Here is a 254,483-nt window from a genome sequence, read left to right on the forward strand (position 1 = left end):
TCATAAAAGAGGACACTTCCTTCATTCTTAATATTGTCGTTATACCACAGAACTTCTCTAAGAAGATTCTGTTTTGATGTTGGCAGATTCACTCTTGTAAGTCTAAGTGACTTCCAGGTATTTAACATATCCCCATACACCATTGGGGTTCGTTTGTTGGTGACTTTGAAATTGAGATGGAGGTAGTGATAATCACTATTAAGTTTATTGTCATAACTCACTCATGGTTCCACACTGGCAGACACGAAAACAGCGCCACCACTGAAACACGTCAAACGTCTTTTGTCTTTGCAATGTGAACGGCATCTCGAAGAGCAGCACCATCAGTGGGAAGAAGTAGGCTATGGTGGCAGCGAAGAGAATATATATCCTTTGACGGCAACCGAAAAACTGATTCCAAGAAGTTGCAATCACGGGCATTTTACACCTAAATACAACAGTTGAGTATTTTGATCAAACCTGACCTGCTTTTAATTCGCAACTTTTAACTAACCCTCAAGTTCACGGCAGAAGCATCTTCTGCTCATCGTAGCCATCGGTTACCATGCATACCGCGAGTGACTCATGCCTATAAATGTAACTAACTTTTAACGAAAATCTTCAGATTACCATTTTAGTGATGAATTTGGCTTCAATTTTCCAGAACAAGCTATATAAATATTTTTACGAAAAGATTTTGGTTTACTCGTAAATATGTGACAGGCCACTGTTTTTCTCAACTCCTTTATCTTCACAGACAAGTCGTCACTTTCAAATATGTGAATCGTATATTCAAATATTGATGGTCAGTTTGTCACTAAATCGTGCGTATATATGTAAATTTTCGAAGAGAAACTGGTATCAAGCTGTTTTGTACCGTAAACTGCCTGGTTCATGATTATGTCTGGAGTCTCATCATCCTCTTCCTATCTAATAAACGCTGGTTATGCCGATCCATTGACATAATGCAACCAGGTAGAAGGGAAACCAGCCCGGCTATCTCCTCATAATATCTACCGGTCACGTGCACAACAACATATATTGTAAAAGAACGATAAGAATGAAGAAGCTGGTAGTTAAAACCTGATCGCAGACAGTTGCCATCACATCACGTACATATACCGTATGTGATACTAGTATGGTGATCACTGGTATGATGTCCCTAGTCAGATTTGAACTCTCAGCTGTTTATCCTTATGGATCATTTACAATTTTCGTCACTATCAGTATGAGGTTTGTTCAATATGCCCTGCATTTACACGTCGGTGGCTCCGATATATCTCCCGTCTTTGTCCAGGTTGTTTTTCTGTCTCTTCAATACTTGTTCTGATAATCGATTTGCTACTGTGTTTGGCGTTTAAGGTTATTCTGATATGACGGAGAATGGTGGTCGGTAGTTGAAAATCTCAGACAAACTAGACCAACACTCAGAATAATGCATACTCTGAGCTATATTCATCCATTTTAACACTAGTGGGCCAGCTGCGTGACAGAACTAGGATGAATAATGAACAGCAATGACCTTACCTTACCTCATTAATCCTTATAAAGAGTCGGTTTTTTATTACATACACACAAAATAGTGGCTAATATCACTTTGAAGACGGGTATATTTGAGCAAAATAAAATCTTATAAATGAGCTGTTAAACTGCTGGAAAACGAAACCATATGAGTTTACACGTCCCTGTGTGATTTGACGAAAAGGTCTGATGGAGCGTTAAATTGTCCAAATGTAATGTTATCGAATCATGTATTGTGTCTTGAAAAATTATGAAATATCTGAAACACGTGTCTTAAAAGGAAGGTCTATGCAATAAATAAGGAAGATGCATTCAAACAGTCCCAACGAAAGAATAAAACGTTTGTACACGCAAACATAAAAAATTAAAACAACGTCAGTCCCCCTGATGTTTAGGGATATACCAGTTTAAAGGTTGGGCGTTACTGATCAAAAGGGGAAACCTGTAGATCGTAATCTAAACGATCAGGCCATTGCTGCCTATCAAGGAATATTCACGTTTACACGACAAAGCGGAGAATGCTTGGAAGATAGTAACCCTGTATCTTAATAAGACCTTGCTAACATCGTAGAAATAGTAAAAAACAATTACTCAGATCATTACTCATTCTGACCACTGATGCCGACCCCACACCCACCCCGCCCCGGTCGGTTGATCCATAAATTAATTATCCCTCAGATAGGCATAAGCGATCTGTATTGCAATTTTTCATTTACGTTATGACTTGAAAAGACACAGGACAATAGAAATGTCGGGATATCCTTGTCTGCCATCGGGAAAATGTCCTTTCCCTTGGTAAAGTTGATGTTGAGTCGGGCTGAATGGAGTTGAATAGAAAGATACCATAGATACTGTTCAACTAACGACTGTATTTTATTAACTTGTAACATGTATAGGATGACAAGCCAATACCATATCCATCTACACTGCAAAGGATCCTGTGTTGGCAGAAAGTTTAGAACAACGATAGGTTCAACATTTTCAATTATCCATTTTGCAATCCAATAATCAAAAACAGGCTTGATTTGAGTGCTACACATACGAAAAATGTGAGGAATCGAGAATAAAATGCTCATTAAAACCAGTTAAAGTCACGTGTGTATAATTGTCAACATTTTTGCTCTCAGTGAGTAGAGATTTAAACTAATTAAAATGATAACCTAGGTAGTCTACATCAGACAGCAATAAAAAAACTTCATCGTTTTATAAGTAGCTATATCTTTACAATACTCTAGTACTTGATAAAGGAATTGTTTGTTGTTCTTCATTAAGCAGTGAAGCGGCTATAAACGCTAGAGAGTTTTTCGGTGCAACGATTGCATGGTTCTGATGAATGAACCTAGCTTTTTATGTATTTTTGGTCAAATGTTATGATTGTCATAACTATGTATGCCTATCAGTAGTACTATCTAATGTTCGACAGAAAGCTGGCTACATACAATATAACTGTAATAATATCTACAAACGAATGTTTGCTATCGTTTTCAATGTTGTCTGATAATAAGAACAAATATCCCTTTACAGCTATTGACAGAAATATCCAAGACTAAACTGTATTTGTAAGTTAAGATTTTCAAAAAATGTGTTGTTGTTGTTGTTGTTGTTGTTGTTGTTGTTGTTGAATCTCTGCTATTGTATTCTGTAATGAGTCGTTTAACTTTGACTGTCGTTCTTGGCTTCATCGGTTTCACTCTCAGAAGGTTTTGAAGCATCGATGGTTTTGTTCACAATGAACAGCGTGATTCCCATTTTGGCCAGTATTTCTCCTTTCCTATTATAACAGTTCTCTGGAGCCTTGAAGTGGAACAAAGCGGCGTCCAATAAATGTGCGGGCGCCCTCTCACGGAATTTGATTGCACTGGACAGGTAATCTAACAACACTTTTCCGACCTCCGATTTTTCATCGTAGATTTCTGATACATCAGTAACTAGTGGAAGCTCATGTCTTGAAAATTTCCAGTTTTGCTTAGTCAACGTACTTTCCACCTCGGAAGCGTTTCTGGAAAACCGTCCGGACATGAATTTCACCAGCAGTTTCGCTCTAGTATTGTCATCTGTAACAGGAATGGGTGAGAAAAATCTATTGCAGTGTGACGATATTTACATGATGATTGTTTTACTTTATGATTGGACCTGTCATCTTTTTTGAGAGACGAAACAATTCGAGGAAGTTTATTTGTTCATGAATGTAAACAATTATATTGGCGATACAAAGAGATCAGAAATACGAGGGAAATCATATTTTTGCACTGAAGCACTGATGGGCTGGGGGCACTGAAGCACTGATGGGCTGGGGGAAATGTTCTGACGTTTTCTGGTCTACCGCTTGTAGGGTTCATTTTAAGCGTTTGATTTTCACTGTCTTGGTTTTTTGGAAATCGAAAATTTTATTTTTCTCCGCAGAGTTAAATACAGGGATGGCGGCCATTTTGAAATTCAAATATCGGTTAGTACGCAGTATATCTTTGCTCGATAACCCAATGCTATGCTTGATTTTGAAGAGAATGTTTAAAGTTGCCTTGATACAAATTTTAGCCAACTGCCTTAATTTATCTTTCACCTATTGGTACATGATGACCGGTCAAAATTGTTCACTCCAGTGCTAATTCCTCAGAAATAGAAAGAAATATACCTGTACGGACGCAGCAGGTTGATATCTGTATTCATTTTTGTTTTAAGAAATTCATGAAGTTGACTTCCGTGAAGTACAAGTCGGCCGAATTCTTGTTACAGCGCGCTATATATATCCATGTATCATATATGCAAACTGTACCAAAGACTTAGTCTCACCTGAATTAACACAGATGAGGAGGATACCTCCAGGTTTCACAGATTCATAATGAAACAAAATAGTTTCTTCAAGGTCTTTAGCAAAGTAGAGAGCTTGCATCATGTGTACCATATGATATTGAGTAGCCTCGTCCATGCCGTCTTCAAAATCAGCCTGCAAAATATGTAAAGAAGTGAGTCCCAGTTCTTAGCCTCGTCCACTTTATCTTCCTTATCAGTCCTCGAGAGGTAAAGTAGTGAATCGTTGAATTAATATTGTCCATAACCTTATTAGTAGAGAAAAGTTGCCTCTCTGAGAGATGCCCATATTTTGCCATCCCTGACACATTCGTGGCAAAAAATGCCAAATATCAGCGAAGCAACTTTTCCCGACTATAAGAAGTTTAAACAGACATTATGAAGTAATTGACGACAGAGTACAATTAAAAAGAAGTACTACGAATTACGTCAAAATTAAGTTGTGGTGTCATTTTCTTGAAACTTTGCACAAATATTCTTGGAAGTTGTGCAAGTGCAAAAATGAAATAAAAAATGGGGGTCACCACGCTTGTTTCCATGGAAACGGATGTTAAAATGGCGTCGTTAGAAATAAATAAAAATGATATGATTCACTTAAACTAAAGAAAGCAATTATAAAACGCTTAGCAAATGAGTTAATTTTAATAGATACCAAGACTTAAGATCCATATTTATTGAATGTAGGCTATAGTTTTCATGATGTTTGTGAAGAAATTTTAACATAAGTATCGATTACAAAATGACGATATCGAAATTATATCTGATTCACTATATAATTTTCGAACTTTCTTCCTGTTGCTTTGAATGGTGTCATTTTGACCAAACTTGGCGAATAAACTCCTGACACAATACCATTTAGTTTACACTTTTAATAAAAGGGTGTCACCACGCTACTTTTTACAATACTCCAGGTGAATGGTAATTTGCACCATATAAATGGGAGAGAAATGTTAATTTTTCGCTCATATTGAATAAAAACCAGCTTCCTAGGGGGTCAAAATATGACAAGGTTATAGGTCACATGCATTTCTAAGACACTGGGTCAAAAATTAGGTAAAAGTGCAATTTCAACAATGACAGGTGATGTTAAATACATGCGCTATAAAATAACCCATCTGCGGCAGGCTGGAGTTATATCTGCGCAGAAACGTTCTAAAGCGTGTGCGCGTCCGAATTCGTCGCCCTTCACCTTAAAAAAGATTTCTTTGAAATATCTGTAAACATCTGGGACAGTAGATTTTATGCTCTGTAAGCTATGATAGGCATAGAACATTGAACATGCTATACCTTAAACTCATCGGGTGTTAAGGTTGTCCAGTCCATGGTTAAAGCTATTCCACGTTTGTTTCTCAGCGCTTTTTCATATTTCTTCCTCACTTCGGCCACATCTTCCATTGGTTCAATGAACTTACAATACATGGACCTCTGGTTCTTGTACGTGTTCCTGGGTTCACGTGTGCTCAGCCACTGACGAATGTTTCGTAATATGGTTGTATCAACGAACTCTGAAATGTCAAGGAAATTTGAGCTTGATCAGATAATGATTCTAAGCTTGTACGACTGTATGACATCGATGAAATATTTTGCCCTTTGAAATGTTAGTTCTTCTTCATTTGGGATGCAAGCATTTATCAAAACTGCAAGCACAGTAATTATAGACGTACAAATGCAAATTTTTGTATTCATCAAATGTTATCAACAATCTTACCCTTTAAACAAGTTTCCAGTAAGGTGTAATGTTACACTAAGCGTGAAGCATGGGTTAATACGTTATGTCCTATCACGTTATATCAGTAATTGTAATTTTGCTTTGAATGGCGTAGATTTTGAAGAAGTGCGGCATGCCGAATCGAAGACAAGTGTGTCTGTTTAAACACCGCCTTTCACCAATGTGGTACTCATTTCGTCATAAAGTGGATAAAACGACCCTGGTAACGACCCTGGTAAGACTGAGTGTTTAAAAATCACGGCGATAGATCAGAAAGTGTTCCATTAAAAGAAAGTGTTTTTACATATTCGTAAAGGATGGTAACTTATTATTTTGCTCTCCAGTATATTTAATTTGAAACCATTGAACAGTGAATTCCATCAGCGTTCACCTCACTTCGTATGTTTCCACGCTTAAAAACGGACAATCCATAACGTATGGGACTTTTTAGTGTTGTCCGATCTTTTAGAAAGAGTTAAGAATTCAATACACATGGTTTTACCCATCATATGAGCTCCATTCTTTTTAAGGGAAATGGAATATTTTAATATGAATGAAATGAGCAATATATGGCGCCTACAGACTAGCCGTATATTAAAAAATCGATTAAAAATTTATAAAGATAGTGATATCATCAATCATACTGGTGTCACTACAAGGAAAGATTGGACAAAAGTCAAACGGAAACTGCCAACATTGTGAAAGTCTCTTTTCTGAGAAGGAAATACTTTCAATTGAAATGTAATATATTTGTCACATTAAATGGATATTGGTCGTTTTCCATCGGAAGTCGAAACCTAATTAATCATGTCGTCAAGAATGTTATAAATCCAGACGGCGAGAGATTAAAGTTGCATTCACCAACGTTGATAAAAAATCGGAGTAATTCAAGGGGACTTGGTAATTTAGGAATACGAGGATTTAATGATGACATTAGTGTTGTTGGGGGGTGTCCTGAAAAAATTCAGCACTTCGCCGGCCAACAATTGCACCATATGGACATTTTTTATATATCAGCATTACCGCACCCTGCAGGCTCATTTTTTCAAATTACAGCCAGTTACACCATATCATGCATCAACATTTCATTGATTATTGTTTTCTTTCTGTCTAGCTAGCCTATGACATTTCAATTTATGCTTGTACATTCGTTCAATTAACACAATGTATAAGACAAAAGCTGCGAGCTGCTTTGCGCCAAGCTTCGTGTTTCCGACATAGTCTACTAGAATTGATCTAAGTCGGAGATTTTATTTAAGTCATCTGTACTGTTTTGTAATGTATCTTACTTTATGTGAATATTCCTTTGTTCAGAACGAAATTTTTGCTTTTGGCTATGACGTCGTTCGGTGCACTTGAACTCTGTCAGTCGGGCTCAATAGTGTCGTACACCTAGATTCCTTGAATAGTAATTCACATCTGTAATGTTTCCTGTTCATCCCAAACATAAAGATTCAAATAAAAAGGAAATAAACATGAAAGATGGTTTTATTAATTCTTAGACTGGAATAAAATCTGTGTTACCTGGCATATTAAAAACTGTGTCAACAGGTGAGTCTGACAAATATTGCACAAACCGTTTTCCAAAACATTGTTGACTATATTGTTATCCTATGGAAACTTCTCTCTTCAAGAAAGTGACTCAGTTTTCACTGCCACAAACATTAATTCAAAATCTACTCATTTACAAAATAAACACTAGCTTTTAAACACTATAATACTATGAGGTTATTTCTTAAAACTGTCGTTTTGCGCACGTTACGCGAGTTTCTTTAGTTTCCTAATGTCAAGAATTCGTGGCACTATTCGGCAACCATTTTTTCACCCTGAAATCACAGAATGAAAGTCGAAATATGGGTAAATTTCATGATTTCATCGGTTCACTTGACCATTTACATTAAAATTGGATCAAATTTCGATCTTGAATTTGCTCTGTTAGCATTCTATTTCTCAATTAAGAATGACACGTTCAGCGCGGTATCTTTTGAGGCCAACCTTATTCGTAATCAATAATGCAAATGGAAATTTCGAATTGATGTTGGTTTTCCTGAATACGAATAGCGACCTCAATGACGAAACTTCTAGTTATGCAACTTGCAAATCAAAATTAGAAATTTAGAAATTGGCTCCACGTTATTTCTACTGACCCATTTTCCATATCACTTTGTAGGTCCTTGACCCGATTTAGTTAAGGTTCACATAAGTGACACAAAGTAAAGCCAACGGACACGATCAGGACACACTTGTGACAATTTTTGGAACACCCTCATCCGGACTACATATGACAATTTTGCAACCTTATGGTAATTCTTAGCGGTGATATCGCAGCGGTACTAGTGGCGTCTATCCAACGTGCTCGGGTGAAGGGTCAGCGCCACAGTACTGCTGCGAGCCAACCCATAGGCGGTTTTGGTTGTTTACTACGACACCGATCGGTGTCGCTAATATAGCTAAGCTCTGGAAATTTTCAACCTCTTTTCCGGCACACCTATCCCCGGTAGCCCATTGAATGCCATTCCAATCGTCGCAATTTAAGTACGGGAAATTTGTCGCCCCTTTAATCAGCGCACCTGTCGGAAAACATTTGTTGCCTAATTCCCGATATACGACAACATACATGCGTACTGTGCAGACTTGGTTTGACCACTCAGGAGCAGTACGAGACTTTCTGAAGCTTCTATCAGCATGGCCGTCAACTGCCTCGGGGAAGATATTAAAATCCCCGTAGAACTGTGCCAGTTCCACACATCGATAGGCATTTCCGCCTTTTAATTTTTGCTGACTCATTGAAAGGTAAATTTCGATTAAAAAAGAAAATCAATCTAAATTGATGTTTGGCAGGTACAGATATTTTCATCTTCGCCAAATGTAGACGCAGAATAAAATTTGTACGTTTTTCTCTTTCTAATGGGAGGTTGGTAGTATACTGCAGCGGCATAATTGTCGGTTTTTCTCCGTTAACGACCATTGAAATTCCCGCACTTCAGGTACGAAAGATAATCAGCTCTTTATCAGGCACTTGTCGCAAGCTGCCCGCTGAGAGTCATTCAATTTCACGGACCTTAGGTACGGCAGCTTGTCAATCCTTATTCTTGGGTACGGAAAAGTCGACCCTTTTCCGGGAACACCTACGGTCTGTTGCCCTTTGATAGCGATTCCACCAATCTAAGCGGGTGCGGGTGTTCCAAAAAACTGTTACAAGTGTGTCCTGATCGTGTCCGGTGTCTTTACTTTGTGTCACTTATGTAAACCTTAACTAAATCGGGTCAAGGACCTACGAAGTGATATTGAAAATAGGTCAGTAGTAATCACGTGGAGCCAATTTCTAATTCCTTATTTCGATTTGCTGTTAACATGTTAAATAACCATAAGTTTCGTCATTGAGGTCGCTATTCGCATTCAGGAAAACCAACATCAATTCGAAATTTCCATTTGCATTATTGATTACAAATAAGGTTGGCCTCAAAAGATACCACGCTGAACGTGTCATTCTTGATTGAGAAATAGAATGCTAACAGAGCAAATTCAAGATCGAAATTTGATCCAATTTTAATGTAAATGGTCAAGTGAACCGATGAAATCATGAAATTTACCCATATTTGACTTTCATTCTGTGATTTCGGGGTGAAAAAATGGTTGGCCGAATAATGTCACGGATTGTCAAGCTAATACAGGACTTTACAGTGAATATCATACTTCATACTAAATGGCAAAGCCCCCCCCCCCCCCCCTTAGCGTCTGTGTTCAATATGGTTAGGGAATAGAGCTACATTTCTAGCGTATTGCCTCTAAATATAACGCGCATATATTTTTCTCTATATTTTCTCTGTAATTTCTGAAGAACTTAATTTCTTTAGCATTTTCTGGATTGGTGTAAGGAACTTTACATGGGAAACATTTGTAACTTCTAACGTTGAGGAGGCTTGACATTACCATATCTATATCATTTGCTGTATCCATGCTATTCATATGTTTTTTCCAGGAAGGGTTTAAGTGGACGTTGGCAATAGACAAATCACATATTTGAGACATACGGATGCCATTTATAAATATTCACACAAAACAAAAATAGAAATACAAAAAATTAAAATAGCCTGTTCAGGTGAAAATTAATTACAACGCTTTTCAGAATTAGAGCGCGAAGCCACTGCAGTGAACTGCAATAAAACTGCTCACACTAATTAGTTTCAGCTGTAGCCGTGGCCACTTTGGTGTTGAACAAGGCTACTTGATAAAGACCAAAAAGTCTGCTTGTACAAAGGCGAAACTAGCTCTGTCTGAGGCTCGAGTTGTAAATGAGAGTTTACGATTGGCACCCTGTGCTCAAGATTAAGATACAATGTAACATTACCATGCACTGGTCCATGTACAAATCTTTTTTATTTCAACTTCCCCAGACAGACTGTCTGCATGGGACATACAATGTTGTCGACTTTGCCAGCTGCCTACAGCTGAAACTAATTAGTGTGAGCAGTTTTATTGCAGTTCACTGCAGTGGCTTCGCGCTCTAATTCTGAAAAGCGTTGTATGTTTTCACAGCATCAGAAATGTTGTATCAGGATAGAATTTTTAATAAGAAGAAGAATGCACTCTATTTGATGAAAATCGGATTATCAATTTTGAAGATACGGATTTTTGAAAAATTAAATTTTCTGCATTAATTTAGAAGGGTCTTTGTCATTATTAACCATTGTTGCATAGGAAAGACAATGGCACCAATTTAGGGACTGGTCAGTTTTTTCGGCCTTGGGGGCGGGGCGGTGGATTCATAGGGGATCACTCTGTTTTTGACTTTGGTGACAGGGGGGTCACCATGTTTTTGAAATGCCCAATGGGGGTCAGTGTGTTTTTCAATTTCGATATGGGCTCATACTTGCATAAAATGCATTGTGCCAGCCACAAATTTCATCATTCAGTTGCATTTTTCGGCGCGCCCTTCTGGCGTTTAACTGTAATAATAATAAGATATATTTTTAAGAGCCCCGTCCTAGTGCGAAACTTTAATATATCAGACATATATAAATCTGAGATATCTGTATGTTTAAAACTTTTCGGCGTACTCTTTGGGCACATTTCTTTAAAATATCAAACATATTTTTTCAGCATGCCCTTCAGCTGCATTACTTTCATCTATCAGATATATATATATATATATATATATATATATATATATATATATATATATATATATATATATATATATATATATATATATATATATATACATAAGAGATATATGGATGTTAAATATTTTTGGCGCGCCCTTCGGGCGCAGTAAATTAATCACAGATATATGTCAGAAGTATCTTGATGTCTGTAAATTGAAATTCTGTTTTGCAAAGTGTACCAATCATTATGAAATGTGCAGTTTTTTTTTTGTATTTAAAATTGTTTTATTGGTAACATTTTTTTAGTAACATGAACTTAAGATAAAAATGAAGTACAGTGCTTAGTTATCTACAATTTTGTGTAAAATTGAAATCCATTTGTTGCAATGTCTCTCTAATTTGTCTTTTTCCAGAGCTATTTCGTACTCTAGATGGTAGTTGAATTTCACTTGCAACATAAAAGCTGCAAAGTGTGGTTTACTCTGTTTCATTTTCATGGCATAGATGTGTCTTTTGGCTAACAGTAGCAAGTGATTATGAATGTCAGAGTAACCGTCAACGCCAAAGAGTACTTCATTTAAGTTATGTCTCGTGAACAAACTGAGAGATGCCTCGAAAAATGTGTGAAACTCGTTCCAGAAGGTCTCAGTGAATTTACAGGTGTAGAAAAGATGATCTAGTGTCTCGTTGCTGTTTTGGCAGAATGAACAGAGCGGTGATTGGTCCATGCCTCTTCTAGATAAATCGTAGTTTGTGTATAGAATATGATGAAGAAGTTTGAACTGGAATTCACGTGTTTTTGTGTCTATGGCTACCTTAAATGGTAGTCTATATATGGGAGACCATGGTCCAGTAAAGTCATATTCTCTTTCATAATATCGTTCATTAATTGGACTTAGTTCCTCTTTACTGTAAATGGCGTTTCTGATGCTCTCCCTGGTAACTTTGTGGGAGGGTCGAAAGTTACAATTAAAAAACACATATTCATATTCATCTTTAAACACCGGTTCAACCAGCAATGGCTCCGGCCACCTAACTCTGAGACATGTGATTGCTCCATAAAGAAGGAGGACTTCGTTCCCTTGGAGGTTTTTGTTGGTTAATTTTTCCCATGACAGATACCCCTCCTCGGTAAGTAAATCGAATATAAATTCAAACCCTTTCTGTCTTAGCTTTGGATTATAGACAGAATGCCCTCCAATTAGAACATTTCTGTTGTTCCAAATTGTTTGACAAGTAATGTCAATCTCAGAGTCATTGACCTCAACATTGCATACCGACCAGGATTCAAGCATTTCTTGGTAGAATCTCGGTAGGGGCAGGCTGAGTGAGTTAAAATCGAAGTTACACTTGAATAGGTACTTTCCACCCACAGATTTTAGGCGATGGTCTAGAAAGAGTTTCCAGGGGTGTTCTATGTTTTCATCTAAATACCTTTTAATAAGGTTTATACGCATAAGCTTGTGTGTAGTTTTCACATCGGGAGCCTTTAAGCCCCCCTCGGAAACCCCTCTGACCATTACCTTTCTGGTTATTCTATCTTTCCCATTCCAGAGGAAATTGAAGATAAGCTGTTCAAATCTCTTAGAATTTCAGGTGTTATTGTGGTCATTCTCATGACATAATTAAGTTGTGATAGGGCGAATGTTTTCAGAATCTGAACTTTGCCCATGAGTGTCAGGGATCTCTTTTTCCATGTTCCCAGAGTTCCTTCGATCTGCTTGAGTGGTGTTGCATAATTGAGAGTGGTGTTTAACTCTTGGTTATACGAAATGTAAATTCCTGCAATTTTGATTGGTGAAGTCGGCCATTTGATGCCAAATGGTTTTTTCTTACGTCTTTTCCACTTACCAAGCCAAATAGCTTCCGTTTTAGTAGGGTTGACCATCAAGCCTGAGAGTGAGTGGAACTCGTGCAACATTTCAAATATTCTCTGACATGACTGTTCATCTGTTACAAAGGTCGTCAGGTCATCCGCAAATGCGGCATATTTGCATTTGAAATGTGCAGTTCATATGAAAAGCATGACAAGTTCCTGATACTTTTCTGTTTTCTCTATGAGAATTCAGTATTAGAAAGCAACATGCACTATAATATTTCACAATCACATTTTTTCTCACAACAGTTCTGGACATCTGGTTATGCATAAAGAGAGTTGGAATACATACAGCTCACTCAAAATACTGTATACAAACTTTAGAATTGACTCCTGTAAGTTCTTATCCTACAACTGACATGACAGCAATTTCATTAAAGCACAGAATGATTGAATATTTAAAATGTACCCCAAAAATTATATATATATATATATATATATATATATATATATATATATATATATATATATATATATATATATACACACCTTTGTTTCGCGCAGGGGGGTCACCCTGTTATCGAAAGTTGGGATGTTCACCCTGTCCTGTTTTCAAAAGTTGGAGTAGGGGGGTCACCCTGTTTTCAAAAGTTGGAATAGGGGGGTCAGCCACTTTTCGACATCGGCAAAAATAATCCACCCCCCCCCCCCAGGCCGAAGAAACTGACCAGTCCCTTAGACAATCAATCAGGATTTAGAGAGCACCATTCGTGCGAAACAGCCTTGATTAAACTTAGCAACTTGTGGCTAAAAGCTATGGATAATGGAAATATTAATGGAGTAGTGTTTTTGGATCTTAAGAAAGCTTTTGATCTGGTTGATCATAGTGTATTGTTAGAAAAATTATCAATTTACAGGTGTGATGGTAAATCACTTCGGTGGTTTAAATCTTACCTACAAAATCGCATGCAATTGGTTCAATTTAGAAATTTTACTCTACAAAGCAACATATTTTGACTGGCGTTCCCCAAGGTAGTATACTTGGGCCTTTATTTTTCATCATTTACATAAATGATTTGCCACTTTATATTGATAATAACATTGACATGTACGCAGATGATTCAACCATAACTACCAGTGCAAAATGTATTCAAGAAATTGAGACAACTTTGAACTCTGACTTAAATAATGTTCATAATTGGTGTAAGAATAATAGAATGGCCATTAATTGTGACAAGACAAAGAAAATGATTGTAACAACGCAACAAAGACGTAGACATTTGAATAAACAAACTTTAGACTGTAATCTTGGTGAAACGGAATTGCAGCAGTACACTGTGAAAAGATTCTTGGTACGCTTGTCGATGAAAATCTGTCATGGAAGCAGCACTGTGACAAGATTTTTAAAAAAGTAAATAGTAATATTGCTTTGCTCAAGAGAATAAGACAGTATTTACCTATGAATATAAGAAAACTTTTTTATAATAGCTATATTTTACCACACTTGGATTACTGTTGTCATTTATGGGGAGCATCACCGTTTATGAAAAGGTTGCATAAGATTCAGAAACGTGCTATCAGAGTGATGTGTGATGCAAGGTATAATGCTTCGACCGAGCATTTTTTTTTTAAACAATGCATATAATGCCATTACCAGATAGAATAGTTTATAAGAATGTTTGTATGGTTTTTAAATGTTTAAATAATCTTGCACCGCAATATATGACAAGTTTTTTTTTACCGAAATTGATCATAAAAGAGTTACAAGATCCAAGATGCAAAAATTTTTAGTGGTTCCTGCAACAAATAAGGATTTTTATCGAAAAGGCTTTACTGTAAATAGTGCCAATCAGTGGAATAATGTCGATTTAAATATAAGATCTAGTAACTCATTAAGCAGTTTTAAAACTGCCTACCTGAAAGCTTATTGGGTATAATTTTTTGTGTTTGTAAGTTTTAGTTTTCTTGTTAAATTTGTTTTTGTTATCTAGTGTGATTGTGCATTTTTTTCCCTCCTGTGTGCAGGTGGTGACTGCTGGCCACTTTTTTCTGTGCATTGTATTGTTCTAGCTTTGTTTGTCATGTTTCATGTTGTTCTGCTTTGTATCAGTTTGTATGTTCATTAGAGGGCCCTGGGGAAGATAAGCATCTTTACTGAAGCTTACCAGGCTACCCTCGTTAAACAAGGTTTAATAAAATAAAATAAAAAATAAAACAAAGAAAACTGGTTAAATGCTCGTAACTTTGCCATTTAGTGACCGATTTGCATCAAATCTTCAGCAAATGTAGTACTAAGTGAGACCAATTGTACAAAGTTATGTATACTTTTGCATATCCACAAACACGTTGCCATGGAACCATGATATTTTATTAAAAATTATTTCAAAACAGGGCGGTTGCAATTTTTGCGTTCGCTCCAAACATCAAAAAGTTAATTTTAAATGAACAAATGATAGTTGGTCATCATATTTACAGGCCACAATACTGGATCAAAAGGTTAATTTTGGTAAAATTTCGTTTCAAAAGTCTTTTTTTTGATGTCGTTTCCACATTTTTCGACCGAGTGACGATTGTAACCCCTCATTGTAAAGCTTACATACTGTCCCCCTCCAACTGTGTGACTTTCATAATGGAACATTCCACATCACCCTTGGTAGATACGTTGGCAGTTTTGTGTTTGGCCCGGGTCATTTAGCATAATGGCGGCCATGCTTATCAGTGGGGCAATGTGTTATCAAAAAGATTTTAATACATGTCTCATTAAATCTGAGAAAAAATTGTTTTACATCACAGAAGCCAATAAAGTATTGAACATTCAGTATACATTATCATTATCATGTGTCATGTCTGTTGTGCATTGGTCTCGGTTGATATAAGAACTGTAAATTCCCAACTTCTTATTATGTGCAAACATTTTCTCTTTTCTAAAGGCAATTTGAAACTCAGTCATTACTCAATCTTTGCTACATGTATCGGACTAAACTTTTCACAGGTTTATATTTACTATAGAAAGCCATGGGCTATTTATTTCTTTATTATTTTATTTGATCATACTCAAAATCTGACAAATAAAAATGATACAACTGTAATCAATTGTGTTCTGAACACATTTGTCACGTCACTGAACAGGCTAAAAGTAAGCGCGTAGGTAAATAAAATACCTACCGTTTGGTTTAATATGTTATATGTTTGAACATGTCAATGACAATTGTATGGCCCAGTTATAAAAGAAGTCGAATCACATATGAACATGTTTCGTCCGTGAGATTACCACACTTCACTGATAGAAATTCTCATCTGTTTCATTGGTTAGAAATTTGTTGCTCAATCGGAGATTTTCGAGTTTCAAGAATTGATATTTCAAACAGCTTTAATGCATACATTTCCCGCTATGCTTACTATTAAATCTTTAATTTCCCTCAATTTTTTCACCACTTGATATATGTCAATTGCGTTTGACGGATGTTTCCATTTTTTTGACCAGTCGTTTAGTTCTTTAGCAAAAAGACATTTTGTCTTGATCTCTTTTAGAAAGATTTCCTGAAATCAGACAGAACACAGCGGCGGAACAGACAGGAAGTTAGAATAGAAATATTTACATCTAAGTCACGTTTGTAAACGTTTTCCATGGTCATTTTCAATCAGAAATGTGCCTCAGTTTTTGATAACCAATTTTGATACTGGTAGTTTACAATGTGCAGGTGAACGGTATTCTTTGTTTTTGCTTTATTGAAGTGAAAGATACAGCCTAGCATTCGAAATTACCAGCCAGAAAGAAACCATGATTGAGATATGAATTCGTATTGTCACAGAGAATGAGGATTGAATACAATATTCTCTTAATTCATTACAATTTTGGCATTTCCTTTCCCTGATTGATCATTAACTTTTTGCGAATATTCGGATATTGCACTGTAACGTATAAACAGAATAATTGGTCGTAACGTTTACAATGTCTTTCTGTTTACATTATTGATTAGATTAATGTGAAAGGCCTTTAAATCAGCGATGTCATGAAAACATCCGACGCGGCGTTATGAAAACCTACTTTCTTGGCAATTTGGTGTATACTTTGACGTATACGGTTGTTACCCAATTTCATCACCACGCCCCAATGGAAAGCAATGATGCCATACATATCTATTGATGATTTGTAAATTCAACGAGCTTGATGGAGGTTTAAGTCACATTAGAAACATCGTCAATAAACTAGATTAAGGAAGGCAATGGTGATTAACGATTGTCAGGGGTTTCGACTATTTCGAATACTTTTTCCTTGGACTGCCAACAATTCAAGTTGAGTTTTTTCAGTCTTTAAAAGACCGGCATTTACCTCACACTAAACCTAAGTGGGAGTGGCATTACTGATTCAACATTTTGTTCCCGTACTCAGGTCATAGTTGCCCTAAGTGTTGCTCTCGCTGTTTCCGACAACCACAAAAACTGGCAAAGATTACTACTCGCATGACTAGGCACAGCTTTTGAATATTAAACAAGAAAATAGACAAACCTGCAACGGGACCAACTGATAAAACACGAAAACAGTCTTCCTCTGGACTCATTGCCTGTAGTAAAGCTGGCAATTCTTGATCCAACCAATAGCTGACTGCCTCCCATTGGTTTGACAGTTCATAATACTTCTTTAAGGCGTAAAATGAGTAGGTGCTGATCCGACCAATTGAATCTCTTGCATTACTGGTTGCTGTTTAACAAAATAAAGACGATTTGATACGCTAAGATATTCATTATAAGTTTCTATTTGTGTCTTCCTAATTTGGCCATCATTATTTCAATATTTCCTACAACTGTCCATGAATAAATCTATCCGGATATCTGAGGCAGATGCTCGGGAAGGCTCAAGTCAATTATTTATCAGATACGATCAAATTCTCAACAAGTATTCAATGTGTCTATATTCGAGGACTAGATAGCATTCTCTTCTACAGTCGATATATGATTTTCAGTATTGGAGACGATGTTGATATCATACATCGATGTATGATATCAGCCAATATCAAAAAAGTCAAGATGGATTGTGCAAATGAATGCTGCATTGACCAAGATTCCTGTTGAAACATTGAAGCAGTTTTATCGACCAATAAAATATCTCTTATTTTCGAAAATGTAGAGATGAGACATCATCGCCATACAGAGGAGGTCTGTTCACCAATGTCAAGGTACATTTAGTCCCATATTAACGACTATCAGTGTCACTGGTCTGATGAAAAGTCAAGACAGTTTTCCTTGCATCTGTACAAATTGACGCTCATTAATTTTTGTGTTGTACTTCAGACATGAGCAAGCATAGCGGCATTGTAAAGTCATTGAATCTGATGACACATAGTTCACGTTTGCCGACAAATTTTTAGATTCAGGCGACTATTCCATAGGGGCCTATAGCTGTACGTTATCCAAAGTTAAAATCATTTTATTCATCCTTGTAAAACTTGTCTTTCACAAACACTCAACTACCGATTCTTTCTTAATTCATTGAGGAAAAGTTAACGTTTTATACGCTCGCAACGAATGACAGTGGACTATATGAAAAACAGAATATTTGGATGTTGCACTGTGTGGGAAAATAAACGAAACCTCGTATACATTGCCCTAGGTACAAAAGAATTTTATAAATCGACTTTCCGTCTTTTGACACACTTTCTCTTCAAACTTGAAGAAAACCATATGTTTAACAATAACGACAGATATTTGAACTCTAAAATCTTACAAATCTCCTTTTTTACATCGTTTAGTCGTACAAAACTTGCGTAGAAAATGAAATTTACACGTTTTCTGAAAACGGACGATGGCGATCATTGTGAATTTCAAATATCGGTAAAAGTTGAGGTATTTTCTTATTTACGGTCATTGGAGAGAATAACTCAAAGGAATTTATTTAAACAATTGTGAACGAAACTTTATGACACGTTCATAAGGACATTCCATAACTGACTGGAGTGTCACATTTACTTGGTTCTGCCAGGATCAAATTTTGATCAATTGGTAAGGGTACAACATATTCGTTTTTTTAATTTCAAGAAAGGATGAAAGACAAAGCGACGCGGAAATTCGTCTTCTTCAATGCTATACAACTTTTCATAACGTAAATTTTCATTTTTCAGGCGATGGCGTTTGATGGACGGTCGGTATTTGTGGAAACTGTTCCTTAGCAATCAAAGTCTATTTCTTAAGTGCTTACGACGCAATCTGAATTTATACCAATGACCCTAAATGATACATTTGATAAAAATCTCAATTAAGAATGCAAAGAAGTGAAGTAATTCACTCATCAGAAAAATGAATCTTAGGTACTCCATACTTACCTTCATCCATCCCTAGTAATGCTGGTTCTTTTCTCAAAACTGTGTCCAACAAGAGAAAGTCGAAGTCCTCCAGAACGATTGGAACTCTTCGAAGTTCTATCGGTTCAAACCTGAAACAGTCAAACAAATAAACTATATTAACCTTCTTGACATCAGACAGCGACCAATGATATAAATGCCGCTGTAAGACGCCAAATTGTGTCATAAAATATGCATACTGTATATTAAGAATATTTAATGATGTCAAAGGTCATGACTAAAACCTGGACCTGTTAAAAAGGAGGCATGTTTGTTTCAGAATAGAAGCGATAACATGTTTGATTATGATTAATTAATAGAATCTGGTTATCTATTCTCATTGTTGAAATACTTTGGTTTCTACATATATGGCTTTTAATCCAGCCATTTCATAAAAGTCCCTGGAGGGAAATTTTTCTGCATATTTCCTTCTTTCGGCGTCGTAAAATTGGAAGGATGTCGACTTTTTTCTCGGCTGCGCAGAAAGCTGCGCATCATGTCATTACTGGAATGCTGTGAGATTGTGAACTCTAGGGAGGTCAGTGGAAATTCCTTTTCGGAAAAAAAGAAAATCCCCGAAATTCAAGTGGAATTTCCTAGTTAGAGAAAAGTCCCTGTTAGTGGAAAGGCCCATGATAGGAAAGTCCTTTTTGGTCGAAGACTTTGTGAAAAGTATTACGACGTCTCAATAAATATTTGAATTGTCGAAGTATTTTGTAACCGTGGTCAAGATATGACTGGAATTATTATACATGTAGTATGCTCCGCGGATCGAAATAATATAGGGTTATTCACAAAATACGGCCCTGTATGGACGAGGGCTCAGTGAGTGACGTATTGGACGAGCTGAAGGCGAGTCCAATACGTCACTCACTGAGCCCGAGTCCATACAGGGCCGTATTTTGTGTATAACCCTATTATTATACACCTCCCTCCATTAATCGTCCGTATAAACTAATTCTATGGTAAATTTTGAGGGATGCGGCACGCGCGATATGAGTGGAACGCGCGCGATTGTTGAAATAAAATTGCTACAAACCCCTGAAAATTGCGCGTCGCGCGTCTCCCGTATTCGGGACTCCGCGTACTATACAAAATACGGAAAGTTATTGGACGGTCAAACTCCCATAGGTTACGGCAGTAGGTGTATAATAATATGAGGTTATTACGAAAATACCGCAAAGGATGCACGAGGACATTGGCGCAGCGTATCGCCCGACGCGAAGCGGAGGGCGATGCGAGGCGCCAATGTCCGAGTGCATCCTTTGCGGTATTTTCGTAATAACCTTATTATTATACATCTTACATTCATGATCGGGGCATCAAAATGTCGGAGTAATGACCGTTTTCGTGCAATGTCAACAATTTTTCTTCCGATTTTATCACGCCAGTGTGGAACGCTACCTCGGACGCGCTTCTGCAAGTTTTGGAGTGTGTGCACTACACACACACTACGTACAGAGCGCGCGCGCGAGACTTGTTCTGGCACTCGTCCAAGGGGTCCCTTGAAACCGTTCTACAGTGAACGCGCAGATACATCCGCAGGGAATGGGGCGCCTTGAAACCGTGCCGTACGGAACGGGCGCGAGTTCCGTACGGCTATTTTAGCGCACGCTAAATTCTATTGTTCTCGATGGTAGATGTATAATAATCGCAGATAAACAGCAGAGAAACTGTCATATTTAAGGTAGAAGGCGCTTCGGGGACAGAAATTTGGGCTTTAAAATTTTATCAATTCTTTTTTGACTTGCCATTTTTGGGAGCTCATTTTAAAACTTGATGAAATGAAAGTTTTCACCGTCTTAGTTTTTCGTAAATTGCAATTTTCCCCCATAGTGTTAACACAGGGATGGCGGCCATTTTGAATTTCAAATATCGAGATATCTTAGATAATTTTTCTCTCCAGTACCAAAGTTCGCACGGTGACCCCTGATTTTTATTCTTTCTTTGATAAGAGAATGGTCGAAAGTCTCATTCAGGAAAGCTTTAGTTAAGTCTTTCACTTTCGAGGCGCATACTACTTAAACAGCACAGTGTCCTTTGACGTCGCTTGATTGAGTTGTTCAATCGTACGATATTACTAAGCAGTGCATCGATAGAATAGTCTGACAAAGTTTCAGTGCGAAATAGCTGTTCACATGCGTACGATAAGTATTCAGCTTTGTGTAGAACACGGGGAACCATTAAAAGTGCATCACCACCTTTGTGTTGTTAGATAAAAAATAAAACCATCATAACAACCTGCGAACAACTCATTTTTATCACTAATCTCCATACGAACGACCATTCCCCTGCTATACAATACTCCCTTTCTAAGAATTAAGCAAATTTACATTTACCTCAACCATGAAAATTTAAATTCAATCTCGTACAAAATTTTAGTGTTCCTTGAGTAAACTTCAAATAAATTTTATAAAATTTTGGATTACACAACTATAAAACATCGTGAATAATGCTTAGTCGCACTTCTTACATTTATACGCTCCATTTACTAGCTTATATTTCATCAACAATCAAAGTGACTTCGATATAACTATGAATTTCGAAAACACCTATAATGGAGAATGAAAAATCTACGATTTGAAAAATGATGATTATTTTTTTCAACACTTCAACAATCACATAACCCATAACCTTGATATGGTTGTGTTTCAGTCTACATGAATCAGGTGACATCACAAATGATTTCACTGCTATCCTCCAAGCTGACCATCACAGAGACGTATTTGTACATTTCAGAAGTAATATGCAAGTGCCTTAGTCAACATTTCTGATTCTCTTATTTGGCCGTTTAACAAGCATGGTTTATGATCAATAGCTAGCATCAGATAAAAGCTATGGCCTTTTACTTTGAACGGCATAAACACATATGTTAACCATCCTGTGGTTACAAGAACATCTGCTGGTCCTTTGTAATAATTCTCTCATTTTTAATCGTTTGATTGAATACGTTTCCATGAGGTTTACGAAGGGAAATATCGGTAAGCCACATTTGTTTAAAATACCATCGAAATTTACAGTTTTTGTTGAAAATATTTGTTGTAATTGACGTATTCTCTATCAACAGAGTCAGTGTATTGATTTCATTGACAGAAAATTCTTTTCAGTGTTCGCCAATAAAATTTAGATAAATACAATCCGATTTTCTAATTAAATGTCTCGGTTTTGAAGAGAGTATTATATCCCAACCGAGTACTTTTTACTTGTTTTCAACTCAAAATGTTATCGCATTTTAAGAGCATATATATATATATATATATATATATATATATATATATATATATATATATATATATATATATATATATATATATATATATATTTGCTGTGTGGAGAATAAATCGAATACCGTAGACGAAAGTATACCGTATTAACTATACAAGGTAAACATTGGAAGTTTCGTAGTTTTTTCCATGGATTTCGAAATCATCATAAAATCGCTGATGCAAACCTTCTTGAGATAAATTGGAATTTATAAAAATAAAAATTGAAATCACAGACTTACTGAATTTCCTGTATATTCTTCTCGGAATCCATTCAATGGTAACGTTAAATTGCTATACTAGCGCAAAAGGAAGTAGTCAAAATGCAGCTTTGTCGAAAATTCAATAAAACTTCATTTCCTCTTAAGCTGTTATCCGTTTTGTGACATCCTCAATGTTTCATCGCGAAAAAAAATTGTAACCTTTGAACTCTCAATGAATGTAGAAACATCTCATTTTTTATAATATTTATGACCTTGACTATTTATTCGTACAATAAAACAGAAACAAAACCATACATGGTAACTTTTTCAAAATTCTAACCATTACCCACTTGAGGGGAGGTTGGTAGTTTTACATGATGCGATCTAACATTTATGGCGAAATGATAGAGATTGAGGTATGTCATGCAAATAGCGAAATAAACATAAATGCTAATTGCCAATCTGATTTCATTGCGATGCAAAGCGAGACTTAATGTAAAGAAACCTACCTAAAGGAACACCTGCTATTTCCCGCTTGATCCATTTTGTGAGAATAATGACTCCTCTGATGACGGAACTCCGCTGTCTCGCTGATTAAAACCACACTTATATGCTCACTTTCTCAATGACATACGTTTTAACTCACACGGCTTATTAATCCCTTTCAATGTAATTTCCCATTGATAACGGCGATGACATCGACTGGCGTCTATTTCAAACTTACCATGCAAATTTATGCACATATGAATTATTTCTCAGTTCACGTAACATCTGTCATCTATAGAAATAACATCACAAGAAGAAAGTGACGATGCACATAAAAGACCGCAAAATTCCAGCAGTCCCGTATGTTATATTTTTCTTGCGCAATAACTTTGTTGGAATTTTTCTCCTAATATTGTAAATTTCTGTCCCTTTTCATGTATGGTTGTATACCTTCAAACTTTGTCTGGTGCTGTCAGACGTCATGCAGTGTTGTCTGGCGATGCCTTGCATTGTCCCTCAGTAACAATGTAAACCATTGTGCATCTTTGCTTTTTTCGACAAAACAAGTCATCAATCGTAACAGACCTTTTTGTTGTTGAATAAATGATTGCCAAAGAACCACCCTGTTCATGTGTTAGTTTCCTACGGTTTCCATTTTCGACTATACTTTCCATGAGATAATCCAAAAGCAGGTTTTGTAACTTTTATTTCCAGATTGTAATCATCACTGTGATAACTCACTTGTCCGTGGCCCATGGCTTAAACTGGCCATAAAAACCTTCAATAACAATAACTGTAAATTGTTGAAAATTCTGCAACACTGTCATCACTCAATCGTCTCATAGCGCATGCGTGTCAGGCGGTTTCGATCTGAGAAATGTTATAATTGAAGTCACTACTGCCATTATAACAACAATAATCTGAGTTGCGATCGTAATATATATATATATATATATATATATATATATATATATATATATATATATATATATATATATATATTCATTGATAAACCAATTTACTGAAGTAGAAAGTTTAGACTTTGCAATATTTATTATATAAAATGAATCAAGTGTAAAAGTGGAAGTATTGTACGTCATATATCTTTTTTTTCTTTCAAATTTCTGTCAACAGAAAAGTATCTGAAAATGGTTTCAGTCTGTGATTGGTCAGTTTGAATGTTAGATGATTCACTTTACGTAAGGAACATTTCAAAACTAGAAGATCAGTGTAAACTGAGGCCGATGTCTAGCTACAAATTTGAAAAAAAATACAGTTTATAACGTCAACAATGCATGAAAAGTTAGATTGACTGCATAATTGTGTTTAGCCTCTCTATGTTGAGTTGAATGGAGTATCATTTTTTACTGGTGGGAGCGTGTTGCTCATTATTTCGACTAAGAATTACAATAATTACTCACCCAAAAGCGTTTATACCAAGCAATTATATGTAAGTAACATGCAGATTAATCAGTTTGTTTTGTCACATTTTTCGTGACAGATTGACGGCTGGAATACCAAGATTATCAGTACTACTCCCAGACGCATTCACGCATTCATCAGACTTTGACGACTTGTGTTGTCAAGGAGCCGCTGTACTAAAGCAATCTCTTTTGCAATGATCTGAAGGACATTCATAAATTTTGAAGTGCTTCTTAAGGCTGTTATTGTATATCATCTTTGAAAATTATCATCATAGAACAACCTCCATGCTATAAAGCTTAGTTAGTATCTATCAGTGATATGAAACTCTTTTAATGTCAATTTCAGGTACTAAGTAGTTAGTGATCTATCAGTGATATCAAAGTCCTTTAATAACTATTTCAGGTAAGTAGTTAGTGATCTATCAGTGATATCAAAGTCCTTTAATAACTATTTCAGGTAAGTAGTTAGTGATCTATCGGTGATATCAAAGTCCTTTAATAACTATTTCAGGTAAGTAGTTAGTGATCTATCGGTGATATCAAAGTCCTTTAATAACTATTTCAGGTAAGTAGTTAGTGATCTATCGGTGATATCAAAGTCCTTTAATAACTATTTCAGGTAAGTAGTTAGTGATCTATCGGTGATATCAAGGTCCTTTAATAACTATTTCAGGTAAGTGGTTAGTGATCTATCGGTGATATCAAAGTCCTTTAATAACTATTTCAGGTAAGTGGTTAGTGATCTATCGGTGATATCAAAGTCCTTTAATAACTATTTCAGGTAAGTAGTTTGTGATCTATCAGTGATATCAAAGTCCTTCAATAACTATTTCAGGTAAGTAGTTAGTGATCTATCGGTGATATCAAGATCCTTTAATAACTATTTCAGGTAAGTGGTTAGTCAGATCTATGGGTGATATCAAAGTCATTTAATAACTATTTCAGGTAAGTGGTTAGTGATCTATCGGTGATATCAAAGTCATTAACAGAATGAACTTTTGGAACAAATGACACGGCTTCAACTGACATCTATAGCTACCGTGCACATTTGGCTAGGACGCCTTACGTCAGCCAAAGTCTGCTATAGAGCCAGTCATTTCCATTCTGCTGGCACAATTCATGGCAGCACGAGCCTTTACAGACTCGCCAAGGCAAGGTGTTAATAAACTTGTAGTCAGGGACCATAGAAAATTGACTTTAGAGAATGAAAACGTGCAGAGAATCATCTTTATTTCCCGGAACACATTTGTACATCGAAACAAGGTCTCCAGATTGGATGGGCATTTTTGAAAATCAAGTGACCCCAACACTGAGCTGTATAAGATCCCCCGTCGTATTATGTGGGCCCACTCCTGGCGATAATAACTGATGAATTGAGTTTATGATAGGAGGGCAAGTTGTCTGTTTTTTCGTGGCAGACGATGTAACTTTTTGTACATGACACATGGGGGCGATGTGACTTGTATAAAGATTATCAAGTTCGTTTTTCATCAATTTCTGTCTTTTCGACTTTCTTGTTTTTTTATTTGCTTTGTTTATTTACAGCTATTTGGACATGGCGAGTTCACTTGCCGTCACTGGGTTACTTTGGAACAGAACTATATTTTAAAAACGTTCTTTCCGTAGAAATCTATCCATCCTGATGTAAAAAGAGAGGAAATACGCCAAGTAAATACCCAATGTACAACGGGACTTTTAATCTGTACGACTGTAATGTAGCTAGAGTGAACAAAATGTAAGACCGTTTTGCTATTGTTACAGAAATCTTAAGACAATCATGGGTGGAGTTAACGTTTAATCTAAGAAATCGATGACTCAAATCGAAAACAGACTCATCACAAGTTGCTATGGTCTTTCGATATGCAATCAAACAACTCAAACCGAAGAAAAATGTTTGCTAAATCCGACCTTCGACCTCTTCTTAGCTGAGTTTGATCGGGTTTATCTCCTAGTTCATAATACGTTGGCCTCAGAACAAATAAAACTATTCATATTCCTGTGATCTACTGATAGGACAGTGCAGATTTCGTCCTTTAATGTTTTGAGTAAACTACCATTGTTACGTGAGCTTCTTCTTGAGAGGCAGTATTCTCTGTTAGTGTTGATCACACCCAGTTGATACCGGCTGCCTCAGAGTTCTGTAACTGGAAGTTGGACGTACACAGGAGTTTATCGGGTAAGTACGATATTTTACGAACCTGTACGGATCCGTTCTTTAAGTTTGTCTAGAAGAGACTCCTTAGGGATGCTGGCAGCAGAGAAAATTTTGGATTTGAATGACAGGGAGAACAGACAGAGGTCATTCTTTGTTTGCAATTTTTAGATAACGCACATGTACATGAAAAGTCGCAAAGTTATGGTAAACAGGAACATTTAACGATAAAGGAACGTTTGTAGTTGGATTCCTGATTATAAGGAACACATGGAATGAAATATCCTGGTCAGCTACAGCGAAGGCTGGTGTATTGATCAAAGTGATTCTTGCGCAGAGATCTCCCGACAATGCCTTACACAACAAAGATATCATCAACAATGTTACAGTCTCGCTAAACAGTAACATTTCTAAAACTTAGGTTTAAGTTTGCACCGTCAGCGACACTTCCTTTAACAAAATAATTTCCAGTTACAAGAAGATGACAGCTCATCCCGTGTGCCCATGCTCATATAGCATTAGAATAAAAAAGTCTGGAGTGTTGTATCGCCACTACACCATCGACCGAAGACGAGGATTTCCGGAAAGAACAGTTTTCAGTTGAAATCCTCATTCGTAAATCTGCATTACACATGTAGGGCTTTTTACAATGTAACTGGCTATGAATAGAAAACAACTCTGAATACTTATATTCGAGTTAGGCCTCGGAACATTTTATACGAAATCAAATTTAAGAGAGAGTAATGTCTAATTGGCTCGTTTTTGAAGATGTCATCTTCAGTCAAACTAAGGTCATTGTTAAATTACGGTTGTTATATTTTATCAGTCCTTATTACGTAAGCTCTTTCTCTTCGATGTAACAAGACTACGATCTGGAACACTGATAGGGATTTTTTTTTCTGTATTCCCAATCTCCTTACGATATATGTTCTTAATCAACATTTCTTAAAACTACATTTATATAAACAGTGTGCTTTCTGCACGTGCTCGCATGGTGGCAATTAATGAACCATTTCCTAGGAAAATTTACAAGATTTCGTTTGCGCAGAGTAAAATGCACAGAAGTTTATATAAGATGAGATGGGTATATCTGTGGATCTTTCATCGCAAATAAACCCTTGAATTTTGAAAGGAATCATGGTAAAAAATTGCGGAATACTTCGCCCGTGAGACAGACTATCCAGAGTATGTGTACAGTTTTAGTACGTGAAGAATCGCTGTTACATCACTCAGAACATAGAAAACGATATAGATTCAGCTAACTTGTATTTGGTGAGTCGCTAAAGTACTGTCAGATAATCTTAAGTAACACATTCTTTGGAAACGGAGCCAAGGGTGATTGTCACCTACACAATTCCATCTCGATATGAACCAAGGCAGGTGAGATAACTCGGCATGTATTTAACAGGATTTAGATAAAGTAACTTTCGCTGTAAGAATGAAATACTATATTAATGAATGGTGCATAAATAGGTTGTCCCATAGGCGTCGACAATGATACATTTAAATAATTTTAGTGTAAGGAAAAATCGACATCTGATCTGAAGAAAATGTTGTGTTATCGAGATATTTCAGCAGCAATATTCACAACTGTAGATATTCTTATTGAATATTGCTGATGGGAATGACGGTTGTTTCATACATGTATAGTGCTTGTTCTTTTGTTTTTTGAAACTTATTATGAGAAGACAGTTTGACAAAAAGTTCAGGTGACCGTTGATTGATTGTTTTATTGACAACGTTCGATGTAAAAGTAAAATGTCATAATTTGCATTTAAATCTACATTCTGTCATCTAAGTAGGATTTCAAGTTCTTTCCAACTTGCCGCTTGTATGTTGAAGTTTCACTGCCGATGTAATGTACTGTTATCGTTTCTCATTTGAATACTGGTGAACATGACAGCGACGGCTTTCCTAATAGGTACTGCGTAACTAGTCTAGCATCTCGACGTCTTTCGGCCTTCGTCGGAGTATGGGCGAAAGCCGAAAGACGTCGAGATGGATCATGCTAATAACACTAATGCCTACCATGCAATATCGTCAGTACCATTAAAACGTTCGATAGGCATCCTCATTATATTTTATACAGGTTAAATTTGTTTGAAAAGAAGAAAAAAACAAACACCAGATTTCATAATATAGATTTCTAGGTACAAAACATTGCACTTGAATTGTCTTGGATTGCTACACAGCTCAGCAAGAAATACACAAGCACTGACAATTACATCCAATTCAACAAATGTTTGGACGTGTTTTCATTGCAGACTCAAGTTCGTTGCTTTATTTCATTTTGATAATATTATTCATGTTTGATTATTTAAAATCTGAGATAAGATGGGCCTTTATTGATACTTCCAGTGGCCCCTTAATAGTACAGATACTGTATGACAAGATGCACGTGAGAGCTGACACTCTCATGGTGTAACCAAATTTTGGCACACAGGACAAAGGTCAGACGCGTTTCCAATATCGCTTGATCACGAGTCAGAAATCTAAGAAATACAAAAAATTATCTTAAGCTCAATTCGTGCTTATTTAGACTGACTCATCTAGTGACTCTTGCTCAGTCTAGTTGATTGTACGATTTGTGTATTACGACAATCACCTGGAAACAAACTCTAACGTAAAATTGTTTTCCATAATTCAAGCAATTTGAGATCTAAACAACATCGTGCACTGTCAATCCTCCGCTAGCATCAACATCAGTCACTTCCCATCGCTAGGAATACAGGTATCTCTGTTCAGTACATCGCCATTAAGCATACTCTGCCCTCAATGACCAACACGTGTAGCTGTCTGTGTTTATGTTCATAGCTGTTAGTATTAGCTTTCATATACTACCACAGTGTCTTCGAGTCGCTTGTTTATTCACTTAAAATCATAGCAGCGAAAACACTATAAACTACCTGCTTCGATGACGTAGTATTTCAAAACAAATGACGTCATTTAATTGACAAATAATATATTTCCAATGAAATGCTGACTGTCAAGTAGCAATTATTTATAACACGAAGAAAATGTCAAACGATGGGTGAAATAAATATCTATTTATCTCGTGAAATATATATTTGTCTAAAAATATGTGTACATAATATATTATCACTGACCGATTATCCCAGAGTCCAATGTACGTATGGCGACCTGAACCATGTTGAGCTAAGGGGCAACACTTTTATGATAAGTAATTGCATTATGTGTCGTTTCTGAGATTATAGACCCTGATATCTAGGTTGCTCCAGTTAGGAAGTCGGGAATAATTATGGCCATTATAAAACAATCTTTTGACTTTCTAAATGACGCCAAGAATGGAAATTCTTAAAAGATCGGCATATGACTAACGACACGATCTGGAAACCGCTTGGTAGCGTCATCAAATCTGATGATAGAGAAGCTTCACGATTTCTGTGATACTTTACTTCATATTAACAGACAATTCAAATCAACTCGATCTTGACGATTCGCCCGCCTTATCATTTGGTGTATGTTATGTCAGTGACAGTCATTCCTCAAAGTGTCTCTTTTTTCTAATATTGTTTATCGTGCCCTGCTTAAGGCTACCAATGTGTATTGTTTCAAGACTGATGTCCAGTGTGGTTACTATGATTTCGTTTTGTGGTGACCTCTCTCTGTTCACCGTGCCCACCTCTATCAGCCTCTATCTCGAAACGCTTAGACACTTGTGTAAACTGCTAGTCTGAAATTTTTTCAATTAAGGCGAGTAATTACGGAAAGTAATAAATTGGAAGATGCTTATCATCACTATTCCTCAAGGATTAAGTGAACCTGCGTTTGGCAACGTTACTTTTTATACACATGACAAATGGAATTCCATCGTTACTTGACGACTGATAATGTCTGCCGTTACTAGTAAGCGCAGTGTCTCTGTGGCATTGAATCTTACCCTCCTTTTGACAATGTTCAAGAAAACACAATTATCGATAATGTTTCCTTTGGGAACTTTGAAAGTGCCTTATCGTTTGCGGCTTGCAAATATTGCACCACATTAGTAACGCCTTGTTAATCTGTACACTGTAACCACAATCGTTGTCACATTGGAAAATGCCATTTCCGATTGTTTATAGAGATACAACTCTCGCAATGCTTATATAAGCGATAATCGAATGAGACAAGCGATTAGCTGTTACTGTGGACCGTACTAAATGTGAAGGCCAAAATCAGTTTGGAAATAGAAGGCTGTTATAGTTTTTGTTCATTATGTTTTTAAGCGTATTAAATTTTATCAATCATTTGAACATTAGTCATTTATCGTTAAAATAATGACGATGTTAGTTGCAAACCAAGTGCCCACTTTCTTCAGAACAACATGAAATTAAATATTCAATATCTATAAAAGGTATTGAGAGAGAGAGAGAGAGAGAGAGAGAGAGAGAGAGAGAGAGAGAGAGAGAGATGGGCATAATATCTTCTTTCATCGTTCAAGGTTGAACATTGCAAATACAATCCAGAAATTCCATGACCAAGTCCACACATCAGTAGAAGATGTTGAGGATCAGAGAGTCGATAGTATTACTATTGGTTGCCTGTACAGTAACCATGGTGACAGGTACAGCGCCAGTCTTTGATAGAGACCTGTACATCGGCAGAATAATGGAGGAAGATATTAATGTACCTGTACATGTTATGACGGTATGTAATGCTGGAGAGCAGGATTCGTTATTTCATTTCAACGGTTCAAGCAGAGCTAGGTGCCAGCAGACATAGTATCTATACGAATATAAAGCCGAAATGTAATAGTTAAGCTATTGACGGTATCGAGAATCACAAATGCCAACTTGTTGTTAGGTGAGAATATGGGGTTAAAAGGTACACCACACTTAAATGATCATCATGCAAACGAACGGTAAAGTAAAGGGTATTTGGATTGGTTATTAAACAAAATTACTCCATAACAGCTATCCATGGGTATATTGATGTTGTTTGCCCGACTCGGACGCTATCTTTCTGATTGACACTGTGTCACTTTGCCGCCTGCATTCTTGACCCAAACTAAAGTACAATAACTAGGTATATTCTTTATACTGGTATTCAAAACAGAAGATTGACCCGGCAAGTGTCATAATTACTTAGCGGAAATCGCCAAGAAGATAAGTTTGCAGGTAAATTTTACAAATGCTAAGTCGTCGGGGAGTGTGGAAAACATTTTAGCAGTAAGTGTTCACTTTCTAGCAAAGGACAAAGATTACACAGAACATTACATTTAGTTATGTTTGTTGTAACACAAATTTCAGGTATCTGCCCTCGATCCTGATGGTGACACAGATATCTGGTATAGCCTGCAGGACACTGCTGATCATTACTTCAGTATTGATCCAAGAACGGGAGCAATCGAAGCCATAAAACCGCTTGACAGAGAAGAAATACCACGCTATCTTCTCGTTGCCGTAGCAACTGACCATGATGGGCTTGGGGAATCTGGTTTCAGTAACATTGTCATTGAATTAGATGACGTAAATGATAATGGACCCATTTTCCCTCATGAACCTTATTTTGCCATGGTTACCGAAGGTTCGTCTGTAGGTAAGAGCAACATACTTGCTTGGTATTTGATATCGTTAGAGCAATCATGTAGGAATTATTTCCAGTGTCGCAAATAGCTGTAAATTTTATCTTCTTTGTCAGTCTTGCTATTTGCTAGTTTGGTATTGTGAAATTATATTGAAGGCGATACATGTGACATGTATCGTGGCCTTCATATTTCCAATTGACTCATCAAGTCTACTATCACAGGTACAAGTGTTATTCGAGTCATGGCGGAAGACCCGGATGACATAAACGTTGGTCAAAATGCAGTTATCCAGTACAGGATAACACACAATGCCGTTTGGAATAACTCTGATGAAATATTTTTCATCGATCCCATCACAAGTGAAATCACAACCATGGTTGATGAGTTGGACCGTGAGTCTGGACCAATGTACGAAATTGTGGTCGAAGCCAAAGATGGAGCTGAACACATAGGTATTGGGCAAAATCTGTTTTTATTTATCCTGACTACGCACCCGTTTGCAGTCCTGTCCTCAGAATGTGAAGCAACGAGGCTATGAGAATATGACTAAAACATACAGACATACAGACGCTACCGACTCACCATATAATCTCTTTTTGGTATTTATACGCATACCAAACACGAGCTAAAAAGAAAGCTGTTGAAGGCATCGATAAAGTTATTTATTACTGCGATAAAAAGGCATTTTCAAAAACAGATGTGTTCAAAAATAATGGAAATGCCAGATAACAATTTCGACAACCTTGTTTATTTTGTCAAATAGCGATTCATGTTTCTCAGTGTATTTAAATCATCCTACAGCTACCAACTGTGAAGTAAAAGCGGCTTGATATACACTTATTAATAATCCATTATCATCACGCACAAACTTCCAAGATCATTACAACTTACACAAGTTAGAATCAGTGATTACGTAACATTTCATTATCTTACCAAATCATCACACCTTGATCATGTGGACAGTTGAGTCAGTCAGCAGCAGTGTGACCTTTATCCATCCATTCTGAGGCCGCCGAGAGATGACTTGCAACTTTGTCTTTGATCGGTCGATTTCGTATTGTTTCATTTGTTCATTGTCAGATTGTCTATGAATTGTCCACTGTCACATCGGTCAATGAATTTATTAAAAAAATGCGCATAGTAAATCCTGTAACAAATGATACTACATCTGTTGACAAGCTGCTGGTAATTTCAGCCACATGCACTCACGTTGTCTCAGAAAGATTTAGGTAATTTCTTGAGAAGAACATACATAGTATTATCATGGAGGTAGCACACCGATATGCTATCTTTGCTATATGCTGTCAGGATTGCGTTCTTTGCTTGCTTAGAATGTGAGGATCTTTTATGCTTTGTTCTCCGGCCCAGTACATCTAATTTCATTTATCAAAGTCATGGCTATAAAATGAAAAAGTAATTTTGATGAAATTACGAGGAGATCGATATCTCGATCAACATGGAAATCATTGGAAGTGACAAAACCACCACTCAAACCATCTGAACATAGATTTGTGATTTCATCTTACTAGTTTCGCAAGCTCTACCGCTCATATCATCAATTAAATTTTCGTATTACGTGAATAAATCGTTTTTATAAGAGTTAAGGAATATTACAATGGTGTTTTATTCCTCACAGAGTGATGGCATTTTATCATTTTAGGAACTGCAACTGTAACAATTGCTATAATGGACAAGAATGACAACCCTCCAATGTTTTCACATCATTGGTACTTTACAACTGTCAATGAGAATACTGAAATTGGTGCACCAGTCTACATGGTTAGAGCCAGTGACATGGATGCAAATGACGTGTTGACATTTGATATCATTGATGGAAATGAAAATGATACATTTTCTATCAATAATACATCAGTAAACCAAGCAGTTATCATGGTTCAGGAGGTGAGTAGGGAGAGTATCGGAATTAGAACAAATTTTAGTGATCTACTCATATTCAATCAATCAATCGACCAATCAATCAATCAATCAATCAATCAATAAATCAATCAAGTTCCAATCAGTCAACCAATAAAACGATCTATATAATTTGACGGAACGATTGGAATGGGAAGAGCAGACCATGACATGTGGACCAAATATTCCATAAGGTTGCTCTACATTAACATTGTTAATATTTAATTCCTTGGCTAAGCTGTAAGGAAGAATTTACTATCCATCAATGCGATCTATGCCAGGATAACGCTCACAATTTATCATCGGTTACATTCCTTGCCTCTCCCAGCATATAGACTATGAAAACCCATGGCAACCAAAGGAGTACAACTTGACATTACATGTTAGTGATGGTGTCCATAGCAATGAGGCAATGCTTATGATTATCATCGAGGATGTAAATGAAAATCAACCAGAATTTAGTCAATCTGTATACCGAGAGCGATGTGCAGAGGATCTTGCTATGGGAACATCGATTGGTAACGTCATAGCAACTGATGCTGATGAAGATCATCTGATGTAAATATCTTACTACACAACAATATTCATTTCATTTGCATGACATATCTAAGGTTCATTGACTCCATTAGAAATGCACACTGTGACAGGCATTTACGGGAAACCAAATTTTGTTGGACTTGTATAGAGAAAAAGTAGTGCAACAATTATATCAGATTGATGAGGATATTTTGATGTTTTTCTCTTTTAAGGTCAAGTATATTATTTCCCCAGTGACTATCATGCAGTCAGTCAAAAATGTAAATAAACAGTGACTTTCAATCTTTCCAAGAAGACATTCCTAATTTTCTTTAGATAAGTTTGTTTTTATTTCTCACATATAATATTGATCCATACAATTGTACATATTTCATCATCAAGACATGAATTACTAAATTGAAATAACAATATAATCACTGTGTAGGTATTCCATAGAGCAAGCTACAGATCCCATGGGTCTTTTCCATATTGATGAACACAATGGTACAGTGTCAGTGGTTGGTGTGCTGGATAGAGAGAGAATGGATCAGCATAACATAACAGTTGTGGTTCATGACCAAGGTATTTTTTGTGATCAGTATACAAGATTACTTGACATTGAATCCATCTGATTTTTGCAAAGGAAATTTATTGTAACTTGATTTTCACCAACAGTGACATTGCAGACTTTCTTATGAAGAGAAATGAAGCATTTGAAAGCAAGGAAATTTTAAAAAATCTTTTCCACTCTGGCATGTAAAGACATGTAAAAAATTAACACACAAATATGCATATCACACACTGAGACCAATATAAATAATTGAAGTATTTCTTGAATACATATTACCAGTTTTATGATTCAATTTCTTGGCACTTCTTTTACTTCAGGACAACCCCAGTTATCAGACACTGCATATTTCATTGTTGATGTGGATGATGTTAACGACAATGCACCGATGTTTGCTGAAGATTATCGTCCAACAGTTCCTGAAAACGTTGCAGCACCAGTGCATGTTGTGTTGATAAGTGCAGTTGATGTCGATATAGTGGCCAATGGTGCTCAGCCATTTACATATACTGTGGATAATTCATCAGACATTATGGACTATTTCACATTGGAACAAGTGGGAAGTAAGTAAACTAGACAATTGTGACAACCCCTTACATTTTATCACCTTGGTAATCAAAACACTATATTCTGCATATTCAATAATTCATAGCCTGGAAAACCATCATAACTCTATAAAATCTGTTGAGAAGAAACTGATTGATCAACCACCACTGAGATTGGTCAGATATAACTGACAGCTAAGCATCCCTTTTTGGTACAGCCACAGGGATTGGTCAGATATAACTGATAGCCAAGCATCCCTTTACGGTACAGCCACAGCAATTGGTCAGATATAATTGACAGCCAAGCATCTCTTTATGGTACAGCCACAGCGATTGGTCAAATACAACTGATGACTCAGAATAATAAACTTGAATTTGTGAAAATGAAGAAAATACAGATACTACTCAAGTACACATAATAGATTTCTCAATGAAGCCAAACAACCAAAGCAATAAGTACTGTTTGTGCTTGTCTTATGACTGCTGTTTATTTCTCATTATTAAGATGAGCAAGCATTAATTGCAAAATAAGTTGTTTAACTTGGTCAAACTACAAGGTAGAGGTTGAAACAAATTAACTTTTTCAAAGGTATTTACAATAGACTCTTTTTAGCTCTGCTGTCAACAACGTTTAGCTTGTTAGATAGGTTGATTGTCCATTATCGTCCATCTATCCATCAATAATTGACTTCTAAGAATCCCCTTTTCCAATTACTTTGAAATAACTGTAGGCATACAGGTTCCTGTAGACATGACCTGAGCCAGATGTTTCAAATTTTGACAAAACATGCCGTATTGTATTTTGGAGCAAAATTTGCTTTACTTGGTACAATGATCTTTTCAATATGCACTTGTCTTTTGCTTTCACATTTGGTATACTAGTATTGATGGCTTCAGTTGACGACAGTCAGATTTGTTCCAATTGTGACAAAATACACAATATCGAATTCATTAGGCAATTTTTACCATTTTTGATGAAAAGATATTCTTATCAGGATCCACCTGATTGTTTTAAAATTTTGTGTATCCAGTTTCCTAAAGATGATGTCAGTAAAATCGGTTCAAATTGTGATATTTTGTATTTTGGGGGTAATTTGTGGTAGACAAATGAACCTTTTCAGAATCTGCTTGTTTGATTGCTTTGAAATTCAATATACTGGTTCCTGGGGATGATATTTATCAGATTAGTTCAAATTGTGGTGATATATGCAATATTGTATTTTAGGGCAATTTTTACCAATACTCTTCAAAAAATACTGGTCAGATTCATCTTAAATTTAGCATAAATGATAAAAGATCATAAGATTGTTAAAATTGATGAAATCTGAAATCATGCATAATTAGGATCAAAAACAACTGATATGGTTGGATTCAAATATGGTACAGTCATTCCCTTTTGTAAATTACAAATGACAATCATGGACTCATTCACGCATTCAGTAAAGAAGTTTTTCAAAATTACCTTGTTTATCATTCAGCTTTCAATATTTGTTATTTACAGTTCATCACAAATTAAACGGTTGCAGTGTATAGTATGTCAATATCACAACAGGGATCTATCAGCTGCTGAGGTCGATTGCCATCTGAAGATTTCTGCATATATCAGCTTCCAATTTCTTTAGCTCATACAATGGTCAATAAATGATATATACAAGTATATTCAATTTTGTTTTGATACCTGATGACTATATGGTTATCATGAATGTAGTTGTCAAGTCATATGAGCTTTGGTGAGTTGTCTACTCTTGCAAAATTAATGAAGGTAGCAACACTAGTTGGCCATGAATGTCATGCAACTACTGACATACACAAGTATACTGGCTTTCCATAATAAAAACAGCATTTCACATAGTATTTTATTTCTCTCACAAGATGAAGCCAATATAACAAGTAGAGTGACCTTTGACAGAGAAGAACAAGAATTTTACTACATGCCAATAATCATCAGTGATGTGCAAGGATTATCAGCAACAAGTACCTTAACAATAGAAATTGGAGACGACAATGAATTTCCCCACTCAGCGGGAACAAAGCATATCACTGCATATCAATACGGAGGTCGAGGGTCAAGGGTCATAGGTTATGCATATGCTCCTGACAAAGATACCGGTGGTACTAAATACTATGATATTGTAAATGGATCTGATTATTTTGAGGTAAGTCAGTTTGTTATTGCTGTTATATTAGGAATGTTTCAAAATTGGAGACCTGACACCAATGTTTACAGAAATCGCAAACAACACAACAATATCATTGTGCCTATTGTATATTGATTTCTGCAAACACCATTAACAAACTTTTTGCCTAAAAAGTATGTGTCTTGCGGAGTTGATTTGAGGTGAATGAATAGTGACCTCATTTCATTTTGAACCTAATATAAATCAGAGACAATTGTTAGCCATCCATTCATGGAGCCTGTTAAAATTGAAGTATTCTGATAGTTGTAGTACTGTTTAACTGTAAAATAAATTCTTCAGATAAATGATCATTGAAAATAAACAATATATATGCAATAAAAGATATACATATCCACTTTTAACAGTTTGATGCTAGTGTCATACAGGACAGAGAACAGTGAACATAGTAAATCTTTTGCAATAAATTTAAAATTGCATTAACTCCCAAGAAAGATATTAAATATTTAGTTCATATTATTAAATTTCAGTTGACATAGCATTCTCGAAAAGCAAAATTGTGATATAAGATTGTACTAATTATGTTTCAGATTGACTCCAGCACTGGCGCTATAACTATTATTGACAAGACTCCTGAAGGATCCTACGTAATACAAGTTACTGTGCAAGATCTTTCATTTCCAGCTCAAATCTCACACATCTTCATTGATGTTATTTACATTTTTGATGATGTGATTCGCAATTCAGCATCACTACGTTTGTCTGAGATCACTGCTGAAGAGTTTATTAATATTCCTGACAATGAGGCAAATAGCAAATTACAAAACTTTACAGAAAGTCTGGCCAAAATCATGTCCATCGAATCAAGTCAGGTCACAGTGTTTAGTGTAGCTAAATCATTTGGACCAATGAGAATGCCTTGGACAGATTTACGATACTTTGTAAGAGGTTACAGACCAGAAAGTTTGGATGCCAAGGTAGCAACCCATAGAGAAATGGTAAGTTTTAAATTTTCATCAGTTCTTATCATAAGTAAATTCTTTGACGCATTAAATTTAGAGTAGGAAAATTCTGCCTTACTTGAAAACAGAATACAGAATATTGTTCATTGCAAGAAATCCCACATGCACTGGTTAGCTTGGCAGTTTTAAATAAAATTACTGAGGTATTTATGTAAATATTAAGATGGGTAAACTATTAATTTAAACTACGAAGTCAGATTTCTGGTTGCCTTAATAAAAAATAAACGTTTTTGCCATGACTATTAGAGGAATTTTAGACTATGTGGCCTTGCTACATGTAGCTCTGTGGAGCATTTTTTGCTGACTATTACAGAACTCAGTGGCCTAGGTGTCTCTGTTGATCTGGGAAACATTTTAACAAAACTTAACAGGAAGTGAAGCCCTTGAAGGTCTTCACAAAACAACTCAAATTGATTGTGAAATCTGACAGCATAAATTGTTTTTTGTATTTTGCAGATTGAAAATGAAGTTGGTATTCACATAGCTATGGTTAATATTAATGAATGTATGGATGAGAATATTTGTGACAGTGGTAGTTGTTCCAGCATGATGGTTCTTGACAGGGAAAATTCTGCCTTGATTGATTCTGGAATGGCATCCTTCTCACTGTCAGTGTCAACCTATACAACTTTTCAGTGTGTCTGTCAGTCTGCAGTTTGTCAACTGCATTCATGTGATCCTAATCCTTGTTTCAATGGTGGTCAGTGTATGCCTACTGGACAGAGCTATCAGTGTCACTGCCCACCACAATTCTCAGGACCTCAATGTCAGGACATTAGTAGAAGTTTCCAAGGTAACGGCTATGCTATGTATGAAAGCTTAGTATCTTGCACAGAATCACATACTAGTTTAGAATTCCTAACCCAGTCTGCAAATGGTTTACTCCTGTACAATGGACCAATAGCAACACCTGTTTCAGCCAACTCAGGGGATTTTCTCGCCATGGCCTTGAAAGATGGAATGATAAATCTTCATATTGATCTGGGATCAGGAGAACTGCATCTAGATATTCCAGGCTCACCTAGACTAGATGATGGAAAATGGCACAGAATTGATGTGCAGCATAATGGACAAGATATCACTTTAATGATTGATTATTGTATGACATCAGATATTGAGGAATACCCAACATACAGCAATGAAAACACATCATCATGTTTAGCAATGGCAAGCATTCCTGGAGCATCTCAGTAAGTACAATGTACAAACTTACTAAAATGGAGAATAAATTTAATTATGGCCAGGAAGAATAATCAAACTGTTCCTCAGAATTGCTGCTTCTACTTTCACCAATTTGAAAATGTTTTCAAATTTAATGGTACTAAATATTTACTTCAGCATTGTAATTTTTCTTGTGCTTATTAAGTATTTTTCGTATTTTTACAGTATCTTGTTTTCTTCTGGGAGCATTTGGAAATGTTCGGATTTTATTCTGTCAACACTGCCAGAATACATAATACCTCTATTATTGTGGACAGTTTGTAAAATCTAGACTCTAAGTCATCAGTAACAATGTAACTAGTGGGAGAGTTTGCTGGTTTGTAAAACATACAAAAAAAATGTTTGCTCTCTGCCTCTGTAGCTTTCCCAAAAATATCCATGGAGCAATTATTTCTTTCAATGGCCTATAGGGAGCTTTTGCTACAACTCGCTAATCATTTTCAGTCTAAATTTTTGCTAATTTTCATTAAGTAGCATTAAACTTAAAAGGTACAATCTCAAAATACTCTAGACAAATTATTGTTTTAAATCTGCAATCAGAAAAATATCAAATTTTAAAATTGCTTGCCTACTTGAAAACTGACAAACTTGTTTCTTGAGCACAAGTGATTTCAATTATATCTTCCTTATTTGTCCAGCGTCCTCAATCTGAACACACCACTGCAAGTTGGAGGAGTTGCACAGGATGATGGCTTTGTATATCCACCAAACATGGGTGTTGATGTCATGGAAAGTTTTAGCGGCTGTGTGCGTAATCTCATGCAGGACAACAAAGTTTATGATCTAGGAATGCCAGCCATGCATATGAACACGGATCACAGATGCCAGTTGACTGATACAAGCTGCTTTGTTGATGGCCAGACTAATCCAGAACCTTTGTGTATTCATGGAACCTGTATGGCTGATATGGACTCTGTTTATTGTCTTTGTGATGCTGGTTACCATGGGCCAACCTGTGAAGAACTGACACCACCTTATGACTTTGCTGCAGACAGTTATGTGATGTATGGGTTGGATAATGGTCCACAGATGGTAGCTCGCACTTCTGACTACAAAATTATGTTTAGGACTCGTGAGACACGTGGTACAATCTGGCATATCTCATCACCTGAGACAAGAGAAGGTGTGGAATATATTCATGTTGGACTGGTCGATGGTATGGTTAATGTCTTTTATGATATCGGTGAGGGTGAGCAGAGGTTGGTTTTGGAAAATGTCAAGGTTGATGATGGTGTATGGCACAGTGTTCATCTGTTGAGACAGCGTAATGTTATTATGGTTCACCTTGATAATGGTGGTGATGCTTGTCATACTGCAAAGAGCAATGCTGGCACATTTAGAGAGCTTGAGGTTGACAAAGACAGTCTAATCATTGGTGCAATGGTTCAGTCTTCATCGGTGGTACCTGGTGAAAACTTTGTTGGATGTCTGAATGATCCACGTATTGATGGCATGTATCTTGGATTTGAAAGCACAACTGGTGGTATCGTAGCTATGCCATCAAGTGGTGTTACTCAAAATTGTACTTCTAATGTCTGCATGAATGATACCTGCACTGCTCCCAGGCAATGTACTGATCTATGGCGCCACTATGAATGTACCTGTGAGGCTGGAGAGGAGTATATAGCTAGCAATAACACATGTCAGGAGGTAGATGACTGTGCTGTCAATCCATGTTTTAATGATGCAGTATGCCAGGATGGTACACGCTCCGTTACATGTCTGTGCTCAGATGATTACTGGGGTGAATTTTGTCAGTACTCAAGTCTTTGTGCAAGTAATCCTTGTGAGAATGGTGCTAGCTGTGAGGACCTGATCGGTGATTTCATCTGTGTCTGTTTGCCAGAATATCATGGCGACCATTGTGAGGAATATGATAATTGTTTTCATGATCCCTGCCTCAATAGTGCTACTTGTGTTGATGGTGATGATGCCTATACTTGTGTATGCCCTGTTGGTTACCGCGGTGACAACTGTGAAGAAAGTGCTCCTTGTGATCTTAGTCCTTGTGAGAATGGCGGAGTTTGTGATGAAATTGATGATTCCTTTGTTTGTGACTGTCCTGTTGGCTACATTGGTGAAACTTGTAACTATAATGATCTATGTGCATCACAACCATGCTTCAATAATGCTAACTGTAGTGTAACATTTGGATTATTTGGACCCAATGGGTATACTTGTGACTGTCAGGAGGGTTTCAGAGGAGAAAGTTGTGAAGAAATCGATTATTGCAGACCAAATCCATGTGAAAATGAAGGCATCTGTGAAGAACTTGAAGGTGAAGATGGTTTTGTTTGTACATGTGCATGGAGCTATAAAGGTGAAACCTGTGATGAATTTGACAATATTACATTGAGGATAACTCTTAGTGTGACATTGTTTGGCATCATCGCTGTCACACTGATTCTGTGCCTTGCGCTATGTTGTGCACGTAGGTATCAGAAGAAAATGTCTTTGAAGAAGGATACTGACAAACAACATGGTGAAACAGAACTAACCCTTGTAGCAGGTATGTGATTTTGTTTACTTTCATTTTCCTCATCCTAAGAAAATTTGAGATATGGTTAAAATGATATGTACTTGTTGAAAGTAAAAGTTATTGTTCTCTACAACCCATACTCACACAGTGTGGTTCATATGAATTAACAGAGTTAAAGAGTCAGTGGGCCAGCAACAAACATTATACAGATACATCACTATACAGTTTATCACTACACTTTTTTGGAAAATCAGAAGTTCATCTCTGGCTTTTACAAAGCACTCTACAACATAAAGAAAATGAAAGTATGCAAAACAAAAGTAGGTAAAATATCAACACTTGTACAATGTACAGCTATTTATAACAATATGAATTGAAACGCTGTATCATTGCACAGATATTAAACTAAAAGCAAATATAAAGACAATTGAAACAGATGTGCTGTTGGGTTTTTAAGAAAAATAACGTTTAGATTGACCCTTGATTAAAAAATATACGAACTGATCCTAAGAGTCTAAAAATCCACATAAATTTTAAAATGTTTAAAATGTACATCTCTGAATGAAATACTCCTACTCTGAAAGCAATGAAGCTGGTGAGAAATATTCTTTTGAGATATACATGTAGATCTTTGCCAGTCAGTCACCATTGATAGACACTGCCAGTCAGTCACCATTGATAGACACTGCCAGTCAGTCACACCATTGATAGACACTGCCAGTCAGTCACTATCTGCTATGCATTAAGTTATTTGCAATTGAGTTTAAACTGTTTACTACTTGTAATATCAACCAAACTTCCTTTGTTGATAGTAACAAGCAAAACAGCTGCCAATGGTGTGGATTCCAACCAGTCTAAGCAGAGCAATAACTACGAAACCATGGATGTCGTCAAAGATGAAGATGGAATAGACAACACTGCATTTGTCCATGTCTATGACAATAATGTAGACGGCAAGGAGCAGATTGAAGAAGCAGAGATTGATGGAATCACTCACAGGAAAGATCATCTTGAGGAACAAGAAACTGTGACAGTGGAAGTCACTCCTGAGAAGTCAGATCTTGAAGAACCAAATGTTGAGAGTCCTTGAACAAAAGGTTCTGTCATTGTAGTGTTTGTATCTTACACAAGTTTTAGTGTGTTATCTGATTTCTACAAAAGCTCCGTCAGCTGTAATTTTTTTGGTGTATTTTCCTGATTTTTGTTTGTTTTCATGAAATACAGTTTCTTGTCTTTTCTTTCTCCCCAAGTCATATCAGAGTGCCTTGTCTTCAACTTGTTAACATGACCTGTGTGGGTGTAGATGTCTAATGCTATTGTTGACAAATGAGTTTCAGTCCAAATAAGAACCCATCTGTCAACAGTAACATTACATACAGTACACACTGCATTATGTTGGTATGGCGATTACTTTGCATTTCCGCATACTTCAAGCAGACGACAGAGAATGTGTACTTGTTTTCAAGAATAAAAATAAAAATATAATCAAGGTTAAAACTTCCATTTAATAACATAATCAGGTACATGTAAGTATTGTAGACATGGCTTTGTAGTTTGCCATTTGAAACACTTGTAACTTCTCATTCCATTGCTTTCACCTATCACCTTCAAGTGCCTGGGAATATTCTATATATACACACTGGTCTCTTCTTCATTGTACTGTTTACAGCAATACATTGTACTGTTTACAGCAATACATTGTACTGTTTACAGCATTACAGTTTACAGATCTTTCTGTAAGGTACAATTCTAGCATCATTGCATTGCTATTTATAAACATTGCAATGTTTGGAACCTCCAATTACAAACATTTGAAGTGTTGTCTGTAGGGATTTTTGTGCATTATTTGTAAAAACAAAGTTGGAACCACTGCTAGATTTGACCTCTCTGTTCAAATACCAGTGAGTGATAAGAATGTGGACAGTTTTTGATTATTTGGGGATTCAGTCTGAGTTACACTTAGGTTATGAACTTTGTGTGACAAATGCACCATTGTTGATAAGATTTGATAATTAAATATCAATTCATCTGCCAGTCAGACACAGACTCTGTCACATACCTTGCTGATATCCTTCAAAATTGAGAAAATATACATTGTAATCATGAGATAAAAACCACATCAATTATATCACCCACTTTATTGACCTCTCTTCTCTTTGATCTCATTTTGAATATTTTACAGTTGAAAAATATTTTCAGGTCAAAATTACACAATCACGAAAATACACAATTATAAAATATTTATAAGTGTAATATGTAATCATGTAATATGTGGTCACATGTAATATGAAGTACAAGGAAGCCAGTCTCTGACAAATGCATCAGATGGTAAAATAAATTCTTTTCTGATAGATGTCAATAAGACATCAAACTAAAGTAGGACAAGTATATGTATTCCAGTGAAAAATTTTGACTCAAATTATCCATTGCATATTGCACATCATCATTTAAACCTGTATTTGGTTATCAGCTGCTGGAATTCTGAAAACATGGTACATACAATTATGCATTGAAACACGGACTAGTGATATCATTCAACATATCGCTGTCCACAGTCACTATCTGCCGGTAAATGGATACTACAGTAAGCACAAAAAGACACATGCAAAGTGATGGGCTCTAGCTTTGATCTATCTTATAAAGCATTATTGGTTTACCATTTATTATGAGTTATACAGTGACACTGCACTTCATGCATAAACTGCAATGTCTCAATAGTTCAGCTACTTATTTGCATAAACCTTTCCTTGATAATATTGCTGTTTCTGTCCAGTCCAAGCAGACTGTAACTATGTTTGAAAGACAATCTACAACTATGCCCCTCAGCAAATCTGTAAAATTACAAGGTGGTAAACAAGGTCAGAAATTCATAAAACTAAGTGTTGAACAACCTGTAGTTTGCTTTATTTTGTGATGAAAAAATACATTCCAGATTTCTCTCAGCGGGATAAGGACAGGCAGTGATGGTCAGAACACAAATCTGGTAATTTTAGTAACTGATATAAGTCTGACAAACTAATCCTGATAGAATTATTGGAATATAGCCCTAGTCATCTTGACTCTGCACCTGTTTTAAACACATGTCTGTAATTGTGTGGATTTATTTACTTACATTTGTATACTATAGTATCTCCAGGGCAAGTTCTGAAATAATGATCATTTTAAAAGGAATAATATTGTGATGGAGTTAATGTTAACACGTCCTCTGCATGACTGAAATAGCACATCTTGTGAAGCCTGCCAAATCTCATTTAATTGAAAATAGTTTTTCCTATTGTGATCCATGACCACTGAAGGGAAAACCTGACAAAACTGACTTTACACAACTGTAAAGCAAGAAAGCATTAAGCATTTGTTCTGTAAAGAAACAGCAATATTGGTACTCAAAATATCACTCAATGCTTTGTAAAATTCCCTAGGCTTGTTTACCTATAAGCTGACATCACAATATCAAATCATGAAATTCTTTCATTATTGTTTCAACATGGTTTTGACATATGTTTGAATTTATCAACAAACTTCACAATTGAAGTCATGAAGTAGTTCTGAGGCTAAAAAGTGATTTTTCTTTCAGAAATGATGGGTATGTCTGCTTTACATTTCTGTAAATTAATTTCTAATAGTTTAAAATAGACAAATCTAGTGTTGCAAATGAATAAAATATAATTAAGTACTGATAAAGCTTGTCTGTCCAGAAATGTTGACTTCTCTACAGTAACTCTGGAAAAAGTATGTGGTTTGGTATATTGTGTATTTGTTTACGAACTCATACTGTACGGCAGCTTGTAGACTTTGACAATGTCTATGCTTTGATGGTAACAGTATTGTGTTAACCTTAACCCTGTTGGCATTTCTACCGTCTGCTAATCTGATTGCATTGATATACCAAGGGGAACCCTCGGTAAAATGACTGGGGAACCCTTGGTAACATTTACCTGCTTACCGCCTTTAACAAAAACACTGAGAAAGTGTGGCATGCTGGGAATTTTGACAGTGATTATAACATGCAGGGAATTTTGAAAGTGTGTATAGCATGTTAGGAACTTTGACAGTATGGCATGCTGGGAACGTTGACAGTGAGTATGGCATGCTTGGAACGTTGACAGTGTGTATGACATGCTGGGAACTTGAGAGTGTGCATAGCACTACTGGGAACTTTGACAGTGAGTATAGCATGCTGGGAACTTTGACAGTGATTATAACATGCAGGGAATTTTGAAAGTGTGTATAGTATGTTGGAAACTTTGACAGTGTGTGTATTATGCTGGGAACTTTGAGAGAGTGCATAGCACCACTGGGAACTTTGACAGTGAGTATAGCATGCTTGGAACTTTGACAGTGATTATGGCATGCTAGAAACTTTGACAGTGTGTATGGCATGCTGGGAACTTTGACAGTGTGTGGGAACTTTGACAGTGTGTGTAGTATGCTGGAAACTTTAACAGTGTGTGGTATGTGCCATGCCTTTATGGTGTGTATGGCATAATATGTGGCATACTATAGACTATGATGTACCAGGATGACAGATCTGGAGATGAAACTATGATATGTTGACAAAAATTGATATGTTTTACCAAATATCATGGAAATGGAAGACCTAAATCACAAAATCATTTCAAAAATCATATAAATATGAACAGAAAATACTGAATTGCTAGCCAGTAACCAAGTATTTCTTTTACTTGCACTATAATCAGCTGAATCAATGGTTCAAAATAATCTGTAAAGATTATCAAGGTAAAAATGATAAGAGTTCTAAATGGTTTTCCAACATTTCCATCAACCTAACAGGGACCAATAAAATGACAGTTTTACTGGCTGCAGCACATACAAACACTCCTCAACTTTTCACACCAGAAATTGCTCAACAGTGTCTCAACCCTGTCTTCAAATTCAGATATAAATACATACAACTCTGCTTATTTGAAATTCCATCACACAGTGTCTCTTTATACACATAGCACAGAATTTTCAAACCCTGAAAGAGAACCAACCACATAGGTTGGCTTTAGAGTACATTCTGCAAATATTCTTACAGAAATATGAAATACACATTAACACTTATAAGAAGTACCCTTTTCCCCAAAAAGATGTGTAAGAGTATCAATTCAATAAAGTACATGAAATTATAGGAACTTTCTTCACTCCAACTATCAGTTTCACTTCTCTATGATAAAGCATTAGATTTGACAGTAACTGTTTTGATGAACACATTATGAAGACAAAACAGTCATCTTTCCCAACATTAAAAATATAAATATAAAAATCTAAATATCTCCTTGATTTTTAAAAAGTTGGTAGTTTCATTTGCAAAGACCTAATCATAAATCAATAAATACTGATTTACTTTGCTGAAAACATCCAAATGCATTACTGGTAGAATTCTTCAATTTCTAGTACAACTTATTGTTCATGCATTGATATTGAATTCAATCAAAATCATCAGAAAAATTTGCAGGTCTTAATATCTTCAGAAATGAGAGTGAAAACAAAATTTTACAGTTTATGAAATTAACCAAGTCAAGACAGACTAGATCACCTGTGTACAAAGTATATGAATATGCCTTGGAAAGTTTTGGACAACTTATGGCATATCGATAAGTTGAAATAGTATTGATGAAATACAATGTATAGGATTTGTGTGAAGTACCATCTTTGGATTCTGTCATTAAACTCATAAGAATTCAAATTTTAGGTCCAACGGATGGACAAAATCCTATCTAATTACATCCAATTAATAAAAGAAACTTTCGTGGCAAAAAAAAAATCTATGGCATAAAAGTTGCAGCACATTTGTTTAAAGTATTTCCTCATTAATTTGTCACCAAAAAATCTTTTACCATTGGTCAAGTTTTTAGAAATTTGTTTACAAAGTTTCATCTACATCTGGGTGAAATACTATTCAAGAATTAACGAGAAACATGTATATTGAGGCCATCTAAATAACTGAAATTCTATTCGACATTGAGTCTTAGGATAGCGACACGGCTGCTGGGACAGCTTTCACTGTATATCAACTATTGAACCTCCTGAAATGATTACTGACATTATAAGCATGGCATTGAAAAAGTGGTCTTATTTCCATATTGACTCCTTTCAAAAATGTTGAAATTAATCTTCATAAGTATGGAATAATCTTGGACAGTAGTTTGCTTCCACTGTCAATGGAATAATTGATAAAAAGAATACAAAACTGCATACTGTATAATTACTGAATTGAGTGCTATTTACTTCACAGTGACCATTCTTACAAAGTTTTATCAGAAACTGAATGAAGATAAGTTGTTGACAGTATTGATGTACAGCTCTGACAATATTCATAGTACTTGATAAATTTATGTGAATGAAAGTGCAGCATATTGTACAAACTTGGTATCAAAGATTTGAATTTTCACAATGTTTGCTAATAACATGTAAATACTTTCACTCTCCACGCCATTAAAAATACTTTATCAAAATTTAAATTTAGAATTATTTCAGGCTGTACAATGTAAATGTGTACATTTATTTTTGTATTGAGTTCAATGTTGTAGGGTCTGGACCAATTGTTTTCAAATATTTTGGATCGTACTTTGGCCAGAAATCTGGATCCAGTTTAGCTGAGTCATATCCTATTCCATGAGCATCCATTAATCGACGGTTCATTTCTCGAAATCTGATGGGAAAATACACATCATACACAAAGATTTCAGTTGTGAAAAGAAATTCATTGATTTTGGGTGATATGTTTACTCTGAATGTTGTGACACCTAATGAAAACAGGTCACACTTTGAATAATATGTGAATTTCATATCATGACAATGAGGTAGAATGTTATAAATCAAAAAGTCTTGCCTAACAAGTCAAGAATATGCCACATTAAGTTGCATTTTGCCTCATACATTTTAGTTGCTTGGAAAGCATTTTGAAACAAGTAAGTACAAAATGAATGCAAAAGGTTCCCTGTCACATAACCCATGACACCATTGGTGCACTGTGATAAAACACATGACCCTTTTTGATGCACTTTAATACTAGAACCACCAATAACCCAAGGTCCACTGTAACAGTACCCATGATTCCTACGGTACACAATGACAGAACCCATAAATCCTACTGTGCATTGTAGGTTTCAGAACCCAGGACCCCAGGGGGCACTGTAACAGTACCCATGATTCCTACGGTACACAATGACAGAACCCATAAATCCTACTGTGCATTGTAGGTTTCAGAACCCAGGACCCCAGGGCACACTGTAACAGTACCAATGACTCCTATGGTGCACTTTCACAGATCCTACAGTATGACCCCAGGGTGTACTGTGACAGAACCCATTACCCAAGGTCAACTGTAACAGAACCCATGACTCCTATGGTGCAATGTGACAGAACCCATGACTCCTATGGTGCAATGTGACAGAACCCATGACTCCTATGGTGCAATGTGACAGAACCCATGACTCCTATGGTGCAATGTGACAGAACCCATGACCACAAGGTGCACTTTAACAGAACCCATGACTCCTATGGTGCAATGTGACAGAACCCATGACCACAAGGTGCACTTTAACAGAACCCATGACCAAAGGGTGTACCTTGACAAAGCCCATTATTCCAGAGTGCACAGTAACAAAACTCATGATTCCTACGGTACACTGTGATAGAAAGAATGACCCCCCTCCCCCCTGGGTTGACAGTGACAGAACCCATGACTCCTACCTGCACTGTGTGCATATGACACACTCCATAGAGTCCTACTCATGACCAAAGAACTTACAGGGATTAGATAATCTGAAAGCTGGGGTGACAAAGGATTTGAATCATAGGTTGATTGATACTGATGAACTCTTAGAGGTTATAAACGGCAAGCGAGGGTATTGGTTGCGGATATAAGACCTCTGGGGTGAAAATTAGCATATTTGGCAGGGAAATAATCACCGAGCGCAGCGAGGTGATTATTTCACCCAAATATGCTAATTTTCACCCCCAGAGGTCTTATATCCGCAACCAAATACCCGAGCGCACCGTTTATAACCTCATTATAATATGCTAAAGTTAAAAACAAGCGGGCAGTTTCGTTATTTAGGGCTGAAGTTGGAACGAGAGTTCAGGAGCGCTCAGCCTCATACAAACTCTAAAAAAGAACGTTTCAGAACGCGCGCGCGTGCACAGTTGAAGTCATAAAATACGGTGACGCAACGCATCGATATCGCGATTAGACATCGAACTTGAAGAATTTTACTGAAAAAAAAACGCTCAAAAAACTTTAAAAACTCATGTTGTTGTTACATAGCCTCTGCTCCTTACAGAAACTCTTCATTTGTTGTTCGTCAAGCTGCACTAGACTAAAATTTAACAATCAAAATCAATCTGAAGCCATAACTTGTTCGACATTATGGCGCATTGAGCTCTCAAGTGGGCGTTCGAAATTTGCGCGGGCTCAAAAATGTTACGCGGCGCGTAGGTCTTCTTGTTGAGAATATAAACCCCGGCTCCAGCCAATCAGATTGCCGGATTCCAACTAAGCATATTATAATCCCCATTACAACAGCTATCAGTGCCTTCTGACCATGAGAGACCGACAATATGAATGTCAGCAAATTTACCCCAAGTAGCAGACAATAATTTAATGTACATGTGTTCAATTCCAGTTTGTACATTTGGTTATACATGTACTTTTACTAGCAAATAGAATACTCATATTTAGATATTCTTATCAATGTGGTTGCTGTTATTTACCACCTTACCTGTTTCTTGTCAGTTTCAGCAAAAATGTCCAATATGCTGGCCGTAAATTGTGAGGTTCAAACACCGCCTAATAGAAAGAAATAAAAGCAGACAATTAATGTTACATTCATGTGCCACTCAGTAGAATCTTGTCATGATACAAAACATCACAAAATACTTTACAAGATTCTAATTTACTGCCTTTTTAGTTCCATTTACAATGCTACTGTTATATCGATGTACATATGTTCCGAGAATTTCAAAATTATTTGACATAAATATTTGGACAAGCCTCAGTCACAGATGCCACTGAATAATGGTTAATCTTGGGTAACTACGTTGTATCACCAATGACAGAAAGATCAACTGAACAAAGGTATGATAATCACTATTACATGTATGATAGTTTTAAAAGTAGACAAATTATATGTTATATTTAATGATAACAAAATTGTGGTTTACTGGATATGATGTTCTGTTGGGATCTAATCACACAGCTTAGATGTTATGACCAGATGGAACCATTATAATAACTTGTCTTACAGAAGGCTTGTCCCTTCTGACAACATGTGTATGGACAAGAGTTCCAAAGCTCACGGTGTGATGGTGAAGAAGTATGATATAAGATCTTCAATAGGGCTATTTGCAAATGATGTTATAGTTCTCTCATTAACATGCAAAAATAAATATTTTTCTGCAAATTTTGATTACAGTTTTGGAAATTACAAATACAAGAATAATGAAAGTTAACTTCCTAGGCGACTGTCAATGTTATGATGAACACTAGAAAAGACACCTAACAACGGCTCAGACTACAAGCTACAACAACAACCATGCATGAAACACTGACAAAATTTGTCTGCATTTCAAGCAGCAGTGTCTGATGACACACGTGTGCAGCTATATTTAGTAACAGACCGGCCACTGTGAACAGCCCTATTCATGAAGTGATATTACTAAAGGTAAAAATTACTTCTGCAATGGATACAAATGAATTTATAGTATCCTGTTGCACAACATATAATGATATATGACTTAAGGTAGTATGCGCCTTGAAAGTGAAAGACTTTTAACTTTTGCTCAAGGAATCTTTCAAGCATTCTCTTTCAAAATCAAGAATAAAATTGGGGGTCGCCGTGCAAATATTGGTACTAGAGAAACAAATTACCCCAAGATTTACTGATATTTGAAATTCAAAATGGCCACCATCCCTGTGTTAACTTTATGGAGAAAACTAAAATTTCCGATTTTTGAAAAACTAAGATGGTGAAAATTGTTTTTACACCAAGAGCTTTAAAATGAGCCCCCCAAGTGGTAGATCAGAAAAGAATTGTAAAAATTGAGAGTCCAAATATCTGTCCCTGAGGTGCATTCTACCTTAATGATTGTAATACGTTAACTTACAACATGAAGGACAAGTCCAGTTGCTAGGGCATACAAAACTGAGTCGCCATACTTCCATTTGGGTAACTTTCCAGAATCTACTCCTTTAAACCAGAGTACCTATAAATAATCAACAAATTCAACCTCTTACTTCCACTGGAAACTGCCATGCGGAAAGACCCATGGGGTAAAATCATATGATACACACAGTGATTGTATTACGGTAAATATATTGTGTTTCTATGACTTTTACCATGTCTGTGCACTTATGAAAAACTGCCTTTAAAACCATCTCTACTTTAATATCAGGATTATTTCTTTGAAGTTTTTTCACAATATAAGACTTAAATTAGCTTTATTTGTGTTGCCATCAGAACATGATATTTTCATAAGCACTTACAGGTACAAGCTCTGTCTTCTATTGAACATGCATGACATCTTTCCTTATTATTTCAGACATCAATGAAATTATTTCATTGATATGGATAAATATCTTGGAATGCGGTAATCCATGAAAACCAGACATTGAAGGTTCACAACTCACTGCTAGGTCCTTCACTTTATGACTATAGGATTATTACACATATGCAAAATGGCAAGGTCTTGAAACAAGATTACAAGAGCTTGTGATAATGAATTCTTCACCCAAAACATTTTATCAGAAATATTTATTTTTGTGTTTATGTGACTGAAGTACAAGCTAATTCATTTCAAGTATGATTATCCACTTTAACCTCTGACTTCTTACCTCAGCAAATTTTGAAGCAACATACAATGCAATGGAAGAACTTTTGTAATAGACCATAGACCATGCTGATATAAACCCTACATGCAAAAACAGAAATATTATGTATTGATTATAACAACTTGTAGATCAATGAAAAAGAATTTACAGTTTGTGTTAACATGATATCCTACAAGCTAAGAATGATTTAAGAAAATTACAAATCGTAAACGTTTGTGTGATTGTTGTAACTTACAAACTTGTTTGACTTCATGGAAATATTTAGGCAATCATTTTCAAGTTTAGTCATGATGTAGTTTTACACATGATGAGAGATTTTCTTCAACAACAACACAGTGATATCTGAAAAACACCCTTTGTGACTTTGTGATGTAAGAACTGTAAATATTACCCTGTAGAAGCCTCTATTTTAAAATATATCCATCAGTCAGCCACAAATTAATAGAGATACTTTCTTCTTATTATAGATTATTTTAAACATATACACAGATGACTCATAAGTTCCATCTGTATGTGTCCATATTGAATAGCTGTGTTACCTGCTATAAGGCCATGTTTACTGTCATCTTTGTTTCGAAGCCATCTCATCAGACAACAAACAGCCTGCACATAGGAAACAAATGAAGCTCATTGGACATTTAGTATAGTAATAACACTCTGCTAATGACTATCTTAGATAGTGATACAGTCGTAGGTTCTGCTGTGACTTGGGATATCACTCTATTGGCTTCACTCAAAATAAGAACATATCCATAGCCCTGTATTATTTTTATTACATCGAGGGACGATATTACATTTATGGATGATTTTCATTAAAATAATGGTTGGTATTATATTGTACAAAACGCAGCAAATGTAGTATTTCCATTTTCAAGGAAAGACTAGTTCCAAAAACATCACCTTCAAAATCAAATCTTTGAAACTGTGAATTTGTTTAAAAAAGGTTTGTCTCGAAACAGTGCGGTTTACAGAGCATCATTGCATTCTTTATAGCTAGAACCACATGTTAGCAGTGTTTATGAGACAAAGTGCTTATCTTTGGCAAACATGGATTTTAAAAGTTTGCAATTCATTTTGAACAATGTAGACAAACAAGAATTAAATTTGTCCTGTAATATTACACAAAGAATGGCAGCAATTCAGAAATACAACTTCCTTTTTTGACATCAATTCAAGCTGTATTTAGTTTTCTACATCACTCCCAGACACAAATTTGACAAACCAAGGTCAACACTGACATGGAACTCAGTGAACTATATTCTCTAAAGTTGCTATCTGGTTTGCTATTTATAAAAAATCAACTTCTTGGTAAGATTATGAAGAAACTAGCAAACTTAGATCCTTTAACTAAAGCATCATATGCTACTTTTGTCACAGTGGACTTATAGTACCATGATTGGCATGCTGCTATGATATTAATGCTTTCCAATGTACATGTACCTGTATAACCTGACACCCAAAGTCTTGATAAAGGTTGCATCTGGTCTGTGAAGACAATTACTGATAGTATCTATGGTACATCTGGTCTGTGAAGACAAGTACTGATAGTATCTATGGTACATCTTGTAAACTTGATGATACTTACTCTGAATAAACTTGAAAAAAGACCCAAGAAAAGTCCAAGATTCAAGTTGTTTATATTAAAAAAGGCTTTGTAAAGTCTTTTAGGCTGCTTAAATACAGAAAAAAGTGCACTGACAAACTTGATGGTAGCTTGGATACCGTAACCAAGGACAAAATTCCTGAAGAAACCCTGTAATGCAATTAAAAAATGTAAACAGTTGATAAGATAGCATTAACAATTTTGATATGCTTGATCAAATCAAAAAAGAATTGCTACTGAGTTGAAAACAAAACATACATGCTCTTTTCCAAAGTAGTGATTTTGCTAATACTTAATATCACAATAGGGCTGTCCACAGCGATGTAAAAGTGACTTTTCAATCTTTATAGTAGATAGATGTTTGATAAAGATACACTCCTCATTGTCACATGTGTTGATAGACTCACTGCATGCTGCACAGTACAATAAATTACCCACAATGCTGTTCGATTTGTACCAACGACGTTAGTTTTCTTATAACTTTTTCAGTTCTGTATAAAAGCAATAATGTGAAGTCTCACGATAATTGATTAATTATATTTATTAAAAGTACGTTGAAATATTGTAGTATAAATTTCAAAGAAACCATTAAATAACCATAAAAGTCACATTCTTCAGGTACTACAAATGTCACAGTTTTGGGAAGCAAGTTATTACCAACTGAAGGGGTCATTCTCTGAAAATAGTTAGCATGTAAATTTCTTTTGTCTTTTCTATTTGGAAAAAATCAATATCCTTTTGTTTCATAAAACAGGTGCAACTAGTCTCCCTACTTTCCATTACTTTATTCTGTATGGCTGAGGACACGATCAGTGGAAAATTTACAAAAATCGTTTCTCTTCTCTCAATCAAGCACAATTTTTCTTAATCCTTTAAATGGGAATTGAGAAGAAAGGTGTTTTTAAAAGTACGTTCTCAGAATTTTACAAGTGGTCCAGGAATTTGTCTACACATGGGAGACATGGTAGACTTCACAGGGGAATCTACGTTGGTACAAATCATGATGTATTGTGGGAAATCTCTAGTACTGTGCGCTGGCTATGTGAACAGCGCCCTGCATCATACTTTGTGCTAGGGTGCAGTGGTGACCCTTGACACAGGTCACAGTCAAGACCCCTGCCAGCATGCGGAGGATGCTATCAAACACTGTACTATGTTTCATCCCAAACAGAAATATACTGATGGGTTTGAACTTATTTTCAAATTCTAAATTTATCTCAATATCTTTATAACTTCATTGATTGCAAACTCAATCAAAGAGACACATTTGAAGCTGGAGTCATGATGTGGGATTAATAGAATCCCACACCCCAACGGGTTGGGATGGAATGTCTCACACGAGTTGGGGAATTCTGTCTCACACTCGCCTTCGGCTCGTGTGAGACAGAATTCCCCAACGAGTGTGAGACATTCCATCCCAACCCATTGGGGTGTGGGATTATTTTTCTCACGTCCCTCCAATATCTTTAGAAAATTGCATTTTATTGTGGTAGGTTTATACTATCAAAAACCAGCACACGATTGCACTTGTTTCATTTATATCATTCCGCAAAGAAAAATGAAGTTCCGTTCATTGATGAGCATATCAAACACGTTAACATGTATATTACCGATATGACAATTTTGTTTTGTTGGTCAGCCACAAAATTCTCCAGGTCATCTGAGGAAAATGTTGCGAAACAGCTCTGGTGGCCATCTGTTGATGACATGGCGTGAAAGCTGTCGTCTGCTACAGCCTCGTGTGCAAATGGCTCGCTCATCGAAGTCTTTCGCTAACTGTATCGCTGTCAAGTCAGTTCCTCTCCAGAAAATATGTCGACGAGCGTAAATAGCCGATAGGTTTGTAATGGCCTGAATTCTCCCGTTACAACATAAAAGCGGTCATCCTCCATGTATTTGTTGCCGACGCCGCGCTGACCGTACTCAAATCTAGAACAACCTGTTCACTCTGCGGTTCAGTCGTCTGTCCCCTATAGTGCCAGTTGTACATTACGCGATGTTCTATTCGTCAAATAATTCGTACAGTGAACTAGGCGCTGAGCAGAATTGACCAATCAACATACGTTTCACATACGAGGTGCTCGGTCGCGCAACAATACAGAGTGTGAGAACAAATTGTTCTCACACTGTGTTCTCACACTCCCAGCGCACTGGGGACGTGAGAAAACGCACTCATGAGCATTGTGGGATTGCAATGGTGGTGACTATGCCATCAAGAATATTATTCTTATTGTTATGTAGTGATGCATGTGTATCAGTGAGCAGCTTGCTGCTATCTCTGCAAGCTATTAAGTTGATTAGGTTCATTATTTTGGAAGCTCTCTCTATTTTCTTTATCCTTTTATTAACAGGACAAAGATCAGAATGAATACAAATGCATTTCATGACAAAAGATCACACCAGTCCTCCACTCCATTATACAAAGATTACAGAGACTCTGTCAGCAAAGTTTATGATAAAAACCTTACAGGTTGACTGCAGAACTAATTATCATGTTTTTCAAAGTAAACAATATATTTGACTGCTATGAACTTTGATCCCTTTTCTTTCAACAACAATTGTATGTTCTTACATTCCTTTTTAAATTAATACTATTGAAATGTGATGCATTGGTATTACTGGTATGGTTTTACTACTGTGCAATCACACAACTACAATGTACACAGGATTGATGGCATGGGAAATAAGGGCAGCACAATCCATGCAAGAAATACTGCTACAGGTGGTAATTAAAGGACTCTTTACAACCTCTGTCTACCTGTATACAACTATAAGATAATTAGACAACTCTGGTGTATTAAGCACTGCTTAATTGCATTTAACTGTAAATGTAATCAACTGCATTACTTTCAAACACTTTACATTTTATCATTACCAGTAGCATAAATCAATATTCAATGTCTACATTCTGAGTAGCACATGAAACCCTCTCTGTGATTGGTAGATCAGTTGATGGCAACGTGTACACATTTCTGCACAATATACACAAACTTGGATTTTATTTTTGTTTTTTAACATAGAACTTTGCCACAGTGATTTTGTTAAGAGTATGGTTTTGTCTTTCATTTTCAAAGTTTGCATTGATAAAAAGTATCTACTGTTATAGCAAAATAACGAAAACTATAGGTAAGTCTTCCTTTCCTTATTTTTGAAACAATATTTGAAATGCCATTTGCAAGTTGTAGTTTCATTTACCTACCTTGAGTGTGTAGTGTATACAGCCATGTTTGTGTTGACAGCATTCATGTTTTACACCATTCTTACACCTAGATAGAGAGAGAATATCTTTTAACTGCACAAGCAAGTCAGACAGCAAACCTTCAAAGTCATGTTAATCCAAATGGCAGCTTAGTAAAGTCTTTACATTGGAAACCATTTGCCAAAGATTGGGATCTTTTCATGTACAACCAAACCTATGTATAGTGGTTACCCTCTACATATGAAAGTCTTCCAAAATCTTAGTAGTTTTTTTGTCCCAAAAACAGAACCCATCGTCCCGCATTCTTGTGTACTGCGAGTCACCTCTGGCGCACTCAAAAGTCGACTATGTTGGGTGTAGTCTACAAGTAATATCTGTTACTGATGATGAACTTTGTTTTGCATAGTTATTTTGAGGCTTATACTTAAGTACTTTCAGAACTATACCAAACTAACTATACTAAATGCAGCACTTGATATCATAACTTGCTTCTAGTCCAACTGAGCTCTTATTGGCGGTAGATATGGTATACAGCTACAATTGCCAGAAATTCAAGCATCGCAACGTGGTCCTGGTAGCTTAAATTTTGTTCTGTGAAACTCATTTGTTACAAAATAGTACAAAATTTGATCGACAACTGACGCATCTTGTCCCCAAAATGTGCAAAATATCGCCAAAAATAAAGGGTAGTGGGACACAGTATCCCCATTCTCGCGAGCCAGAGCAATAATTTCCGCTCCGCTGACCTCCGCAAAAATCAAGCTGAGCTGTTGCCGTAAAGAGGCGCGTGGTTTACGACGATGCAGTGTCCCCTGTTTTAAAATTCCTGGCTGCAACACTGGTTTAATGCTGAACACTATTCATGTAGAAATGTGTAAAACCAATTAAAATGAAATAATCTATCTGTCATTATTCCTTGTCATTGAGTCAGCAATGTTGAACATCAAATCAGGCTGAAGAGCTGTAACATGTACAATCTCATGGGATGATGAAGATCTCACCACTCTGTGAGGCTGATCAATAAAGGCTGGTTTGACTGTACCTAAAGAGGCAGGTTTTATTAGCTCTATCTCTGAACAAATTGATCAGCTGGACAAAACTTCAAAAGAACAAGACCAGACTAACATGACATAAATAGCACGCCAATGTCAACAAGTGCAAATGTGAGAACAAGGTATAAAGCACTGCCACTTAAAAAGTTCTGAAACAATAAATAATGAACAGCAAACATTTCAAAAAGATTAAATTCTTCTCAGTATCTTGAAAAGTTTAACAAGACCAGCGCTAAATGCAAACACTTTCCATAATACAACACGTGGAACACAAATATAAATTTTGATTTTAATAGTTTCCTATCTGTAATTACATGTGTCTATATAGATTTTGATCATAACATCACATTACTTATTTGCTGTGATATCACATCGGTGCTGTTGCTTATCGATCACACTCAGGTCAAGGGTCATTACCACACAACCATTGCAAGCCACCACATAGACTTTTTTGCTTGTTTTCTACGATACCAATCAGCGTCGCTGATTCAGCTCACAAAATAATAAAATAGATTAATCTTTGAATAGATCAACCTGTACCTACTGTATCACTGACTATCTACGACTCATTTCCTACTTCTGCTAACTATCTTGACTGTGACAAAATGTATTTTCAACCATTTTTCGGAGAGCAGTTGATGGTTTCTGCTCGAATATGAACTTTTGACCTCCAATGTATTCAATACATGAGGGCAAACGTCGCATAAATCGTCAATGGCTCATAGGAAAATGGTTGAAAACACATGTTCTATTGTAGCTAGCAGGAGTAGAAAATGAGTCATAAATAGATGGTACAAGTTGATTTATTCAAAGACTAATATATTTCATTATTTTGTGAGCTAAATCAGCAACACCGATTGGTGTCGTAGTAAACTACCAAAAAAGTCTATGGGGTGGCTCGCAGCGGTTCTGTTGCAATGACCCTTGACCCAAGCATGATCGATATACCACAGCACTGCTGCCATATCACAGCTAATTACATCATAAGACAGAAACATCCATAAGACTTACATCATCACATCCAAGATTTGTTGCATTGCTGGCGGCAATCTTCCTTTTGGTCCCTGTGGTCTTGCATTGTTTGTATTACTGTCTTGAAGTTTACTTTCTGGATGTAATTCTGATGAGCCAAATATAAACCTGTAAGGCAAAGTCAATAATACTATTATGAAAATAGTTCCTTCAGTACATATAAATTCAAAAAGAATATTCAACCATGTGTCAAGAAATTGTCAAGAATTTCAGTGTTGTAAATCTTACTTTTTGTAATGAGTTGAATTGTTTTAAATTAATTTTACAAATATATATGTCGGAAAAGCAAACAGCTAATTCAAATGGAAGAGAAGATATTTGTTATTGTTAAGCTCTTCAATTAAAAGCAAAATTATTTGCATTCTCTTGTTGTAATCTTGAAGTAATCATGGTTTTACTTTCAATATTACACTGAGGGATACCTAGTGAAGAAACCAGCATAATAATGAATTAGTGTGAACAAATTGTGTCTTGATTCTGGTCATTTGATGATAAAATTACTTACTTTAAGGCTGATTCAGAGTTTTTGTCCAGACCATCTTTCATTCTTAAAGAAAACAGTAGGCATGTAATTAGTATTATTGTATTAAAAATTCAAACATTGTAATTTGACTATGAAGTACAACAAATCAAAATAATTACTGGGTAAATAAAGTGTTATACAACAAACAATCTCATGCACCTATCCTTTGTTGATGTCACAATTTGGAGTTTGTAGATAATTGGCAGAGTTTTATCATTTTCATTAAAGGACAGAAACAAATTACAATATATACAAAATGGGAAAAAATATCATAAGCTAAAAACATAGACAGTAGAGAAACCTGACATGTGGTAGATGTCAAATCTAACCGATTCATTGACAAAATATTGTCAAAATATTGAGAACAACATTTAATACCGTACCTACGCTGTCAATGTCTGCATACTATTTAGAATACATAACAAAAATGATGAATTTCATTTTTTTGCTTTAGTGCATTAATTTCTTCTTTATTTTATTGAGGAAATTGAGAATCTCTGAGATAGGTGGCATCCAGTGATATACTGCCCTCTATCAGTAAATAATGGAAAATTCATAAAACCATTGACAAGACGGTTTACAATGGAGCAGAAGACCAAGATATTCTTTGTTCAAAGTTGTAACACAATGCTAGTGTTTGATGCCTCCTTAGCTAGAGAAATAACAGGCTTTTAAGAATAAGCTGAACCACATCATGGAAAATGCATTGTTTTTATTACCGACCTGTTGTACTATTCAGATGCAGACTGGGTAAACATGTACATATCAGGTGATAAACTGTACTGTAACATTCTCTTTGTCCATATGTGTACGTTTAGTGTTTTTATCAAGATGACATTTAACATTGTCAACATGCAAGTACCTTCTGCAGTTGACACAATACACTTTGATATCAAGTATCAATGTCATCTCTAAAACGGTCAGACATCTTCTGTGTTAAAAATGACATTTGTTCGTCCATATCAAGGTAACTACTTCTGAATTTCGATTGTCTTGATGAAACCCATAAAATCAATAAGATGAAGGACTCATATCAAGCAGATGTTAGTACTAAGTCCTGGTAGAATGCGACTTGGGGACAGATATTCAGACTCTCAAACTTTTAAAATATATTTTTGGTATACATATAGGGATAGCATCCATTTTGAATTTCAAGTATAAGTAAATATCTGCTGCTTTTTTTCTCTAGTACCAGAGTTTGCACAAAGACTCCTTATTGTGATTTTTGATTTCTGAAGGGCATAGTTTAAAGCTCCATTGAGGAAAATTTGACAAAAGTCTTCTCAATTTTGAGGAGCAAACTACATTAATAAATATGTTTATTTGTATAAAAATAATTCATCAGCAAATGGAGCTAGATCTAGTATGATTTATGTTAACCTGTCAGTATTACTGATCCTATCTGTTGTAAACAACAGTTTTTATGTTATCTCCCTTGCAACTAAATTCTGTATATTAAGTCAATATGTTCTGTAAACCATATATATGTCTCTACTACTTTCACAAATTTTTTAGCAATACCATAATTATATAGAATGTAATTACATGTATTTTATCTGCAGTAACAGACAGTAACAAAAATTCTAAGCATAGACAGAGAAGCTGAAGAAGGTAGCGATGTGACATGGGGAGTGTTCAACTAAATCAATTTATATAGCACCGATTATACTGTCCAGTGTCAGAGGTGATATAAATCACAAAAGAATGGTTTTTGTATTTCAATATTTCATGTATGTAGATTATTAATTTTCGTAATGATACAATAAAAAGCATTCTTTTGTAGCACTATTGACCCACTAGCAGCCTTGTAAAATATTTGTTTGTGTTTAGTTCCATGTCTCCTAGTCTCAGAAAGGAATTATTACAAGAGCGCCCTCTACTGGTCACTGTTATTCAGGTACATGATGATTGAGCAACAAAAACTATATAATCAAATAATCACACAATATTTAAAAATATATCATGTTCTGGTTTTTATTTGAAAGTTATTCAAGTTTTAAACACAGCAGACTTATATCCAACAGACCCCTGACATGAGATTACCAAAAATGGATTGTCAAATGTACTAGTATTATACTATTGGCACTATACTTGCTCTGAATAACATACCTGTTTGTTAGAAGTGATTACAAATGTTTTTGTAATCTCATAGACCAACTATTGAAAGCAGTGCAATTACACAAAACAAAACTGGTCAATGGACAAATACCAAAATTCATGTGAACATTTACTCTATTGGTAGGCTTGCCAACAGTTGAATGACATAAATGCACATGCTAATATATACACAAAGAATGTCACAGCAACTTTTTGAATCAAAGGCACAGCACCAATTATTGTTATGAATATTCCTATCAGCCAAGATTGTGTACAGTCACTTGTCAAATTCTACACATGAAATCTAGCAGTGGGCTAGAAAGTTAGAGTCATCAGGCAGAGAAACTGTCATGTTATTGAATTAATAGTCAAGTCTTTGGATGTCACATTGTCATCAGAAACCAGCACAGCATGTGAAACACTTAAACATGACAATTTTTACCGACATTTTCTGATAAAAAATGTCTTTTCCATATGAATATTGAGTAAAAAAGTCATAAATTTTATTACATTGCCGTGTTACCAGATAAATATATTACCAGATTTGCAAGTCAGTTTACAAGGGCAACTAGAGGGTATGGTTTAAACTGTAAATACAATTGTAATGTTTAAACACAGTCCTGAGTGTCCCATCCTCTGTAAAAAAAACTTGTCAGATAGGTTTTTGTTCTTCTTTAACAAAAAAGACAAAATGAAGCAAAATAAGATAGCAGTAAAAAAAGTTCAGTAAAAACTTTGACGTTTTGTATCACACACGGTGTAAAGTGTACAGTGTGTGTGAAAATACTTGTCAGGTGGAACAATTTCTGAGTTGAAGTTAGTCAAAGAACATGGAACATAACAGTATGAGTTGAAAGTCCTCATTCTGTGTTGAGATTGAGTAGAGTTATAGCTTTTAACAGTCAGTGCTGGAAGTATTACTTTAAGCATTTGAATAGTGACAGTCAGTGCTGGAAGTATTACTTTAAGCATTTGAATAGTGACAGTCAGTGCTGGCAGTATTACTTTAAGCATTTGAATAGTGACAGTCAGTGCTGGCAGTATTACTTTAAGCATTTGAATAGTGACAGTCAGTGCTGGCAGTATTACTTAAGCATTTGAATAGTGACAGTCAGTGCTGGAAGTATTACTTTAAGCATTTGAATAGTGACAGTCAGTGCTGGAAGTATTACTTTAAGCATTTGAATAGTGACAGTCAGTGCTGGCAGTTTTACTTTAAGCATTTGAATAGTGACAGTCAGTGCTGGAAGTATTACTTTAAGCATTTGAATAGTGACAGTCAGTGCTGGAAGTATTACTTTAAGCATTTGAATAGTGACAGTCAGTGCTGGAAGTATTACTTTAAGCATTTGAATAGTGACAGTCAGTGCTGGAAGTATTACTTTAAGCATTTGAATAGTGACAGTCAGTGCTGGAAGTATTACTTTAAGCATTTGAATAGTGACAGTCAGTGCTGGAAGTATGACTTTAAGCATTTGAATAGTGACAGTCAGTGCTGGAAGTATTACTTTAAGCATTTGAATAGTGACAGTCAGTGCTGGAAGTATTACTTTAAGCATTTGAATAGTGACAGTCAGTGCTGGAAGTATTACTTTAAGCATTTGAATAGTGACAGTCAGTGCTGGAAGTATTACTTTAAGTATTTGAATAGTGACAGTCAGTGCTGGAAGTATTACTTTAAGCATTTGAATAGTGACAGTCAGTGCTGGAAGTATTACTTTAAGCATTTGAATAGTGACAGTCAGTGCTGGAAGTATTACTTTAAGCATTTGAATAGTGACAGTCAGTGCTGGAAGTATTACTTTAAGCATTTGAATAGTGACAGTCAGTGCTGGCAGTTTTACTTTAAGCATTTGAATAGTGACAGTCAGTGCTAGAAGTATTACTTTAAGCATTTGAATAGTGACAGTCAGTGCTGGAAGTATTACTTTAAGCATTTGAATAGTGACAGTCAGTGCTGGATGTATTACTTTAAGCATTTGAATAGTGACAGTCAGTGCTGGATGTATTACTTTAAGCATTTGAATAGTGACAGTCAGTGCTGGAAGTATTACTTTAAGCATTTGAATAGTGACAGTCAGTGCTGGCAGTATTACTTTAAGCATTTGAATAGTGACAGTCAGTGCTGGAAGTATTACTTTAAGCATTTGAATAGTGACAGTCAGTGCTGGATGTATTACTTTAAGCATTTGAATAGTGACAGTCAGTGCTGGATGTATTACTTTAAGCATTTGAATAGTGACAGTCAGTGCTGGAAGTATTACTTTAAGCATTTGAATAGTGACAGTCAGTGCTGGCAGTATTACTTTAAACATTTGAATAGTGACAGTCAGTGCTAGAAGTATTACTTTAAGCATTTGAATAGTGACAGTCAGTGCTGGAAGTATTACTTTAAGCATTTGAATAGTGACAGTCAGTGCTGGATGTATTACTTTAAGCATTTGAATAGTGACAGTCAGTGCTGGATGTATTACTTTAAGCATTTGAATAGTGACAGTCAGTGCTGGCAGTATTACTTTAAACATTTGAATAGTGACAGTCAGTGCTAGAAGTATTACTTTAAGCATTTGAATAGTGACAGTCAGTGCTGGAAGTATTACTTTAAGCATTTGAATAGTGACAGTCAGTGCTGGAAGTATTACTTTAAGCATTTGAATAGTGACAGTCAGTGCTGGATGTATTACTTTAAGCATTTGAATAGTGACAGTCAGTGCTGGAAGTATTACTTTAAGCATTTGAATAGTGACAGTGGCTGTGAAAAGTCAAATACTGTATGGGTATGACTTTGTCTGTTTGCGATGAGAGGGTTTACGTCCAGACCTAGAACTTGACATCATAGATGCTCTGCTTGTTGCAGTTCTTGTAAATACACAAAACACAACTCTAAGATGTGAATATGAGAAAGGCTTTATGTGGTTGGCATGGAAACACACTTCAATCTCCTTCAAATGATTATCAACATGAAAACCATTACAATAGACATTCTTCAAAACTTTTGAAAACCTTGTGTAAGTAGGTGAGAAGAGGATAGAGTTTCTATAAAGCACTGCTTGTCAATCTCTATTATTCTCTTCAAAGTTGACTTGTTCAAATGAAGACTGGAAAACCCTTCTCACAGCTATCAGGTTTTACTAAATGTACACTTAACATTACTTCATTTCCCCTGCTAATTTACTCTCACCTACTTCAATTCATTATCACATACTTCTTCCACTACAATCTCACTTCATTCAACAGCATTCCATTGTAAAAATTGGAGGCTGAGAAAGTTTGTTAAGGTCTGCACTTGGTGACCAAAGTAAACAAGTCTTTTACATCAACTACAATTTCTGAAACACAACAGAAAGTCAGTAAAATGGTTCTTTATTGAAATTGTTGAAAAGGGTTCTCTGAAGAAATCTAAATGGAATAAACGCTATTGTTACAATGCAGCTAATGGCACAGAGTTGAGATCAGCTAATTGAACATTCATTATTACATCTGTCTACCAATCCCTGTTTGTTTCTTGTTTAAAAGTTCAAGAAGATTTAAAGGGTACCGTGCGAAATTGGGCTATTAAAATATGTCATCTTCCAAAAATGTAAAGAAATGTACACAATACAATATCAATGGCAACACTGCTGTATATACCTGAGGTAGTATCATAGCATATCACACGCCTCATCATAAATGAAAAAAATTGTCTAGTCAACTCAGTGAACGCATTAAAATATTTCAAAAGCTGTATTTTACAGATCACATCTGATCACATTTTGATGGAAGAGTTTAAAATCTGTAAGAATAGCCAGTTTTCTTGTCTATAGACAAAGTTCAAAGGTTATAGAACTGAGTAGATGATATCTCCAGGGAGTCACCTCAATTAAGGGAATGGCCACAGTTTCCTGACTTCACCTGAAACTTGTCATTGAATATCACAGAAAGTTTACTTAAATTTGCACAGCATGCTGGGTACGTGAGATGGGCCCTGGAATATGTATGATAAATGAGTCACCAAAGGTTTGTTTCCCATTAACATATACCACAGTACTGATAACATTAAGACTTGGTAAAAGCTAGCTAATTCCTTCTATTGTTTCAGCATTGACAGTTTTTTCAGAGATGCTAATTGCTTGAGAATTTCTTGTATTGTGGAATGTACTCCCTTTGTCTTTGAATTAATTTTGCTTGATAGAGTTCAGCTGTTGCTGTCTGTAATTAGCTTGCTGGCACCTTTTTTAAGTTTGGGGCAACTTTTATTGTATATGCTACGGTTTGTTGTCAAATTACTATGTAGTATGGAGTGTCTGCAATGTGGGCTAATCATCACCTAAGTATTCAAAACTTGTCGGTGAGAACAAATTGGTAACATTTACAGATTGCAATTAGGCTGTCAATATGTCTTACTTACCACTACTTCACCTTTCTATTACCAACTGTATGTTTACCATGGCCATCTAACAAACAAATCTTTTCATATGCTGATGACAGTCCACAATTGACATCGGGATGTAGAAATTGTTATCCCCCAGCCAAAATAAGCACGTCAACAAACAAATTAGTCATGAAAGAGAGAAGGCTTTCTAGTGCGGCATGTCACTTGCCAAAGACTATTTGAATATGTTGGTATTGTGAAATGCACTGCTTGTTCTGTGTTTGTGAAAGCATTTTTTGTACATGTGAACATAAGAGGGAGTATAGTGTGACTATTGATAGCTCTATGGGAGTTTACCCCTTGGATCAATGATACTATTACGGTCAGCTACACCTGTCTTTGTACTCTGCCCTTTACTGCCATATCCAAGGCCAATTCATAACAAAGTTTTTTTTATGCCTTTCTAAATCAGCTCATTATCTATAATTAACAAATGCAGTGCGTTAGATTCTATTTTAAAACGTAAAGTGAAAGGTGTGCCAAAGAAAACGCAACTTTTTTTTGAAAAAGGAAATTTGTAAAACAGATGCCATGTATGGCTAGTGACCTTTGAAGTTTTTTCTCTTGAAGCACCCACTTGTACAAGTGAACAAATACCTTGTCTCAGTTTGTTTGAAGAAAAAATATTGTTGTTAGTGGACTTTCAATGCCCTACAACTGTTGAGAAATGATCCATACCAGTGGATATAAACTTTGGACAGTACTGACCACACAGATCAGTGACAGTCTGAATATAGCTAGATGTTTTCAGAAAGACTTGAGGCAAATAGTAGATACTGTGAGCAATTTCACTGTTGCTTAGCAATGCTTCCCTAACAACCACATCATCCATGTACCAGTCGGTACATCTTCTCGACAGAAAATCCTAGATACCAATACTTGAATTGCAAAATCTTTAAATTGCTGAAACCTCCACTTGACTTGCCCCTTTCCTGTCCTTTGTCTGATAAGAGTTGTAATAGCAGATGAATAGGCTGCAGGCCAAGCATTGGATTCCACCTACAAGGAGACTACTCAACACTTTGGAAGACAAATTTACTACTTTTACTTATTTGCCCTGAGGATTCAATCTTTGTGATTCTGACTTATTCAAATTAGCACCGATCCTCTTCCAACAATTCATCTGACCTGTCTTATGACAGCTATTTGATCAGTATGAACATACTTCTGCCAAACATTGTCTCTAAATGTAAGCAGTTTTTCACAAGAAGTAACTTTCAAGCTTACAATCTTGAGGGTTTCAAGGGTTTCACAGCACAGGCAAGGGTAAATGACTAAAGAATACTTTGACTGTTCAACTCTAGTTTGATTTTAAGGCTGTTGTTATGCTACAAATACTGCCTTATACAGTAGATTTTAAGTTCGTGAAGTGCAAAAGAATAGACAACATGATCAGGTGCTGTACATATAGGTATCAGTGGTTGAAAGTTGATGTTAGGAAAACTACATAGCATCACATCATATTACCAACAAACATTCATGAAATTAACATTTGTCATTGAATTAAAGTTCTTACTTAAAGTAGCTTTTTGTGAAACAACCCAATGTTTTGCATATTACCCGTTCAGGTGGAATTGACGTCATAAAAGATATATGATATTTCATGGGAAGAGACAGTTTGAGGTCTACTATCTTACCTTAGATTATGTCAGAGAATTTATGACATACATGTATGTGATACTAACAATTGCTAGGTTAAAAGAAGTAGAGATGATGACTTGCATAAAAAACACAAGACTCTACTGGATATCATAAACTCAATGAACACTGAGAGAAATTAAACAACAAAAAAGTTACATGTCAAATGAAGAAAACGTCCTGGATTCCCTACTCAGTAAACATGATATGTGAGTTAAGGAGACTTAGACTAGCTGCCCAGCTGTAAAGATAATTGAAAGTGTTGAAAAAAAGAAGTCTTTGTGGCGGTGGAAAGACATACAGCCTTTAGCTCACTCATAGTCTGTGTTATTTTAACCTGGGGGCTAAGCTAAGACAGCCTTTAGAGTAAATTCTATAGTTGGCCTCTCATGGCTTTTGTATTGTCAGTGTACATGCTAGTTTGTTATTCACTTCTCCTTGCTAGATATTTGTATAAACTTTGCTATGGGACCAGACATGCTGACCTCTGGCTTTGACTACACTATACACTGTAATGATGCAACTATGATCACTACTGATTGTTGACAAGTATATCACTTGTACCAATCTGATCAGCTTCACTGAATGTAATGGCATAGTCCTTACTTCTCAATTTTTTTGAATATTTTACAAGTAAGTACATGACTGACAGGTAGCTGTCAACATTGTTGGCAAAACTTCATGACCATTGATTTGGTTTTGTTGTCTCAAGGTGTCATCTATGAACTGTCATTGTTATTTCTATAAGAGGAATTCTTAGCATGGACGCCATTTCTTCCCCTATACAATGAGTCTCCTAACACCTACTTGTAACTATGTAACCATTACACACTAAATCTCCTTCAATTAACACCTCCCTGTTCTATCATGTTAATTAAATGCCTTTTTTATCATTCCTATGCCACATTCCACCAGCAAGACTTTCTGGTAATTGCAAACAACATAAAGAAAGTTACTAAAATGATTTAATTTCTAGTTTATTTCATGTGTTGGCAAATAGCAACCAAAACTATCACATACTGTATATACTTGTGTAAATTTCCAAATTTTTTTTGAAAGAGTATGTACCATTTCTGTATCTGTAAGTTCTTTATATTAGTCATTCATAATGATTCTGTTCAAAATTAAATCTCCATTAACTGTAACTTTTGCCGTATATTCCATCATTTATGTTCAAACTGTTAACTATTGTTTCTTGTTCTATCCCAAAATCATGTCCATATATCTAACGCTGGACTTGTCAACACAGTCTGTTTGTGTGTCATGTAGAATATTATTGTTGAAAATGGATACTTGTCAGTCTGGAATAACATTCATTTTTCAATGATATAATTGCAAACAGGAAACAATGTTCTGTGTTTGCTAGACTGATGATCCATATTCCAATACATTATAGGGAGGACATTGAGGACAATGTTTTTCTGGAACCAAAATAATGAAACTTTGTAAGAGGTTAGAGTTTTTGTCCTTTTCAAATTAGAAATGTTTGACAAATCAGCCTTTGGTTTTATCATGAGATGTTCAACAAGTGTTAATGCAGGTGTATACTAGTGACATGGTAAAGGATTCAATATTATGTTGTGAAGTCAGAAGCTGAAGAACTATTTCACATAAAAAATGACTGATTGCTGGATTCTCTTGACTACAGTCAGACAGGACTTGACAGATTGAAATATAAAGCCTGACTCAATCCATACATTCCTAAAACATTAAGAAAGTCATTTTAATGTTATGTCCAACAGTTTAGGATATTATAACAAGACTATATTGTACAGCATTTATGCTGCTAATATACAGCAAATGTCAATTTAGTGACTTGTCAGAGCTGTCATTTGCCCCTGACTCCAAGTTCTACAAAACCCAAAATCATAGACCCTAGAAATATAAGGATACGGTTGTTTCTGACCAAAAAAACCTGATTTTTGTTGTCCTGATTAAGGACACCACTAGTTGAAATCAATGATGGAAAAGCATCTTTATATCTTGAACAATGCAAACAGTTGAAAAGACAAACAGAAAAGACGTAATATGAAAAAAATTTCCTGAGGTGATAGAAAATTGTTCTGCAGGTGACAAAGATATTTTACATTTCCCGACACTTTCATAGACTATGCAATTCCCTATGTTACAGTAACTTTCTGTAACAAGAAACACTAACAATTCAACATTGCTAATGTTCTAAAATATTTTTCAATCAGACATACTAAAATTAGTAAGGTATATTCAGCAAGTCTCTCTTACTTGTATTTATCCTACAGAGTGTAAAGGTATGTCATCAATTATTGAAACACAATTTGATTTATGAGTACAATTAACAACAACTGACATTCTTCTCTGTACAGAATATTTTAATGTTTCTGATGTAAAAACATGAAGGCAGAAACTGTTCAGTTGAAAATGTTCAAGACAAAATAATAAATTGAATAGAATAGGATTGCAGGGTAACTGTGAGAGCATGCAGCCCTTCAAGATTCATTGCTTCTTAAAATAACATGCTGTTAGCGGAGATTTTGATATTTGGAAAACGCAGCGTGATGACTGAAGATTGCTTTGCTAATTGGGAGAAAAATAGCCACTCCAAGAGAAAGAACAGTGGGAACCAATTTTGGTTATTATGCGCTACACCAAGTCTTGTACATTTCAACCAACACACTGCATGTAGTATTGCTGGTTACCTTGACAACCAGTGGCATGAAATCTTCTTGTTCATCAGGAGGTATGTCATTGTGCAAAAAAAGCACGGATTGTTCGGTTCATCCTTTCAGTGAAAGAATCTTCCACTCTACAGAAAATCTTGCACAGATTCTTTGTAACAGCGTATTTTGCATCGATACTGACTCAAGTACACTTATTTGTTTCATGCATGCATGATCTGATGTATTGTTTTCAAAGTTGCCCACCATACCAATTAGTATCATGCTAAAATCTTACTTACAGCTCAGGAATTTTTCTCTGAATCTGGGTATTGTTGCAAAATCAGAAGAACTGGGCTGATTTTAATTCCAAACTTCTTGATACTGTTAGTTGTGAACATGTGGTATTTCCCTGTAATAATACAGTCCATTGAATGTGAATCAGAGTGTAGAGTTTAGTAAATTACATGTACAGTTTAAAATGCCACTGATTATGTCTGTTTCTAACAATGTCCCTGTATCTTCAACAAGGTTGATTTCAACAGATAAAGATCACAGTTCCATACAAGTAGTGTGTTGTAGTATGGGTCATACCAGCCTTTGGAAACATGCTACAAACCAGACACACAGGCTTGTTATTCCAAACAATAATAACAGTTTTCAACTTCTGGATGATTCCTATACTGCAGTCTGTTGATCAAGGTACAGCCCCTCAATCAAACTACCCCCCCCCCCCCACCTCCTCTTATGACAATGTCCAATCCACACCATGTACCAGAATCATAGAATGTAATGTATGCACTAAATCTGTATGGTCAAGTAATGTCTGCCTGACTACATGAATGACATTTGAAAGTTAACAGATAAGTGACACTTTTACATTTCTTAAATATGTCCAGATGTGTGAAAATATGTGTGAAAAGACTGATATACTAGTTTCTTAGGAATAATATGTGGAGACATTTTCTGGTACTGATTGGATTGTGAAATATTTGATGAAAATGAAATTCATTCAAAGTGGGAAAAAGTTGGTCATATTGACTTTTGATAATATTTGGATATCATAGTAATCTCAATGGCCCTGATACAGGTTTGCAGACTGATATTGTACGCTGGAAGGGCCCAGCATGCGAGGACCCATATGCCATACGACCAAGGTCCACAAAAGCCGTATCAGGGCCGTAAAGGTTTTATCATATACCTTATGGAATGATAAATATGTAGTTTACGTAACATTCAGCATTGTTTTGGAGATAAAAATGCGTGCAATATCAAAAATTCATTGCCATTTGTATAAATTTTTTCAGAAAAGCGATGGTCGCTTTCTGTCGCAGATTGACATACATAATGATGCCATTTGTTTACCTTCAGAATTCTAGAACATGCAAAGCAACATACATGACCACCAAATAATGAGATGGAAATCGAAGTGTAAGAATGACAACAGCTTGGTGTAAATTATTGTAATTTACACTGAGCATGTTGCAAGATTCCATCATCAGAAAATACTTCAATTGATGACTTAAGTTTTTAAATATTTCACCATGAAATCACAGTGTACTTGAAGAGATGAGTGATGGCTGACGTCTTCACTCTTGTAGCACCACGTGATGGCCCTTGATTTGACTATATTCTCTCGCTTTACTTTCTCATATTTCAAAAAGACAGTAACTATCAATAATGTGCTTAGTATACACTGGCTTTCATTAAAATTTAGAAATGTCACTTTTCCGGCTCCACTGTCGTCACTAGGATCAGGATGAGAAGATGTTTTGCTAATCTTGCACTGGCTTTGTGTATGAATGCAAGTTTGCTGATGGCAACACATGTAGTAACAAGAATGAGGGTAGTTCAGAAATGAAAGCTATTGCCCATATTGCGACACAGTGTGCCTGACTACAACTTTTGAATATTGCGTACTTTTGTTTACCGTAAAACTATGTAAATACAAAAGTAGGTCTGGAATTTGCCACATTTATCCACATACAGGAACCGTGCCGGGGCGTAATATTTATAAAATATGCACGGATGTGAGGGCGCTTTTTCCCGTAGCTTTGCACCTGGCACGTGAATCTAGATATTAAAATGATTTTTTGCAAACTTTTATGGATAATCAAAGAGTTGTAATTTAAAAGATCAAATCAAAAGACAAAGAAGAGATAATGTGATTATTGCATTGCTTGAAATCAAGCTAATTAAGGGGATAGATTCATAAGCACATCAACATATTCATTTTCACATGCTACATTTCTACAGGAAGAAAAAATTTGTCCAAGTGCCATGGTTTTAAAGTGCCTACATAAATACCCTCATCTAACACAACCTACTTCAGTGTTATTTTCATTTATCAACAGACAGACATTGATGATGTTAAAATTTTGTGACATTTTATCTCTTTATTTCGCTGGATTGCTCTTCTAATGACCTCCATTTTGTATAGTTTGGTATCTAGCCAATGTTTCACACTTCAAAACTGTACAGTTCTGTTCAAAATGAGGGTTAGATATATGTTACATCTTTGAGTCAGTAGACAAAGTGAGACACTTGTATTGGATGGCAGGTTATGAAAGTAAATAGCAATGGGACTTTAAAAGTACATCACATGTACCTGGAGAGGTGAAAAAGTCAACATGCAACTCTGTTGACATGCCCATTTCCAACTTTCATGTGGCAATTATTTATCAGGTATGTGTTGTACACGATAATGGAAATGGTTATGAAGGATGATTTTTGAACTAGATCAATTTTGTGAGTTTTGCATTCAATAAAACATTACACTTTCTAAACTGCAGCTAAAGACTAAGGAAATCACATTTGCAATAAATCCTGATATCAACACTGTTAGGATACACTAACCACAATGAATCTCATTTTATTTCAATGTTCCTTTGTTTTTGTAACTGATAATTTGAAATAGCCATTCATGAAATTATATTTTATTTTGTGTTTAAATTACAATGTAACTCGAAAGATTCTTATTATTATTAAAACTAACCAATAAAAAAACATACAAGACAACAGAGCTTCCAACTTAATTTACCTTGAGCAAGTAAAAGTTACAAGAGCATCAGTCTGAAAAAAGTTAAAACATGGCAATAATATTTGTTCAAGCTAGAGAAGTATCTGCTGTCCATTGACTTGACAGAAAGCTATGTCAGAATAAATCAAAGTTTAGTTGAAATACATCTTCACTGTAAGAACCACTTGATCAAATCAGTGAAGCAAGACAGAGTTATGTTGACAAACTAACATACACCACAGATATTGATTACAAGGAGAGGCCAGAAATAGAGAATTTTACTCAGTAACTTAGTATTTCTTTCCAACATAGAATAATGTTTATTCACAAATTTTGATAAATGTTGATAAAGGTTGGCTAACTCACTTAGTTGAAATTAATGACAATATATTAATCCATAAAAGAAAACTGCACATTTCTGAAATGATGTTATTTTTTTGAAATATTGAAATGCAAGAAAATAAGATACAAAACTATATAATAAGTTAGCCTTATCTGGAATGAAAACCCTTTTAAGTACACAAGAAATGTGACATAATTATGGATATCTGGTCAATGAATGCTTAGCCAGTTAAATCAATTTAATGATGTTGTATCAGTTAGTTTTTTTTTACCATCATTTGTCAAAACAAGGTTGGAAAAGGCTTTATAAATTTGGTTCAACTCCATCTAAAAGTTATACGGGCTGAAATCTGCCTTTGCTTCAACATTATAAGATGTTTTTTTAAAATGCTGCACAACTAATGTGCCTGATATTTGAATGCATAGTATAACATAAACATGGCTAGCAAAACATGCAGTAATAACATGTTATCTTCCATATAGACCATAGAAAGAACTACTGATGACATATAACCATGATACCTGCATCTGTGTATTCACAGATACTGATAACACTGCAAAACATCCTTTTTATCCCCAGCACAAAAGACTACTTCAGGTACTTCTGTATGTGATATTTGGCAATGACAGAGTTGTACCTGTCTGCCATTGAAAAATTTGGACTTAGATTTATTTTTACTGTTTACTAGTGACTGTATCTGGATGGATGATGAACAACAGTTTCTTTGTAAGATTTCTGCGTTTGTTTGATTCTGCAATCTAAGAGGTTTGTTTGATTCTGTGATCTAGGAGGTTTTCTTCTTTTGAACTGGCTTTCACGTAACACACATGTACAAGTTTCAATGATGAATATTTGCAACAATCAAAGAGCCCACAACAATGGCCAGGACAAAAATAGTAAATCTCACAGATGTTGAGTATAGATGATTTTTAGGATTCTTTCATACTGTTTAAGGTAATATGCACCTCGAAAGTGAAAGACTTAAACTTTTCCTCTAACTTTCCTCAAGGAATCTTTCAATCATTCTCTTTCAAAATCAAGAATAAAAATAGGGGGTCACCTTGCAAATTTTGGTACTAGAGAAACAAATTACCAAAGATTTACCGATATTAGAAATTCAAAATGGCCGCCATCCCTGTGTTAACTCTATGGAGAAAAATAAAAATTTTCAAATTTCGAAAAACTAAGCCGGTGAAAAGTTTTCTTTCAGCAAGAGCTTTGAAATGAACCCCCACATGTGGTATATCAGAAGAGAATTGTAAAAGTTTGAGAGTCCGATTGTCTGTCCCCGAGGTACGTTCTACCTTAAACCAATATCGCAGTGACCAATGAGTTAAAAATACTCCATTAGCTACATCTTTTGATGTATATTTTCAAATATCAGAAGGGACCTGCCATTTATATTGCAAATCAATTCTGAGTGAAAATTTCTGGGAAAGCAAAAGTGTTTCATCCAAATGGATAAAATGAAAAAATTCACTGAAAATATACAATTAAAATTGTAATTGTAAGAATGACAATTTAGAGAAATGTACCTAGGGTAAGCAAACACTAAAAATACGAGCAACCTGACCAGTACTTTACCATTTTCACATTTCCATTCTTATTTACAAATTTTTGTGACTTGAATTTTAATGTTAACAATAGGAGCTTTTCACCATGACATATATAACATGAAATAGCAAAGCAATAAATACAACACTTTTTGAGTAGATGCAGTGGATTTTCCACCAATCAGATAAGCTCCCATTGTCATAGACATATGACAAAAAGGAAGCTAACAGAAATGAAAAGAAATGAAAAGTCACAGTTATTATCCTTTAAGTCTGGTTGGTTCCTGACAGTTGTGTCCACAATTTCCAACATACAAAGTGGGCATGCTGTTTGGAAAATTTTGCATGGAAGATACCAGCTACACAGTGAAGTAGGTACCTGGGTATACTGAACCCTAGAGGAATGCACTGTAAATTGTACACTGTGGTTAATCCTACATACACATGTAGAAAAGGGTAAACTGCTTAGTGCGGTGTAAACTATCATCTATAGCACCTGATATCAAACTCAACTTCTATGACCTTCTCCTTTGATAGTTGGACATACCGACTGAATAACTTGAAGCAGAAAACAAAATGTCAAAGTTTGTTCTTGCCTTTCTTGATCTCTACAAAAAAGATCACCACTCATGACATCTATTGAGCCTTTTCCAAAATGAATAAATGGCAGTTTTTGCAGCCGGCTAAAAATCTACAATTACCAACTCTGGGGAAAATGGGCTTTGCTTTCGCATTGAATAAGCTTGCCTTGGCATCACTTCTAATTCCAAGCCTGAAACTCAACCTTACTTTCTGTTACTGCAAATGAGACATCATGCCAGATTGTGCTCTCATACCATGGTTGCCATAGTAACAAGTCATTCAGATAGCAAACTCAAGTTTCACTGCAATAAAGCAGGTATGGATTATCAGGCAGTAATGTTGTCTAAATGATATGGGAGGACTGCATTGTGAACTGGGATACAAGTAAATGTCAGCAGTAATATGTAGAGTATGAACTGACACAACACAAATGGCCATTGCCTTATCAACTAGCAGTGTTATGTGACTGACAATACTTCCTATATCATCAACAGAACAGTACACAGAAAAAAATCTGTTCTCATAGACTGTTTGAAACCACCACTAACCAAGATCTAATGACGACATTTCAGAAATTAAAATTGTATCATTTAACAGACATAAGACCACAAACAATAGTCATATGGTCATTCAGAAATAGAAAAATCAAAATGTGGTTATATCCAATCCTAATGACAACCATTCCTTTAAACTTCAGGCAGCTAGTAAGTGATGTCAATATCATAGCAAATTGGCAGTATTCTTGCTGCTTGACTACTTCTGTGCATAATATCCATCTGTTTTATCATACCCTTAATGACAAATATCCATTGGGATCAGAGTGCAAGATTCCTCACTTCCGTTGATTATTTCCTGATGATACAAGAGGGTTCATTTATTTGAGCTAATGGAATAACAGAATCAGTAAGTGAGTCGATGCTGACACTCTTCCATGGATAACTTGTATGTTGTATTTCCGCTACAATACATTTACTGTGGAATCAATTTCCACTAGACTAAGTACAGCATATCTAGCAAAGCTATATCACCTACAATGACCCACAAAATCTACAGACACCAAATATAATGTTATCCTATGTTGATTGTGAATCAACTACCGGTACACTACACAAATATGTCAACACTTTGAGGAAGTTTTGCAATTCTGTGAATATAGAGGCAGATGAAAATGGTTTGGGTAAAAAATCAAATATTGTTGGGATCATTCTTGTTAAATATTAATATTACAGACACAAAATGACTGAGAAAACATACTCTGCTACTATTTTTGACTATCACTAAGTTGTATGTCGGTTGCATTAAGTTGTACATTTCTGAAGTCTTGGTTCAGATTGGGGTCACAAGAGGCCAGAAAACACTTAGCAAATACCATCATGCTGCAACTGTTGGTTACAGTGAAATCTTACACCTAGAAAAGTGCAAGAGGCAATTGGAGGCAATTACAAGGTAGATAGCGTTGCATTGTGAGCAGGGATACATTTACAAGACAACAAACAGTGCCATTCTCTCTAGATGTTTAGTACACTAATTCTCTTATTGGCCACATGCCTAAGAAATCAACCACAGAAAGGTACAAACTGGTGGATGTGGGGTATCCGTATTGGGGGTGGGTGTGGGGTATCTTTACTGGGGAGGTAATGCCAGAGACAGAGAGACTGGGAGAGGGACAGTTCCACAAAATGAGCGATGGCACTTTGATTGAAAATTTACAAAGTCTCACACAAAATATCACACCACAAGACTTGTAAGTTGTATCCTAGAGTCAGTTTTGAAGCAACTTCAAAGGTCAAAAGTTTGGGTTAAATTCATTATTCAAGGCTTTCATTACAGTGACTGGTAAGACACTAGGGAAAACACAAAATCTGTTTTGCTGAATACAGTGGCACCTCTATTTCAGTGTCAGTTTAAATGTCACCTTTCTTGACACTGACTGTAACTCCATCAACTATCCAATATGTAAACTGTCATTTGATTTCTTCAATGTCTTTGTCAATGTGCGTTTATAATGATTGTAAATAAATGTATCCCAGTATGCATTGCTTTATCACATAATTTCATGAGACAGGTGAAAATTTATTTTTCATTTCTGAACTTTAAATTTTTAGACTGCATGCACTTTTTTTGAGTTTTAAAAAAGATTACAACAAAGATTATTATTTCTGAATTACTTTTCTAAGTGTTGTTAGAATATTTTCCGCAATATATTTTTGAGTTGATGTATTCAGGCTTTGGAAACAAAACCTAACCTTTATATTTACAGTCTTATTACATTACCAGTGTAGTATGTGTTCTATATTGTGTATTTCATAAAATCAATTTCATGACATGAAAAGATGTTATTTATGCATGGACATATCAATTTATTTTCAGAGTTATCATATACTGTGCAAGGGATGACATATGCACAATACTGATCTATGATACGTTTATAATAGTCATTTTCTTGCTGAATATTGTGATTGTCCATACATTGCAACCATTGTTCAGATTGTGATATGAAATTAAAGGATATTGCTCTACAAATTCTTAGAGAAAATGTCAGCATAATCAGTGCATGTCAATGTCACAGAGTGATGTTCAATGGGAACTGTCATCTGCTACTTGGTGAAATCTGTGTCAGCCAGTCTAGCATCATTTTAGCATTTCTCAGAAACCACATGTAGAAATCGCAGCAATGCTAAAAGTGTGTAGGTGGTAAGTGTACATGTGCACTGGTTGAGTTCAAAGAAACATACATGAAAGATGTTTGTATGTGGCCCAAGCCAGAATGCAGTGCAGTAGCAAGGCTTTGCATGGATTAAAATCTACATGATGGCGGTAAAAAGGACAGATGTCTTGTATCTGGAATGGAACAAAATAAATGATATGTAATGGAAATTTACAAACAATTGGAAAGTTGTGAAAGTATGATATTTTGATTGAGATTCTGCCTCACAAACTTAATTCTTAGCAGTGCATTGAAGAAGAGTTGATAATTTGAAGTTATAAACATGGACATTCACCTAGAAGCTCAACTTGACAAACCTTCTTGTAGGCCAACATAATAAACCTTTTTGTACCACATCACAAGGAAAGATGTTTTCATAATTTTCATAGTCAAACAGGACTGTCACATATTGTGTGAAAATGTGAGTTTCTAGATTCTCTGAATTTCTTCCAGGTACTATAAATAAATATTATATTGAAAATATTAATCATTAGTCACTGCAACAGCTGAATTATCATGTTAAACTCACAGGAAAATACATTAGTTAACAAACCAACATAAAAATTCTACAAATAATAACATATTCCACAAACATATCAACAAAATATCATGAATCAATGGCTATTGTCTTCTTGAAACAGTATCACATGACACTTGCACTATTCTAATTATGAAAATCAATTTGATATCACAGAAGTGTCTGGGATTACAAATTGTAAAGATTAACCTAAAATAAGTCATCATGTATGACACAGTCCCCACCGTTATCAGTTATTGTTGACAAATTATGGTTTATATGCATGTGAAAGTCACAGATGGTATGAAGTGTAATATGCAAATCCCATATGGCAAATTTACACTCAATTTTCACAGATGATCATCTGATATGCTCATTTTAGTTTGAAATTGTAATGCATGATTGATCAGCATATAAAGTTGAGGAATAGTTTTCTTCAAAGCTAAAAAAGCTAACTTCTTTCATCTTTTTCATTTTCTATAGGTTGCAAAAGCCTTGTGTTGACAGATATTTTGGCAGCCGTGTACATCAGGGACTAAAAAGGTGTGATGGAATAACAAACTTTAAGGTTATATTAAACTGTCATCATATCTCCATATTGTCAATTAGGTGCCTAAAGAAAATTATATGTTCGACGTCAGTAGACCTGGTCTGACCAGTAGGTTTCATGCAAAATGATGAAGAACAAACATAGCGTTCAAGGGATTACAGATCAAAGATAACTATTTTCTTGCAAGCCATTAAAGAAAAACATGAAAAAATTAGAGAATGTATTTACATTGTGTTTTATTTCTGTATTATTTTTGTGGATTTTTTGTTTTTTTACCACACAAGAGGGTAGGTTTTGTGGAAAATTTGAGGCTGGCAAAGAAAGAACCTTATTAAAGAGGTCTTTTTTACTTCTCATCATTAGAATTGTCACGAAAGTAAAGGATTGAATTTGAACACTGTATCATTTTGCTTTAGAATTCTTCTCTATTGTTTTCCAAATTGAGTGATAAGGCTTGAGTGATGGGTTTTCATCATGTACCCTGCCAATGGTATTACTAAAACCAATGATATCACCAGCACTGAATTCATGTCAATGGTATTACTAAAACCAATGATATCACCAGCACTGAATTCATGTCAATGGTATTACTAAAACCAATGATATCACCAGCACTGAATTCATGTCAATGGTATTACTAAAACCAATGATATCACCAGCACTGAATTCATGTCAATGGTATTACTAAAACCAATGATATCACCAGCACTGAATTCATGTCAATGGTATTACTAAAACCAATGATATCACCAGCACTGAATTCATGTCAATGGTATTACTAAAACCAATGATATCACCAGCACTGAATTCATGTCAATGGTATTACTAAAACCAATGATATCACCAGCACTGAATTCATGTCAACGGTATTACTAAAACCGATGATATCACCAGCACTGAATTCATGTCAACGGTATTACTAAAACCAATGATATCACCAGCACTGAATTCATGTCAATGGTATTACTAAAACCAATGATATCACCAGCACTGAATTCATGTCAATGGTATTACTAAAACCAATGATATCACCAGCACTGAATTCATGTCAATGGTATTACTAAAACCAATGATATCACCAGCACTGAATTCATGTCAATGGTATTACTAAAACCAATGATATCACCAGCACTGAATTCATGTCAATGGTATTACTAAAACCAATGATATCACCAGCACTGAATTCCATCAATTTGAAGCATTTGTATTCTCATATCAGGTTCTGTTCAAATAATCATATTTATTATGAATCATAATATGCTCTCTTTATTTTCCAAAACAATTTGCACACTGAGATGGTAATATGTCATTCCTAGAGATTGGGGATTTAGCCGAGCGGTTTTGTCTGTAGCTTTCTCCGCTAGGTGATTGGGTACCGTATGTTGTGAGTTCGAACCCTATTGAAACCATCGTATTTAAAAGGAGTGGTTAATTACAGCCAGGCGAGATAATTTTAAAAGAGTAAAAAAATATTGAAAGGCTAAACTTTAAGTTGCATTAGTTGTTGGTATATTTCTAATTTACATTTTTTATATTTTTCCGTTGGTAAGTTATTGACTGATCTGTGGAATACAAGATGGCTAACATGATAACTTTGATTTTATATCTTGTGATGCAATTCTGACAAGTCACAAAATCAAGTGACAAACCATTCAAACAGATGATAGAGCCCTCATTGTCTGCTTATTATATATGCCAACTAATTACTCTACAATACAAAGATGCCTTGTCCTTATCTGAGCATGCTCAATACATGACAACATAGAAGTAGGAAATCTCTGTAGTAGGATTCCTCTGACACAGCTCTATTATCCACCTTTGCTTTCACAATGACTAGCTTCGTCATTGATATGATGATTGCATTATATCTTCTTAACATTTGCTGTATAACGGAAATGTGTTAGCAAAACTCAAATTATCTTTCATCGAGACAGGCAAGAATAATACTTTAAGTTGCCTTCACTGAGGTAAAATGTTTGTAAGTTTAATCTATGATGATATAAATTGCAAAGAAAACAATGGGTATATTCAGAATTTTTGTTAATCTCTCTGTGTCCTATCTTGGAATGTGGGTAATTAGCTACCTTCTTTGGTGCTGTAGTAATTCTTACAGTATTGCTCTTCTGGTAATTCTGGCAGATTCCTCTCCAATAAATTCCTTTTCCTTTTTTTCCATTTTGTTGGTGCCACTATTAGCATTAGCTTGTGGCCGCTAAGAAGACAATTACTTGTAAAAGAAACAGAAGGTAGATGCCTGCTTTCAGAATGCATATGTTTTGTGGGTCAAACAATGACCGTTCGGCAGTTCCTTTTTGTAGATTTTCCCTGCTCTATAATGGTATGTAAATTATTACTAACAACTTGTACTTAGAGCTTGCTAGAGGATGGCTTGATAAGCTCTTAATAGCGCCAACATCTGCATTGCTGAACAAAGTACTTTAGCTGTGTTTAAAATCCAATGTTGTTGTCCAGTCAATTATCATGCTTTTAGCCATTCAAAGCCAATCAATTCACCCTTAACAATCATGAAAACCACAGACAGATCACTTCTTCCTCAAAACAGAGATTAGTTATTATTTCAAACAATTGTCTGTTGTTCACTGGTAAACTGCCTCATTACAGCACCTTTTGCCATCCTAATTTCTCTGATTCAAATGCAAAAAGGCGCAGGTTCTTTGTGGAGTGAAGGGGACGGTAGCAAAGTACTTGATAAATGGTATTGATTGATCTTCCAAGAGTTGATAATGCCGCTGAAGTAGATATCTCAAGTGTGCAATGTCACAGATCTAACTGTCTTACAGACTTCCTTCAAATCTCAGAGGAAGAAGACTACTTTCCAATGCTTTCATGGCCTTTTCTCACAATCTGTGTCATTTACATCTTCTTAGTTGATTCTTTACCTCTAGGGTTACATTATACTATGAAAGAAGTTTTAAACTTTGGTCGGTAATTTCATCTAACATTAACTGCCACAGTGATAAAGTCTTACAACAATGGTTTGAAAACACAGGGGAATACTTCTACACCAAGGGTAGAAATGATTTGTATCAGTCTGTTTTATCAGCTAGTTATGGTGTCAGCAGTTGATCCATTACTGATATGCAAATCAAAGATGTTAAACCTGTCATTTTCCTGTACATGTAAAATATCGATAGATTTGTGAAATTCCAGCGATCTAAAATAAGTTCATTGGAAGATTGATGTCAGCACTTTTAAAATGTACAAAAATTTACATTATATGCCAGACAAACAATGTGGAAGAGGAAAACCAGCTTAAATGTATTCATGGAAAGAAATTGTCAGACGATTACAAATTTGAAACCAAATGAAAAGGTGGTAATGGCAAAAATGTGTGTGAACATTTGTAAAAGGATTACAGTCATCAATCACTTGTTCGTTGACGACGTCTGTTACGTTAGAATGTGCCTCGGGGACAGATATTTGGACTCAAAGTTACAATACTTTTTGGCCAATCACTTGTGACGGCTCATTTTGAAGCCTATGGAGTAAATGAAGTTTTTATTGGATTATTTTTGTGTGAATTCAAAATTTAATTTTTCCCCATGGAGATAACACAAGGATGACAGCCATTTTGAATTTCAAGCATCAGTAGATAGTGGGTCATTTATTTCTCTAGTACTGAATTCTGCACGGCGATCCTTGATTTTTATTCTTGATTAATAAAGAAAATTGTTTAAAGTTTACTTTTGGAAAGTTTGAGCAAAAGCTGAAAGTTCAATATTGAGACACATTCTACCTTAAAGAATATTGGAAATGATATTATTTTTTTTACTTCATGATAGCATTCTTGAAGTGGATGAAAAGTTATGTGAAAAAGAACACCTTCAGTCTCATAGAACATTAACAATGGTTTTTAGAAAGTTTCTAGCTGAAAGATGGTTTATTTTCATGATAATTAGTGCCATTAGTGTCAATATAGGGGCTTAACCACACTGTAATACATGGCTACAATACAGCTGTATAGCTGTAAGGACTGGTTTTTGTCAAGATACCAATGACATGGGTTGCTGCCAGTCACAGCTATACAAAGCCAGTCTAACCATTGATAAACAGCTCAGTTTTACCTGAGCTCTAAAGTTAAAACCTTTGTTCAGAATTACTAGAATTTGATTTTAACAAAACCTTGTTTGGGTAATGGCTATGGAATTGCTGAATATGGTTAAAGAATGTATTATCGAACTTGATTTCACAAATATCAAGACAACATGATAGTCATAAATTGTACATGATTATAGCAATTCTTGATGAAGGTAAACGAGAAACCAAAGTAATAAAGGGTATTTATATTGTACTTAATTTCTCGGATATATCATGAATCAGATGCTAATGAAATCTGAGAACTACAAGGTTCAATTTTATTCCAACTGTGATCACTGAAGTGTACTTTCACCAACTGTTACAGAAATACAATTTACCTGCCACAGTCTCTCTGCACTAAAAACCACAAATACGCTTTACTACAATAGCACATTCACGATCACAATTGAATGTAACGTTCACTGATAAAATCTTGAAATTTTAAACTCTCAGATATTTTGCTATGTAATGGCAATAAGCAGACCACCTTCTGTTTTGAAGACTTGTATGAAGGCAAACTGCTTTCATTGGAATGGAATCTGATGATAGAGCAATATGGTTGCATGCAGTCCACAAGAGCAGGAATCCATTTATATGGATTTATCTACCAGCCAGAATACAGGATTGTTCTATGACTCAAGGAGCATTAAGACCAGGATAAGCCAAGATTTGATGACCAATCTGCTCTATTGCTTCATTGTTTCCTCTGCTAACAAAATGCATTGCATTTACAGTGGTCACACAGTCAAATGGATTGAATTCATAGCCTAGAGGCTGGTAAAATATTACTAAAAAAATACATGCACAGTATGGGTGGCATACAGTTGATGAAACCAACGGCTCCTTTGAAAGAAACCCACTTGTAAATATAGCCATGACAAAGTTAATAGGAAAGAATAATATGGAGGAGTAACATTTTCCTCTGTTAGGGGCCAGATTAAATGATGTCTTTAGCATACAAATAAAATAGACCATACAGCTCAATGGCAGCTAAACAGTCAATAATTATGTCCATTTAGTAGAAACCAACCAACTAGTAAATGCCCAAGGCAAATTCCAGACTTCATCTTATTGTTTTTAGTGACAAATTCCTACAGGCTCCGAGCAACCAGTAACTTTCAAGACATACAAATCTTGCACTAACAATGGACAAAATAGTTCTTTTGTCTTTATGGGTACTTAACACTAAGTTACCATTGTCAAAATTAAAAGAAGAAATTATCTAGTCACTAATTGGTCACTCATTAGTGTTAGCTCTGATCACTAATAATTGACTGTCTAAGAGTTTGTCTAATCAGCTATAATCTTACCAAACTGTGACAAACTTTCAGTGTAAAGACCTTGGCTAATTAGAAAGTGCTCATCATGATTACGCAAAGAGAAGCCTTCAAGTAACTGTTACAAATTGATCTGAAAAGCAGGCCTACTATATCAGTGTTAAATACTTATCAAAACAAGCCCAGCAAGAGAGGACACCTTGATGTCTTCTCTGAAATTTCATTGTTACAAGTTAACATATCCTCTGGTTAAGACAGCTGCCTTCCTAAGAAGCAAACAATTGGACCTATTATATGATCTAAAAACCAGAGGCTTTCTGATGCTGTACTGAGTCTAAATTGGTGCCTGACAGAATGCCTTCAGTGCTGATGTACTGACCCAGTCTCAGTATTTACAGTCAAAAACTGACTTGAACGACAAAGTCTTGACGACAATACCAATAGATGTGATGTAGTTATCCATATTACTATGGGCATTGTAGCTGAATCCAGATATGCAAGTTATTCAAATCATTACTTGGTAAAATTACTTGGTAATTACTTAGTTGTGCTAACGGTTACAATCTCCCTGCCCAGCATCCCAATATTACATGCAATCACTAGGTAAAGAAAAGGAAATGTCTGCAACATAGCAGGGCTACTAAGCATATCCAAGTCAGGCTTAGACTGCATTGGACCAAAGCTATGGACTGGATATATCCAAGTGAGGTAGTAGGAGTGCTACCTCCTTGATATATCCAAGTCAGGCTTAGACTGCATTGGACCATAGACTCTCGAGAGTCTATGATTGGACCAAAGCTATGGACTGGGACATGCGAGATGGGACATGCCAGGGTTATTAAGCTTATCCAAGTCAGGCTTAGACTGCATTGGACCAAAGCTATGGACTGTGACATGCCAGGGTTATTTAGCATATCCAAGTCAAGCCTCAATTGCAACATACCACAGATAAGAATTGGTGTATTAAAAGCAAATCAATTGGCTATAGCTAATCAACACTGAAGATTACTGCAAATCAAAGCTTAGGATCTCAATAATACTTATTTTACTAACTGTACCTAGTGAGACAACACTCAGATGACTACCATAACTCAGATAACTACCACTTGAGGTAGTTATCTGAGTTATCTGAGTTGTGGTACTTACCTGACTTATCTGAGTTGTGGTAGTTATCAGAGTTATCAGAGTTGTGGTAGTTATCTGAGTTGTGGTAGTTAAATTATCTGAGTTATCTGAGTTGTGGTAGTTATCAGACTTGTGGTAGTTATCAGACTTGTGGTAGTTATCTGAGTTGTGGTAGTTATCTGAGTTATCTGAGTTGTGGTAGTTATCTGAGTTATCTGAGTTGTGGTAGTTATCTGAGTTATCTGAGTTGTGGTAGTTATCTAGAGTTATCTGAGTTGTGGTAGTTATCTGAGTTATCTGAGTTTGGTAGTTATCTGAGTTATCTGAGTTGTGGTAGTTATCTGAGTTATCTGAGTTGTGGTAGTTATCTGAGTTATCTGAGTTGTGGTAGTTATCTGAGTTATCTGAGTTGTGGTAGTTATCTGAGTTATCTGAGTTGTGGTAGTTATCTGAGTTATCTGAGTTGTGGTAGTTATCTGAGTTATCTGAGTTGTGGTAGTTATCTGAGTTATCTGAGTTGTGGTAGTTATCTGAGTTATCTGAGTTGTGGTAGTTATCTGAGTTATCTGAGTTGTGGTAGTTATCTGAGTTATCTGAGTTGTGGTTCTTGTCTTAGCTTCTTTCAGTGCTGCAGCAAATTGCCAAAATAAACAAGGGATGTAAAATTACCGAACAACCTTTGAGTACACTGTGTCAACGATGCTGTCCTTGCAGTGAGTGCACAAAGACAGCAGAAATTTTCATCTTTGTCATGGTAGTTTAGTCATGACCCGTATCTGAGATGTAACTCCACCTCTCTTTACTTATTAGCATGTACATATTTTGGATTGATAGCACAGCTTGTGTGTGTATGCACTATTACTCTGAGCTGACTTGATAAGTCAGTCTAAGAACAATCCTTTCAGCCCTTTCCTATCTCAGTTTTATCTCAAAGGAAGTATAAGTCAGGTACACACAAAGACAGAAAGACTGTAAGAGAAAGATACAGTAAGTGATAGTGTGGAATCTTCAGTACAGATTATTCTGCTGTGGAAATTGAAAATAGATTTTATCTCACCGACAGGTCACTAACAGACCTACATGTACAACAGCAGTCACATAGTCTTTGACAATGCATGCTAATTACAGCACATGGTTTGGGATTTTGCTAGAAGTACTTTGAATTTATCCATTTCATTGATTTGTTTTGTGCTGTGGTAATTACAGAGAAATTACACAGCAAGGAAGAGTGTCAGTTCATACTCCTATGTAGTACTCCTGAGTGTCTTCACAGTTTAATCTTCATTCAATACATGTTTTGGTCAAACATAGAGTCTGGGCATAGACACCAAAGGTAACTTTCTCACCAACAATCTCAATTAATAAGGGCTGAAGTGAATGAGTCCACTCTTTTCAAAGTTTTGAAAAATAAACACAGTTGAGAGGTATTTTAGTGAATATCCCTCATCAGTGCTTTCTGGCCTCAAAATCAAGCTGAATCTAATTCCATGTCTAAACACCATATGCAGAATACACATCTCTTTTACTTTTCCTGACACAGATTATACACACACAACTACTCTTCTTTGACACGAGGGACTGTTGATAGAAAATTATTGCAGAAATGTATTCTAACACCAAAAGCTGTCATCTTTGAATATGTATGAAGACAATACTGTACAACATACACTTGATAATCCTGCCAACATCTGTGATTTTTTCCTGTAAGCAACTTAAATGATAGCATAACCTTTTCATTTCTTGTAGACATTTAAAACATTCATAAGCAGCCACAGAGACACTGAACACATATAAACGGCTAAATAACTGATTTCTGTACAGCACAACCACATAATGCACACAACTGTAAATAATATCCCTTATTTGAAATTTCAACATTTGCATAGTTTTAATAATTATGACAGCAAATACCATACAGGGAATGACCAGTGGCAATCCTCCACAGGTAATGATAAATCTGTCTACTCTATACTTCATTACTAACACTAAACATGTCTGGAATTTGGAATACATTACTTCATCATTGAACAGTTTGATCTTTTCTGATTAATAATATGGCATGATAAGTATGAATGCTAAACCCATTCAGTGCTTGACTGTTATTCCATGGAGAGTATCTGATAGCTTTGTTATGAGTGTTGGTAAAGAAGTTATTACTTAGGCTAAACCATTCACAATCAATTTCCATAGCATACAAATGTTGAAGGTGTGTAGACTTTCAGAATAAACTGATGGACTTTGCCTGAATATTTTGAAAATATTAATGTTATGGACTTGAAGTCAGCACAGATATTGACTGATGAAATTTGGGAAAATCTTGATTTTGTCGTAAACAGCTGATTTTTATGGGTGCATATGTATATTTAGTACATGGTAAGTCACATGGAATATAGCAAAAACATAATAGACATGTTCAGTCATCCGTTAGTATCCTTTGATCTTCTGAATCGTGGGTCAAATTGGCTTTGTTAGGGGTGAGTTGCAGAAATGTCACTCCACGCCATCATCCCTCTCATATTAGATCTGCTTTCTATGTCAGACAATAGCTCAGAAGAGATAATGAAAAAAATATGCATATTATGGCATCAGAGAGATCTAGAGTTGATTAGATTATCACAATAGGAATGTCAATCACTATGTGTCAGTTTATTACTAATATATCGCCATTTCATGATGATAATATATTAAGTGAATAAAGGCAAATCAAACAGAAGAGAAAGTGTGATTTTTCTTTTTTGAAAATTTGGGTTTTGATATTGTGAGGTGATAAGTGCAGACATGGTACAAATATTGTACAACTGTATTCAAAGATGTATGCAAATCCTTGTAGGTCTGTACTGCTACTGAAGTGTGACAGCAGTGATATGAAAAGGCCTCTTGAAAACACAATATCCAAAATGAAACTATACGAGTGCAAACACAACTGGTCAATAGAAGGTAACCTAAAATACAGAGTAGGCTATAGGTGAATGAGATTTTACTCTGTAGTTTGCTGGAGACTGGTTTCTGGACGTTCATGAAGAGAGAATTACCTCATTGTATATTTGGAACAGATGCCTTCCTGAATACTAGACACTTGAGTTTCCATGACTAAATAGAGTCACAAATACACATGAACATTACATTCATCCAGATGTAGCTTTCAACAGGAAACTTCACAATTTTATTCTACTAAAAATACTGGGTGTTCAATAGTAGTATGACTTGATACTCTTTGTCACAGAACTTTGAATGTTAATTTTTATGTCAGTTTTCCAACATTGAATGAATTAATCACTTTAGTTTCCTCAAAACACTTTGAGGAAGTTTCTTATCAACATGTGAAGTTTCAAAGGAAATAAACTGATGAATTCATCCGGTGTAGGAACATTGCATTTACTTGAATGTCTGATGATGTTCACTGAAAAAAGTATAATTGGATAAAAGTTAAATCTGTAGCTCTATTGCACAACTCTTTATTGGTATGACTTTATATCTGATTATTTAAAACATGACAACTTTGAAAAAATATCCAGACGGTTAAAAAATCTCTAAGAATTTATTTTATATCAAATTCACATGATACTGATTTGTCACCATTGTGTAAGATATCACAGTATGATAAATGCATCACAATATTAGGGATAGATTGGTAATTAATCAATGTTGGAATAATTGAATTATGAATCTTATTAGTCAAAAAGTTTCTATCTGCTAATGTGTTATTTTTTTTGTAGAGTCAAGATTCTCAGGCATAACAGAAAATTGATATGAATCAAGTCAATTACATTTCAATTTGGTTTGCAAAATGAAGTTTGAGCAAAAATTGCAATGAATTAAATTTTGATCCTAAATTAGCCATGTACTGCAGCCTCATTTTTCTAGTATTCTTGCTCTGCAGAGAATAAAATATCTTTATTAAACATTCAGGATTATTTTCAAATTTTATCATGAATACACACTAATAATGAAAACAAAACAGAATAGATATTGCCTTTGAAACTTTTATAGTGCTACCACATAACAAACATCACCTACCACATTATTACTTTACCTGAGCCTATATTGACAGTTAAAAATTACTGTTGACAATACCCATTTGTTGTGTAACCTTTTACATTCAGATATGAACTTTTTGCAGACAGTGTACATGCAGAAAATGGTGTTGGTGTCTTGTACCATTGGTGCATAGGATAATGATGTCAAATAATACAAAATGATAAAAGTGATAGAGATTGCCCTGGACACTGCACATCATCCTGTACTGATGAAGTTAAGTCCTAGAATACATCAATATTCACAGAGATGACCTACAGGGATGATAGTTATTGAAAAGGTTACCATGGCAAAATAGAATCAGTGATACATTTGATGAGGGGCATAATCTAAATTACATATCTTCCTAGGAGGGCCAACTTTATTAAGATACAATTTTTGAAATCAAGCATGCATACTAGTATAGTTAATCTAATAAGTCTGTTAGATGCTATTGAAATTACCGGCTTAGTTCAGTTATTAGGGAGACATAAACGGAACTTTGACAGACAATGCATTCAGATTTGCTGCCCTGTGCCTCCTATCTTCATTTCTCTTATCTTCTAGTCCACAGTGAACTGATAAAAAGCTTTGCACCGTAGCTGACATCTTTGAAAATGAAGTGATATATTAGATTTGACAGATTTGATGTGATAATTATTGTATCAGAAATTGAAATAATTATGTATACCTAACAGACTTGTTATAATTCATTGTAATGTGGCGATATTCAGTACATGTACATAGCTCATGTTTGTTACTCACCCACCTGAACAGAGATTATAATTAAAAACTAAGATATCAGACTATCTTGAAATTATTAGTCCAGGTTCCTTGTCACTTTTTATTTTAGTTTCAGTGATAACAATTTTCACCTCCATGTCCCAACAGTTATCATTAAATTGATATGATGAGATCCTTATTATCATATTGAAAAATCCAGTTTATTTTTTGAGCATGAAATTACTTTTTGACTTTTGCTGCACCAGCACATCTCTCAAGTTGAATCTTGTAAATGAGTGCATAACATCTTTGCATCTGTGCGTTTCAAAACCATGCTAAGGATGGACCTACATTTGATTAAAACACTGCTTAAATTATGAACTGGCTTACTGAAGCACAATATTATATTTCATGAGAGAGAAAAGTTACAGTGAAATGTTTCATAATAAAAATTAGTCTTCTACATTAATTTATCATATTATCATCAACTGTATCTGTCTAGAATATTGAAAATCTACTTAGATATCAACTTCCATTTCACTTCTGATAATTTTGATTACAAACCAAATAGAACAATGAAAATTCTATAGTCAATAACGCCAGTCTTTGACCTGACATAATAAATATATATGTTTTATTCTTTGATTTTGTTGATATGATATGAAATAGTCAACAAAACACTAAATATTCCTTTGTTTTGCTGACATCTTTAAGATAGAAGAGTTATGCAAATAATTTCAACAGTTGCAGAAGTGTGCAAATCTTATCACTGTGAATCCATACAGAAAGAAGAAACTCTTTGTATAAATAGTATCTCTATGTAAACCACACTTCACATCCAGTGATGTTGAAGCAGCATAATGGACACTGGTTACACATTACAACATTTTCTTCAAACATTGTGCAGCTGAATATTATTATGTCAAATCAGACTATTCAGAACTATTAGATGAAGTGTAAGTACACAAGTTTGCATGACATTTCTCATATTTGCTGAGTTATAAATTAATTCCATTTTGAAAATATCTTGGTCTTCAACTGTCTGTGATTGAAAATTGACAGCTGTGATAATCACTAGGTATAGCAGATTTCCTATGCCATGAACAGCTGGTTGTGTCACATAATCTATTTCAAGTAAAGATGACTCCCATGAGTCTAATCCTAATCTGTACTTGTGTCTATATTTCAAACTGCACATAAAACTGTCAGTCACTACTTGGAAATCTAAATATTCATTTTAAGACATTTATCAAATTCATCAAGTACAGTATACATGGTGACGGCCCTATATCATATTAAAATGCAATAGTATATTGCATAGACGATTACAGTCTGTTTGAAATTTTTGACACATTTCTTGCCTAAAATGCACACACGGATGATAAAGTAATGATGCTGCCATTGGCCTAGCACAGGTCTTGGACTTTCTTGTCCAGTTTATTTATATTTCTTATAAATAGTTGTCTACTGTACAGTGTCTATGATCATTGATTATTGGATATTCCCTGAATTATTGGATATTCCCTATTGTTAAAATTTCATATGTGATCATCTGTTTTTTGAAATGTTCCACTGATCAACTGCAATCAAGGGACAATTTATTCAACTGTTATGACTTCTGTTGAAAATATTTCACTTGCTCATCACCCCCCGTACAGTACTTTTTATTGTTAGTGATATTATAAAGAAACCAAAGGCATGTAGCAGTATTACTGTAATGGTCAAAATTCAAATTTCCATAAATTGACAATCAAATTGGTCATCACTAAATAAGTTTACCATACAGTAGACATGTTTTGTAGTTGAGGGGCCTGAATATTCTTGAAAGCATATGTTATTGACAGTCACAATCAAACCTGTTACTGTTTGGATTATACTACTATTGTTATCATTATCATTTCTATTGGCATTGTACATGACCCTATAAATTATCTACTATCATTGTTATCGTCATCATTTTCACTGGCATTGTACATGACCTTATAAATTATCTATAAGGAAATTCTCTTGCAACAATACAGACATACAAACAGTGTATTATTACAATACACTAACAGACAACCTAGCTTGAAGCCATTGACACATCAGACAATCAGTAAAACCCTAACTACCATACAGAATTTGAAAGCTAGACTAAGGGTCAAGTAATCAAATCACAAAAATATCAAAAGTTGTACTGAGTTGAACATTTGCAATGTATTACCAGGCCTTAATAAATCTAGCAGATTGATGTGAAATTACAGGAGTGTGAGGTTTTGCTTGAAGTAGTTGATTTGTTGCAATGTTATATGTCACTGATGAATCTTGGAAATCCACAGGAATCCCTTATGATAGAGACTGAAATGAACTCAGTACTGGATGGTAATGACAATGAGACCACAAAGCATTCCTGGTTGCATAAAGCAATGAAGGAAATTCATGGCAAATAAAAACCAGACATCAAGGCTGGTAGCTGTGACAAGTTTACTACCCTAGTTAAAATAGAGCTTCAGTTAGCCTGATAATTATGTCTTACAATCTGAACACTGGCATCCCTTGCCTCTAATCTCAGCAAACTTAAATTCAACAATTATTTTCACCTGTCCTTTCGGCAGGTATCTGTGAAATTTCACCTGCCAATCCAAAGATTGACCTGCCTTGGGCAGATGTGTTGGCATTTAATGTTCCAACTCTGCATAAAGGCAGACTACAGGTGATGTGGTACGTAATTATCTGAGTCACTGAAATACACATCACATCACCTGTACTGTGGAAATTTAAGACTTAGTACTGAATCTCTGTCAGACGGAACCACAAAACCAGAAGACAAAAACAAAACAAAGAAGCTTTTTTGACAAAATGTCCTGTTTTAGTTTTATATTTCATTTTCATTTCACAGAAATTATCCTCATCACTGGATATATCATGGGGGCGCTGAACATGTTGAAGAGGCTTTTTTTCCAAATATTGCTTGTTTGAAAAACATTTAATTTGATTTTCAGTATTTTGTAGACCTAAGATATAAATAAGATACTTAATGTCAACAAGAGTTAGTACGGAGAACCAGAGATTGAAGACAGCCCCTCTAAGAGTGTGATCTTTAATTGTAGCATGATTCAATTTGCACACAATGACTGGCATACTTTACAACAGTTGTCGCCACAAAAGTCACCTTTCTGGTATTATTTTTTCATTACTTTAGCTTTCTGTGTCCATGCATGAAAGTCATAGCATTGACAATGGAATCAACATAAATGAAAACCACTGTATGAAGCTGTGTGTATCAGAACATTACAGAGAGGAAATGAAAGTGGATATCCAGCTTAGGAAAGATATGACCTTGACATAGAGTCAATAATGTAGCTACAATGCAATACCACAGGAGGTGTTTAACAGTACAACCTTAGAAGACTGAATTACTGGTTTGTGAAGCATTTCAATGAGGATTAGATGATGAAAATAATAAGCTTACATGAATCAAGGTATCCTGAAGTACAATGCAAGCATTTGTAGCCAGAAATGGTACCCATTTTACTCAGTAACAAGTCATCGTTGATGACACAGTCCCCACTTCTTAATGGGTACTTTGATTACAGGTCCTCAGAGAGGATAGAGTCCTCTTCATTAGGTCTGTGATAAAAATGCTTTTGAATAAATTCGCTTGATACATGTCTGAGTTGTAGTTAAGGACATGGAAAAATCGTAATAAATTGGCCACATGGCGGCCACATTTGATCGTATCACAAAACAAATCAATGTGCATATGTATGACATAGGTCAATGTCCTTGTACCAACTTTGAATAAAATCAGTTGAGATATGCCTGAGTTATGTTATGACAAAATTATGTTCACAGCCTTTGAAACTCTCTCACAACATATCCTGGGTTGGTGTAGGTCATTTAAGGTCACGAACTGAGAAAATTACCTAAAATATAAACATTTGGGGGTTTCCCAACACTTTGAGCAGATAATTTATGTAATAACATCCCTTGGCACTTTTGTACCAAATTACAAAGCTATCAGACAAGTAATTTTGAGAACAAGTTTTCTTGACCAAAAATGACAAAATTGTCTTAAAAATACAAATTTGTATATTTCAGGACAATTTCCACATATCTAACTATTGTCATCCCTGGACATCTGTACACCAAATATAAAAGCTGTCTGTCCAGGGGCTTTAAAAAGAAAGTATTTTTTAAGATTTTTTGACCAAAACTGACAAAAATTGCCCAGTAAACAGTAATATTTCCAATTTTGTCGTAATTTCAACAATTTGAAGGGTAACACCCTTGCAAACATCCAATTCAAATTTGACAGCAATTGGGCTAGCGGTTTCAGAGAAGAATAAATTTTACTTAAAACGAGAAAAATAAACAAAAATTCAGCAAAAATACAAAATTTGAGATATCTTCACAATATTCATAAAACTGATTTTGATCAACCTGAGGAATCTGTATACCAAATATCAAAGCTATCAGATTAGTAGTTTTTGAATAAAAAAATTTTTGACCAAAAATTCGGAAAATTACCCCAAAATTACAAATAAGAAAATTTCAATTCAATTTTTATAAACTTGACTGAGGTCATCCTGAGGAACATGTATACCAACTTTCAAAGCAATCAGATGAGTGGTTTCAGAGAAAAACATTTTTTGACTAAAAACTGAAAAAGTTACCCAAAAAATAGAAATATGCAAATTTCATCCCAAATTTTAAAGAATATCTCAGATATCTGCATTTATGAGCCCCTATGCATGCACACAGCATTAATATTAATTTCTTCGTTGAATGTCTGTGGATCATACCTGGGGACGCTGAGGATGGATATCAATTCAGGAAAGAAAACAGCTGTCACACAGCCATTTATAATCCAATCATTACGAAAATCAGCGTGCATATATATGTGATAGGGATTAATATAGGTACCAACTTTCAATGTAATCGCGACGGCATCGCTGAGAAATTTACATGAACGAACGCACAGTCGTCAAATATAGGAAACAAAATGGCCGCCACACAGCCATTTTAGACTAGATCAAAACAAAAATCAATGTGCATATGTATAATATATAGAGTAATCTATGTACCAAGTTTGAACGGAATCGCTCCTAGCATTACTGAAAAATTTGCGTGAACATACGCACCGACATCAAATACAGGAAACAAAATGGCTGCCAGACGGCCATATTGGATCGGATTGTAAAACAAATTGACACACATATGTATGGCATAGGTGATAATCCTTGTACCAAGTTTGAATGAAATTGCTCCAGGCCTCTATGAGATATCTGCGTGAACGGACGCACGCATGCATGGACGGACGCACGGACGGACGGATGGACGCAAAGACATGACCAAACCTATAAGTCCCCCCGGATGGTGTCCGTGGGGACTAAAAAGAATCATAGCTGTAGCCATTTCATGGTACCAATTCCACTCAGTCATAAGAATCATAGCTGTAGCCATTTCATGGTACCCTGATGCTACTCAGTGATAAGAATCATAACTGTAGTCATTTCATGGTACCCATTCTACTCAGTGATAAGAATCATAACTGTAGCCATTTCATGGTACCCATTCTACTCAGTGATAAGAATCATAGCTGTAGCCATTTCATGGTACCCATTCTACTCAGTGATAAGAATCATAGCTGTAGCCATTTCATGGTACCCATTCTACTCAGTGATAAGAATCATAGCTGTAGCCATTTCATGGTACCCATTCTACTCAGTGATAAGAATCATAGCTGTAGCCATTTCATGGTACCCATTCTACTCAGTGATAAGAATCATAGCTGTGGCCATTTCATGGTACCCATTCTACTCAGTGATAAGAATCATAGCTGTAGCCATTTCATGGTACCCATTCTACTCAGTGATAAGAATCATAGCTGTTAGCCATTTCATGGTACCCATTCTACTCAGTGATAAGAATCATAGCTGTAGCCATTTCATGGTACCCATTCTACTCAGTGATAAGAATCATAGCTGTAGCCATTTCATGGTACCCATTCTACTCAGTGATAAGAATCATAGCTGTAGCCATTTCATGGTACCCATTCTACTCAGTGATAAGAATCATAGCTGTTAGCCATTTCATGGTACCCATTCTACTCAGTGATAAGAATCATAGCTGTAGCCATTTCATGGTACCCATTCTACTCAGAGATAAGAATCATAGCTGTAGCCATTTCATGGTACCCATTCTACTCAGTGATAAGAATCATAGCTGTAGCCATTTCATGGTACCCATTCTACTCAGTGCTAAGAATCATAGCTGTAGCCATTTCATGGTACCCATTCTACTCCGTGGTAAGAATCATAGCTGTAGCCATTTCATGGTACCCATTCTACTCAGTGATAAGAATCATAGCTGTAGCCATTTCATGGTACCCATTCTACTCAGTGATAAGAATCATAGCTGTGGCCATTTCATGGTATCCATTCTACTCAGAGATAAGAATCATAGCTGTAGCCATTTCATGGTACCCATTCTACTCCGTGGTAAGAATCATAGCTGTGGCCATTTCATGGTACCCATTCTACTCAGTGATAAGAATCATAGCTGTAGCCATTTCATGGTACCCATTCTACTCAGTGATAAGAATCATAGCTGTAGCCATTTCATGGTACCCATTCTACTCAGTGATAAGAATCATAGCTGTAGCCATTTCATGGTACCCATTCTACTCAGTGATAAGAATCATAGCTGTAGCCATTTCATGGTACCCATTCTACTCAGTGATAAGAATCATAGCTGTAGCCATTTCATGGTACCCATTCTACTCATTGATAAGAATCATAACTGTAGCCATTTCATGGTACCCATTCTACTCAGTGATAAGAATCATAGCTGTGGCCATTCATGGTACCCATTCTACTCATTGATAAGAATCATAGCTGTAGCCATTTCATGGTACCCATTCTACTCAGTGATAAGAATCATAGCTGTAGCCATTTCATGGTACCATTCTACTCAGTGATAAGAATCATAGCTGTAGCCATTTCATGGTACCCATTCTACTCATTGATAAGAATCATAGCTGTAGCCATTTCATGGTACCCATTCTACTCAGTGATAAGAATCATAGCTGTGGCCATTTCATGGTACCCATTCTACTCATTGATAAGAATCATAGCTGTAGCCATTTCATGGTACCCATTCTACTCAGTGATAAGAAGCATAGCTGTGGCCATTTCATGGTACCCATTCTACTCCGTGATAAGAATCATAGCTGTAGCCATTTCATGGTACCCATTCTACTCAGTGATAAGAATCATAGCTGTTGGTCAAACAAGCATGTGGGTGTACTGCTTACAGCAACCAATAGTTGAAGTGGTAATTCTAGGTATGAAAAGGATTGGAGATTATCCAAATTAACTTGATCTGTAATTATCTCAGAAAAGTCTTGCGGTAACCTACTGTAGAGAATGCTTCCAATAGATAACTTCATTTCTGGAGGATTTCAATAAACCAAATCAATAATTTGAGATGTGTTTGCAGTTATTGATACATGCACCTGGAAACTTCATGCTTGGGATTAGTGGGTTTATTTTTGAGATGACAACTGTATGGAGAGCTCTCAGAAAACACAAAGGAATATTGCATTGTAAGATGCAACATTTAAATGTCACAGACATACAGCGAGCATCTACTAGCAGGGGTATCATTGACAGATTAATAATTTCTAGTAGCATGTAACCATGCCCGTATTGCTCAATTCTGTGTTGTTTACCATAAAATGTTAGCCGTTATATTTTAAGGTGAACATCGATATTGCACAATAAATATCATCAGTCTTGGAGTGTTCCTGAACTACATTTGTAACTTGCAAGAATTAAAACAAACGGTTATGTTGCCGATGTAAAAATTTCAATATTTATGTGTACTGCAGAGTAAAAGTAGAGCCAAACAAATTTTAGGCATTCACTGTTAAATGGTTTCAAGGGACCCATTGAACAGTTGCACCAGAATGTCTTGTACTCTCTACTTATACATGTAGTTCACAGGGTAGCGTTCCACATTTACACTATAAATCTGAACAAAACTTGTTGACATTGCACAAATACAGTCAATACTCAGCCCATTTGATGCCCCAGTCATGAATGAGATGTATTGTATTAAGGTTATTTCAATTCAGATATTTGATTTGCATCATGTAATAATTATCGTACACCATACATGCCAAATTTTAAACTACTGAACATATCAACGTTGCCAGTGAACTCATAAAAACGCAACAGCAATTCTGTTCCAATTGACATTATCATCACAATATTCCAAGGTTATAACAAAAATGTCGCATAGGATGCACAAGGATATTGGCACTGGTCATTGTCCTCCACATCACGTTGGGCAATGCACTATATTTGCATATGCAATTTTCACCATTATTTCGACAAAACTGAATAAGGTCATTCCTGGGAACCTAAAAACTAAATCTGGTTGCTATTGAACAAGATTTTTAAAGATTATTGAGCAAAATAAAGAAAAAGTCACAAATTTCAATAATAAGAAATTGTTCATCGAATTTGAAAGCTGTCAGACTAGCAGTACATAAGAAGAAGTTTTTGACCAAAAACGAGAAAAAGTAGCCAAAAAATATATATATTTCCTCATCATTTGAATAGTTAGAGTTTGTTCATCCTGAATGACTTGCAGAATAAATATAAAGATTTCTGAGCAGCACTTTCAGAGAAGAAATGCAAAGCACATGGAAGAGGACGTTGGATGCCGGGAGACAACGGACAATCAACCTGTTTGTATTGCTCTATGTTGCAGATAGCGAATTTAAAAATGGGAACAGAAAATGGAAAACAGGAAATGGAAAACAGGAAATGCAGGAATTTATCTCTCAAACAACTGGAACAAAGATTAGAAACTTACTTGAAGAGGTACATATACAACGCCATGGCAATACTAAATAGCAGCACCTGCAATGGAAGCAAAAATTGGCATAAATTTACGTGTGAACTAATCAAGATTGTAGACAAGATTGATATCAACCATACAGTATGCAAAAAGTTTTAACCAATACAAATAAAGGTAAAATGTAGAATATAAAATACATGGAAAGCTTAAGAAGATGCTAGAGGATGAAGGACTGTTAATTGACAAAAAACTTTACTTGATTTCAACAAAGTTGAAAATCAAAATATATGAAATTTGTAACTACATGTACCTATCCAATCACCCTGCAAGCATTGATTTATGTTTTTAGATCTCATTATTATCAGTCAAGGCACTGTGTTAATGCCAATATCTTAAAAGTCATGTCATAACTCACATGATATGATATATAGAAATATGATAAAATCTCAGCAGGGATAGACAATCTGTCTGTGACGCTGGTGGAATTTAGCCACAGCATCATACACAACCAAACACCTGTATTAAAAGTATAAGTTATCCATTTTATAATTTATCAAACTGAGATCAGATGTACTATATCACAATCTGTGAAAGCAAGATAATGTTTTCTGTACTTTAACGGGACAACTTTTGATGATTTTTAGTATTTTTGATGTAACTGTCAATTGCAAGTCGTTGTTCTACTCTCCAAAGCATGTTAAAACACTGACTATTTAGCCTGCCAATATAGCATCAATGGTATATGTGTAAAATGCACTGTTGTTTACATTTGAATTCTAGTCCGGACAAGAATTCACTTATCAACAATACTGTAGTACACATGTATCTACTTGAGGTGACAAACTGAATACCATGTATTTCAACATGCTTTGGACAGCGGAGAAAATACTATCCGAAGTTACAGTTACTGGCCCTTTAAAGATCACAAGATAGAACTCTCTGAAACAAAACCTAATACAGAACCACTTATCCTCAACTTGGTGAGCACAGACGGGATAAAAATTGATTATAATAATGATGACAATAAAGTCTGATAAAAGTATCCACAATTATGAAACCCAGTGCCTTTACCATGACAACAGTAACTGTTCATGAGCAGCAGTCAATGAATATCACCATGACGACACTAATTGCTTTTGACCAAACTGTAGAAACTGTCACAATCTATTGCTATGACAACAAACACTCAGCATCACCATGACCAAGACAATCTCAGATTCTGAAAGTAACATTGAATATGAAATGTGATAAAAAAATCATGTTTGATCAGGTTTTCAAATATTTCTTGATGTCAACTTGACAAAGCTGAAATGAGAACACAACATATGAAAGATGGATATACACTTACTACTTCAGAATATCGACCACAAATCATTAATGAAATATAACAGATGTACCATCTGTGATCAACCATTATGATTTTCACAATCGTTGATACCTGGCAGCTTACGGTAAAATTCCTTTCAAATCATGGTAAAGGTAACTTAACACTGACCAAAATGGTGTCAAAGACTTCCGTTCAATAGTAATTCTTTGTAACACAATCCACAGTGACCGAAGAAACTCCAAATTTTGAATAGATGTAGTTGTTTTGTCCAAATACAGAAAAATAAGAAGTTACAACTCATAGTTATAACTCTGTGACTTTTACCAATCTGTATCTGTGTCAAGATGCAGAATAGTGGAAACGTCATTGATACCATTTAACAGACGATGTATAATGAGATGTAACCTGTAAAACAGTACCTCTCCACAGACAATAACCATCTCCATTACACTTACAGATGGAGATACTATAACATACAGATACTGCTAAGTGTGGGTGTGCGTCATTTGCAAGTCTACAAGGAATTCACATTGTCATAAGAAAGCTAATGTACATTGTAACGATGAAAATCTAGTTTTTCCATGTACTCTTTGGCTATGGACAGCAATTGTGAGTTGAAATCAAAGCTTCTCACTGAAGCCAATTAGGATGTACAAATCTTGAGAACTAAATGATATAATGAGGCATAGATGTGTGCATTGATCCTTGTTAGCTTCACATCAAATTGTAAACTATGAACACATGGTACCCTTAGAGCTGCACAATTCTAACATTGAACAGGATGATATCAGTTCATTAAAACATGGTTTTTGGGTGATGGAGGCACTGTGATTATGGAGTAACTGTGAAAGCTACCAATAACGGCAAAGATGGTGAGCTATAAAACCATTGTCATTGACTTGTGGGATTTCACAGACATTAAATTTATTGCAGATGATGTACATTATATCATTGTACATGTCAAATTAAATGTGTGATAGCTTATTTTACATCGATAAGGTCATTAATTGCTCATTAAGATGATAAATTGATCTTAACCCCTTGACTACCAAGGCCAATGTATTCCTATATACCAGGCCCCTTATGTAAATATTGATAAAATCTGGGGTGTGGTCATTGCATGAACACTGCTTAGAGTAAAAATTAAGTAAGTACCAATAAACCATATATTTTCTGAATCAGCATGAAATTTCCCACTTTTTCATACATAAATTTTGTATTTCCAGGTCACGTGACTGATCACATGACACGTCATGTGACCAGAGTTGGCAAAGAATATGAATATTTGAAGCATCAGGACGTGTTTTGAATCCATAAAATGATGCAAATTTGAATAGTTGCAATTTTCATGGCATTGTTTTTACATATATGTAATAATAACTACCCTTTACTTTATTTATAGATGTTCCTATTTAAGATTTTTCTCACAAAAGGCAGAGTAAATGAACCATAAACATCAGCATCTGACATGATTCTGTATTTGAAAATCAACACATTTTATATTTGTAAACACCTGCTTTATGTCTTCCTTGCAGAAACTTGCATCGAAAATGGTTATGATTTATCAAAAAATATTTCACAATATTTAAAAATACATTTTAGGGAACAACATATCACATGACCAAACACATGACCAGTCATGTGACCAGTCATATTGATAATATGGCTGCTATAAAATTTCACTGGCTTATAGTAAAAAACTGTATTTCCTCTAGTTTCATTCACGAATATTGCTGTTAATAGAACATATTTACATATAAATCATTTGTTTCCAATAAATAAACATTTCATATCATTAAAAAAACCCAATAAACATCTTCGCGATCGTCTGTACTTCTGAAAACTGTAAACAATCAGCTCGACGCTTCAGTGATCAGCCTGACCTTTCAGGGTCGAGGTCATAGGTCCGACATTTGCTTCCGGATTTTGGCCATACTCGGACGTACGGGGGCGCGATCACATTCTGGCCAGATCGGAATACATCAATCTTAGTTGCGCTGCATGCCAGTGCCGAAATTACAGGATTTTTAGCGACAAAAACGAAGCAAATACGCCTATTTAACTGTGCCGGATATTTCCGGCACTCAAGGTATATGGTAATCAATATGGCGCCGGAAATATCCGGCGCCATAGGTAGTCAAGGGGTAAGGTTAATTACAGGACGCCTTTAACTGTAATCAAGCTTATAAAATGTCAATTAGCCTTGATATTATAACTATGCTCAGCATTCCAAAACAATCAGAGAGTTGTTTTTCCCATTTAAGATGGCATTGTCGGTATTTTTGTTCAATGCTAGAGTCAAATTATTGATTTGTTAAAAATGCAGATATCAATGAAATTCCAACTCCTTGCAGCACCTCGGTATCAGTCACTGTTTGTACAAAAATGATTAATGATATATCATTTCAAATCCTCTGTGTATTTTTTAATTGGACAATACAAAATTTCCCCCTGCCATATCTGTTATCACTGTAATTTGAAAGTCAGGTAGTATAAAAGCAACAAAGCATGCATAATGTTGCATGTGGTATTCTTTAACGCTGCAAACCATGCAATGTCACAAACTCAAATGTCTAACTGAGAATGTAGTAAACACATGCAGTGATTTTCATTTTTTATGGAATTTCATTCTTGTACAGTTACCCATATGGCAGATACTGATGAGGATTACCACCACCTGGCAAGGACTGCATCGACATTTACAATGAAGTCAACCCTACCCTATCCATAACCCAGTACCTACATGTATACTGGACTCTACCCTAACCCTATCTGTCACCCTGAACCTATACTGGACTCTACCCTATGCCCATCTGTAACCCTGCACCTATACTAGACTATTCTTTAACCCTATATCTGTAACCCTGCACCTGTACTGAACTCTACCCTAACCCTATCTGTAACCCTGCACCAATACTGGACTCTACCCTAACCCTATCTGTAACCCTGCACCTGTACTAGACTATTCTTTAATCCTATATCTGTAACCCTGCACCTGTACTGAACTCTACCCTAACCCTATCTGTAACCCTGCACCAATACTGGACTCTACCCTAACCCTATCTGTAACCCTGCACCTGTACTGGACTCTACCCTAACCCTATCTGTAACCCTGCACCTGTACTGAACTCTACCCTAACCCCATCTGTAACCCTGCACCCATATGGACTATTCTTTAACCCCATATGAAATCCTGCACTTATATTGGACTCTAGTTTCACCCCATCTGTAACCTTGCACCTATACTGGACTCTACTTTAATCCCATCTGTAACCCTGCACCTATACCAAATTCTATCCTAACCCTATCTGTAACCCTGCACCTATGTCCATGGATGGAATGTGTTCTGGGTGGTGCATGGCCAGAAGGCAATTGTACTGACACCAACCAGAATACACATTCAGTGGTCAGTAATTATCATAGTGAAATCTAGTATTAACAAAACAAATGGAAAATTTAACCTAAAACACTAGTGGGAAACATTGTTCAGTTTTGTTCACGGCCTGAACTCTTTCAGGTCTATTTTCCTGATACTTTCACTAACTGGGAAAGAATGGTTTTTTTCTTATTTCTAAATTTCACCATTTTATACACACGACAATAAGTATTAAAAGTAAGTAAGTAAATAAATACATATAAAAACAGAGCATAAAAAAATATAAATCGAGAGAAAAATGGTGGGGACGAGGGAGGTAGTTCTAACAGAACTAATCTAGTCCCTAGCCCCAATGTCAAGCTGAACATGAGGATTGAGAGCCCTTGTCAATCAGTGGACAGAAGTACATAGCTACTGAATTACTATGCTGGCATTATTTGCAAGTATCAGGCATTTGTTTTCTATTTCTCTTTTGAGAAAACACTACATTGCCCATCTACAAAACATCTTTCACGGTAATGACGGAATGGCTGGCAATACAGATATGCTATTCAAGTATGGAATACCTTCCCTGCTACCTGGGCCCTGCTATAAGATGATAACTTGTGCAACACTGGCAAAATGATGTCTTCTAATCTATTGTGCATGATGCTTCAAGGTCTACAACTATCTGTGCACAATTTTTTTCACTTATTCCATTATTACTCTTTGGAATGAAGGACAACATTTGAGAACTGTACTTCGTCACCTGAATTTTCATCTCAAACTGTTTCAAAGTGCTTAAAAACTCACTCTTGTGATCAGAAAAACTTTGATTCTACTGAAAGAATTGAAAGCAAATACTCACTCCAACACTAACATATATTGGTACATTTTTCTATCTATGAATTATATTTATTCAAACAAACATTTTCGTTTTGATAATGTGTGTAAAAGAATGCTTAGTCACACAGCAATGTGACGCTGCTAATATAGAATTGACTTCTTTTACAGTATATTGTATATTTATTTTACACCACGGTTAATGTTTCATAAACATTAATTAACTGAAATCAGAATTCTCAATTTAACATTAATTGCACAAATTTGAATAAAAAAGATAAAAACAACAGAATATTGATTAGGATTGTTGTCCTTCTATGAGTTTGAGTTGTAATAACAAAAACAAGAGTTAAGTCATAGGGTTTATGTGACGTCATTTATTAACCATGGTAACCTAAAGAACAGGCCGTAAGGCAGTTGTAGAATTAATTCTGGTTTCTGTTATCAACATTGTATCAGTGAATCTCACAAATTTTTCATTTTGATCCGTTGCAATGCTGTCATGGATTCAACAATTGAAGTGAGCTGCATGCAGGGACACAGTTAGATTCCAAAAGCACTCCAAGCGATGCTAATAGGGTCCGTGTCGCTGTGTTTTTCATTAGTACTACCTATTGAGCACACTGCGCATGATCATACTGTGGCAAATGTATTAGGAAAAGACACCCTTTGAGTTGAAGTATTCAGATACAGTTGCTCACGCTTGCTTCTTTCTTTCAAAGATATGTAGAAAACGTGACTGATGAATACTGGTACTGAATAGCATACCGTTATAAAGAAAAGCATCAAGCTGAAATTTGATACCATCACATGCACAATACACTGTATGGGGAAAAAATTTTCACTAAAGATGAGTTGTATGAATAGCAATCTAGCAGAGCAAATGCTGTATGCTATTGAAAAAGGCGGCTTAGCTGTGTAATAGTAATTTCTCTTTTCTGGAGATTAGAAATGACCCAGGATTATGTGAGACGAAGTCTTCAATTCTGCCCCTGGACACCTTTTACCTGTAATTATTTTCTGGAAAACAGTCCATTAAAATGATACAAAAACTAGTTGGCTCTGTAGCTTACTAGTCCATTAGTTGTGTATATGTGTGTATTTATACATGTATATACAGCGTATATCTACTCATGCCAGTACATGTGCATGCATGTGAATATTGTCAGTTCTAAAGATGTTGCATGTACACTAAGCTGGAAATTTAAGAAAAATGTCAGAGCGATACATCTTATGCATCTTAAACTGTACCATTATCAGTGCAGCTATCTTCTCCGTTTTGCCATGTTTTACAAATTAAAGTACCAGGCTATGGGTGAAAACAAACAGTTATGGACTTCAGTCTCAGTCAGCATTCTGTCTAGTTTTCAATCTCAACAATTTGATGATTGCATGGAACACATTTCATACAACAGATATTTGAATTCCTCAGACCAAGCACAACACTATTTCTGATCAATGCACTGTCCATGAGACATATTGTAGTGATTAGTGGTAAATTTTATGATTAAGGAGTGATAAATATGAGGTAACACTTTTACATTGAGGAGCAGTATCTTTGATGCAATTCAAAATAATACTGTACCTTCATGGTTGATGTTAGAAAGAGGATAGATTTCATCAGTAATTTTATGATAGCACCACACAAATCATAAAAATGCAGGTAAGTTGACTGGATGTGACTGAACTATACCAAATAGATCACAGTGTATTTAACAACTTGACTAACTGTGGCTACTGAAGATTGTACACAGAACTCTGAGGAATACCATCCTATATCAGTGTCATCATGTACATTGATTAGATTGCATAGTTTTTGCATTCAGTCACTCAAGTCTGCTTGCAAGTCTTTTTTTGGTTGTTTGTTTATTTATTGTCTTGCCTCTTTTACATTGTTTATCGATTTGTATTTTTGTTTGTTTTTATGCTACTTGTTTGCTATTCTTACTAAGCTCCATTTGATCCAAATGTTGACTAAAAACCTTGTTGGTGAAAGGAGAAATTCTATCCCGATGGAAACAAGATCAACAAAGCCCAAAGGTGATGAAACGAAAGTTCATTACTGCAGTAACTTAACACGTAAAGATCAAGACATACAACTAAACATTAAATCTACCATACTTAATTAATGAAAAAGTTAACCAAATTTGTAAAGATACGTGTTTGATCTTCAAAAGTTGAAATCCAGTAAATTCAATTGGATTCAAATTCACAAAGTGCGGAACCGAACATCTACCAAGACATCTCAGTCAAAACTGTTTGACTTAATCCGCGTGAAATTTTCTTTTTTTGAAACTCAAAGATTTTCCTCTCAAATTTTGTATGTTGACCCCTGATCTTTATCATCCAAGTAAGATTTTGAAAGGAGATGATTTAACCCTTTCACCATCGTGGTTTGTCCCAAATCCATTGTTTTCTATGGTAAAGTTGGACCTGTATACAGGGAACTGGGGGTGAAAGGGTTAAAGTTTCCGTACAGAAAGTTATGTAAAAGTTTAGGTCTTTCAATATCGAGGTGTGCACTATCTTAACAATAATGATAACAGAAAATTACTTTAAATGGAAGAAAACAAATTTGAATATAGGATTTAAAATGATATATGATTTGACACAGTGAATCAACAGGTGTCTATGAACATTACACATTGTTCAAACATTCCTCAAATAATTTTATATTATGCCAATACCAACACTGACTATGCTGCAAGCTTGTCTGTCAGACTGTGATATCAATAGAAAACAGATGACGCTGCAATAGACAATTTGTTTTATATGTACTCTGAAATTAATCACCAGAAAGTAAACAGAATCTGAAATTCGACTGTCTTGCTGTACCATTTGACTAAAAAAACAAACTGAACCAAAAAACTACATGTGAAAATGTTTAGCCTAGATACAACACAAACCCTTTCACTTTATATATAAATGTTAGTTCATGCTTATTAATGTCAATTTTCACTGCTTTATGGCATTATCTGAAATTTATCTTTGTTTTAAAGATTGTGGTATCATTGTTTTGTGGTATTCCTCAAACGAGTGTATTACTTATTTAGTTTCAGCAAATATTTGGACCATTCATATCACTGGCAGCATCACTATTTGCAATTAAATTTCATCACTGTCACCAATCAAAATAAAATTTCACATCACACAAGATCGTAAAAATCATCACACCTTTTAAATCAAACTATACCAAAGAATGAAATGATGTTTTACTACATATAGTTCAACACACTATTGAAGTGACACAGTGGTCTTGTCTCAGAACTTTGACACCTGAAACATTCCTCTCTAGAAGTCAGTACAAAGTTCTGTATGGGTCATAAACAACCTGGACTGCAACAAATTCCAACATTTGAGTACCTGATGAAAACAACAGGCGACTAGCGCATTTTAAGGTTGCTAGCTAATGTCATTCAACTCAAACTGATAACACAATGGTATCACCTCTTTGGTAGAGGAAGATAACAGTGTAAGGTGAATACTTGAAATCATATGTACAATACTTGTCTTTGCTATTAATAATATCAGTGGCATCAGATTAGTCCCTCCAGTCATTTTACACATAGCTCTGTCTATGTTTTAACATCTATCACATTTCAACCACAGAAGGACTTTGTCAATCCTTTCCATAAACCAGGTTTAATTTAATATGCAGCAACATCATCCGTGGACATTAACTAAGCTTGGAATGTAAATATCAGCTTACCCGCTTTCTGACTGACTTCAACTGAAATAAACTACAACAATGCAGCAGTATATGGCAGTAACTCTAGATTTGAATTTAGTGTACTCATGTGTCAATTTACAAGATAGTTAAATGAGGTAGGACAGTGCAATACAAATAGACTTGTCCTAGTTGCAGGTGCAATACAAATAGACTTGTCCTAGTTGCAGGTGATGTTGGTTCCCTTGGGATTCACTCCATTTACTTCCTTAATGTGTTTTGGAACACCTCCTGTCCAAGGAATTTATTTGCAATAACATGTCATTATATGGACCAAAGCATCCGGATGTGTTCCGGGGGATTATTGTTTTTCTGATCTCTTCTACCTGGTGAACTCATGGTCCTTTCAATACCACTATGACAATACAATCATGTTTAGAATGATTTCAACTTCATTGCAACACAGAATTTCACTTTTCTTCACATTGATTTTTCCTGGCTCTTGACAAATACATATTGATACATATATTCCAATACCTGTTTCAAGACTGCGAAAGCTGAATGTTTTATGCACACATCAACTTGACTAAGGTTTCTCATTTCTGTTAAATTTGGAAAAATTACATTTGAATTTTTGGATAAATTGGGACAATAGTTGAATATCATATGAACAGCAAAAGACTGAGGCTGATCTGTTATTGATCAGATCCCTTGTTAACAAAGCATTTTATCACTTCACTAAAATTCTTTCTACTCTAATCTCTTATTTTGTGTATTATGAATTCTCCACAGCTCTACGGTCTGCCAGTATGGACCAAATGACTTTTATTGGAAATATGGATGATATTCATGAGCAAAGAATTAAGTTAGAAAGCAGAAATAGATGACAAATGGCAGCAAGACAAGGTTAATAATCGCCAATTAAATTTTGACTTTCTTTAAATCTAGCGATATAATGAGTTCAGTCTGTCAGATCATCTATTATAGAAAGTGCAGAGATTAAACTCAGATACATAAGAGTAGTTTAATAAGAGAAAGTATTTCCGTTTTAACTGGCTTATGTCTAGCATCCTGTATATGGATTTGCTAGCATAGATAGTCAATCAGAGTCACTTCTTTGGAACTAAATAATGACATCACAACAAATGGATTCATGTGTTTGATAGTCTGCACAGTGCTGTTCTTATGGTTTTTTGCTGTGTGGATCAATAACTGCTATGTCACTTATCCATAACAGATTTGTCACTGAACGTTATCACATCCTTGTTTTCCGTTTAATTTTCAAACTACCACTATGTTTTATGTCACAGAATAATTCATTGTTTTGTATTAATATTTATAAAAGCTGATTGATTATTTGATTGATTGGTTTTATTGTTATTGATAAGAATATATATTGCTTTCAACAACTAAAGAGTGCCAACCTGTGCCGATAATGAATGGTGCGATTTGGATACATCATTTTGCCAATAACACTACAGCGTTATGTCACAACCAGCATAAGATCCTGATAATACCTTAATTCATATCAATTAATAGTGTATATAGGCCATTAAAGTACCTTACACATGACAAGCACCATGCTATACATATGCAAATGTTACTGTATCCAATTCATATGTATATATGTCATATTGTAGCGGCATAATATTCACCTGGACCAATGCCTGGCTATACAATTAATGATAGAGAAGCACCTTTTCCAGAAACTAGAGTGGCCCTATAATTTTATGCTTTTAAATTCAGCATGAGATATTTACAAGCTTCAGTTTCAGCATCAGACGTTTATCAGCTTCAGTTGAAATATGTAGTTAAATATACAAGTATTTCTATTATAAATGATGTATAATTATTCTGGAAAAGAGGCCTTTCATGAAAGTCCCTAATGTCAGCCTGTTTCCAGGTAATTGTACACTTGAACTTGAACATTAAATCATCAAACAAAATGAACAAAACCAGGACAGTTGACCTCACATGAATTTTCTGGGCATAACATCAGAAGTTCAAGGCAAGGTTGAAAGTACAAATATTCAGAGATTTAGATGGTAACCTATGACTGACATGATTTCATGGAAAAGCATTAAAAAGCAAAATTAATGATAATGACATGGACTGGGTATACATATGGTAAACAACTGAACTGTCATTTCAGTATTCAGACATCAAAGGCACAACAGATATGTAACTGTCATTTCAGTATTCAGACATCAAAGGGACAACAGATATGTAACTGTCATTTCAGTATTCAGACATCAAAGGGACAACAGATATGTAACTGTCATTTCAGTATTCAGACATCAAAGGCACAACAGATATGTAACTGTCATTTCAGTATTCAGACATCAAAGGGACAACAGATATGTAACTGTCATTTCAGTATTCAGACATCAAAGGGACAACAGATATGTAACTGTCATTTCAGTATTCAGACATCAAAGGGACAACAGATATGTAACTTCATTTCAGTATTCAGACATCATAGGGACAACAGATATGTAACTGTCATTTCAGTATTCAGACATCAAAGGGACAACAGATATGTAACTGTCATTTCAGTATTCAGACATCAGAGGGACAACAGATATGTAACTGTCATTTCAGTATTCAGACATCAAAGGGACAACAGATATGTAACTGTCATTTCAGTATTCAGACATCAAAGGGACAACAGATATGTAACTGTCATTTCAGTATTCAGACATCAAAGGGACAACAGATATGTAACTCTCATTTAGTATTCAGACATCAAAGGGACAACAGATATGTACTGTCATTTCAGTATTCAGACATCAAAGGGACAACAGATATGTAACTGTCATTTCAGTATTCAGACATCATAGGGACAACAGATATGTAACTGTCATTTCAGTATTCAGACATCAAAGGGACAACAGATATGTAACTGTCATTTCAGTATTCAGACATCAAAGGCACAACAGATATGTAACTGTCATTTCAGTATTCAGACATCAAAGGCACAACAGATATGTAACTGTCATTTCAGTACTCAGACATCAAAGGGCCAACAGATATGTAACTGTCATTTCAGTTGTCAGACATCAAAGGGACAACAGATATGTAACTGTCATTTCAGTATTCAGACATCAAAGGCACAACAGATATGTAACTGTCATTTCAGTATTCAGACATCATAGGGACAACAGATATGTAACTGTCATTTCAGTATTCAGACATCAAAGACACAACAAATATGTAACTGTCATTTCAGTATTCAGACATCAAAGGGACAACAGATATGTAACTGTCATTTCAGTATTCAGACATCAAAGGGACAACAGATATGTAACTCTCATTTCAGTATTCAGACATCAAAGGGACAACAGATATGTAACTGTCATTTCAGTATTCAGACATCAAAGGGACAACAGATATGTAACTGTCATTTCAGTATTCAGATATCAAAGGGACAACAGATATGTACTGTCATTTTGAGTATTCAGACATCAAAGGGACAACAGATATGTAACTGTCATTTCAGTATTCAGACATCAAAGGGACAACAGATATGTAACTGTCATTTCAGTATTCAGACATCAAAGGGACAACAGATATGTAACTGTCATTTCAGTATTCAGACATCAAAGGCACAACAGATATGTAACTGTCATTTCAGTATTCAGACATCAAAGGGACAACAGATATGTAACTTTGGATTACATTTTCATTATTTTTGTTCAAGAAAATAAGTACATTTTCTTGTTCTTCTCTTGAATGCATGTTGAAATACAAGTCTGGCCTAACACAACATTTTCTACAATTCACAGTGAGATTGATAACAAATAAATTCTAGTCTGAACTTCAATTCAATTTCAACAAGAAAATTGGATAATTACACACACAGATGCTGTGTTGACAAGTTGAGTATGCATGCAAGGAATTTTATCTTGGTTTTGGGAGTCGATAAATATTTGGAGTTTTACAAAAAAGTTATTGAAAATATAATAAAAGTGACATTTCATGGAGTTTAAACATACTCTAGTCATTGTAGATCAGAAAAGTATCTGTTGATCAAGGAACAATCTAATCGGTCAGACGCATTCTTAATTCCCTCCATTTATGTTGCCAGGTATTGAGATAATGGATAAAAGATTGTCAATACAGACTACATATATATCAGTGTTGATAATGACCTTGACTTTGCTCTGACCCATTAACAGATAGCTTTGCATTTACCATATAATTTTTGTTAAATTTTTTTTGAAAATTCATAAATGATAACACAAAGTGGGAACAGCAACATCTGTAACCTGGAATCTGGTTTTTTTCTTTTCGATCAAATTATTGGGTCAATGATATCAATGACAGTACCTTAATAAATTATGTTCTATCTCTAAAACTTGTCTTGTAAAAACAAATTATAAAATCAATATCATATATGCTTTTACTGAAACCTTAAACGGGAAGTTACAGGACCGTGGACGCATAATAGGGGATTACTGATGAAGCAGCCATTTGCATATACTGGGCGGGAGTTTTTGAATTCTCATAGCATTGCTTTGACCATATGATAAATTTGAATAATCGTGATGGGCACTTTTGTCACATATGCAAAGAGGGGTCAAATGGTCATACAGGGAATTCTTTTTGAAACATATGTGTTCTCCAACAAAAAACAGAATACTTTTTCAGTTTATTTTAGACTCAAGATTAGTCACTTTATATTTACATATTCAATGACAATGAACGCCTGAAACATGGCAAAAGTATTGGATTCCGGGATCAAACACAGCACGTCCAAGAGTAGCATGGAGTTTTTTTACATTTGCATACATTTACGATAATGCAGCTTTTATAGCGGAAGTTCCCGTTCAGTGAGGACATGATACTAAAGTGTACAAATCAAACACTTGTACCAACTCATCAATACATAAAATGACCATTTAAGACATCACTTGCAAAGTGATTTACAATAAGTTCTTCAGAATTTATCATAATATAAGTATTTACTAATAATCTAATCAGGTTCAGATTCTGTCTGGAGTTTTCATTGGGAATGAAGTATCAACACCTAGTATGTTTGATGGAAGGTCTTAGTGCATTGTTTACCGATGTTTGATGGAAGGTCTTAGTGCATTGTCTACTGCTAAATTCCTTGTTTTACCCAACACTGCTCACTTTCATTCTCCTCTACATTGTAGTAAGTCATGCAATTCACAGAAATTAACAATACCTAGGATGCAATTTACTGTGACAAATTCCCTTCACACACCATTGGGATGGCTCTCTCAGCTAAAATCTGACAGCATATTCTACGTTCCAGAGTTCTAAAAACAACTCTCTGATTTTTACTCTTATACAGGGTGACATTAGAAAGCCATGTGTGTGAACAATTCCAAATCTTACACACATTTCAATTTCATCTGTGTTACTTTCATCACATTGACAGAGACTGTCAGATGGCCAATGCTTTGAAAAGTGGCCATTAGGAAACATAATATGGGAGAGTGCAGTGTTGTGTAAACTAAGCTTTTAAAAAATCTATGGAGGTTCTTTGGCTGTACCAGTACATAACGGATGTGAACAGATGGACTCTAATAGCAGATACACAGTAATGTGTCACTTGTTTGTTTTTCAATTATCAGGGAACCTAATTTAATTACAGTGTATGCTACAATTGTTTTTATAATTGTTATCATAAATTATTGTTCAATTACGACATTCCACTATTACATTATACCTTCACAATCATTTCTCATTGTTAATTATCTCTATTTATTTATTGATTAATTGGATAACATAACTAGGAAATTTACATAATTGTAGACAAAGACTTGTACCAAGTCAACAACATAATGTTCATCATTCCATGGCACCTGGATATTTTGTAGTCAGCCTATTCACTGTTGTCATATCTGAAGCATAACACTTACAAGACAGGCACAGAGTAAGGTCTGACAGATATATTGGAGCATGTACTCAGTAGCCCCAATGATTTACCATGTGATTAGACATGTTTAACAGCAAAGTGAAACACTAGGCAGCTATAGATGTCACCTGCAATGTGTAATGTGTGCCACCTGCACTTGGAATCAAAATACTTCATTGCTTTAAATATCTGGCACCCAGGACAGTCAAATGCTGACTTGGAGGCTAGAAAGATCCTTATAAAAACAAAGTTACAAACAGATGCCCTGCAGATTTAGAGAGGCCATGGCCAGGTCTTGATACCCTTCTGTAAACTAATACACTTCTTGTATACTTTTCTAGATCTCTCACTCCTGTCTCATTCATCACTTTTTATGGATATTATTTTAAATTTATTTTGGGAATTCTCCTTGTAGCAAAACAAACTCATGGTGCTGTACAGTTATAGATTGATATATTAAGCTGCTTTGCTCTTTCAAAACGGTATTTTTTTAGTTCAGTGGACAAAAGGCCATCCTGATCTTATCAATAAACTATTAAATTGTATAAAGTTGGAGTAAGACCTTTAAGATGGAAGTATGTGTTACAAGATTACGATATAAACTCGTGAATTGCTAACAAAAATATCATGAGACATTGCTTTCTCATTGTACACAAATTACATAAATTTAGTTCAACCATTCTGGACTGCCTATAGTACACATATTAAAATTCTAATGTCTGTGTCTGGTATGTACATAAATTTTTAGATAAATAGGTTTTCTAGTGATTGAAAAATCAAATCATGTAATAATGATAAAAAATTATAATTCATTAATATGAACTCTTTAAAAAAGAAATCATTGTCATCATATCATCATCATCATCATCATCATCATATCATCATTATCATTGTCATCATATCATCATCATCATCATCATCATCATATCATCATCCCCTCCATCATCATGTATGACTTCTACCAGCTGTTTATGTATATGTAGACTGAAACAAAATATGAAACTTTGAAACCCTACACTGGTTTCTTTTGCTAATTAGAAGACACTGTGAATTGATTTGGCTGTGCCAATGTACTTCCAATCTAGAGTGGATAACTTCTACAACACAGCATCCTCCTTAACTGCACATATCTGATTCCCAGATTGCAAACACATTGTTCACTATCACTCCACACCATATTTTTTTGCAATCACAGAGATGACATCATGCTCCTCATAAATCTATGAAATTTATATTTGTATCAACGGAATCATATGTGGATGATTCATCTCATATCATTCCTGAAAGTAACCTAGGACCTTGGGCATGAAAAATTATGAACTATACACTAAACTATTTCTAATACATATCAATAATTGAATAATAATTTTTAAATCGCCACAAAATATATGTTCAGCTTGTGTTTATATGAACTTCATAATCTATTTCCAAAATCTAAACTGACTACACACAAAATATCCCATATCCATACTTTGCCACCCTTACACAAAACAATTTTTTTAATTTTTTCAAAAAAAAATGCTGATTAATTCTGAGAATTCCTTTCCTCTTCTACAATGTTTTTGTAACCTATAAATAGGAGCTACTGCCCTCAAGAGCACATCTGAATACGTGCATGTCTCCCTCAAACTACAGCAGAGTAGCGGAAGTTCAGAGTTGATGGTTACACATCAACATAATTGACCACGCTGACAATAACAGATTGGTGGTAAGTTCTCAGAGGGCACTGCTATATATTTTGACAGCACAGTGTTTGGAAAACTGTCTGTGTCCTCAGGAAAACTCACTGATAGCTTGTACTTATCAATAAGACATGTGTTCTTATACAAATACACCAAGCCAGTGGAGGTACACTAATTAATGATGTAGAGCGATGGGTGGTAGGGTTTGACCAAGTCTCTCTTCAACTATAACACATCATTACCCAGCTCTGAAACCAAGATAACTTACACTTTTGGAAGTCAAGATCTGCAAGAGTTGGAGATTAGACTATGGTGTACATTTGGATCTACTCTAGGCATAGGGCTAGCCTTTTTACAACCTATTAATATGGCAGTTTAAGATAAATACTGACAGATATGGATGGTTTTCATTTAGATGACTTGTTTGGTATTTGCAATCAAATTCACATGGAATTTAAGTAGTACAGAGTACAACATTGAAGACTTGTTTCTTGTGAAGTGAAACTACCATAAATTAATACATCAAAATATGCAGACTTCTATGAACTCTGCTCAAAATAAATAAAAAACTTACTGGAAAATTGATAAGAGTTTGCTGCTTTGTAATGGTACAACATTGTTATGCATGATGGAAGAAGACAAAACATAAGACCCAACAACTACTTAAAGCTAAACCTAAAGTCTAAAATACTTGGAGAATAAAATAGCCTGGACAGCTGCCAATGTTCACTCTAGCATGTATAAGTGATGTTGCGGTTTGAAAAAGCTCTCTTGTTGAGTTCATCTGCTAGGGCCACAACTCTTGAATTGTTGTAGACTTATGTATCTCAATGGTTTAATGGCATGTTTCTTCAACAAAACACAGCAAAAAATCCTTGTGATTATTAAATATTGAGAAAAAAGCATACATATATGTGTGTGTATGTGTGTGGATCTTATTTAGTTTTCAAACTAATTTTATATTAGAAGAAAATTTTCCACAAGCAGTAGTGCGAAATATTAAATTACAGATACATGAAGTAGAGATTACAAGTGATAAATATATACCAATATCACCCAAATCTGTCTTTTGAAAGTTACTACATACATAGCTACACACACACAGACACACACACAGACACACACACACACACACACACAGATACACACACACACACATACATACATACATACATACGTACATACATACATACATACATACATACATACATACATACATACCACTAAACTTTGAAAACCTTAACAAAAAATTTCTTTATCATTCAATTAATGCAATTAACGGAGAAGAAGTGGATCTATGATATTGATATGTAAAACAGTTATTTCCCCTTCTGAGTAAACATACAATGTTGAAATAAAATTGAAATCTTTTTCATTCATTTGTTTTTTTTCTTATGTATATCTAGTTTACATTAGTAAAGTTTTGGAATCAAACCACAGTGATGTTTGCACTAAGTAATATGTACTAACATGACATCTTTACGCTTGAAAAACTGAATATATCAGATCAGTACAGTTGAATGATCAACATTGAAGTTGATGTTGTCCATTTTTGTCCGTGTGTGTTAGAAACCAATGCTATTAACCTCTAACACAGATGCACATGTTGTAGGTAAAGCTTAGAATTCCTCTGACAGACATGAGAAGTGTTCTGAAGTCTGCTGGGAATTCATCTGTCTGCTAACACACTGCATCAACAGTCATAATGGCAATACACTGCTGATGGAAATGATCAATCTAGTCCAATTATACTCCACTGGCTCCACAAAGATTCCGCTACAACTTTCACTTGTTCTGTTTTACTCAAGAAGCATTTGATTCAGAAACAAAGTTGATACATATCTGAATGAATGAATGAATGAATGAATGAATGGATGGATGAATGAATGAATGAATATATTAATTGGCAATCCAATCAATGATGAAATAAAACATCACATATTTCAACTTTCCAAAATACTTCACTATCTACAAGATTTGTAATAAGGCAGTATTTTTCTGGTTATTTCATCCAGGCAAGTCTTCAAATCAAAACCAAGGGAATTTAGGTAATCAAATTTCACAGAGAACTTTCAGTGACTTTCAATTTCCAAAAGCATTCTAGTTTTATGCTTGATGAAGAGAAGGGAAGAGAGGAAGCAAGATGAAATTTGAGTAGATTTATCAGTGTGTGTGAAAGGGAATGTAGGAATCCATTACTCTATCAGTGTGAACTACCAACAAATCTGTGCAAGTCATTTCTGCTGCATATCCTAAGTGGCAATGACGTATCCCAGTTGAAATTAAGATTAACAGAACCACTCTGTATAATATCACCAACAGTGAGCTATCACTGAGGTATTTCAGCCTCCAGTAATGCATACCATTCCTTACAAACTTTTAGAGTATCAAATTGTACATGAAATCCCTGTACCCAATCAGTTTGTCCCTCAAACTGTCAATGTGGCACAGCGTCCATAATTTGGAAATAATTATTGAATAGAGCTCCATCAATCACACTGTCCTACTACTGGTTCATACCTATCTCACCTTGTCGTTTCAAGCAAATCCAAATTATGAATTTTTGACATTTGAAAAAGACATGAATGACTTCAGACATCAATAATCCCTGGCAACATTTTCAAATATCTTCATCTGACTGGCTATCACCATGGTGATTAGCCTGTCACTATGGTTATCCAAATACACATTGGGTATTTCATTTCACAACAAAAAAGTTGGTGAGTGTTGTATTTACATTATGGCTCATGGTAGATTTTCCAAACAGAATTTGAATTCACTTGACATGATTCTTTATGGGGAAAGTTAGGATTTATTATCTGAATTGCGTATGAAATATCAAAATTAAGTCTAGTCATCTGTTATTATTGAATTATGATCATATGACCTGTTAAAACTCAATTCAGGACAGCAATTATAATATATTGTCTATAATTGACTTGCAATTACACATTGGCAATCTATGATTTGCTGTTACCATCATATTCAAAACTTCACCTTACTAGCAGTTACAATAGAATAGCTCACATTTTAAAGAAATGACTATGATAGCATTTCCCATTGGCTGTTACCATGGCAATTCATTCATTGTTACTATGACTTTGAAAAATTATTTCTGATTGGCTGTTATCAAAGAAACCACAGAACTCCCTGATTGGATATCATTATTTTGAAACAAAGAGTAAATTATTACACTCATCAAGATTTTAATCAACTGCTACAATAAATATCAACTTATTGTTGCCATGCAAGGGTAAGAATTTTAAAATTCAAGACAAGATTTATCTGTTTCATCATTTTCAGAAATTGAATCTCTGGTAAAATATTGTCTTCAGCATGACTCTCGCAATACCTACATGACAGACTGGCAATACCTACATGACAGACTGAGAAAACACATCTTGCAGGTCTAACTTTCACCACAAAACCAAAACATTTGTTTATGTAGACTAGTTCTGAATGTTAAGTGTCAGAAATTCTTTCTGTCAATTCATATTTTCCACAGGGTAGTCTGATATAGACAGTGGTCTATGTGACTTGTGTATACAGCTGCATTACTGCTGAAGTGACATGACTTAAAGCTTGAGTACTATTGTTCTCTGTGGCGACTGCTGTAAATTCCCAACACCACAAATATTTCCAAGTCTAGGTGCTGACTTTTATCAGATTGGATTTCAATTACACAGATACATCAGCTTTGCCAGCTAATCATTAAGCTATTTTTGAATTGTACCAAAGCCCCTGGCCGAGGCAATCTGCAGTGCATTTTGGGATAGGGTCAATTCTTCTTTGACCTTAGACAACGCTGTTCCTAAGTTGCTGTATAATTTTACCAAACACTGGAGCAGCACTTACACACGTGTTCTAACTCACAACATAGAGTAAAGCATTACTGTTCTCTGTGACATTTACTGGCCAAGCAATTATAAACAGTCAAGTAAGCCACTGTTACTGATATTAACAAACTTTACACTATAAAATGTTTGGTATACTTCAGTATTTTTGGAGATGAACAATTCTCAACACAAAACCAGAAAGAGCAAAATGGGATAATTTATGACATGATCTTTGCGAGAGGAAATAAAAGGGTAACAAGTTATTTCTGGGCCAATAATTCTTAAGTTTGTTGGTTAGAATAATTCCCTTGGTTTAAAATTGGATGACCAAGCTGACAGCAATAAAATCAATCTTCTCTAAATTTAACTATGTCACTGCTATACAGGAAGTGCTTTATAAACTCTCCACCAACTTTTCCTCCAAGCTCTGTCAAACATGAGGCATGTCTATCATGTGACCTTCTGTCAGCTAAACTACATCTGAACTCTAATGAATAAATTTTAACAGAAAATGACAATAGCTTACAATGTGACAATTTTGTTAGGAAATATTACACTGGAACGCGTGATATACTGTTGTAGTTTTATAGGATTTCAATGGCTTATTAACTATTAATGGGACAGCAATGTGTACAGCAGTCAAATGTTGATGATGAAATTAAATTCAAAATCATTGCTCTAAGTCCTTGTAAATCTATGAAATTAAATGCTCAGTGAAGTGTGAAAAAACCCTAACATGTACATTTTCTGATTTGCTGTTTTATTTACCTTAGGGCGGTGACCTTAGAGCTTGTCAAAACAACTGGTTGTATCAGGCTACAGGGTCTCGGCTTAATTAAGTCACTGACTTTTCTTTGGGAGTCACAGGTTCAGCATTATGTTTGTAAGTCCTGGAATGTGCCGCCCCATTTAAAAGCAACGAAAAGCCTGCCTTCAGGAAAAATTCTAGACAGTGCAATTTTGAAAGGATTTCTTGCAGGGTGTGTTTATACATGAGCTTTTAAAGACAGACAGACTATGTGAAGTCTGATACAGCTAACATTAAGACTATTCAGACACTCTGCAATTGATCTCCTGAAATTCGCAAAACGACCCTTCTAAAATTTAGCTCTGAAATCACAATATTTTCTTAGCTTGTTTTTTGGTTCTGCTCACATTTGTGGATGTATAATTGGCTGGATGTCAGATACCATGTATGTGAATTTGGTATGAAGACAATGCCAGTCCCTTAGAACATTTACTTGGTGCTTGCAATGTAAAGAAGAATGACCCTGGATTGTGTTTATACTGAAATAGATGACTTTATGAATGTTATACATGAATGTATCCAGTAATTTCACATTTTGAAGTGAATTTTATTGTCTATGGATATAATGATTTTACATTTTCTGTCTGGATGAAATACACCAACTGATATCTAATTTAGTGCATTGGCATTTAGAGTGACTAGCAGGAATCAAGTGAACATTTGTATGAACACGATAGCAGTTCTAAGTTCTACAGCTTATACAGTAAATAGGATTTAAAAAAATTCACAGATAAGGTCTGTAAGGATGGTGAGCTAATTAGCTATCACTGGTACCCGTGAGAAGAAGCATGGTGTGTGTATAAACTATATCCTAACTTAGAAGCTAATGTCTACTGATTGTGATCTGGTGACACTGGACAGCTCAATTACACGCATACTGGGATGTACCTACAACTAAAACTTGATGATCCATCATGTGATCTGACAGAAAGCTGGGTCATGGAACACAGTAATCCTTCACTCTTTCTTCTTGCAAATTTAATCAAATAGGCACCTGTCAGTGAGTTATTGTGATCAGCATTGAACACAGGAAGATGTCTAGGTGATGACCTGCCTGCTCTATAGTCCCTCTCTCTCCTTGTACAGTGCAAATCTATACACAAATCTATCCAAGGATTCTCTCACTGTCAGCCATGCATCCATGTGGACAAAACCAGGGCTGGTTTATTGTTATAATTCAACATGTTCTGTAACCAGATATTGACAGTTGTTTTCTATTTAGTGTTGGTACATGGTGTATAAAATCTAGTGAGATTTGTTGTCTTCAGCAGGGGTCTGATCATTGGCATATACCATTTCATTGTCAACACTTCATCCTTCTCTCTGTCTTATGTACTAATATTTGAATAATGCTGACACAGACCCACTTTCTATTGAAGGAAGCAGGATGACTCATATCAAAACTCCTGGAAACATTTCTAAATTTACAAACATTAAAGTTATGCAAAATGATAGGAACCACTTCAGGATAACTGCATTTGGTGTAATGTTTGAGTTTGTCTACAATAATTGTAGATTCAAGAGGAAAAATTGATATTGATGTATCATGCTCTTGCAAACATACAAGACATGGTGAAAACAAGAAGACTTTAGAAAAAGACTTGAACATTTCAAAATAAAAAAAGTTTAAATTTGATTACATTTCCATACCAAAAACATCAAGACTTGAAAGGTCTCATGTCATACCTTTGTAGAATTTTACTTGAAATCACATCAACATGCTGAGTGTTAAACTTATCCAGACAATCTGTATTTATCAACTGTCTGATGCTCTTGTTGATAACTGACATTCTAGTCCAAACTAAAATCTCAGTTGTCAACAACATTACATATTGTATATTTTTGCGTTGTGCTGGCAATACTAATACAGGTAACGTATTAAACTAAGGATTGATTGAAGAAAAAGAAGTACTTGTTTGGCAGGTACAAAAATAATGAAAATATCATCAAATATAGAGCAACAAATGTCCCATGCAATTACCAAAATCAAAATGGTCAATTTCATAAACTCACTTTTTTATTTCAGCTATATATTTCTCTTGTAAACAGAGGAAATTTTAGGACAAAAGAAAAAGTGTTGGGTCAGGCCGACATCATGTGTATGATAAGGAAGGCTGCGCAGTAACTTTGCACTTTTAACCAAATTAAAGTTTGTCTGACTTGTGAAATTTTTGTAATTGTAGCAATAACAATTTCAAATAGTTCCCTTTAATTTTCTGACATATGTCTTTCACAAAAGGGGGAAATTTGAAGCATATAAATAGTTGTTTGGTTAGGCCAGTCTCACTTACCAAGTCACTGAAGGACATATTTCCAACTAATGATTAAATGAATTACATGACCATAGTTTTGCCAAATTAAACTTTAGCTGATAAGTGAAATTAGTAGGATTGTACTCATGTCCATGATCATATCCAAACCAAAACTTTTGTACTTTTGTACCGTTTAATATACTGCTTGGAAATTCTTATAGGAACCCTACTGCTTGGAAATTCTTATAGGAACCCTACAGAAAGTGCAAACAGCACTATTTTGACCAAATCCTGACAGTGGTTACACATTGTTGTCTCACTTTGATGTTTCCTGCACTTACTCATCCTTCTCACTAAACACACAAAACAGTTTTCCTCTGAAATTTATAAACTCTGTTTTTCAGCAGTGAAATATTTTCATATTTGTACTTGTGAAAATCCCTGATTATATGAGAATGTGTCCCTATGAGTTTGAAAAATTTCATTTCTACCAAAAACCATCACTATCATGAAGCACAAACTGTCAAACTAATCAGATAGAAAACATCCAATTTAACATTTGTAATGTTACAACATTATTGAATAATAGTTTAAATTATAATGCCATCAGATACACTTGTCAAGGGTGGGTGTGATATTAACCACACTGCTCCAACATGCAGCAGGTAGATGGTATTCTACATCACAAACTGATTATTTGTGTAACAGGCTAAGCTGCATAGCATATTTTGTCCTACTGGGAAATTCAAAGTCCTATATCCGGGCTGTAATATTTGTTGTTGAATTTCATCTTTATCTTCTGTCTTTGTGTAAATGAAACTTTTAAACTAACCATGAATGACCATGACTGTCAGGTTCCTTTTTCCATCAGCTATTGACATCATTACATTTTATACCATGTTGCTTAGTTGAACACCACATATTTATTAAGAATTGCTATACTAGTAGCATACCATGGCTTAAATGGGAACTTACAGGACCGTGGGCGCACAATAGGGGGATTAGTGATGACGCAGCCATTTGCATACACTGGGTTGGAGGTTTGAATTCTCATAGCATCGCTTTGACCGTATGATAAATTTGAATAATCATGAATCGTGACATATGCAAAGAGGGGTCAAATGGTCATAGAGGGGTCACATTTTGAAATATGCATTCTCCGACAAAAAAAAGGAACATTTTTTCAGTTTATGTTTGACACAAGTTTAGCTGCTATATATTCACAGATATCATATGCAAGATTCAATAACAATGAACTCCCGAAACATGGCAAAATTCTGGGATGCTGGGACCAAACACTGCACATCCGATCAGTAGCATGGCTTTTTTACATTTGCATAGATTTACGATAATCCGGCTTTTATAGGGGAAGTTCCTGTTTAATTTCCATCAGATGTTAAACTTTTCAGGACACAGATACATTCATTATATAACTTTTGTCATCATTATGGATTTGAATGAGTATGACATCATTGCAGAACTAATGAGTACAACATCATTGCAGAACTGAATAAGTATGACATCATTGTGGCAGTGAGTGTAGCAATGTTATGGCTCAGAAGGATGACATCATTGCAGAACTGAATGAGTATGACATCATTGCAGAACTGAATGAGTATGACATCATTATGGATCTGAAACATGACACTATCATGGATCAGGCATTTTTCTCCAATCTTTCCATTAGGAGTGATATTATCCATTTAATCCAGCAGGCAAGAAAGGATTATTATTGATTGAGAAAACATGAATCTGAAATGGAATTAATAAAATGTGGTAAACCAGGAGATTAGGGCAAAACCATCTGATTATATCTTCACTTCATTTATAGACTGCAACTAAATTGTATGTGACATTCAGCTCTAGTTTGTCATTCATTGTCCTTTGAGACTTCGTCAATTCAGGGACCAAGTTCTGTAGTTCAGGCTGATACAGGTCACTAGGGGGTGGGGATATCTTTGACAACCCTGTGGCTGGATTGCCAAATTACATTTCCCTGAAAGTTTACAAGATACTTTTTACAAATGACAATCTCAGTACTAACAGGTATATGCCAAAACAGGAAAGGAAATGAGTGATACAAGTAGGAGGAATATTTGTAGAAATTTTTGGTTTCAGTCGGCAAACGTGAGAGTAAAGATGGTTACAAGAAGTGTGAAGGCCAATTGTGCAAAATGTACAGCCAGCAAATTTTAGCTGACTGCTGGTTGTGTATGCAGGCTGATGGCTATTTTCTACATCCCTACAATTGCATCAATGCTTTAAAGACAAGGTGCCTAAACAAACCTTGGAAATCATGATCCCTAGTCTGCAACCAGGCATTCTTTCCCATCTGCTACAGGACATTAATTCTCTGGTTGGAGAGTACTCACTTGCTTATTGTGATGGTATCACCATTTTTTTATTGATGTAATATACTTTATGATCTCTTGAATAACACGATACATATATACAAATTAAGAAGAATTTATGAAATGATATAAACTATAAGAGACTAAGCCTAAAGTTGGTGCTATGCCTCAATCCAGCATAACATGGGTATTAACAGTATATCTATAATACAATGATTTCTTCAAAATGACACATCCCATCTGTTCATCAGTGATTTTTGAGAAGATGATTAACTTCCAATTCTATAAAGTAAGGAAGCACCATTCTGATGATTGTATACAAGAACAAGTCTTACAAAGATAGAGTGATTCTGTTTAATAGATTTAATAGGTTGTTTGATGTGTTAGAGTGTAAAACACAAGTACATAAGCTGTCAATCAGGCAAACTATATAGCCAATGGGTGCTTGTGCTCTAAACCAACTTTCAAAGAGCTCAAACAAAGTGTTTTAGAGGAGAGTTTTGAAAAATAGGGCTGACAAACTTCTTTGCAATTTCCATATGCAAATTTTATGCTAATTTCTACAAATCTCTCAATGGAGACATCCCTAAAAATGTAACATCAAAGCAAACAGTGGTTTATGTGAAGTTCTGAACAACCAGCAGGTACAAGGTATCAGATATGGTACCCTACAGTGGACACTGATGGATAGTCACTCCAAATTGTGAAGTTCATTCTCATTGACAGCAGACATAAAGCAAAGAGAAGGATGTTGTGTATAACATATGAAACATTCTATCTATATTCCTGACAATTTCCTGACAATCTTGACGATTCTGCCGTGAATGTGAACTTACGTGATCTCTGACTAGTTCATACAAGACCATGTTCTACACATCAGTTTTTTTCACTCAATTTCCTTTGCCATGTTTTCCAAGCATGAAAGTCACGGGGTCATGTAGAGATGACTGCAGTAAGTCACTCAATATCAATTACACTACGTGAGAATTATTTCAAGATTTACCAAAGACAACATAGCCACTTGTCTGTAAATTTATTACGGTATGATAAACTTTTTTCCAAAATTTCAACAAAAATTTAGCGAAAGAATTGTGAGAAATAGAAGAATACAAGAAAATAAATGTATCATGATTCAACACTTTTTGTTAAATGTGGCTCTTTGGACGGTATACTATATATGTGTATTACACACGCACACAATATATTATTATTCTAGTAACCATAGTTTCATAATATTTCAGGCTCTGATGTCAGAACAATCACCAACATGGTAATAGCTACTAGCTTTCGGCAAGAAAGTCAATTAGTCTGTCATAAGGCAGTGTCTTTACCAGAAAGTACTGTTCAGATTGAAAATGTCGAGAGTGGCAGGTACGACAAGTAACTTCAATCTGTATTGACTGCAATATACAGGTGCAAATGACAGACACATGGTTTGCAATCATAACCATACCCAACAAATTGCTTCATATTTTATTATGCCAATTTTTATAAAAGGACAATAAATGCAAATATTACACATATGTCTTTCAAATGGTGTATTGACACCAAGCAGCAATGAGACACATCTATTGTCAAGCCTAAGCTTGTGAGGTTTTTATTAAAATGTAGTCATCAAAAGGGTGACACTCTAGGCAGAATGCAAAGTCTCAGAGCTTATGAATGGAAAACAATATGTCACAATCTGTACAATTTCCCTTAAATGTCTCTCGCAGTAAATTTTTGACAGATCACACAAAAAAATCCCATGGTCCCAATAATGACAGGGTATCGAATACACTTTTTACATTCAACAGCATATATCCATTCTTTCTACGCATATGAGGCAACACTGAGATGTTCAGAGCGAATTCTGAAGTTGATATCACAATATGTTAACTATACTGTTGATGACAAACTGAAAACTCCGTTTCTAATGAACATACTAAATTTTCGGCGATACAAGAACTATTTTTGTAAAGTATTCGGTGCATATGACACTGCTATAAAGACACTGGTAAACCACCTTAGCAATGACAAGTCATGAACAATAACATAGTCTGCTTCACTGATAGCAAACTAAAAAAGTAAAAATAATAATAATGAAGAATATTTATGATGTGCCCAATCTCAAAATGAAGGTCTAGGCATAGAACAAAACCAGATATGAACTGTAAATGCTCACATGTAAATTTGAACCTTTGCCACATGTTTGCAACTTAATTGAAAGTATTATGATCAACATAATGAACATAATTCACCACAGATTAAGTCTATAGGTCATTAAGTATTGAAATATGTAATTAGCTGAAAAAATATTAATTTCTTTGACTGCTGTCATTGTATCACCACTTTATATAGCAAGTGTAATTGCCTTTGGTCAAGTCCTTCAAACTATATATTCCAAACTTTGAAAGCTCATTAGATATGCAACTATAAATTAGCTGACATGAAAACTTAAATGCGAAATGACTTCCAATATTGATATAACCTGGTATCATCATCAATGTACATAGCATGTTATGCCAATTTTGATCAAATAAATCCAAGTATATATCCCTAATTAGGAAGTTCATTAAATACACAAATTAGGAATTGGCTGAAGCAAAAATGCTTAATGCCTTTCAATAAAGTTAGCCTACATATAGTATCTCTAATGTACATAGCAAGTTTCATCAATTTTGGTCATGTAAATTCAAATATATATCCCTAATTTCAAAAATTCATTAAATATGCAAATTAGGAGCTGATGAAGTAAAAATGCTTAATGATTTTCAATAATGTCGTATCATAGTATCTTAGCAAGTTTTCGTCAACTTTGATCTTGTCAATACAGATAAATATCCCTGATTATGAAAGTTCATTAAATATGCAAATAAGGAATTGGCTAAACTTCAAATGCTTAATGACTTCAATAATGTTCTATTATAGTATCTTTAATGTACATAGCCAGTTTCATCAACTTTGGTCTCGACAATTCAGAGAAATACCCCTAATTAGGAAAGTTCATAAAATATGCAAATTAGGAATTGGCTGATGTAAAAATGCTTAATGACATTTAATCATATTCTATCATAGTATCTTTAATGTACAAAGCAAGTTTCATCAATTTTGGTCATGAAACTTCAATGTATAGCCTTATTTCAAAAGGTCATTGAATATGCAAATTAGGATTTGGATGAAGTAAAATGCTTAATGACTTTCAATAACTTTAAATCATAGTATCTTCAATATGCATACCAAGTTTGTCAATTTTGATCAAGTAAATCCAGATATATACTCCTAATTAGGAAATTTCATTAAACATGCAAATTAGTAATTATCTTTCAGGTCACCCCTTAATATCTTTCAAAGCTGATATATCTTGGTGTGATCAACATTTGTAGCGAATCTCATCAAATTGTGTGCAGTCGTTGTCAATATATATCAGTTTTTCTAAAATCATTAATTATGCAAATGAGCAAAAAGTAAGCAAGCCACACCCACCAAAAACTAATCAGTTCTTGCCATTTGCAAACTGAATCTATGTACCAGATTTGATTCTGATCTGATGAGCCGTTTTTGAGATATTGAGTACACAGACAGACAGACAGACAGACAGACAGACAGACACACAGACACACAGACAGACAGACATCGCTGCGACATATGCCCACGTGTGTCAACACGTGAGCAAACTAGACTACTCCCTACAGAGAAGTATCTTGAAAGCATGGCAGAATGAAATATGTGAATTCATATGGTGCATGTTAACAAGGAGATTGTTCAAACTTTTTGGTCCTGAGTGAGAAAAAGCCCTTTAACCAAGGGATTTCCTTTGAACACATTGTATTCTAAAAAGACATGTGTCAAATGAAGAGCGTAGGTGTCTTTAGGGAGTATACGTTTGTAAAAGGTCAGAGAGGTATTGTGGTCCAGTCCCTGAAACCAAGTCAATGCAAACTGTAAAAAGCTTGTGGTCCAGTCCCTGAAACCAAGTCAATACAAACTGTAGAAAGCTTGTACTGTGTGCGACAAGCGATTGATAACCAGTGCAGTGATTATAAGAGACATTGTATATTGCGTGAATTTTTGACTATATAGACAAGCTCAGCTGATCAATACATTGCAGTTTGTCAATGAGATGTTCTGAGAGGCAAGAAAGAAAGAATGCTGCAATAGTCTAAACGAGATAGGACAAAAGCAATAACAAGAATCTGAGTGGCTTGAGCAGAGAGCAGATAAACTGATCTACCTCAGCTGAACATAGGCAGCTTTGCATATGTTGGGTACATGAGTTGACGTAGTCAAATGGCTATCTAAAGTGCCTACATTTTATACAGATGAGGAGAACTGTATAACTGCAACACCAACAAAGATCGACTAAATATTCTGGATTAACAGACTGCCGATGTTACAAAATTACTCTTCTTGCATTGTATTAGTGCATTTCTCTAGGGTAGATGGGTACACTACATTGGGTTACTGTCAATTCAAATGCAGCCAGCTTCAACATTAGTAAAGACTTGAGATACATACATGTGAACAGCAGAAGACTAAAAAGACAACCACTTGTTAGTTTTTTCACAATAAATAATACTCATAGCAAGTAGTTCCATCAAGTTTGGAGGGATTATTCTAACCACTTACTATAACCAACAGTAAAACAGACATAGTAAAGATGTGAATAGATCTGAACTGCAAAGAAAAGATTCTGATCTAAAGGCGTCTACACAGAGCATATGTGTGGATAACCAAATGGATATCAGATTGATACCCACAGAGTGTAGGACATCATTATTACAGTAAAATTACAAATTTCCTCCCCTATAATTATCAGAACTGCTACTTTTATTACTTCATATATTTCTTTTCCATAACTCACTTTTTCAGTGACCCACTTTACCATGTTACTAGGACAACTGGTGATCAAATATTAGTGAACAACACACTTATACTGCTAGTATAAAGGGACACAAAAAATTCAAATGTTAGATAACTTTCCACATCTAGATGTTAGCATGAGTAAAACTTTAACACTGAAAATTATCATTCTTTGCTATGAGCTCAAGTGGTAAATGGAATACTGGCAATAGAATGTAATAAAGGCAAAGAAAATACCTATAATTTGCTTTAAATAATTGGACAGGCACTTATGATACCTTCAAAAAATATGACTGCCTTTTAAAAGGTGAAAAGATTTATTTGACAAATTAATCCATAGATCATGAAGTGTGTTTTCACGCCAGGGTCTATGATTAATCTAATGCTTAATGTAAGTTAAAAGCAATATATTTGAATAAAATGTGTGTTTGTACTACAATCATATCTTATGTCAGCTCACTAGCTCTGCAGTCAATGATAATTCTGGTCTATGTGTTAGCTCAGCAAACTTTACAGCCCCATCCTTAGGCTACTCTTTACAGACTACCGTAGTTCTTCATTTTCAAGAATTGCTTCACAGCGGAAAAAACTGTTGCAAATTGGAAACCAAGTACCGGTAGATTGTATCAAGAGTGGCAAGATATTGTCTATTAAAAGTAAATGAAATCAGGGGCTCTGGTCTTGCCTGGAAGAAAAATGTCTTGATAAAATTTTGTACGAAGAAATTGCACTGAAAGAGAAGGATATAAGATCTAGGCAATATCTCAATGAGCACAGCTGTAACATGATTGGAATCAGTGGCTATGTCAGTGTTACTCAGGATCATAGCAAATCTCATGGTACTACACTGAAGATTACAACAGATATTTCAGCAGTCCCCCAAGAGACAGGTATACATCTAGCTTTTGACTAGTTCACTATATTTCTCAAACTCAAGCTTGAACACAGTTTTGAGTATTACATGGCTGTGTAATATAAATAATTATAGTTGGCTGATATTCTGCACAGCTGCTATACTTTTCTGTACAAGCACACTCAGGTGACAAAGATTCCACACTGCAGACTACATCACAAACAACAACAAAATTTGCCAAATGAATACACCTTTATAGACTTTATTTAATTTGATAATGTTAGCACATATATCCATAATTTTGTCCTCAAATTTATTGATATAATAATTTACGTTGTAGAAACTTAATACATATTTAGGGCCACTGAGATAAGTTCCCACTATGTTATTTTTAATATGCTCAGTTGTTTTCACATCTCAACCAATCCGATCGATGCATTTTTGCCACTTATGTACCAGTATAATGTACTACAAGGTTATTCACAAAATACCAGGATTTATGTCCAGGTACATGTATACCGTAAGGCTTGGCACATCAGGAGCTGCTTGCAGTCGCCTTCAGCAGCCCATTACTTGAACTGTTAGTCCAAAGAGAACTACAATCCATAGTGCATGAACACACACTATTATTATACACAGCTATTGCCATCTTGCATTAAATGATGCAAAACTTATTCAAGGTAAATTATGTCAAATCTTTTGTCCTCATTGGCTGTTCCTAAGCAATGCAGCTGTCTTCTCTTTATATTCCCTTGTTTCATTAAAATCTTGGGGATCTTTACAAGAAGCCATTTAGACATGCCAGTTAGACATGATGTCTTCATGCACTGAACAAAGTTTCACTTTTACAGAAAGAAAACACGCTGGATTAGCAACAATTTCATAGCTGTACTCACAGTGGGAAAAGTGCATTTGTTCCCTCAGGCAAACTGCAGCTACTGTGAGGATACTGAGACGCCTTTCTCTAAAACACTTTTTTCCAATAGCTCTCATGTTGAAAGACAGTCTCCTTGAGAGTCTAAACCTTTCTACAACAACTTGGATTTTTATCAAGTATACTCAGTTGACTTTATCTTTGCACAATTATGATGCAGAAAGGCTATTCATATTATTTAAAAATAATCAATCAAGGATTTGAGACAAAGACTCCATTTGATGCCATGGCCCTAAATTTGGTGCATTATATACAATCAAGGAAGTCAGATAAATGTAGCTTACAATTTTTTCAGTTTGAAAATAACTCTGACTTTGACCTTGGCAATGACAGACTGTGAGTGCTGAGTAGCTTTGGCACATGTAATTTTGGTATGCTGATTTCTGACATCACAATAGTTGATGTTTCACATGTAGCAGAGACATTGAGAATATAAATGAGGTGTCAGAGAGCGACACAGAACACATTTGTGAGAGATAGATCACTACTTGAACCATTAAGATGGGCATTGTTTGTGACATTGTGGCCTTTCTATCTCATTCCAGTGGTAGCTTTCTGATAATAATGGAGCATAGGAACACTCCCACACATGGTGTTCACAGAATGTAGCCACAGAAATCTGAAGTCTTTGGAATCCAGGCCACATTTATCAAACAAGTGTATTGGCCTTGTACAGTCAGTCTTTGACTTGATAGTCTTGGAACCAGACAGCCATGAAATCAATTTTTTCAAAGCTGACGTATTGCCCTGCTAAACATGCCTGATAGAGTGGCAAAATGCATGTTGTTATTAGTGCAAACCTAACTCTGTTAGCAAAGTCAATCAGCGACAGACAGAGCTATTACAGACTGTACATTTATCAAATGTTAGAGAGATTACTGCAGTATGTACGCTAAGCGCAAAGCCGTGCAGCTGACAGCTTTTTTTCATTTTGCTGAAAACATAGCTGTGATCCATAGAAAGAAACTTGATAAGTGAAAGCTGACAGTTCTCTCCATAAACATGCTGCCACCTGACTTTCTGACAGGAAATTTGAGGTTACAGTGTATTAAATATGATGGTTCATGACATATATTAACCATAAAAGTGCCAATTCAGTAATTGAAACTGTTTGCAAAACTATTAATATTTCCTCTGACACTGAGAAACATGCAAGTATGTTCACGTCTGGTGTATTTCTGTGGCAAGTACACTCACAATGACCAGTGTACATTAATTCTCTTGTAAAATGATGGCAACCAAATAATGTTTCAGTGTTTCAAAGAAGTACAATTTTTTTTCTAACAGGAATCACAAGGCAAAAGATGGCAATTAGAACAGTCATCTCTCTCTGTCTCTCTCTCTCTCTCTCTCTCTCTCAATAAATTTATCAGCTTTGGTGAAATTATGGGGATTTTAAGTACAAGGTCTGTAAGATATGTCAGTTTATATATAAATGCATCAATTTGGATGATACAGATTGTATCATCTCACCTGAGTCATCTATTTGAACTCTTACTAATAGTTTTCTAGCAACAGAAAGGACACATGTTATACATCTGTAAAAAGCGTTTTTCAAATCCTACACACTGCATTCTCAGCACTGTTCAATTGTTATCAAGTGGTTTTGAGTTGTTTCATATTCTGTAAAAAGTTTCAGTTTGCTACAAAACTACATCCTTCTCCAAGTGAATTCCATCAGTAGGTGTGGCCAGGCTGTAACAATGGACTAAAACTTTTGTTGACATTTCTGACTTTCCTGTTGGATCAATGTCCAATGCTTCCTTTTTCCAGTCTACATAACAATCAATTCCAGTTTATTCCACAGTAACTTCCATGCAGGATCATGTAGGCAAAATTGATCAAGTAATGCTGCTTTCATTTTTATCAGTATGATTTACCTGTGTGAACATAATGTGCATTACACTAGACTCCAATCATGTGAGTTAAGCTCTACTTCAATTCAATTGTGTACTATTACCTGGAACCCAACAGTAAATTTTACAGCCAATTTTTTGAGTGACTATAAATGGCATGCTGCAGGATTTTCATGCACCCAATATTGGTCAAAGCTGGGGCATTGGACGATGTTATCGGCCCTGAGCTGATATCATGCATCAACTAAACCACAGTGATATGCTTATGCACATCTGAAATGAATGGTGTGTCCACCTCTGTTTACTTCTGCTAAGACATTTTAAAAGGCCAAGTTATGAAAATAAGACCATCCATCAATACCAAGGTGCTTTTATCACGTTTCTTCAAACATTAAGAAACTTGAAAGTTTGCATGAATTGACAGCAACTTTACAAAGGTAAACATCTTGTTTATATGAAAGTAAACCCTGAACATGATGCTAGCTAAACAAGTGTGCATGAAATTATCTGACAATCAGGGCCATTAACACCGGAGTTCACAAAAAATTTGTTCCACTGCCTTGACCTCATGTCCAAATCTGACACTGGACAGCATTGAGTCAGTTGATAATACTAGCAACATGTTAAATGTACCATTAGCTGCAAAAATCACCGATGCATTCTAAAAGCTTGTATCTTTTGAGCATTTTGACAATGAAAAACTGACACTAATAGAAGTACATGTATCTGCAAGTTTTCTCTCCTAAAATCTCTTATTAAATGTTACTTTCAAAAAATTTATGTAATCTGTCCAGAATACATGATAATCAGTGAAATGTTACTATCACTGTACTATTCTCTCACAACTGAAAGTACTTAAAGTTACCTGTTGCAATAACCATTGATTGTGTACTATTAAATTATATATGCTTTGCAGATATTCAACATGCATATGGTTGCCATGACGACTATTAAACTGTAAATCATTATAGTTAAAAATTACTTAATTTTTTTCCGAAATAGAAGGGGGCCATAATTTCTGAAATTACATCAATAACCAGATACCTACTGTTAGAATAAGACTATGAGCATATCGTGTTTCACTGGAGTAGTAGAACTGCCAAAGAACATATAATAAATTTATCTTATACAGTGCAGAGATCACTCAAGTTTCAAAAGGTAACTCATCCTACGTTGTAATCCTCGTTACTGAATAAATCAGTACACAGGTAATACCATTAATAACTTAGACTACACTAGGGGGTGTGTCATAAATAACTTGAACAATACTGTGGTGCTTCATTATCTAATTTATCAGTGCCTGGGGTGTCTCATTAACAAACTTATCACTGTCATGGAGGTGACAATGCCAAATTTATTAATGTCCCACTTACAACCAAACCAGCCTTATGCTCTGAAATTGACAAATACAATCACTTTAGTGTCTGATTGAACAAAAGCAAACAATCAGAATATATTTATACAAATTCAGACTTTATTACCGCTTAATTAATTAGTCAAGGATTAGGAAGTGAAATCTTATTTATTGTAAAGTAGAAATCTGAAATAAGAAACAGGGACGTGTTTCATGATGCAAAAGTAGCGTAGAAATGCCAGTGTAGCATGCTATAATGAAATGTATTAACTTAGACTCAGGATAAGCCAGACTAATCCAAGAATGGATTAGCCTGATTTGCAATAGATTTTCTAAACACCATGGAAATGTGTTAGACATAGAAAGAACTAGTCCCTAAAATTCAAAATGGCTGCTTGAAGTAAAGTTTCTAAAGCAGATCTGTGTCGTCCTATGCCACACTCACCAAAATATGCTACTTCCTAATTATTAATCTGTGCCAATATTTAACATTGTGCATCATTCAGCTTGTACAGATGTTCACAGCTGGCAATCAGCTGTTGACTACACTCAAAAACTTACATCTATTTTCAATTTGAAACTGGAGAGTTGAAATTTGGAATGCACGTATTTCCTGCATTGGCGCAACATGGCTGTATTTCCATAATTTGCATAATTAGCAGACTTGTGTTGCAAGCATGGAATATCTCATGTAGCACACGTCAGTGAGACACTGATTTGTTATGATATTCAAATTTATGGCCTCAAGTGTAAAACTACAACTGGAAATCTATCACAGTACTTGCCATGGTTTATGTCATAGTGATAGAAATATAACATATGAATAACAGTTACAATGTGTACATTTCTAAAACTATGATTTAATTACGTGTCGTTTTAACCCATTATTTTATCAGCAGACACCATACACTATGTCTATAAACAACTATCATATAATTCTTAAATTGGAAATTGCCATAGAAACAGTCCACCATTGTTCTGAATTTGACATGCTGACCATATATCTCTATCATTGTAAAACTAGTTTAGAGTTATACTTCATGAAACTGACTTGCAATTCAGATACAGAGTAATTTTTGGGCTTGCTCTCAATGAAAACTATCTGGTGTCATTGTCATGTTATGGTGAAATAGTAAAGAAGAAAATATACACTTTTTTAAGCCCATAGAACAATTAATATATTTATTGATTAAAATATTGTTTAAGCACTGTTACCCACATTTGTTGTAGTGTGTTTGGTCTGTAGATGTCAAATTTAAACTATTTATGCAATTTTGTAACATAGATAACTTTACTCAGTATGCAGAGAGTACTATAGACACAAAGATTATATTTATGCCTTGGTCTTTCTCACACTCATCAATTTATCAGATAGCATAGACACAGAATTCAATATGTAACAGAACATGGATCATGCTCTCACAAATTTCAAATGAAACCGTAGTTCGACATGAGCATTGTGAATACTCTGATTTAATAACTAGTGATAGTGCCATTTAATTCATTGATCAATGGCACTCAAAAAGTAGCCTTTCAAAATTGCATAAACAGTTCAAATTTGACATCTACAGACCAAACACACTACAACAAAGTCTTCAAAACTCGCCTATATTGTATCATTCTAAATTTTACAGTATGCTTTTTACTACACCATGGAGATCTATATTTCATGAGTACAACACCATAATAATTCAGGTATTTCCATTATGATAAAATACTCTACTAAGATGTGTTGGTAAAGCTGTTAGCTTGTGATGGCATTATTTATGTTATCCAACTTTCCCTATGAATCTTGACATGTTTTGAAATATTGTAGATCTGCAACCAAAGCCACAACACTAAGCTTTGCAGGTATTAAATAGCACTTATTTCCAACTATTGATTAAAGTCTGCCATAGCTATTTTACAACTACCAGGGTTATCATTCCTTTATACCTTGTTGTAAATGGAAATCTTTCTGTATACAGATGGACAATGCAATGGACTATGTATTAAGCATACCTCATACATGATTGATACCACCACATGCTACAAAATCAGCTGAAAAATACTGAACTGATCTGATTGAAAATCTGTTGACAAGCTACAAATCATTGCTCGTATGAATTGTAGGAAAAAAGAAACTATGAAATTACAAATAAGTCAGAATAATGAAAAAAGGCATGGGTAACTTGAAGCTACTTGGTAGTCAGAGCTGGCAAAGGACAACAAACAAACAAACAGAGAGACAGATATCAAATTGACAGTATCAAGAAAAACTGGCTGCTGAAATAACTTTGCAACTACAGATTTTGGAAAAAAATACTAGGAAGAGGAAGTTCAGTTGATGTTTTAATGTTTATTAGAAAAGTAATAATTTGTAGAGTGTTGAGAGAAAGCTGGCCTTATCATTGGATTTATCAGAGATTTGCAATAAATCAAGGAATAAAGAGAAATGCCTATCACTGGCAACAATACCTAACAGATTGACTACTCTAAGGTCAAATACACTTCAATTAAAGTTGTCTGTACTATTCAATCAGAGAACAGTTTTATAAGATAAGTGCAAATGGTACTATAATACATGTATTCCTTTAAGAAAACATTCAATTTTTATTTCATCAAGATTTAAGGGTAAATGAGGGGTGGGGTGTTTATGTCTTTCAAGAGCCACTTTGCTTGACATGTCAAGCTTGTTTTTACATGTCATATCCTGACATTATTTACGTACAATCATCGATCAAAGTGATCAGTAGGACCTGTGTGCTTTTGACATGCACAATGGTTTCAGTCACTTTCTGATTTATTACACACAGTGTATTTGATCCTGTTAAATCCATCCAGGAGTGCTCAAAAATTCTACTGATTTTAAGAATGTACTTTCTCCAAGCCAGACATGTTAAACATATTGTTACTCTGAAAACTTCCACAGTTACCATATAATATAGCTTTAACTTGTCCCTGACTGTGTCAAAGAACATTTGTGGAGGTATATTGCTTGGCTTATCAATTTGGAACAATACAAAAGATAAATTCAAGATGCCAAGGAGGATATAAACAGGATTTTAGGTGAATATACTACATGCATCTGCTACTGTTTCTTTTGCACACAAAAGTGAATTTGTGATTTCTACTGTTCAAAGAGAACAGTGTCAGTAATGAAAATGATATGATAATGAATGTTTGCACTTCCAAGGTAGCCTGTACAACTAACGGATTTGACCTTGATAATGGTCATACAGTCCATCAATCACACACTGGATTTGCTTAACTTGCATGTGTACGTGTAGGAAGTCAGCAGTGTCACCTAGTTTATACTATACAGTTTACTAAGTTAGTTGAGTTGAGTGTAGCACTGGTTCATCGTTTTGTTTAGAGATTGATGTTGGTGGGTGGGTTAGTATGATGGATGGTAGGTTTGCTGACTGCTCAGTCAACAGCAAACTACTGTCATTTATGTTACCAACTTTATCCACTCTCCCACCCCTAATTCACTTTGTAAAGGTCCAACTTCATCATCTAAACAATAGGGTTACACCATAGTAAGGGGTCATAGCCCTCACCTAATTTGGGGTAAGTCAGACAACTGAAAAGAGTTTCTTTTACTTAACAATACACCAAGACAGAATGATTTATGTCGTACTGCAATCAAGGTGTCAGGGTTACACTGGGGTCAAAGTTGTTTTGATGTTACATGTGGAAACTGCATTCAGATTATCACTAACTTGTACATAGAGACTGTCATAATACCTGGAACACACAATATATGACTGGATTCAGAAATGGACATCAAGGCACATGTCCTCTTAATCTAATTCAAGGAGTTTTATCTTCTGAAGTCAACTTGGGAAAGGCATAGCTGATGATTTAGTGTACAAAACTAAATTTAGTGGAGAGGTAAGTAGCTGGTGACAATAAAATATAAATCAGAGTGTGCTTATCACGGCCACTATTGTGTAGCCACTTAGGTATCATCATGTGCTGCCTGGAAGAGTTGCTGAAATAAAAATAACAACACGGTGGTTGTCATAGTTGTGTAAACATACCAAAAGAATAAGATCTGTGATTTGTCAAAGTGAGAGATTTTCAAGTACAATTTTATGCATCACTTTGTGTGTATTTGAGTTACGCAGATCAAATGGGAAAAATCTATGAGTTTATAATTTGTTTCGTTTCAATCAAAATTCATGCATTACCTCGCAACAAACAAATAACACACTTTGTTATCTGAAATATGTCACTTATAAAGCGTAAATAACATCTGTAAATTATACTTCACCTCATCAAGTCTGTTATATAGAATGATTTACTTGTGGAATTGGGTTCACTCTAATCAAATTAGTGAACCCGCCTAGTGATAGACTTTGAAAGTCTGGATTTGAGTGCAAAGTCCAAATTTTGAAGGACTGCATTTGAGCAACTTGAAAAACCAAATGGCAAATGTGAGTAGGAATACACTTTTCATTTTATCCAAATCCACAGCCTTTCATTTTTAATTAACTTTTGAAATTTTGTATTTTCTTAAATCCAGGCTCCTATAATCAAAGCAAAGTAACTTAGTGTGTATCTCTTTTTGTCCACCAAAATGACAAAATGCCAGTAATGATTATGAGTTTGGAGGAATGGCACTGTCATTCCATGTTTACAGATTTCTAATTACACACACTGAGAATGACAAAGTTACATGTGAATTGGTATCACATCATTTATTTTACTCAGTTTGTTCTGGTGAAAAAGCTTGTATAAACCAGTTCAAACTCCATATGACAATACTATTGAATGGAATTTTTCTTAAGTGCATTTAGCCACCGTGCGAAAGCTGTTTATATAGAACACACACTGTCAAGGTTTTCATCACAAAGGTTTTTCCACTGAAATCTACCACAAGAAATTTCCAGTGATTTTCTTTCCTACACTGATGGCATTATCAAGGTTGAGCAAGGTAGTGTTTGTGTGTTTCAGCCGGGTCAGCAAAGAAGGATGTTCTATTTGGTGTTTAAAGTATGAGAGAGATAAGAGTGTAACCTCTAGCCTTGCTTTATTCCTAAACTAAACACGCTACATTTTCATGGTTCTGTGAATAGAACAAACCAGAATGATCTATGGAATCTGCACAAAGCAGCTTTCTTGGTTTTTTGTAGAAGACTGACCCGAACAGGAACTGAAATCTACCACAAATACACAATACTGGAATACCATTTCCAATCCCATATATCTTCATGATTCAGCTGTGGCCTACTTGACGCTTTCTGATCACGACCAGACAGAACTGTGGGCAGTGCTTTCTGGTGCCAAGCACAAACCAGATAAAATATTGGAGAAGTAGACAGCGGTGGTGGCATTCAGTTGTCAGATTTATGGCTATAATGTATTGGCTTACTTGATAGTTAAGTACACAACAAATTGTCAGTTACTTCAATAAGCAATACTTCATACTGATAGATGGAGCACCAATCCTCATTTTTTATCTTTCTTTATCTCTTTCTTTACTCCACTGACATTATTCTTGCACACAACACCAGTATGCCCTGCTCTACGATCCAGTCACCTCATTTGTTTTTTACCTTCTACCATATTGACAAGCCACAGCTCACACCCCCTCTACAGCCCCTCTGTAGAATGTTCTGAACCCATATCTACATGTAAATGCTTGCAAACAGATGTTATCAGAAACCATTATCACGTCTGCCTTTGACTTATTTAACAGACAAGAAAGGGTCATCTCATTGCACTGTGTGGTTGGAAAGAAGGCAGATCTCATTTCACTGAGTGATGATCCAATTTCATTGGACGAGAGCATATTATTCAGTTTCACTATACCACTATTGGTAGCATTTCATTAAATGAATAAGTCATCTAGTTACATTTAACACACACTGATGTAAAGCATTAGCTCATCGACATTGTGATAGAATTATTGATGAGGACTGAGGGGTGACTTTACTTGATGAACTTTAATTATTTTATAGTTTCTATCCATAACACAAATGATACAAAGAAATAAATACTCCTTTATGTTATATTTTATAGAGCAATCTAAACCTCAGTAAATACTTGCATTATCTTATCTCTGTAAATTGAAGGGATGATCTTAAAATTAAGATTATATCTATTAACCAAGATAATAGGAATTGGTATTTCCTTTCAAGAGTTGTTAAATTTGTATTGTAGTAATCAGTCTGTTTCCATAAAAAATACAATGGCAGGAAAATCATTTTTATGAACTTTATGAAGCTGTGCATTTGATTTGTCTGTTCACGTTTGTATTAACTGCATGAAATGCAAGGTCAAGAGGTATTGTATTTGTTTGAGACAAATCAATAAAAAAAAGTCACAGAATCACTCTAAAAAGTCACATTTTTTAAAAATAATGTATGATTAAAAGTTTTATTTCATGTACTTTGGATATCACCATTCTGTCTACTGGAGTTCAAGTTTGAAGTTAGATGACAGACAAGACATGTTTTGCTAATACGGTAACTTTAATATCTACATCATGGTGCATGCTCAAAGTGCCTTGGTTTCTCCATATATGTATGTTTGCATACAAATCAGTCTAGTTTGGTTAGTCTAAAGCCTTGCACAGTGTTACAGTAAATAAACTCACTGATTATTATCTTGAAATTCAAACACAAGGTCTTGATTGTCTTGATTGATTTATGGACTCTCAATGCTAACATACCAGTCAATACCTGGCAGGGGTCATTACCAATACCACTAATCTGCTAATTAATTGGCAATTATCCATTAACATTACCATATAAAGTTTGGTTTATGGTGTTGATTATTGGCCTTGCTGATTCCAATATTATCAGAACTTTGACAATTCAAACCTAACTTAGTGAGGTTGTTCTGTGTCAACAGAATGATACTGGAGTGTGTGCACATGTCAATATGTACCCCCACAAGGTCATACAGCATACAGCATTAGTACATTGGTCATTTTTCTTCACAAAAAAAAATTCTTATCAACATCTTTAATTTCCATTGTCTTTCACTCCCTATCCAGATCATGGTAACATAAACCAAGCAATCAGTTCATTTCTGATTTTATTCATCATGGCAAGCAGTCATGTGAAGCTCAGGGCTATTCACTCTTCATGCATGACTTGTCCCAGCTCAGACACATTATAACTTATTTTCCTGACCAATGACTACATCAATCATGTGTCCAAAAACAAGTTTCCAGGCAACTTATGCCAGCAGTAATATTACTATGCAGACATTTTATGCTTGAATTGCAGCAAGTCAGATCCTTGAATTAATTCTTCAAATAGACAGAAGCTAAAATTTCTGATCCCTATTTCACTTATCAGAATTACCTGCTATTATTTATTATGCCTATCTTTCATATCTCTGCTATCAGCTACATCAATCGTTACATTTGAAGAAAAAAGTTGAACTCACTTTTGAAAATCTAGTATGTAAAATAAATTGTAAGATGTCACTTTTGTCTGACATTTCCACACATTATGGATAATTTATAGAGTAACGTTTGGAACTATCATCATAGCAACGTCATTTCATAGGAAACTAATCCTAACAACACAGCTAGCCGGGATTAAGAGGAATGTAAATTACAAATGAAACCTTTTTAGTTTGCTTTGAGGTCATTAGGAGCAAACATGTATTTGTGGCATTTCAGAATCAACACGATCAAACACTTTTAGGGAAACATTACATCTTAATTATAAATTACAAAATACCATGTATTTTATGAACTAACTACATGCTGAAAGATGAGCTAGTGTTGTAAACCTTTCATTAAGTATGTGTATCCTTACAAACACTCATGTTTTATTTTCCATCAAAGTATGACTTACAAAAGCAGAACTCAAAAGATTTATGGAAATCATTTTATAAAACTATATCCTAAAATGTCATTATGAGGCTAAGCTTGAAGTTTGAACTGAATTAAATTCATATGTGTACTCGCCAAATTTGTACTTCTGAGAAGTAACTTTTGATTTATTACAAATTGCAATATTTAAATTAATAATAAACTAGCATGACAAATGGTACCCTTATATCAATACTAAATATTCCAGTAACTTTCATGAGAGTAATTCTCAATTTCTGTAATTGTGAGCAATTTTAGAATACATTTCAATAAAGTTGGCATTCCATGGCATCAATAGTGAGCATCAGCTAGACAGTATTGTCTGGTATAAGATTTGTGGTATCAACTGGTGATGAACTATGTACTGAAAAACACTTGAGTCTCACAACATAGAGGCTGACAACCATGGCAACATATGACTTGTCTTAGATAAAATATGTGAGGGCAACTTTGACAAATTGTTTATGCATGCCCAGGTAATCCACTCAGCCATTATTTCAACCGTCATAAACTGTTGAAAATCTCAGTCAGGTTGATTTAAAATTGGTTTTGTGTGAAGTCGAGCTTAAGACAGTTTGAAATGTCAGATTCAGCAGTTTGCCCATTGATGGTTGAAATTTTGTGTCTTAACTTCGATTAAATGCTCAACTTTGTTATTTCTTTACGTAAACGTTATTTGCTGAAATGTCATGATTTCATTGCACACTGTGCCAATGCACACATTCAAATTTACCCTGTAATTGTCAAATTTAATGAAATTTGCTTACAGTTTGACAGTTTAGATACAATTTTTCCTGCGATAAATACCTCTTTCTGATAATTTGGTCACGGCAGGTATTAACCGGAGTGCTTGCTTTTCAATTTTCTAGTTTACTTATTTCATTGCAATCCATCAAAAACCAACTCAAAACATAGCCACAAGTTACACAACCATCATGGCATTAAAAGGTACAACAGTTATTGTGTATTTTAATAACTAGGATGTTGTCCTTTCAAATCACTTAATACAGCACCTTTGGCTAGTGTCTAGCAAAGTTCAGAAAATGCCAACCACATCCTTCGGAAATCACCCAGAACAAAATAAAATGTAGAGTAAGTCACAAGAAATGACATTTCAGTTGAAAAAACCATAGTGACAACCATGTTGCCACATTAAAACAGCAACATTTGAATCAGGTTTTACTGTAGACCTGTACTGAAGTGCTTGGGTTCAACATCCACGGTAAATTTTACAACCGGAACATGTTTTGTGACTACTATGCTTTCGATGTTAGTTTCACATTATGGCATTTGTTGATATCAAACATTATCATCTATTCACAATATTGTGAAAGTTTCTTCTAAATGCTAGTATTTATGTACATTTCATGAAGTATTGATTTATAGATTTGCCATGTGTCTAACAGTGCATTACATACCATTTGATTACTATGTTCAATTATTGTAGCTCTTCTTCATGTAGGTTGTAGAGTAACGTTTGGAAAAGACATATCTTATTTGATATGACTCACCAAGTTGAGTGAGACTTTATCAAACATGGTAGAATACACGGTGTAACTTTCACAAAGTCATGTCTGTTATTTATCTGATTCACTTTGGTTGTTCAAAGTCTTAGATGAGCATCAGTAAGAAGATCTAGCCATGGATAAAGGAACACTAGTGAAAAGGAGACAATTAGATGGGCGATTCCAATGCCTGGATACTGTCATCATATCATGACAGCTACTTTAAGATGTCTCAATACTTTGTCTTCCAAGTCATTCATCTCTTGCAAGAGATGAATGACTTCTCATTCTGCTGGTAACAGAACAGTTACCAGCAATGATCAGTCAAAGTTGAACTACTGGCTGAGCTATAATTATAATATGGAAGAATATGACCTCAAATTTTATTTTCTACTTCTGACATCTAAGAAACAGAGAGTCAAATCTATCTTACACCTCTCCATCACAAAGTTTAACTTTGAACCACTGCAGTAAACAACTAAAATGCAAAAAGTAAACACAACACTTTAACTATAATAACAGAGAAAAAAATTGTCATATCCTTAGTGGATTAAGTGAAAGACCTAAACTTTAGCTCAAACTTTCTTCAAGGAAATTTTAATCCATTGTCTTACCAAATCAAGAACAAAATTCAGGGGTCCCAATGCAAATTTGATACAAGAGAAACAAATCACCCAAAATTTACTGAAATTTGAAATTCAAAATGGCTACCATACCAGAGTTAACTCAATCAGAAAAAATTAAACTTTTTATTTTCATCAAAAAAAATTTTTATTCCAAGAGCTTCAAACGAAGCCAACACAAGTTGTAGATCAGAAAAGTATTGCAAAAAATTTAAGATTCCAAACTGCTGTCCCAAAGACTCATTCTGTGTTGATTGAAGATTGTCAGGTAACTTTGTTTAGTACTATGCAGTCAGGTACCTTTGTTTAGTACTATGGCAGTCAGGTAACTTTGTTTAGTACTATGCAGTCAACCTGATAAACACTGATAGTTTCTGCCAAGTATTCTTTGTCAAAATGTACTGCAATTTGCATAAATAATTTTTGTTAGAATATGTGATTATGAATCTAAATAACCAAGGATTTTTTCAACTGTTAAAAATATTTTTAAAATGTCAAAAGAAAGCTAGATATCTGACTATATGTGTTTTGCACAGAGTAACAGTAAGTGATATTAACATCATTACAACTTTTTTACATTAACATACAATTTGTTCCTTGGGTAAGCATTTCACTTCCGAAAGGTGCTCAACTTCAGTTTTCATGTGAAATAAATAACTGTGCATAGCAACATTTCAGTTGTTCCATTGCCATGATGCACAGCTTATAAATACCTGACAATATTGAAATAAGAAATATTGACCCCCAATACACTGCATTCATCTACAAGTGTCCACAAATCCAACAAGGACTTTGCCTACAACATTTTGGTGAGTTGACATTAATCTCCACTAAAATGCATTCTTCTGGAAAACTCACAACATTCTTAGTGACAAGACTGATTGCTTGGTTCCAGACACATCACAAATACAGTACTTGTATACATAACTTATTTACCTTCTAAACTGGAGACATGCCAAAACATTGCTGAGGGATTTAACTGCATACAAACAGTTTACTATTAATACTGACGCTAATCTCACTAAGTCCTAAATTTGCTTCTCCAATCAAAGCATTCAGTAAACACTGGACACTGTATTAGATTTTCATTTACTTGCAATCACCTTTTGCTTTGCAAGTCAACTCAATATTTTTCACCAATTTTTACATTATAAACCAGGTTACTTTCGTACAGGTTTTAGAAGTGCCTGAGCAACAAAAATACTCAAAGAACAAATATTTACAAAACTTCCAGGTACTTGGGTGTTGTTATGTAATCAAATTAGTACAGGTCAGAGGCCGTGAGATAGTCTTTTTGGAAGAATGGATACCTGTTCTGTTTATTTTACCAGGCATGACATTTCATATCTGAATGGCATCCATTAGAAGCTATCCGCTAACTTTAATCCAATGTATTAAGAAGGTTGCACATACACACATTACCAAAGATAAAACTTTACAACTTTGAGATTTGCCAGAAATAACCTTTGAATTACTCTGGTTCAATCTTATCCAGGGGGTGCCACACACTGCTCCGTAACAAAGGTTTGCTCATTGCATTAATCTTCCCTATACTTTCATCACTGCTGTCCAGGGGGTGACAAAGATATACAATTTATAGAAAACAAGAAGTGAGTGCTCTTTCTCAGCAGTACAATACCAATATCAGTAAGACTGTCTGATGATGCATTTGTGTAGTAACAGCATCCCGTACTTTATCCTTCCATCTACAGAATTCACCTTTTGCTTCAATATTGACCTTGAATCATCAGCCATAGTGGGTTACATTACAGGAATTGATTACAATCCTTGTAGATGTGTATGCTTTCTCAGTAATTGTACTGATAGTTCTATCCACAGACAATCTATCCCTTGGCTTCATGTAGCCTGATATTTAAGAACCTGAACAAAGTTTGTGTTTCAGTAAATTGCCTGGAAAGTAAGTTTACACATACCCCCTAAAATCAACACTATTCTTGCTATGTATTTACTCACATTCTTGAGAAGTTGAATGCTACACACAAAGACCAATACTGTCATTAACAGTAAACAACTTTCACAGAACAAAATCTTGTGAACACTTAGCAATATCTGTTTAATGTTCACAAGTTTTTCAACTCCTTCCAGTGTTTGTCCAAATTTTCTATCAGTGGTCTCTTGTAGTTCACTGATCCTACACTGTACAAACATTATTGCTGCCACTCATGGAAGTGGAGGGACAATGCCCCTCCATGAGTGGCAGCAGTAATGTTTGTATTTACTGCTGCCACTCATGGAAGTGGAGGGACAATGCCCCTCCATGAGTGGCAGCAGTAATGTTTATATTTACTGCTGCCACTCATGGAAGTGGAGGGACAATGCCCCTCCATAGTGGCAGCAGTAATGTTTGTATTTACTGCTGCCACTCATGGAAGTGGAGGGACAATGCCCCTCCATGAGTGGCAGCAGTAATGTTTGTATTTACTGCTGCCACTCATGGAAGTGGAGGGACAATGCCCCTCTCTGCCAATTACATATCACACATGCTCAGTACATACATGCACCACTCATCTGCATACATTGCATATCAACTTTATATTTCAACATGTTACACATCATATTCTATATTTTATTCATTTCAGAATTATTGACAAGGTCAGTATGTTGGTAAATATAAGAATGGTTACAAAGTCATTGACACTATAATTGCTTTTTTCATATTAATGTAGACATATTGAAGACAGACTTTACATTCAACTTACATTCCCTGAGCCAAGTAAAAGTATTATCTTGCGGGAAGTCACGGCCAAAATGGCCATGCATACATGTCAGTAAAGACACTTTCTTAGCAATGGGATGTCTGATAATTCAAATACAATACCTTCATACCTTCATGGATCATAATACCTGCCGACCAGTGTCAATTTTTCGTGTATAAAATGTCATAAATCAAAGTGATATAGAAATAAAAGAATAGTGTTGTACATGATGAGATTTTTATTTTGCCTGTTTTGTTTGAAGTATGATTACCAACAAACCAGTAAAAATCAGAGATATATTGTGAAAATATTGGCTGGTTGCATTTCAGATTGTAGGTAAATAAGTGAGTCACTTTTGTAGTAGACACAAATGATTACCTCACAAGATGCAGAGGAATGTCCGAGAAAGAAAGATGGACAGATTAAGAATGCAACAAAGACGACACTAACTTAGAACAACTCACCTCTCCGTTGTACAAAGCTTTGATCTTGCCCCTTGACTTTAACATATTATATATGGTCTCAACAGCCTGTTTGAAAAAAAAAGTTTATGCAAAAGTCAATCTATTTAAAATGAAATGCACTCCTTACAGTAGGAGATGCTTTGAGGACAGATACAAGTACTCTCAAACGGTTACAATAGTTTTCTAATCTACTACATGTTTAGGTTTGTACTCTCAAACGGTTACAATAGTTTTCTAATCTACTACATGTTTAGGCTTATTTGAGTAAATAGAAATTTCATATATCAGTAAATTTACAGTTATTTGTTTCTCTCGTACAAAAATTTGCAAAGTGACCCTCAATTTTTATTCTTGATTATGAAAGAGAATGGGTGAACATTTCCTTGAGGTAAAATTGAGCAAACTTTAAGTCTTTCATGTTTTTGAGAAACATACTACCTTAAATTGATTTGGTAGTTTTTTATTGTAATGCAAATAAACACAAAATGGTAAGACAGTGTCTAATAAGCAATATAATCAAGAATTATTAGGTTCATATATTGTTCAGGTACAGGATATTAGGTAGTAGATTCTGCAATAGCATATTCATTCAGTAAATCCCACATAGATGGTGACACAATAACTCTATGCTGTCATTTCACAATTTAGTTTATGTGAATTTCCTTACTCACTAAAACAACTACATTAAATTAAAGATTTTTTCTGAATTTAGTTTGATTAGAAAACCCAGACACGATTGTCGTGCACATTCTGAATTATTGAATCAAGGAATGTCACTATAGACAACATACATAAATGATTTGTTAATTAGCCAGACTTGTCCATGAATCTAGGAGAGATGGTGGTGAACATTGCAAACACTGTGTGGTAACAAGTCAAGGAAATGAAAGTACATGTATTAGAAAATTGCAAATGTCACTTTTTATTGGGCAAAATCTGCAAGTGGCATCCACAGCAAAATACCTACCAAATTAGACAGATACAGAGCCAGCATACCCCTCCTGAAATAGAACATAGAAGCCAATGATTATAATGATTACAATTCTACAAAACAGTAAGCATGTATTTCATAAAAAATAAACAAAGTAATTTGAGAAGTTACTCTATTGTTTGATGAATACATGTTTACGATTGATAACATTCTATCCATTCTCCTTTCTTTGAAATTACATCCTGTGTACTGTTAGTATATCCTAACCATTGCCACTTTTCTCTTTCACTGATAAATCTACTCATCCTTGATATATGGCTTGTACACTAGGGTTAAACTCAAGGGAAGCAAAGTTACAATGCCTTGACAAGCTACCTCTCAGTTAGTGAATTTGGTAGTCCCTGAGCTGGCCAAATGTCAGTCAATGAGTCTGTCAATGAACAGGCCAAATGTCAGTCAATGACTTGCTCTGTCAGCAGACTAGCTGTCAATCAATGAGTGAATCTGTAACTGAGCAAACTAGATGTTTGTCAATGAATCAGTTACTGAGCAGATTAGCTGTCAGTCAATGAGTGAACTGTCACTGAGCAAACTAGCTGTTTGTCAATGAATCAGTCACTAAGCATGCTAGCTGTCAGTCAATGAGTGAATCTGTCACTGAGCAAACTAGCTGTTTGTCAATGAATCAGTCACTGAGCAGATTAGCTGTCAGTCAATGAGTGAACTGTCACTGAGCAAACTAGCTGTTTGTCAATGAATCAGTCACTAAGCATGCTAGCTGTCAGTCAATGAGTGAATCTGTCACTGAGCAAACTAGCTGTTTGTCAATGAATCAGTCACTTAGCATGCTAGCTGTCAGTCAATGAGTGAATGTAACTCAGCAAACTAGCTGTGGTCAAGGAATCAGTTACTGATCAGATTAGCTGTCAGTCAATGAGTCAGCTATCAATGAGCAGGCCGTCTGTCAATAAAGCAGTCACTGAGTAGGCTAGCAGTCAGCCTATGAGTCAGTCTGTCACTAACTGAACTAGCTATAAGTCAATGAATTGGTAACTGAATGGGCTAGACGTCAGTCAATGAGTCAGCTAGCGCTAGTCTAAGTCAATGAGTATAGGGATTCTTATTCTTACCTACTTTTCCTCTCCAGGCTAATTGCTATGGCACTTGCTGGTATACCTGAACATAAAAAAGTTGACCAAAAGAAAAACCTTCCAAGTGTGTTCCTGGAAAAAAAATAAAATACTGAAATTCTATTTGTTTTGGGAAGTTGTGAAAATAGCAAAACATCTTTGGCATAGTCTAAAATATAATATAAAAGTTTTATTTACTTGACCTTTGTCTGTATCCTGCATTGGCCAATGATAAAAGTTTCCATTTTTGAGAGGAAAGTGGCTTTTTCCACAAAGTTTGATGATAATTGCGTAGGAAAAGAGGATTGTATCAAAAGCCAATGCTGGAATAAATTGTTTGTACTCACACGTGTTCTGTTGACTTCCTATTTGTCAACAATAAGACAACAAAAAATAGAAACGATGCCTCACATGTTCATGCTATTTTTGTGATTGAGTATTTTTTGTGATAATGCAATCTACAACTGAGGCTTTTAATTTCATATTTTACGTGTTCATCATCTTCAATTGTCAGTCACTTCATACATAAAATTGACTTTGAATCTTTTGCTGTTGTTAAATAATACGAAGAAATTGTCAGATGTGTTACCTGGCAACACAAAATCCTCCAAGATAGAGACTACCATTAGCACAGAGAAATAAACTAGATTGCAAGATTTCCGGAATCATCCTCTTGATGACATAACTTTGACTTTTCTTCCTTGCAATTGCTGCAATCTACAAAGTGTCAAGAAATGCTTTGTTGCTGATAGAATAATTTTAACTATGTACACATACATGAGGATAGCTTGTATTCATCTCAATTAATCATGCTAGATATACTGTATTAAACATCGCAAATTTCACAAAATATTGGTAAAATTTTCTTCACATTAAATCACACAAGTACATGATTTACAGCTTGACTACCATTGTTTCAATTATAAAAACATTATAATTTGTTGATTAAGGCTGCAGTCAAATCAATACGTATATAGAGCTGGTACATGAGATGGAAACATGGCAACATTTTTTCCATCAGTATCAATGTAAATATTTCAGATAATCATACTGATTACTCATCATCATTTAGTTTTTGATCTTGTTTAAAACAATATCCACGTAGGCAAATTAATCCTACTCAATGCTATTTTAATTATTCCTTTATATAAATTAACATACACCATGACAAAATCATACTTGACGTTGCATTTTTCATTTTACAAAAATTTAAAAATCTCACAGTCTTCTAATGAACTTTGAAAACTTGTAAAGGAATGGATTGCTAGAGGTAACATTAGCGACAAATAATGCAGTGTTTCAATAGAAATTTGCCAGCAGCACAACGTCACGCTATTAAATAATTAACTTTACGGGATGAAAAAGTTCCTTGCCCCATTAACCCTTGACCTTTGATCGACGAGTATTGTAATAAGGTCAAACGCATGAGCAGACGACAAGTATTTGTGTTTATCCTACATTGAGTAATTCTGCGATTTTACGGAAGAACATGGCAAAGGAAAGTAATGTATAACGGTAGAAAGAAATTGACAACCTTGCTAAGTAATATCGAAAGCATGAATAAACTTAAAACTCAGAGTACATAACGCTCATTTAAAAAAAACTCCCGTGCATCGAAGGTCAAATGAAGATCGGGGTTAAAAGCGGCGATCAACAGTAAACAATGGACGATTGCATTAATCCACAGACAAGCGTAATACGTAGATTTCTACTACCTCCATGATAAAACACAGACATCGAACAACGATTGGCGGTGTTCCCCATCGACAAAACTATTTGATCTTGTCGAAATTGTTGTTGAATTCAATCATGGTGCTCCTCACCGTGATATTAAGTTGATGTAAACTTACAATATACAATGGTGCATAGACTTCCACAGATCTCTTGAAGGATGCAGCTGCTATATCTATAAATGATCGCCAACAGGATGGTGTCCATGTGTGGCCAAGTTCATAGCAAGTGCATGTCATTTGTGGTCCCAACAACTTTGACATCGTACCCGCCATCTTGGAACTTGCCTCGGTATGTTTGTTCGTGTTTACCTACTTCCAATAAAGATAGAGGCAGGGGTGTTCGTAATGCAGCACGGGCCAGCGGTGCACCGCCTTTTATTGGATAGAATTTATTCCTCATATTGTGACCTAAACAAAATCTAATGTCGTGATAACGCATGCCTTTACATTTTAATATAACATATCGAATAAATGTCGACAACAATAAGGCCTAACAGATCACAGTTTACGAGGGTTTTGGCTCGCACCAAAGGAAGGTTAGACCAGTTGACCTCATTTGGGCGACTGGAGAGACTCATGTCAGCTTATCACACAAGCGGCTGTCCCGGGTCAGTAAAGCTTTAATCCGCACAAAGATTAATTGATTTGATTTGATTTTTATGCCTTACAATTTCGGAATTCAAACAGGTGCGACAATCACGATAAATACAGTCAAAGGACTGTGCAATGACGTAATGCGGAAAGTCCAAAACTTCGGGTGAGAAGGAGCTATACCGTCTCCTAGCAACAAAAGAATGGCAAGTTTTCCAAAGTCACCGCAGAATAGCTCTTGGTAGGTTAATCTCCATGACAACAAATAATTATGCCATGGTAAAACGTGTGGGTGTGCTTTGATGCAGCATAAATCAGAAAAATAATGTTTGCAAAACATTTCGCATACTGATCTTAGTAGTTTGAAGTGTCAACGTTTAAACATCATAAACTGCAGCGGTCGAACATCATGAAGGCCTAAGTCATATTGAGAATCACAGTTTGTAGCAATTGGCAGCCATGTACGAAGGCTAGAATATATTCCATCAATTTCGCTGACATGGACAAATGAAGCATTCGCTCACTTGTTTCATGTAAAACTGAATTTCAGAAAATCTACGCCCAGTTGTATGGTCCTGCAATTCCGATGATATTTGATGACTGCAGTATTCGACACTACTATTGGGCGACAATTGTGGTCTCTAGTAGGCCTAAGCCTACGAATTATTTGCATTCACCGTATTCATACGCACATAGTCCGTTATAATGTATACATCATGATTTGTTTAACATTTCGTAAGATTGTCCCCATTCGTGATAAATCGTTTGAATGTCATACAGGACCCACGTCTCTTTTCTCCTTACCTCTACTTTGCAATTGATTTTTATTTCCATGGTAACATGCCACGTTCTTTTAGCTTTGATCATTACAGTGATGCCAATAATTATTTAAATAACATAACACAGTATTTTGCAGTAGCCCAAAATCAAGTCCAAGTGCATAATGTCATCAAAGTGAGCAAATACAGGTTACGAGTTTTCAAAACCATGTGTCTTATGATATTGAAGACATTGAACTGATCTAGATCATGAACCAATATATTTTCATCAATATTATGTACGAATTTTATGCTTTTCTTTGTTCGACATAAACATTGGTTATTACTGATATATTATTGAAATAATGTTCACAACTTTTTATGTTTGCTCGGTGATTCCGCACGTAGCGACCGATAAGCTGTTCTCTATACAGTTGACATGTCATACAGGCCAACCTAACCTTAAACCCCGTTTCCAAAAGGTCTTGCAATGAGGTGTAGCCACAATAACAGGTCCGCCCATCAGCAGAGTCGGCCAGGCGTCAACTTGTTCGGCGCGCTCCTGAGTTTTATGGACATCAACTCGTGGTTTTGTCATTACATTTTGGACAGAACCATAAAACGTGATATACATTCACCGGTGCTGCTAATCTGCCGACAAAATCTCACGTCACTAAACAAAATCGCCTGACTGCGAATGTTGTACACTGTTTCTGCATTATGTTTAATGTTCGGATGTTGAGATAAATAAAGCGAAAACGTGTCCTTAAAATATACGTTTATTTACCGCTATTTCAACACGAATAGGTCTGTGAAATATTCTGTACGTTGTTATGGCCTTTTTCTAAAGACCAGTCAACTGCCACGGTCGGTAGAGTTCCAAATGATAAGATGGTGTAAGTATATATCCTGTGTGTAAACACGTAGTTCACATGTGTAGTTTACTAATTATTTTCAAAACACTGTTGGATAGGTTTGTCCTATGCAAACTATAGTTAGTTCCGACCAATAAGTGCAACACACACAAATCTTGTTAACATTTGAATACCTACCTTTAACCTACTGGCCCGGGAACGGGCATGACAGCTCGATTGATAAGAGGTTGATCAAAGCGCACTTATCGGTTGAAGCCAACAGACGTGTGTGTATCCTGTACAGTGTATGGAGGCTCTGTAGAACTCATCGACGGTAATGGTAAGATACTTGAACTCTTAAATTGTGTATTGTCTTTATTTACTGGCTGATAAGTTTAGTGAGATTGGGAACATTTACCCAGAGTGTTCACATCTCAATCGGCGAGTTGTCGGCTCTCAAAGTCTGAGGCCTTGGTCTGTTTGGTAGCCTTATCTCAGACGGCAAAATTCATGACAACCACTCAGAAGTTATGGGGTATTTACTTTGTTGATGGTGGCCAATAAAGGGAACATTAACTGTATCTGAGTAGCCATTATTAAGGTTCTCTTAGGTTTAGAGTACGTTGAAGTTGACCCGTCGACGGTTGGAACAAAAACACCCCATAAAAATAGGCCACATATGTATGTTCTAGAGAGCGTAAAATTGTGGCGTATGGCTTCGGACATACTGTCAAATGAACATACATAACGCACGTGCTCCTAAGGTTTATGGGCAATTCTTAACTCGTTATTCAATCTCGTAATTGTCAAGTTTACCCAAGACCAGATAAGACACGGAAATCTCACCTAACGGGGAGGGGCTCTTACTTCATTTGTTCGAGTTATACATCGCAAAAAGGATGAGTTTTCATGCAGTCAGGGGTACTTGTATAAGTCTATCCGTGCAGGGCACAGACAGGGACCCAACACGTACTGCTCATAATTTATAAGCTTACAGCGCGTACTTGTGTTGACAGCGGTAATATATCACGCAGTGTTGTCAGGAAAGGCAAACGAGAAGAAAAGAAGTACAGAGCTACGCTTAGTCGCAAACTCGGCCTGGTACCGCTCACTGAATTTGTCATTGTCGTTTTCTTTTCATTGACAGCTAGGGGGTGGCAGAAAGCTCCCACGTTATTCTCATCCTGCTATTGAGCGCTTAAGAAAAACATTGGCAAATCGCTTGCGTTGAGGAAAGCGTTCATGCCCCGGGGTCCAGTACGGTACGAATTCTTATCAATAATGGGGATGCGTTTAATCATTTGCCTGTTGTACCCACTGTGCTGGTAGGGACGCAGTTTAGTTGTACCTCTATGGACCGCTACAAGGCTACCAAAGACTAGTCGACGACCTGCATTTTTATACACAGCTGTTTCTCACTTGAATGGCCATTGCATTGTACACGTTAAATCGGTGTGGCCAAGCAGACGATGAACCAAACATAAAAAAGTGAACATGCTCTGTTAATGAGATGGGCCGAGCTTCGTCAAAAGTCGAAATCAAACCCAGCCGAGCAGAACGACTTCAGCTACTTAGCGTCCCCCTTTTACGGCGCCATGCGCATGTTTTTCTCTAAATACGCGACCTCAATTCGATTCCAATTCAATTCGCCGTTAAAAATGACACCGGTTGCGATTTTTTCCAGCATATGTAGAGAAAAATCAATCACTAGATGTTCATCCTTACATACTCCCCTGCATCCCAATTTCCCTTCTTATTCAAACATTGATCATGTAAGTTTTCCTTCCAACAACCTTACAGTAAGTCGTTGGCCTGTTCAGTATTGCTCTTACATCACAGTGCAATTATTCAAGAAGAGTAACTGTTAATTGGCTTTTCATCTTCAGTCTTTGTTTTTCACAAAATATAAGAATCAAAGCGTCCGCTTGATAGAGTATATGAGTAGATAGCTGTAACCATGGCGATTCGAATCACCTTCAACGTTTAAACACTGAGGTTAGTTCCAAGGGAGGATACGGCACTGCCAGCATTTGCTCTAGTTGAAATGGGCATCTGTTCATATTCTGGAGGGAAAAATCAATTCGGATCTCACATCTGCGAGCATCAAGGAATACACTCAGGCACTTAGAAACCTCTTTGAAATGTTTTCATTTAGAAAGAAAGGAGAATTGTCACAAGCAACAATGCTAATTGTAGTAGCCCAGAGAGATGTGAGATTCCATCTACGTATAATATTAGCGATAATCGTAGGTTGAATTTCGCATTGTCAAGCTTGCTCATCGACCCTGTCTATTCTCATAGCTTTTGTATATACTTTGTACGATATTACAGCGTTTCAGTCCACACATTCAGACAGCACCTTGTTTAATTCCCTGTCTGCATTGTGCTACAACGTCATTCAGTGAGCAAATAGGAGCCACTTTTCCTATTTTACGCGCTTTTAAAATGCTTACGAATTAATAAGCTAAAGCTGTCTGTTGGTTCGTTGGTTAGCCAAACCAAGCAGTACAAACACCAGACATATTGACGATGAAACTACATTCGGATAACTGCCAGCCCATGGGCGAGTGGAATTAATTTATAACTTAAATGTTAAATTGTCCCCCTCGCCCCATTTCAAGAAAGTCATATCCTGACATTTTGTATTTGCTGTTGATCTTTTCCATCTACAAACGGGCACGAGATATCTATCGGAGATTATGCCAAGACGTAAGCCACTCTTTCACCCATTACACGTCGCTTGTGTTGTACCATGAGAGCATACGCATATACGGACATTGTTATCCCGTCCTAAATCTTGTGACTTTATCGAAATTTTTGTCCCGGTTTTGGAAATTTAGAACGTAAAACCTATGCTGCAAGGCGTTGTCATGGTTGGTGCAGAAGGATCTGTTGTGTGGAAGGACTGTATTTGTGTAATCATTCTGATTCTGAAGGTCCATCAGGATAACGTTGAAGATAGCATTATCTGTTCTGTACACATTTTGCAGACAAATGAAGAAAACTTTTCATGTTGCGTTTATGTATACATGTAGAAGTAGAACAGCGTGAATTTGTAAAGTGTTGTGACTTTCCAAATTATTTAATCAAAATTATCCATTAACTTTCGATAAAATATCCATACCACTTTTATTACCACGATTTTATGGTAGTTCAGCGATCTTAATCAAGATGACTTCACTCGCATCATAATATTTATCCATAGATATGAGGTCTAAACAAACGGCAGGGGGTCGAACGAGGTAAAGCGCCGTAAATCGACGTGAAAGTCACTTGTGATCAGGTATACGCCGGTCGCCTTTTCCCATGGCATATAGGCTGTCCAGCGTATGCCTAATTACGAGTCATGTGGTTAAATAAAAGTGAGATGTTAAAAAATTTGTACAATCGATTATCATTTCTACAAATGGTTACTTGTGAAGATGGAGAATGAATTATAAACTTCAACAACATTGAAGAACGTTGAAATGAGTACTTCCAGGAGAGATATGTGTATGTACAAGTAACATGTATGTACAAGCTGGCTAAAGTTACTGACAACAAAAGGCGACGATAGACACATCTAAAAATAACGCAGTGACTGCTTGTTGTACAACATGGCGGTATTGGTATTGGGCGCTCGCTCAGTTACAACGTAAACAGTACTCTTCACTCGAAAACTTTTTTATCCTGAAATCCACAGGGACATTTGAATATCATTATTTATTTGTCAGGTTTTTGATTAGAATATCGATACAGGCATCTTTGCTCAAGAACACTTCGCTGTTCATGGCTGTGAACGCCTTAAAGTAATCCCTTGACGTGGTTTCCCACATTTTTAATTGTAAAATCCTGTAAATAATCACAAAGCGTGTGTAAATGTTTGGTACAACGTTGAATGTGATCATTCAATTCGTTATAATACAATGCTGTGCACTACCCATGTAATACAAGTTGTCTTACACAGTTATAGTTTTCGTCATATGCTGTGCGTCTTTTGAAAGGTGTGTGGTCTGCGAAGGGTATGAAATGTTATCTATGCTTCATGATATAACGCGAAGAATGAGGGGTAGCCCTTTTTTCGTGACCATGTGACCATGGAACTGGGTAAAATCCATGTTAAGACTATCGATCATGCATTGTGGAGTAAACGCTTGTGTTTTGATGTCGGTGTAATTGTTGAAATGTTACAATATGTGGGCCGTTTCGTGTTTTTGTTGTTGTTGGCGGCGGCATTTTGTGCTGCTTTTCAATGCCAAATATTCTGAAATAAAGTACAATGCAGCCCGTTCTGTCTCAGCCTGAGTCTGCGGCACACAACGTTCATGACATGCTGGTGACAAGCTGTGAGTAACCCGATCGAACACTATATCACTAACAACAAGCAACAGACGGTGTTACTGATACTTTTTTCATCGCTGTTTCCTCTAAAGTCCACTGTTCATGAAAGTCCGCATTCTGAGAGCGCAGTTGCTAGCTAGTAATACTGTGTGCATTCTGAGAGCCCAGTTGCTATAGCTGGAAATACTGTGTAACACGTACAAATGATTGGTATCTGCCTGTCAGATTACGCTGACCTGTAAGACCTTATAGTCAACTGAAATTTACCTCTAAAATGCGCCATGGCATTATTTCAAATTTCATCTAATTTAAGCTATTAAAATCATATTGACTTCCCACGTTCTTCATGATGGACTATGAAGCCCCTGCAGTTCCTGCCTACACACCATAGTATCAGACGGTTGATTGTCACTGTCCAGACACAATTACTTTACGCTAGCAAGATTCGAATGTTTCTATTTATCCTTGGTACAAGTACTTTTCAAAAATTGTCTAGAACGAGAACTTCACGTCAGTCTCCATAGAATATATAGTACAGAGCATAATGCGCCTGTAATTAACAAAATTACGGTCTTTTTGTTGATTGTATTGACATTATGGCGTATTTCGCCAGCCCACATACTGGAACTTAGCATGTTGTAGATCGCTCACTAGAAGACTAATGATTCTTCCAAGTTTTCATCATAGGCGTTTTGCTCAATATGCCACGACAGTTTTTGTTTGTTTCATTTTTTGTTGTGTTTGTCGACCGACAACTTGAATATAAAAACTTATTTTACTGGAAATGAAGTTCGTTGCCAAAGCAGTAATTAGGTGAAAATAGCCTGTTTATGAATTATGTAGTTTCTTGATAATTATTACCTGCGGCATGCACCGATACAACAAGAGAAAATTGCTGTATGAAAGACTTCCTTGCTAATATTCTCAACTCAGGTTAAAGGCTAACGCCAATAAGAAGACTAATATCCCCTGTCAACTACAATAGCAGATCCCTCTTTCCGCTCAGCAATTTTAACAGAATTTACCCCAATCCTGGAATCAATTCACTTCCCTGTGGAATTGATATGCTTCAAATGAAGTGAACACAAAATGATGTCTTCTGAGTCTCTCTTGCAAAACACTATTTCAAATATGTAATTTTAGAATTGCTTGCAAAGTACAGGAAATACGACTTAGTATAAAGCATTTCTTATATTGTGGCTTTCTTTGCATTCCATTTGTCACATACCTCTGCCGAAACGACTGTCATTCCGCGAGACTTGCTGACTCGGCCCAAATTTTCTGCACGAATAGAGACGTATATCGTTTTTGGTGATTTAAGATGTTTTCTAAAGAGAGTTGTGGTTGGTGCCACGTCTCAGAAACCCCAAGCTTTCACACTTGTCGGGATTTTTTTCGTCTGGAACACTGAGAAACTCAGATTACATTTGATTTCATGCATGAAAGAACGAAAACGGGAGGAAATGCAATGGAGCCGAATGGCGCTAGTATACTATTTCTTCAGGTGTAATTTTGGGCTGTATGGTATGGTATGGTATGGTAGCTTGCATTCATAGACCAGCCTCCAGGACGACCAAGGATGACATGTGTCGGTATTCAACCTTCTAATGACTGGACACTTTACGTTAATTGACTTTATTTATTATCTAGTAATTGCACCCCATTGTTTTCTAATACAGGCGTACTTTGCTCAATACACCAAATTTGCAACGTTAATCAACCAGAAGTCACTGACGCCCGTCACTGTGTCCTGCTGTCTAACCATGCCTATCTATAGTCTCTCTGCAGATCAAAACAAATTATGAAAATCCCCTGATGGTTTCTTTGGATTCAAAACTAACCAAGTTGTTCGTCTCAGGGTACCACTACGGAGCATGCGCCGTATAATTTTTGTGCAAAATGAATTAAGCACGTTTTTCGCATTTTTTTAATTAAGCGAATCGGGTTTTCTCGGTTTGACATGCATTTTGACACTTTATATAGAGTTTTATCACTGCATTTTAATTAGAATTACAACCAAAAGCGTTCCTTTGAATCGATTGTCACTTTTACTATGTAACCCAGCTTCATACATATTTTGTCATTTCTAGAGATTTGGCGCGATTATGTGAATAGCATTTTGGATCCATCATCATGCACGGACGATGGTTTGTTGGGACATGATGTCCCGTGTTGCTCCTCACATTCTCTGAACGCCCATAGAGCGCGCAATTACGATATAGCGACGGTCTACTGATAAGTCATAAAGTTTCACTGTGCGTGACAGAATGACCGATCGAAACATTTACTTTAAAGAATAAGATGTAACAAAAGTTATTGTTGTTGCTAATTCGACATTACTGAAATATTCGCCTGGGGAATAATTGGCAGATAACGACTATTGACATGCATACCGTTTCCTTTAATTGTGAATTTTACTTGGGTCATAAGTGTCTTCTTAAACCGAGCAAAAGTTCAGTAAAGCCAATCGGTTCCATGTATTACCATTTAACTTTAAAAATTGAAATTCGTTTTACCTCCTATGTGCATTGACTTAAATTGATCAGAATATCTGTACTTAGTAGCCTCTTAGCCTGGAAGTGAACGGGTAACATTTGTATTGGCTTCATATTTAGAGTATGTCAATCATTTGCAGACATCGACCACCAATCTTGTCTCTGTTTACGATCTTTTCTTAGAGACTACAAAACAATGACTGTGATCAGTGGAGAAATCTGCCCATTCGGTACTTAGTGTTCCTCTGCAAATAAACTGCGCTTTAGGTACGTGACCGAAAAGTGAGTTAGTTTAGACGCAGAAAGAAAAGAATATTGATCGGTGTGTTTGAAACAAGACATGGCCTGCTTTAGTGGCTGTACACTGTACAAATACTAGGCAAAACGAATACAAACGGAATGCTGTTTTGTATGGTGTAACAAGAGTGTGCACACCAATGGACGGCAGAGAGACGTGGGACTGTCGGTGTTATTCGAAACTTAGTCGAGTGGAGTCGACGGAAACTTGATAGGACGGTCCAACCGCCTACCTTATCAAGTTGTAATTAATTGAATGGCCCTTGCTACGGCCACGACTGTCAACGAAAAGCCCGTTGAGAAGTAGCCAGCTTTGAAATTCCATCTTAAGTTTTGTGGAAAGTTGGGTTGCTTACAGTGGATATGGAGCGCGGCCTGGTATTCAGGCCTGTATATTAAAAGTTCACGTTTCATTACACTTGGTTGTATGGAGAGAGAATTCCACTTCTCTAAGCTGCTCACCCATACGTAAAGTGCTGTCTGGGTTAAAAGCCTATTTGGAGAAGTTTTTTGTTTGCACTTTCGTTCAACAGATTGTGGGAGCGAGAGAAAGTACCACTCAGTTTACAGAATTTATCGCTCATGAATTCCCAGTGTTTTACAGACTTTAACTTTCATAAATTTAATAACATTTACGTGTAAAAGATGATAATGTGCATCTGGTATTGTATTGTTTTGATTCATAAAGCGTTCTATGAAGTCGGGTTGGCAGTACAGGGCATGCGTAGACAGTAACTTGAGAAGATATCGCACGATCGGATCCCAAATCTTCGTGGTTCAGTTTACTTTAAAAGCCGCTTCACATAATAAGTGCCTCAAGCATTCGACGCGTCGTCTCAATTTGTCATTCGCTGTTTATGTGGGGTAAGAAAGTTGACCGAAAACATACATCTATTGCTTTGGTCGACTAGCCTCACTGGGTTGCACTTTGCGATCAATCAGTGCCGTAAGTGAAGCCGAACATCTAGCAGACGTGTTTAGGCTGCCATTACTGACAACTTTATCTACAAAACGAAAACCATCACCGTAGTTCATAAACCCTGAACTATACCCCATGTATGTCTGTATCATTCGCCTCTGATGTGTGTGGAAAGGCCAACTTTATCAGAGTCTATAACATTATCAACGTGAGAAAACAGTGTATACATCTCGCGGACGATCATTTCGAACCATACCGAGCGTTTCGATCCATAGATTACATCCGAAATAAAACACAATTACTGCAGCAAACTTTCCGTCAAACCGTCAGACATTTCGTGATGGGATCAGCAAAACAATTTCTTAAAGCCCCAGTGTTCGTAGGGTCTTATACTATATTTAGAGCTACTCCTACGTATTCAACTGCTACTTAGGTCACAATAAGCGATAACTGACAATGCCCATTTTCACCTCGTCAGGTAAAGTATGGGACAGAGCCAAAACCATCTGTGAAAACTTAGTGCATAGGCTAACGCCGACTTCGCCAAGAGTTAGTTACGCATCACACAGGGTTTGCCTTATTTTCAAGTTTTAGAAGTATACTTAGACGGAACTCTGTGAGTGTTCATGGAGCATTTGTCCGTGTTGTATTACCACTGAGAAGAAGCAAATCGAAGCATTGTTGGAATAATTCTCTGACAGAGAAGTGTAAGATGAAACCAATCGTCCTTCATCGCTAATCCCCAGGAACATGAATTTTAAAGCTAAAGCGTAGCCAAGAAAGCCCTAGGAATATTGAAAGAGAATGCCAAAAAAGTGAATTTCTCACTCTTTAAGTCGAATTGTGACGGTAACCAAACCCAACTTCTAACATCATAACTCCGTCATGACCTGTTACGGTAGCAAAGATGTACCAACCCACCGACTTGAGGTGCTAATTTACGATCGTCTAACTGCCTGCAACCCACTGCGTTCGACCACTATAGCCTGAACAAGGTGTGAAAATTATGTGCGCGTTGTCAATGGTTTGTTGACGTTAAAATATGATGCTGTGAGACACATGGACAGGCGAGTCGTTAGTAAGGACGCGTGTTCGACAGCTTGGTCGCCATGTAGAAGCATTGGTTTCTTTCTGGCAAGTAGGCGCTAATAGCTAGCTGGCCACTGTGGCCTGAACTTCCATTGAGGGAGTTTGTATACACGAGCGACAGACTTGTAGAAAAAATAATCGTATTGATCGCGAAGAATGGATTAAAAGAGGGGCTCAAGTTTAATTTAATTGATGCAGTCTTTTCAGGGTCTTACCAGCCAATAGGAACGGAAGAGTACTTGTCACGTCTTGGGGCTTAGGATTAGTGGGAGGGGCATTTGGGCCACAACAAACCAATGGTTTGCAGACGAGTGACGTGAAAGCAAATAGAGTGTTGATTGCATAGAGGGGTTCCATTTTGTAAAGCTCATAACACTCATGGTTCACAAGTGACCGAATACAACTCCACACAGGAGTTCCAGTTCTGGGCTCCCGGCTACGTTTCAGTGTTCACGGAATATCTAACGCAAACGGACTTGTGTGACTGCATTATGGCCGCGACTAACTGTGTGCTTTATTTATTCGACAGGTGAAGCGTTGAGTACCAGCCCCTAATTTACTACGACGGGGTCAACGTTACACGCTCCACAGTTCACTCAGCAACTGGCGATCACAAAAACTCCACCAACATGAGGGTCAACTCTGTTTACGTTGTATTCATAACGTGGTCCGCGTTGGTGTTTCTTGACCGGCCGCTGAATGCATACTCACAAAACTTAGATATTGAACTGCACAACCAGCCTCACTGCGAGCCCATCAAAATAACAATGTGCAAGGATCTTGGTTACAACGTTACGCAGATGCCAAACTTAGTTGACCACGAACTGCAACAGGATGCCGAACTCCAGTTACAGACGTTTACTCCACTCATACAGTACGGCTGTTCGCCGCAACTACATTTCTTTCTTTGTTCAGTGTACGTTCCAATGTGTGACGAGAAAGTTTTGACTCCGATCGGAGCCTGCAGACCTATGTGTGAACTTGTGAAATCTCAATGCGAACCAGTCCTGAATGAATTCGGTTTTCAGTGGCCGGCTGCACTCAACTGCTCCAAGTTCCCGGCGAAAAACGACCATGATAACATGTGCATGGAAGGACCCGAACGACCCACTGGGAATCCGCCAGTAGGGGCCATCACTCCACATCCTCCGGACTATGATACCGGTGACGGTGAGTCAAGTCCCGATGAAAGCTGCCGCAATATGGGCAAACCGGAAAGTTACTACTACGTGAAGCGCTCGGAAAAATGCGCCCTGATTTGTCACAAAGACCATGTGTACACGCGACATGAAAAACAGTTCGCCGAAATATGGATGGCTGTATGGTCAGGACTATGTTTCGTGTCAACAGCCATAACTGTACTTACGTTTTTAATTGACTCTGCTCGTTTCAGATACCCAGAACGACCAATAATATTTTTGTCGATGTGTTACAACATATATAGTATAGCCTACATCGTACGTCTTATAGCAGGAAAAGATGTCATCGCCTGTGACGACGACGGCGTCCAACAGTTCCTAATATTGGAAGGACTTGAAAACACGGGTTGTGCCATTGTGTTTCTACTACTCTATTTCTTTGGGATGGCAAGTTCCATTTGGTGGGTCATATTAGCCTTCACTTGGTTTTTAGCCGCTGGACTGAAGTGGGGTCATGAAGCCATTGAAATGCACAGTAGTTATTTTCACTTGGCTGCATGGGCTATCCCCGCCGTCAAAACCATCGTAATATTAGTGATGCGAGTCGTGGACGCTGATGAACTGACTGGCATGTGTTATGTAGGCAATCAAAACCTGGACGCTTTGACGGGCTTTGTGTTGGCACCACTGTTCACCTATCTGGCAATCGGTACACTGTTTCTCTTCGCGGGATTTGTTTCTTTATTCAAGATCAGAAATATTATGCAAAAAGATGGCAACAAAACTGATAAGTTGGAAAGACTAATGGTAAAGATTGGAGTGTTTTCCGTACTTTACACAGTTCCAGCTACCATTGTAATCGCCTGTCATTTCTACGAACATTCTAACAGGAATGCGTGGCTACACGATGAAGTCCGACCGAACATCGAAGTGTTCATGGTGAAAATTTTCATGCTTTTAGTGATAGGGATTACCAGTGGCATGTGGATATGGTCCACAAAAACAATCAGCTCGTGGCGAAAATTTTCCCAGAGACTGCTCCCCCACGCAAAATCAAAGAATGAAATTCGAGCGAACGGTATTCATCGAGGTAATGAAACTGCGGTGTGAAGTTCTCCATAGAATGAGATAAGCTGAAACCTCATGATTGAACTGTTATGCAGGAAGGGTGCTGGTCACGGATAAAAGCTGAGTTGGCCGGTGTATAAGGAGAGCTTACGCCAAAATATGCCAAGCTGGTTTGTTTGAAGAAGGTTTAAGTTATGTTGTGTAAATGTATTCTGTAATGCATTGATAACCGCTCATCACGTCACAAGGGCATGTTTTGTTCGGCCAAGGCACACTGAGCAACGGTGCCCATAAAACACATTTTCACCTCGTAATTTTCCACTTAGCAAGTAGATGCTTTTTCACACATTTTGACTGACTGTGTGAACTGCATGCCATCGCAGACACACTATTGCACTGGTCAAATGTGTCACAGAGAAGGGCGTACCTTTATAAAGATCCCAAATTTAGTTCGACATTCCAGCTTGGCGAACAACTTCTTTTGATGAAGTAGACAATTTGTAACACCACCTTTACCTTTTCATAGCTTACAATATGAAACAGACTGAAAACACATTTCAAGAGGACCACACCATTTTCGGTTGAAAGAAGGGTGTCACATGGGACTGATGCTCCCGTGATCAAAGACACAATTTTAAATTATAGATAGACAAAACTCCAACAGAGAATATATTGTTTTGTACAAAACTTTCAAAGGAACTCCGAAGGAACACATTTCTCACTTCGAAAGTAACCATTTTCCAAATTGTAAAGAGTATTATTAATTGTATTAATGTATATTAAAAGCAATGTTTACTATTTTTCTGCCAAAACGAGAGCGTCTTACTGTTTCTTCCTCGACGTTTGAACCGTTCCGGACTACCCCGTTTGGTTATTGGAAAAGATGTTTATATACGAATAGAAAAATCTTGTTTTCTATGGGATTTAACAAGGACGACCATAGTATCATCGGTGGTATTCACTAATTCAGTATACAACTTTGAAGACAGTTCTCTCCACTTACACGACCGGTAAAGTAAAAATATTCCCCTTCAAAAGATGCCTTTGATATTCCCCTAATACCGTCTCCGCATATATGTTCATTCACGCTGGCACAAGAAAATTCCAATTCCCCCAATAGCTTTTGTAGGGCTTCATTTTCTTGTTAAATATAACTTAGCGTATGAGCTATACTCAGGGCCTGAATAAATAGCGAGTGTGGGACACAAAAACGACAGGCCTTTCTTTTGGCTCAATACCAGTGCTTTTAACGAAAGAATAAGTATTGAATACGGAAGAATAGAATAAATTTGTATTATGCGCCAACTAAGCTTAAAATAATTAGCGCTTTCAGTGATGAAAGGGACTCCAAAGCGAATCAACGGCGCTGTACAGCATGTGTATACCACGATAAACCTTTACCTTTGGACTGGTTCGCCATAAATAAGATAGCTATCCTCTAAATCTAAACACGCTTGTCAGCATGGTGCCTTAGTTTCGCAGTGGTTGAGTGTTTTAACGAGACATTTTAGACGGATCTTGCCCGTGCTCCCTCCCAGCTGAAGGCCACCTAAGCCGCTGAGAGAGCACTACCTTTCTTTCTGCAGCACGTAAAAGGCTACCACTGACGCATCATTACCCAAATAGAATCAGGGATTCATTATACAGCAAAGAAAGGAGCCGGGGTGTCCGATGAGCAAACCACTGAATCTACTTTACCTCTACAAAAAGGGGGCACTATCGATCGAAAAATCTAACGTCATGCTCGATACTGCTCATGCGCCCCGTTGTATTTGCACGAAAAGAAAAGCTGGATGTTGGAATGGAGTCATAACGTGTGTTAGTGTCATTGGTGAGCTTGATAAGTGTACAAATGATGGTTCCGTCTTTGTTATGGGGACAGACAGACAATTAGCTTACACAGGGTTACAGCCAGCCCATCGTATTAACGCTCCACTGGTGTATACACAGCAACCGCCTCGTCATGCTCGTCATGTCACCGAGCAAATTATGCAAATTGTATAAAACCCTTTAACTTAGCTAGCGATAAAAATATAACACCAGTCCCGTAAAGTGTGCATCGCGAGGGCGTTCTTCGCCAATGTCGGAAACGGTCTGTGGTGTTGCTGCTCACAAGTAAAATGTCAGTCAATCTTAATTTACCAATACCCATCACTAAGCATACCAACGATCATTAATAGGAGCAATTAAATAAAACAATCGGTGAAGACTAATCTAAAATTGATTTTCTTTAATGGCGAAGCACTCATATCAAGTATGATTCTGGAAAGCTTTGGTGTCGACAATTCATGTATACCATGGTACTGTTCTTATTTTAGGTCTGAATGTAATGCTCAACACGTCTCGGAACCTAGCCACATTTCACTAATACATATTTTATGTTCCGCAGCTTTACCCAATTATGCAATTGGCAATTTATTTTTCTATTTTCATGAAATAGGCCTACTGTTTTTAGAAACATGAATATTCATATGAAGGTCATTCGACCTTTGACCCATAGTGTCATCATTACTGACTGAATTCAACTTTTTATTGCCGTTCAATTGGTCGCTCGTATGCTTTGTTGTTTTATTAACTTAGATAAATCGCTGACAATATCAACGCAAGTTTACTGTGCCTCACAAACACTAACTACGAAAACCCAGTAGAATTGCTCGTTTCTTGAGGCTTTTTGTTTAATTGTTTGTCACCTTTCGTTGGGTTCTGTTTTTTTTTTCAAATTTGCGGTCAGAAGATGAAGTCCACCTGAAACCTACGTCACAGTTTTGTATAATTCCAAAGGTTTGTACACCAGCAAAGGGTTGTGATTTTTTTGTTCAACGCGTTAAGTTATATACAACCAGTAACTTAGGGATACTGCTGGAGTAGTTTTCAGTTGCTGTGTCTACTCACAGACAAAGAGGTTGTTGTTTAGCATAGCCACCAGTCATTACACTATATTGTTCTAACAGCCCACTGCGACAAATTCCTCCTTTCTTCGCCAAATGCATTCTATCAAATGACCAAATACGCGCTTCAATGAAAATAAATGAGGTCTAGGTTTTCCTTTTGACTTACAATATGGCACATGGAGTTAGGGGGTTTGGTATAGTCCTAGTTCATGGCAGGCCAGTTCACATTCGGAAGATAGCCTGCATCACTGAGCCGGGATAAAAGCGACAAAATGTCGCTTTGATTGTGGACTGAAACGATGAGCTTACGATCCATTTCTCATGCAATTTCAACTGGGCGGCAAATGGCCTTGTCTGAAAATAAGGTTAAGACGACACTTCAAGGCATGGTTACCTACCTGTCAGAGTGGTCGCTTTTCATTTGAACAGTAAATCCATTACGAAAAGATGGAATAGCTCGCCTCAGTTTGCCACTGAACTGAAATGCTATAAATACAAACTGTGGCAACAAACTAGACTGCTTCAGGGAGTTTATACTACAAATTGGATTGAAAAATTCCCTTAATACCAGCGGCAAAAACTTTTTCAAGGTGAGATCAACCTAGCTTTGTAAGTAGACCGCTGCATGAATACTGGCAGACGAATTAAGCCGCAAACGTGGACCAATTCGATGGCTTAGGCCATGGTATACGTAGATTTAGGTCGTAATACTTATATAATACAATTATTTATACAATTCATAAGTACAACTTATGAACACTCTACAACATAAATATTTGGATCGACGCAACGGCATGGTTCAGATAACCGAGTGATGCCAGAACGGTTGGCATTTTGGAATCATGTCATGCAGTGAAAGTCTCAACAAAAAAGTTGCTGAAACGAGTTGAAAGTGTAAGAAACGCTACTGGATTAGGCTTAGGGACGGGAGTATAGTTACTGCTATATAATAACAGTATTAAATACCACTGTTTATATTAGACCAAGGAGATAATCTTTTTTACCTTTATGATTTGATCTAGTCAAGTGTTTAATTGCCTGAGATCTAACAGCAGGTTTCGCCTTCAATAAGATTTGGACGACAGAAACTTCAGAGAGATCCTCGGCAAAGTGGTTAATCTAGAATGGTATATTTGTCACTTCCATTACTACCCTCAGGTGTATTTGTATTTCTGATCGTTTTTCATCGTCAACAGAATAATGTTAAAATAATCATGTAAATAAATGTTTACAGAAATGTATGTTTCAAAATGTTGCTACGGTTTGTACCGGGACGTTTCTGAATCTGCTTGGTGTTCTACAAGAATCGCAATCACTTTGATCTGGCTTTTCGGATATTTATAAAAGCGAACAAATTTCGCGAAGCAATTAAAAAACGCATACCTCCGAATTCGATTTCGTCAGAGAATAATTGTATTGATTTTAGGCGATTGCAAGGTACAAACTGCTGTCATGGTCTGTATCACTATTCTTCCAAATCACACATCAATACTGGTTTGTATGTCCATTGGCAGCTGAGTCTACTTCACCAGATTTGCAAACATTTACTTTAACGGAAAGTCGACTTTTAAACTCAGTCAATCGGAGAATAGAGGAAAAAAGTTGTCGCTTCAAACGTGTTTAAATACGTTCATGCAAGAATGTTTTATTTTTGATGCATGTAAATTATCAAGTTTACTTTTAATGTTCACCATATCTGTATGTGTGTTTTGATCAAGTAAGATGTTCGACAATTGTTCTCACAGAGAACCATTTTATTTTATTAACGTACTTACTTACTTACTTATCCATCTTTACATTGGTTAGCTCCTTCAGTCATGACTCATTTCCATGGAGCACTAGTGACAAATTAAAAAGTAAATAACAATAATATAAAAATCAGAAAGTTACACAAGAGCAAGTATAAAATATCGAACTACAAAATCTAACGAATGAAACAAAACTTGCAAACATTTGTAACAACTTGAGGCAAAAAGACACAAAACAAGAGTGGATGACAGTATAGAATCAAACAAGATGGTGCACCCTGGGTAAAGCCATAAAACTGGATGGAGTGATGGCCTATTTTAATATTACAAGGTAAATTGTTAAAATAGTTGATTGCGCGATAGAAGAAAAATAACGGTCTTTAGATGTTTTGAATGGCAGCGCAGTCAAATTATGAACATTTCTTGTGGAGTGTTATATGAGTTGGTTAGTAAACTTAAAAACATATCTTCCAATATCGAGGAATAATCGTATCCACACGGCGTGATTTCAAACACTTAAACATCTCGTAGCAAATATAACCTCGACTCCCTGATTCAAATAGTGTTCCTATTCAGCGAAAAATTGAAATCCGGCTTTTGACGAAATGATAACCAGTTCGCGGAAAATCATTTAGAATAATACAAGCAGTTCTTAAATGAAGTTATTGAGCTCATCCTTGTATATTGACCCCATCCAAAATGACACCACACTAGTCAAATAGAGACAGCATTAAATTATTACATAACAAAATACTTGTTTGGATTTGATACGACGTATCATTCCTGGATGTGGAGAGACTGTTATGTTTAACAATGTTAGCTCATTCCAAGTATGAACTTCATCCGAATAAACTCCTAGGTATTTGAAGCAATAAACCTTTTCAATAACCTGATCATAAATTTTGACATCAGGTAAAAACGAACTTGTTTAACTCATGGGACCACTAAAGCATTCATTAAGTTTTCTTTAAAGTTTGTGTCAACCTCTTAACATTTAACCACTTTTCTACTACTAAATAGCTAAGTTCGCAGGAAAAGATATCAATAATCTCACTCACAGACTTCCTCGAAGCAATGAGGGCAGTGTCGTAGGCAATTTTAAGTTGTTATCTTGGATGAAAGACCATTAAGGGACAAAGTCGGCCGTTTTTCATGAATTGTGTTTGATATGAGATACTACTTATATTGTTTGACATGTTGAAAGATACTAAATGAATGGGTGACCGTGCAAATATTCGACCCCAGTTTTAGACAAATTTAATGAAACCATGGCGAAAATGAATTAATGGTCATGACCATTAATTCATTTTCGCGATGGTTATATCGTGTCTAAAACTGGGGTCGAATACATGCATGGTCACCTATTCATTCAGTATCTTTCAACCAGAGTGGTAGATTTGTTCAACAGTAGTATCTCGTATCAAACAAAATTCATGAGAAATGACCGACTTTGTCTCTTTAATAGAAATCCATCGTCCGCTCGCCACAGCCCGGACGAGAGACCTTGGCAAGCGAAGACGATAGAAATCATGGATAAGAAAGGGTCCCCAAATCGAACCTTGTGGTACCTTAGATGGCATCTAAGAATATGTTTCTTCCCAGAAAAAAATATACATTTACTGAAACATGCTTAGAGAATTCAAAGAGATGATTGCTCTGAATTCAAGCCAGTTACATCAACGTGGTATAAATTTTTGAGCAGTATTTGATGATTTACAGTATCGAACGCCTGTGTAAATCAAGGAAAATAATACCCGTGAGCTTCTGATTGTCAATATTATCATAAATTAAGATGGTAAGAAAGCCAGATGATTAAAACATCAGGTAAAACCGACATTGGTGTAAAATTATTAGGATCTGAAGTATCACCAGAATTAGAGAGAAAGGTAACATTTGCTTATTTCAATTCAGCTTGCACTGCACTCGGTTGCTAAGGACAAGATGGAAATCATAGTCAGTGGTTCAGCAAGAACATCAGCACCCATTTTTAAAATTTTGTGTGAATAATATCAAAGCACGGTGACTTATTTGTCTACAGATGACGTAATTGATGACGAATTGATGACTTGCTCGTAAAGGAAGATAAAGACTTATTTTCATAATATGGCAAATTGACATTGGAATACCCTGGAAAACCATCTACAGTAAAAACTTTCTTGACCAACCGAGCATTTCCAATAGTTGTAAAATATTTGTCTAAACTATTGCAAAATATTTGTCTAAACTATTGCCAACTTCAGTAGGCTTTAGAAAATTGATACTTTCTACTTTCAATACATTCACTGATAACGAGGATTTACTCTTCACAGTTTTCATGATTGGCAATAATTAGACTGATTTGGGGAATTTTCTGAAATTAATTGACCAATGTTTAACAATGTTAGCTCCATTCCAAGTATGAACTTCATCCGAATAAACTCCTAGGTATTTGAAGCAATAAACCTTTTCAATAACCTGATCATAAATTTTGACATCAGGTAAAAACGAACTTGTTTAACTCATGGGACCACTAAAGCATTCATTAAGTTTTCTTTAAAGTTTGTGTCAACCTCTTAACATTTAACCACTTTTCTACTACTAAATAGCTAAGTTCGCAGGAAAAGATATCAATAATCTCACTCACAGACTTCCTCGAAGCAATGAGGGCAGTGTCGTAGGCAATTTTAAGTTGTTATCTTGGATGAAAGACCATTAAAGGGACAAAGTCGGCCGTTTTTCATGAATTGTGTTTGATATGAGATACTACTTATATTGTTTGACATGTTAAAGATACTAAATGAATGGGTGACCGTGCAAATATTCGACCCCAGTTTTAGACAAATTTAATGAAACCATGGAGAAAATGAATTAATGGTCATGACCATTAATTCATTTTCGCGATGGTTATATCGTGTCTAAAACTGGGGTCGAATACATGCATGGTCACCTATTCATTCAGTATCTCTCAACCAGAGTGGTAGATTTGTTCAACAGTAGTATCTCGTATCAAACAAAATTCATGAAAAATGACCGACTTTGTCTCTTTAATAGAAATCCATCGTCCGCTCGCCACAGCCCGGACAAGAGACCTTGGCAAGCGAAGACGATAGAAATCATGGATATGAAAAGGTCCCCAAATCGAACCTTGTGGTACCTTAGATGGCATCTAAGGATATGTTTCTTCCCAGAAAAAAATATCCATTTACTGAAACATGCTTAGAGAATTCAAAGAGATGATTGTTCTGAATTCAAGCCAGTTACATCAACGTGGTATAAATTTTTGAGCAGTATTTGATGATTTACAGTATCGAACGCCTGTGTAAATCAAGGAAAATAATACCCGTGAGCTTCTGATTGTCAATATTATCATAAATTAAGATGGTAAGAAAGCCAGATGCTTGAAACATCAGGTAAAACCGACATTGGTGTAAAATTATTAGGATCTGAAGTATCACCAGAATTAGAGAGAAAGGTAACATTTGCTTATTTCAATTCAGCTTGCACTGCACTCGGTTGCTAAGGACACGTTGGAAATCATAGTCAGTGGTTCAGCAAGAACATCAGCACCCATTTTTGAAATTTTGTGTGAATTATACAAAGCACGGTGACTTATTTGTCTACAGATGACGTAATTGATGACGAATTGATGACTTGCTCGTGAAGGAAGATAAAGACTTATTTTCATAATATGGCAAATTGACATTGGAATACCCTGGAAAACCATCTACAGTAAAAACTTTCTTGACCAACCGAGCATTTCCAATAGTTGTAAAATATTTGTCTAAACTATTGCCAACTTCAGTAGGCTTTAGAAAATTGATATTTTCTACTTTCAATACATTCACAGATAACGAGGATTTACTCTTCACAGTTTTCATGATTGGCAATAATTAGACTGATTTGGGGAATTTTCTGAAATTAATTGACCAAAGTATTTGCTCTGAGATATCAACCTTTTAAGTTAGTTACGTAAAATATTTTTGGCTCACCAGATGTGCTTTTCATTTGATGTCTTGATTCATGTCGTCGCTGTCTAACATTGCTGGAATCCATATATGTAGAAATTGTCTTTAAAACAAATTCTCTCTTTAGATTTTGACGTGCTGGTGTTTACTATGTAGATGTTTTGATACAATCCGATGAACTGTAATCGTTTTTTTGCACATGCACCAGGAGTACACATCAAAGTTTTAGTAAGTCATATTTTCCATGTTATTTTGATTGTTCAGACAACACCAGAGTGGTAGATTTGTTCAAAATACGGTCACATTCCTCTAAGCCTAAAGTTTGTACAGTAAACAAAGAGCAATCAAGAACGCCACATTGTACTGGTTACAAAATAGTGTAGTCTATGGTAACACCTGATGTGTCGCTTCTCGATTACAATGATTCACAGTGTGACGTGATTTCATCTACTTGTGATTCAAATTGATCCATACAGCTGCATACTGTCGGAATCCATACAGTTGCATACTGTCGGAATCCATAATTTTCCAGAAATACTCTGCAAACATCTCCCTGAGCAGATGTCAAGACCATTATTGCATTTAAGACATTGCATCACTTACAAGTTTAGCACCAGGTACTTGGCAACTTATCAGGAATTAGATACACAGAAATTTTGATCTTTGGTTGCAAAATGATTTCAATTAATATTTCCACGTTTTTTTTATTTTAAAAATAACTGTTGGACGCGGTTTTTCTCTTTTACATTAAAATATATAACGTTAATCTATCGAGTTTTTATTCAGAAGTATGGGCGTCATACTGTTGACCTAAACGGACGCCCTGTTACGTAGGAAATACGACCACATCAATCAGAAATTGGCAATATTCAATGTCATGGATTTATGCTGGTTGCGCTAGGATGCTGCGTTCTCAAAAGGAAAGTTCGAAATTTATTTTGTTTGATTTTAAAAGGCCTGTCGTAGGATATGACATTACTGTTGAACGATCGAAGTGCTCATGCGCATATGCCAAAGGGAGGAATTCTATACAATATTGAGTATTGCATATTATGTATGATGGCAGAACAGTGGCGATTGACTTCATGTCAATTTGCTCGTTGTTTGCTCTTACAGGCTATTCAAGTTTGAAATGGAGTTTGGCTAATAAACACCACAGCGATATTGAAATAAGGAACAGACAAAGGCACTTATAGTCATAGCATCTCACACAGTGCATCACTCAGTTTACATTTATGCTATTGAAATCGGATACAGGGGAAAAAACACATCATGTTGAATATAGAGAAATATCGACGTGTTCTGCTTGTTTCATCACGACATACTTCGATTATGGTAGATTAAGTCCCTACAAGGTGCCAGTGTAGACAGAGCTTGGGGGAGGGTAAGGGAGGGTCTGGAATAGGGAGAAAGGTAACAGGCAGAAGAGACCGACAAACCTTGGCAGTGACCAAGAGACAAGAAGTATAGAGCTAGACATATATAGTATGAGGATGTGCTTGTTGGGAGAAATATCAATTAATCTGATGGAGTTGTGAGACAAAAGTAAGAATCTCTCTCTCTCTCTCTCTCTCTCTCTCTCTCTCTCTCTCTCTCTCTCTCTCTCTCTCTCTCTCTCTCGTACCCCGCCCATCGCGTTTTTTTCTTCTCATGGTTCAAAGGCGCGTTTACTTGATATCTCAACCATAATCTAATTTCTCGGGAAGTGTACGCCTTCCATTTGCCATCTGTTTGTACAAGCTTAATGCAGCCGTAGCTATTCCTTCATCAGATCTCTTGCTGATTTTTCTCAATTCACAAGGGAGAACTAACGCATAGAATAGCATGAATTTGCAAGCATCATTTCGCAGTAACCTAAGAAATCACAGAAATCAACGTTATATTCAATTCATGTGGAAATTTGAACTCGGGCATATTAGCCTAAATAACCAAGTTTTTGGTAATTTAGTGTTGTGTAAGCTTTCACATTTACTGTCGACAGTACACAATTACAAAGTGACATTGAGATAGTGACACGGGTGGATTCATTACAATTTTCTTTCTAGTCACATCATGTCCAAATCATAAAATAAGTCACATCGCACTTCACGGAAATAGTGCATACGTGTTGTGATTGTTGTGGTTTTCGTGTCCGGTTCGACCAACCTTGCACACTCCACTATAGATGTGTTACCAAAGACACTCCACTGTAGATGTGTTACCAAACACACTCCACTGTAGATGTTTACCAAACACACTCCACTATAGATGTGTTTCCAAACACACTCCACTGTAGATGTGTTACCAAAGATAGGGAAGCTATAGCAGTGCAGGGAGTTGATAAAATTAATCAAATAAAAGAGACACTTTTTAAATGAAGCAGTTTGTGCAATTTTGAGGTAATATTGTTAAATTCTCAAGTTTACCTCCAAGTTCACAGAATAATTGTTGCAACATTGGCCATATTTAAAGGCCCGAAACCTACTTACGGTTGGCAACACACGCGCAGACGAGTAAACAGTAGTCTTTGTTGCTTGTAATTTGAATTCTCACTGTGCCCAATTATTCTCCAAACGTTATCGCTTTCCAATGTATACTTGTTTATCCAGGTTTAAAAGGAAAAGTTTAATCGTTTAGATTGTTAAAATATGAAGAAATGCTTTTACCGATCGAAAAATTGCAAGCCTTTCTCTAGCGCGAAACAACCCTAACAGTGTCCTAAATATGGAATCAGACAGAGGATCGACAGAGGATCATTACGACATTATCGGAACACGTTAATGTGTGGCACAATATTATATTAAAATATCAGTAGTAAACTATGTTTCAAAGTGTTGTATCTAACACCTCAGTTATAACATCATTATATGTGTTGACTATTTCCTTGAGTGTCTGGCTTTGGAAACGCTCTGAGTTTCATGTCCCACGTATTACGGACACATTTCAAACACAATGCATTTTATTCACATTTATTTCATCTTTCAATGAATACACAGTAACTACTGTGATGTGTCTGACCCAGTCATTAGATGTCACTGAGACACCATCTTCTAACTTTTTTTTTTCTCTTTCTTGTCTGACAGCATTATTGATTTTTCTCACTCTCTTGTGTTTCAGTTGGCTTCGATCATTACGAAATATCGTGCTATATTGTGCTAGATGTCTGGTTGCTAAAAAGATTGAATTGCGTAGAGGTAATGAATGTCCACGGTAACTCTAAGGTAATCGTTTGCCGTGGAACGCTATAGCTGGGCAATGGATAATACTCATGAAAGACTGCTTTCTGTGTTCTACCATGTGGCGACTATGACTTGAAAGGATGCCGAAATTCCTTGAAGTTTTACGTTCAGTTGTCTCAAGTTGCCGGATCAAAGAATCGGCTTATACGTTGAGAGCTTTTAGAGTTGGTTCAGGCTACAAATTGAATTTTCTGTCGCAGAAATTCGATTTGCAGTGAACATTTTCAACCTGTAATCTAGTCTGCGTATATATATTGAAGTGAGCCTTTGCAAAGACTAGCTTCACAAAGGTCAACTAGGGACATGTTTTTATGTCAGCTTACATTCACAGTCGCGTCACACAAACCTTTAGCGTAATTCTTCTCCGAAAAACGGTGACCCCATTTTCATCAATTTTCTCGATCGGCTCCGTGATCAATGAAAGTAACGTTCGCAAACGATAATTAAGGAGGACGGGAAAACTCGCACCATCGGACAAATCTAGTTAGCGCTTTCAAAGCAGCCAAATTGACAATATTCTAATTTCTTACATATATGAAATGGGACTTTCATGATATGTAAGTTACATTGTAAGCAACTGCATAATTTAATGGTGGTGAGTGTTACATGGGAAGCACAGAATCAACTAAGCAATTAGTCGTATATACCGGCCCAGCTAACTTCGATCGGTGTATTTCAATTGAAAGATAATTGGCTGCGTATCTGGTTGTGACGTCACATTATTGAACAGGCGAATTAAAACGACTCTTTCATAGAGCATTATACTATACTGTTTTTCCTCCAGCTCAGTGTTTCTCAATTTCAATAGCGACGATTCCGATTTGAAAGGCGTGTCCGGAGCTACCGCTATTCATTTCATAGAAGGTCTCAAAACGATAAGAAAATAACGATTGATGAAAATTTGTCGGAAGCGATCAATACGTTCGCCATTTGTAATAACATGGAGCAAAGAGCCAGCTTATTATGGCATCCAACACGTGCAAAGAAAATGTAGACGTGACGCAAATGCTGTTTGTTACTGTACACTTCTGGGGGCAAAATGCATTATTAGCGGACTTTTCATTCAGAGACGCTAAACTTCGTTTTAATGAAGTTCCGATGTTTGCATCTGTGTGCTGCCAATCTAGAAGGGCGGGAATAATTAAACAGCGACGGCGATGCATTTTTAGTTAGTTGTCTGACATGATATAAGTCACAGAAGAAGATCCGAATCCGTATAAACTTTGATCTTCCTGGAGTCCGAGCGCCGAGAAAGAAAGATGGACTGCAATTATTGGAAGAAGTTACCTTCCTAACAGAGTGAACTCCTAGGATAAGAATAAAAAATGACTTGCATCGTAAAGTCACGAAAAGTGGAAATAAGAGAGAAACAGACATGGCATTTGAAAGTATGGATGGAAGGAAATTATGGGATTGAATAAAGACTTGTGGTAAAACACTGGTTAGAGCGACAGCTTTATACATCATATCTCAACAACGACTGATTCAAAGAGTAAAAAAAGCTCAATAGATAAACATCAGAAAGAACAAAGGCGGAAACTGAATAGAAGAGAGAGGAGAGAGGGGAGAGATATGAGAAAGAAGAGGGAAGAGGGGGAGGGGGAAATAATCCGCCGTTTCGTTCCGCATTTGATAGACGTGTGTTCATTAAAGTAACGTGATTGGTATGGAGTCGATTGTTTACATGTCACTTACATGTACATGTCATCATAATGCCATCTATCGATTTCATCTTCCTCCATTCTACTTATTACCATACAATAGCTTGGATATTGAGATTTAAAATGATTTCATACCAGAACGTTTTACCGATAGAATAACCTTTCTATCACATTTTCTCACTAATTGTAAACATTGCAAAGACCACAGACGGTGTTCGTCATATCAGTGTACCAAGTCAATTTCTCTGAGAACAAAGCTTTGCATTTGCAAATTAATTCTTCGTGCATCAGGGCACGATGTGTTCCATGAATTCTCATTCATCGTTTCATGATACGTTTCAAACCTAAAACTAACTGGTATTAGTTTTAAATAAAATCCAGTGTCATATCTTAAAGCTTTATCACAGCAGCTTCATCCCAAGATCAATTTAATGTTTAATTCGTGATAACGGCCTGATGCTTTGCAATTCTTTACCGGTGACTGAAAAGGGCGGGAACTGTGAAATACCTCTAGCTATTGTGTGTTGGGTTATTTTGATACAGACAGAGGCTCTATATGAAACACAAATGCGATTCAATTATGAATAAATTTTATCACCTGTATATGGAAGCAATAAACCACCGCAGCGACGGGTATACTACGTTATTTTGACCAGTTCATGACATATGTGCACAGCTCGAGCGATAGCGACTATATATATGGAGTGAACTGGTCAAACCAAGTGGTATACCCGTTGCTGGGGAGGTTTATTGCTAGTATATGATAACAGTATATTAAAACTCTGGCGTGATACGTCAAAAAATGAATTTTTCTCTAGCTGACAGCTCCAGCGTGTTCGAACTGTGCTATCCTAGATTTAATACGGCTATTTCACGTCTCAACCGGTAAGATGGCTGAGATTTGCGCCATCAACATAGTTGGATGATATATTCATATTTATATCAATATTTATGTCACTTAGATCATATCTTAAAATAAATGTACTTTTTTGTCTATATGCCTATATTTTATATTCATACATAAACATACATACATACATACATACATACATACATACATACATACATACATACATACATACATACATACATACATACATCTGCATAGATGGATGAATGGATGTTATACATTTCAATTTTTGAATATGGACAAGTGACACTTGCGTTCAAGTCCCATATTGGTCGCATTTACATCCTCTAGCGTTTGTTGTACAGTGACAGGTGCGGCTGCTTTTTCTCGTTCACCATAGTAGAAGTGCGCTAAAGAAATTCGAGGGCGGAGATAGATTTACAATTTGAAATTGTTTCGAGTCCAAGAAGACATACTTTTCATACGTTAGATCTCCATTATGTGAAAATCAATCTCGGTGCTAGGGCCAACAGTTGAAGAACAAAATTAAGGTTTTGACCAGAGAATAGTGATCGCCTCAGACTATGAGAGAGAGAGAGAGAGAGAGAGAGAGAGAGGAGAGAGAGAGAGAGAGAGAAGCGAGAGGAGAGAGAGAGAGAGAGAGAGAGAGAGAGAGAGAGAGAGAGTTGCTTGATGTAGATATAAAATACCATAGCAAGTTCACTAAGACTGTAGAAAATAAAGCAGTGATTAGGAAGCGATTAGTCGAGGCAGTCTGAAAGGGTCGGAACTAAACTATCAGCGCTGCCCAGTTATTTACCGATCGACTTAGGACCACCTATCCTATCAAGACGTTTCAACAGTGAGCAAACAGCTCAACACCAATACATAAACAAGGCGTATAGTTTGGTACGTGCTCCTCCATGCTTATGAGCTTGTTTCAAGGAGACCCTGCCCAATTATGATTATTAATCGACGCCTGTCGCATTTTCTCAGCGATAGCTGTTTGTACTTGGTTTTAAGACGGATGTAAACTCTCATTCCTTTCCGTGGAAATCAGTATGGACATGAAATTCACTCACGGCTTGCTAGAGTTTCATGTGGTTGTTGTTGTCTCGTTTGTTATGATAGTGTGAAATGTGTGTGGCTACTATTGCAATTCAAGGTCATTGAGGTCTCACCTTGTTCTGTTAAATCACAAAAGGATAAAAAGCGGAAAAATGTGGACTGAATTTCTAGTGTCATATCTGACCAACTACTTGGGTGGCACTATCCTGTCTGACATCGATAGTCATTCATTGTGGTAAATAACTGCTATGTTTATAGATTTTGATAAAAATGTTTGAAACTTATTAAGTCACATTTATTCCCCTACTACACTGCTGCTTAGCAATGACACGCAATGAATATCACCATTGTTCAAAACTCAAATACACTGATCAAACACACCTGCAAAGCCTCGGCGAACCAGGTTAACTTTGTTGGGTTGTATTGTGTATGTTGAAGGGCGCCATCATATGCTCAAAAACAGAAAATAACATAAAAGCTAAAAGAGGGCGCTGTAACCTTTCGGAAATGAACTATATAAGGGACCGTTCAGTTTTTACGGCCGGGGGGGGGGGCCCAGCAAAATCCAGGGGGTCATCCTAATTTTGGAATCCGCGAAGTGGGGGGGGGGGGGGCTGTCAGGTCATCGTTTTTTCACTGGTAGGAAAGGGGGGTCACCACATTTTCAAAAACATAATACCTACAATAATGTTCACTTTATGCAATGACCATGATCGACCCTCTTTGGCGGCGGGCCGCCTTTGGCGGCCCACTACAATAAATTGACTTTATGTATTACCCATGACCCTCTTTACTGGCAGACGCCTTTGGCAGCCCACTCCAATTTAGGTTTACTTCGTGCAACGGCCATGATCAACCCTCTTTACCGGCGGGCCACCTTCGGAGACCCACTACAATAAATTGACTTTATGTAATAGCCCATGACCCTCTACAGGCGGACGCCTTTGGTGGCCCACTCCAATTAGGTTTATTTCATGCAATGGCCATGATCGACCCTCTTTACCGGCGGGCCACTTTCACCACGATAAATTGACTTTATGTAATAGCCCATGACCATCTTAACACCAGGACGCCTTCAGCGGCCCTGTCCAGTACAGTTTACTTTATGCAATGGTCATGATCGACCCTCTTTACCGGCCTCTTTACCTCTAGAATAAAGTTGACTTTACGTAATGGCCCATGACCCTCTTAACCGGAGGGCTGCCTTTGGCGAACCACTCCAATAAAGTTTACTTTATACAATGTCCATGGACATAAGTGTGGGTAAAGTTGACATATGGGTTTTTGTTAATTTTCAGCAGGGGAGGGGGGGGGGGGGGAGGTCATCAAATTTTTTCGTCTGACAAAGGGGGGGTTCATCTTTTTTTCAAGAAAATGCAGGGGGGGGGTCTATATTTTTTTGAACACCGGCGGCAAGATTTTGCCACCCCCCCCGGCCGTAAAAACTGAACGGTCCCTAAGTTTCTCTCTCACATTGTAAAGTGAAACAAATGTGTTCTACAATTTTATTTAGAAACCGTGATTAGCTTAAGGATGTAGGTTCAGGAAAATCAAAACTATTATCATTCTTTTGAATTAGGAAGTTTTGAATGCTGGTGTATTAGAAAATATTCAAAATGACAGAAAGCTGGAGTCACCGAGATTTTACGAAATGATGATTAAAACTCACTATTTTCAACAAATATCACTATAACAAGCCATTCATTTCAAATTCATGCAGTAAATGAAATGTTCACTTACCCATCCTACAAAAACACAAAATTGAAACTTCACACAATAAAATTTTCATTTAAAAGAAAAAAATGTGTGAAAAAATGGTACAATTTATCTGTTACAAAAGTTGCTATTATTACACACAAAATATCAGAGATTTAAAGTTTCATTTGATCAAATATTACAATCCTCTGTCACCATCAATTTTGTCAAACTTTTATACATTTTAGGTCTAGTTGTCTACTTTTCAAAAACATAATTCTTTTTGTTGGTTACTGTGCTGAATTATTTACTATTTAGCAATGTAGCCAGGAATTTATCAATTCTCTCAGTAGATATCATTGACCAAGCCACTTTTAGATTAACTCAAGTCAGCTCAGATGGACTAACAGACCAAAAATATTCACTATATACATTTACAAATCCAGAAAAAAGGTGAGAGCTCAACTTAAAAAGTAATGTTGAATCAGTTTTAAAAATTTGACAGATTTATGGCTCTACAAACTACAGATGACATCTTTATAAACCATTCTGTAGAATGTTATACGTGTGCCACAAATACGTAGCATCAGACATCTATATGCTGAACTGCACAATGTCTTTTTTTCCTTTTAGTTTACCCTTAAAGGGGAAGTTCACCAAGGCTTTTTTTTTCATATGTGCTAGCTTTGAGGGTGGCTTATTCCAGAAAAGCCATTTTTACTGTTCATAACTCGTGCAATTTTTTACAAAAATGGAAAAAAATAGTGCGCAAGTAGCATTTTAGGGCTTAATCAAGTTGATATATTTTGAATCATGGGAAAAGCATCAAGCTTGGCACTTTCATCAGATGATAAGGCAGGGACCATCTTCTAATTGCTATGACATTGTCCACTCACTCAAGTTCACACCAGGCTATGCATATTTGCATAACGTAAAAAAATAGTTATGCAAATACGCACAGCCTGGTGTGATCGTGAATGACAATGCCATACACATGGAAAGATGGTCCCTACCCTATCATGTGATAAAAGCACCAGGCTTGGCGCTTTTTCCCCCATGATTCAAAATAAATTAAGGGTGATCGAGCCACTAAAATTTTTACCAACAATTTTCATTATTTTTCTCTAACAGTAAGACTTATATGTGAGGATGATATTACGACAAAAAAATCAAAATGTCACCAGATTGATCTGGCAGCTAGAAGGATTTGAAATACACCCACTTTATCCCATTTGAATTTCAGAAATTATGAATCTCTCGTAAGCGTTGCCCAACCCGATATATTTACTTTCAGTTCCTTTCTAGAAATGCTGCACTTGTTTTATTTATATGTGAACCGCATTGAATAATAAATGAAAGTTTTAGCTATTTATCTGCTGATAATGTGATTATCACTTCTCAGGCCTTCCAACAGTTAAAGCTGTTGCAAACTTTAAAGTAATGACCACGCCTTATCCATACTTTGTAGAATTATTTAGATTTCAAATCCAACAATTTTGTTTATTTTCACAATAAATTATTGTTCAGATATTGCACATTATATGCATCTCATAAAAGTATGGGGTCACCAGCCTATTTACAATGCTACATAGCTTAACATGACCCCCTCTCCATATGTGAAATGGGAAAAATCACAATTTGATGAGAGATATGTCCTTTTTAAATTATTTTGTTGGGATTTTTAAATATTTTGTAAATATATCGACATTCAAACATTTAAAACTTACAACTCGACGATAATAAAATTATCATTCAATCATCACTAACAACATCTGCTTTCATGCTAAAAGCTCTGACAATAAGTTGTATGAAGATAGGTTTCCATCAAAACCACGGTGTAATTTTTACACTGAGCATGGTCCCATATAGTGGACGCGCGTGTCGTTGAGTGCGCGTTCTATTGTTTGCAGCTATGATGACGTAGCAAGTGACTCGATCACCCTTAAATTGACAAAGCCCCAAAACTGCAATGTCAGTCACAAATCTGTGACAAAATTACCGAACACTATGATGATACTCAGCAGTTTTCTTACTTTTTTCATCTTACTGACACACAAAAACACCATGCATACAATGTTATATTACAAATATAGAAACCTATAAAGATACACAGGTACATGTAGATAAATATGTTCATGGAACTTGTCAATGTGACACTGGCTGTCAAAAGACATCCAAATTTCAAGGAAAGCACAGAAAACTTCAATCACACCAGGAATTTTGTACATTCAAAACTGCAGTGTCCTGGATTCACATGTATTTAAAAATTTTATTTCCCATCAGTTAGGAAAGTTCATCATAGTAAAATAACATTGTCTGAGAAATTACAAGCCTCTTGGTTACAAAGATTACAATGTGTGTTGAATAATTCACTAGATGACAAGTAACATAATGACTTATTTCACTACAAAATTCTTTGAAAATCAGTTCAAAGGATTGCATCAAACAATGTACCTGCAATATGATGGCATTGGCAGAGTAGTCAGTCATTCACAAAGGTTCTGATGCAGAAACATCAAACGTCTGTTTTCTTCTACTTCTATATACTAGTTTTACCCAATGGTAAAAATCACATTTCATTTTAAGACTTGACCAAGTCCATGACAAGAGATGACTTCTTGACTGCTGGACATTCTTTGCTATCACAAATACATTTCAGTATTTTCAATAATGTATGTTTGAAGTCAGTAATGGTACTCTGGAGCAGAGCCCAAAATAACTCATTGGGCACAGTGTGAGGGCGCTTTATAATTCACTTGGAGCCATTTTATTGTCAGGCAGACATATCAATGTATACCTAGGATTGGGTAACTATGTATGTAGATATGTAGATAATTGAATCAATGGAAATACAGGAGGAAGAAACTAAGCTGCAATTCTAAAATATGATAGTAAAAGTTTTAGAAAGATGAATCTTTAAAAATTGGACAATTATGGTTGTCGGATGTCAAGTAATTACCGACAAGTTGGATTTTATCAACATTTTCTACGTTCATTTATTATATTAAAATTAATCTATACAGAAATAGATTTTCTTGACAAAGTCAACAGAACTTTGCCAATGAATTTGATGGTTAAACTTGTGTCCATTCTAAACAACTAAAACGTCTATGTCATCAAAATTATAGATGCATATCATAGTACTGCTCTGTTGGGAAAACAAAGTTTCACAACTAATCTCTGCCAAAATCTCATCATTGTGACAGGAAATCTTCAACTAATTTGTTGAATTCGTCTGCATAGCGAAGATGAAGATTGTGTTTGGCATCTGGCCAATTGATTAATCTGTAAAAAAATTGAAAACAGTCATTATGAAGATTTGATATCAAACTATCATGCAAGATACAAACTCAACTCAACATGACATAATTGTATTTGTTTCAAAAGAGTTTTATTATCTCTGAAAAATAAGATGGATAAGATGGCAGGAATAACCAAGCTATCTTGAAATGTATCACAATATATTTTTCTTCCCTACTTTTTCAACACAATTCGAACACTACTACTGGTACTGACCTGTGACTGACAGCTCAATACAGAATTAAATTAAGCTAATCTGCCTGATATTATCAATTTAATTGTAAGTATTTCTACAAATATACAGGACAGTAAGTGCATAAAGACCAGTGCTTGGATATCTGCACAAAACATGAGGTCAGGACTTGGTAGAAAGAGATCCAGATCAATGTTGAGAAATTTTCCCTGATACCAGTGTAAGTTATGCATCACACATTGCATTGTATGAAATAAACATTGATGTGGTTCCTGTCTTGTAGACTGAGATTGTAATACCGGTATGTGTGTTCAGTTATGCATCACACATTGCATTGTATAAAATAAACACTGATGCGGTTACTGTCTTGTAGACTGAGATTGTAATACCGGTATGTGTGTTCAGTTATGCATCACACATTGCATTGTATAAAATAAACATTGATGTGGTTCCTGTCTTGTAGACTGAGATTGTAATACCGGTATGTGTGTTCAGTTATGCATCACACATTGCATTGTATAAAATAAACATTGATGTGGTTCCTGTCTTGTAGACTGAGATTGTAATACCGGTATGTGTGTTCAGTTATGCATCACACATTGCATTGTATAAAATAAACATTGATGTGGTTCCTGTCTTGTAGACTGAGATTGTAATACCGGTATGTGTGTTCAGTTATGCATCACACATTGCATTGTATAAAATAAACATTGATGTCGGACCGCTTGCATAGATAAACTGCTGTGCTGTAAAAATCACTGAGCTGAAACTTTGAAAGAAATGCAGTTCAATTGGCAAAGATAATAAACAAGTAATACTAACTTTAAGGGAAAGTTTCAAACACAAACATGTGGAGATGATCTTTTCAGTGTATTTCAAACAGTGTAGTGATAGTGTGTTCAAAATTATGTAAAATGGTAAAAGTGTAGAAGACACTGCTGTAACTTGTAAAATTTGAATAGATTGTTGAGAGTGATATAAAGCAGACTGTTGAAAGGACAAAGATACCATTTTTTGACATCTTCTTTCTTCTTTTCATTTCAGTAATTCCTTTTACTGACTCAAATATGATGAGATGTCAGTTGTCAAACGTCTTTTCAACCAAAGGATGGACAACAGGATATCTTTGCAAGATATGCCTCAGTGTACACTACAAAATATGATATTATAAAAGTGCATGGAGATAGCCAAGTTGTGACAATTGATTTTCAGCATACCTAGAGGAGAGGATAGATAACTTTTGAAGTTCAATAAAATTAATGAAAGTCAACCTCAATAGGTTGTTAATTTGTCTCTTAACATTGGTTTGAAAATCAACATTTAAACTTACTTTGATCCTTTAATATTTGCTACAAGATGATCTGGGTGATATTGTGGAACCAGGGGATCTTTCTGACCGTGTACAATTAGTGTTGGACATTTAATATTCTTTAGTTCAGCTTTACAAATATCGCCCTCAAACTCAGTCCAGTATCTTGAGATTCCATCCACCCAAGCTTCCCAGGTCTTCCTGAAGTATTCTTCACCATACATATTAATCATTGGTGTTCGCATACGTTCACTCCAGTCATTGATATCACGAGTTGCTGACAGAATTGTAGAAAGAGGATATTTGTACGTCAGTCATTGTAAGTCAATAACCAAATTGTTCTGATTGGACGAGAGTTTCCACCAGCTGTGGTCAAATGTGGTATTATACCAGTGCTAAAACAGGCCTTTCAACTTGCATAGAAGGCCAATACAGAGATGAGTAGCATTTAGATAACGAAGATAATTTAGCAACAAAACAAGTTAGATGATCAATAATACAGATTTTAAAAGTAGGGAAATATTTTGAAATTGTGTTTTTAAAAACTGCAAATTAGGAATGTTTGGCATGTCCTTCACTACACCAAAGTTGGCACTTTTTGTCGTCTGCTGACTGCTAACTCTTATGACTGAGTTGCATGTGCTTTATCCTCCTTGTTTACTATCCTTGGTTTTAGGTCAGTCATCTTCCTACAAGAGCCTTTGCCAAATTTCAAAAATCTGCTTTCTCTCTCTAGGTTGTTAAAAATATGGAGAAAATTGCTTAAAGGGACAAAGTCAACCATTTTTTCATGAATTTTGTTTGATACAAGATACTATTAGATACTGAATGAATGGGTGACCATGCATGTATTCAATCCCGCTTTTACACATGTTCATGACCATTAATTAATTTTCACGATTGTTTCATGTATCGTGTGTAAAACCTGGGTTGAATACACATGCATAGTCACCCATTAATTCAGTATCTTTCAACGTCAAATAATATAAAAATAGTATCTCATATCAAACAAAATTTGTGAAAAAATGGCCAACTTTGTCCCTTTAAATATAAAATAATATCTATACACACACACACACAAACATATGTATATATATATATATATATATATATATATATATATATATATATATATATTATACACAAACATATGTATATATATATATATATATATATATATATATATATATATATATATATATATATATATATATATATATATATATATATATATATATCAACAATCTCAGCAACAGGCAGGATGACACTCAAGTTGGATATAGCGTATGACATATAGTACTCACTTAGCTGCTTCTGCTATGTGTCATGCATTGTACCCAATCTTAAGCATTGCCGTGTTCATAGTACATTATTATTCTATTCAAAGCCCAATCACACAGTGATATTATTATGCCATTTGTAAACGAAAATGAGTTTCCATGATATATGAGATGTACAAAAGTTCAATTAGTTTCCTGGTAGTTGGTGTTCCTTGCACAGAAGGACAAGTGCTGCAGACTCTTGGCAGATCTCATGGCCTCAACCTCCACTTCAACACAGCAGATCCCCCACTTCAGTTGGAACAGCGACTGCCAGCTCAAAGTCCATCCCTCTGACAGTTATGGTGATCAGGCAGGTACAACAGTCAGTGGCTGCAACCTTTGTAGAAGCACACAGACCAGGGAAGGTCTACCAACCTTTCACCAACCCAGCATCTATTCCATGACAGCCACCACCAAAATAAATGCTCCAAACAAGGATGCCAAGAATACCAACCTGCTAGTAAACTGGCCATTAACAGAGTAGATGTATCCCACAGTTTATGTCGGTACAGTTTCAGTCGTTTGTCTCTTTTCATCGGTGACATTCCTTGTCTGATCAGCTTGTAAATTGTGCCTAGGCCACAGCTTTCTTGTGAATGCCGAATTCAACACAGTCAGAGATGCTGAGTACTGTGAAACACGGAGTCAAGGCAGTTTTTCATTTGAGATTTTTTGTATGAAACTGCGTTACGGCATTTTCATGTGGGATTTTTCTGTATGAAACATGAATTAAGGTGTTTCCCTGGAATGTTTGTTTGTACAATAAAAAGTACGGTATAATAATGTGTTTTTCATTTACTCCAAGGGGGACTGTCTGAACATGAAATCAAAAGCAGGAAAAAGTCAAAGTGTTATGTATTGTATATTTAAGGTAAAGAAAGAAAAGAAAAGAAAAATTGAAGACAGAACAAAAAAGGTGCTGTGTATTTTGTATTACAGGTGCAAAAACAGCTGGAAGTCTTGTAAAAGAAGTTGGACAGCTTGGAAATATCTGCAGTGTTTCATCTGTACCTGATAGAGCTGGCCACTACAGCATCGTTAGCATCACACCTGAACTCACTTACTATCAGCTCTTGGAATTTTGGTTGACAGGACAACTATGGCTGCTCGCCTCAAACTTCCCTGATTCAGATTGGTGTTGGAACAATTTTGAACCAAGGGCTGGTCATCTTATCATACTACTTATGACAATGAGAAAGAAGAAATAGCATCAAGTTTGAAATTCCTTAACAGAACATTCAACTATGACCAGAGTTTTCCTTAATGTTTCCAACATAACTGCAGTATGGATGATATAAAATGTTATGTCTGTGGACGACAGCAGCATTTCACCAAAAAGTGTACACACAGTAATTAGCATTGTCACAGTAGTTATGAACAGAATAAATTAAAGGGACATAAGCTGTAACTTGTGGCAAGTTTTTCAGTATTCTGCTTCTGTATATCAACTACTGTGTCTGACTCTAATCCATTTGTCATGCTGAAATTTCGAGTATTCTTTTTGTCAACACAGCTTTATGTGTGTAGGGATCATTGTTTATCGTTTACAAATGTGCGGACTTCAATGTAATGTTCAACAATAACAATGTAGATTATGTTCATATAGGTTGTGTTGATATGCTAAATACTTGGCATTAAATTACAGTCTAGGGATTCAATGCAGAAAGTGTAGGTAAACCACAAAACAAAAGTTCTGAAAAAATAGCCAAAAGATACAGCTTATGAAGCTTTAAAGCCCCAGTGCTGCTAACTTTGATGATAATTTCACCATTTTTATTTTGAATGTGAACCATAATTCCTTGTTCTTCTCCCAAAGAATGTTGATATACACAGTATCCAGCTTGTCAACTCAGCCCATACATGTGTAAAGTGCATTGTTATTGTTCAAAACTGACTTCTGGTCCGGACTAGAATTCAAATGTAAACAATAGTCATGTATTTTACACATATAGACGCTAAGTTGACAAGCTAAATAGTGGGTGTTTCAACATTCTTTGGGGAGTAGAATAAGAAGTTGCAATTGATTTATAAAATAAAAATAATGAAAAAAAAACATCGAAAGTTACAGCTTAATGGAGCTTTAATAAAGCATCAATAAATATAATTGCCAATTTACTTTAATTGTTCTTTACAGTGGTACATGGTTACAGAGTATCCATAGACATGGAAGGCAATTATCACAGCCTATTGCCTTCACAGCTGCTGGTCCTGCCTAAGGGTATCATTTGATGTATGTCTATGTATTTGTTTGTTTGCTTTCTGTTTCCTATCCCTCTCTGAGAGATAGACCACGTACTAGATGGAGAGACACAGTAAGTTTTTCATTTAATAACAACTCTTGCATTGTTAGTAGAAAAATGAGTGATTTTGGCGTGTTTTAATTTGGAGTTTAATTTTGTTGTTAAAGAACACAAATATTCGTTTATAATATATGAGATCAATTAAAGCCAATATTAATTGCCTGGTAGTTGCTGTAGATAACACAGAAATAATGAATTCCACAATGAATAGTATCTCAGGATGTTCCATCCACTATGAGGCTAGTTTATTTTTATACTCTTCACTTGGAATACATAAGCCTTAACAATATCCACATATCGCCCAATCCTTAACAATAGGCTATATTCATGAGTTCTGAACTTCTTGAGATACAGTCCACTGCCAGGATTCATTAATAATGCAAATTACTGTTAATTATCAATACCACATCCACCAAAATCTAATCAGTTAGATCTTCCCCATAACCATGCTATGTACCAAAGAATATGACATTCTGACCAACGATTTTTATGTTATGACAAGAACAAAATCTGTCTACAGACAGACAGACAGACGCACAAACAGAAATTGTGGCGAAACTGGATTCCGTTTGAGCCTCTGGCCCAAGGTGTCCAAAAATGGTGTTACCATATCATCTTTGTACAAATGACCTAAGTTGAGAAACAAACCTGTAAAGTGTTTTGGGCTTATTTTGCAACACTGCTTTCTGTGTATGGATATTGCCATCTTAGGTGTTCTTGGTTTTGATACAGTAACCATAAGCCATGAAGAAAATTAAATTTTCAGTCTCAAGCCTCAATCTCTTTCTCTTCTTGTATTTGTTTTACAAGTTAACATTATTTGCTGTCTGTATAAGAAACCTCTTGTATTCTTTTATCTCTTTTACAAACTTAGTTTCTTATTTGGACAATAAATAGCTGATGATAATCTTACCTTCATAAAGTTTTATGTCCTCTTCAGCCACAAAAGAATTTCCTCCCCACAAAACCATTTTCCTGAGAGCTGAAGAATGCCTAGCTGCTATCAGCAATGCTGTAATGCCACCATCACTCCAGCCAAGCAGAGAATACTTGCTGTATCCTAATGTCTGATAGAAATAACAAATTTAGGTAAAGTCATAAATAGCAAGAAACCATCATTGCCAGACGACAGAACACTCTTTGTAACAACATTGTACGCAATAACAAATGCATTTATTTGGTTAATTACTTAATTGACTTGGCATAAAATTAGGATGTAAGACTATTACTAAATAACGTAAATATAGAACAGAAAATTTCGCCATTGATGCGATTGTATAGAAACTTATTTAATAGGTTAAACCTGGACTTTTGAATGGACCACGGTACAAACAAAACCACGTGCACAAACATGCATAGAAATACATGTATTTCTATATGATTTTCTACAATGTGTGGGTTTGTTTGTACCAGCATCACTTGATCTCTTGGGTGTTCTAAGTCTGTAGAACACATCGCGTCCTTTTTCATACTTTTTTGCCTGTGTAGAATCATTGCGGGTCTCTTTACAGATCTCAAAAGCTAAGACATTAACTATACAATATTTGATAATATCAAAAATATGTAAACACAAAAAGAAAATACATATAAAAACCATACGTAACTATAAAGTTGCTACAACAAGTAATTCTACCTTACAATGACATCATTCAGGGATCATGTGAGATAGCACAATTCTCCCAAAAGCAAGGTACACATTACTTACCAGAAAGGGTAAGATGCACATGTTGTTGAACCTCTGAAAAACTTTGGATTTTGCTCAAAAAATTACCCACCTCTGGGAGAAACCTCAATTGTATATTTTCACTGGATGTCACATTAAATTTGAAATGGTCCCTAACTTACCCGGTACTAAAATTTCTGATGCCAATCACACATTGAAGGCAGTTTCTTTGTGAACTGGTAGGTCAAAGAAATCAGACCTAAGAGACAGTAGTACCAAAACAGAAATGGGCAGTAGAAGTCTGAAATAAGACATGCCAACATCTATGTCTTGGTGAAATAGAAAGAAACAGACTCTGTCAACTGTTACTTGGTATCATGGTATTGTGATCTTATTGAGGATTCAATACAAACAACAGCAAACTGGAGTTGGGAATGTGCAGAATGGAGCTCCAATGTTTGCATATTTACCTCTGATGATTGCTACAACAATGATAATCACCGGCACTCTCATAATTTGAAAGCTACATTTCAGCAACTTGCCAAAATGCAGCACCATTCTATGCAGTACTTTGCTCGGTTACATTGAACAATGTGAAAGGGCAATAATTAAAGCCATTAGTGACAGAAAACAATCTGCTGATCTAAATCCTAACAAGAAACTTATAAGTTAGAAAATAAATGCCTTAATACAGGTAGGTTGGTGTGCTCAAGTAGCTGCAGGAGATTTTAACCCACCATGATATTGATACAGCTGCCTCTACTTTGATCAAGTCAACATTATTAGTTATGAGTTATAATGACAATGACAATGATGATACCAATTATAAACTTATTCAAAATATTAGGATACAATTGCCAAAGGGATGTTATTAGAATTTTGTTGAGGCATCATCCAATTATGATAATATGGCTGATTTTCAGGTCAATATCACATCAAAACTGGTCCAAGAATCATCTAATCATGGTACCGTATTCCTCCGATTCTAAGACCCCGCCCGTTTATAAGACCCCCCAGGATTATTTTATCAATTCGTAATTAGCTGTTAGTTCGTTTATAAGACCCCCCAGGGGGGTACACCCGAATTTTGACTGGAACAATAGAGCCATTGTCATGTAATGAGACCAGAATATCCACAACACCTACGCTGCTTATCAAAGTCACAAACAAGTGTCAAAGTGAAGTATCAAACTTAACACACACACGCACACTATTGTTAGGGTTTGGAACATGTCAGTCGGGAACAGTTCTATAATTTCCTGGCGATAAAACTACACTGGGATTTCACTACCTAAATGAACAATATAAAAGATTGGATTTTTTAGCGTCTCGATCAAGTACAATGTCGTCCTTTCGTTACTGTCATTTTGCTACCATCAAAATAAGCAGATTTTTCAACATCTGATTATGTACGAATCGAACATTTCGATGCAATTTTGCTACCATGAAATGAACATCTAGGATCGTCGGGTTTTCGGACTTGTCGATCAAGTACGATTCGCTCATTTCATCACGATCAAACAAACACAATTTACACTCATACAAACACAAAAAAGTTTGGGTATCAGTAGTTCTCTTTTTGGAAACTGTTGTGGGCCTTAAAAGGGCCGTTTCATTTTTTTGGTCAGCGGCATGATTTGGTCTGTTTTAGTGAATATGTACGGTGAAAACAGTACCTCGGACTGATTGCTTTAGCAGAGGTACAGCCGCATTATTTGCCAAAACACCGACGTGACATTTCTCTGCCATGCCAACTCTTGGAGAATGGATGAATGCTTTCTTCTTTGCCTTCAAGTAGTATTTTTGTTGACTGACACGTCACGATCGATGATATTCGAAAGTAACCGTGCCCGGTATGAGTGCTGCATCTCGCTTCAAACTTTCAACTTTGCAACCATCTTTAACAACGGCTACAGCATTTCGATCGTGTATGTTGTCTGCATCTCGGCGAAGTTCATACGGCAAACCAAGTTCTGGCTGATTGCGACGGTAGTTAGGCATGCCGACAGCGAGAATGTTACTTTTTTTCTTGCCCATGACGACCGTGCACTGTCTTATGACTTTTCAGAAATAAAGTCTACGATAAATCGACGCATTTTTATAGGATCTTGTGACGATGTCGGGAAGTCCTTTTGTTGCCGTTATCAATAGAAAATTTGGGACGTGTGAATGACACGAGCTCTGAACTTGCTTCGCTCAACTTTTACACTTTTGTTTTCATACTACTGAGGCAAAAGACTACGGCACATGAAAAAGTTGCTCTTTAAATGGTGTGCTTATAAAGATTTTTCAACAGTTTTCTATCAGGTAAGGTATCTTTTGTGATCATTGTGAAGCGCTGCAAGTTTTCTCTTGCGTTCAACTTTACCGTATAAGCAACCAGTGAAAATAGAAATATCATTGGCATCGTAAAATCTTTCAAAAAGACTTAATGACGACGATATCGACTTCGACTGGTTTGACTTAGATAAAGAGGGCAATTATTGTGTTGACAAACGAAACGCGATATCCAAAGTTTCTTCCGCGCATGAACTGAAAATTCTTTGAATTTCTTCCGTTTATGTTTCATCAATTAGTTTTTCTCATGTAATGAAGGTATTTATTGTTTGAACGGCATTTGTGTGTGTCCTTTCCTGAACTAGTCCCAGCAATGAGTAGAACGATAGTGTAACAGATTTTCAAGATTATGCACGCTTTCGAAGTCTTGCGAGGGAAACAGTAAGCTTAGGCCTACCCAACTTCATAACTTCTATACACTTACAGTTAGAACAAAAACGTGCATGATCGTACCATATTCCAAACAGCTGATCATAGATGACTGAATTGCACATCAGGAGACATTTCGGTCATCGATACAAGTAATAAAAAAACTTCAGGGTTTATTGCCAAAAAATCAACACATCAAATATAAAGCAGATTGGCGCAGCAATCTTTCGTCTCGGCCAGCCGATGCCTCAACACTTTACCTGTTCGAGCCTGCCTGTTCGTAAGATCACATTTCGTTTCGAGATACGTATAGACTTTTTGAAACTAGGAGCAAATAATAAAACTCACGACGTGTAATTGATTGTTTTTTTAAGGAGTACAGTAAATGAAAATCGTACATAGAAAACATCGGACGGACACCATCCCACTGAATAGAATTTTACCTTGACCTCATGCACTGACACCTTTGACCTATTGCGTAAATGACCAATCACAGCCAGCGGAACTTCAGGGACTTTCCCTTCACTCATTGTCTGACCTTTGTGGCCATGCTATGGGGAGCTAGCTGCTGCTGGGGAACGTCCTTGTTGTACAAAGTTTCGTGGTGATTATCTATTCACGAAATACAAAGATTTATTGCTATCGTATTGTTTAGTAAAAGAAGGTATGGCAAATACGTTATATTTCAAGACTTGTGGATCTCCATTAATTTATACTTGTACAGATTCGACTGCCAGTATCTACACAGACTGTGTGCCAGCATGGCCATGAGTCGATATCACAAAGTATGAGTTGTCTGTAGCGTGAATCAAAAATCATTGGCATAAAAATTTGCATAACATTGCATAAATTAGCATAAATTAACTTCGACGTTCGATTTCGCGGTGACATCCGTTTATTAGACCCCCCATATCTTTTTCGTCATCTTTGGTTCTGAAAAGGGGTCTTAGAATCGGAGAATACGTAAAACTACAGGTGAAATATTTAGAGTTTGACTATCCTGAACAGGTTGTTGAAATTGAAAACTTAGGACTATATACATTTCAAGTTAAAAATGATGTTGTTCTTTTTCATTTAATGAACACATCTTTAAAATCTCATGTGATCCCTGAACGACATCATTGTAAGGTAGAATTGCCCAGTTAAAGAAACCTGTAATAATCTTTACGGCCCTGATAAGGCTTTTGCGGCCCGAGGTCGTACGGCGGAAGGGCCCGAGCGTGCGAGGGCCCGTACGCCGTACGACCAAGGGCCGCAAAAGCCGTATCAGGGCCGTAAAGGTTTTATCATATACCTTATGGAATGATAAATATGTAATTTACATAATATTTAACATTGTTTTGGAGATAAAAATGCGTGCAATATCAAAAATTCATCGATTTTTGTGTCAATATTTCAGAAAAGCGGTGGTCACTTCCCGTCGCAGGTTGGCATAAATAATGATGTAATTTGTTTACCTGCAGAATTCAAGAACACACAAAGCAACATACTAGATACATGACCAACAGAAATCGAGTTGTAAGGAGGGCAAAAGCATTATGTCAATTTATATACTGAACAGGCACGCACTTAGTATACACAGAATTTCACTAGAATTTAGAAATATCAACTGATGTCACCAGCGCGGCTCACCGTAGCCACGTGCCACTACCATCTGTGAGCAGATGTTTCTCAATCTCATGCTGGCTTTGTGTATGAATGGAACATTTGCGGATAGCAACATGCGTAGTAACCAGAATCGAGGTAGTTCAGAAATGAAAGTGATTGCCCATATTGGGACACAGTGTGCCTGACTACAACTTTTGAATTCCGTGCACTTTTTTTACAGTATAACATTCTAAATACAAAAGTAGGTCTGGAATTCGATGCGTTCATCCAAATTTTGGCACCGGGCCGGGGCGTACGTTATACGTGAAAAAAATGCATAGATGTGAGGGTGCTTTCCTCCATAGCTTTACAAAGGAACATAAATATAGGTATATGATAAGCAGGGCATGAGATTTGAGGCGAGCGATCGCTCCGCTCGCCTAGCGCTCGCGCAAATCAAAATCCACGCGAACGATTTTCCGCTCGCGTGGCAACTTGGACAGGACTGCGACATGTTCACAGAATGAATGCACTGCAAAAAAACTGGCGTCTGAGCACGTGTTCATCATCGGAATGACAGGCTACAGCCTGCAGACTTTCAGCTTCTTTTTTGTAAAAATTAATTAAATTGTAGCGAACATATGAACAAGAGAAACAAAGGCCATGCGTACGTGTGCCAATACCGTGTCTTCTATTTCTAAGCTTTGCTATACACGGTCCCTACAGGGGATTAGCCGTGGCCGTGGCTAGTAAAACTCATCAAATTGTGTTGCTCTATATGCGAAGTCTGTACAGAGTACGCAACCAGGACTATATTGAACGTAAGCCTGGCATCTGTCCGGAGCGGGCGCTCCCATAGATCATTACAGGCAATTCATTCAACACGAATTTTGCGATCCTCCCTCATTTGTTCGTACTTATTTTCTTGAAAAGCGTTTAGCTGACTTCATAATTAGGAAGAACCGTATTCTCGATGAATTAGGAGCACAGAGATTTCGACAAGAATTGAATATGCAGTTTGGAGAAATATTTGAAGACGTTGATGCACGATCGCCGCTCTCATGCGTACTATGAAAATCCTCGGAAATACGGCGCGCGCAGTTTCTCCGCCGAAAACAGCCGATTTTGAATCCAAAACTTGCACTGATCTTCGTTTTCGAGCACACCCACCTCGCCTACATGTAGGTACACGATGTGCTCAGCCGCGCTTATAAACTTAGCCACCTAGTTTTCTCTCTCTATGCGAGGGAAGCATTCGTATCCGCGCGGCCATTGTTAATCTCATTCAACCCATGAGCACTCGGGCGAAAACCAACCTTGCAAACAAAAGAGCATCGCGATATCGAACTTCAAAAGTAGACGTTCTGAGAGGAGTGCAACAAGAGAAAATTGTGAAGTATGTAAAACTTCTGAAGCGATGAAAAGAAAAAATTATTTTGTCAACAGAAAATGATCATCGTAGATTGTAATTAGCTAAGAGGTGGTTATAAATAATGTTAATTACAGAGTGCTATATCGATAGTGTTACCGGTATATCATAGCACAGCAAGTTGTCTGTATTTTGTGACTTGTCCAGTGATCAGGACTGTATTGCCGATACTGGTTCTTACTATAATAATACTTACATTAAGTTCCTATAACAAACAAATATAACAAAAACAAAAAATAAGAAAAAAAAGTAAAAATAGATATTCTCAATTAGAATGCACAAGACAATTAACGATTTCATAATTCTTTTTATTTGCTTCACTCTCCCTATGCATTTCAGGGAGTAGTTTTATCACTCTCGTAACACTCCCGCAGATAATTTTAGGAGAGTGATTTTCAGCTCACCAGCACTTTTTAAATCTTATGCCCTGGATAAGCTGGAATTCTACGTTATGGCTGACCTACATACCCACCAATAGGGATATTAAATGTATTCATTTGACTCAATGTACATTCAAAACTGACTTGTGGGAGATTTGTGGTGGCAAATACAATCCTTTCCTGACTGTCCTTGTTGTCTATTCACACTTCAACATACTGGCAAGTTTCCTTTACCTTGGAATTAGCAGTCAAAGGGGTTAATAAAGGTACACACACATTGGTCACCCTGCTGTATTGATGGACATTAATATCACACTGTTGCATACTACTACAGTCCCATTTTTGTTAGCACATAACAGTAACAATGTTGCACATAACAGTCACGTTGTTGCACATATCAGTCACATTGTTGGAGGTGACTGTCACAATGATGGACAAAGGTCATAGGTGGACATACCAGTAACACTAATGAACACAAATTACATACTTTCATGAGCTGAGCTGCATCTTCTGCATCTCTATCAAAGAATTTCTTTGGAAAATCTCTGTCAGGTGGTCTAGATTTGCCGTAACCTCTTGGATCCCAGGCTATCAGTGTAAATTTGTCACGATTAAGACCTGACAGTTGTGGACTGAAATCAGTCTGTGATGAACCTGTATCAGTAAAACATATAAACAAAGTGACATGTAGCCCATTTGTATAATAATTAATATATTATTAAATCAAAGTAAGACTAAGATGGACACCATGTGCCAAAGGAATGCATTAGAAATATGGTATGGAAGGTGTTTATCCATACTAATGTACACTGTGCTGAAAACTTGATGCTTCTTATCATACTTCTGTTTGAGGTTAATACAAGTTGAATATCAACATCACATTTGTTCAAAGTTATGAATATTCAGCTTTGATATTTGACCTTCATTCAGTGAGTCATATGTAGATATGCAAATGAACTAATTATGATGCTTATCAGACTTATCAAACTTCCAGCATAACAAAATATGATATACAAGTCATGCTCATTACGGTAATATCCATGACAATGAATTATGAAATTGATCTAAATGTTATCTCAATTGTGTCAATAGTGTTGTTTCACAGTGCAAAAATACACACACACACCTAATTATATATATTATATTATATATATATATATATAACTGCTTAGCAGTTAGAGCACTCTGAGATTGTTGGGCACCCTCTTGCGTGACAAGGGGCGTCCACTGTTGGCAGTATGCTTCGCTCATGGTACGTGTTGCCGTTTGAGCACTCTGGTGAGTCCATATTTCAATCCTCAACAATGTGTAACCGTACTCTCTGTGCCCAAGTTCAGAGATTGCCATAAAGCCATCATGGTGATAACGGGGAGGGCACATTGTATACATTTTGTGTGTGTGTGTGTATATATATATATATATATTATATATATAATATATATATATATATATATATATATATATATATATATATATATATATAATATTATATATATATATATATATATATATATATATATATTATATATATATATATATATAATACATACACACCACATACATACATATATAGACAGACAGACAGACATACAGACATACAGTACAACAGACAGACAGTCAGGCACACTAGATCTAAAGAGTATAGCTATATCAGTTACAAACCTAGGGCCCCTGGTAGCAACAGCAAAGTGTGGTTTCCTTGTCCTGTCTTCTCATAATGGATATTAACACCATTCACTTCCTGATAGTGTTGGCTTACATCAGAACTGAGACAGGAATAGAAAGATTTGAATCACATATCTAAGTTCAAAACCTGTCTTCATAAAAGACATAACAACTCTAGAAAAATACTCCAGTCTAAAGGCTTACAATGATTCTCCTTCATTGGATAAAGGTACAAACAGGATAATTATCACTGAATGCCAATTTTGCCTTACATAAACATGACAGTTGTACAAAGTTCTTTAAAAATTGAGTGATCAAGTGATTATCATTTTACATGCTGGCCAGACTTGTTTTAGTGGAAAGGGTCAATAGGGTTAATAAATTAAGGCTGAGAAAGTTACATCGATATTTCTTAAAGTCTTGGACTTGTGTCAGTTTCAGTTGAGAGAAATTGCCAAGCCTGGGCACATGGTTGACATGATTCAAAATGCACTTCACCCAAATTCTATGATGCCCTGAGTCAGCTACAAACTCACTGGAATGTGTTACGTAGTAATAGTAAGCTGTAGAAACTTTTCATAGAATCTGTGATCTATCCATCAGTGTATCACTACCTGTACACCTTAGTTTCACAATACTTGTGAGGAAAGATTAGAATATGCAATTAACTGACCTCACCTGACCTGACCTCTATTGTGAAGGGGTTGCCCTTCAGGCAACTGGCTACAAAGTTTTCTACATGGGCAAGGATAAGCATACTTAAAGTCACTTTTGGCGACCCCTGGGATTGCCTTTGTTCTAGTACATAAGAGGATTATGGAGGTGTGATAGCCTTTTGTTTTCCATTGAAATTGTAATCGAGTAAGTAAATTTTCTGATGAGACAATCTGGTGCCAACACAGGCCTTTTAAAGCCAAAGTTTTCAGTCAGTCTGTGAAGTATGTCTATCTTTGCATGAATACTTTTTACAATACCATACAGGCAAGATCAGAATATGTTACCAAATACCAAGCTATGACTGCAACGACTGAATTATCACTTGAGGGATCTCTGATCAATGGCAGTCACCTAAACTGACCTGACCTGACCTGAAATATGACCTCCATTCACTATTGTAAAGGTTCAACTGTATAAGGCTGCTTACTTCATTCTGCAAGAGCATAGCATATTGTGCCCAGGAGGTCATTAAAATTACTTGCTTATGCTGAACAGATTGGGTATGTGTTAATTTGAAGAAGAGATGCACAAATTTATCTCTGACCGATATACATGACTTTGATGCATTGAGAATGAAAGTCTACACATGATGGACATGACACTATCATGGATTTCATCCCCTGCCCCCCCCCCTCTCTCTCTCTCTCTCTCTCTCTCTCTCTCTCTCTCTCTCATGAACAAATCTCTTCTTGTAGACAGTCTAGTGGAAGATGTTTCTCATGATATACAGAGGTTCATTTATAGAACCATGGTCCCTTTGTGGAGAGACTGTGATAGAACTGTAGGTTTTCACCTTGCTCAGCATTGGCAGGGCTGTATGCCCGGGCTGTATGTTACCAGCCTTCGAGCTTCAACCATTGTAACCGGGAACATAGGCCCTGCCATGCACAGCTGTATAGTTTTCACTCTTAGTTACATCTATAGTTAGCTGTGGAAACGCAGCTATCTGTAGAGGGTAGGCTGCATCTATGCGTGTCATCAAAAGGTCAACCTACATAGATATATAGCCATCCCGCCACAGATACCTGGGTTTCCACAGTTACGTCAAGACTCAGCTGTTAGCACCTCTCAATGCTTTGTTTCGGTGCTGTCGATGGAAGGCGCCGTATGTCATTTGAGGTCATGTGCACTGTAATTTCGAAGGTAATTAAAGGAAACGCAACGAAGGTTGTAAAATGTAAACAAGGTTCCATTAGGCATTTACTGGCATCAATTCATGAGTGAACCCTGCTGGAGCCTAAAATAGACGAATGAGTGCGACAACCGGTACATTGGCCAACGGCACTGCAGTGTCGAGAGTAAGGCGATTGTAAGCAGGCCCCAATGACCCGAGCGCATTCGATATACGCCACAAGTACCGTTGCGATATCACAGCTAGTAAGGAGAGTGTTTGTTAGTACCTCAGTGTTCGAAGTGTAGTCCGTTGAAAATTTCGAAGAAGAGAACCACATCTTCCCAATGAATTATTCACCACAATTGCTCTGTAAACAAGGCAGACGGTAGCCATCTCGACTGCTCGTCCATGAACATATCAAAGATAGGACTATTCGTCAACTTTGCCGAATTCTACCGCTGGCTGCGCTGTGCTCATGAATGCATGTGCCCCCAAACCATATCATGCACATGGGAAGGCTTCCCTTTATAGAGCAGGCTATATAGCACAGTTTATTTTAGTACGTTTGACAATGATATTGGCAATAAAGATGTATACTACCAACCTTGATCGTCTTTGTCTTATCTGAGCACTGGTTTTGTTTCTCCTTCACTGTGTCATGTTATTTGTCCTATGATGATAATCATACGCTAGGTTTTACTATTTTGCGTCTAATATCGGATGTTTTATCGCCTGCCTAATGCGGTAATGCGCCAGATTATAGCAGTTACTAATTTGCGGACACCGTGACAAGATCATCGCCGGATTTACTTTCATAAAATCAACAACGAACGCACTTATGAATACAAACACTAAGGGGTGGCCCACTTGATTTCTGGGGAGGGGAGATTTTGAAAAAAAATTGTAGTCGGCCAAATGCTGGGAAAAAATTTGTCTCTGCAGAAGGGAAGGGAAAAAATGCTTCAAGGAAGGCTAAAAAATTTGCCGTGATGCACCTTTGGGTGGTCGACCAGCATTCAGTGGTCTCTGGAGCGGCCGCCTAAGCTACGGCGGCATTTTTGAATGGTATCTATAGAAGCAGAAACTTCTTCTCAGTAGCATGAATCACGGTCACTCTGTCTGAAGTGATCACCTTGCATACAGCTGACCGTACATGAATATGTACTTGTATTCTGCTGCTGCACTCCCCAACTGCAAGGCTGTGTTATAAATGCAATGCTGTCAGTGTTAGTGAGGATGTTTGTCAAGTCTGCAAAAAAGATTGAAATCAATAAACAAATAAATCTCATTATAAAGCGGTAACACTTTATTAATAGATATAGGGCCTATGTTTATTAAGTTTAACGTTTTGTCATAGATTTTACGAGAAAACAAAACAACTATGTCAATGTCATGTTGTATGCCATCTGATCAGATATTTCATGATGAAGAAAAGAATATTTATCTGCCATTCATATCTCAGTAAATATGTATGATTTGTGATATTCATTTGGTGTGTAATTAACTTCCTGATAGGATCACAATAAACAGTATGTATTACTACATGTATATTTAAATAAATCCTTAATAAAAAGTGTCAAAGAATAAATGAACAATAACTGTGTTATACTAAAACAGTTTTACAAATGTTTTAACTGAAAATGTTTAACTACTTTTAAATAAGGAGAAAATGAACAAAACATGTAAATCTCTTTGAAACACTTTTCTAACAGTCCACTGATGTCTACCTGTTAGATATTAACTTTAAACTCATTTTCCAATTAAAACAGTGGTGTCTAAGAATAAAATGTTGACTAAAATGATAAAAAATGCCAAAAATTGTATGATACTGATAATATTACCACAATTTTTAAACTTTATAATAAGAATACCACAATAAAACCCGATTTCAAAGAAAGAGCATGAGCAGATTCTGAGAATTTGTTTTTATTTTGACCAAAATGATTAATTTTACCATGATTTAAAAAAATTGAAAGAGAACATCCCTGTCTACTTCTAAACCAATTTTCAAAATGACCAGGCAAGCAAATGCAGAGAAGATTGTTTTAAAACAAAACTAAAGAAAATGACCAAAAATTAGTGAAAAATGGACATTGCAAGATATCAGCTTAAAAGTAAGCAACACAAATGAGGTCTATCTAATATGCCATCCATTGTTAAAAAAATTACTAGGTGTTTGTCCTAGCCTGGTACATGGCAGACCTAAAAAACAGGTGTGATAACATAAAACATAAAATTCAACTCAAGTGATACACGGGATGTATGAAAATAAAACAAAATATTGCATGAACACAAGAAATAACAAACAAACTGACCTTTACAACAAATAACTAGCATACCAAAATATCAAACTATGCTATACACAAACAATGATCTCAATACGCGATCAAAAACAGGTATATCTGCTTCAGTGTTCTTCCCAGGATTTTCTGGTAGAGTGGCGGCTAATTTGCATAGTAAAAATGTAATTATTATGGTAATGAGTTTCTGTTGTTTACCAAAACTAAAGACTGATTATGTATTTAAAAATATTGCTTTGACTCGACTAGTAAAAAAAATTTGCTTTGAAGCAACCTCTGGAAAAAAACATTGTGACCAGGGAGAGTACAAAAAAATTGTCGCTATACCCATTTCCTCCAGCTCCCTCCCCCAAGAAACAAGTCATTGTCGATGACATAGTCCCCACTTGTAACTGGGACTTTGTCACTGGAAGTGACAAAAAATGGGGGCGACTTGCAGCGATTTCGAAGCTGTTATCCTATTGGTTGGCTGAATCTTACCAATATAATTAAAACAATACAAATAAACTCCCTAAGTTGCTGTGAATAGTGACAATCGACCAATCAGATATAACCTTGCAAACACGCTGCGAGTCAGCCGCAAAAAATTGAAGTTGACATGTGCATGAAAGAAGGAATGCGGGTGCCAAAGCCCTGTCTGTGACTGATGCCCTTATTGGATTGGATTGTAAACAAGTAGTGGTAAAGGGCTAGGTGATTTTACCATGTTTAACAGAATTAGGTATGCCATGCCCTGGCTTTTTAAATGTCGAAATTCAAATTTTATTCAAGAAACTGGTCCAGGCATGTCTGAGTAATTGCTCTTGACATTAAAAGGTCTGCCAGATGTGAACCAAAAATGTCCTGATGTTCAGTAAAGAAGAGGCTTACTATAAAATAGCTATTGATACTGTTTCCGATAGAATCATTACAAAAATTGGCATGCATATATATATGTGATAGGGATTAATATATGTACCAACTTTCAATGCAATCGCACCCGGCATCGCTGAGAAATTTACGTGAACAAACACAGAGTCGTCAAATATAGGAAACAAAATGACAGCCAGGTAGCCATTTTAGACCGGATCAAAACAAAAATCAATGTGGATATGTATAACATATACATCACTGAGAAATTTGCGTGAACATACACACCGACATCAAATACAGGAAACAAAATGGCCGCCAGAAGGCCATATTGGATCGGATCGTAGAACAATTCGACGTACATACCTATGGCATAGGTAATAATCCTTGTACCAAGTTTGAACAAAATTGCTCCAGGCATCTCTGAGATATCTGCGTGAACGGACGGACGGACGGACGGACGGACGGACGGACATGACCAAACCTATGTCCATGGGGACTAAAAATCATACATCTAGCTCTATTGGCTCGCTCAAAATTAGATATGCACATAATTAATGACGTACAATATGTGGTGTCATAAGGTGTCCCATCATACCATATATGAAGAGTGTAGCACTTGTGGTTACTGAGTTATGCACAAATATGTATATTTGAGGTCAAAGGTCATTGAGGTCACGTGACATTTTGTCAAAAAAATTGTATTGCTAAGTTATCCCTATATACCATATGTACCAAAAATTGAATCAAACTACATGTGATATTTCTGTAGGTCTACTGTGTTTAACATAACGTTGCTTTAATGAAAAAGGGATTTCTATTAAAATCATACGATGGAAAAACTGTTTTTGACACCTTCAAATTTACACTGTGATAAGGCCTTTGACAGATATAATTACAAGTAGCAAAGTATCAAACAGTAGCTTCATGAACGGTAAGACTACCTCCACTACGGTGCTTGAGGAAGGAAGCTTCATCTTCGACACCAATGAACGATATGTATCGCTCGTGAAAAAATACACATCTATGACAATCTATGAATATTAATATTGCTGCAAATATTGCCTATTCATGCTGCTGACATCCCTTTCTAAATTCCCCTTGCATCGTGTGGTATCACAGTCACTGCCCGGTATGCTCTTTTATGTATAGAAAATACCAAATATATACCAAATACCAAAGCAGATCTAGGGTAAAAGTATGAAATGTTCGTTAATCTTTTATAAACCATACAAACAGCCTTTACCATGATCGTAGTTTACATGAACTACTATTATGTTGGATAAGTTTTTGTTCTGACGTAATTCAGGGTTGAAGCTGCAGTGGTCTGTAAAAAATGCAGCATCTTCGATGCACAACGGGACAAATTTTAATTTTTGTAATGAGCACATATTACCAGTGCATAACATCCATAATTCACATTATTATCCCTTTTAACGCTCCATATGATAATATTATGACTCTGTACTCCACTTGGCTAATTTCACGACCTCTTCATGAACTTACAATCTGACATTTCTACCGACATAATTCAATCAGTTTGATCGAACACTCTACAGCCAACCATAAAGACTGAATTGCGAGTTGAATCACGACTGAACTTATTCAGAAAAATTACAACACGCCAGCATGAAAGATTTTGTTGTTGAATGAGGGTTTCTTGTCTCACGGAGAATGCAATGATTTACAAATATCTGAATACGTAGCATACTGTAAGTCATGACTTCCATAAAGTAAAATCATTCAAATTTAAATTTACTACTTGGTCACTAAACAAGATATGTGGGTCTGAGGAAAACATTCAATACCTAACAGATGATCCTGGCGCATTTCGATGAACTACAACGATGTTTATACAAAGTGATCGAGCTAAATCTTACGACTTTCTAAATCTATACATAAACAATCACAGCTGCACACATGTTGCTACTAAATCTACGTAAATAATCATGAATGAAATATCTCCTTTGTTCAGATTATATCAATTCAATATAGTAAGTGTTCAGGAAATATAATCATTGTAAATTATAATGGCGTCATAATGATTTCAAATAATGTCAACACGCTCAATAAATGAAGCCAGATAACATGGTCGTTGTGGTAAGCAGAAAGACATTTTAAATGGCCATGTCGTGAAATCTGTGCTGAATATGTTGAAATACAGCTACACTATTAATATTATAAAATAGATGTGTATACGACTTTCATTTATAGCAGGCAAACGTACGATGCAAAAATACAATCAATAAATGAAAAAGCCTACATCTTTAACATTTTGTCTTGCAATTATCAAAATAAAGACATTTGAAGTTATTACACGCAGTGGTAATTGGCAAACTAAATTATTGTAACTACTTTGAAAAGAAACAGATATCCCTTTTCTGATTGGGCGATCTCAAGCAAATTTATTGAACTGGTAGGATGCGTTCACAAACCAGATATGAACTGAAAATGCTCACGTTTATCATTATATATATATTGCAGATATGTGCAAAGTATTATGATCAACATAATGAACAATATTCACCGCAGATTAATTCTGAAAGGTCATGAAGTATACAAGTATAAATATGTAATTAGCTGAAATAAAAATATTAAATTCTTTGACTGCTGTCATTGTATCACTACTTTATATAGCAAGTGTAATTACCTTTGGCCAAGTCCTTCAAGCCACATATACCGAACTGCCAAAGCTCATTAAATATGCAAATTATGAATAAGCTGACATGAAAATGTGAAATGACTTTCAATATTGTTTTAACCTGGTATCATCATCAGTGTACATGGTATGTTTTGCCAACTTTGATCAAGTAAATCCCAGTATATATCCGTAGTTAGAAAAGAGATCATTGGAAATGCCAATTAGAAATCGGCTGAAGAAAAACTGCTTAATGACTTTCAATGATGTTGTATCATAGTATTTTTAATGTATATAGCGAGTTGCGTCAACTTTGGTCCAGTAAATTCAGATAAATATCCCTAATTAGGAAAATTCATTAAATATGCAAATAAGGAATTTGCTGAAGTAAAAATGCATATGATTTTCACTAATGTGTATCATAGTATCTATTTATTTTTATTTCATTTATTTATTTATTTATTTATTATTTATTTATTTATTCATTTGACGGGTCAACAGGCCTAAAGGCCCAATAACAGACTCCGAGAAAATAAATACAAACAAACAAACAAACAAGCAAACAGTACAATATCAACAAACATAATAAAAACTAAAAATACAATATGCACAGAATGAATACAGAGAAAGGACCCTAAGAATAAAAATATCTGGACACAAACGTCTTAAAAGCAGTACTAGGTAAAAAAATATCCACAGAAATGTCATTACATAGTGTAATAGACCTTGGGATAAAAGCATATTTTCTAAGATTCAACCTGCAACGTGGAACTTGAAATAAAGATGGGGCGTTAATGAGGCGTCTTAGTGGTGCATAAAATGGCAATTGATATAAAAGGTAGGGACAAGAAGATCTCCCTGAAACTATTCCGTTTAAAAAAGTCAGATCTAAAACCTTCCGCCAAAACCTTCAGAGTTGGATTAAAAATGAATCAATTTTTGAACTTGCCTTAGGAATATGACTTTACAAACTGCTAATAACAGGTAGTGTTGAACATTTGCGAGCGGAACGACGCGTTACGTGTTTATTTTTTTCAGCGCGAACATCCTTTACTGATATACGAGCTTGTGATAGTTTGGGAAGGGGGTACTTGAAAAATTTTGATCATTTAGAGGGGGATTTGAAATTGTTTTAGGGTATTGAGGGGGATCTAAAAAATAAGATTTCAATCGCGATTCCTCCAGGTCCCCCCAATCGTTATTTGTGCACACAGCCTTTGAGTACTATTTGTTGGACCATCATTGAATCACCAGTTTTGTGACTCAAACGTGAACTCATTCCACCAATTTGTTGTCCAAAGTACTTGACTGACTCAAGGTAATAATTAAACGCCCAAATAGTATAGAACTATTTATAACGTTGAGTGGCTTGAATTCTTACATATTTGTAGATTTTTAAAAACGATACAATAATGATTGTACTCAATACAATATCCGGAGTACTGGAAATATCAAACGTAAAAGGCGTGATGGACCTTTCGAATCAGTGTATACGTGAATGTGCATTTTCAAAATCACGAGAAAACCGCCGACATTTTGTAAATTTAATAGCGAAATGTTATCCTGTCATGTAACATATTTATTGATACTATTTTCACTTTTATCCTAGGTATATATGCATGGTTTTCATGTCATAACATCTTTAAACAAGCCCTGAATGTAAGTATGTATTGAATAAGTGATTGTCGGTGACCGATGACTACAAAGTCGGACAATCTCCCCTTTAAATTTACCTCCATGAGCATAACGCCTCCGTCCTTGTATTCATTCATTCACCTACACTCTTACTTCTGCATACACTATGTCGTCATTTTCTTTGGTTTCCATGCTACTACCCATTGTGTTGAGTCTCGGCATTGTTGACGATAAATCGAGTTCAGCGTAGGTCAATCCTTCAACGTTTTTATGTTGTGCACTTTCGTCTGTACAAGTAGTTTGTTGACCAACCGTCTCTTCGTGGCATTCATCATCGATTTCAATGTTTTCTTCCCCATTGCTGTGTTCGTAAAGTCCTTTAGATTTCCCTTTCTTTGACAAATCGACGCTCGCATACATAACACTGATGTCTGCGTCTTTTTGGTTGGACTGCTCGTCAGACGACTGGCCATTTCTCCAGGTCGTTGCTGTTTCCTCAGTTAACACCGTCATGTCGTAACCTGACTCGTTTGTCTGACGCGGCGGGGACCTTTTAACCGACTGAAGGTTTTGGAAGTATCATAGGTCGGTGTCTTGCAGTCTGTGATTTCTGTGACTTGTCCTTTCTCTCTTCATTTTTAGTCGAGAAGTCATTGCCAATTTCAGTCTTATCACAATTCATTTTGTTAGTTGTTGAAAGTGATGTTCTCTGTTTTCAACTCTTAACAGATCAGATTCAATCATTGATTGCCCAGTGTCTCTTTATTTCTGTCGGTGTTCTTGAAGAACACCTTGGCTTGCAGAGTAATTTCCACAGAGGCGGAATCCGTGTTGGTTGTGTCTCCGCCATCAATATCGTTTTCTGTATCATACACAACATTGACAGTTGAGTATGAAGATTGGGAGAGGTCGACTGAGTTAACATTTGCAACTTCATCGTAAGGTTTAAAACAGTGTGAGTGTCTGGCGACTCCTTCCTATGTGATTTCTTACGTGATTTGTAGACACAGAACGTTGTAAGGATTACGCCAAACACTATCAAAATAAAGCCGCAACCACCTGCAGTACCGCCAATAATGAAAACTGTATTCATCTGACTAGTTTTGGCTGTTTTGCCGATATCATATACAGTGGCAGTACCAGTACTAACCACTGTTATTGAGGTCATATCGTGTCGCCCATCACTTGATACGTTCCCATACTGTTTGTTCACAGTAGTTGTACTTGACGCAATGTTTGAATGTTCAGTCACAGTTGTGAATTGGATGTTGATGTTCAATGTAGCTACGTCATGCACCGATGTTCCAATGTCATTCTCAGCATAACAGGTGACGTCATACATACCATTATCATGGCTCTCAAAGTTTCTCATCTGCATCCATGTTCCGTTAGAACCAACGATTACGTTGGCTCCTAAGGGTCTAAAATTCTCCCCTGCTGTATTTGACCATACGTAGCTTGCCACAGGAGGATTTGCGTCGGCTATGCACGTAAAAGTTACAACCTGGCTTACCATGGTTACTGTGTATGATGATGGTGAAATCTGGACGATGGTTTATACTGTACGTTGAATGGACCTAACTGACACCTTCTATTTGTCGTATAGACAGGGTGAAATCCGGTACAAATAAATGTTGCATTGTTTTGTTGATTTGTTGGTGTCCAGGAGAATGAGAGGACACGTGAATCATCTCTTCCATCAGTAGACGTAACAGTATTGAAAGTTTCACCTGAATGACCTCTCTACGCCATTGTGTTGTTATCTCAGGAACACCTGTAGGATCTGAGCGGCAAGCTAGTCTGATCGGTATTCCACTTACTACATCGTACACGTCATCGAGGGAATTATCACCGATTGAACATCGTACATAACCTGACATTGGCGTTACAAAGATATCTAGACGAGCTGTACGGGATTCCAGTGGAGGAGTTGTCATCACCACACACTGGTAGATGTCAGAGTCAAAGAAAGCAGTGACCGCAGATGTCATGATTTTCAGGTTGAAAGTTGCATACAATCCTTGTATGTCTACTGTATACCGACTTCCGTCAACGTAGTTTGAGTACACAGTATTATTAGTGCTGATATGCACGCCGTTCTTGTACCATGCAACACTCTGACCCGTCTGCAAGTTTCGAACGGCACAATTGAGAGTAACAGTCAAATAGTAAGTGTTTCCATAAGCGATTATCTGAGTGTAATCAGTTGGCTCCGTCACAAAGGAAGGGTTAGCTACAGCATCGAAATTCAAAACACCCAATATTAAGAGTTGAAGACCTCGAAGTAAATTTTGGTATACTGCCATACTGTCGACACGGCCAGTTCCTTCCACGTAATTCACCTGAGTTAAATGACAATATACACATGCTATTTCCTGGATCCGGGTCCTTTGTGACCTCTTCTCATTGTTGAGTTTTGAAAGAGTATAGGCCTACTGTGATAGAGGTTATATAGTGCGCAGTAGGGCGGTTAAAATTACAACAAATAGTCAAAACCTGCAAAAGGTTTTATACGGTTACCTTGCAAATAACAACAAAGAAAGATGCCAAGAATGAAAGCGGTTGACGATTTCAACGAAGTACACTTGCTGACATATTAGTCTTGATGAGTGGCCTTATTGGTACAATTATTACACCCTAAAGCGATCAACACAGTGACTGATTATACTGAAAAGAAATCGTTGAGATCATGCATTTACAACCTGTCTATTTGTCAAAATAATTTAAGTTGTAAATGTGCCTAAAATAACATCGGTGACTCATTATCAACGCAGAACACATCTAAAGTTTATCTTAAGTGGCAGAAACAAATATTCATAGTTGTCGAATTAATTATGAAATTCTCGTATGAACGACATTTTATAATTTGTGAAAATTGCAAATGTGGACACATTTATCATTTGGATATCTCAGTTGGCAGTGATCTTGCAATTTTAATGCGGTCTCTAGCAGCACAGTCACATATCTATGACAGCCATGTGCAAAGTATCGCTCATCTCATACCACAGTAGCCCGCAACGTCCTTGTAATCACCCAGTTGCACATGTTTACAACCCAATTAGTTTTTCTCCGTCGAGTTTGGCTCGTTTTCCCGTATTTCACACTAAGTAGCCTGTCAACAGTCAACAATATTAAATGACAACTACGGTAACCGTTCTAGTTATCCTGCGAATAAAACTTTTTTATAGTTTTTACCCAGAGGTCTGTATTTACACATTGTACATCATTTTGTTTTTTAAGATTCATCAAAACAAAACGATGAACTTGACTGAAGAGGGTAGATTGAGGGAAAAGAAGCTTACATCTTCCTGGATAACTGCCAATAAAATTTGCAAAGTAGAAAAAATAGCACTTCCATTAAAATTCAATGACAAGAACTTCCGCTTTCTCTAATGCTTACCGTACATCCTCAACAGCTCATGGTCCGTTGTTTTCAGTGGAGCTTATTGATACTGTAGAAAGCCACAAAATTAACTGCTTAATCATTCGACTGCTACATGTATTCAAACGAGAAAGTTATTAAACCAGGCCCACAGTGAGTGTAGTCGTATGTCATATACCACATATAATGTGAGTATTAAAAGAAACGGCAAACATAAATTCGGGGAAAGAGTAATCCTCAATCAAACTTTCTAAAAATAATCTCAATTCCACCAACAGGAATCAAGGGTATGAACAACAAGTTAAGCAAATGTCGTGAATGTAACTTGTTCACACTGAGTTTTTTCCTCAGTCAAAATGTAGTCTCTTTATGATTCGTTTTTGAGAGTCTGGTCTTGCAGCTCAATCGCGTGATCGTGCAAAACTTTTTGAATCAAGTGCGCTTGTGATCAGAAGGTTGTCCCCCGGGACACGTTTCAAAGAACATTTGAATATTTTCATATACAGTCATCCTTACATAGAATAGAGAGAGGTAACTTTGCTCTTCATTCTCAAACACTCTCGGAAGTTTTTACACCCGGTCATCTAGAGTAGCTACTTCTCTCATATGGTCCGTGGCTGGCAATATTAAACCCCACCCCAATAAAGTGAGTCTTAATCCGAATTCACACACCTGGTCGCCTGTCCATATAAGGGATTACTTGAGTGAAGTACTCACTTTCACTAAAACTCGCTTTTATATGGTCAAAATACCATGATACGCGGCGATGGTGGAGGGTGATGTTCAATTCCACGGAGTACAATGGCATTTCAACCACAGTGCATGATACCATGATAATTCTTGATACAGAATGTTTGAAGAGGAATTTTCAGGAATTCCAGGCAGTTCTAAACGCCTGAGTGCCACTTTAACATAGAAAAATAGATATGATACCAAGATTTAAGAAATAATAGTAAATAACTCTCAGAAACTTTATAAAATAGCGACACGTCAAATTTGTTCAACTGATTGACGCGCCCCCTTTCACTTACAACAAATTAATGTGTAAATGTGAGAGTTATACTCCCGAAGAAATGTGATATAACACAATGGTACATGCCGATCTGTCCTTGTGTTACCTTGCTGTACCAGCTGATGGACAACACCTCTAGTACAGAGAATGTAGCAGCATGCCAGCTAAGATGCTGAATTGGTAATTTAATGAAGTTTTAAGATGACAGCATTTTAAAGTTGAACGTTGCAGATCTAAAACTGGTATAGTTTTCTCCAATCGTAGAGGTACAGTACTGTACGACGGCTTGGATAACGTTTCCTGTAGATTTTGTTTACAAGAAAGCGACACCTCAAATATGAATAGGACATTAGTGACCAACAAAGAGATCGTGATTTTTACTGAGATTGAATTGAGACGAAGAGACGTGGAAAATACCGTTTGTGAATACTTGGTCTGAGGCCAGCCGCCCGTTAATGTACCAATCTTAAGAACAACTTCGTCTTTTGTGGTTCAAGGACATGTATATTGGATGTATTGGATGTATATTGTACATGGACTTTGGCTCGTAAATAACTATCGCGTTATTGGTGTAAATAGCATGTTTTATTCTGGCCATCTGCTGTAAACACGATGATGATCATAAATCTATCTGCGGTTGATAGATTTTGTGGATTGCAAACAAATTTCCCTTTGGGTATTCTATAAGTAAGTTCGCCAGGTTGCTCTCTATACAGACAGGACCCGTGACGTCATGCACCTGGCAAGCCGTTACACATCAGTGGCAGTCACTAATAGAATTCCGATCACGTGACACTTCATACACAATCGATAACAGGCGTTTCTCGATATCGTAAATAATAATCAAATTATTCAAATCTACTTTTGAAGTAAACGAACAATTATACCTTTTTATAAATATACGATAATCGAATAGTGGCAGGAGTTTTCTGCGAAAAGTAAAGATCGCATCATGCAGAGCAAAGAAGTGGTATGGAATCAAATCAAAACTGACATTTGGCCATCTCGGTTTCTAAAAAAACTCGACACCAAATCGTGCGATGAGAATGACGGTGACAAGATCTACTGAGACAGGCCATGACATGATATGATCTACTGCAGACACGAGAACGCATGAAGCTGTCTCATACACGACAGAGGTATAAGGTCATGAGCTCCATGGACATTTATTTCTCTATAGATACACGTGTTGTTCAGGCATCAAAATGATTAAATGAGCAATTTGTTGACATTGCTTTCTAAACTCCCCTCGCATCTTACGATCTCACAGTGGCAAACTGGTATGTTCTATATATATCAAAGCAGATAGTAACGTCTTTTGTGACATGACATTTTCATTTACCTTTTATTAACTATACTAACAGCCTTTAACACTATCGTAGTTCACGTTAGCACATATTGCATGAACTACTGTTATTTGGCATAGTTTTTCGTTTCTGACAACATTCCAAGTTTACGCTCTGGTCTGTTCAAAAATAAAACAACATCTTCAATACAACAGGAAAAGTGTTTAGTTTTTGTAATGAGCACAATATTACCAGAGCATAACATCCAATAATTAACATATCATTGTCCCTTTTAAGGCTCCATATGATAACATTATGACTCTGTACTCCATTTGTCTAATTTCATGACCTCTTCATGTACTTACAATCTGACATTTCTACCGTCATAATTCAATCAGTTTGATCGAACACTCTACAGCCAACCATGAAGACTGAATTCCAAGCTATATCACCACTGAATTTACTCAGAAATATTTACAGCACGCCCGGTATGAAAGGATGTGCAGTTATTCAGTGACTTGAATTAGGGAGCTTTCAGTAATTACAGGGGGGTGGGCCGGGGGAAGTTCGCGAACACCTGTACCGTAAAATGTGACCCTCCCCCCATCCTCCTGTCTAAAATGTGACCCTCCCCCTTGTCCGACATTCTAAAACTTGACCCTCCCCCCAACCACTGCGGTATTCTCCCCAGGAATAACTAAAACAGTATCAGCTAATTTACATAACAATTGGTTCAATTGTTATGTTAGGGACAAATTACAGAGGGGAGGGCTGGTGTTTTTGGAGGGACAGTCGCAATTTATCATGCAAGAATTTTTGAAGAGATATGGTATTTCATATATTTGAGGGAGGGTCACCATATTTTGTGCAACTATAAGAAGGCAAGATGTAGCTGATTTAGTGCTTCATCCGAAAATATCAAATCATAATACATGGAGTCTATCAGGCAAATTATTGACAATTTACCCCCACAAAACATGCTATATCTGTATTTTATATATGTTTGATAATGTATTTAAATGTACTTTGCTTGAATAGGGAAGTAAAATGTGCATTTGTGTACAAGAAATTGAATTTCTGAATTTCATCTAAAAAGTTGGTTCACTATCCATGGTGTCTATGATGAAATTATGAATAGTTTTTTCCAATACAAAATTAGATAAATCTGTGCATTTATGTATGCTTGATTATTAAGATTATTGTTCTTGATTAGACTAGAGTGGTTACAAGTCAATGGTTGTGTAAGAAATTTGATTTTGGAATTTCACTGAAATGTCGATTCACTATGCATTGGGGTCTATGATGAAACTATGAATAATTTTTTTTTCAGTACAAAATTAGATAAATCTGTGCATTTATGTATGCTTGATTATTAAGATTATTGTTCTTCATAGACTAGAGTGGTTACAAGTCAATGGTTGTGTAAGAAATTTGATTTTGGAATTTCACTGAAATGTCAATTTACTATGCATGGCGGTCTATAATGTGTACGTATTTTGTTGGTGATTTCCTATTCAGGAAATATCACATGGACAATCAAAGTTTTGGCCATAAAATCTGCTTCTGTCAAAAGTGACCCTTTCCCCCCAAGATAGGTTTATAAAAAGTGACCCTCCCCTTGAACTGTTTTCTAAAAAGTGACCCTCCCACCAATTCCCCCGGCCCACCCCCTGTAATTACTTAAAGCTCCCTTATGTTTCTCGTTCATGTTGAATGCAGTGATTGACAAATATAGCATACTGTAAGTCATGACTTCCATGAAAGCAAAATAATTCGAATTCAAATTAACTACTTGGCCAGTAAACAAGAAATGTAGATTCAATCCCTCACACGAGTTCCTAGCGCGTCTCGAAGAACTACAACGATCATTCACAAGGGGATTGAGCTGAACTTTACTACAACTTTCTAAATTTGTATATGAACAGTCACAGCTCACTAATGATGCTTCTAAATCTGCTTATAACCATGGGTAAATTAACCCCCTTGTTCCAATAATAAATAATCAATATTGACAATTCTGTGTTCAGGAAATATAATAATTCTTAAGTGTACTATTGCCCAACAATATAGAATAAAATAAGTTGATTCCAAGTGAGATCGCATGGTTGTCCATGTAACCATAGAGACAACATTTTACATGGCAATGTCTTGAAATCTCTTCAGCTGCACTTTTATAATAATAATAATAATAATAATAATAATAATAAATAATAGTAATAATAATAATAATAATAACAAGGCAGTATTGCTGAAGGCAATGAGTACTTGGGCCGTGATAGAGTAATTTTGAGGACAATATATACTACTATTCAAATATGGTCTTGAATTCCTCCTGTCAATTAGGCATTTGATTGACTGGTTATTAAACGAAGCAATGGCATGACAACGGCAAAATATGTCTAGCAACTTTTGTGGAGTTTGAGGCAGGGGTTCTTTATTTATAGTGGAAATTGCTTAAACTCCTTAAATATTCAAATTACAGCAAATTTCTTTTGTTCTCGATGGTAGATGTCTAATATTTAGATGGGCATATTTAGATTTCTACCCTATAGTTATCCCTATACACCAAAAATCGGACATCCAGCTCTATTGGCTTGCTCAGAATGAGATATGCGCATAATTAATGAGGTACAATATGTGGTGTCATAAGGTGTCCCATCATACCAAATATGAAGGGTGTAGCACTTGTAGTTACTGAGTTGTGGACAAATATATATATTTGAGGTCAAAGGTCATTGAGGTCACGTCACATTTTGTCATAATAATTGTATTGCTAAGTTATTCCTATATACCAAAAATCAGACCTCTAGCTCTATTGGCTCGCTCAAAATAAGATATGCGCATAATTAATGAGGTACAATATGTGGCGTCATAAGGTGTCCCATCATACCAAATATGAAAGGTTTAGCACTTGTGGTTACTGAGTTATGGACAATAATGTATATTTGAGGTCAAAGGTCACCAAGGTCACATGATATTTTGTCAAAATGTCTGAGATATCTGCGTGAACCGATGGACTCACTGATGGACTCACGGACGGATATGACCCAATATATAAGCCCCCTGGACTTTATCCGTGGGGACAAAAAACTGTGTCAATGCATCCTTTAGGCAATATGAATACGATGAGAAACTAAATTTTTATTTTTCTTGGCCTTATACATGGGAGTCTATGGAGAACTGCCTTATACATGGGAGTCTATGGAGGTGTAAACTAAAAAGTCCTCTAACACGGCCAAATTCGATCGCATTGTGAAACAAATCGACGTGCATCTGTATGGGGTTGGGTACTATTCTTGTGCAAAGTTTGAAAGAAATTGACCAGGGCATGTCTGAGATATCTGCGTGAACGGACGGACGGACGGACTGACATGACCAAACCTATAACTCCCCCAGGACTTCGTCCGTGGGCACTAAAAACAACGCAACAGTTATTACAGCTACACCGGCGGTAGGTTCATATCCAGAGCCCCGTACGGTCTGCCGCCGTCGCTTGAAAACCTTACCTAGATGAAATTTTGTCTATAGGCTGAAATTTCGCCGAAGTTTGACAAAATTGTATCGATTTTTCAGGTTCATATCCGACATTTTTGAGTTTTGAGTGCAGACAGAAATAAGTTTTGAGGCAACATGGCTGCGACCCCATGTTGACCCCTAGCCCTGCGTACGATGCTATGTGCTACAGCTAACACACAGCATCGTACGCAGGGCTAAAAGTAGCGAGAGTTGCCGACATCGACGGTTATTTACGAGAAGTGAATAAAAAGACTGTCATTTTTGGAAGCGATCGAGTAACTGAGGTAGGCTGGGATGCGACTTGGGCCAAGAACGCTGAATTTCGGCAGTAATTTGGCTTTTTACGTCAAGTCCCAAAATGGATTTGAAGTCACCGAACCTACGTACGGGTCTTTGCAGGGCTGTGGTGAGCGGGGCGATTAGCTGTAGCGGAACACACAGCATCGTACGCAGGGCTAGTTGACCCCAAGTGAAAATGTGTTCGCGATCAAATCTTCCTATATTTTTTTCAGAATTTTCGACAAAATCATTGCTTCTTAAATCTTTTGTAAAATATAAAATACTAAAATAAAAATGCGATGTGCCATGTCTCCAGATTTCTAAAATATCGTTCGTTGACCGTTCGACGGAATACTCATTTCACAAACTTGTGACGCAGTTGAAATTCAATACTGACCGCCAAATAATCTTAATGAGACGAGATCATTCTATACATCCTCCAAATTATCCAACCATTCGCGTTAGAGTTCAGCTCGCTTAGAGTATCATAACATTCTTCGGCCTTCGTTTAGATCGACCCTAATCTCTCCCATTCAGGAAATAAATACACAAGCTACCTTGACAAAACTTCGTGCACCATCGAGGACCAAACGCACTACAAATCTGTCTTGACGTCATCATCTCCTTACATGGTAATCGGCATACCGTATTTTTTAGCAAAGGAGACACAGAATACGTCGGAGTATTCAGTTTCAAAACGTATTACATTGTGTGATGTTGTCAAAAAAAGGTAATGTTACTGCAGTGGTATAAATTACAAAACACAAAAGTTCAAATCAGTTTATATTGACTGGCTTTACCCAACATTTCATGTTGTTTCTTATGCCAGATTTGACCACGTGCTTACTGGCGACCCCTTTACATGCAAATTTTGTGTCAAATGGTGTGTTCTGCTGGAAAAACAAACGTACGATTTCTATATGAAGGAGGCGAAATTTGCCCTCAAAACTCGAAACCACCCCTTTATGGGGTGTACCTAGCTATTTTGAACGAGCTTCTCGAATCTGCAGCTCTATTTCGAAATGATGGTGTGGTTTTCTCAGCTCAAGGATAAGTGTTCTCCATCGCTGTGGGCATTACTATTCTCAACTGGGGGTACAGTTTCCAGTCGTAATGTTTTTCATTGTGTCCGGGATATAAAACCTTTCTTTTTCACACTTAATACTTTGATTAACACTAGTCCACATCTTGTCAGCGATTAAACATGTTTCAAGTTTAAATGTTAAATTCTGGTCTCGAGCCCTCTTGTTCGACCAAACTGAAATTACCCCTCCCACTTTGGCTCGTCCAGTGGGTGTAGCAAGGGTCGTGCCATCGCCTAGGAAACGGAGGGTGCATTAATTGTTGCATTTCGATGCACATTTTGATTATATTCAGAAGATTTTGTGGCAAAAACTCAGATAGAGAAGCATTAATATTCACATCTCACTTATTCAAGACTGGCTGAGAGCAGCACTTCCATTCAGTTAACATCATTACGCCATTTATTATGCCAAGAAAGATGAAGCCAAGACATTTTGCCCTCCCTGGTCTCAGCCAGAAATGGTTATACCTTACAGAGTTTTTTCCCACGGAATGAAAACAAATGTACTTGGGCTGAGGCCCAAGTACAATAATCATTATTGCTAGGCGATAAAATAATGGAGAGGAATGTGCCTTGGCGTTGCTAAAATCACTTTAACACAAAAAACTATCAACATATAAAAGATATAGCAAACTACACATACAAAGCTAAAATACATACTTTTAGAAGTTGCCACAATCGCACAAAATACATAAAAACTCAGAATAACATCATTAAAACAATATGTATTCACGGTTTCTTGTCACATCATTTCAAACAAGCCCTGAATGAATGAATGCGACAATCGTATATATTGATCAAATGACTGTCGGTGACCGATGACTACAAAGTCGGACAATCTCCCCTTTAAATTTATCTCCACGAGCATAACGCCTCCGTCCATGTATTCATTCATTCACCTACACTCTTACTTCTGCATACACTATGTCGTCATTTTGTTTGGTTTCCATACTACTCTTTGTGTTGAGTCTCGGCATTGTTGACGATAAATCGAGTTCAGCGTAGGTCAATCCTTCAACGTTTTTATGTTGTGCACTTTCGTCTGTACAAGTAGTTTGTTGACCAGCCGTCTCTTCGTGGCATTCATCACAAATTTCAATGTTTTCCTCCCCATTGCTGTGTTTATATTCCCCTTTCTTTGACAAATCGACGCTCGCATACATAGCACTGATATCCGTGTCTTTCTGGCTGGACTGGTCGTCAGACGACTGTCCATGTCTCCAGGTCGTTGTTGTTGCCTCAGCCAGTACAGCCTTGTCGTAACCCGACTCGTTTGTTTGACACGGTGACCTCTCAACCGACTGAAGGTGTTGTTTGGGTTTAGGAAGAATAATAGGTCGGTGTCCTGAAGTCTGTGATTTTGGTTTTCTGTCGTCATTAGTTGGGAAGTCATTCCTAGTTTCAGTCTTTTCACAGTTGGTTTTGTCAGTTGTTGTTTTTGAAAGAGACGTTCCCTGTTTTTCAACTCTAAACAGATCAGATTCGATCACTGATTGTCCAGTGTCTTCTTTATTTCTATCCGGTTTTTTGAAGAACACCCTGGCTTGCAGAGTAATTTCGACAGAAGTGGAATCTGCGTTGGTTGTGCCTCCAGCATTGTTTTCTGTATCATAGGCATCGTTGACAGTTGAGTATGAAGATTTGGAGAAGTCGACTGAATTAACATTTGCGATGTCTTCGTAAGGGTTTAAAACAGTGTGAGTGTCTGGCGACTCCTTCCTCTGTGATTTCTTGCGTGACTTGTAGACACAGAACGTTGTAAAGATTACGCCAAACACTATCAATATAAAACCGCAACCACCAACAGTACCGCCGATAATGGCAACTCTGTTCACCTGGCTAGTTTTAGATATTTTGCCGAGATCATATACGGTGGAAGTATCGATACTAGCCACTGTTACCGAAGTCATATCATGTTGCCCATCGCTTGATACGTTCCCATCCTGTTTGCTCACAGTGGATGTACTTGGCGCTGTGCTTGAATGTTCAGTTACACTTACAGTTGTTGTAGATCGAATGTTGATATTCAGTGTGGCCATAGCAGTCACCGACCGTCCGATATCATTCTCAGCATAACAAGTGACGTAATACACACCATTATCCTGGCTCTCAAAGTTTCTAATTAGCATCTCTGTTCCGTCAGAACTAATGATGACGTTGTCACTCTGGTGACTAAACTTGTCCTCTGCTGTATTTCCCCATACATAGCGTGTCGCTGGAGGATTTGCGTCGGTTACACACGCAAAAGTTACCACCTGGGTTACCATGGTTATTTTGTGCGATGATGGTGAAATCTGGACGATCGGTTTATATTGTACGTTGAATGGACCTAACTGACATGTTACGTTTGTCGTATAGCCAGGATGAAATCCGGTACAAATATTGTTGCATGGTTTTGTTGATTTGTTGGTGTCCAGTCGAAAGAGAGTACACGCGAACCGTCCGTGGTATCTGTACCCGCAACGGTTTCTAACGTTTCACCTTCAGATCCTTCCATTGTCCAATACGTTGTCATCTCAGGAACACCTGTAGGATCTGATCGGCACAATAGTTGGATCGGAAATCCCGTAACTACATCGAAAACGTCATCGTCGGAATCATCACCGATTGAACATCGTAAATATCCATACTCTGGGGTTACAAAGATATCTAGACGAACTCTACGGGACTGCAGTGGAGGAGTTGTCATCACCACACACTGGTAGAAACCAGAGTCAATGTCAGCAGTAACCGCATATGTCGTAATTGTCAGATCGAATGTTTGATACGATGTATGGAAAGGCATGACAACTGAATACCGATTGGTGTCAACGTACACCACACCATTGTTGCTGATTTGTACACCGTTCTTGTACCATGCAACACTCTGATCTGCTTCCAAGTATCGAACGACACAACGGAGAGTGACGGTACGAAAGAAAGTATATCCGTAAGAGAATATCTGTTTGTAGTCAGATGGTTCCACCAAAATGAAAGGGTCAGATACAGCAGCACCAAAATACAAAATACCCAATATGAAGAGTTGATGATTTCGAGGTAAATTTCGATGTGTTTCCATACTTCAAACACAGCGAGTACCATTGTACACATAATACGTTAATTGTGTAGCAATACGTTCACAAGCAAGTGGGTAAATCAAGTTATTTCCTTGATCCGGGTACTTTTGTGACGTTTACCTATCGTTTGGGTCTTTCGAATAAATGATAGATATTCATTGTGAGATAAAAGTAGTTGAGAAAAAAATCACAAAAAACACAGTAAGTGTATATACAAATTTAAACAGCTTTGTAATCAACTTAGGAAGGGTCAAGACGGGTCAAACAAGTGGGTTATTTCGATATGCTTACCATGATGGTAAAATCAATGACTATTGCCATCATGTTTTCAATGATTCAAAATATTATCCAATTGTAGTAAAATCGTCAATGGCTTATCTGGGTATATTAGAACAGCGTTTTAAGAAAACGAGAACAAAACAAACCCAGAAAAACCCCCACACACAAACCAGGTAGGTATAGGTAGTGAAGGATAAGGTAGAGTTCACGAAAACCCGGAAGTTATCAAGTCTTTTCGTCAATATTCTTTTTGCTCAACGATGTAAAACAATAATCAGTAGTCAATTATCAATTGTTGAGATTTTATTCAAAAATTCAAAACAATGCATATCTGTGATTTATGTATACAGCGCTAGAAAAATATTTTGCTGTTGAATTAATTACTGCATTCTCGCATGAAAATATTTAGTAACATTTCGAAAAATTGAAATGTAGACATATTGTTTATTCAGATGTAGCAATTGACAGTGATTTTATCATCTTGTCGAATATGGCACAACTACACATGAGTGCATGTTTTGACCATTTCATAGTTTGCTCAAAATGGATAAAATAGACTACAGTCATTGGTGACATGCCACTCATGAGGTATTATTATCTCGCATCTACGAAAGCCAGAAAATTCCTATAGGTCATGCTGAGATACAGTGAGTGTCATATATATGTGGAGAGAAGGGCACTCCCAAGGTACATATACATGATGGGTTCGAACTGTCACTCAGCGAAAATTATTATTATATAACATGCCATTTATAAAATATACCTCTTTTATTAGCCAGTAAATATTATTATGCACCTTGTCGCTGATACAGAATATCGTTAATATAGATAAAGGGAGAAAACAGTCGTGCATATGAACGGTGGCATACGCAAAGAATGCTGGGATTGAATTTTAGAAAAGCGCCCCAGTGTCAATAATTAAATTCAAAAATTGCCAGTTTTTAGACGGAACGCTATAGTTTTCAGCTTGCAAGTGGAAGTTGGGCAGTGCGGTTACCATTGCAATGATAATGATTGCATGGTACGTCCCTTGTTTAACGCAATAGGCTGTTATCAATGTAAAACTTGCCAATTTTTGTCCAAAATTTTTACACGTTGCAGAAAATCTATAGGCCTACCTGTACTGCTGCAGGGTTTGACGTCCGCGCGTGTACGTACGTGAACTGCTTTCATCAGAGGGAAACTGGGCATAGTTGTCATACTAGTATATACGTTTATGAAGTAACAATTAATTATATTTTATCATGAATCAATACGAATAACATTGCCAATCTTAACCCCTGGCGCGACACCAAGGGCTGAGCCCTATATAATATTAGCTTTTAAGCTCAGATATAAGTATGAAAGAGGAAATAACGTCTGACATGTACTTCCCGAGTTTCACAGTATTATAACATGCCAAGACTGAATCCAGTTATCTGATTGGCTAAAACCTGGGTGTATGTTCTGAACAAGTTCTGACCCCCTTTTGTATTCTCTGTTGAAATTTATTGAAAACCACACGAAACCATCACAGCACAACGTTATCATTGGCCTGATGATTTTGTATGTACTTCGATAAGAAAATCGTCAAAACTGGCACAAAATAAGTCAAATGCAATACAAATTTAACAAGTACACATTTTTTAATTTGTGCCAAAATGCAGAAAAGGGCAATACTGCATCAGGTTTTCTAATGATATATTAATTACAGCGGACTTGAGTGAAAAGTTTATAGAAAACAGCAAATTCGAGAAGGTAAATAATTCCAGCTGATATCTTACAGTTTGATTAATATTTCGCCAAAGACAAGTTCATCCTAAAATGTTGAAATTAGCCTCGCAGTTCAGCTCATGTGATCGGACGACTACCAAAGTCATTCGGTTATATTTGAACATTATTATAAATTATATTGCTGAACCTGTCTTGATGGTTATTATACACCACCCGTTCTTAGTGGGTTGCCACTGTGCACAGGTTTTACTGGTTACTGAGACAACAGACATAATCAAACAAACAAACAAGACACTTTGTTTGCAGAGAATTCATTGTCTGGAAGAGCCTCCTTCTACTGAGATCTATAAGCGGCAGTCCTCAATCCCTGGTTCTGTCATTAACGGTTGGTGACAGGTCATGTTTATGTAACTTTAATCATGGTCTCCTTTGAAACCTGTGCAAAATTAGTCAATTTACTCAGAGATAAAGCTGATAAACACCTATCCCTTTGATTGGTCGAAAATGTAATCATTGTAAACTGCAAAGGCTCCGAAATGATTTCAAATAATGTAATTATTACCATGCTTTCAAGCCTGATCGTCTTGATAACAACTATAGATACAGCACGTTATCGGGCCATTTAAATCTGGGATAAACTTTTTAGTACATAGATGTGGTTCTTAATGAGACTCTAGTGCTTGTCATTTCAATAATATGAGGCATGAGCATGGTGTAAAATTTCAATCAACAAATGAATGAAAATGCCTATATCCTTGATACTTTGTTTTGAAGAGCAGAATTCGATATATTTATAATTGGTCAAAACACAGACAGGTGGTTGGTATTATGGTAAATGGTAAACTAGACTACTGTGACTATCTTGCGGTCATACATATCACTGGAATATAAAACGTTAGAGGTGTGGTGTATCTTTCGAATGAGTGCCAACTAAATGTGCTGTTTATTCTTAAAATGGGAAAAAATAAACAAAGAAGAAATCATAAATTATTGTGAATTTTACTACAACGTGTTACCATTTCATGTGCTATATGTGAGTGATATTCCAGTTCTCCCAATCATGTTATGATATCTTCCCAGCAGCATTAGGGAGCCTTCAGTTATTATGGCCGGGGTGGGCCGGCAAATTCTTCCTGCGCATCAGTCAAAATAAGTGAACCCCCCTACCCATTGTACCAAAAAATTGATGACCCCCCCTTTCAAGATGACAAAAATTTCATGACACCCCCCCCCCCCACATTGCTTGAGTAAAGCTGCACACACAAACACTGCGGGGTATGGAGCAACAGAAACCCCAAAAAAAGAGCTTAGATTTTTTCAAATGACCTTCCTTACAAACTCAAAAGGTGTTAATTCTCAGATTTCCCCTTCTGACTTGCTATAATTTTGAAATTACCCCTCAAAGGGGTTGGACAGAAATTACTGTTGGATCGCAATATTTTTGCGCAAGCGTGTGTGTACAAAATTTTGATATTTGGATTTAATTAAAAATCAGCTGTTGATAATGTTGATTCACCATACATGGTATGCATATATTTTCTCATACATGTATGAGAAACCTATGTAATACTTTTTCAATGCAAAACTATATCTATGCATTTATAGATATTTGATAATTTACATAAATGTACTTTATAATAAATGAAATAGGGTTGTTACAACTGGCATGTGGACAAAAAGTTTGACCTTAGAATTCACCAAAAATGTTCATCCACTATACATGGGAGTCAATGATAAAATTGTGAATAATTTTTTTTCAAATGAAAAAGTTGGTATACTTGTGCATATACAGATGTTCAATAATTAACATAATTTTACTTGATTACAATATGATGGTTGAAGGTGCATATTATGTGTACAAGAAATCTGATTATGGAACTTCACTGAAAATGTTCATCCACTATACATGGGAGTCTGTGAGGAAAGTATGAATAATTTTTTCCAATACAAAAATAGGTAAACCCATGTATTTATGTACTCTTGATTATTGATATCAATGTACTTGATTAGATTAGGGTGGTAACAAATGGATGTGTTCGCCAGAAATTGGATTTTGGAATTATACCAAAATGTAGATTCACTGTACATGGGAGTCTATGAGGAAAATGAATAATTTTTTTCCAATACAAAACTATCAAAATCTGTGTATTTATAGACATTTGATAATTCATTTTAAAGTACTTAGCCTAGGATGGTTAAAGGTTGATATGTGTGCAAGAAATTGGATTTTGGAATTTCACCGAAATGTTGATTCACTATACATTGGAGTCTATGAGAAAACTAAGAATAATTTTTTTACAATGCTAAACTAAATTAATTTGTGCTTTTATAGGTGTTTGATAATTGATACAAATGTACTTGATTCAAATAGTGTATTTAAAAGTTCAGATGTGGACAACAATTATGATATTGGAATTTCACCTAAAAGTATTATTTAACTTTTCATGGTACTAGTAGTCTCAGTACAGGTAACTGTTAAATAATTTCCCTGACAAAACTTGCTATATCTCTAATATGTAAGTAATAGGAATTGTTCATTGCCCTCAGTGCAGTGAGCTTGATTTACAATAAGACAAGCCTCAGAGTTGTCAAGTCAAGATGTTCATGTGACAGATAATTATACTTTTGTTCAGATTTACAGGTGAATAACTTCAGAGAATGAAATCATGCAACAAATCATTTTTATCTCCCAGAATATTTCTGAACACTGAAACTGCTTTTTGACGGGACGGATACTTATGAAAATTAAGTGACCCCCCCCCCCTGAGCTGTTTGAAAAATACATGACCCCCCCCTTGCAGTTTTCAAATTTGAGGTGACCCCCCCCTGGATTTTGCCGGCCCACCCCCGGCCATAATAACTGAACGCTCCCTTAAATGCAGGGATACACGACAGCCGCATGCCTAAATTGATAAAATCGCCGTTTGTGACCAATGACTACAAAGTCGGACACTCTCCACTCTAAATATATCTCTATGAACATAGCGCCTAAGTCCACCTACATTCACCTACACTCTTACTTCTGCATACACAGTGTCGTCAATTTGTTTGGTTTTCATACTACTTCTCCTTGTGCTGAGCCTCGGCATTGTTGACAATAGATCGAGTTCAGCGTAGGTCAATCCTTCAACATTTTTATGTTGTGCACTTTCGTCTGTACAAGTAGTTTGTTGACCAGCCGTCTCTTCGTGGCATTCATCCTCGATTTCAATGTTTTCTTCCCCATTGCTGTGTTCGTCATGTCCTTTAGATTTCCCTTTCTTTGACAGATCGACGCTCGCATACATAACACTGATGCCTACGTCTTTTTGGTCGGACTGCTCGTCACATAGCTGGCCATTTCCCCCAGTTGTTGCTGTTTCCTCTGTTAATACAGCCTTGTTGTAACCTGACTCGTTTGTCTGATACGGTGACGACCTTTCAGCCCACTGAAGGTGTTGTTTTGGTTTGGGAAGAATCATGGGTCGGTGTCTTGGAGTCTGTAATTCTTGTTTTCTGTCGTCATTATCAGTCGGGTTTTCATTTCCAGTTTCAGTCTTTTCACAGTTGGTTTTTTCAGTTGTTGTTTTTGAAAGACACGCTCCCTGTTTTTCAACTGTAAACAGATCAGGTTCAATTATTGATTGACCAGTGTCTTCTTTATTTCTGTCCGGTTTCTTGAAGAACACCCTGGCTTGCAGAGTAATTTCGACAGAAGTGGAATCTGCGTTGGTTGTGCCTCCAGCATTATTTTCTTTATCATAGGCATCGTTGACAGTTGAGTATGAAGATTGGGAGAAGTCGACTGAATTAACATTTGCAACTTCATCGTTAGGGTTTAAAACAGTGTGAGTGTCAAGAGACTCCTTATTTTGTGATTTTCTGCGTGACTTGCAGACACAGACTGCTGTCAAGATTACGCCAAACAGTATCAAAATAAAGCCGCAACCACCAACAGTACCGCCTATAATGGCAGTTGTGTTAACCTGACTGGTCTTATCTGTTTTGCTGATATCGTATATGATGGAAGTACCAGTACTAATCACTGTTACTGAGGTCATACCATGTTGCACAGTACTTGGTTTGTTCCCCTCATGTTTGCTTGTAGTTGGTGTACTTAGCGCAGTGCTTGAATGTTCAGTCACAGTTGTTGTGGATTGGATGTTGATGTTCAATGTAGCTACAGCAGCAACCATCGATGGTCCGATGTCATTCTTGGCATAACAAGTGACGTCATACTCACCATTATCCTGGCTCTCAAAGTTTCTCATGTGTATCCATTTTCCGTCAGAACCACTGAGAACGTTAGCACCTTCCAGACTAAATTTCTCCCCTGCTGTATTTGACCACACGTAGCGTGTCACTGGAGGATTTGCGTCGGTGATACACGTAAAATTTACCACCTGGGTTACCATTGTTATTGTGTGTGATGGTGGTGAAATCTGGACGATTGGTTTATACTGTACGTTGAATGGACCTAACTGACAGGTTCTATTTGTGTTGTAGCCAGGATGAAATCCGGTACAGATAAATGTTGCATGGTTTTGTTGATTTGTTGGTGCCCATGTAAAATAGACGACAAGCGAACCGTCCCTGGTGTCTGTACCCGTAACGGTTTCTAACGTTTCACCTTGAGATCCTTCCCTTGTCCAATATGTTGTCATCTGAGGAACACCTGTAGGATCCGATCGGCAAGCTAGTAAGATCGGTATTCCAGTTTTCACATCAAAAACGTCATCGTCGGAATCATCACCGATCGCACATCGTAAATATCCTGACTCTGGCGTTACAAAGACATTAAGACGAGCTGTACGGGATTCGACGTTAGGGACTGTTATTACTACACACTGGTAGTTACCTGAGTCAGTGTTAGCACTGGTCGTATAAGTCTTAATTTGTAAGTCGAATGATGCAGACGATTGAAGGACAGAAGCTGACATATACATGTTTACTGTATACCGCTCGGTGTCAACGTTGTTTGAGTACACAGTACCATTGTTGCTGATTGGTACACCGTTCTTGTACCATGCAACACTCTGACCTGCTTCCAAGTATCGAACGGCACAATTGAGAGTGACTGTTAACGAGTGACTGCTTCCGTGAGGGAATATCTGTGTGTAATCACTTGGCTCCGACACAAAGGTAGGGTTAGCTACAGCACCGACATTCAAAACACCCAATATTAGGAGATGGAGACTTCGAGGTAAACTTCGGTGTATTGCCATACTGTCAACACAGCAAGCTCCTTTCCGCACAATATACATGAGTTAAATGGCAATACAGAAGCCTTACGCTATTTCCTTGATCCGGGTTCTTTGTGACGCGTTTGCTCATTGATGAGTTTTTACGAGTGCAAAGCTGTAGATATCAGTTATGCAGTGACACCGTTGAAAGGTATAACTAATATAAGGCCAAAAAAAGAAAAAGAAATTATGTTTCTGGTCAGCGCGCGCGTCACTTGAACAACAGCGCGTCACCCTTTTTTTTCTGTTTGTGGCCGGCGGCCGTGGCTGACACCAAACCAAAATGGCTGAAGAGAAAGAGAAAATTCTTTGGGGGGCATGATCAGTGACTGCATGAACATATATATGTGACTACATTGATGAAACTATAAAACTGACCCTCCTCCTCCCTTGAGGGAAAAAAATAAAAATTAAAAAAAAATAAAATGCGCGTCGCCGCACCATTTTTTAAAGAAAGACCTGACCAGAAACATTTCTTTTTTTTTGGCCTAATACTGACGCTCACAGATATAAATGAATACTTCGGAAGGAAGAGGTCAAGGATCAAATAAGCTGACGACTTTTACATGTACACAACCATGACAAAATTAACAAATAGGCTTGATCTGCATTACCATAGGCAGAAGAGTAGCTGGGGTGCCACACCACGTAAAGCAGTCAAAACAGTAACAGATAGTTATAGTACAGGAAAACTACTCCGTTAATGTCATGACATGAGTGAGTTCATGAATTTCTAACAAGACATTGCAATTTATAACTTTGCATCTTTTCAAAATAATTTTGGGTTGTAAATTTCATCATCAACGTTCCATTATACCTGTGTCAATACTCATTTTGTTCAATAATACGAAATAAAACAAAATTTAATTTCAAACGTATTTAGAGTGGGCGTAACAAGTATTACAGTTGTGGAATAATTTGATTATAGCCTTTTCGAATTGACAAATTTTATAATTTACGAAAATTGTACGTGTGAACATATTGATTATTCAAACATCTCAATTGACACATGTTGTAATTGTAACGCTGCCACTATCACAAAAGGTTCAGTTTTAACACAATTCCACATTATGGAAAAAACGAGTGCAAATTTTCGATTCTCTTATCACCTTATAATGTGGGATAATTGATCTTTATATATTTTTCAAATGTTCCCTATAGCTATAGCTGAATGTTGCAGTTTTACAAGTTACTCCTAAAAACAAATGTATAACCTAAAAAGAAACACAGATGAGTCTATATTTGCAGATTAAACCGACATTACTTCACCATCCAATTATCCCAAATTAGTTCTGGTGTTTATGTCTACAATTCATCTCGTTTGATTGTGGAAAAATTACTAGCAGTAATACTTCCAACACAGTTATATTCCCAACTTTCACCTGTCAATACCATTAGTTTTAATTCATGCAGGGAAAACTTGTCCTGTCAAGCGTGGACAAAAAATTTAAATACCTACATTTTTTAATTGTCATGTATTTTATTTGTTAAGATTCATCCCGAAAAAAAATTACGATGTCTAAATAGAGGTAGCTTAAATGGACAGGAGCAGATATCTTTCTTGTATTCTACATTTACAGGGCAGGGGAGAATTTCTTTTCCAACTGATAGCACGAGTCTGTATTTTGAGTAATGGAAATCTCTTCATTAAATTTCAATAGAACTTTCGCTCTCTAATTCGCAACCGAACATCTCATGCTCCGTTGTTTTGTTTCAATGGGGGCTTACTGATGACGTAGCCGGCCAATCATTGAACTTTAACCGACCCTCGCCTGCGACTTTACCCGAAATACTCAATTATGTACCACGTACATATACATCGATGAGAAAGTTCTTAAACCAAGTCGGCTACGGCTAGTGTAGTCGCAGTCACTTATGGGTGTTCACATGGATTTCGAGAAACATCGCCTTGTAAAAATCTTGAAAGGATAATCGCGGATCAAAACCTCCCGGAAGTTATCTCAATTTCACCAACATTAGTGCAAGATTTGAACGGCAACAGCAAATGTCGTGAGTGTAAGTTAATCACGATCACGATGGGATGTCCTACCGATTAAATAATATATTCTCTTGGTCAAAATATCAGCAATATGTGATGTCTGTGTTAATAATTCGTTTTTGACGTTTTAGTCATGCAGCAGAGATAGTTTAATCCCATGTAAATCTGAATCAAGTTCGCTGATGATCAGCGGACTGTTTTTCGGTACAAGTTTCAAAGCACAGATTTGCAACATTTGATCAGTGAAACCCAGGGAGATGAACTTCCTCATAAAAGTGATCACTTTAAGGCAGTTCCGTGAGATACTACATGTGACCCTTTATTGAGAAGCAACCTCTCTTATATGGTCAGTTATCACCTGAAAATGCTCTTATTTGATAGCATTACCTGTGTATAGGGGTCACTATTTCGAATTGAATGATTGGAATATTGATTCTGGTAAAAAAAGATATATTTATTTTGACTACTTTCACACATTGCAACTAGCTAATGAAATATTGTGAAATTTTATGAGACAACTATTTCAGTTTAACTATGATGACTTGGTCTAATGTAATTGTTATTTTCATTACTGTACCCATTATAAAAGGCCACTTCCGCATATTAATTGGTCATTTTCTTGGTCCCTAGGTGACAACTATATTAAAGTTTGACTACAATGAGTGGAAACATTTGCTGCAAGAGGGATGGATCAGTAATTATTTATTGAAAGTAAATTCTTAAATTACATTGTTTTGGTATTAAAATTGTATGGTAATGATTCCTTATTAATGCGGAATATTCATGTACTTCGCATCTTGCATGGTGTAAGAGGAAAACACAAAACAACAAATATAAAAAAACACAGTATGATAAAGTGACTTCTCTGCGTTTGCAAAAAAATACCACAAAGTAAGTTTGTGACGCTTTACTCGACTACAGCGTTAAAGCAATGATGCTAATAGTTCGAAGAATAGGTAGGTACAATTTGAATGTGCATATAATATTTTTGCAACAACAATGATCTATGAACACTTAAATAGCTTGTATATTTAAGCAAAAAGTTTCACTTGTTGGGGGTTTTAATTCACTTCTGTAAACTTAAGTGATTCGATATCTCTTTGGATAGAAAGGCAGATGTAATATTTTGTCAGAACACGGGAACAGCGTTTTCTTTTGTTAACGTAGAGCAATATTATCCTGAGGGGTTTTGTTCATAAATTTAGATGCATGAATGAATCATATCGACAATATCGATAGCCTGAAGTACAGACCAGCAAACCAGGTCATGTGTTGGGAGATTGCGTACTTCATGAAATGCACTTTTAAACGGTGACGATGCCATGATGCATAACAGCGCTACGGGATGCTTTTTAAAGATGTATTCTTGTGTAGAATTGTACTTTTAACCACAGAGCCTCACGTAAAGGAACTGTGCTTCAACGATCAGAAAAAACACGGTTTTATGTGTAATTAGTGAAGAGTAATAAAGGGAAATAATTTTAGAAGGCTAAGCTGTATCTTTAGTCGAGTCATTGTAAAATACATTATGTATTATATCATACCAGTATATTGATGGTGCACTGAAATACAGCGATCTGATTGGTCGAGACGCAATAAGAACCGTGGTATATTGGCGATATACCACGCAAGCATACGCGCGATCTCTCAGCTTGAGCAAAATTCATTTTATGACGTTCCACGCCAGAATTTCAATATACTTTTATGATATAATAGCAATAAATCACACCCAGCGACGGTATACCACTCGATTTTGACCAGTTCACTTCATATATGCACTTGCTATCGCTCGTGCATATATGTCGTGAACTGGTCAAAATCTCGTGGTATACCATGGCTGGTTGTGCTTTATTGCTTAAATACATGTAACACTGTGCACGGTCCCTCTATCATTGGCGTTTAGATAATTGGTGCCAACAAAACAAAATTATTTCAGAAGCTCGGGCCGGGTTTCGGCAGGGCTATAGTACTGTTGATAACATTTTCACATTACAAGCTATGGTTGCCAAATATCTGACATTACGAAAGGGTAGATTTTATTGTATTTTCATAGATTTTTCAAAAGCCTTTGACTCTGTTCATCATACTTTGTTTTGGGATAAACTTATCAGTTATGGTATTCACGGCAATTTTCTTTCTGTTCTCAGATCAATGTACAAAAACTTGCAATCTTGTGTAAATACTCCTGCCGGTATTACTGATTATTTTGAATGTACAATCGGAACACGGCAAGGATGTATGTTAAGCCCTGTTCTCTTTTCCTTGTTTATTAATGATCTTGTGTCATATACTCGTAAAATTGGTTGTGAAGGTGTTTATGTTGACGAAGAAGCGCAAAACCTGAATATTTTGATGTATGCTGATGACATAGCAGAAAGATCTGATTTACCAATTCACACTCATAGACAAATTAATCAGTTAAATTTATTCTGTTCACACTGGGGACTAAGTGTCAACTTAGATAAAACCCAAATTATTGTTTTCCGTAGAGGTCCTCTTAAAAATTATGAAAAGTGGTTTTTGGACAAAAGACCTATTAAAGTCGTGCCACAGTACAAATATTTGGGTTTAATTTTCTCGTCCAGACTCACTTGTAGTCCAACCAAGAAAAATCAAGCTTCACAAGGTCGAAAAGTCATGTTTCAATTGAAATCTGTATTAAGAAAATTGGGTGGACTATCACTTCACGATTCTTTTAAACTTTATGATACCTATGTTACTCCGGTCTTATTGTATGGTAGTGAAATATGGGGCTACGACTATTCTCCCCAGGTTGAGCAAGTTCACCATCAGTTTTGCAAGTTTCTTTTAAAGTCAGTGGGAACACGAACGATCCTGCTGCAATTTGTGAGTGTGGCCGTTTTCCCCTCTATGTCATGTATTTTAAAAGGTGTGTAACTTATTGGTTGAAAATTTTACAGATGGATTCTCATAGATATCCATACAGGTGCTATATTATGTTAAGTAGGTTATCTGAAGAACGAGCGATAAAATCTATTAATTGGGTCTATAATGTCAAAACCTTACTTTACCGCTTTGGATTTGGCCATGTATGGCTAAATCAAGGTGTGGGTTCAATTAACTTGTTTTTATCTGAGTTTACCCAGAGACTGAAAGATTGTGCTGGGCAAAATTGGCACCAGGATGTAGAATCGTCTCCTAGGTTACGTAGTTACTGCACCTTTAAGACAATACTTGAACCAGAGAAATATTTGAGCAGTGTACACATTTCTAAATTTAGATTTGCGCTTTCAAGATTCCGATGTTCATCACATGTTCTTGAAATCGAGAAAGGACGCTATGAAAACACTCCTGTAAATGAAAGATATTGTAAACTCTGTTTGAAAACTAATAATCTCTGCGCTGAGGATGAATATCATTTTCTTTGTATCTGTCCAATTTATAAAGACCTCCGAAAAGAAATATTGCCACACCACTGGTTTTGTATTAACCCTTCATTTGACAATTTTACGTCACTCTTGAGTACAAGTAATGTAACACAGCTTAATAGTTTAACATCATTTATTTATTTTGCTATGAAGAAAAGAGCAGACTCTCTCTGTAAGCGAAAACTGATGTATTTTCTTTTTCACTATGGGCCTGTGGCCTGATGTTATGAAATAAACAATATAATAATAGCTCTTACACATACAAATGTAAAATACTTTAAAAATAAAAATAAAGACGAAAGTGAACATGTAGATTTGCTCCACCTAGCCTTTATCCTAATGCAACTATCCGGAAATGGATTCTGTCGTGTTATGTTTCCTGCAGTTGCAATCAGCCCTCTAAAACACGACTTGATAATACGACCTGTAATCTACTGTTCAGTGAATGCAGTAGCACACCAGTAAAGAAGCTGAAACAATGTCCGTTGGAAGCTTTTGGGACGACGTCATAAGTCAAGGTGTGGCTCTAAAACAGTGTAAAGCTTCCTTCAATTCAAGAGCTTTTTTACGATAATGTTTCCTCCAGGTTTGCATAAACGAAAGGGCCGTCTAAAGTATAAGTAGAACAATGCAAGGCTGTCCGTCAATTTGCAATAGTAAGCACAATTTCGTCGTTTGTGGTTGATGGACGTGTTTGTACATGGACTGTGGTTCGTAGATAACTTCGCATCTGCTGTAAACACGATGATGATCATAAATCAATCTACGGTTGATAGATTTGGTGGATTGCAAATATATTTCCGTTTGGGCATTCTATCAGTGAGTTCGCCAGGTTGCTCTCTATACAGACATGACCCGTGACGTCATGCACCTGGCAAGCCGTTACACATCAGTGGCAGTCACTAATAGAATTCCGATCATCGTTGTGACACTTCATACACAATCGATAAAAGGCGTTTCTCGATATCGTAAATAATATAATCAGATTATTCAAGTCTACTTCTGAAGTAAACGAATAACTATACCTCTTTACACATATACGAAAATCGAACAGTGGCAGAAGTTTTCTGCGAAAAGTAAAGATCGCATCAGTTGAATTTCACAAGGCGTGATCATGTAGAACAAAGACGTGGTATGAATCATATCAAAACTAACGTTTGACCATCTCGGTTTCTGAAAAAAAAACTCGACACCAAATCACGTGATCGACATTTGAGAGTGGCGGTGACAAGATCTACTGAGACAGGCCATGACATGATATGATCTACTGCAGGCACGAGAACGCATGAAGTTGCCAGACACACGACAGAGGTATAAGGTCATGACCTCTATGGACATTTATTTCTCTATAGATACACGTTATGTACGATTGTTAAGTCATAAGAATGATTCAATGTCCGTGCTAGGCACTGTATAGGTATAAACTTGCAAAGTATGCGGTTAATACTATTATGTTTAAAGTTGTTCACAATGATTCTTTTTACGTGGACTGCATACAAAGCGTAATCACGTGACATGTAAACAGGCATTGATGGAATTTGTTTTGAGTATTTTGTTCTGTTCAAGCATGCGTATCTGACAAAGTCCCGCGGAAAAGTTATTTACGACTTATGTATGCAAAACAATGCTTGTTGAATGGGTACGTATGCCAGTAATATGTTACAATGGTTTTCAATTTTCAAATATTCACCGTTTCAAATCTTTGCAGACAGTGGGCATAATTGAAATACACTTTGCTTGAAAGCATTGGAGAGTATACAATGAAATTGTTTCCAACATATTCAGTTCGACGAACTGAAACAAGTTTATCTATGTCAAAACTAATGTATTCAGTTTGGTATAATGGTCGTCATCAACATCGAGTTCAGACAAGGACTCGTAGTTCTCAATGTTGAGTTCGTCAACGTCTTTCGTGATGACGTCACTATCAGTCACTTGAACATCATTCACACTGTCACGGTGGCTAGATTTACTCCGAGATGACGTCACAGATGTTTGACTTCGCGTTATATTTTGCGAACCAGCTAGATTGTTCGAATCACCGGTACCTGTTACAATATCAGGGTCAACTGGTGGCGCTTGTTCAGATCGCTGTTTCCAATAAACATCTCCTCTCTGAAGCGAGACAGTTCCAAGACCCAGTGTTTGACCTGATGTGTCGGTCTGTTGCTGAGTACTTTTAGTTGCAGTGCCTTGCCAACCGAAATCAGACGCAGCCGTTACTTCATACTTCCTATTGTTATACTCAAACTCGTCTTCTTCATAAGGACGTCTAACTTTAAGAGCGATTACAACAATTAGTATTATAATGAGTGCTATGAGAGCGAGAGTTGCTCCAACAGAAATGCCAATGATTTCTGTTGTAGTAAATCCGACCGACGCTGTCTTTTGTGTTGACGAAACTGTAAGTGGTCCAACTCGACATGTTCTATACGTACTGTGTGCAGGGTGTGTCTCTGAACATATCAATGTGGTACCGTCATCATCGGCACTAACAGTCCATTCGTATTCGGCATATAGTCTGCCATCTTCACTAATCCCACTTCTCGTTGAAGTTAGGGTTTTATTGTCGTGTCGACGAGACCATTCTAATCGTGTCTCCGGTATATTTGCCAATGTCACACAGGTAACAGTGACGGATTTGCCAGCGGTGTAGTTCAAGGGTGACGCATTTGGAATACACTTCGGATAGTCAGAATCCGTCGTTGAAATGACGTAAACTTCAACAACCGCGATCGGTGTTTGGATGATGATCTCGTCGTTTTCTCGTACTACACACTGGTAACGCCCACTGTCAATAACAGCAGTTTTGGATGTGACTTCCTGAATTGTAAGAGTGAACAATTTACTGTCAAAACTCGACAGACTATACCTGTCTTCATCGACGAGGCGTCCCATGCCATTGATTAGGCTGAAGTTGTTGTTGTTGCTGATCACATAATTGTCCTTGTACCACGACAGGGTGTGGGAAGCCTTCAAGTTGATTACATAGCAATGTAGTGTTATGGTTGCGGAAGTATACTCCCCTTGCAGAACGATTACTTCATCCCGTGGTTCAATCAGGAACGATGGATTCTGGGGTTGTACCTCTCGCAATACCGACAGCAATATAGCCAAATGAAATGCCACGCCTCGCACTGGTCGAACACACATTTTTGCGGACGTCCAGCCAAACCAGATGACCTGCTATGCGATGACTATCTTTCTAGAATCGTTCAGAAAACGCCAAACTATCGAAAGTTGTGCGGTGAAGCATCCGAGTGCTGAACTCAAAACAGCGCTAGCCTCATTCCAGATGCAGGGTGGTGCATACGTATTTTCACTTCCGGTATCCGTGTGCTAAGAATAGCAGCTGCATTGTGTTCGTTTGGCATGTTGGGACGGCCTATTGTATCGCGGCTTTCAAGTGAAGGTTTGTTGGCCAGGGAATATGCAGTCGCTTCTACGTGCAGGTCTATATATAAACACCAGTGTCAGAATTTAATTGGTCATTTTCTCTTCCGCGGTCAAGCACTGGCCAATAGTGATCGTCCTGACAAGTTCATGACCCATATTCCAGGTCCAACAGAGGCTGAGAATACAGATAAGAATGATGCCAGCACTGCTACATGTAAACGCAATTATGAGTGCACCCTTACAGGGCCTGACGTGGGTTTGTCCACGGTTAATATTCTGTAGTGTAGCTTTGGGTTTTCAGAAGAACTATATAAAATTCGCCCGAGTTTCAAGGTTTGAAGGCTCATCAATTATGCCATATAACCAAGAAATAAAAATGATAAAAGACTCATTTTAGAATCCTGATGATGGTGAACAACCCGGCCAAGCCACTGCATAGGAAAATGGCCAACCAGGACACGAGGCATCATCATTAAATGTGCCTCGTGATTTGCACTCATCAGTCTAAAATTAGTAGGTGTTGCAAGGTTGATAAAATTAGACGAGTTGCCGACTTAGCACAATAGGCCTTACGTTGCCATAACTAGGACAGTGACATAGGGCTTATGCTGTAAATCATTTCGGGCTATGAAACAGAAACTCTCATAATCCAATGATACAAAATGAAAAACAAAACAAAACAAAACAAAACAAGTATACATAGCCTAAAAAGGATTGCCACAGGGTTTTCATAATGGCAAGAAGAGGAAGTCGAAAATGACCATTTCGTAATCTATATATGAACTGTCAATGAGTTGATCACATTGACTTATTTTTAGCTGAATGTTGAACTGTCTGATATAGTTTTATTAGTATGTCACGACAAAACATTATCAAGGCCTATCAAGGAGGAATACCTCACGGAGAATGTATCTGTCCTTTATGTCAATACAGTCTATTCTTTATTCTGAATCAAGTCTGTTCTCCCTCAACAAGGTAGTAAACGTCGACCAGCTACAACTTCTTGAAGATAAAGATCTTGCCGACATTTTTGGAAGTAAGAGACGTTTGTCAGATATCGACATCCTCCAAATGTATTTCCTACTTCCGTGTCATATCACATGATTAGCCTCGGATATCATGCATATAAATAGTTCATCGATGACGTGTACACTATCTGTTTCCCATGTCAAACTGGTAATGATATTAGCTTGAGGGCATCATTTTTCACTGTCAATACAGAAATACTAGTAACAAATGCAATGTAAAATGAATAATGTATATTATCATTCTATATCAGTGAACTGCGCTACAAGCATTGTATAATAATGAGAAAACCACAAGCTGAGACGAATGGTTATTCAACCAACAAAATAATCAGTGCAATTAACAATCGATATGTCCAGTCAATCTACGAGATTTGGCACCTAACCCACCACAAATTGCAACAGAATTTTTTTCTTCAGAATGCATTTTAGAGAGGTACCCAGAACAACATATTAAAAGTTTACTCGAATCCACCTTGGGGAAATATGCCTAATTTGCATAAATCAAATATGGCGGCCAACCATCCAACAAAATAACATAATTGGCCATATATCATATGTTGAACAAGCTATTTCAGTGATTTCAAAGTCTGAAACTAGTTATTTGGCTCGGGGAATCATTTTGGACGTATAATGTTTTATATAGGCACTTCATTAATTTGCATATTTCCAATATGGCTGCCGGCATTCCTACAAAATACATTTTCGGTCAAGAACCATGTATTAAACAAGCTATTTCAGTGATTTTAAGTTAAAAGTATACTTCTTTGGCATGAACAAACGATTTTCGAGATGCAATGATTTGCATTGGTACTTTGTTAATTTGCATAAATCCAATATGGTGGCCAATATACCTGCAAAAGACATTTTCTGTCATATACTACGTATTAACCCTTTGAGTGCCAAAGTCTATATTTTATCAACTTTATAAAATGTAGCAGAGTCAATTTTTGTGCTATTTGCCAAAATTTTCATAAAAAACTGTAGCTGATGAAAAATGTATCCATTTTGTCCAAAATTATGAAAAAAAGTACAGAAAAGTTGACAGAAATTGGTAAAATATTGCATTATAATTTTGGTGTAAAAATTACAGCAGTCAAAGGGTTAAATCAGCTATTTCTCTGATTTCAAAACTAAAAGTATATTTCTTTGGCATGAACAAACGATTTTCGAGATGCAATGATTTGCATTGTTACTTCGTTAATTTGCATAAATCCAATCTGGTGGCCAATATACCTACAAAGGACATTTTCTGTCATATACCACGTATTAATCGTTTGAGCGCCGAAGTCTATTTTTATCAACTTTGTAAAATGTTCCACAGTCAGTTTTTCTGCTTTTTGCCAAAATTTTGATAAAAAACTGTTGCTGATGGAATATGATATCAATTTTGTCCAAAATTATGAAAAAAACGTATAGAAAAGTTCACAGAAATTGGTAAAATATTGCATTAAGATTTTGGTGTAAAAATTACAGCAGTCGAAGGGTTAAACAAGCTATTTCTGTGATTTTAAAGTTAAAAGTATATTACTTATGCATGGACATACGATTTTGAGGTGCAATGATTTGCGTTGGCACTTTGTTAATTTGCATAAATCCAATAGGGCGGCAATTTTGAAGTTTAAATATATTTCTTGAGCATGAAGAACATCTTTGGCGGTTCAGTTTTTTTTAAAACACACTTTGATAATTTTCATAAATTAAATATGGCTGCCATATAATGTCCGAATAGCTTCTAATATAAATAAGGTTCTGGTAGAGTTTTAAGCACTAGGTTTATCAAGAAGAAACTGTTAAGAGGGCACTGCACCCACACACCGTATTTTGACCAAAATAATTTTTTTGCAAATATTTATCCAATTGTGGTTAATTTGTTAAGCCAAGATTAAAAATTGGTTAAGTTCACTTTTTAGCTTGGCAAGCAGTCGTAAGTTGCATGATATAGTGTTAATGTATGCAAATGTATGCAAATCACCCGATTTCTTGCTTCCTTTTTTTTCCAATTTTAAGATTTCCAAGAATTTAACTCCAGTCTGGCTGGGTCAAATATTCTGAAATTTTCACATTATGTTCTTAACATATAACAAAACAATTATTTTGTTTTGCAATAAAGTGCCTACGTTTTGAATAAGATTTTAATTTGCTTATCATGATTTTAAGCACTGTTTCGATTGTCATTCTTTAAGCCCATGCCATTTTAGAATGAAGATCAATAATGAAAAATAAACTTGTCCTTTTTTCTACATATACTCTGAAATATTACACTTCACAAAATAGTTTCTATGGGTTTCCTTGTCATCTTAGATAGGAAATATTCCTTTGAAAAAACTGTATTGGCAATGTGCAGCCTCACCTTAAGTCCTTGAACTTTTTAAAATTCATTTTCTTTTAAATGTCGAAAATATACTATAAATTTACTAACAATAACGATCCATTTAAGAATACAAGTTTATTTTAATATGTGTCTGTGATACCTGAATTCGTTAAAATACTCCATAAATATATTGTATTTTGAAAAGAGTGTTAAAGTGAATATGGAGGACTTACATATGACTTCCGAACGGATTAAAATACATATATGTTTATGTGCGTTTACTAATGAGATGTAAGAAAGCCATGCAATTTTAATTATTTTGTGATTTTTGTACATATGACAACTGTTAATGATTGTTAGTTGTCTAATAATAATCTCTTTCTGAATATAACATTGGATTCATATGTTTACGGCATTACTTATTTAAAAAAAATAAATCTTTTTCATTTCTGGCAAGGGGGCGCTCGGAATTTACAAGAGGGCGCCACGCCCCTGTTACCTTATTCAGGGAGAACACTGTCCGATAAGAACTCATTTGGGATAATTGGATTTCATATCTTTCAATTTCTCAAAAATGTTAGGTGCCGTATAGCTGAATGTTGCAATATTGCAAATTACTCATAAAAACAAGTGTGTAACGTAAAACGAAAAGCAGATGAGATTAAATTTGTAGATGAAATTGCCATTACTTCGCCATCCAATTATCCCAAATTAGTTCCAATCGTCTTTATATGTGTTTTATACTGTACAGTGTCAAAACATGTAATCATTAATGTTTACCTTTTTAAAAAAAGTGGCGTACAAAATATTTAGTTTTTGCTTTAGACTGAATCCCCTTCTTAGTGACGAGTGCATCTTAGAATTTGGTACATCCCCCTATTTGATAGGCAAAAAGTCATCACATATAACAGCAAAAATACAATAAACACAACAAAGATAATAACAACGCAGAAACAAAAAAATAATGCGACCAAAAATAACAAATGCCACAATACAGATAAATTTTGTCAGACTATAAAAAACTCGATCAACACACAAACTCACAAAAATTGAAAACTGCACGCTTAGCGAAGGTTTAACATTAATTCAAACACTCATCAGCCCAACAGAATCCAAATATTACACGATACAAACATGTACATCTGGAAAAATGACACTAGGAAAAACGACTCCTGGTGTACTTGCTTGTATTGTGTAATAGTTGGATTCTGTGTAAGACTTTGTTAAAGCATGCAGTATTCAGTTTTTGTAAGTTGGTGTGTCCTTAAAGTTTTTATGAATCTGACATTGTTTGCAATAGATCAAAATTTTAATTTGTGTGTATTATGGCATTTTTTTTATTTGGTCATATCATTTTTTCTGGTTTTTTTTTTTTTTGCTTTGTTGTATTTATTGTATTTTGCTGATGTGTGATGACTTCTTGCCTATCATCTAGGGGATCTTATAAAGATGCACCCATCAATAAGAAGGGGGGTTCAGCCTACATTAAAAACTGAAGATTTTGAACACGTCTTTTTTCGACATTAAACATTACAGATTACATATTTTGACACTGTACAGTGTTAAACACCCACACAAATTACAAAAAAATGCCGTACACAGATGAATCTGATGTTATGTTCAGAAAGAGAATATCTTATTCATAAGACTAACAATCATTAACAGTCATCATATATAGAAAAATCAAAATTAATAAATGTCAAAGGACTTAACACTTTCTTCTTGATAGATTCCTAAAAACTATACCAAACCCGTATTTATATCAGAAGCTATTAAGCAACGGGCCATTTATATGGCAGCAATATTTAATTTATGCAAATTATCAAAGGGCCTTTGTAGAAATTGAACCACTAAAAGTGTTCCTTTATACCCAAGAAAAATATTAAATCTTTAAAATCACTGAAATTGCTTGTTCCATGCCTGGTATATGACCGAAAATGTCCTTTATAGAAATGTTGGCCACCATATTGGATTTATGCAAATTAACAAAGTGCCAATGCAAATCATTGCATCTCGACAAATATTTGTCCATGCCAAAGAAATATACCTTTAACTTTAAAATCACTGATGTAGCTGGTTTAATACGTGGTATATGACCGAAAATGTCTTTGATAGAAATGTTGGCAGCCATATTGGAATTATGCAAATTAATGAAGTGCCTACATAAAACATTATACCTCAAAATGATTTCCCGAGCCAAATAACTAGTTTCAGACTTTGAAATCACTGAAATAGCTTGTTAACATATGATATATGGCCAATTATGTTATTTTGTTGGATGGTTGGCCGCCATATTTGATTTATGCAAATTAGGCATATTTCCCCAAGGCGGATTCGAGTAAACTTTTAATATGTTGTTCTGGGTACCTCTCAAAAATGCATTCTGAAGAAAAAAATTCTGTTGCAATTTGTGGTGGGTCTAACCCTATTTGACTGGACTAATATGTCAACAATCAAGTATTAAACCAGTTTCAATTTAACGTTGCATAATTACAATAACAGCCAATGTACGTAATGCTTTCACTGGAGTGTTACGTTTCCCTGACAAATCATATAGATTGCATCGGTGTAAAATTAAATTATTTTTTCCCCAATGCAATTTGCTTTTTTGTCTCACTATGAAAATTTTCTGTATATATTATTTTTTCAGCCAGGTCACAAGGTCAACGAATCAGTTTGATTTTTACAATCCGTTATAGCTGATATGCACCGCTGTTGAGCGAGATCTTCGTTATATGATCTTAGGATATAGTGTGTATACTGAAATCAAATTCAACAAAACCGATGCCTCGCGCAGTGCAGACTCCATCCTAGAAATATGTGAATAGGCAACCATCAATTATATATATATATATATATATATATATATATATATATATATATATATATATATATATATATATATATATACATATATATATACAGAATTACGATGATACTGCCGAAAATACACAGGCATCTCTGATATTATTGTGTCAGTAAAGGGAACGAACGATGATATCAGATATATTCGAAACGTATCATCGCAAAATGTGTGTGTTTCAGATTGTCGAACTGGTTAGTTCTGAGTCTGCCCACGTCCGAGTCTTGAAAGGATTACTTAATCAATATAATAATTTTAAAGTCTGATATGACATGTTCTTGATGATAAAATCAGAATAAGAGCAATTCACGTTTTGCACGACGCGGTTTCAGCTCTCTGCAGAGCTATCACTATGTCATGTATGAAGACCTGAAGCATTAAGTTTATGACCCATAAAATGTTAATTACACCAAACATGATATCGTTTAGCATGGGCATATAGGATTACAGCTGGCCTCGTGCGGCATTCCATGAAAACGCATAAATATCGCAGTTCGGCTCATGTTACATATTGGATTAAAATCACAAATTACGAAATCCCACTAAAGCCTAAAACGACAAGTTGTTCTCATATCTATGATATCAAGAGACGGAAAAGTCGATGACGTATTGTGTTCCTGGATTCCTGTTCCGTAATCCCTTGTGAATGAATCACTTCCCTACATTGTTCTTTTGACGAGGTCAACGGGTCAGTTTGACCCAATGGCCTCTCAATGACAAAATGGTAAGCCATATAATATATGATATATCGTAATTGAAAGTTGTTTTTGAGTAGGTCACGTTGGACGCTCATGGACTAAATGGACGCTCAGGATTCTGTGAGAAAGTGAAAATCGTGAAGCTCTTGTGAAACTTACAGTGGTACTGACCAACCAGGAGGAGTGCTTTTACATATGCGAAAACTCTTCTAACGTATTTTGAACAATATTAAAATTTAGTTGGGAAAATAATAGATTTTTGTAACCTCTCCCACCTATGATTTGATGAGGAAAAACCCCAATCCGCCCGACAAGAAATCGCTTAAATAGCTTTTCCCACGGACGGCTTTGGTCCCCCCCCCCCCCCCCAGCCGAACTTAAATCATCATAAATGGAGTGGACACACGTCAGCATAGATGAGAGTGGCACATGTTAGGATTGATATATTTTAGACAATCCCGCGTTTTTTGAAATAAACGAACACCACGCGTGCTTGTGAGTCAGAATCACGGTACTTCACAGTGTCAAGTCTGCTTTGTGATGTTCGATGACTTCCAAATGTTGTCGACAACCATCCTTCCATATTTGAGGCGAAGATAAAACATTGAGAACAAACTTTGAGTGGAATTATGTAAAAAATGCCAAAATGTATATCTTATTTCCAACAATAACAGCGATATCCAAATTTAAGATTAGTAATGCTAGCGTTGATAATGATAACATTGCGATATCAGATAGTATTACTATAGTATCAATTCCTATGAAAAAATCCACATTTTGAATGTAAGAAGTTTAGTTGTTCTTCACGTAATTGGGTCACCCTTCAAGGTTATCCTGAATAATACAAGTGAAAAGCTATTTGTCGTCATGAATGAATACTTTGTACTTTATTTGTATAGACATGACATTTGTTACATATTGATGATGTCACATCTTTTATGAACTGGTGAAATGAATACACAAACACATATACACAGGACAGAGAGAGTTGTTTCCAAACTGCCGCCGTTAAAACAGCAAGAATGCCAAGAATTACTATTTAAAGTTCGAACCGCTTTACATGAGATTGACTGAAGTGTCGTAACTTACGTGGCCATTAAAGTTTGGCACTGACACTGCAATATTCTTTTGTGTCAGTATTTACCTTCTTTCCAAGAATGACTCGAAGACTAGAAATCAGATTGTTTGTTTTACGTCATTAAAATAGTGCTGTAGAACACCAAAGTTGAAAATAAATAAATCTTGAACATCCGATATTGCGAGGAAAACTCATCTCGTAGCTTATTTAGCTTTTCTCAGATGTATGCCCGTGATGCGCGTTAATTGAGATCACAAAATTGTATCAACGTTGATTGTCGTTACTGTTCACCAAGGCTAATCCATGGTATCATATCATTAGCAGGCCCTTGACGCGATATATTATCGTTCTGAGGGTAACATGTACTGGCAATTTCCATGAAACAGTGACAGTGGCAGATTTTGCATGGCCAGTAAGTGTTTTCCGTGTCATTGCCGTCAGGATGCTTCTACATTAGCAATACTGATGGTTCGGAATTTTCTTTCGTCACGTGATAAGATCTGTCAACTTGTTCTATTTCTACAAATCCACCATGATACGTTTTGTCATAAGTACATTTACGGATGTGCTTCTTCTGTACTGCAACAGAGCGGGGATACGAGAAAATTGTGATGTCATCAAAGGAATCAGTGACCGACCATGTATCACTGTCCTGTTGGTAGCATTCTACGTTTCTGACTGGTTGCCCCAAGTATACACCACCGATGACGTAGATTTTACCAGTACAGACCACTGCTGTGAAATCAGTACGACGGTGGTTCATACTCTTCATCTGTCGCCAAGAGTCATTCCCTGGATCGTAACGGAACGTGTCTCCACTTTCGAAAACGAAGATGAAGTTGCCAAGGGCAACAACGGCGATGCCACAGGTATCTCCAACCGGACATCGACTGACGAACTTCCATTTATTGTTGATGACGTCATAGCATTGTACTCTGTGCGTGTATGTATCACCATTCCAACCTCCAAAGACGAAGATGTTGGATTTCCACACCACGGCAGCTTTTGTTCCAACAGCTAGAGGCATCGGTGACATCATCGACCAAGTATCGGTCCTTGGGTCATAGCGATCGACCATTGCTTTCACATTATTTGTTTTGTCGTCACTTCCACCGATAACGTAGATGTATCCATTGTGAGATACAGCTGCATATTGACTGAGAAGTCGACCTGGCTGGGAACGAACTTCTTTCCAATTGTCAGTAGGTAGAGAGTACATCCAGGTGGTGCGTTTCAAAGTGCTCACCCATACTTTGTCACCAATTGGAACAGCAGATGAAACAAATGGATCGGCCGATCTTGGCAACTTGGAGAGAGAGGACCATGTCTTGGTCTCTGGGTTGTATACGTCAATGTTTCTCTGTCTGTGGTCAGTTTCGTAGCTGCCAAAGAAAACAACTACTTCGGTGTAATAACGTGTTTTATTTTGTGTTGCCGTGATTTCTGACATGGCAGATGCAAGCACTGGATGCGATTCATGGAGGTTGTTCTTCATGTCATCAGACAAGTTCTCCTCAATGACAAATTGAAGAAGATCCCGAGCGAATCGACTACGATTTTCTTGATCATACTTGATCCATCTACCGATGGCGTCCAGCACAGTATCCTCGCAATCATAGACGGTGTCCTCTTCGAGAAAACTAATTACTTGTTCAATGCTTAAACTGAGAAATTCGCCTTGACGGGTCACTTCATCGAAGTTACCTGTCGCATATTGCCTGGCCTTGCGGGAAAGTTCTGTGTAGTTGAATATGTCTGCAAAATAGCTGATGCCAATGCAGTTGCTGACATCGATCTGTTTTTCTATGAAACTTTGTGCTAACAGTTCAATTTCACTCCACTGCAATTGGTTTGCTACACGCAATAGATCTTCAGCAGTGCTTGCATCGATGTCAATGTCACCAGTGTAGGCAAAGTCAATCAACATTTTCACCGAATCAGCGTGAGTATCGCGTAAATAAACAGTGTCAGATATACTGTCTTCAAAGTTGGTTGAAAAGAGAACACGAAAGAATCCACTGCACGCAGCAAGAACAGACCTGTGACATTTGATTTTGTGCTCGCTGGTTTCCACGACAACATCGGTAAAGAGGCCATTCAAACGCAGCCTGTTAATTTCCTTCAAAAAGTAGACGACATAATCCTTGTTAAAGCCGTCCCAATTGGCCGACTCATTGATGTTATTGCTGAGGAACACCTTTGCTGACCAACATACCTCTTCAAATTGGGTCATTTTCAAATCAGTGGCCAGCTTATAACTCGCTGCAGCGTTCTCTCTATTCAAATCATAGCGGCCTGTGTAAATATACTCCATAATGCCTTTTACAAGCCTAGAATCAGTATCATCGAGTGTTGTCGTGTTATCATTGGGGTCTGCCTCGGTGACAAGACACTGCTCTTGTAACACTCCACTGACAGCAGAGATAACCACTCGATGGCATGGGTACGCTATTCCATCTTTACAAATCAACGTGAAATCAGTGAACAGCTGACGACATCTAAGCTCGTTCAGTCTTCCTAGCAATGCTCTTCCATGAGATCTCATAAGCCCTTCACGGACTTTTAAATCGTTTGCTTTCATGATTTCTTCCAGGATATCAGTGTACTGGACCAAGTGAAGTCCTTTATCGATGGAAAGTTGACGTAGATGTTGGCCAGACCGTTGACGTATCGCTTGTAAGTCCCTGTCGTTGGCATGGCGAAGTTGTCGTTCAAGTTGAATTACTCGCTTTACATTGGTTTTAGTAGAGTCACGTTGTTTGGAGTACACACAACCCATTTCTGCAAAGGAAAGTATGTGACGTATACTTTTGGTAATCGAGGTAGTTTGTAGTATGAACTAGTACTGAAAATATCTCATCGAGTAACGTATATTGGCCTAGTTATATACAATGTTATCAATTCAAGTACATAATATAATTCAGTACCTGATTACACACATATTTGAAAGTGGAACAAGAAAATGCGTTCTGTAAAAGGCAACAGAAATGTAATGGAAAACACTAAAAACGATGCATTCGGCAACTAAAGATCTATCGGTGTCAACGACGAGCCCAGCAACTTCGCGAGCGCCTGAAGAACAACAAGTTCAGGCCCTCATCTTGTCAGAAAAAGGACATATTGTTTTGAATTGGATCCGTCAATAATATAAGATTGAAGAAACATGTAGTATGGTAATGAGTTGTCGTGCATGACGATACGTCTAATAGGCTACAAAACACAGGATCCATCAGCTTAAGTTTTCACGTACCTTTCAGTTATTTTTGTTCTTTCTGTGTCACGTGGTTTCACTCTCTACTCCCAAAATCAAGTTGAAATTCTTATTGTTCAATTAATCAATACAGCCTGTATATATTTTATGTCCAATGTTGTTTTTGACGACTAAATTTTAGTCCGCACTAGAATTCATTGTCAATTCATTTGCATACTGTACACGGATATATTGACTGTGTGAACAGGCCGACAATTTGTATACATTCAACAAAATAGATTAAAATGGGTTTGGTCTATGGAAAAAATTCCGATATTATAGCAGAAGTTACAGCAAATCGTTGTAGTACGTGGCGAATAAAATCTAAAATATATATTTGTTGTGTTGTTCATGTGGTTGGCCCGGCTTTGTATGACATTCTCCCCTGGATTTATCGTGACTTCCATTGGTCTGCTCGCACCCCGTCCACGTGCATGCGTACACCTGGTGTGGGTTGTACAAGAATTCTACTACAGTATAAAATATCCACAATGACATATTTTTACTCGTGATATGTTCTCTCCTTATTCTTACACATTTCTGACGGCTAAATAAAATAGGATGTTCCCTATTTTGTTAGCTCTTCAGTTATCGGCATTTCGTATCTATTGACAGTATCCCATGACGTCATCATGTCATCGAGTGCAGAGTACACAGTATGTGTCCTTCAGTGTTTCTCAGACGGGGACGTCTTTCAACAAAATAATTGTGATTTCAACTTCTGTTCCTTCCTTTCTTACACGTATTGTTTTCATTATCAGTTGTTGAGGATTTGCTTCCCAATTTAGCCGTACAATACAATATATCAGTTACATGGCGAACCGTATTCTGCATTTTGCATTAAAGATTCCTGAATCAGTAAGCTATACGTATGACAATGGCAGTATAGAGGGACCATTTCAGCAATGACGATAAAAATGTAGGCCTCAATGTCAGCCGAACAATGGCAACGTTTAAGGATGATAACTTAGATGATAACTTATAGTGCATGTATTGGAAGAAATGAATATTACATTTACAAAAATTCCCCTTACCTGATGATACGACCAAATTCTTAACGCTCAGTATTCAGGCGTATTAGACAAGGAAGAGACTTCTAAATCCACATCTGGACAGCTAACATATTGGGACCAAAATAAAATGCCTTCTCACCAATTGACCTTACATGTATTTTACATGTATACGTGACAGATATTTTCAGAACTTCCTTATCAAGCTTAAAAAACAGGTTATGTTGAATTTGTACATGTCTGCGCAATCGTTTCTTAATGATTAACTTTTCCGTTGAAGATAGGGAGTCTAATGACAAGTGCGGTAACTATGGTATGAGAGGTGTATGGTGATGGGTGTAGTTGGACTTTAAGACGGGTTGCTATGTCTGTATGATGACAGATAGACAATTATTTTGTCACAGATTAACTTCTTCTCTGGTGTCCACGTTCGAAAAGTTCGTTGTCCCATCCTGTACTAATCATACTGTCTATAATTTTGAACTGATGACACAAAAGAACAGTTCCTCAATTTGATATTGCGTCCCGTCAGTCATGATACATCTGTACGTGCGAAAAGCCAGCGATCCAGTGGGGATCGTTGTTTGGTGGCTTGGGTGTGTTCAGTGTGTTACCCAGAAAAAAATGACGACTTTGAATGAGAGTAACTTAGCTGATGGAATTGTCACAGCAAGGATCGTTTATGGAGTTGCCTATGTGTATGAATTTATTCATTTGAAGTTCTGGTTATTCATTACTAAAATTATGACCAAGTTCTTTCATTTCCTTCTACAGACATTCAATTTGGTAGTTTCATATTTGTCCTGTTGGTAGCTTGTTATTTTTATCATTTGAACATCTTCCATATGTGGACATGCTTACGACCCTGTCAATACCGTAGTCAAGAGTACAAAAACATTTATTTGATGTTATGTTGATCTCATTTTGAAGAAAGTGAAGGACGCTGAAATAAAAACAGGTGCAAAGATGGAGTGGACTGGCCTCCATACTTCACGTATTTGTAATTATATCAGCCTTGGCTATCTCCGCTTTGATAAA

The 254,483-nt window shown here is 36.3% G+C and overlaps 6 protein-coding genes across 12 annotated transcripts; 2 read left to right on the plus strand and 4 right to left on the minus strand.

Annotated features, from left to right (window-relative positions):
- Positions 1 to 2,351: 2,351 nt before the first annotated feature.
- LOC139141726 (transmembrane protein 135-like) lies at positions 2,352 to 154,186 on the minus strand. Of its 2 annotated transcripts, XM_070711339.1 has the most exons (19): positions 154,000 to 154,186; positions 152,739 to 152,866; positions 152,150 to 152,242; positions 151,056 to 151,089; positions 150,089 to 150,154; positions 101,129 to 101,175; positions 60,959 to 61,000; positions 60,433 to 60,561; positions 58,370 to 58,436; positions 55,153 to 55,320; positions 54,107 to 54,170; positions 53,571 to 53,647; positions 52,844 to 52,942; positions 51,460 to 51,527; positions 19,261 to 19,370; positions 17,451 to 17,642; positions 5,596 to 5,813; positions 4,291 to 4,444; positions 2,352 to 3,554 (listed from the first exon to the last, which is right to left on the minus strand). In XM_070711339.1, the coding sequence occupies exons 1-19, from the start codon at positions 154,153 to 154,155 to the stop codon at positions 3,154 to 3,156; spliced, it is 2,313 nt and encodes a 770-aa protein (XP_070567440.1). In that variant the 5' UTR covers positions 154,156 to 154,186; the 3' UTR covers positions 2,352 to 3,153. The 2 variants fall into 2 exon arrangements, with proteins under 2 accessions (XP_070567440.1, XP_070567441.1); XM_070711340.1 differs by lacking the exon at positions 152,739 to 152,866 and having other exon boundaries at positions 154,000 to 154,149.
- On the plus strand, positions 26,674 to 46,414 carry LOC139141725 (putative neural-cadherin 2). The gene is made up of 13 exons (XM_070711338.1): positions 26,674 to 26,830; positions 31,248 to 31,453; positions 32,056 to 32,344; positions 32,555 to 32,785; positions 33,994 to 34,235; positions 34,576 to 34,805; positions 35,209 to 35,345; positions 35,652 to 35,894; positions 37,749 to 38,032; positions 38,602 to 39,009; positions 39,490 to 40,223; positions 40,893 to 42,763; positions 43,546 to 46,414. Exons 2-13 carry the CDS (start codon positions 31,307 to 31,309, stop codon positions 43,821 to 43,823), a joined length of 5,094 nt encoding a protein of 1,697 aa, XP_070567439.1. The 5' UTR covers positions 26,674 to 26,830; positions 31,248 to 31,306; the 3' UTR covers positions 43,824 to 46,414.
- On the plus strand, positions 140,622 to 192,669 carry LOC139141727 (frizzled-4-like). Of its 6 annotated transcripts, none has more exons than XR_011554226.1 (3): positions 156,255 to 156,425; positions 190,853 to 191,091; positions 191,551 to 192,669. XR_011554226.1 is itself a non-coding variant. In XM_070711344.1 (2 exons), the coding sequence occupies exon 2, from the start codon at positions 165,835 to 165,837 to the stop codon at positions 167,452 to 167,454; it is 1,620 nt and encodes a 539-aa protein (XP_070567445.1). In that variant the 5' UTR covers positions 140,622 to 140,836; positions 165,735 to 165,834; the 3' UTR covers positions 167,455 to 168,224. The 6 variants fall into 6 exon arrangements, 3 of the variants coding, with proteins under 3 accessions (XP_070567445.1, XP_070567443.1, XP_070567444.1); XR_011554224.1 differs by having other exon boundaries at positions 156,258 to 156,425; positions 190,850 to 191,091; XM_070711344.1 differs by lacking the exons at positions 156,255 to 156,425; positions 190,853 to 191,091; positions 191,551 to 192,669 and adding exons at positions 140,622 to 140,836; positions 165,735 to 168,224.
- Positions 186,737 to 204,628, minus strand: LOC139141728 (valacyclovir hydrolase-like). The gene is made up of 6 exons (XM_070711346.1): positions 204,459 to 204,628; positions 202,339 to 202,442; positions 201,164 to 201,330; positions 193,825 to 193,978; positions 189,311 to 189,566; positions 186,737 to 187,772 (listed from the first exon to the last, which is right to left on the minus strand). Exons 1-6 carry the CDS (start codon positions 204,563 to 204,565, stop codon positions 187,682 to 187,684), a joined length of 879 nt encoding a protein of 292 aa, XP_070567447.1. The 5' UTR covers positions 204,566 to 204,628; the 3' UTR covers positions 186,737 to 187,681.
- Positions 204,629 to 223,052: 18,424 nt separating this feature from the next.
- LOC139142950 (uncharacterized) lies at positions 223,053 to 224,420 on the minus strand. The gene has a single exon (XM_070713146.1). It carries the CDS (start codon positions 224,418 to 224,420, stop codon positions 223,053 to 223,055), a length of 1,368 nt encoding a protein of 455 aa, XP_070569247.1.
- A 24,545-nt stretch (positions 224,421 to 248,965) lies between these two features.
- On the minus strand, positions 248,966 to 253,705 carry LOC139141729 (kelch-like protein 38). The gene is made up of 2 exons (XM_070711347.1): positions 253,470 to 253,705; positions 248,966 to 251,966 (listed from the first exon to the last, which is right to left on the minus strand). Exon 2 carries the CDS (start codon positions 251,962 to 251,964, stop codon positions 249,634 to 249,636), a length of 2,331 nt encoding a protein of 776 aa, XP_070567448.1. The 5' UTR covers positions 251,965 to 251,966; positions 253,470 to 253,705; the 3' UTR covers positions 248,966 to 249,633.
- Positions 253,706 to 254,483: the final 778 nt, after the last annotated feature.

The sequence above is a fragment of the Ptychodera flava genome, chromosome 10 (assembly GCF_041260155.1).
Source record: "Ptychodera flava strain L36383 chromosome 10, AS_Pfla_20210202, whole genome shotgun sequence".
Classification (NCBI taxonomy): Eukaryota; Metazoa; Hemichordata; class Enteropneusta; family Ptychoderidae; genus Ptychodera; species Ptychodera flava.

What these genes read in the sequence shown, in the direction of transcription:
- LOC139141728 (XM_070711346.1), bottom strand. Translation starts at nt 204,565, where the DNA reads ATGGCTACCGTCTGCCTTGTTTACAGAGCAATTGTGGTGAATAATTCA. An exon ending in GTTGCTACCAGGGGCCCTAG is followed by an intron (nt 201,331 to 202,338) that starts GTTTGTAACTGA and finishes TTACTGATACAG; the next exon opens with GTTCATCACAGACTGATTTC. An exon ending in GCAAATATTAAAGGATCAAA is followed by an intron (nt 187,773 to 189,310) that starts GTAAGTTTAAAT and finishes ATTTTTTTACAG; the next exon opens with ATTAATCAATTGGCCAGATG.
- LOC139141729 (XM_070711347.1), bottom strand. Translation starts at nt 251,964, where the DNA reads ATGGGTTGTGTGTACTCCAAACAACGTGACTCTACTAAAACCAATGTA.
- LOC139141725 (XM_070711338.1), top strand. Translation starts at nt 31,307, where the DNA reads ATGTTGAGGATCAGAGAGTCGATAGTATTACTATTGGTTGCCTGTACA. An exon ending in CAGTTATCATGGTTCAGGAG is followed by an intron (nt 34,236 to 34,575) that starts GTGAGTAGGGAG and finishes TGCCTCTCCCAG; the next exon opens with CATATAGACTATGAAAACCC. An exon ending in AGAACTAACCCTTGTAGCAG is followed by an intron (nt 42,764 to 43,545) that starts GTATGTGATTTT and finishes CTTTGTTGATAG; the next exon opens with TAACAAGCAAAACAGCTGCC.
- LOC139141726 (XM_070711339.1), bottom strand. Translation starts at nt 154,155, where the DNA reads ATGGCGGGTACGATGTCAAAGTTGTTGGGACCACAAATGACATGCACT. An exon ending in TTTTTTCAAGTTTATTCAGA is followed by an intron (nt 54,171 to 55,152) that starts GTAAGTATCATC and finishes TCCTATGTGCAG; the next exon opens with GCTGTTTGTTGTCTGATGAG. An exon ending in CTGGACTTGTCCTTCATGTT is followed by an intron (nt 51,528 to 52,843) that starts GTAAGTTAACGT and finishes TCTTTCTATTAG; the next exon opens with GCGGTGTTTGAACCTCACAA.
- LOC139142950 (XM_070713146.1), bottom strand. Translation starts at nt 224,420, where the DNA reads ATGGTAACCCAGGTGGTAACTTTTGCGTGTGTAACCGACGCAAATCCT.
- LOC139141727 (XM_070711344.1), top strand. Translation starts at nt 165,835, where the DNA reads ATGAGGGTCAACTCTGTTTACGTTGTATTCATAACGTGGTCCGCGTTG.